This window comes from Triticum urartu, chromosome 5A (genome assembly GCF_056163025.1).
Source record: "Triticum urartu cultivar PI428250 chromosome 5A, HENAU_Tu73, whole genome shotgun sequence".
Taxonomy (NCBI): Eukaryota; Viridiplantae; Streptophyta; class Magnoliopsida; order Poales; family Poaceae; genus Triticum; species Triticum urartu.
The window spans coordinates 573,772,509-574,060,866 of record NC_141877.1 but is presented as its reverse complement, the minus strand read 5'-3'; the positions used below and the strand labels follow the sequence as shown (position 1 = coordinate 574,060,866).

Below are 288,358 nucleotides of genomic sequence, written 5' to 3'. Positions count from 1 at the left end.
ATCAGGTAATCAGTACTGCATATATATAATGGTCTGTAGTATATTTAGACAAACGAAAAAACAAGGAGCTTGTAGAGGGTATGTACTCTGTAGTATATTTAGGCAAAGGAAAAAACATTGAACAACACTTGTACATTTTGTACGGAAGCAAAGAAACAAATTGTTAAGTAAAAGATGTTTTTGAATCATATGTATTTAGAAGGGGTGAGTGCACATGCATGTAGATACAAAAATATTAGTATTGGACTACTTGTAACTTTCTTACATCAACCAGGTTTCTGCGAAGAAAAACAAAATGCCAATAACAGACAGAAAGGAAACAAATATTCAGGGTGTGCCCTGAAAATTGGATGTGGAGCTACCAACCAAATGAAATGCGTTGATGACAAAGCAACCTGCTGTCGGCATTGTTTGAATTATTATTATTATTTTTAACAAAGGGAGTAACAAAGGAAACTACTAAAAACAATTCAAACACACATATAATTGTTGTTACAAAAAATCATGAACACTAAAGCAAGTATCTAAGTTGTCTTTCCGTAAATCCTCCACATGACCCTGGTTAGATAGATATAATTTTTACGGCAACCAAATTGTACTTGAGTGATTTATACCTTGGACTACATGCTGAGAACTTCTTTGTAGACTATGTTCTTTGTAATATTTGCAGTGGAGTTGGACTGGCCTTCCTTTTTTTTATCCGGTACAGTAAGAATCTTCATATTACTTCTAGATGTGGCTCTAGAAAGAGCAACATAGAGCTGCCCGTGTGAAAATACCGGTTCAGGGAGGCATACACCAACATTTGGTATAGTTTGTCCTTGTGCCTTGTTAATGGTCGTAGCAAAGCTAAGTCTAACTGGAAACTGCTTCCTCTTGAACCTAAATGGAAACATCTCATCGTCTGATGGGAAAAGAGGAATTCGAGGAAGGAACACCCTCTTACCAGCATGCTGGCCCAACACAATCTCAGCATCTATTGCATTCCTCATGAATCCTTGGACAATCAACCTCGTCCCATTGCACAAACCACTCGCTGGGTCAATGTTGCGTAACAATATAATAGGGCAATTAATTTTCAGCTTTAGGATATGGGGAGGTAGCCCATTAGGTGTTAATGAATTCAAGAATTCTGCAGGGTAGTAGTTGTGTGGATCATCCTCCGCGTGATCAAAACTATAGTATATCATTTCCTCCCCAGGAAACCTCTCAATCATTTTCATGTTAATCTTGTCAACGTACTCATTCTGAGTTGACAAAATTGCTCGGGACGTTATGTAATTTGGATCCAAGAGGTTTTCTTCTAGGGTCATCTGGAAAACACTTTCAATAAGCTTATCAATATCAGTGGCGTTGCTGGTGTATGGTACACAAATCTCATCTGGAAGCCGTATGTAATCATCATCCATGGTATCTTCAGTGCCATTCCCAACACGAAGAAGGTAATCAGCAAACCATGGATTGCTCTGAGCCCTCATATTACACAAGTCTTAGTTGTCTCATATTCTCCCAAAGGTAAGACTTACGCAGTGTCACGTCAGTTATTTGGGACCGTTTTTCCTTACGAACAACAGGAAGCACTTGTCTGAAGTCTCCCCCAAACACAATTGTCTTTCCACCAAACGGCAGGTCAGGTCGAGCCATGATGTCCCTCATTCTATTGTCAAGGGCCTCGACCGCCTGCCGCTTTGTCATGGAGGCCTCGTCCCAAATTATGAGGGACGCCCTCATAAGAAGCTTAGTTGTCCCACTTTGCTTGGTGAAACTGCAGACCCCACCGTCTTCGGTGTTCAATGGTATTTTAAACCTTGAGTGTGCAGTCCTCCCTCCAGGCAAGATGGATGCAGCAACGCCTGATGTCGCTGTTGCAACAACTATTTTACCCTCGGCACGTACTTTTGCAAGTAGTGCTTTGTACAGATAAGTCTTTCCCGTGCCTCCGGGTCCATCAACAAAGAACACACCTCCTTGGCCACTATTGATGGTCGCAAGTATCTCATCATATGCATATCTCTGTTCTGGGTTTAGGAAAGATGACAAGCCAAGGTGTTCTGGGTCCACCTCTATCGTGGACTCCTCTATGATCTCCCTAGCCTCATTATCCGAGGCATCATATGACTTGTCAATTTCTGGGAGAGGGAATGATGATATGTCCTTACCCATCGATTCAAGCATATTCTTTATATCTAATAATGCCATCTGCTCAACTGCATGGGGGCACATTTGTGTTAGTCGATAGTCTTCTGTCATAGCTTCCATGTGTCTGTCCCATAGGCCACGCACATTGCTGGGTTCACAAAAGACCAATATAGTGGCTAATAGCCTCCGAAGGGAATATGGCATATGAAAAACCTTAGCCTCATCAAGACACTCGTTGATAGTATTATCTGACTCGGTAAGACCCCTCCTTTCAGCAGCTTCACGGAATGTCGAGTAAACAATGCCATTCACTGTTCTAAGGTCTTGGAAGGATGTAGCACCTGTGACATGGTTTAGAAGCACTCTAAGATAATACCTCTCCCCTTCAGCTGGATGTGCAGACACAATTCTCCCAATCTGTGTGCGTTCATCCCTCCTTTTCCAATACTTTCCACCTGACATCCAAACAAAATAAGATGGGAAATCCTTATATAAAATTCCTCGAGCCAACTCATATTTCTTGTTTGCCTCAAAATACTCAGTTAGCATGGTCTTGGAAGCTCCATCTTGAGAGAGGACATCATTCAGATTTGCACCCGCTGGAAACAACACCATGTGCATATTAGGGAGGTGGAGTTGGAGTTGTCTAACAGATGGAAATATCTGACTAAGGTCAAAACCATATATCCTCCATAATGCTTCTGGTGGAGTAACCCACCTGGAATCTGGGTATTGCTTTATCTCATCAATGTTCCTATCACTATCCACCTCATCGATAGAAACAGATGCTCGACCATGCCCCTTATATATGTATTTAAAGAGGTACTTTACAGCTTTTATGCTTGAGCAAACCTCGACATTGATGTGGCAATTATACCTTCTTAGTAGGTAAGGATTATATGGAACAACCCACCTATTGTCTAACTCTTGGCCATGTACCTTTGCACGGCGTCCATCATCTCTCCTCCTATATATGGGATATGAGTCCTTTCCCTGAAGGGTTGACACATTAAATGGTCGTGGATAATAGTTCTTGCAGCTACCTTTCTGCATGCACACGTTCTTGGGGTTTAGGACTCCACACGGACCACGCATCATGTGCTTCACGACCATTTTGTACAACTCAGGATACTTGGATTTGTCTGGCAATTCAGCAGATATGAGACCGTCACATTGCTCTGGGCATGTTAGCTTGTACCTCCCCTCCATGATTAGGAGGAAATGAGCATGTGGTAGACCTCTTTTCTGGAACTCAACTACATACACATATGCTGCTACCTTACCAAGAATGTGCCTTTTAAAAAGTTGTATCTTGAGGTCTTCCAACTTTGCTCGAAATACTCGTACAATAAGATCAGGACGATCCTGTGGGGTTTGTCCAGGCTCTAGCTCACTAATTATTTCATCCCAATTAGGGTTGCAAGTCATGGTTAAAAAAATATCTGGCTTCCCATACTTTTGCACCAAGGCCATGGCATCAAGGTATCTTCGTCTCCTATCTCTTCTTCCCCCAATAAATGATGAAGGAACTATAGTCCGTTTGCCCACTTCATCCGCACGGTTTTCCCCAGCTTGAAGGCTATCGACAACACCTTGGTATAGATCAACATGTATTTGTTTCTGGTGTTTTTTTTATATAGTCCAATCTTGAGCTTTCAACCTTGATGTACATATCAACCACATATTGTTGGGATAGTCGTTTACCGTATAGCATGGTGTTAAATACACCACGACGCATTTGAAACTTGTAGCAATAGTAGTCTCTAACGGAGACGCATAATCGACTATTTGTATATGAACCTATAAAATGAGAGATAACAAAAGGACAATATTGGGAATCAGGAAAAGTAAGTACAATGAGGATAAACAACATTAACACATGTTATTTTCGTTATATGAATTACCTAGACTCTGTCGACCACTGCGACGGGACTGAAGCATCTTATTTAAGCTGACACCATTCTTTGGGATTTCAGGATGCCAACCAATCTCCCCTCTTGGGAAGAATAAAGGGTAAGACAACGGATCAAAACATCCATAATATGGTTGGATGCTATATCTCTTGTTGTCGTTGCTGAACAATACTATGCTACGCTCAAAGTACTTACAGAGTTCACTACCCTCAACCCAAATAGCTGCAACCTCTGATGATATAGGCACATTATACCTCCGTTGGTCCAACCTCATGTCGGTGTTCAGTTCAATACGGTATTCCTCAAGGTCATCGACTCCACCTAGATTCCTGAACGTTTCAGAATAAGGATTATCCTTCAGGATGTCAACAAGCCTTCGAATGACATCTCGGTCTAGGTTCAGGGAGCGCCGAAACCTATGTTGTAAACCGGGATCGTCATCATAGAAGTAGAGTTCCAAATGCTTTGGCCCATCTTGAGTTGGACCAAATGAGAAGATGTTGTGGTAAATCTGACTGTGAGCTCGAAATGTATAGACTCCTGACTTCATGTTTGTGTATCTGTTGTCCAGAATGACTCCAAGGGTAGTGAATGAAAAGTGTCCATTGAAGTATCGAATGTTATCCCTAAAATGCACGGCATTGGGATCTGAACTTGTGTATAGCATTTTAAGTTCCAAGGGTGGTTCTAAGTGTGCCAACTTAACTTTTCCAGACCGGCAACAAAATCCATTTGTCTCATACTAGAACCTCTTTGCACCACAATGCTTGCAATCAGGTTTAGGTGCCAGCGTGTGAGTACTTACAGGTATATTCTCGTAGACACGATCATATGGATCAGGAACTGTTGTAAATGCATCCATCATGTCATCACAGTCTTCATCATCGCCTACATATACATGAGATGAATAGTGTTATATAGGTCTTGCAGTTTTTGTGCAATACATGTAGGGAAGTAAGGCATCCACGACAATGGCAATACCTCTGCCAGCAAATATGAAGTACTCATCATCTTCTTCTTCAGACTGATTATCGTCCGCAACAAAGCTTTCTGTTGGGGAACCTAGACATATGAAGCCATTGGGAGCCAATAATGAATTGTCCATTCTAAGTTATAAGGATGGTTCTGAATGTGTGTTATAATATAATCAGTAATGAAAAGAAGGCATCCACACCATAAGCATACCTGTGTTAGTGAAAACTCTGTGATCCTCTTCCACCGCTTCAGGTATGCTTTCAAGATTACCTGTTATTTCAATGATAGTGTAAAATACCGGCTCAACCTTTGAAAAAATTATAATATAATCAGTAATGAAAAGAAGGCATCCACACCATAAGCATACCTGTGTTAGTGAAAACTATGTGATCCTCTTCCACCGCTTCAGGTATGCTTTCAAGATTACCTGTTATTTGAATGATAGTGTAAAATACCGGCTCAACCTTTGAAAACATTGGTGAGATAAACGAATGTGTATGTGAGAATTACCTTGAACCGTAGCAGAAGTTTGCGTCAGCGTACTTGGGCAGCTAAAGACATAAGAGCTTGATGATAGATGTCCCACCAATGAACCTTTAGGGCACTGCATTGCGACAGAATCCTTATAGAGGGTACCTCGTTTGGCTGCGTAGCTTGCTTTACGCTGAGCTACGAGTGCTTGTCGCTCTTCGGGTGGTAGGCTTTTCCTATGTGCTCGCTGGCGTGCATTTCTTTCTTGCCTCTCATCTAGCGTCAAACTTTGCCTACGTGCTCGCTGGCTTGCATTCCTCTCATCAAGTGTCATGCGTTGTCTTTTCTCTCTTCTCTGTGCATTAATCCTTTCCTTCTCATTTGGTGTTAAATTTTGCCGACGTGCTCTCACACATTCTCGCCTTGCTTGGATTTGTTTAGGGGTACGGCTAGCATATCTTAGTGCTTCGCGTGCACGCTTTTTCCCTACAGTATTTTACGATGAATTAATTAAGTGGGTAAACAAAATTACATAAGCACACACTTTCTCCTTATAGACTTACCTTTGGAACTTTCTCCTCGCTCCAAGTACTCAATTGATGTCAGCATACCATTATTAGTAGGAAAAATCACAGCTGATTGGTTTGTCACTTCATCATCCGAAGAAGACGGGTAACTCAAATGCGTCACACATGTCGGCTCGCGTATAAATAGACCTGTCTAAGTCGATGGCATGCCATTGGGCCCAGTTCTGTGGGACTTATTATTGTCATCGACCACTGTGTTATTTAAAGTTGAACCAATAGTCAGATTATACAAATATATGCAAAAATATTGTTCCGCCAAGCGATAAGGGACAAGATAGCAACCTTTTTGTTTTCCTTTATTGCTTTGTTGGCACGAGGATTGTAACATTTGGGCGCAAGACCTGATTATTTCTCCCCAAAACAGAAGAGTATGAGGTTAGCCAAATGAATTAAAAGCTCAAAACACAAAAGCCAATAGGAATGTTATATGTAATCTAACAAGAATACTATTCTTTGCCAAAAGACAACATGATATTTTGTTTTAAGCCAATGACATGTATGATAAATTTAGAGCAATTTATATTTAGATCTGAAATTGCACATATGATAAATTTCATCATCATCAAGTAACAATATGAATAAAACAAATGATATGCACATGTATGGTAGCCGAAAACTACAAATCAGAACATAGTAGTATACAGAAGTGATCAAGTATGAATTTTTCACAGCATTTCCATAGAACCTATCACAATAGTTTCCAAGCATGTCTAATAATAGGCTTCACAACTTCCAGTCAACAGTGGGAGTATGAAGCATGATGCACTCGCACATACTGAATATTCAGCCTAACTCACCCAGTATGTCCTGACCTTGTGATTATTCAGTTTCACACCTAAATCCAAGGGTTTCTCCTGGAGACTTCTAATTTCTGAGCTTGATGAGTATCTTTTGGACCTGCCATGTGGATCGTCATTTTAACAATCAATGATTCGGTGAGAAAAAAATTCCAATTGTAGTTGGAGCTGCCACTGAGTATTTATGTGCATATTTAGTACCAATGCATATTTACTATTTGGTTAACTTAAGCAACTATACTTCAAGATTTCAATTGTAAGCAATATCGCAATACAAGTATAATGTGGTACTACAAAAGTATAACATCAATTGACAAGGATGTGGCTATCCGTGGTCCAGCAATCTATGCCAATAGATGAATAAAAAATCAAACTGCTATTATATTCACTAATTATCAGTGCTAGCATTTATTGTGTAAAAATCATATTAGAATAGAAGTGGGCTAGCATAGCAATCTAAGCATAGTAAACCATTCCTCTAGTACTGGTGCTTGATCTCCTAATCAGATCAGTCATTTCTGTCATTGCACATCTACAATTGCACAAGTAAGAAGATCCACCCATACCTTGGTCCTTCACGAAGTAGAACAGAAGACGAAGTCCTCACAGATCTGATGGTTGAAATTGAAGCAAGGCAGGCACACCATCATCACCAACTCGTATTTTTATAGGAGTAGAGATTCGAGAATATGTATTCGAGATTATGTCTATTATTCGAGATGACGTATTCGAGATTATATTCGATGATGCTTATTATGTACTATGATTGATTCAGTTTTTCCTTATTAATTGATTGCATCCATGCATTGTAATTTGAATATATTTCTTTTGTATTAGTTAAACAAAACCTATGGCGGACAATACCGGCAGAGAGGGAGAAGAGGCCCTGTTCAATATCATACGCAATCCTCGCGGGCCAGATGATGATCAGAATGAAGAAGATTATGACGGCTCCGAATATCTAAACAACACCGGGGAGGGTGATATGATATTCGATCGCGACGACCGAATTGATGAAGTCATGAACTATGAACATGACGAAGAAAATGTTGATCTTGAAACAACAAAGACCGGCGAGGTATATATATTTATATAAGCAGGCATCTGGTGATCATCACATGTTTTAAATGACTTGAAGATATATTAACGAATCGATCTTTCTTCTTTCAGCCATCCGGATCAAGCAAATCTTCAGGCAATAGGAAACGAGGCCCGACCAAAAAGTTGAAGGAGGGCGTAAAGTACAATATCGAGGCCATCAAACCTAATGGCGAACCATTAGCGCCTAAGAAGATTGCGGACATGTTCATTCGTCAGTGCGGAGTTCTTGTGAAGGACCAACTCCCGATCTCCCTTCAAGAATGGATAGAGCCAGCAAAGCCACGTCCAGGAGTTACTTTTGTCGACGACAGACAAAAATTTCTACTTTGGGAAACGCTCATGGAACATTTCACCCTACCAGATCAATTCACAGATGCAGATGTGGAGAAAGTCAAGGACGCTGCTCTTAGGAAGATGGCGGTTGCATTCAAAAACCACAAGAATCGTGAATGGGCCAAGTACGTCAAGGGAGGAAGGAAGACTCCAGTATTCGAGGGAACACTAGAGAAGCAAAGTGCTCATTGGGACGATTTCGTGAAATACAAGGATTCAGAATTATCTAAGGAACGGTCGAGAATAAACAAGGACAATGCCGCAAAAAAGGATAAGTTCCATAAGCTGGGGCCAGGTGGCTATGCGGTGGGAATGCCTAAGTGGGATAAGTCTGAGAAAGAGATGGAGGATGCAGGTGTCACTCCAAAAACATTGAGCTGGCCCCCCAGGTGCAGGACTTGGTTCTATGTGCATGGGGGGAGTTGGACCCGAAGACAGGCAAAGTTTCGAAGAAGGCATGTCTGGACGGAGCCGAAGATAAGCTACTTGTTGCAATAGAAGAGGCTCGATCGGGGGTGTTCCAACCGAACAGAGAGAACGATGAGCTTACGCGTGCCCTGGGAAATCCTGAACACCCGAGAAGAACACGAGGCATGGGTGCTATTCCGTGGTATGAGGGGTTTTTGGACTGGAACGCCGACTACAGAACTCGTGCGAGAAAGAAGATTGCGGAGGAGAAGAAGAGGAAGATGGAGGAGGAGCAGAGGAAGCTAGACTATGAACACCTTCAAGGCCTAGAATCAGTGCACGTGGACTTGGCAGTCAAATTCCAGCGGCAGCAGGAGCAGATCGACTCACTTAGCCAGCAAAGGGGGACTCAGCAGCTGCAGCAGCTAGCAGATGATCCAGCATTGGATAGCACCATCCCATCCATGCCGAGAAGCAGCGTGGGTTCCGCCCCGGGTAACGCATTGCTGAATAGCTACCCAGTGGATGACATCATGGAGAACACTAACTGCGAGCTACACTTCAAAATGAAGAACATATCCATGAAGGTGGCGGACACCCTTGCTTTTACAAATCCCCCCGAGGCAACCTTCCATTGCAACCCGATTCCAGCGGGCTATGCTCATGTCTTGGTTGATGAGGTGGTGGACCAATATTCGGGGCTAGAGCTTGACATTCCTGGAGGTGACGATGAGCACACACTGGGAGAGGCCAACCATCGTATCATCCTATGGAGAAAGGACTGCATCATCTTTCGAAGGCCACCGACACCGCGTCATCCGACTCCTCGTTGAAGTCCGCCACCGAGTCAGCAGACTCCCGCTCCACCAAGTCCACCAAAGCGTTAGGCCACTCCTCCTCCAAGTCCGGCACAGCTTCAGGCCACTCCTCCTCCAAGTCCGGCACAGCGTCAGGCCACTCCTCCTCCTCCAACTCAGCCACGTCAGCCGTCTTCGCCGCCTCAGCAATCACGGAAGAGAGCTGCCTCAGCTATGGTGCGTAGCGGTACAAGTCGAGGTTGTACTGGAGGTACAGGCAGAGGCAAGCGATTTCAATATGGTCCAAGCCTCGCGCCTCTTCCGCAGAGGCCTTACAGCAAGTCCGAGGAGGAAAACATAGCCATATCGAAGGCTGAGGTGGAAGCCCATTTTGCACCGAAACCGCCACCGCCGCCAAGGGAGAAAGTGCCTGAGGAAAAGATTGACCACTTCATTCGTATGGCTAGAGCACCAGCTCCCAAGCCTGTTGACACAGACTATGAGCGCCACATCAAGAAGTTAAATCGAGCACGTCTACAGAAAGAGGCGACCTCGAGCTCGAGCAAATCAGCTGGCAAAAGGAGCGGTAAAATAGTTCCCCAGCTGGGAGAACAGGCGGCGCAATCAATCCCCCCGCTTGTTGTGCCAACAACACATGAGATTAGGCGCGCCCAATATTATTGTGGGCAAACCGTTAACGTTCCCGGGCTGGGCGATGTGGTAATAACCGAGGAGCATATTGAGGAGGCTGAAACGCTCATGATCACTGTTGGACAACTCCTCGATATCGAGCCCATGTCTCCGACTAGAGAGGAGGAAATACAACGGAAATATGTCCGGGGCCAACCTTTGGTCGAGCCAGACGAGGTCAAGAAGCTCCCAACGAGAATGTATGAATTGCATCAATGGTACATGAACATTACCAAGATTTCCAATCGAGAGTCCCTCATGGTGAATGTCAAGAAGGATCATTACTACCATGAGACAGCTGTATCCGTTGAGTATTCAGAACTATTTCAGCTATAAAATCAAGACGCACTCGACAAATCTATCGTCAGTTGCTATTGTCTGTAAGTGATTTCTTTCTGTAATTTAAGTCTCAAGCTAGCTGTAGTGATCATTTTGATCAATCATTACCTGTAATTATCCTCACTATATTCTTTTCTGTGGTATTATACAAGATGAAGATTTATGAAATGAAAAAAGGTGGATGCTATGGCATTGGGTTCGTTGACCCAAATACCATTAATGAATACACATGGAAATTAGATCCATATTACTACCTCCGTTTCAGTTTACAAGTCTTGCGCGTATACCTAGGTTGCCAATTTTATCACCATAATATAAATTATATAACACAAAAATTATACCTTTTGAAAGTAGAAACTCCGAAGTTTCTGTTGGAATATTTTTTGTAATATATGACTTGTATTAGGTTGGTCAAATTGACGACCTAGGGTTACGCGCACGCCCTGTAAACTAAGAAAGAGGTAGTACGAAAAAAGTGTAGAGGAAAGCATGCTAGAGTTCTTCAAGCGCCTCAAATACAATGAAGATATACTACTTCCTTACAGCTTCGAGTGAGTCACACTGTCTTGTACTACAAATTCTGTTTTTGCCTACTAGCTAGCTACATGTTTTTGCTTACATATGCCCACTTAATTAAGACATGCAAACGTGTGTGCATGCAGATTTCACTAGATCTTGTTAATCATTAAAATTGATGAAGGAACAATTGAAGTACTAGACTCACTACTTAAGAAAGCAAGTGACTACACCATCGTGAAGGGGATAGTCAACAGGTAATTTCAATCATTATTAACTATATCTCGGCCTATTTAATTAGTTCATCATTTCCTGATAACAACTATTTAATAACCCATTTATTCATTTTCTTTGTCGGCGGGCAGGGCTTGGGCAAAGTTCATCAGGGCCACTCCAGGCTCATGGAAACAAAATCTGAAATGGTATCGACCCCAGGTAAGTAATTAAGTAGTACTAGCTAGCTGCCATCTCTTTATTTACCATGCTTGATTAATTATTATCTGATCAAATTCCATTCTCCTAAAGGCCCTGAAGCAGGCGCCGGGGAATAATCTGTGTGCATACTACGTTTGCGAGAACATTCGCATGATGGCGTCCGAAAGGAGCAGATCTCAAAGACAGGAGTGGGTACGTTTGTCAGAACACTATTCACAATTTTTACACCATTATCGATATCTAGTCACACAACTAATACACATGCATATTGATCTCCTTCTTAACAGTTCAAAGAGGTGCGGGAGAAGCTCCTAACAGAGGACCGCATAGAAGCAATTCAAGAGGAAATAGCGGGATTTTTGCTCGACCAGGTCATAGATCCCAAAGGAGAATACTATTACCCGCTACCGCCCCCATGAACCACTTCCAATTGTTATCGTGCTCCGAAGGCACCAATTAGGCTAATGCCACTGGCTCCGAAGGCACCAATTAGGAGAAATTGTAGATAGCTAGCTAATTGTGTATGTGTGTGTATATATATACATGTGTGTATATATATACATGTGTGTATATATGTGTGAATTAATTAATGGTGGTTGTATATATATATAATGATCGGTTCTACTAGAAATTCTATTTATATATATGCATAACATGTACAATATGTAGTATCGTAAAATACCAGCAAACGAAAAAGAATTAAATGGAAAACACAAAATTAAATGAAAAAGAAATCATAAACCCAACCCCCCCAACCTTCTAATACCGGTTGGTGTCACCAACCGGTACTAAAGGGCTCCCTGCCCCCGAAGCTGGCTCGTGCCACGTGGTTGCCCTTTAGCACTGGTTCGTGCTGAACCGGTACTAAAGGGGGGGCCCTTAGTGCCCACAATTTAGTGCCGGTTACCGAACCGGCACTAAAGGGCCTTACAAACCGGTGCTATTGCCCGCTTCTGCACTAGTGGGTGAAGCTCGGGACAAAAAATCAGTGCTCAAAAATCGAAATTTTGAACGTTTCTCAAAGCTTCAATTTTTTCAGTCCGCATTTCATATCGTCATGACATTTTGCAGGCATATAGACAACTTATTCAACTTTCATGCTAAGAAAATTAACTTCTTTTCATTTTGTCTGCTATTTTTAAATTTTTTACTGTTCATCCATAGGAGCAGATGAGCTCAAGCACTGAAAAACCGTCCTATGTGATATTGTTCCTATGTACCAACAAAATTGAATGGCTTTGTATGATCATCTTTTATATGTCTATTTGCATTGTGAATTCCCTCAATGGTTATGATATGTAATAACCGTTGCTATATTGCCAGACATCGAAAATATCACAACCAGAAGGAAGCTTGTGTGACCGCGCGCTGTGTGTCCACTAAGAGGCTGGTCTCGAGAGACCAAAGAATTTTCTACAAATGTGAAATAGAGTGACGAGTCTCTTGCAACACCACAACTACCAGTCATGCGGTAGATGCAGATGAACGGTCATAAATGATTGGTGTCAGAAGCACCATGATTACCAACTAGCTAAGTCTTTTATATAGTAGAGATACGTGACTGGAATGTACTCCCTCTGTATTGAAATATATGTCGTTGAAGCAACTGTATTTCAAATTCTCCAGCTACATATATTTCGGTACGGAGAGAGTATATATGCATAATATCAATTATGTTGTTGTTGATCTCAGTCGTTCATGTTACTAGAAATTATTCAATGGAACACAAATTAAATGAATCGATAGAACGGAGTATATCAAGATGAATCCGATCAATGATGATCTGTAATAACCGTTGCTATGTTGCTGCACATCAGAATTATCACAACTGGAAGGAAGCTTGTGTGACCGCGCGCAGTGTATCCACTAAGGGGTTGGTCTCGAGAGACCAAAGGATTTTCTGCAAATCTAAAACTGAGTGACGGGTCTCTTGTGACACCACAACTACCAGTCATGCGGTAGATGCAGATGAATGGTCATAAATGACTGATGTTAGAAGCACCATGATTATCAGCTAGCTAAATCTGTTATGCAAAGGTCATCTTATTCAAAACCTCAATCATCACATCCCCTCTCTCCCACTTCACACCTCGGAACACACTGTTCTTATAGAGAGAAAGGCTCTTTCCCATCTTCTTAACCTGCAATGAAGGGGTACCCCCGGGAAGAGATCCAGTGGAGATAGCTGGGCCTGTAGCCCAGAGGATTAGAGCACGTGGCTTCAAACCACAGTGTCGGGGGTTCGAATCCCTCCTCGCCCACAGCCTTCAAAAGCGGGAAGGGCCTTTACTTTCCCCCCGAGGGTAGGAAAATCATGATCGGGATAGTGGACGTAAAGCTATTGAACTTAGGTATGCTCTTTCCTTTTGTCGAAGTGGAATCGTAGAACAGAATGTGACACGGTGAGATAGAATGCAATAGAAATAGAAACAAGGATAGCGAGCGGGTTACCTACTCCTATGGGTCAAAGCAAGCCCTTTAATTCAATTCAAATTCATAACCGTCTCAATAGAATCTTTTCCTTCTTTTTTGTCTAAATATTCAGTTAAGACCATTCCAAGGCTCCTTTTCACCATGCATAAACTAAACCAACAACTAGATAAGCACGAGAACCAAAGCTTCTATAAAAACGGATATATGTAGTACTATCTCAACCCTCTAGTCTAAGAGGGAAAATCATTCGTTCTCCAAAAATTGTTTACGTAATATTTAGCTTTTTATTTTAGCGCGTCCTCAAATTGGTTGAATGAGCATATACAGAGTACCAATCAAAGGAGCATATCCCTCATCATTGTGAAGATATAACATTCAAAGGCTGCACAAGGCATTAAGATGGTACCACATGTATGTAATTATCTAGCTTAATTACAGCTAGTATTAGTTCGATTTGATCGAGAAATTGGTGGAACTACATACCAATATACAATTGATTGGCCTTCCAGATTCTGAAGGAACACAATTTTAAAACCAGGATTGATCCAAAAGGAAAGTACTATTGAAAATCTAGATTGAAGATGGAGGCGATGTGGATCTTGAAGAGAAAATACCGTACTTACTTGGTGAAGGTAAATTGGTAAAGAAAAACTGTAATTTTTGTACTTTTCTTTCAGTAGACCAAAACGCGAGATCAAGCACCAACCAGAATAACTCGAATGCTCCAGGAAGTCAACGCCAGATCAATTCATGGCCTCTGATTCCAAATTCAATACAAACCTAAGCAAGAACATGTATATACATTACTAGACGGCGTGAACTATTTTAACACCAGTCATATATGAACATTCCAAGGTGTCCATTCATCATTGGCGTGTAGTTCAAAATTATGTTTCCCAAATGAAAGAAATCGTTTGATGGGATTAGTTTATATTGAAGCATACGCGTATGATCTAAAAAGAGTAGACAAGTTTGTGGTTAAAACTTGCCAACCATTGCATCTATAAATGTGTGCTCATAGGGAAAGAATCTAAATGAAATCGCATGATATTGCGGAAATCTGCTGCTAATCATGAGCTCATCTGCTCATTGATGAACAGTAAAATAAAAATATGAAACATTTTTTTACATGAAACATGAACAAATTCTCTTTGTGTGCAAAGTTTCATGACCATATAACATAGGTGAGGCTCAGGACAAAAAGTCAGTGCTCCAAAATCAAAATTTTGAACGTTTCTCAAAGCTTCAAAATTTTCAGAGCTCTCCCCATTTCATATCGTCATGACATTTTGCAGCACATATACAACTTCTTCATGCCAAAAAATTAACTTCTTTTTATTTTGTTTGCTATTTAAAAAAAATTAATGTCCATCCATAGGAGCAGATGAGCTCGAGCACCGAAGAACCGTCCTCCGTGATATTGTTCCTATGTACCAACAAAACTGAATGGTTTTGTATGATCATCTTATATATGTCTATTTGCATTGAGAATTCCCTCGCCAATTATGATCTGTAATAACCGCTGCTATGTTGCTACACATCAGAATTATCACGACCGGAAGGAAGCTTGTGCGACCGCGCGCTGTGTTTCCACTAAGGGGCTGCTCTCGAGAGACCAAAGGATTTTTCTGCAAACGTGAAACAGAGTAACGGGTCTCTTGCAACACCACAATCACCAGTCATGCGGTAGATGCAGATGAACAATCATAAATGACTGATGTCAGAAGCACCATGATTACCAACTAGATAAGTCTGTTATGCAAAGGTCGTCTTATTCAAAACATCAATCATCACATCCCCTCTCTCCCACTTCACACCTCGGAACACACTGTTCTTATAGAGAGAAAGGCGATTTCCCATCTTCTTAATCTGAAATGAAGGGGTACCCCCAGGAAGAGATCCAGTGGAGACAACTGGGCCTGTAGCTCAGAGGATTAGAGCACGTGGCTACGAACCACGGTGTCGGGGGTTCGAATCCCTCCTCGCCCACAGGCTTCAAAAGCGGGAAGGGCCTTTACTTTCCGCCCGAGGGTAGGAAAATCATGATCGGGATAGTGGACGTAAAGCTATTGAACTTAGGTATGCTCTTTCCTTTTGTCGAAGTGGAATCGTAGAACAGAATGTGACACGATGAGATAGAATGCAACAGAAATAGAAACAAGGATAGCGAACGGGTTACCTACTCCTATGGGTCAAAGCAAGCCCTTTAATTCAATTCAACTGTCTTGATAGAACCTGTTCCTTCTTTTTTTGTCGAAATATTCAGTTAAGACCATTCCAAGGCTCCTTTTCACCGTGCATAAACTAAACCAACAACTAGATAAGCACGAGAACCAAAGCTTCTATAAAAACGGATACACCCAGTACGTCGAAATTCATTGCCCAAGGGTATAGAAAGACGGTTTCCCAATCAAAAACAACAAAAACGAGCACAAACATATAATAGCGTATTCGGAATTGTACCCAAGCCCCTCCCATGGGTTCTATACCCGATTCATAACCAGAAAGCTTCTCCGGTCCTTCACTAACCGGGGCTAAAAGCCCTGAAATCAAAAATGCCAAAATAGGAATAAATCTTGTTATTATTAGAAATGTCCAAAAAATATCATATTCGTGAAGCAGAAACATAATGTACTATGCGACTAAAATGTACTTCCGCTGTACCAAAATATATGTCGTTGAAGCAACCAACTTCTCCAGCGATATATATTTCGGTAATGGAGGGAGTATATATGCATAATATCAATTATGTTGCTTTTGATCTCAATCGTTCATGTTATTAGAAATTATTCAATGGAACTCAAATTAAATGAATCGAACGTTCGGTCAGAACAGAGTACATCGAGATGAATCCGACCAAAACCAAAAAAGGGAGAAAAAATTACCACCAATCCGACCGGAAATAAACACAACAGGCACACCATTAATTGATGTCTCCGCAGAAAACGATGATGATCTCATCAGTTGAACCTGCTGCAGACCCTGCGGACCTCTCCCTGTGTGCCGGTAAGCACGTTGACCTCCCCCAGCTTGGCGAGCGCCTGCGGGAAGAGCCAGCGGAAGTGGTCAGTGTTGGCGAGCCTGTCGACCATCCAGCGCGTGGAGCCGTCGTTGTAGAGGTTCTGGTCGACCATGAGCGCGCCGCGGCGACGCTGCAGCATCTTGTAGAAGCTGTTGTCCAGCTTGGACGCGCTGCACCGGTCGTCCAGGAACACGATGTTGTTGTCGGAGGATGCCGTGTTGGGGCACACGTATGTCTTGTATATGGACGCTAGCTCCGGGTCCATGCTCGGGTCCGTTGCACCGGCCTTGCCGCCGTAGCTGTAAAGACGGCTCTTCTTGATCATGCTGCAGTGCGCGACGCCAACCGTGTGCGCGCCCAGGAGAACGACCATGTCGTCCGAGCTGAGGCCGAGCGTGCCGAAGAAAGCGGCTGCCTGCGGAACCGTGAAATCTGGCCCCGGAAGTTTCACGTCGGTGGCTATGGACCGCCGGCGGTCCCTGCGCCCGGTGCGCACCGCGTATCCTTGTCCCGTGGACGCATTCACCGCGTCCCTGGTTGCGAGGATCTCAATGTCGGAGCAGGATACGACGCCAGGGCACCGCTTCTCAAGTTCCATTTTGATGGTGGCGATGAGGTCGTAGCCCTTCACGCTCAGGTTCGGCTTTGCCGTCTTCTCTGTTCCGGGGCCGTCGATCAGCAGCCCGCCGTCGCAGCCCTACGCACGTATAGTCAAACAAATTAGCTTTCAGTTTCCAAAAAAGAACAGATTAGTTAGTCTATCTATCTGTGGATGTGCAATAGAAGAATTAGTGGTGCGCACGTATGAATCAAACGGCACATTAGTATATACTATATCATGCTCTAGCTAGCAAAAGCTCATAAAGTCATAATATACGCATACATTGACGCCGCACTCGTGGAACAGCAAGCGTAGGAAGTGGGCGACGATGGCGCTGTCCTGGGCGAATCGGGCCTTGACGATACCCCGGACCACCGCCTCCACGTCGTTGCCGCGGCACTTGCCCGTGTAGTACCCGTTCTGCAGCTGCGCCTGGCCATCGGTGGCAAGCCCAAGCACGGCGACGGCGAGCACCACCACTAGCACTGCTGCCTTTGTGTGCCCCATCGTTGCCTAGCTAGGTAGATACTCTTGGTGCCTGAGCTATGGGAGGTGTGAGAAACCAAGGGCTTATGTCTATCCTATTTATAGTATAGGTTAGGGGAGGACACGGTCTCCTTGAAGTTGTCTGATGTTTGGTTGTGGAGATCACGTACCTAGATTCCTTTCTTTCTCAATTATGCAAGTGGGTATGTGCTAGCTGCTGCTTGCTCGAAATTAGTATTGTGGTTTGATTTCGAGGCATCTAAGTTTTGTTGGCAAGGATGTCAACCATGACATCCAGTGTGGTATACCATGGTTCTCTGATAGATAGATGACCAACTACATGCTCTTATTTAGATTTGTTTCGAATTTGGAATCCGAGGCCGTGAACCGAGTTATATTCTGGTTGGTGCTTGACCTCGCGTTTCAGTCCCATCATTTTATTTAGACACGCCTCTTTGCCTGTTGAAAGAAGAGTATGAAGATTACAATTTTTGTTTACCAATTTTTATCTTCACCAAATAAATACAGTAAGTATTTTCTCTTCAAGATCCACATCTCTAAATTTTTGAATAGTACTTTCCTTTTGGACCTATCCTGGTTTTAAAATTGTGTTCCTTCAGAATTTGGAAGGTCAATCAATCTTATATTGGTATGTAGTTCCACCAAATTCTGGGTCAAATCAAACTAAGACTAGCTGTAATCAAGCTAGATAATTACATACAAGTGGCATCATTTTAATGCCTTGTGCAAGTTTTGAATCTTATGTTTGAAACATTGACAATGATGAGGGACACACTCTTTTGATTGGTACTCTTAATTAAATACATGTAACTTTAAAGTCTTTAGTTACTTCTGTTTTCATAGGGGACACTGTCTTACCGTCCATTTCGTTTGTTGGCATGTTCAAACCTCCGTATAAATGGATATATGTAGCACTATCTCCACCCTCTAGTCTAAGAGGGAAAATCATTCGTTCTCCAGAAATTGTTTACATACTATTTGGTTTTGTATTTTTAGGGCATCCTCAAATTGGTTGAATGAGCATATATAGGGTACCAATCAAAAGGGCATGTCCCTCATCATTGTCAATGTTTCAAATATAACATTCAAAAGCTGCACAAGGCATTAAAATGATACCACTTGTATGTAATTATCTAGCTTGACTACAGCTAGTATTATTTTGATTTGTCCTGCCCCATCGTTGCCTAGCTAGCTAGATACTCTTGGTGCTTGAGCTATGGGAGGTGTGAGAAGCAAAGGGCTTATGTCTATCCTATTTATAGTATAGGCTAGAGGAGGACACGGTCTCCTTGAAGTTGTCTGATGTTTGGTTGTGGAGATCACGTACCTAGATTCCTTTCTTTGTCAATTATTCAAGTGGGTATGTGCTAGCTGCTGCTTGCTCGAAATTAGTATTGTGGTTTGATTTCGAGGCATCCTAATTTTTGTTGGGAAGGATGTTAACCATGACATCCAGTGTGGTATACGATGGTTCTTTGACAGATAGATGACTAACGTATATACATGCTCTTATTTAGACTAGCACAAATGCCCGTGCGTTGCAATGGGAAAAATTGATGTTTTGTGTAAGCATAATGTCCTACAACATCGGATTCACTATGAAGAACATGCTGCAACGCAGCATCCTTCTACAAAATGAACATTAAAAAATACGTTGCAATTTATTTTCTTTGTCGGGCATAATCTTCAACTGATTCCATTTAAGCATAATCCTTTTTAATGGCATTTAAGTATAATTATTTCATTAATTACCATGACGTCCTCATCTGTTTTAGTCGGGAATCAAATTCTTACTTTTCTAATTTAGTAGCCCCAACATATTGAAGCCTACAGATCCTTCCTTTTAATTATCCTACCTTTTTATCTCAAATGCTTCGTGTAGAATTTAAGACCACAATCTTTCTTTTAGTTATTCCACCGGTTTACCTATAATCCTTTCTTTAATTAGCCACATCCTTTTAAATATTCTATTTAAGCCCGTAATCCTTCCTTTATTAGCTCATTCGCTTAATTAGCTCGCGCTAAACATGATGACTGCCACTCATATATTTAGCGCGGTTTGGGTTAGTAAATGTGAAAAGCGCAAAGGTCGTTTGTTGTTACATCGAAGAGCTAGACAGGAGGTCCTATGTTCAATTCCCACGATGTTGATTTATTTTGACCCAATTATTTTCCGAGGTCTCTATGAAAGTCCATAACAGGCCCATCAACATACAAGTACCTGGCCCAAATCGCTTAGCGTGTGTAAACCAAACGAAAAGGACTAAATCAAACAAAGAATACATATTCCCTTTAATAGTAGGTATAGATTAGTTTCAAATTTGGAACCCGAGGCCATGAATTGATCTGGCGTCCGACTTCCTGGAGCATTAATTCAAGTTATATTCTGGCTGGTGCTTGACCACGCGTTTCGGTCCCAGCCTCTGTGCCCACTGAAAGAAAAGTATGAATTTGCTCGCCTTCCTATTTGCTGTTTAGGTTTGCCCCGATGACGGCAAAACTTTCTGGGTGCTCGGGGTCAAGAGGTATCTTCTCGTCTCCTTGGCCGGCTGGGAAGATCCTTGGGCATCACACTCCTTGGGATCGGAGGACAGGGACGGCTGTTTGCTGGCATGGCCACGACTCGGTCCAACATCTTCTTTTCTTCGGCAATCAGCAGGGACTCGGCCAGCCGGCTGCTGGCTGCAGCGCACTCGGAAGATTTCTTATAATCGCCGGCTACGGTGAGGATGCCCTTGGCGCTCGGCATCTTCATCTTGAGGTAAGCATAGTGGGGAATAGCCATGAACCTGGCCAAGGCAGGACGACCAAGCAATGCATGGTAGGGGCTCTCCAGGTCCACCACTTCAAACCAGATCGCTTCTCGGCGGAAATGCTCCTTGTCCCCAAAGAGTACATCAATCTTGATCTTGCCAATGGGGGCGCAGGACAGGCCAGGTACAATGCCATGGAACACAGTCCGAGTAGGCATGAGTTGCTTCGTCTTGACGTTCAGCTTCTCCAGGGTGTCACGGTACAGGATGTTGATACTGCTCCCGCCGTCTATCAGCACTCGGGAGAAACGGGCGGCGCGTCTGTCCGTTGCAAGGGTGGCATCCAAAACCAACGCATAAGAGCCGGGAGATGGCATCACCTCTGGGTGATCGGCCCGGCTCCAGCTGATAGGCTTTTCTGACCAGTGCATGTGCTCGGCGGGGTTGGCGGCGACCACATTGGCTTCTTGGTGCTCTTGGAGTTTGCTACGCCGGCCTTCGGGCTGGCTTGTAAAGACGACGTAGGCGGCATGCTCGTCGAGGAACTCATCGTGCACAGCTCCAACTGCTGGCCGAGCGGTCGGCAGCTGCGGAGCCGAAGGCGGCGGGCCAGCAGGCGAAGGCGGCGCGAGCCCTTCCCCTTTGGAGATTCGGGTGAGCCAGTGGCACTTCTGGGTTGTGTGGTTGGACGGCTTTGCGCCGCTGTGGAACTTGCATGGGGCGTCGAGAGTTTGCTCGTAGGAGAAGGCCGGCTGCCAAGCCGGCCAGCCGCCCTTCGGCTTCTTGGGAGCGGGCCGCCCTTCGGGCCGCTCGTCTTCGACTGTGGGCACCTGCCGGCTGGTGGAGAGTGGCACGGGGCCCTTGCGCTTTTGGTCGTTCTGGTACGGGCGTCGGCCGGAGTCCCCAGCCGGCGTCCTGGGCGCCGGGTTGATTACCTTCCCGGACGCGTCTACCCGGAGTTCAGTCTTCATTGAGGAGTCGGCGGTGGCGTACTTGTCCGCTATGACCAGAAGCTCGTCGAGGGTAGTCGGCTCGTCGCAGAGGAGCTTGTGCTTAAGGAGGGTGCCTTCTCGGCATCCGGCGGTGAAGTACTCTATGGCTTGCACCTCGTGCACCCCTTCGTAAGAGTTGTGGAGCTCGGCCCAACGCGTGAGGTAGTCACGAGTGGACTCAGCAGGGCCTTGCACGCACAAGAAGAGCTGTCTGGGCTTGGGAGCCCGCTTGTAGGTGCTGGTGAAGTTGCGGACGAAGGCTTCTGTGAAGTCTAGCCAACTGTTGATGCTGTAGGGCCTGAGGCTATTGAGCCAGGTCCGCGCCGTGCCTTGCAGCATGAGGGGCAAGTACTTCACGGCAACGCGCCTGTTGTCGTTTGCTATGCAAACCGCTGTGGAGTAGTCGATCAACCAATCTTCCGGCTTCACGGAGCCGTTGTACTTGGGTGTGTCTCTCGGGAGCGAGAACCCTTTGGGGAAAGGCTCGTCGCGGATGCGGGGGCCGAAGCAAGGCGGGCCAACATCATCTTCTTCTTCTAGCGCCAGGGATCGCGCTAGGCGGTCGATCCGATGGCGGGCATCGTTCTCGCTGACTCCTTCACGAAGACCTAGTCGGCCGCTGAGAGTCGGATGTGCGACAGGCGGTGGTGTGGGATATCTCTCCCCGCGAGGCGCAGGTGGAGGCGGGTTGCCCCACCGCTCCACGGCCCGGGGACGGTCTTCTACGTCTCGCTCGATGGAGGTCCGGGTTTGGCTTCGGCTGGCAGCCGGCTCCTTATCGTGTCGCGCGCGGGTTTTACCCGCAGTAGGTGTCCGGGACATCGCACCGTGCCCTCAGCGCGTGGGAGGGCTTCCCGCGCGGGCGTCGGCTTCGTGCCGTTGTGCGGCTGCATCGATTAGTTGCTGGATGCGTCTGGTCATGTGGGGTAGTTCTTCGGCCCCCAGTCCGTCTAGCTCGTCTACGGCCGCCTGGGCGGCGCGCAGGTTCTCGAGTGGAGTGGCGTAGACTGGGCGGTCGACTCCTAGTGTGTAGGAGAGGGCAGCGCCGCGCTGTCTGACAACGCCGGCTCGGCTTGGCCCGCCTGGGGGTGGCATGCCAAAGGCGGCGCGGTCGGCTTCGCGCTGGTGGGCCTCGGTGAGGCGTCTCATGGAAGCCAGCTTCCGGCCCTCCGCGAGGAGGGCGAGGCAGCGAGCCTCCAGTGCTTCGGCGTCGGCATCGGCCGGGAGGGGGATGGACAAGTCGTGGACCGCTGCATGCGGGGCGTCGAGGGCGTTCTCGCCAGAAGCGCCGCCGTGGCCGATGACCATCACCTCGGTGGTGGTGTCGTTGCAGCCATCGGCCCGGGGAAGAGGGTCGTTGTAGATCGCGAGGTTGGTGGGGAAAGCGTCGAGCGAGGCCGTGTCGGAGCCGACAGGCATCGGATCGGTCGAGCCAACAGACTCCAAGTCCACAGCAAGCTCGCCGGAGACATGGAGCTGGCCGAGGAGGTTGACGAGGTGGTCGGTGCCCGCGTCACAGGCGAGCTCGTCGGAGATGAGGGTCTCGTCCAGGAGATCGGCGAGGCCGCTCCCTGCGCAGACGTTGGCGACGCCTTGCAGCGCGTCGTGGTAGGTGCACCTGGCCCCACGGTGGGCGCCAAATGTCGGGTGGTAGGTGCGACATATGCCAACGGGTGGCTTATCATTGTGGGATCCTGTAAGACGTCGCCGGTGCCTGGAAGCGGGATGAGGCGAAGACATGCACGCCGGCGAATCTTACCCAGCTTTGGGGCTCTCCAAGGAGATAACACCCCTAATGCTGCTCTGCGGGGTCTCCGCATGATCACTAGATGAACGAGTGGCTACAAGATGCTCCTTGAGCTGCTTGGCAAGAGGAAGAAGAAGGGCACGGCTAGCTCTCCTCTCCTCTCTATGTGGTGTCTAATACTAGCTCAGATCCACCCTTTGCATGGGTGACCCGGGGGGGTTATATAGGCTCACCCCCCGGGGGTACAATGGTAATCCGGCTGGGCGTGGCCCCGAGCCGTCAGTGTCTACGCTCGCCGGCTTCTGCGCCGGCTGCTGGGGCCCGCCGGCTGGTGGGTCCCGCCGGCTGCCGGCTCCTCGGTCGACAGGCAGGCCCCACTGTCCAGGGCCTTGTTGGTGGCTGGTTACTGTTGCCTTGACCTGGTGACGAGGGCTTCGCCGAGGTGGGAGTGGCTACAGTGCCGCCACCCGGCGGGCGATCGCTGTAACCTCACCGCGTCTTGTCTCCTTAATGGGGCGTCTCCTTCGAGGGAGGGGGCAAGCCGGCTGCGGGGAGCCGGCCCCATCTCGGGCCAACTGGGGGAGCCCTGGCCGCCTTCGGGTGCCTCTCTGCCTGAAGGGACCCACCGCCTGTGAGCCGCGCTGATAGCCCGTCGTGGGTGACATCAGGGTCGACATGGCAACAGTGCTGCGCCGGACGGGTCATGGCCACCCCGTACAATGCACTGTGCCAGGCGTGCTCCGGGATTCGGGGGTGGCAGGCTTTACTGTAGCCACGCCCCGTCACATCGCCGCTATGTGGATGCAGACTTCGAGGGTACGATCTTGACCGCTTGGTGGGAGCCGGCCTCTTGGAGTCGGCCTTCTCGTGGCCGGCTTCTTGGAGCCGGCCTTCTCGCAGCTTTCTTCATGAGGGCTAAAGTCGGACCGCCTTCAGATAGTCAGCCTCGGAGACAGCCGGCAAGGGGAAGGCGGCCCCAGGTCTTGGATTCTTGAGGGCCGGATCGGCTCGTAATTTTTTCAGAAGGGCCAGGGGGAGCCGGCTAGGCTACCTGTGGTTATTTACTCCGACACTGACGACTGTAACAGAGTGATCCGAGAAATAGTGTGCAACCCTCTTCGTGGTCATGTAAATCCCATAGACAAGCTTGTGACAATGAGGATATCTCTACTTTGACGGGGTCAGGACTTCAGAAATATAATAAACTGGGCGTTGAACCTTATAAGCTTTTCCTTCTTCTTCCCGCTCGACCGTAAGTACTGTACAGACGACTTGTCCAATGGCTGCTATATAAAGCAGTAGAGGCTCTTTGCTGATTGGAGCAGCAAGCACCGGCTGGGTGGAAAGCAGGGCTTTTAGCTCTGCGAACGCTGCATCAGCTTCTGGGTCCACTCGAACTTGTCTGATTTCTTCATCAGTCGGTAAAGAGGCGGCTCCTTTTCACCAAGGCGAGAAATGAATCGACTTAGGGTGGCCAAGCAACTAGTAAGCTTCTGGACATCATGCACACGCACAGGGTGCTTCATTCGGAGTATAGCGCCTACTTTCTCTGGGTTAGCATTGTTGGGGAACGTAGGAGAAATTCAAAAATTTCTACGCAATACCAAGATCAATCTATGGAGTAATCTAGCAATGAGTGTAAGGAGAGTGCATCTACATACCCTTGTAGATCTCTAAGCGGAAGCGTTCAAGTGTACGGGGTTGATGGAGTCGTACTCGTCGTGATCCAAATCACCGATGATCCTAGTGCCGAACGGACGGCACCTCCGTGTTCAACACACGTGCAGCCCGGTGACGTCTCCAACGCCTTGATCCAGCAAGGGGAGAAGGAGAGGTTGGGGAAGACTCCATCCAGCAGGTGCACGATGGCGTGGTGGTGGTGGAGGAGCGCGGGACTCCAGCAGGGCTTCGCCAAGCACTACGAGAGACGAGGAGGGAGAGGGGTAGGGCTGTGCCAACAGGGAGATTGAATCGCGTTTTTTGGGCAGCCCCAAACCTCAAGTATATATAGGGGGAGGGGAGGGGCTGTGCCCCCACCTAGGGTTCCCTCCCTAGGGGTGGCGGCAGCCCCCAGATCTCATCTGGGTGGCGGCCACAAGGGGGAGAGGGGAAGGCGCACCTAGGGTGGGCCTTAGGGCCCATCTGCCCTAGGGTTTGCCCCCTTCCCCTCTTGGAGGCGCCTTGGGCTTTGGTGGGAGGCGCCCCATCCCACCTAGGGGCTGGTCCCTTCCCACTATTGGCCCATGTAGGCCTCCGGGGCTGGTGGCCCCACCTGGTGGACCCCCGGACCCCTCCGGTGGTCCCGGTACACTACCGGTGATGCCTGGAACACTTCCGGTGGCCAAAACCATACTTCCTATATATTAATATTTACCTCCGGACCATTCCGGAACTCCTCGTGACGTCCGGGATCTCATCCGGGACTCCAAACAACATTCGGTAACCGCGTACATACTTTCCCTATTACCCTAACATCATTGAACCTTAAGTGTGTAGACCCTACGGGTTCGGGAACCATGCAGACATGACCGAGACAACTCTCCGGTCAATAACCAACAGAGGGATCTGGATACCCATGTTGTCTCCCACATGCTCCACGATGATCTCATCGGATGAACCACGATGTCAAGGACTTTATCAATCCCGTATACAATTCCCTTTGTCTGGCGGTATGATACTTGCCCGAGATTCGATCGTCGGTATCCTGATACCTTGTTCAATCTCGTTGCCGTCAAGTCTCTTTACTCGTTCCGTAACACATCATCCCATGATCAACTCCTTGGTCACATTGTGCACATTATGATGATGTCCTACCGAGTGGGCCCAGAGATACCTCTCCGTTTACACGGAGTGACAAATCCCAGTCTCGATTCGTGCCAACCCAACAGAAACTTTCGGAGATACCTGTAGTGTACCTTTATAGCCACCCAGTTACGTTGTGACGTTTGGCACACCCAAAGCACTCCTACGGTATCCGGGAGTTGCACAATCTCATGGTCTAAGGAAATGATACTTGACATTAGAAAAGCTTTAGCATATGAACTACACGATCTTTGTGCTAGGCTTAGGATTGGGTCTTGTCCATCACATCATTCTCCTAATGATGTGATCCCGTTATCAACGACATCCAATGTCCATGGTCAGGAAACCGTAACCATCTATTGATCAACGAGCTAGTCAACTAGAGGCTTACTAGGGACATGGTGTTGTCTATGTATTCACACATGTATCTGAGTTTCCTATCAATACAATTCTAGCATGGATAATAAACGATTATCATGAACAAGGAAATATAATAATAACCAATTTATTATTGCCTCTAGGGCATATTTCCAACAGTCTCCCACTTGCACTAGAGTCAATAATCTAGTTCACATCGCCATGTGATTAACACTCACAGGTCACATCGCCATGTGACCAACATCCAGTCTACTAGACTCAATGATCTAGTTCACATCACTATGTGATAAACACTCAAAGAGTTCTGGGTTTGATCATATTATGCTTGTGAGAGAGGTTGTAGTCAACGGGTCTCACCATATTCAGATCCCTATGTACTTCGCAAAACTTTGTGTCATATCGTAGATGCTGCTACCACGTTCCACTTGGAGCTATTCCAAATTGTTTCTCCATTATACATATCCGGTATCTCTACTCAGAGCTATCCGGATAGGTGTTAAGCTTGCATCAACGTAACTCTTTATGTCGAATTCCTTATCACCTCCATAACCGAGAAACATTTCCTTATTCCTCTAAGGATAATTTTGACCGCTATCTGGTGATCTACTCCTAGATCACCTTTGTACCCTCCTGCCAGACATGTGGCAAGGCACGCATCAGGTGCGGTACTTCAGCATGGCATACCGTATAGAGCCTATGACAAGAGCATAGGGGACGACCTTCGTCCTTCCTCTTTCTTCTGCTGTGGTCAATCTTTGAGTCTTACTGAACTTCACACCATACAACTCAGGTAAGAACCTCTTCTTTGACTGATCTATTTTGAACGCCTTCAAAAACATGTCAAGGTGTGCGTTCTTTGAAAGTACCATCAAGCGTCTTGATCTATCTCTATAGATCTTGATGCCCAATATGTAAGCAGCTTTATCCAGGTCTTCCTTTCTCTTCAAACAACCATTTATGCTTTCTAGAAATTCTACATCATTTTGAATCAACAATATGTCATCCACATATACTTATCAGAAATGTTGTAGTGCTCCCACTCACTTTCTTGTAAATACAAGTTTCTAGCAAACATTGTATAAACCTAAAAGCTTTGATCACTCCATCAAAGCATATATTCTGCTTCCGAGATGCTTGCTCTAGTCCATAGAAGGATTGTTGGAGCCAGCATACCTTTTAGCATCCTTAGGATCGTCAAAACCTTGTATTGTATCACATACAACTTTTCTTATGAAAACTAGTAAGAAAACTTGTTTTGACATCCATCTGTAAGATTTCATAATCGAAAAATACAGCTAATGCTAACATGATTCCGACGGACTTAAGCATCGCTACGGGTGAGAAATTCTCATCGTAGTCAACTCCTTGAACTTGTGAAAAGACTCTTTCCCACAAGTCGAGCTTCATAGACAGTAACATTACCGACCACGTCCATCTTCTTCTTAAAGATCCATTTATCTCAATAGCTTGCCGATCATCGGGCAAGTCCACCAAAGTCCATACTTTGTTCTGATATATGGATCCTATCTCGGATTTCATGGCTTCTAACCATTTGTCGAAATACGGGCCCACCATCGCTTCTCCATAGCTTGTAGGTTCATTGTTGTCTAACAACATGATATCTAAGACAGGATTACCGTACCACTTAGGAGTAGTACATATCCTTGTCGACCTACGAGGTTCGATAGCAACTTGATCAGAAGCTTCATGATCACTACCATTAACTTCCTATTCAACAGACGTAGGCTCCACAGAAAACATCTTTCTGTGTTGCGTCACTCTCTGGTTGAAGTGAAGGTTCGACAACCTCATCAAGTTCTATCTTCCTCCCACTCAATTATTTCGAGAGAAACTCCTTCTCGAGAAAGGACCCGTTCTTAGCGACAAACAATTTGCCCTCAGATCTTAGATAGAAGGTATACCCTACTGTCACCTTTGGGTATCCTATGAAGATGTGTTTGTCCGCTTTGGGTTCGAGCTTCTCCGGCTGAAGCCTTAAGCATCGCATCCCCAAACGTTAAGAAACGACAACTTTGGTTTCTTGCCAAACCAATGTTCTTATGACGTCGTCTCAACAGACTTAGATGGTGTCCTATCTAAAGTGAATGCAGCTGTCTCTAACGCATAGCCTCAAAATGAAAACAGTAGATTGATAAGAGACATCATAGATCACACCATATCTCATAAGGTTCGATTACGATGTCTGGACACACCATAACCCAGTGGTGTTCCAGGTGGCTTCAACTGTGAAACAATTCCACAATGTCTTAAGTGTTTGCCAAACTCATAACTCAGATATTCTCATTGATCAGATCGTAGGAATTTTATCTTCTTGTTATGATGATTCTTAACTTCACTCTGAAATCGCTTGAACTTTTCAAACGTTTCAGACTTGTGCTTCATTAAGTAAATATACCTATATCTACTCAAATCGTCAGTGAAGATGAGAAAATAACGATATCCACTGCATGCTCCAATTCTCATTGGATCACACGCATCAGCATGTATGATTTCCAACAAGTCACTTGCCCGTTTCATTGTACCTGAAAACGGGGTCTTAGTCATCCTGCCCATGAGGCATGGCTCGCATGTGTCAAGCGATTCAAAATCAAGTGACTCCAAACATCCATCGACATGGAGTTTCTTCATGCTTCTTTATGCCAATATGACCTAAGCGGCAGTGCCACAAGAAAGTGGTACTATCATTATTAACTCTACATCTTTTGGCGTGAACATGTGTATTACCACGATCGAGATTCAATGAACCATTCACATAGGGTGCATGACCATGAAAGGTATCATTCATGTAAACAGAATAACCATTATTCTCTAACTTAAATGAATGACCGTATTGCAATGAATATGATCTAATCATATTCATGCTCAACGTAGACACCTGATAACATTTATCTAGGTTCAATATTAATCCCGAAGGCAGATGGAGCGTGCGATGGTGATCTCATCAACTTTGGAAACACTTCCAACACACATCGTCACCTCGCCCTTAGCCAGTCTCCGTTTAGTCCGTAGCTTTTGCTTCAAGTCACCAGTAATAGCAACTGAACCGGTATCCAATACCCAGGTGCTACCAGGAGTACTAGCGAGGTACACATTAATAACACGTATATACTTTGTTGAAGTTGCCAGCTTTCTTATCTATCATGCATTTGGGGTAATTCCGCTACCAGTGACCGTTCCCCTTACAATAGAAGCACTTAGTCTCAGGTTTGGGTTCAACCTTGGGTTCCTTCACTGGAGCGGCAACTGGTTTGCCATCCATGAAGTTTCCCTTCTAGCCCTTGCCCTTCTTGAAACCAGTGGTCTTATTAAACCATCAACACTTGATGCTCTTTCTTGATTTCTACCTTTTGCGGTCTTAAGCACCGCGAACAGCTCCGGGATCAACTCCATCCCTTGCCTGTCATAGTTCATCACGAAGATCTAGTAGCTTAGTGATAGTGGCTAGAGAACTCTATCAATCACTATCTTATCTAGAAGTTTAACTCCCACTTGATTTAAGTGATTGAAGCACCCAGACATTCTGAGCACATGCTCACTAGCTGAGCTATTCTCCTCCATCTTGTTGGCTAAAGAACTTGTCAGAGGCCTCACCCCTCTTAACACGGGCATGAGCCTGAAATCCCAATTTCAGCTCTTGGAACATCTCATATGTTCTATGGCGTTCAAAACGTCATTGGAATCCCGATTCTAAGCCGTAAAGTATGGTGCACTAAACTATCAAGTAGTCATCAAGATGTGTCTGTCAGGTGTTTACAACATCCACAGACGACGTTGTAGGGTTTTGCACATCGAGCGGTGCATCAAAGATGTAAGCCTTCTGTGTAGCAGTGAGGACACTCCTCGGACTACGGACCTAGTCCGCATCAGTGCTTACAATATCCTTCAACTTGGTCTTTCTCTAGGAACGTATTGAAACAGGGAGCTACAACGTGAGCTATTTATCTACAACATATTTGCAAAGACAATTTAGACTATGTTCATGATAATTGAGTTCATTTAATGAACTCCCACTCAGATAGACATCCCTCTAGTCATCTAAGTGAAACATGATCCGAGTCAACTAGGCCGTGTCCGATCATCACGTGAGACGGACTAGTCAACATCGGTGAACATCTTCATGTTGATCGTATCTTCTATACGACTCATGCTCGACCTTTCGGTCTTCCGTGTTCCGAGGCCATGTCTGTACATGCTAGGCTCGTCAAGTCAACCTAAGTGTTTTTGCTGTGTAAATCTGGCTTACACCCGTTGTATTCGAACGTTAGAATCTATCACACCCGATCATCACGTGGTGCTTCGAAACAACGAACCTTTGCAACGGTTCATAGTTAGGGGGAACACCTTTCTTGCAATTTTAGTGAGGGATCATCTTATTTAAGCTACCGTCGTTCTAAGCAAATAAGATGTAAAACATGATAAACATCACATGCAATCAAATAGTGACATGATATGGCCAATATCATTTTGCTCCTTTTGATCTCCATCTTCGGGGCTCCACGTTGTCACCGGCATGACACCATGATCTCCATCATCATGATCTCCATCATCGTGTCTTCTTGAAGTTGTCTCGTCATCTATTACTTCTACTACTATGGCTAACGCTTTAGCAATAAAGTAAAGTAATTACATGACGTTTAAGTTGACACGCAGGTCATAAATAAATTAAGACAACTCCTATGGCTCCTGCCGGTTGTCATACTCATCGACATGCAAGTCGTGATTCCTATTACAAGAACATGATCAATCTCATACATCACATATATCATTCATCACATCATTTTGTCCATATCACATCACAAGGCATATGCTGCAAAAACAAGTTAGACATCCTCTAATTGTTGTTGCAAGTTTTTACGTGGCTGCTATAGGTTTCTAGCAAGAACGTTTCTTACCTACGTGAAACCACAACGTGATATGCCAATTTCTATTTACCCTTCATAAGGACCCTTTTCATCGAATCCGATCCGACTAAAGTGGGAGAGACAGACACCCGCAAGCCACCTTATGCAACTAGTGCATGTCAGTCGGTGGAACCAGTCTCACGTAAGAGTACGTGTAAGGTCGGTTCGGGCCGCTTCATCCCACGATGCCATCGAATCAAGATAAGACTAGTAACGGCAAGCAAATTGACAAAATCGACGCCCACAACAACTTGTGTTCTACTCGTGCATAGAAACTACGCATAGACCTAGCTCATGATGCCACTATTGGGGAACGTAGCAGAAATTCAAAATTTTCTATGCATCACCAAGATCAATCTATGGAGTAATCTAGCAACGAGGGGAAGGAGAGTGCATCTACATACCCTTGTAGATCGCTAAGCGGAAGCGTTCAAGTGAACGGGGTTGATGGAGTCGTACTCGTCGTGATCCAAATCACCGATGATCCTAGTGCCGAACAGACGGCACCTCCGTGTTCAACACACGTGCAGCCCGGTGACGTCTCTTACGCCTTGATCCAGCAAGGGGAGAAGGATAGGTTGGGGAAGACTCCATCCAGCAGCAGCACGACGGCGTGGTTGTGGTGGAGGAGCGCGGGACTCCAGTAGGGCTTCACCAAGCACTACAAGAGACGAGGAGGGAGAGGGGTAGGGCTGCACCAACAGGGAGATTGAATCGCGTTTTTTGGGCAGCCCCAAACCTCAAGTATATATAGGGGGAGGGAAGGGGCTGCGCCCCCACCTAGGGTTCCCTCCCTAGGGGTGGCGGCAGCCCCCAGATCTCATCTGGGTGGCGGCCACAAGGGGGAGAGGGGAAGGCGCACCTGGGGTGGGCCTTAGGGCCCATCTGCCCTAGGGTTTGCCCCCTTCCCCTCTTGGAGGCGCCTTGGGCCTTGGTGGGAGGCACCCCATCCCACCTAGGGGCTGGTCCCTTCCCACTATTGGCCCATGTAGGCCTCCGGGGCTGGTGGCCCCACCTGGTGGACCCCCGGACCCCTCCGGTGGTCCCGGTACACTACCGGTGATGCCTGGAACACTTCCGGTGGCCAAAACCATACTTCCTATGTATTAATCTTTACCTCCGGACCATTCCGAAACTCCTCGTGACGTCCGGGATCTCATCCGGGACTCCAAACAACATTCGGTAACCGCGTACATACTTTCCCTATTACCCTAACATCATTGAACCTTAAGTGTGTAGACCCTACGGGTTCGGGAACCATGCAGACATGACCGAGACAACTCTCCGGTCAATAACCAACAGAGGGATCTGGATACCCATGTTGTCTCCCACATGCTCCACGATGATCTCATCGGATGAACCACGATGTCAAGGACTTTATCAATCCCGTATACAATTCCCTTTGTCTGGCGGTATGATACTTGCCCGAGATTCGATCATGGGTATCCTGATACCTTGTTCAATCTCGTTGCCGGCAAGTCTCTTTACTCGTTCCGTAACACATCATCCCATGATCAACTCCTTGGTCACATTGTGCACATTATGATGATGTCCTACCGAGTGGGCCCAGAGATACCTCTCCGTTTACACGGAGTGACAAATCCCAGTCTCGATTCGTGCCAACCCAACAGAAACTTTCGGAGATACCTGTAGTGTACCTTTATAGCCACCCGGTTACGTTGTGACGTTTGGCACACCCAAAGCACTCCTACGGTATCCGGGATTTGCACAATCTCATGGTCTAAGGAAATGATACTTGACATTAGAAAAGCTTTAGCATATGAACTACACGATCTTTGTGCTAGGCTTAGGATTGGGTCTTGTCCATCACATCATTCTCCTAATGATGTGATCCTGTTATCAACGACATCCAATGTCCATGGTCAGGAAACCGTAACCATCTATTGATCAACGAGCTAGTCAACTAGAGGCTTACTAGGGACATGGTGTTGTCTATGTATCCACACATGTATCTGAGTTTCCTATCAATACAATTCTAGCATGGATAATAAACAATTATCATGAACAAGGAAATATAATAATAACCAATTTATTATTGCCTCTAGGGCATATTTCCAACAAGCATCGATTCCTCATTCGGAAACAAGAAAACCGAGTAACTTTCCTCCTGGAACTCCAAACGTGCACTTTGATGGATTGAGCTTGATATCATACCTTCTGAGGTTGGCAAAGGTTTCAGCAAGGTCAGTCAGTAGGTCGGAACCTTTTCCTCATCATCAGAGTCGCTCTTCTTCTTCACCATTGGCATACTTGGTGGCAATTTCCATCATCCGAGCCAGAGTCATATTTCCCGTCCGGCCGAATTTCATATTCAACTCCCTATACCTGACGCGTTCCTTAAAGGCACAAATTGCCTGATGATCTGACACATCTTCTACTGTGTGGTGCAGGGTGATCCATCTCTGGATATAATCCCTCAAAGTTTCATTCGGTTTCTGAACACAACACTGCAACTCTGTCAAACCTGCCGGCCGTTTGCACGTGCCCTCTACTGTTCTGACAAACACTCGGGTGAGATCTTCCCAAGTATAGATGCTGCCGGGTGCTAATTGATTCGGCCACGCTCTAGCCGAGCCCTCTAACATCAGAGGAAGGTGTTTCATGGCCACTTCATCATTGCCGCCACCAATCTGGACAGCCACTCGGTAGTCTTCAAGCCAAGTGTCAGGCTTGGACTCCCCGGTGAACTTACTAACTCCAGACGCCAACCTGAAGTTGGGGGGAATCACCACAGCTCTAATAGCTCTGCTAAAGCACTCTGGACCAGAGACATGCACCCTGTTGCTGGTTTGTGGCCCTCCATCATGGCCCTCCCGGTGAGCTCTGTTTCTGTCGACCAAGCCCTGCACGAGAATAGATCTCGCATCAAAGCCTGGCTCCCTGGGGTCGATTGGAATACCTCGCCCAACACTGTGAGGGCGTCTGTCTTCATGCTGCCGAGGCACGTATGACCCGCTCCTCGGGGGAGGCGTGGGCACTCGACGGCGATCATCACGATCGACTCGGCGGTCATACTGCTCTCGGTTTCTGTACTGATCTCGTCGATCCCCATGTCCCTCACGCCTCAGAGGCGATCTTGGGCTATGGGCCGACTGAACTGTGTCTGCCATCACGGATCTGCTGTGGATCCTATCCCGCGACTGAGATACAACTGTATTCTACTCTCCCGCCGCTCGGAGCTAGGCTCGGATCTGCACCAGACCTCGGCCAGCTTCTGACTGGGAGGGTTGGATCGACTCCGCTATCCGGGCAGCAGCAGCTAGATTCTGGATCGGGGTTCGGTATACCTAAGTTGGAGGTGGAAAAAGTTGGCGTCGACTGGACTCAGGAGCATGTTGTCGAGCGCGATCGTCGAGTGCGCGTTGGAGGTTCTCCAGTTGAGTGCGCTCAGCCAGATTGGCCAAGCGCGCATGCTCCAAGGCCTGGGCCTCGGGGGTTTCTCCAACTATAGGAGTGTGCAGGGCATCCATGTTCCGGCGACGAAGCTCTTCCCTCTGCTGCAAGGAGAGAGGTTTGGGGCGGTACTCCTCGTGAACGCGCGACGCATCGCCGTTCCCGTCACCTCTGTCTTCATGATTGAAGCCAGGGGGACTGCGTGGTCCATTGACCATCAGGACTTCCGCCGCCGAGTCACTGCTGTCGCACTTGGATGCAGTTTCTACGGAGCCAGTCGACAGATCGAACGGGCCGTAGAGAGATTCATCAGGCTCGATCACCGTGACTTGAGGGGTGGCCCATTGGCGGGCCTCCGCATGCTTCACCCACCGCTGAAGCCTCGACCGACCGGTGCGCTTGTTCCGATGGGTCGCAGGGAGGGGGAAAGCTGCTGGAGTCGACTGGTACTGGGTCGACGGTTGCCGCAGGAGGACGCCGCGGACGCACGAGCAAAAATGCACCTCCCGGCGGGCGGGGAGCGCGTTGGCGTTGAGTGGTGCCTCCTGGAGCCAAGCGGAGTCGTCGGCGACAAACACAAGTGCGCCGAGATAGATCTCGCGGCCCTCCGCCAAACCTCCGCCTGGAACCATGATGAAGCGGATCGGAAAAATTGCAACTTCTCCAATAGGTCGCTAAGACACCTGCCCCATGGTGGGCGCCAACTGTCGTGGATCTAAGACTGACAGTAGAATGGGGGGTAAGTATGAGGAGGCAAGATCCTAGCTATGGAGTAGTTGTACACACGAGTTTTACGAGTTCAGGCCCTTCTCGGAGGAAGTAACAGCCCTACGTCTCGATGCCCTGAGGCGGTCGACTGGATTATATGTGTGTGAGAGTTTACAAAAGTGTGAACCCTTGTCCCAAAGGAGGGGGGTGGCTTATATAGAGTGCGCCAGGACCCTAGCTCCCCTCAGTTACACAGGGTTCAATGTTCATAAAGGTGGGGCATTACTGGTAACGTCTACAATAAAGTGTTATAAATGCCCATAAAGCTATGGTTTAAGTCACAACCGTTGCAGAGTGGAGGGCTTCTCATCTTCTGGTGGTCGAGTGTCTTCAAGGAAGTCGAGTGAGCACATCTTCATGGTCGAGTAGATGATGTTTTGTCTTCGACTGCTTCTGATTCTTTGTAGAGATGTCCTTGGGGAGGGTATGTTGGACAGATCCATGACCCTACCCTAGGTACATAGCTTCATCAATTACCGGATAATGTTTCCCGGGGCCCGAAGCTGTCTAAACCCTTGTCTGGTGGTTTGTTCAAGTTCGAGAGCTTGGGAGAGGTCTGCGATCTCATTAGCGTAATCACGCTCATGACCTTCCATTTTATCAATGGTGACCTCATGCTCCTCAAGACGAGATTCCAACTCATCAATATATTTCTTGCCCTCAATGGCAATGGACATGATTTCCATGAAGTTGGAACGAGCAATTTTATTTTTATTAAGAGCTTTAAAAACCATTTCCCCCTTAATTTTTAAGGAGGCAACATTATCATTCTCTTCATCATTATCCTTATCATCATTAGCATCAACATCATCATCAAGAGACATATTGGGTTTCAAAGTAGGAGATACCTTTGAAGCCTTAGCCATAAGGCAAAAAGCAATAGATGATGATGTAGGATCCCTTGAAGCACCATTTAAAACTACATCTTGTTCCATTGAGTGTTGGGTTTCCTCTACTTTGTTAGCACCACAACTCGAGGAAATACAAGCATTTTTATCATAGCAACAAGATATAGCAAGCATATCATCATGAGATTTAGTCAAATAATTTCTACAAGATATGCACGGACTATCAACACAAGCATGTGAAACATGTATGGTGCTCGAAGTGTTAAAGTCCAAAGAAGAAGCATTGCAATAAGATAGTGATGAAGGATCATCCACAATAAGCATACTATCATCATTGCAATGACCAACACTACTCACCATATCATTACCTTGTGGCAAACCACATGTAGGTGAATTAGAAGAAGTTGAGAAGACTATACGGCCGGATGTGGAGGGAGAACAATCATCCCCACAAAACTTGGACACGCCATATTTATCTTGAAGCTTTGTCCACAACTCATGAGCATCCCGGAACGGCATGAGTTGAAATATAACTACATTGCTCAAAGCATCGAAAAGCACATTAGAAGCTTGAGCATTGAGATAAGAGTTTCTCTCATCCTCTAAAGATAATCTTTGGGGATCCTTTGGAGGAGAAAAACCCATATCTACAATTCGCTCTAAATTTGGGTCCATGACCCTAAAGAGATTAAGCATACGAATTACCCAAACATCAAAATTTGTGCCACCGAAAGTAAGAGTGTCAGAGAATCATAATCCCCTAGTTGACATCCTTACTCTCTAGGTGTTTAAGCCCTATAAAGATAGAAGAGGCTCTGATACCAATTGAAAGATCGTGGATGTCGCCTAGAGGGGGGTGAATAGGCGCTTTAAACTACTTACGGTTTAGGCTTGAACAAATGCGGAATAAACCTAGCGGTTAATTTGTCAAGCACAAAACCTACAACAACTAGGCTCACCTATGTGCACCAACAACTTCTGCTAAGCAAGATAGACTACTAGGTGATAGCAAGATATATGATAAGAAACAATATGGCTATCACAAAGTAAAGTGCATAAGTAAAGAGCTCGGGTAAGAGATAACCGAGGCACGCGGAGACGACGATGTATCCCGAAGTTCACACCCTTGCGGATGCTAATCTCCATTTGGAGTGGTGTGGAGGCACAATGCTCCGCAAGAAGCCACTAGGGCCACCGTAATCTCCTCACGCCCTCGCACAATGCAAGATGCCGTGATTCCACTAAGGGACCCTTGAGGGCGGTCACCGAACCCGTACAAATGGCAACCCTTGGGGGCGGTTACCGAACCCGTACACTTTGGCAACCCTTGGGGGCGGTCACCGGAACCCGTCAAATTGCTCGGGGCGATCTCCACAACCTAATTGGAGACCCCGACGCTTGCCCAGAGCTTTACACCATAATGATTGAGCTCTGAACACCACAAAGGTTGGGGTTAACTCCCCAACGACACCACGAAACTTCACCACAATGGAATATGGCTCCGAGGTGACCTCAACTGTCTAGGGCGCACAAGCACCCAAGAGGAACAAGCTCAAGGGTACCAAGCACCCAAGAGTAATAAGCTTCTTAACTTGTAACTTCCACGTATCACCGTGGAGAACTCAAACCGATGCACCAAATGCAATGGCAAGGGCACACGGAGTGCCCAAGTCCTTCTCTCCCAAATCCCACCGAAGCAACAAATGCTAGGGAGGAAAATGAGAGGAAGAACGAAGAAGAGAACACGAAGAACTCCAAGATCTAGATCCAAGGGGTTCCCCTCACATAGAGGAGAAAGTGATTGGTGGAAACGTGGATCTAGACCTCCTCTCTCTTCTCCCTCAAGAACTAGCAAGAATCATTGGAGGGATTGAGAGTTAGCAAGCTCGAAGAAGGCAACAATGGGGGAAGAACAAGAGCTAAAAGGATAAGGTCCACTGGGGAAGAAGACCCCCTTTTATAGGTGGGGAAAAATCCAACCGTTATGCTCACAGCCCGCACAGAGCGGTACTACCACTCCAAGGAGTGGTACTACCGCTAAGGCGGAAGTAACCCTTTGAAAAACAACAGCGAGGAGGTAAAAGGCCAGAAGAACCGCCGGAGCGGTACTACCGCTCGACCTCACGGTACTACCGCAAATGGTAGCGGTACTACTGCTCGCGAGCGGTACTACTGCTTGCGAGCGGTACTAAAAAATACATCCGGGCCTACCACCGCAAGACTTGGGACGAGTTTTTGGTCCGGAGCGGTACTATCGCTGTAGGAGCCGCGGTAGTACTGCTCTCGAGCGGTAGTAAAAAATTACATCCGCTCCAATTCGCGGTAGTATCGCTGCAGCCTTTTCAGAACACCAAAACTGCCACAACTTCTGCAAACGGACTCCGAATTCGATGAAACCAAGTTTGTTGGAAAGCTAGAGACAAGGGCTAACACAATCTTCGAAGAAATATCAATAAGAAGCAAATGAGAAAAGGCCCATAAGAAAATGGTGAGAACCCTTCCTCGGAAAAGACCGGTAAAACCTCCAACATCGAAAACATCATAGAAGATGCATGCGAACTCCGTTTTCGATGAACTCAAGCTTGTCATCAAGATGACCATAAGCTCTAAGACTCACAAAGATAACCAAACAAGAACCAAGAAAGATGATGCAAGGATGCAATGGTTTGAGCTCTCTACTAACGATACGATCAAGCTACCAACTTGAGAGCCCCCCTTGATAGTACGACAAACGATCCTATACCCCGGTCTCCAAACTACCACCATGAGACCGGTAAAATAGAAAACCTATCAAAGGCAAACCTTTGCCTTGCACATGGTCCACTTGAGCTAGATGATGACGATCTTGACTCCCTCAAGTTGGACCACCTTTCTTGATTGCGTTGGCTCGATGAAGACTAGATGATTGCTCCCCCATAGTACACTATGGGTGAGCCACTCTTTGGCACATCTTCACAAGTCCATTGACACCACAATGGATGGCAAGCTTCAAGCACTTGATCTCTTCGTGATTCTCCGCTTGAAATTGCACATGGCAATCTTGATGACGATCACCACTTGATGTCATCCTTCCCATGGGTTGTATGATATCATCCTCTTGACGCAAGCCCATGGACACGTACCTAACACCACATAGACTCTCACATAGACCATGGGTTAGTACACAAAGTGCAATGAACAATGCTTACCATACCATGGGATCACTTGATCCCTCTCGGTACATCTTCTACTCTTTGTGAGTTGATCAACTTGATTCACTCTTGACTTAGTCTTGATCAACCTTCAATCTTTCCAACTCTCTTCGTTTGGATGTTGTCTTGAAGGTAAACATGAATGATCACACAATCTTCTTCTTCAAGACATGCTTGCAATAAGCTCAACTCTCAAATGACCAATCTTTGGATAATTCCTTGAATAGCACCTTGGTCGACACAAACTCTCCTTGAAACCAACACATGTACTCCAAGAAAAGCCTATGGACAAAACCTTCAAATATAACTCAAGGAAACCATTAGTCCATAGAGATTGTCATCAATTACCAAAACCAAACATGGGGGCACCGCATGTTCTTTCACTTATCACACCCTATCATCACGTGGTGTCTCGGCACGACGAACTTTAGCAACGGTGCATACTCAGGGAGAACACTTATGCCTTGAAATTTAATGAGAGATCATCTTATAATGCTACCGCCGAACTAACCAAAATAAGATGCATAAAGGATAAACATCACATGCAATCAATATAAGTGATATGATATGGCCATCATCATCTTGTGCCTTTGATCTCCATCTCCAAAACACCGTCATGATCACCGTCGTCACCGGCTTGACACCTTGATCTCCATCGAAGCATCGTTGTCGTCTCGCCAACTATTGCTTCTATGACTATCGCTACCGCTTAGTGATAAAGTAAAGCAATTACATGGCGATTGCATTTCATACAATAAAGCGACAACCATATGGCTCGTGCCAGTTGTCGATAACTGTGTTACAAAACATGATCATTTCATACAATAAAATTTAGCATCATGTCTTGACCATATCACATGACAACATGCCCTGCAAAAACAAGTTAGACATCATCTACTTTGTTGTTGCAGGTTTTATGTGGCTGCTACAGGCTGAGCAAGCACCGTTCTTACCTACGCATCAAAAACCACAACGCGGTATAGTGATTGCCTTTTGATCTTCAGAAAGAACCCTGTTCATTGAATCCGATTCAACTAAAGTTGGAGAAACTGACACCCACCAGCCACCTATGTGCGAAGCACGTTGGTAGAACCAGTCTCGCGTAAGCGTACGCGTAATGTCAGCTGGGCCGCTTCATCCAACAATACCGCTGATTCAAGAATCAACTAGTGACACAAGCGATATGTATATACCCACGCCCACAACTCCTTTGTGTTCTACTCGTGCATATAACATCTACGCATAGACCTGGTTCGGATGCCACTGTTGGGGAACGCGGTAATTTCAAAAAAAAAAAATCCTAGGCACACACAAGATCTATCATGGTGATGCATAGCAACGAGAGGGGAAGAGTGTTGTCCACGTACCCTCATAGACCGTAAGCAGAAGCGTTATGACGACGTGGTTGATGTAGTCATACGTCTTCACGATCTGACTGATCCTAGTACCGAAAGTACGACACCTCCGCGATCTGCACACGTTCGGCTCGGTGACATCCCACGAACTCTCGATCCAGCTGAGTGTCGAGGGAGAGCTTCGTCAGCACGACGGCGTGATGACGGTGATGATGAAGCTACCGGCGCAGGGCTTTGCCTAAGCACTACAACGATATGACCGAGGTGGATTATGGTGGAGGCGAGCACCGCACACGGCTAAGGGATCAATGATCAACTTGTGTATTCTAGGGTGCCCCCTGCCCCCATATATAAAGGAGCAAGGGGGGAGGCCGGCCGGCACTTGGGGCGCGCCAAGGAGGGGAGGAGTCCTCCTCCTAGTAGGAGTACGACTCCCCCTTTCCTAGTCCAACTAGGAGGAGGAAGGGGGAAGGAAGGAGAGGAGAAGGGAGAAGGAAAGGGGGGCGCCGCCCCCCCTTCCCTAGTCCAATTCAGACTAGAGGGGGAGGGGCACGTGGCCTGCCCTGGTCGGCCCTCTCTCTGTCCACTAAGGCCCATGTGGCCCATTAGTTCCCCGGGGGGGTTCCGGTAACCCTCCAGCACTCTGGTTTTCTCCGAAATCACCCGAAACACTTCCGGTGTCCGAATATAGCCGTCCAATATATCAATCTTTATGTCTCGACCATGTCGAGACTCCTCGTCATGTCCATGATCACATCTGAGACTCCGAACTATCTTCGGTACATCAAAACACATAAACTCATAATAACGATCGTCACTGAACGTTAAGCGTGGGGACCCTACGGGTTCGAGAACTATGTAGACATGACCGAGACACGTCTCCGGTCAATAACCAATAGCGGAACTTGGATGTTCATATTGGCTCCCACATACTCTACGAAGATCTTTATCGGTCAAACCGCATAACGATATATGTTGTTCCCGTTGTCATCGGTATGTTACTTACCCGAGATTCGATCGTGCGTATCTCAATACCTAGTTCAATCTCGTTACCGGCAAGTCTCCTTACTCGTTCCATAATGCATCATTCCATAACTAACTCATTAGTCACATTGCTTGCAAGGCTTATAGTGATGTGCATTACCGAGAGGGTCCAGAGATACCTCTCCGAAAATCCTAATCTTGATCTATGCCAACTCAACAAACACCATCGGAGACACCTTTAGAGCATCTTTATAGTCACCCAGTTACATTGTGACGTTTGATAGCACACTAAATGTTCCTCCGGTATTCGGGAGTTGCCTGATCTCATAGTCATAGGAACATATGTATAAGTTATGGAGAAAGCAATAGCAACAAACTAAACGATCATCATGCTAAGCTAACGGATGGGTCAAGTCAATCACATCATTCTCTAATGATGTGATCCGTTAATCAAATGACAACTCATGTCTATGGTTAGGAAACATAACCATCATTGGTTCAACGAGCTAGTCTAGTAGAGGCATACTAGTGACATTCTGTTTGTCTATGTATTCACACAGGTACTAAGTTTCCGGTTAATACAATTCTAGCATGAATAATAAACATTTATCATGATATAAGGAAATATAAATGACAACTTTATTATTGCCTCTAGGGCATATTTCCTTCAGTGTGTGCAAAGTTTCATGACCATATGACATTGGTCAGTAGTAGAAAAAGGGTCAAATGTGAAGCACATTAGTGCCGGTTTGAATTTGAGCCGGCACTAATGTGTGCATTAGTGCCGGTTCCAACGGCTAGCCGGCCGCTCTCATTAGTACCGGTTCGTGGCGAACCTTTAGCACCGGTTCGTGCCACGAACCGGTACTAAAGTGAGTGGTGGCAGGATGTTGTCAGTCCAGGGCCCCTCCAGCACCTTTAGTACCGGGTCGTATCACGAACCGGTACTAAAGGTCGTCCTACATAGACCCTTCGTCCACCCGAGCTCGCTTTCTTCTTCCCCTTTCCCCTCTCCTCTCTGTTCTTTTCCCTCTTCCTCTCAAGCTCATCACACATTTTGCCCAAAATTTGTCAAGATTTGAAGGCCCCCATCCATTCAAATGATCACAAAGGTTAGCAACTTTGTCCTTTCATCTCTCATTGCTAGATTAGCTCGTGCAATGCTTTATATAGTGATTGATTTTTGAGTTTAGTAATTTGGGAGGAATTATATATATGTGCTCGTATTTGATTTATATGCAATTTGAGGTCAAAAATAACACTTAGTTTGCATATGTAGGTGTGGTTTACTTAGTACCTTCTAAATCTCCGTCGTAACCACCGTCGATCGCTCGCAACGTCTCGTCGCCGGCACCACCTTGTGGTGAGCCTCTTGTTCATGAAGTTTTATATAAAAAATCGATGTTTGTGTGATTTGGATATATAGTTACTCATATAATTATCTTACCCATACGTTGTTTGTTATACATAGTGCCATGGTTTTGATATCTGTCCCCATCGGCCCTCGTCTGGGTTATAATTCGGATGTGGTATATTCTCTTTTAAAACTATTCATTGCATTTCATGTTTATGACAAATTATGCCCATCAAGTTGACATAGATATTTGTATGTAGGAGGTAGTTGAACCGGAAATTCCAACCGACCCTATTGTCGAGAGGTTAAATTTAGTTGAAAGAGAAAACGAGGATTTGAAGGAAAAATTGAAAAGAATTGAGGGGGAGAAGATGGAATTGGAGTTGCATGTTGCCGATGTCGTCGATGATCATAAGATTAAGATGGAGAAAATGCGCTTGAATATTAGAAAGATTAGAAAATATGCCATTCATAGTGAGGCTTGGTATCATTATGATGTTGGATCAATTGTTACCTTAGTTGCGATCTTGATCGCATTTATTGTTGCATTTAAATTCTTTAGCTAGAGAGTTATTTGTTTGTTGCATTTAAGTGTTGTATGATGTTTATGTATGAACTTTATGTATTGTATTAATTTGGTGTTTTTGGTGCTGTGTATTGAATATGAGCCAGCAATGGATGTATGATGACCGATGCTCTCTCGAGTTCATTAATGGCGTGCGTAATTTTCTCCTTGCGGCAGAGGCAAACAAGCGGGCGGATGGTTTTATGCCTTGTCCATGTGCTGGCTGTAAGAATGGTCACAATTACTCTACGTTAAGAACCATTCACGTCCACTTGTTTGAGTCCGGTTTCATGCCCCACTATAATGTTTGGACCAAGCATGGAGAAAGAGGGGTTATGATGGAAGACAATGAAGAAGAAGAGGACGACAACAGCTATCCTGGCCATGGGTTCCCTGAATACGATGATACAACAATGAGGGAAGAAGCTGAGCCGGTAATGCGGGAAGAAGCTGAGACGGCAATGCGGGAAGAAGCTGAAGAAGAGGCATCGGATGAGCCCGTTGATGATCTAGGTCGGGCCATTGCCGATGCAAAGAGAAACTGCGCAAGTGATTTGGAGAAGAAGAAGTTTCAGCGCATGTTAGAGGATCACAAAAAATTGTTGTACCCGAATTGCGTAGGTGACAAGAAAAAGCTGGGCACCACACTGGAATTGCTACAATGGAAGGCAAAGAATGGTGTATCTGACAAGGGATTTGGAAAGTTGTTGGTAATGATAAAGAATATGCTTCCAAAGGACAACGAATTGCCCGAGAGTACGTACGAAGCAAAGAAGTCTATCTGCCCTCTAGGGTTAGAGGTGCAGAAGATACATGCATGCCCTAATGATTGCATCCTCTACCGCGGTGAGTACAAGGATTTGAACGCTTGCCCAGTATGTGGTGCATTGCGCTATAAGATCATCCGCGATGACCCTGGTGATGTCGAGGGCGAGCGCCCCAGGAAGAAGATTCCTGCCAAGGTGATGTGGTATGCTCCTATAATACCACGGTTGAAACGTTTGTTCCAAAACAAAGAGCATGCCAAGGCGATGCGATGGCACAGAGAAGACCGTAAGAAAGACGGAAAGTTAAGAGTACCCCCTGACGGGTCACAGTGGAGAAAAATCGAAAGAAAGTACGGGAAGGAGTTTGCAGATGACGCAAGGAACGTATGGATTGGTCTAAGCGCAGATGGCATTAATCCTTTTGGGGAGCAGAGGAGCAACCATAGCACCTGGCCTGTGACTCTACGTTTGTACAACCTTCCTCCTTGGTTGTGCATGAAGCGGAAGTTCATTATGATGCCAGTGCTCATCCAAGGCCCTAAGCAACCCGGCAATGACATTGATGTGTACCTAAGGCCATTAGTTGAAGAACTCTTACAACTGTGGAATGGAACAGGTGTACGTGCGTGGGATGAGCACATGGTGGAAGAATTTGACCTAAAGGCGTTGCTATTTGTGACCATCAATGATTGGCCCGCTCTCAGTAACCTTTCAGGACAGACAAACAAGGGATACCGCGCATGCAGGCACTGTTTGGACGATACCGACAATATATATTTGGCTAATTGTAAGAAGAATGTGTATTTGGGACATCGTCGATTTCTTCCGAGCAGGCATCCCGTAAGAAAGAAAGGCAAGCATTTCAAAGGTGAGGCGGATCATTGGACGAAGCCTCGCCACCGTACTGGTGCTGATGTACATGATATGGTCAAGGATTTGAAGGTGGTCTTTGGAAAGGGTCCTGGTGGACAACCTGTTCCGAATGACGCTGATGGACGCACACGTACCCATGTGGAAGAAGAAATCTATATTTTGGGACCTGCCCTATTGGAAAGACCTAGAGGTCCGCTTCGCAATCGACGTGATGCACGTGACGAAGAATCTTTGTGTGACCCTGCTTGGCTTCTTGGGCATGTATGGGAAGACAAAAGATACACCTGAGGCACGGGAGGACCAGCAACGTATGCACGGAAAATACGGCATACATTAGGGTCATGCAAGCTACGCTCTTACCAAAGAAGAGAAGGAAATCTTCTTTGAATGCTTGCTCAGTATTAAGGTACCATCTGGCTTCTCGTCAAATATAAAGGGAATAATAAACATGGCAGAGAAAAGGTTCCAGAACCTAAAGTCTCATGACTGCCACGTGATTATGACGCAACTACTTCCGGTTGCATTGAGGGGGCTTCTACCGGAAAACGTTCGATTAGCCATTGTGAAGCTATGTGCATTCCTTAATGCAATCTCTCAGAAGGTAATCGATCTAGAAATCATACCAAGGATAGAGAATGATTTGGTGCAATGTCTTGTCAGTTTCGAGTTGGTGTTCCGACCATCCTTCTTCAACATCATGACGCACGTCCTAGTTCACCTATGTGAAGAGATTAACGTCTTGGGTCCTGTATTTCTACACAATATGTTCCCCTTTGAGAGGTTCATGGGAGTCTTAAAGAAATATGTTCATTACCGTGCTAGGCCAGAAGGAAGCATCTCCAAGGGCCATGAAAATGAGGAGGTCATTGAGTTTTGTATTGACTTTATTCCTGACCTTAAGCCAGTTGGTGTTCCTGAATCGCGGCATAAGGGCACACTGGATGGAAAAGGCACGCTAGGAGGGGAACAAATAATATGTATGGACGGACATTCTCTCACTGAAGCACACTACACAGTTCTACAGAATTCTGCCTTGGTGGCTCAGTATATGGATGAACACAAGAATTTGCTACGCTCCAAACACCTGGAGCGGTCTGATCACTGGATTACACATGAACAAACCAGGAGTTCCGCCAGCTGGTTGCAGACACGTACCATGCATGACGCCTCTATTGAAGATGACCTGTACTTGTTGTCCCAGTTACCATCTTCGAATATAATGACTTTCAAAGGTTACGAGATAAATGGTAATACATTTTACACGATCGCCCAAGATAAGAAGAGCACCAACCAAAATAGTGGTGTCCGCTTTGATGTAGAAACCAAGACAGGAAAGGAAACATATTATGGTTATATACAGGACATATGGGAACTTTACTATCGACGTGGTTTGAAGGTCCCTTTGTTTCGATGCAAATGGGTCAATATGACACGAGGCGGGGTAACGGAAGACCCGCAGTACGGAATGACAATAGTGGATCTCAACAATCTTGTGTATGCAGACGAACCATTCGTCCTAGCCAATGATGTGGCACAGGTTTTCTATGTGAAGGACATGTCTACCAAGCCGAGAAAAAGAAAAGATAAGGAAGCGAATGCATCGTACGATGAGCCAAAGCGGCACATAGTTCTTTCTGGGAAGAGAAACATCGTGGGAGTGGATGACAAGACAGACATGTCAGGAGATTATGAAAAGTTTGATGAAATTGCTCCATTCACAGTGAATATTGACACGAGCATCCAGTTAAATGATGAAGATTTTCCATGGCTACGGCGCAAAGGGACACAAGCGAAGAAAAAGTTTCACACCCAAAGATCTGGGATGTGATCGGCTTCACTATCATCACTTTCTTCTGTGTTTCACACCCAGGAGGGAATCTCTGTAATAGTTAGGGTTGCTAGTTATGTGTTTTGGCATTTGAAACGCGAAGAAATTTTATGTGCAAGCAAATTCTTTCATGCATTTACTTATTTTTCAGCTAAATGACCATGAAATTGAAAAGCATTTCAAATGAACTCAGAAAAGGTTGAAAGTTGGCACGGTATCATAATTTCACCCACAGCATGTGCAAAAAAGTAGAGAGGGTTACCGCAAAAACTGGATGCACTTCATGTACAAAATGGACAATCTCTTTCGAAGTATCAGGGTTTCGGACAAAAACTCATGCGTTACAAAGGCATTTCATTTTTTAAATAACCTAAGCATTACCAAATTGAATATAATGATAAAACACACTATATTAAACATAAGAAAAAATAATCACTGAAAAATCTATTTTCAAAGTTAAGTTATTCACAAACTAGTGATTCACACAAATTTCAAATAATTCAAAATTTAAACTATTCAAATTTGTAAACTACCGGTACTAACGGAAAGTTTGTAATTTTTTGTACCTAAAGCAAAAATATTCACAAAGAAACTCTAAATACAGCAAAAAACAACTCAAAAATAAATAAAACAAAAATAAATAAAGCAAAAAATAAGAAAAAAAGCCCACCTACTGGGCCACAGCGGCGTGCATACGACTAGAAACCCAAATTCTAGTTGGGCCAGGATGTAGGCCCGCTAGCCCAGTAAGCCCAACAGGGCATCGCAGTAGAGGTAGGCCCAGAAGGCCTGCTTAAGAGAGGAGCTCGAGACAGCAGCGACGGCGGGGCTTATAAGCAGGTGCGAGTGCCCCTCGGCTAGCGAGGTGGGACTAAACTTCTGCGCCCCTCGCCTGGCAGCGCACACCCTTTAGTACCGGGTCGTGGGTCCAACCGGTACTAAAGGGGAGCCTTTAGTACCGGTTGGTGCCACGATCCGGTACTAAAGGGGGTGCGGTTCCCGCCGCTTCGCCTGGCCAAAACAGACCTTTAGTACCGGTTGGTGGCTGCAACCGGTACTAAAGGTGGGTTCTATATAAGAAAACACTTCAAAAGAATTGTCAGTTTCTCATCTCTCCCTCTGCTTCTTTCTCCCCTGCCCCGTCGCCACCGCCCCTCGTCGCCGCCCCGTCGCCGCCGCCCCTCGTCGCCGCCCCCGTCGCCGTCCCCATCGCCGTCCGTCGCCGTCCCCGTCCCCGTCGCCACGCCCCGCCCGTCCTCCCGTCGTCCCCGCCCGGCCCGTCCCCGTCCCCGTCGTCGCCGCCCCGTCCCCGTCGCCGTCTCTGTCTCCGTCCCCGTCCCCGTCGCCGCCCCCCATCGTCGCGCCTCGCCGGTGAGCTCCTGCCCCGGCCGCCAATCACACACACACACACACATTGTTATAGAATTGTAAGCAATCTTTCTGTTTCTTAGTTATAGAATTATTAGAAATGTTAGTTTTAGTTATAGAAATGTTAGTTATATAGAAATATTATAAATGTTAGTTATATAGAAATGTTAGTTATATTAGAAATGTTAGTTATATAGAAATGTTTTTTAGTTATAGAAATATTAGAAATGTTAGTTTTAGTTATAGAAATATTAGAAATTTTAGTTTTAGTTATAAAATTTAGAATTTTCATATATGAAATCACAATCCATCATTTAAAAAATGTTATTTTACTTTTGCGGCATATAGTATTTGTTGTCGACGATGCCCGGCCCGCATCCTCGCCGTCGACCCATTCGCAACGACGTCCTGCTTCAGAGGACCCATGTCCGGGACTGGGCTCCGCCGGGCTGGCACTGGGAGGTGCTACCTTCAGGGGCGCGACGCTTGGTGAGGAACCCGGCCCCAGGTCCCGTCGTCGACCCTCGTCTCCTTTGGTGGCGTTCGTGTGGGCCACTTTCGGTGCGAAGGGAGCCGGCCCCGCCGGAGGTGGTACGTCGCCGTGTCAGGGAGGAGGACGAGCACGTCCATCGCTACATGGCTGCTATGGACGTCAGGTTCTCCAATACCTGGCAGGTTCTTTGGGGAGATCACCCGAGCTATGATCCAGTGATGGTTCCTTCACTTTGGTTGTCCACCGCCTAGATTACTCTCTAGTACTCGATCTTTATTAGCTAGCTAGTGATGTATTCGATATATAATATTTGAGATGATTTATTCGAGATTATATATATTATTCGAGATTATATATATTACTAGTAAGATGCCCGTGCGTTGCACGGAATAACTATGCATGTGTTCAGATTGACGTATGTCGGGTCATCCCATGTATGTTATCAATATGCTTTTCCAAATATTCAATTATGTTCCCGAGCTTACATACATCCAAATGAATAGTAAATGCAAATAATATAGAATTTTTCAGTATTACACACACGCACATACACACACCATACGGGCTGGGCATTAGCCACCCAAACCCAATACACACACGCACATACACACACCATACGGGCTGAGCATTAGCCACCCAAACCCAACACGCGTAAACAACTACTCCCTACATCATCCTTGGTAACATGAACAAGAGCATCGTCAACCAGTAACCTGACAAACTGCAGTTAACTCTCATACAGAAAAAAAAGATATTGTACACAGAATCCCAAAATAGACCAACACAGGAGAGCACAAAAAGGACAACGATGACTACATCGCTAGTCTCATGGCCATGGGGTTCCAGCCATGTCGACGCCCATACACTTCCTGCACCACCATCACCAGCTTGCTGGATCTATGTCACAACAGTCCTCAAAGAGCTCCTTTCTTCAAGGTTGCTCAAGATGTTAGGAACTGACAAACACACAAAACTACATTGTTTGGATCCCCAGGACCTTCTTTTAGTCGTTTGCTCAAAACCATCTATGCTAACAATGTTGGCCCTCGAGCTCTGGCTTCATCCATCTTCTCACCTAAAAGGAAATCAGGTAATCAGTACTGCATATATATAATGGTCTGTAGTATATTTAGACAAACGAAAAAACAAGGAGCTTGTAGAGGGTATGTACTCTGTAGTATATTTAGGCAAAGGAAAAAACATTGAACAACACTTGTACATTTTGTACGGAAGCAAAGAAACAAATTGTTAAGTAAAAGATGTTTTTGAATCATATGTATTTAGAAGGGGTGAGTGCACATGCATGTAGATACAAAAATATTAGTATTGGACTACTTGTAACTTTCTTACATCAACCAGGTTTCTGCGAAGAAAAACAAAATGCCAATAACAGACAGAAAGGAAACAAATATTCAGGGTGTGCCCTGAAAATTGGATGTGGAGCTACCAACCAAATGAAATGCGTTGATGACAAAGCAACCTGCTGTCGGCATTGTTTGAATTATTATTATTATTTTTAACAAAGGGAGTAACAAAGGAAACTACTAAAAACAATTCAAACACACATATAATTGTTGTTACAAAAAATCATGAACACTAAAGCAAGTATCTAAGTTGTCTTTCCGTAAATCCTCCACATGACCCTGGTTAGATAGATATAATTTTTACGGCAACCAAATTGTACTTGAGTGATTTATACCTTGGACTACATGCTGAGAACTTCTTTGTAGACTATGTTCTTTGTAATATTTGCAGTGGAGTTGGACTGGCCTTCCTTTTTTTTATCTGGTACAGTAAGAATCTTCATATTACTTCTAGATGTGGCTCTAGAAAGAGCAACATAGAGCTGCCCGTGTGAAAATACCGGTTCAGGGAGGCATACACCAACATTTGGTATAGTTTGTCCTTGTGCCTTGTTAATGGTCGTAGCAAAGCTAAGTCTAACTGGAAACTGCTTCCTCTTGAACCTAAATGGAAACATCTCATCGTCTGATGGGAAAAGAGGAATTCGAGGAAGGAACACCCTCTTACCAGCATGCTGGCCCAACACAATCTCAGCATCTATTGCATTCCTCATGAATCCTTGGACAATCAACCTCGTCCCATTGCACAAACCACTCGCTGGGTCAATGTTGCGTAACAATATAATAGGGCAATTAATTTTCAGCTTTAGGATATGGGGAGGTAGCCCATTAGGTGTTAATGAATTCAAGAATTCTGCAGGGTAGTAGTTGTGTGGATCATCCTCCGCGTGATCAAAACTATAGTATATCATTTCCTCCCCAGGAAACCTCTCAATCATTTTCATGTTAATCTTGTCAACGTACTCATTCTGAGTTGACAAAATTGCTCGGGACGTTATGTAATTTGGATCCAAGAGGTTTTCTTCTAGGGTCATCTGGAAAACACTTTCAATAAGCTTATCAATATCAGTGGCGTTGCTGGTGTATGGTACACAAATCTCATCTGGAAGCCGTATGTAATCATCATCCACGGTATCTTCAGTGCCATTCCCAACACGAAGAAGGTAATCAGCAAACCATGGATTGCTCTGAGCCCTCATATTACACAAGTCTTAGTTGTCTCATATTCTCCCAAAGGTAAGACTTACGCAGTGTCACGTCAGTTATTTGGGACCGTTTTTCCTTACGAACAACAGGAAGCACTTGTCTGAAGTCTCCCCCAAACACAATTGTCTTTCCACCAAACGGCAGGTCAGGTCGAGCCATGATGTCCCTCATTCTATTGTCAAGGGCCTCGACCGCCTGCCGCTTTGTCATGGAGGCCTCGTCCCAAATTATGAGGGACGCCCTCATAAGAAGCTTAGTTGTCCCACTTTGCTTGGTGAAACTGCAGACCCCACCGTCTTCGGTGTTCAATGGTATTTTAAACCTTGAGTGTGCAGTCCTCCCTCCAGGCAAGATGGATGCAGCAACGCCTGATGTCGCTGTTGCAACAACTATTTTACCCTCGGCACGTACTTTTGCAAGTAGTGCTTTGTACAGATAAGTCTTTCCCGTGCCTCCGGGTCCATCAACAAAGAACACACCTCCTTGGCCACTATTGATGGTCGCAAGTATCTCATCATATGCATATCTCTGTTCTGGGTTTAGGAAAGATGACAAGCCAAGGTGTTCTGGGTCCACCTCTATCGTGGACTCCTCTATGATCTCCCTAGCCTCATTATCCGAGGCATCATATGACTTGTCAATTTCTGGGAGAGGGAATGATGATATGTCCTTACCCATCGATTCAAGCATATTCTTTATATCTAATAATGCCATCTGCTCAACTGCATGGGGGCACATTTGTGTTAGTCGATAGTCTTCTGTCATAGCTTCCATGTGTCTGTCCCATAGGCCACGCACATTGCTGGGTTCACAAAAGACCAATATAGTGGCTAATAGCCTCCGAAGGGAATATGGCATATGAAAAACCTTAGCCTCATCAAGACACTCGTTGATAGTATTATCTGACTCGGTAAGACCCCTCCTTTTAGCAGCTTCACGGAATGTCGAGTAAACAATGCCATTCACTGTTCTAAGGTCTTGGAAGGATGTAGCACCTGTGACATGGTTTAGAAGCACTCTAAGATAATACCTCTCCCCTTCAGCTGGATGTGCAGACACAATTCTCCCAATCTGTGTGCGTTCATCCCTCCTTTTCCAATACTTTCCACCTGACATCCAAACAAAATAAGATGGGAAATCCTTATATAAAATTCCTCGAGCCAACTCATATTTCTTGTTTGCCTCAAAATACTCAGTTAGCATGGTCTTGGAAGCTCCATCTTGAGAGAGGACATCATTCAGATTTGCACCCGCTGGAAACAACACCATGTGCATATTAGGGAGGTGGAGTTGGAGTTGTCTAACAGATGGAAATATCTGACTAAGGTCAAAACCATATATCCTCCATAATGCTTCTGGTGGAGTAACCCACCTGGAATCTGGGTATTGCTTTATCTCATCAATGTTCCTATCACTATCCACCTCATCGATAGAAACAGATGCTCGACCATGCCCCTTATATATGTATTTAAAGAGGTACTTTACAGCTTTTATGCTTGAGCAAACCTCGACATTGATGTGGCAATTATACCTTCTTAGTAGGTAAGGATTATATGGAACAACCCACCTATTGTCTAACTCTTGGCCATGTACCTTTGCACGGCGTCCATCATCTCTCCTCCTATATATGGGATATGAGTCCTTTCCCTGAAGGGTTGACACATTAAATGGTCGTGGATAATAGTTCTTGCAGCTACCTTTCTGCATGCACACGTTCTTGGGGTTTAGGACTCCACACGGACCACGCATCATGTGCTTCACGACCATTTTGTACAACTCAGGATACTTGGATTTGTCTGGCAATTCAGCAGATATGAGACCGTCACATTGCTCTGGGCATGTTAGCTTGTACCTCCCCTCCATGATTAGGAGGAAATGAGCATGTGGTAGACCTCTTTTCTGGAACTCAACTACATACACATATGCTGCTACCTTACCAAGAATGTGCCTTTTAAAAAGTTGTATCTTGAGGTCTTCCAACTTTGCTCGAAGTACTCGTACAATAAGATCAGGACGATCCTGTGGGGTTTGTCCAGGCTCTAGCTCACTAATTATTTCATCCCAATTAGGGTTGCAAGTCATGGTTAAAAAAATATCTGGCTTCCCATACTTTTGCACCAAGGCCATGGCATCAAGGTATCTTCGTCTCCTATCTCTTCTTCCCCCAATAAATGATGAAGGAACTATAGTCCGTTTGCCCACTTCATCCGCACGGTTTTCCCCAGCTTGAAGGCTATCGACAACACCTTGGTATAGATCAACATGTATTTGTTTCTGGTGTTTTTTTTATATAGTCCAATCTTGAGCTTTCAACCTTGATGTACATATCAACCACATATTGTTGGGATAGTCGTTTACCGTATAGCATGGTGTTAAATACACCACGACGCATTTGAAACTTGTAGCAATAGTAGTCTCTAACGGAGACGCATAATCGACTATTTGTATATGAACCTATAAAATGAGAGATAACAAAAGGACAATATTGGGAATCAGGAAAAGTAAGTACAATGAGGATAAACAACATTAACACATGTTATTTTCGTTATATGAATTACCTAGACTCTGTCGACCACTGCGACGGGACTGAAGCATCTTATTTAAGCTGACACCATTCTTTGGGATTTCAGGATGCCAACCAATCTCCCCTCTTGGGAAGAATAAAGGGTAAGACAACGGATCAAAACATCCATAATATGGTTGGATGCTATATCTCTTGTTGTCGTTGCTGAACAATACTATGCTACGCTCAAAGTACTTACAGAGTTCACTACCCTCAACCCAAATAGCTGCAACCTCTGATGATATAGGCACATTATACCTCCGTTGGTCCAACCTCATGTCGGTGTTCAGTTCAATACGGTATTCCTCAAGGTCATCGACTCCACCTAGATTCCTGAACGTTTCAGAATAAGGATTATCCTTCAGGATGTCAACAAGCCTTCGAATGACATCTCGGTCTAGGTTCAGGGAGCGCCGAAACCTATGTTGTAAACCGGGATCGTCATCATAGAAGTAGAGTTCCAAATGCTTTGGCCCATCTTGAGTTGGACCAAATGAGAAGATGTTGTGGTAAATCTGACTGTGAGCTCGAAATGTATAGACTCCTGACTTCATGTTTGTGTATCTGTTGTCCAGAATGACTCCAAGGGTAGTGAATGAAAAGTGTCCATTGAAGTATCGAATGTTATCCCTAAAATGCACGACATTGGGATCTGAACTTGTGTATAGCATTTTAAGTTCCAAGGGTGGTTCTAAGTGTGCCAACTTAACTTTTCCAGACCGGCAACAAAATCCATTTGTCTCATACTAGAACCTCTTTGCACCACAATGCTTGCAATCAGGTTTAGGTGCCAGCGTGTGAGTACTTACAGGTATATTCTCGTAGACACGATCATATGGATCAGGAACTGTTGTAAATGCATCCATCATGTCATCACAGTCTTCATCATCGCCTACATATACATGAGATGAATAGTGTTATATAGGTCTTGCAGTTTTTGTGCAATACATGTAGGGAAGTAAGGCATCCACGACAATGGCAATACCTCTGCCAGCAAATATGAAGTACTCATCATCTTCTTCTTCAGACTGATTATCGTCCGCAACAAAGCTTTCTGTTGGGGAACCTAGACATATGAAGCCATTGGGAGCCAATAATGAATTGTCCATTCTAAGTTATAAGGATGGTTCTGAATGTGTGTTATAATATAATCAGTAATGAAAAGAAGGCATCCACACCATAAGCATACCTGTGTTAGTGAAAACTCTGTGATCCTCTTCCACCGCTTCAGGTATGCTTTCAAGATTACCTGTTATTTCAATGATAGTGTAAAATACCGGCTCAACCTTTGAAAAAATTATAATATAATCAGTAATGAAAAGAAGGCATCCACACCATAAGCATACCTGTGTTAGTGAAAACTATGTGATCCTCTTCCACCGCTTCAGGTATGCTTTCAAGATTACCTGTTATTTGAATGATAGTGTAAAATACCGGCTCAACCTTTGAAAAAATTGGTGAGATAAACGAATGTGTATGTGAGAATTACCTTGAACCATAGCAGAAGTTTGCGTCAGCGTACTTGGGCAGCTAAAGACATAAGAGCTTGATGATAGATGTCCCACCAATGAACCTTTAGGGCACTGCATTGCGACAGAATCCTTATAGAGGGTACCTCGTTTGGCTGCGTAGCTTGCTTTACGCTGAGCTAGGAGTGCTTGTCGCTCTTCGGGTGGTAGGCTTTTCCTACGTGCTCGCTGGCGTGCATTTCTTTCTTGCCTCTCATCTAGCGTCAAACTTTGCCTACGTGCTCGCTGGCTTGCATTCCTCTCATCAAGTGTCATGCGTTGTCTTTTCTCTCTTCTCTGTGCATTAATCCTTTCCTTCTCATTTGGTGTTAAATTTTGCCGACGTGCTCTCACACGTTCTCGCCTTGCTTGGATTTGTTTAGGGGTACGGCTAGCATATCTTAGTGCTTCGCGTACACGCTTTTTCCCTACAGTATTTTACGATGAATTAATTAAGTGGGTAAACAAAATTACATAAGCACACACTTTCTCCTTATAGACTTACCTTTGGAACTTTCTCCTCGCTCCAAGTACTCAATTGATGTCAGCATACCATTATTAGTAGGAAAAATCACAGCTGATTGGTTTGTCACTTCATCATCCGAAGAAGACGGGTAACTCAAATGCGTCACACATGTCGGCTCGCGTATAAATAGACCTGTCTAAGTCGGTGGCATGCCATTGGGCCCAGTTCTGTGGGACTTATTATTGTCATCGACCACTGTGTTATTTAAAGTTGAACCAATAGTCAGATTATACAAATATATGCAAAAAGATTGTTCCGCCAAGCGATAAGGGACAAGATAGCAACCTTTTTGTTTTCCTTTATTGCTTTGTTGGCACGAGGATTGTAACATTTGGGCGCAAGACCTGATTATTTCTCCCCAAAACAGAAGAGTATGAGGTTAGCCAAATGAATTAAAAGCTCAAAACACAAAAGCCAATAGGAATGTTATATGTAATCTAACAAGAATACTATTCTTTGCCAAAAGACAACATGATATTTTGTTTTAAGCCAATGACATGTATGATAAATTTAGAGCAATTTATATTTAGATCTGAAATTGCACATATGATAAATTTCATCATCATCAAGTAACAATATGAATAAAACAAATGATATGCACATGTATGGTAGCCGAAAACTACAAATCAGAACATAGTAGTATACAGAAGTGATCAAGTATGAATTTTTCACAGCATTTCCATAGAACCTATCACAATAGTTTCCAAGCATGTCTAATAATAGGCTTCACAACTTCCAGTCAACAGTGGGAGTATGAAGCATGATGCACTCGCACATACTGAATATTCAGCCTAACTCACCCAGTATGTCCTGACCTTGTGATTATTCAGTTTCACACCTAAATCCAAGGGTTTCTCCTGGAGACTTCTAATTTCTGAGCTTGATGAGTATCTTTTGGACCTGCCATGTGGATCGTCATTTTAACAATCAATGATTCGGTGAGAAAAAAATTCCAATTGTAGTTGGAGCTGCTACTGAGTATTTATGTGCATATTTAGTACCAATGCATATTTACTATTTGGTTAACTTAAGCAACTATACTTCAAGATTTCAATTGTAAGCAATATCGCAATACAAGTATAATGTGGTACTACAAAAGTATAACATCAATTGACAAGGATGTGGCTATCCGTGGTCCAGCAATCTATGCCAATAGATGAATAAAAAATCAAACTGCTATTATATTCACTAATTATCAGTGCTAGCATTTATTGTGTAAAAATCATATTAGAATAGAAGTGGGCTAGCATAGCAATCTAAGCATAGTAAACCATTCCTCTAGTACTGGTGCTTGATCTCCTAATCAGATCAGTCATTTCTGTCATTGCACATCTACAATTGCACAAGTAAGAAGATCCACCCATACCTTGGTCCTTCACGAAGTAGAACAGAAGACGAAGTCCTCACAGATCCGATGGTTGAAATTGAAGCAAGGCAGGCACACCATCATCACCAACTCGTATTTTTATAGGAGTAGAGATTCGAGAATATGTATTCGAGATTATGTCTATTATTCGAGATGACGTATTCGAGATTATATTCGATGATGCTTATTATGTACTATGATTGATTCAGTTTTTCCTTATTAATTGATTGCATCCATGCATTGTAATTTGAATATATTTCTTTTGGATTAGTTAAACAAAACCTATGGCGGACAATACCGGCAGAGAGGGAGAAGAGGCCCTGTTCAATATCATACGCAATCCTCGCGGGCCAGATGATGATCAGAATGAAGAAGATTATGACGGCTCCGAATATCTAAACAATACCGGGGAGGGTGATATGATATTCGATCGCGACGACCGAATTGATGAAGTCATGAACTATGAACATGACGAAGAAAATGTTGATCTTGAAACATCAAAGACCGGCGAGGTATATATATTTATATAAGAAGGCATCTGGTGATCATCACATGTTTTAAATGACTTGAAGATATATTAACGAATCGATCTTTCTTCTTTCAGCCATCCGGATCGAGCAAATCTTCAGGCAATAGGAAACGAGGCCCGAACAAAAATTTGAAGGAGGGCGTAAAGTACAATATCGAGGCCATCAAACCTGATGGCGAACCATTAGCGCCTAAGAAGATTGCGGACATGTTCATTCGTCAGTGCGGAGTTCTTGTGAAGGACCAACTCCCGATCTCCCTTCAAGAATGGAGAGAGCCAGCAAAGCCACGTCCAGGAGTTACTTTTGTCGACGACAGACAAAAATTTCTACTTTGGGAAACGCTCATGGAACATTTCACCCTACCAGATCATTTCACAGATGCAGATGTGGAGAAAGTCAAGGACGCTGCTCTTAGGAAGATGGCGGTTGCATTCAAAAACCACAAGAATCGTGAATGGGCCAAGTATGTCAAGGGAGGAAGGAAGACTCCAGTATTCGAGGGAACACTAGAGAAGCAAAGTGCTCATTGGGACGATTTCGTGAAATACAAGGATTCAGAATTATCTAAGGAACGGTCGAGAATAAACAAGGCCAATGCCGCAAAAAAGGATAAGTTCCATAAGCTGGGGCCAGGTGGCTATGCGGTGGGAATGCCTAAGTGGGATAAGTCTGAGAAAGAGATGGAGGATGCAGGTGTCACTCCAAAAACATTGAGCTGGCCCCCCAGGTGCAGGACTTGGTTCTATGTGCATGGGGGGAGTTGGACTCGAAGACAGGCAAAGTTTCGAAGAAGGCATGTCTGGACGGAGCCGAAGATAAGCTACTTGTTGCAATAGAAGAGGCTCGATCGGGGGTGTTCCAACCCAACAGAGAGAACGATGAGCTTACGCGTGCCCTGGGAAATCCTGAACACCCGAGAAGAACACGAGGCACGGGTGCTATTCCGTGGTATGAGGGGTTTTTGGTCTGGAACGCCGACTACAGAACTCGTGCGAGAAAGAAGATTGCGGAGGAGAAGAAGAGGAAGATGGAGGAGGAGCAGAGGAAGCTAGACTATGAACACCTTCAAGGCCTAGAATCAGTGCACGTGGACTTGGCAGTCAAATTCCAGCGGCAGCAGGAGCAGATCGACTCACTTAGCCAGCAAAGGGGGTCTCAGCAGCTGCAGCAGCTAGCAGATGATCCAGCATTGGATAGCACCATCCCATCCATGCCGAGAAGCAGCGTGGGTTCCGCCCCGGGTAACGCATTGCTGAATAGCTACCAAGTGGATGACATCACGGAGAACACTAACTGCGAGCTACACTTCAAAATGAAGAACATATCCATGAAGGTGGCGGACACCCTTGCTTTTACAAATCCCCCCGAGGCAACCTTCCATTGCAACCCGATTCCAGCGGGCTATGCTCATGTCTTGGTTGATGAGGTGGTGGACCAATATTCGGGGCTAGAGCTTGACATTCCTGGAGGTGACGATGAGCACACACTGGGAGAGGCCAACCATCGTATCATCCTATGGAGAAAGGACTGCATCATCTTTCGAAGGCCACCGACACCGCGTCATCCGACTCCTCGTTGAAGTCCGCCACCGAGTCAGCAGACTCCCGCTCCACCAAGTCCACCAAAGTGTTAGGCCACTCCTCCTCCAAGTCCGGCACAGCTTCAGGCCACTCCTCCTCCAAGTCCGGCACAGCGTCAGGCCACTCCTCCTCCTCCAACTCAGCCACGTCAGCCGTCTTCGCCGCCTCAGCAATCACGGAAGAGAGCTGCCTCAGCTATGGTGCGTAGCGGTACAAGTCGAGGTTGTACTGGAGGTACAGGCAGAGGCAAGCGATTTCAATATGGTCCAAGCCTTGCGCCTCTTCCGCAGAGGCCTTACAGCAAGTCCGAGGAGGAAAACATAGCCATATCGAAGGCTGAGGTGGAAGCCCATTTTGCACCGAAACCGCCACCGCCGCCAAGGGAGAAAGTGCCTGAGGAAAAGATTGACCACTTCATTTGTATGGCTAGAGCACCAGCTCCCAAGCCTGTTGACACAGACTATGAGCGCCACATCAAGAAGTTAAATCGAGCACGTCTACAGAAAGAGGCGACCTCGAGCTCGAGCAAATCAGCTGGCAAAAGGAGCGGTAAAATAGTTCCCCAGCTGGGAGAACAGGCGGCGCAATCAATCCCCCCGCTTGTTGTGCCAACAACACATGAGATTAGGCGCGCCCAATATTATTGTGGGCAAACCGTTAACGTTCCCGGGCTGGGCGATGTGGTAATAACCGAGGAGCATATTGAGGAGGCTGAAACGCTCATGATCACTGTTGGACAACTCCTCGATATCGAGCCCATGTCTCCGACTAGAGAGGAGGAAATACAACGGAAATATGTCCGGGGCCAACCTTTGGTCGAGCCAGACGAGGTCAAGAAGCTCCCAACGAGAATGTATGAATTGCATCAATGGTACATGAACATTACCAAGATTTCCAATCGAGAGTCCCTCATGGTGAATGTCAAGAAGGATCATTACTACCATGAGACAGCTGTATCCGTTGAGTATTCAGAACTATTTCAGCTATAAAATCAAGACGCACTCGACAAATCTATCGTCAGTTGCTATTGTCTGTAAGTGATTTCTTTCTGTAATTTAAGTCTCAAGCTAGCTGTAGTGATCATTTTGATCAATCATTACCTGTAATTATCCTCACTATATTCTTTTCTGTGGTATTATACAAGATGAAGATTTATGAAATGAAAAAAGGTGGATGCTATGGCATTGGGTTCGTTGACCCAAATACCATTAATGAATACACATGGAAATTAGATCCATATTACTACCTCCGTTTCAGTTTACAAGTCTTGCGCGTATACCTAGGTTGCCAATTTTATCACCATAATATAAATTATATAACACAAAAATTATACCTTTTGAAAGTAGAAACTCCGAAGTTTCTGTTGGAATATTTTTTGTAATATATGACTTGTATTAGGTTGGTCAAATTGACGACCTAGGGTTACGCGCACGCCCTGTAAACTAAGAAAGAGGTAGTACGAAAAAAGTGTAGAGGAAAGCATGCTAGAGTTCTTCAAGCGCCTCAAATACAATGAAGATATACTACTTCCTTACAGCTTCGAGTGAGTCACACTGTCTTGTACTACAAATTCTGTTTTTGCCTACTAGCTAGCTACATGTTTTTGCTTACATATGCCCGCTTAATTAAGACATGCAAACGTGTGTGCATGCAGATTTCACTAGATCTTGTTAATCATTAAAATTGATGAAGGAACAATTGAAGTACTAGACTCACTACTTAAGAAAGCAAGTGACTACACCATCGTGAAGGGGATAGTCAACAGGTAATTTCAATCATTATTAACTATATCTCGGCCTATTTAATTAGTTCATCATTTCCTGATAACAACTATTTAATAACCCATTTATTCATTTTCTTTGTCGGCGGGCAGGGCTTGGGCAAAGTTCATCAGGGCCACTCCAGGCTCATGGAAACAAAATCTGAAATGGTATCGACCCCAGGTAAGTAATTAAGTAGTACTAGCTAGCTGCCATCTCTTTATTTACCATGCTTGATTAATTATTATCTGATCAAATTCCATTCTCCTAAAGGCCCTGAAGCAGGCGCCGGGGAATAATCTGTGTGCATACTACGTTTGCGAGAACATTCGCATGATGGCGTCCGAAAGGAGCAGATCTCAAAGACAGGAGTGGGTACGTTTGTCAGAACACTATTCACAATTTTTACACCATTATCGATATCTAGTCACACAACTAATACACATGCATATTGATCTCCTTCTTAACAGTTCAAAGAGGTGCGGGAGAAGCTCCTAACAGAGGACCGCATAGAAGCAATTCAAGAGGAAATAGCGGGATTTTTGCTCGACCAGGTCATAGATCCCAAAGGAGAATACTATTACCCGCTACCGCCCCCATGAACCACTTCCAATTGTTATCGTGCTCCGAAGGCACCAATTAGGCTAATGCCACTGGCTCCGAAGGCACCAATTAGGAGAAATTGTAGATAGCTAGCTAATTGTGTATGTGTGTGTATATATATACATGTGTGTATATATATACATGTGTGTATATATGTGTGAATTAATTAATGGTGGTTGTATATATATATAATGATCGGTTCTACTAGAAATTCTATTTATATATATGCATAACATGTACAATATGTAGTATCGTAAAATACCAGCAAACGAAAAAGAATTAAATGGAAAACACAAAATTAAATGAAAAATAAATCATAAACCCAACCCCCCCAACCTTCTAATACCGGTTGGTGTCACCAACCGGTACTAAAGGGCTCCCTGCCCCCGAAGCTGACTCGTGCCACGTGGTTGCCCTTTAGCACTAGTTCGTGCTGAACCGGTACTAAAGGGGGGGCCCTTAGTGCCCACAATTTAGTGCCGGTTACCGAACCGGCACTAAAGGGCCTTACAAACCGGTGCTATTGCCCGCTTCTGCACTAGTGGGTGAAGCTCGGGACAAAAAATCAGTGCTCAAAAATCGAAATTTTGAACGTTTCTCAAAGCTTCAATTTTTTCAGTCCGCATTTCATATCGTCATGACATTTTGCAGGCATATAGACAACTTATTCAACTTTCATGCTAAGAAAATTAACTTCTTTTCATTTTGTCTGCTATTTTTAAATTTTTTACTGTTCATCCATAGGAGCAGATGAGCTCAAGCACTGAAAAACCGTCCTATGTGATATTGTTCCTATGTACCAACAAAATTGAATGGCTTTGTATGATCATCTTTTATATGTCTATTTGCATTGTGAATTCCCTCAATAGTTATGATATGTAATAACCGTTGCTATATTGCCAGACATCGAAAATATCACAACCAGAAGGAAGCTTGTGTGACCGCGCGCTGTGTGTCCACTAAGAGGCTGGTCTCGAGAGACCAAAGAATTTTCTACAAATGTGAAATAGAGTGACGAGTCTCTTGCAACACCACAACTACCAGTCATGCGGTAGATGCAGATGAACGGTCATAAATGATTGGTGTCAGAAGCACCATGATTACCAACTAGCTAAGTCTTTTATATAGTAGAGATACGTGACTGGAATGTACTCCCTCTGTATTGAAATATATGTCGTTGAAGCAACTGTATTTCAAATTCTCCAGCTACATATATTTCGGTACGGAGAGAGTATATATGCATAATATCAATTATGTTGTTGTTGATCTCAGTCGTTCATGTTACTAGAAATTATTCAATGGAACACAAATTAAATGAATCGATAGAACGGAGTATATCAAGATGAATCCGATCAATGATGATCTGTAATAACCGTTGCTATGTTGCTGCACATCAGAATTATCACAACTGGAAGGAAGCTTGTGTGACCGCGCGCTGTGTATCCACTAAGGGGTTGGTCTCGAGAGACCAAAGGATTTTCTGCAAATCTAAAACTGAGTGACGGGTCTCTTGTGACACCACAACTACCAGTCATGCGGTAGATGCAGATGAATGGTCATAAATGACTGATGTTAGAAGCACCATGATTATCAGCTAGCTAAATCTGTTATGCAAAGGTCATCTTATTCAAAACCTCAATCATCACATCCCCTCTCTCCCACTTCACACCTCGGAACACACTGTTCTTATAGAGAGAAAGGCTCTTTCCCATCTTCTTAACCTGCAATGAAGGGGTACCCCCGGGAAGAGATCCAGTGGAGATAGCTGGGCCTGTAGCCCAGAGGATTAGAGCACGTGGCTTCGAACCACAGTGTCGGGGGTTCGAATCCCTCCTCGCCCACAGCCTTCAAAAGCGGGAAGGGCCTTTACTTTCCCCCCGAGGGTAGGAAAATCATGATCGGGATAGTGGACGTAAAGCTATTGAACTTAGGTATGCTCTTTCCTTTTGTCGAAGTGGAATCGTAGAACAGAATGTGACACGGTGAGATAGAATGCAATAGAAATAGAAACAAGGATAGCGAGCGGGTTACCTACTCCTATGGGTCAAAGCAAGCCCTTTAATTCAATTCAAATTCATAACTGTCTCAATAGAATCTTTTCCTTCTTTTTTGTCTAAATATTCAGTTAAGACCATTCCAAGGCTCCTTTTCACCATGCATAAACTAAACCAACAACTAGATAAGCACGAGAACCAAAGCTTCTATAAAAACGGATATATGTAGTACTATCTCAACCCTCTAGTCTAAGAGGGAAAATCATTCGTTCTCCAAAAATTGTTTACGTAATATTTAGCTTTTTATTTTAGCGCGTCCTCAAATTGGTTGAATGAGCATATACAGAGTACCAATCAAAGGAGCATGTCCCTCATCATTGTGAAGATATAACATTCAAAGGCTGCACAAGGCATTAAGATGGTACCACATGTATGTAATTATCTAGCTTAATTACAGCTAGTATTAGTTCGATTTGATCGAGAAATTGGTGGAACTACATACCAATATACAATTGATTGGCCTTCCAGATTCTGAAGGAACACAATTTTAAAACCAGGATTGATCCAAAAGGAAAGTACTATTGAAAATCTAGATTGAAGATGGAGGCGATGTGGATCTTGAAGAGAAAATACCGTACTTACTTGGTGAAGGTAAATTGGTAAAGAAAAACTGTAATTTTTGTACTTTTCTTTCAGTAGACCAAAACGCGAGATCAAGCACCAACCAGAATAACTCGAATGCTCCAGGAAGTCAACGCCAGATCAATTCATGGCCTCTGATTCCAAATTCAATACAAACCTAAGCAAGAACATGTATATACATTACTAGACGGCGTGAACTATTTTAACACCAGTCATATATGAACATTCCAAGGTGTCCATTCATCATTGGCGTGTAGTTCAAAATTATGTTTCCCAAATGAAAGAAATCGTTTGATGGGATTAGTTTATATTGAAGCATACGCGTATGATCTAAAAAGAGTAGACAAGTTTGTGGTTAAAACTTGCCAACCATTGCATCTATAAATGTGTGCTCATAGGGAAAGAATCTAAATGAAATCGCATGATATTGCGGAAATCTGCTGCTAATCATGAGCTCATCTGCTCATTGATGAACAGTAAAATAAAAATATGAAACATTTTTTTACATGAAACATGAACAAATTCTCTTTGTGTGCAAAGTTTCATGACCATATAACATAGGTGAGGCTCAGGACAAAAAGTCAGTGCTCCAAAATCAAAATTTTGAACGTTTCTCAAAGCTTCAAAATTTTCAGAGCTCTCCCCATTTCATATCGTCATGACATTTTGCAGCACATATACAACTTCTTCATGCCAAAAAATTAACTTCTTTTTATTTTGTTTGCTATTTAAAAAAAATTAATGTCCATCCATAGGAGCAGATGAGCTCGAGCACCGAAGAACCGTCCTCCGTGATATTGTTCCTATGTACCAACAAAACTGAATGGTTTTGTATGATCATCTTATATATGTCTATTTGCATTGAGAATTCCCTCGCCAATTATGATCTGTAATAACCGCTGCTATGTTGCTACACATCAGAATTATCACGACCGGAAGGAAGCTTGTGCGACCGCGCGCTGTGTTTCCACTAAGGGGCTGCTCTCGAGAGACCAAAGGATTTTTCTGCAAACGTGAAACAGAGTAACGGGTCTCTTGCAACACCACAATCACCAGTCATGCGGTAGATGCAGATGAACAGTCATAAATGACTGATGTCAGAAGCACCATGATTACCAACTAGATAAGTCTGTTATGCAAAGGTCGTCTTATTCAAAACATCAATCATCACATCCCCTCTCTCCCACTTCACACCTCGGAACACACTGTTCTTATAGAGAGAAAGGCGATTTCCCATCTTCTTAATCTGAAATGAAGGGGTACCCCCAGGAAGAGATCCAGTGGAGACAACTGGGCCTGTAGCTCAGAGGATTAGAGCACGTGGCTACGAACCACGGTGTCGGGGGTTCGAATCCCTCCTCGCCCACAGGCTTCAAAAGCGGGAAGGGCCTTTACTTTCCGCCCGAGGGTAGGAAAATCATGATCGGGATAGTGGACGTAAAGCTATTGAACTTAGGTATGCTCTTTCCTTTTGTCGAAGTGGAATCGTAGAACAGAATGTGACACGATGAGATAGAATGCAACAGAAATAGAAACAAGGATAGCGAACGGGTTACCTACTCCTATGGGTCAAAGCAAGCCCTTTAATTCAATTCAACTGTCTTGATAGAACCTGTTCCTTCTTTTTTTGTCGAAATATTCAGTTAAGACCATTCCAAGGCTCCTTTTCACCGTGCATAAACTAAACCAACAACTAGATAAGCACGAGAACCAAAGCTTCTATAAAAACGGATACACCCAGTACCTCGAAATTCATTGCCCAAGGGTATAGAAAGACGGTTTCCCAATCAAAAACAACAAAAACGAGCACAAACATATAATAGCGTATTCGGAATTGTACCCAAGCCCCTCCCATGGGTTCTATACCCGATTCATAACCAGAAAGCTTCTCCGGTCCTTCACTAACCGGGGCTAAAAGCCCTGAAATCGAAAATGCCAAAATAGGAATAAATCTTGTTATTATTAGAAATGTCCAAAAAATATCATATTCGTGAAGCAGAAACATAATGTACTATGCGACTAAAATGTACTTCCGCTGTACCAAAATATATGTCGTTGAAGCAACCAACTTCTCCAGCGATATATATTTCGGTGATGGAGGGAGTATATATGCATAATATCAATTATGTTGCTTTTGATCTCAATCGTTCATGTTATTAGAAATTATTCAATGGAACTCAAATTAAATGAATCGAACGTTCGGTCAGAACAGAGTACATCGAGATGAATCCGACCAAAACCAAAAAAGGGAGAAAAAATTACCACCAATCCGACCGGAAATAAACACAACAGGCACACCATTAATTGATGTCTCCGCAGAAAACGATGATGATCTCATCAGTTGAACCTGCTGCAGACCCTGCGGACCTCTCCCTGTGTGCCGGTAAGCACGTTGACCTCCCCCAGCTTGGCGAGCGCCTGCGGGAAGAGCCAGCGGAAGTGGTCAGTGTTGGCGAGCCTGTCGACCATCCAGCGCGTGGAGCCGTCGTTGTAGAGGTTCTGGTCGACCATGAGCGCGCCGCGGCGACGCTGCAGCATCTTGTAGAAGCTGTTGTCCAGCTTGGACGCGCTGGACCGGTCGTCCAGGAACACGATGTTGTTGTCGGAGGATGCCGTGTTGGGGCACACGTATGTCTTGTATATGGACGCTAGCTCCGGGTCCATGCTCGGGTCCGTTGCACCGGCCTTGCCGCCGTAGCTGTAAAGACGGCTCTTCTTGATCATGCTGCAGTGCGCGACGCCAACCGTGTGCGCGCCCAGGAGAACGACCATGTCGTCCGAGCTGAGGCCGAGCGTGCCGAAGAAAGCGGCTGCCTGCGGAACCGTGAAATCTGGCCCCGGAAGTTTCACGTCGGTGGCTATGGACCGCCGGCGGTCCCTGCGCCCGGTGCGCACCGCGTATCCTTGTCCCGTGGACGCATTCACCGCGTCCCTGGTTGCGAGGATCTCAATGTCGGAGCAGGATACGACGCCAGGGCACCGCTTCTCAAGTTCCATTTTGATGGTGGCGATGAGGTCGTAGCCCTTCACGCTCAGGTTCGGCTTTGCCGTCTTCTCTGTTCCGGGGCCGTCGATCAGCAGCCCGCCGTCGCAGCCCTACGCACGTATAGTCAAACAAATTAGCTTTCAGTTTCCAAAAAAGAACAGATTAGTTAGTCTATCTATCTGTGGATGTGCAATAGAAGAATTAGTGGTGCGCACGTATGAATCAAACGGCACATTAGTATATACTATATCATGCTCTAGCTAGCAAAAGCTCATAAAGTCATAATATACGCATACATTGACGCCGCACTCGTGGAACAGCAAGCGTAGGAAGTGGGCGACGATGGCGCTGTCCTGGGCGAATCGGGCCTTGACGATACCCCGGACCACCGCCTCCACGTCGTTGCCGCGGCACTTGCCCGTGTAGTACCCGTTCTGCAGCTGCGCCTGGCCATCGGTGGCAAGCCCAAGCACGGCGACGGCGAGCACCACCACTAGCACTGCTGCCTTTGTGTGCCCCATCGTTGCCTAGCTAGGTAGATACTCTTGGTGCCTGAGCTATGGGAGGTGTGAGAAACCAAGGGCTTATGTCTATCCTATTTATAGTATAGGTTAGGGGAGGACACGGTCTCCTTGAAGTTGTCTGATGTTTGGTTGTGGAGATCACGTACCTAGATTCCTTTCTTTCTCAATTATGCAAGTGGGTATGTGCTAGCTGCTGCTTGCTCGAAATTAGTATTGTGGTTTGATTTCGAGGCATCTAAGTTTTGTTGGCAAGGATGTCAACCATGACATCCAGTGTGGTATACCATGGTTCTCTGATAGATAGATGACCAACTACATGCTCTTATTTAGATTTGTTTCGAATTTGGAATCCGAGGCCGTGAACCGAGTTATATTCTGGTTGGTGCTTGACCTCGCGTTTCAGTCCCATCATTTTATTTAGACACGCCTCTTTGCCTGTTGAAAGAAGAGTATGAAGATTACAATTTTTGTTTACCAATTTTTATCTTCACCAAATAAATACAGTAAGTATTTTCTCTTCAAGATCCACATCTCTAAATTTTTGAATAGTACTTTCCTTTTGGACCTATCCTGGTTTTAAAATTGTGTTCCTTCAGAATTTGGAAGGTCAATCAATCTTATATTGGTATGTAGTTCCACCAAATTCTGGGTCAAATCAAACTAAGACTAGCTGTAATCAAGCTAGATAATTACATACAAGTGGCATCATTTTAATGCCTTGTGCAAGTTTTGAATCTTATGTTTGAAACATTGACAATGATGAGGGACACACTCTTTTGATTGGTACTCTTAATTAAATACATGTAACTTTAAAGTCTTTAGTTACTTCTGTTTTCATAGGGGACACTGTCTTACCGTCCATTTCGTTTGTTGGCATGTTCAAACCTCCGTATAAATGGATATATGTAGCACTATCTCCACCCTCTAGTCTAAGAGGGAAAATCATTCGTTCTCCAGAAATTGTTTACGTACTATTTGGTTTTGTATTTTTAGGGCATCCTCAAATTGGTTGAATGAGCATATATAGGGTACCAATCAAAAGGGCATGTCCCTCATCATTGTCAATGTTTCAAATATAACATTCAAAAGCTGCACAAGGCATTAAAATGATACCACTTGTATGTAATTATCTAGCTTGACTACAGCTAGTATTATTTTGATTTGTCCTGCCCCATCGTTGCCTAGCTAGCTAGATACTCTTGGTGCTTGAGCTATGGGAGGTGTGAGAAGCAAAGGGCTTATGTCTATCCTATTTATAGTATAGGCTAGAGGAGGACACGGTCTCCTTGAAGTTGTCTGATGTTTGGTTGTGGAGATCACGTACCTAGATTCCTTTCTTTGTCAATTATTCAAGTGGGTATGTGCTAGCTGCTGCTTGCTCGAAATTAGTATTGTGGTTTGATTTCGAGGCATCCTAATTTTTGTTGGGAAGGATGTTAACCATGACATCCAGTGTGGTATACGATGGTTCTTTGACAGATAGATGACTAACGTATATACATGCTCTTATTTAGACTAGCACAAATGCCCGTGCGTTGCAATGGGAAAAATTGATGTTTTGTGTAAGCATAATGTCCTACAACATCGGATTCACTATGAAGAACATGCTGCAACGCAGCATCCTTCTACAAAATGAACATTAAAAAATACGTTGCAATTTATTTTCTTTGTCGGGCATAATCTTCAACTGATTCCATTTAAGCATAATCCTTTTTAATGGCATTTAAGTATAATTATTTCATTAATTACCATGACGTCCTCATCTGTTTTAGTCGGGAATCAAATTCTTACTTTTCTAATTTAGTAGCCCCAACATATTGAAGCCTACAGATCCTTCCTTTTAATTATCCTACCTTTTTATCTCAAATGCTTCGTGTAGAATTTAAGACCACAATCTTTCTTTTAGTTATTCCACCGGTTTACCTATAATCCTTTCTTTAATTAGCCACATCCTTTTAAATATTCTATTTAAGCCCGTAATCCTTCCTTTATTAGCTCATTCGCTTAATTAGCTCGCGCTAAACATGATGACTGTCACTCATATATTTAGCGCGGTTTGGGATTAGTAAATGTGAAAAGCGCAAAGGTCGTTTGTTGTTACATCGAAGAGCTAGACAGGAGGTCCTATGTTCAATTCCCACGATGTTGATTTATTTTGACCCAATTATTTTCCGCGGTCTCTATGAAAGTCCATAACAGGCCCATCAACATACAAGTACCTGGCCCAAATCGCTTAGCGTGTGTAAACCAAACGAAAAGGACTAAATCAAACAAAGAATACATATTCCCTTTAATAGTAGGTATAGATTAGTTTCAAATTTGGAACCCGAGGCCATGAATTGATCTGGCGTTCGACTTCCTGGAGCATTAATTCAAGTTATATTCTGGCTGGTGCTTGACCACGCGTTTCGGTCCCAGCCTCTGTGCCCACTGAAAGAAAAGTATGAAGATTACAATTTTTGTTTACCAATTTTTATCTTCACCAAATAAGTACAGTATAAGTATTTTCTCTTCAAGATCCACATTTTTTGTCTTATGTCCATCAAATAAGTACTTAATGTAGAGAAAATACTTAATGTACTTATTTGATGGACATAAGACACAATTTTTATTTTACCAGCCTTTGTGACGTGGATCTTGAAGAGAAAATACTTAATGTACTTATTTGATGAACATAAAAATTGTGTCTTATGTCCATCAAATAAGTACACAATTTTTATGTTCATCAAATAAGTACATTAAGTATTTTCTCTATAGAAAATAACTCTTTAGTTAGTTCTGTTTTTATAGGGAACACTGTCTTATGTCCATTTCTTCTGTTGGCATGTTCAAACCTCCATCAACATGGATATATGTAGCACTATCTCAACCCTCTAGTCTAAGAGGGAAAATCATTCGTTCTCCAGAAATTGTTTGCGTACTATTTAGTTTTGTATTTTTAGGGCATCCTCAAATTGGTTGAATGAGCATATATAGGGTACCAATCAAAAGAGCATGTCCCTCATCATTGTCAATGTTTCAAATATAACATTCAAAAGCTGCACAAGGTATTAAAATGATACCACTTGCATGTAATTATCTAGCTTGATTACAACTAGTATTAGTTTGATTTGACAGAGAAATTAGTGGAACAACATACCAGTATACAATTGATTGGCCTTCCAAATTCTGAAGGAACACAATTTTTCAACCAGGATAGATCCAAAAGAAAAATACTATTGAAAATCTAGAGAGAAGATGGAGGCGATGTGGATCTTGAAGAGAAAATGCCGTACTTAATTATTTGGTGAAGGTAAACATTGGTAAAGAAAAACTCTAATTTTTGTACTTTTCTTTCAGCAGAGCAAAACGCGAGGTCAAGCACCAACCAGGATAACTCGAATGCTCCAGGAAGTCAAACGCCAGATCAATTCATGGCCTCTGATTCCAAATTCAATACAAATCTAAGTAAGAGCATGCATATACATTACTAGACGGTGGGAACTATTTTAACATGTCATATGAACATTGCGAGGTGTCCATTCACGATTGGCGTGTAGTTCAAAATTATGTTTCCCAATTGAAAGAAATCGCTTGATGGGACTAGTTTATATTAAAGCATATACATATATATCTGAAAAGGGTAGACAAGTCTATGGTAAAAATTAGCCAACCATTGCATCTATAAATGTGTGCTCATAGGGAAAGTATCGAAATGAAATAGCATGATATTGCATTGCGGAAAGCCGCTGCTAATCATGAGCTCATCTACTCATTGATGAGCAGTAAAATAAAAATATGAAACTTTTTTTACATGAAACACGAACAAATTCTCTATGTGTGTGTTGGGGAACGCAGTAATTTCAAAAAAAAAATCCTACGCACACGCAAGATCTATCATGATGATGCATAGCAACGAGAGGGGAAGAGTGTTGTCCACGTACTCTCGTAGACCGTAAGCGGAAACGTTATGACAACGTGGTTGATGTAGTCATACGTCTTCACGATCTGACCGTTCCTAGTACCGAAAGTACGGCACCTCCGTGATGTGCACACGTTTGGCTCGGTGACGTCCCACGAGCTCTCGATCCAACTGAGTGTCGAGGGAGAGCTTCGTCGGCACGACGGCGTGATGACAGGTGATGATGAAGCTACCGGTACAGGGCTTCGCCTAAGCACTACAATGATATGACCGAGGTGGATTATGGTGGAGGGGGCACCGCACACGGCTAAGGGATCAATGATCAACTTGTGTGTTCTAGGGTGCCCCCTGCCCCCGTATATAAAGGAGCAAGGGGGAGGCCGGCCGGCCCTTGGGGCGCGCCAAGGAGGGGAGGAGTCCTCCACCTAGTAGGAGTAGGACTCCCCCTTTCCTAGTCCAACTAGGAGGAGGAAGGGGAAGGAAGGAGAGGAGAAGGGAGAAGGAAAGGGGGGCGCCCCCCCCCCTTCCCTAGTCCAATTCGGACTAGATGGGGAGGGGGCGCGTGGCCTGCCCTGGTCGGCCCTCTATCTCTCCACTAAGGACCATGTGGCCCATTAGTTCCTCGGGGGGGGGGGAGGTTCCGGTAACCCTCCGACACTTCGGTTTTCTCCAAAATCACTCGGAACACTTCCGGTGTACGAATATAGCCGTCCAATATATCAATCTTTATGTCTCGACCATTTCGAGACTCCTCGTCATGTCCGTGATCACATTCGGGACTCCGAACTATCTTCAGTACATCAAAACACATAAACTCGTAATACCGATCGTCACCGAACGTTAAGCATGCGGACCCTACGAGTTCGAGAACTATGTAGACATGACCAAGACACGTCTCCGGTCAATAACCAATAGAGGAACCTGGATGTTCATATTGGCTCCCACATATTCTACGAAGATCTTTATCGGTCAAACCGCATAACGATATACGTTGTTCCCTTTGTCATCAGTATGTTACTTGTCCGAGATTCGATCATCGGTATCTCAATACCTAGTTCAATCTCGTTATGGGAAAGTCTCTTTACTTGTTCCGTAATGCATCATCCCGTAACTAACTCATTAGTCACATTGCTTGCAAGGCTTATAGTGATGTGCATTACCGAGAGGGCCCAGAGATACCTCTCCGATACTCGGAGTGACAAATCCTGATCTCGATCTATGACAACTCAACAAACACCATTGGAGACACTTGTAGAGCATCTTTATAGTCACCCAGTTACGTTGTGACGTTTGATAGCACACTAAGTGTTCCTCCGGTATTCAGGAGTTGCCTTGCTTAATTGAGAAAGAAATGAATCTAGGTACGTGATCTCCATGACTAAACATCAGACAACTTCAAAGAGATCGTGTCCTCCTATACTATAAATAGGATAGACATAAGCCCATTGTTTCCCACACCTCTCATATATAGCTCAAGCACCAAGAGTAGCAATTATCTAGCTAGCTTGCTAGGTATCGATGGGCACACAAAGGCAACAATGCTAGCGGTGGTGCTTGCCGTCGTCGTGCTTGGGCTTGCCACCGATAGCCAGGCGCAGCTGCGGAACGGGTTCTACACGGGCAAGTGTCGTGGCAATGACGTGGAGGCAGTAGTCCGGGGTATCATCAAGGCCCGCTTCGCTCAGGACAGCGACATCATCGCCCACCTCCTACGCTTGCTGTTCCACGAGTGCGACATCAATATATGTATTATTTGATTTATGAATTATGAGCTATAGTAGTATAGTACTTTCTTCGTCCCATAATATAAGAGCATTTTTTGAAGGGAGTTGCATGTACTAATGTGTTGTTTGATTCATGTGTGTGCGCCATTTATTATTATTCTCCACTTTCATAGTTAGATTGAGGGAGTTGTAGATATACTAATGTGTTGTTTGATTCATACATGTGTGCCATTAATTATTCTACTCCACTTCCATAGTTAGATGTAACAGCCTGGATTTTAGCCCTTTTCTTTTTCCTTTGTTTTTCTTGGATTTCCTGTTTTGTTTTGCTTTTCCGTGGCTATGTGGTTCTGAAACTTGGGAAGATCATGTCTTCCTAGGTTTTATAGTGGCTTGTCTCCCTCATAATCATCCCAAGATCATGTCACTTCACTACTTGACCAAACCCTAATTTCATTTTCTCATGAATATTCCTTTTCCTATTAAAGGAATAACCTTATCTGCCCTAGGTTGTGAAGCAACCTATATTTCTGTTCATCCATAAATCCTCAAATAATTCTTATAAATTTTTTGGGTCATATCTTCCTTAAATATGATAAAATATCTCATTGGTCATGTTTCTCATCATGCTCAATAAATTCATTTCCTATTCTGTCCTAAATGGCACATGGTGAAGCAAGTGCTATTTATCTTTGCCCATTTGACCCCAAACTTCTTGGAAGTCTTTTTCTGTCCAAATAATTGCCTCGTGCAAAAATTCAACTCAATTTTCCTAGTAAATATTCCTGAGCAATTTTTCAAAGTTCATGTCTGAGGGAAGTGATTGTGAAGGAAGTACAAGCTAGGCATATCAAAATGAGTTGCAATTTTTCAAGGTCCTTCATATGACCAAATCATGACACTCCACCAAATATAAGCTCATGTAACCCATCTATGTGAGCTCAGCCCCAAATCTTAGTTTCTGGTCAGATTTTCAGTTTGTGAAGCAACTATATTTTATATTGCTTCAATTGAGCTAAAACTTTATCAGGACATGCTTCTACCTGTATCAACTCCCTCCACAAAGTTTTAGCTCAATTAGTTAATCCAATTTCCATGTGCAATTTTTCCAAGTTTCTGTCCAGAATGAAGCTTTGTGAATCAAGTGCCACTTTGGTATTTCCAAATGGCATGAAACTTTTATAGCAGATTCATATCATCATATAACCCCTCTATGCCAAAGTTCAGCTCACAGAAATCAAGTATGTGAGTGTATCATCCAAATCCCTAATTCTGGCCAGTTTTGCACTTTCTATAGCAACCCTCATCTAAACTCCTCCTCTTAGTCCGCTTTTTGGTGATCAACATCACCTTAGTGTGTGATCATTATCAGACAAATTATTTACCACGTTACCAAGCTGGTTTAACCACAGAAAGTTACAAGCACCTTCATGTTGATTTACATTAGAGCTAAGTGCAAATCTCTTCTTTGCCCCTGGACCGATTTATTTCTTCAGTTGGACTAAGGGCACCAAGGTCCATCTACTGGACATAGTCGTCCCGGCCAGAACGCGTTGTTTGCACCAGTGCCCATGGTGATCACGCTGGCGTCACACATAGTGCAAGCTCTGGCTCGGTCCGGCCACTGTTCTTGTCTCCTCCCTCCTCGTCTCGACCTCAAACCTTGTTCAGGAGCTCGCCCGTGCTCGACTGTGTCGCCCTGCATCGGTGCCTCGTCGTGGTTCGCCATAAATGAGCCGCTAGCGCCATGCCCGTGCCATGCCCAGCCTCAGCCCGCCATTAAAGCTCGGTCGGGAGCTCGCTCGTGAGCTCTAGAGCTCTCCTCCGCGCCTATATAAGGACCCTCGAACCCCGTCGCAGCTCATTCATCCCTCCCCAGCCTCATTTGCCCTCTGGAATCGCCCCATCTCGCCGGCGTCCGCCGTTTTCCTTCATGGCCGCCTCGGCCTCGGCTTGACCCCGGCCACCACAGCACTCCTATCGCCTCCCTGACATGTCCACCGTGTTCCTCTCCTCCCGTAGAGCCGCCCCACCCCATCACCCCTCGCCGGAGCGCCCCTGGTCACGCATCCCCAAGGCCAGCGCCGCCGCCCGAAGCTCTGTGTAGCCTCATGTCTCCGCGTCCTCCACTCCTCCCCGGTGGCTGTCGTTCCTCTGAACGGGTGCGGCGCAGCCCTGCGGTCCCACCAGTGCCCTTGGCCGGGCTGGGGATCGCCGGAGCCAGCCGGCCCCTGGACCCCACATGCCAGCCACACACCCCCGGGCCCAGGTACGTTAAGTGGAGACGTATTCCTGAGAATACGTTTTCCTCTCGGTAGAGCGTACTCCATTCTAGTTCAGCCTGGAATACGGTTTCCCAATTCTGAAAATGCATTCCTCTGAAAGGCGTTTTCTATTTTCAGCCGCCAGGGACTTGTTGGTGATGAAAATATTCACAGATTGGTCCCTGATCTTCTACACCTCATGGCTCTGCAACAATAACTCCGATTGAGGTGAAACCAACGCTCACTTCTTCGTTTCGTTGAGCCCGTTCTGTTGGTTTCATTTTCGCTATTGTTTGCCACTATGAAAATGACCTTTTTGCCCTTGCACGTAAACAGCCCCTCCGAGAGAGAACTATTTCCGGCAAATCTTTCCGCGGCTTCACCGCACTTCTCCCCGGTGCATTCTTCATCACCAGGCAAGCCACAATACCCAATTGCATGATAGTCATCCAGTAGCCATGGTTTTCAACTTGAATATTTATTAAATGTTTGCTTGTTTAAAATATGGTTATCATTGTTTCGGTAATGATTCTTGTAGTGCTTACTTTCTTGCTATGTGGTTATGCACCTGAGTATCATGCCCTGCTAGTTGATGGTATTCCTTTCATATGCTTATGCTTGTTAGTAGTACATGTTGATGTTGGTGATGGTCTTCGGTGCATGACTGCCACCTGTCCCGAGTACCATTGTTATGCATGTTCCATTGCATCCAGTTGGTTAAATGCTTGCATGATGACATTGTTGATATGTTCTTGCATGATATTTATTGTTGATGCTAGTGGTCATGCTATGTTTCTGAGAAGTATGTACTTGTGATGTTCATGCTAGTCCGTATGCCATGCTCAGTTGGATATGATTCATTGTTGATATGGTGGATAGTTATGGTGTACCCTCATGACTATGTTGACATCATGCTCATGCATTGTAATTGCATCATGTTCTTTTATCATGGCTCAACATATTGCATTCAAGTTTAACCGGATTAAATTAAACTTGAACAATTGTTGGCTGAGTCATGGTGCCACCATATCGAGCTGACTAGTGCAACCACGCTTACCTTTATGGGAAGGTCTTAACTGGGTCTATTGTCGTGCCTCTCGCCGGTGCCTCCAACGAGTGATCTGCGCAACAATGGTTCTATTATTTTTCCAGTGCGAAACACAGCAGGTTTACTTGGTGCAGCTCCACGTGCTGAACAAAAGACGCGCTTGACAAGATATTTAGATGAAAGTATACTGGAGCATTCAAGATACGATCCACCAAATGCATTACAGATCGGTTCGTTTAATTTTGAAATTCCACCAAATGCTGGTTGGCGTCGCCTATATATTGGGCATATTCAGTTTTGTATCGGGGAGATTTGTTTTAGTTTGGAGTTGAATAAAAACTATAGAAAGGCCTCTCGTCGGGAGGCAGCCAGGATGTGTACCTGCGAATCCTAGGGATTCGTTGCTGCTGTGCTCGTGTCTGATCTCGTATCAGTTTCGGTGCAAAGCTTTCTCCTTTGGCTTCTTATTCTTTTGTTTGATCCGAAGGTTGTTTTCTTCTACACCTATTTCTTGTGTGACTATTGCTGGCGTTGTTCGCTGTTATTTCGCAAGTATCGTGGAAGATCGGACCAACCAGCGACTCGTCGTCTAGTCGAGTCTTATCAAGTGGTATAAGAGCTAAGGTTGTTCACGGTACTGTGTTGATCAAGATGTTGACCTCGGTCAACAAGGGTGATGAGGTTGCCGCTGATTCTGAGGAAATAGTACGTCCAGTGTATGCGGATGATATTCCGCAAAATATTCGGGATGGTTTTGACCACACATGCAACTACATCAAGCAATGTCATGATGCGCTCGCCAAAAGAATAGATGTCCTGATCACTCGGTTCAATGGTTTGGCAGACATCATCAATATGCCGGCAACAAATTCTGCACCACCACAAACTGCTCCGGCTGCTCCACTGCATTATGCACCACCAGCTCGCGATGGACATGCCGGCGTGCATGATCGCCGTTTCGCGGAACAACCTCATGCTGGAGATGATGGTTTCGATGATGGCGTTGACCAGGCAGGGTACGCTCCACGACCACGACACTATGAGCCTCGTCCTGAAACTTCCGTTCGTGGTGGAGTGCATGACCGAGTTGGTCAAGCTGTGTGTGTGTGCCTTTGGATGACGGAATTGGGCGCATAAAATTTCAATCCCTTCGTTCTCCGGCAAGTGCGAACCAGAAGGCTATTTGGAGTGGGAGATGCGTGTTGATCAAATTTTTGATGCCCATCATTATAGTGAGGAGAAGAAAGTTCAACTTGCTGGAATTGAGTCCACCGGTTACGCGCTAATTTGGTGGAATCAAATTTGTCGTTCAAGACATCGCCCGACGACTTGGCGAGGTATGAAAGAATTCATGAGGCGACGTTTTGTTCCTGAGCACTATAAAAGAGATATGTACAACAAGTTGCAGCGGCTCTCTCAAGGTAATATGAGTGTTGATGAATATTACAAGGAGATAGAATTGCTTATGATACGTACAGGGACAACGGAGGATCCGGAGGCGACCATGGCACGTTTCTTTAACGGGCTAAATATCGAGGTGCAGGATCGTGTTGAGATGGTGATCTACTACAACATACAAGATCTTGTGCACCAAGCTGTGCGTGCGGAACAACAGATTAAGCGACGCCAAGTTAACACAGTTCCTAGTACCACTTTGAACACATGGCGACGCTCGCTACATAAGAGTGAGGATGTCGTTCCTAGCTCTAGGGCGGCAACATCAAATCGCTCTCATGATTCTGTGCAGAAGGATGCTTCCAAATCAGGACTGTCGAGGGCTGACTCTAGTGCACAGTCGACCACACGCACTAGTGACATAGAATGTTTTAAGTGTGGCGGAAGGGGACATATGAAGCGTGAATGTCCTAATGAGAAAAGAGTGTTGCTCACAAGAGATGGATATGCATCCGCTAGTGATGAATATGCAGTTTCTAACACTTCTAGTGAAAAATCTAAGGATGCTAAAAATGTGGTTGCGAGTTTTGAAGCTGCTGAATCATATCCGTCACTAATGGTGCAACGAGTGCAAGAGGATCGCATTGAGGATAAGGGACAGCGTTGGAATATTTTTCAGACTCAGTGCAAGGTCAACAATAGCAATTGTAAGTTAATCATCGATGGTGGAAGCTACACCAATGCGGTCAGCAAGGGGTTGGTGGATTCTTTACGATTACGTGTGTGGAAACATCCACAACCTCATCGTGTCGAGTGGATGCATCACACGGGAAAATTGAAGGTTACACACAAGGTGCGCATCAGTTTTTCGGTTAGTGACTATACTGATATGGTTGTATGTGATGTTTTGCCCATGGATGCATGCCATTTATTATTGGGAAGGCCATGGCAATATGATCATGGTGCCATACATGACGGGAGGTCCAACACTTATTCATTTTGGAACAAAGGGAGACGACATATGCTGCGACCAATATTTACTGATGCAATCAAGGTAGATGTTGATGCTTCTCTTCAAAAAAAGATTGCAAAGGTTATTTCGAAACCGAGGACGGCTTCGATTCAAGAGGGAGAGGATAATCTTCCCAACAATGATTCTATTATTTTTCCAGTACGAAACACAGCAGGTTTACTTGGTGCAGCTCCACGTGCTGAACAAAAGACGCGCTTGACAAGATATTCAGATGAAAGTATACTGGAGCATTCAAGATACGATCCACCAAATGCATTACAGATTGGTTCGTTTAATTTTGAAATTCCACCAGTCGAACCGAAGAAGGATACTGTCAAACCAAACTTCAGGACTCCTCCAACATAAGTGGATGTTGGTGCCGTCTTCGTTCAGTAGCAGACAAAGTCCTTTCTTTTTTAAACAAGTCCTATGTAATCAACGTGGCCGGAAGATTAATTAATGTTTTTAATTAGGAAATACTAGTACTAGGCGAGAGAAGACGTTTCCTTGTTTCCTTTTAAAATAGTATACGTGATTGAGTCGGTTAGAGTTTGTTATGCCGTTTGCGGCTGGTTGGCGTCGCCTATATATTGGGCATATTCAGTTTTGTATTGGGGAGATTTGTTTTAGTTTGGAGTTGAATAAAAACTATAGAAAGGCCTCTCGTCGGGAGGCAGCCAGGATGTGTACCTGCGAATCCTAGGGATTTGTTGCTGCTGTGCTCGTGTCTAATCTCGTATCAGTTTCGGTGCAAAGTTTTCTCCTTTGGCTTCTTATTCTTTTGTTTGATCCGAAGGTTGTTTTCTTCTACACCTATTTCTTGTGTGACTATTGCTAGTGTTGTTTGTTGTTATTTCGCAAGTATCATGGAAGATCGGACCAACCAGCGACTCGTTGTCTAGTCGAGTCTTATCAACGAGGGAAGGTTATGGGCGTGCGGTACCCTGGCCCGGTAAGCAGACATAACCTTGTGTGCCCGTAGTTGGATAAGCGCTTTTGTCCCCGTGTGGGACCATTTGGCCATGACGGTGGCCGTTGGTGCCTTTGGTAGGCACGGGGCCACCCATGACCTGGCCTAGAGGGGAGTTGGTCGGAGTGGCTGGGAGAGTGTCATGGCAGTAGGACGGTTTTGTTGGAACGCAGTTGGTCCACCCGAATGGGAGTGCGAGACCATGGGTTCCGTGGTGTGGGTACAGTGTACTAACCTCTATAGAGTGTATATTAAATCTATCGATAGCCGTGCCCGCGGATAAGGGCCCAGTTCGTGTCGGACACACTATGGGTCAACAGTAGTAGTAATAATAATGTGCTTGATAACAACCACGGTTCGATGATGAGATAAGTTGGTAGTGATCGCCGGAAAGATCACCATTTGAGACCAAGTGTTGGTCATGGTTGTGATCGCCGGAAAGATCACCGTATGGTTACGAGGTAACCCGAGCAGAATAAATGGTGCATGTAGTGTCATCATGTTGCATATAGTGTCATCATGTTTATATGTACATGCCATGCTCATATTGTTCTAGCAGTATTATGTTCATGTTGTTCATGCCATGTTATCCTGATGACCTCATGATAATTCCTGCTTAACCTGTAATTGCCATGCTGTTGTTTGTCTTGAATGCTTCTGGTTATTGTGAGCTTGCAAGTACATTCAATGTACTGACCTGGCGTGTCATGCCAGTTTGCAGGTCATGTCGTGATTGCTTGATTGCTTGTCGTGGTTTCCTTTCATGCGAGCTAGGATAAATGTTCCAGCCAGAGTCCCTATGGATTGGAGTTCATCATCGTTGTTTGTTGTTCCGCTGCCAGTAGTTGTTCCACTGCTTCGAGTTGTTGTGCTGCTTTTATAGAGCAAGCGTGGTTGGCGTAGTGTCGCCGTGCCGATGTTATTCATTGTAATATCAGAACCCTTGTATTCATATTCGTGTTGTAATAGAGAGTTGATTTGTTCTATACTAAGCAGTGCCGTATTCCAGAAGACTTCACCTCGATCTCTGGGCTGGAATACGGGGCGTTCCGGTTTTCTCTGAGCCGGGGTGCCACATTAGATTGACTAGCTAATCTGTTTGACTATACATGCGTAGGGCTGCGCCGACGGGCTGTTGATCGACGGCACCGGCACAGAGAAGATGACCAAGCCGAACCTGAGCATGAAGGGCTACGACCTCATTACCAACATCAAGACGGAACTCGAGAAGCGGTGCCCTGGCGTCGTCTCCTGCTCCAACATCGAGATCCTCGCAACCAGGGACGTGGTCAATGCATCCACGGGACAGGGATATGCGGTGCACACCGAGCGCAGGTATCGCTGCTACCTCTTGAGCATGCGTTGATTTTCCCTTGAAGAGGAAGGGTGATGCAACAAATTAGCGTAAGTATTTCCCTCAGTTTTTGAGAACCAAGGTATCAATCGAGTAGGAGACTACACGCAAGTCGCCTAGTACCTGCACAAACAATCAAGAACCTCGCAACCAATGCGATAAAGGGGTTGTCAATCCCTTCACGGTCACTTACGAAAGTGAGATCTGCGGAAGATAATAAGATAAATATTTTGGTATTTTTGTTGTATAGATTGAAAAGTAAAGATTGTAAACTAAAATAAATAGTAAACTACAATTGTAGATCAGAAACTTATATGATATAAAATAGACCCGGGGGCCATAGGTTTCACTAGTGGCTTCTCTCATGATAGCATGTATTACGGTGGGTGAACAAATTACTGTCGAGCAATTGATAGAAGAGCGCATAGTTATGAGAATATCTAGGCATGATTATGAAATATAGGCATCACGTCCGTATTAAGTAGACCGAAACGATTCTGCATCTACTACTATTACTCCACACATCGACCGCTATCCAGCATGCATCTAGAGTATTGAGTTCATACGAACAAAGTAATGCTTTAGGCAAGACAACATGATGTAGAGGGATAAACTCAAGCAATATGATATAAACCCCATCTTTTTATCCTCGATGGTAACAATACAATACGTCCCTTGCTGCCCCTACTGTCACTGGGAAAGGACACCGCAAGATTGAACCCAAGGCTAAGCACTTCTCCCATTGCAAGAAAGATCATTCTTGTAGGCGAAACTAAACCGATAATTCGAAGAGACTTGCAAAGATATCAAATCATGCATATAAGAACTCGGAGAAGAACCAAATATTGTTCATAGATAAACTTGATCATCAATACGCAATTCATCGGAGCTCGGAAAACACACCACAAAAAGTATTACATTGAATAGATCTCCAAAAACATCGAGGAGAACTTTGTATTGAGAACCAAAGAGAGAAGAATCCATCTAGCTAATAACTATGGACCCGAAGGTCTGTGGTAAACTACTCACACATCATCGGAGTGGCTATGGTGTTGATGTAGAAGCCCTCCATGATCGAATCCCCCTCCGGCAGATCGCCGGAAAAGGCTCTAGATGGGATCTCATAGGTACATGATAATCCCCAAGTGCAAGGAATCATCGTAGCAATTTCCAAATGTGGAAGTGATAAGTATGGAGTGTCGAACCCACAAGGAGATAAAGGTAAGATCAATATTCTCTCAAGCCCTATCTGCCACTGATACGACTCTACGTACACCAAACGTTTGCTTCCAACTAGCAACGAGAAATAAAACTATGTTGTGGGTATGAAGAGGATGACTTTGTATGATATCGGAGAGCTAAAATATAAAAGTAGGTGTTGTTATCATGAAGTTAGAATATATTACTAAATATTATAAATAGCGAGTGTGGAATAATGGTGGATCGTTGTGCGGAATTGTCCTAGGCAATCGTTAACAAGACCGGTAATCACTATTGCAGTTTCATATGAGGGAGAAGCATAAGCTAACATACTTTCTCTACTTGGATCATATGCACTTATGATTGGAACTCTAGCAAGCATCCGCAACTACTAAAGATCAATAAGGTAAAACCCAACCATAGCATTAAAGCATCAAGTCATCTTTATCCCATATGCCAACCCCCTTACTCGGGTTTGTGTTTCAGTCACTCACCAACCCACTATAAGTGAATCATGAACGTATTGCAACACCCTACAACGGGAATCCTTCACGCTTGCGCGACATGGAGGGCACCATAGGACAGCACCAAATTAAAACATACAACTCATACCAATCTAGATCATCAATCAACCCAAAGACAAGGATATCTACTCAAAACATCATAGGATGGCAACACATCATTGGATCATAATAGGTGGCATAAAGCACCATGTTCAAGTAGGGATTACAGCGGGGTGCGGGAGAGTGGACCGCGTAAAAGAGATGAGGATGATGACGATGATGGCCCCTCCGGGATCCTCCTCAATGCCCTCCGGTGATGATGGCCCCCTCCGGCAGGGTGCCAAAGATGGCCTAGATTGGTTTTCGGTGGCTACGGAGGCTTCTGGCGGCGGAACTCCCGATCTAGGTTAATTTTTTGAGGTTTCTGTATATATAGGAATTTTTGGCGTCGGTCTCACGTCAAGGAGGTGCCCGAGCCGTCCACGAGGCAGGCCCACACGCCTAGGGGGGTGGGCGCGCCCCCACCCTCGTGGACGCCCCGGGACTCTCCTAGCCCAACTCTTTTACTCCGGGGTCTTCTTTTGGTCCGTAAAAAATCGTCAAAAATTGGCACGTCAATTGGACTCCGTTCGATATTCCTTTTTTTGTAAAACTCAAAAACAAGGAAAAAACAAAAACTGGCACTGGGCACTAGGTTAATAGGTTAGTCCCAAAAATTATATAAAATAGCATATAAATGCATATAAAACATTCAAGGTTGATAATATAATAGCATGAATACTTCATAAATTATAAATATGTTGGAGACGTATCAGCACAGAAGGTTGCGGCGGTGGAAAAGTGGTTTCGTGGCTCCTCTGGATGTTTTTAGGGTAAGAGAGTATATATAGGCGAAAGAAGTACGTCGGTGGATCTACGAGGGGCCCACGAGGGTGGGGGACGCGCCCATCTCCCTGGGCGCGCCCTCCTACCTCGTGGCCGCCTCGTTGCGTCTCTGACTTCCGGTCCAAGTCTCCTGGATTGCGTTTGTTCCAAGAAAGATCCTCGCGAAGGTTTCGTACCATTTGGATTCCGTTTGATATTCCTTTTCTGCGGAACACTAAAATAGGCAAAAAACAGAAACTGGCACTAGGCCTCCGGTTAATAGGTTAGTCCCAAAAATAATAAAAAAGAGCATACTAAAGCCCATTAAACATCCAAAACAGATAATATAATAGCATGGAACAATCAAAAATTATAGATACGTTGGAGACGCATCAGCATCCCCAAAATTAATCCTGCTCGTCCTCGAGTAGGTAAATGATAAAAACAGAATTTTTGATGTGGAATGCTTCCTAACATAATTTTCAATGTAATTTTATTTATTGTGGCATGAATATTCAGATCCAAAAGATTCAAGACAAAATTTTAATATTGACATAAAAATAACAATACTTGAAGCATACTAATGAAGCAACTATGTCTTCTCAAAATAACATAGCCAAAGAAAGCTCATCCCTACAAAATCATATAGTTTGGCCATGCTTCATTTTCATCACACAAAATGCTCCCATCATGCACAACCCTGATGACAAGCCAAGCAATTGTTTCATACTTTAGTATTCTCAAACTTTTTCAACTTTCACGCAATACATGAGCGCGAGCCATGGATACAACACTATAGGTGGAACAGAATATGATGATGGAGGTTGTGTGGAGAAGACAAAAAAGGAGAAAGTCTCACATCGACGCGGCTAATCAACGGGCTATGGAGATGCCCGTCAATTGATGTCAATGAGAGGAGTAGGGATTGCCATGCAACAGATGCACTAGAGCTATAAATGTATGAAACCTCAACAAAAGAAACTAAGTGGGTATGCATCCAACTTGCTTTCTCACAAAGACCTAGGGCATTTTGAGAAGCCCATTGTTGGAATATACAAGTCAAGTTCTATAATGAAAATTCCCACTAGTATATGAAAGTGAAAAAATAAGAGACTCTCTATCATGAAGATCATGGTGCTACTTTGAAGCACAAGTGTGGAAAAAGGATAGTAACATTGTCCCTTCTCTCTTTTTCTCTCTTTTTTTCTTTTTTTTGGGACTTCTCTCCTTTTTTGGCCTTCCTTTTTTTTCCTCACGGGACAATGCTCTAACAATGATGATCATCAGACTTCTATTTATTTACAACTCAAAAATTACAACTCGATACTAGAACAAAATATGACTCTATATGAATGCCTCTGGCGGTGTACCAGGATGTGCAATAATTCAAGAGTGACATGTATAAAAAATTATGAGCGGTGGCTTTGCCACAAATACGATGTCGACTACATGATCATGCAAGGCAATATGACAATGATGAAGCGTGTCATAATAAACGGAACAGTGGAAGGTTGCATGGCAATATATCTCGGAATGGCTATGGAAATGCCAAAATAGGTAGGTATGGTGGCTGTTTTGAGGAAGATATAAGGAGGCTTATGTGTGATAGAGCGTATCATATCACAGGATTTGGATGAACCAGCAAAGTTTGCACCAACTCTCGAGGTAAGAAAGGGCAATGCACGGTACCGAAGAGGCTAGCAATGATGGAAGGGTGAGAGTGCGTATAATCCATGGACTCAACATTAGTCATAAAGAACTCACATACTTATTGCAAAAATCTACAAGTCATCAAAACCAAGCACTACACGCATGCTCCTAGGGGGATAGATTGGTAGGAAAATACCATCGCTCATCCCCGACCGCCACTCATAAGGAGGACAATCAAAGAAACACCTCATGCTTCAAATTTGTTACACAACAGTTACCATAGGTGCATGCTACGGGACTTGCAAACCTCAACACAAGTATTTCTCAAATTCACAAATCTCAACTAACATGACTCTAATATCACCATCTTCATATCTCAAAACAATCATCAAGTATCAAACTTCTCATAGTATTCAATGCACTCTATATGAAAGTTTTTATTATACCCATTTTGGATGCCTATCATATTTGGACTAATTTCATAACCAAAGAAAATTACCATGCTGTTCTAAAAGAATCTCAAAATAATATAAGTGAAGCATGAGAGATCAATAATTTCTATAAAATAAAACCACCACCGTGCTCTAAAAAGATATAAGTGAAGCACTAGAGCAAAATTATCTAGCTCAAAAGATATAAGTGAAGCACATGGAGTATTCTAATAAATTCTGATTCATGTGTGTCTATCCCAAAAGGTGTGTACATCAAGGATGATTGTGGTAAACTAAAAAGCAAAGACTCAAATCATACAAGACGCTCCAAGCAAAACACATATCATGTGGTGAATAAAAATATAGCCTCAAGTAAAGTTACCGATAGATGAAGACGCAAGAGGGGATGCCTTCCGGGGCATCCCCAAGCTTAGACTTTTGGTTGTACTTGAATTTTACCTTGGGGTGCCTTGGTCATCCCCAAGGTTAGGCTCTTGCCACTCCTTGTTCCAAAATCCATCAAATCTTTACCCAAAAACTTGAAAACTTCACAACACAAAACTCAACGGAAAATCTCATGAGCTCCGTTAGTATAAGAAAACAAACCACCACTTTAAGGTACTGTAATGAACTCATTCTTTATTTATATTGGTGTTAAACCTACTGTATTCCAACTTCTCTGTGGTTCATACCCCCCGATACTAGCCATAGATTCATCAAAATAAGCAAATAACACACGAAAAACAGAATCTGTCAAAAACAGAACAGTCTGTAGCAATCTGGAGGTTTCGAATACTTCTGTAACTCCAAAAATTATAAATAATTAGGAAGACCTAAATAATTTGTATATTGATCTACTGTATTTGGAATTGGTATTTTATCGCTCTCTGGTAAAAAATTAAATTATTTTCGTGAGCGCATACTTTTTGTTTTTATCAGCAAGATCAAACAACAATCACCCAAGAAGATCCTAAAGGCTTTACTTAGCACAAACACTAATTAAAACATAAAAAACACAATCATAACAGAGGATAGATGATTTATTTATTACTAAACATGAACAAAAAGCAAGGAACAAAAATAAAATTGGGTTACCTCCCAACAAGCGCTATCTTTAACGCCCCTAGCTAGGCATAAAAGCAAGAATAGATCTAAGTATTGTCATCTTTGGTATGCAATCCATAAGTAGCTCTCATAATAGATTCATAAGGTAATTTAATTTTATTTCTAGGAAAGTTTTCTATGCCTTTCCCTAATGGAAATTGGAATCTAATGTTTCCTTCTTTCATGTCAATAATTGCACCAATCGTTCTAAGGAAAGGTCTACCAAGAATAATAGGACATGTAGGATTGCAATCTATATCAAGAACGATAAAATCTAAGGGCACATAATTCCTATTTGCAACAATAAGAACATCATTAATTCTTCCCATAGGTTTTTTAATGGGGCAGCACCTTTTCTTCCTTCTCATAATGCCTAATAGGTATGTTAAAATGTGCAGCTAGGCGTGTAGCATAGATGCCTTCAAAGATGGGGCCCTTGGTACTGTTCAGACTTAACCGTTTGGCAATAATGATGCCCATACTAAAAGAGTTATCACCTATAAACCGTGGTGCAAAATGATAATATCAGGGATACTCAGGTTTCCACAGTTTCCGCGACCAATTAAGCAACGACTAGCAAATAATGCAAAGTAGCGTAAAACAGGAAAATGTATGCCAGTGATTCGTGGATCGGAAACCTTCCTTGTTTCCCCTACAGTGACAGTGTCAATAAATCCCTCCACATCATCACGATGTGGTTCTTCTGTCTTGCCCCCAAAAGGGACTAAACAGATCCAACAAAAATCATAAAGTGACATCTCCTTATGCTCATCATATAAATGAAACTCCACCGTGGGTGGTGAGTTCCTAGAATGGAAATGAATGTTTTGCACAAAGGTATTTGTGAGCAAGAGATACTGATCACATTGGTCGTGGAGGAAAGCGGTAAGGCCTGCAGTCTGAGCCAATTCATGAAAATCTTCATAAATCTCGGCTGCTCTCAAGAAATCCTCGGAAGGCCATTCACATGCCCGAACCTCCACGGTGCAAGGCAGATTATACTTAGGCTTTGGTGCCTTTTCCTTCGAGCTTTGGCTCGATGAGCCCCTCAAAAGTCTCCTCATCATTTTCTGAAAAATTCTGAAATTTTTAGTAACTTCAAAATAAAAGTAAACCAAACTCAATAATATTGATAGCAACTACTCCTACCAGTGCCTAGGGCCTATATCATGCATCAAAACTACTTTTGACCATATAAATTTGACATGCAAGCTCAAGAACAGGGTCACCTAAGCAACACAAATTTGCAATGAATAAAGCACTAGAACAAAAACTAATTGGACCAATGGAGTAGTCACATACCAAGGAACAATCTCCCCAAGCAGTTTTGTGATAGGTGCTTTGAGCAAGGAGACCAAAAATGGCAGCAAAACGAGCTTGGACTCGGGTTTGAACTGGTTATTCGTGTTTGGGGGAGGAAGAAGAAGTGTATGGGTGAAAGGATAAGTGGAGGAGGGCCACCATGGGCCCACGAGGCAGGGGACGCGCCCTAAGGGGGTGGGCGCGCCCTCCACCCTCGTGGGCAGGTGGTTGGCCCCCCTGATGTGTTCTCAGTTCCATAAATCCTCAAATATTCTAGAAAAAATTATATTTAATTTTCAGGGCATTTGGAGAACTTTTATTTTCGAGGTATTTTTATATTGCGCGGATAATCAGATAGCAGACAGACAAATATTTATTTTTATTTTATTTAATATAAATAACAGAAAGTAAAAGTGGGGTACACAAGGTTGTGCCTTCTAGTTTCATCCATCTCATGATCATCAAAAGGAATCCACTAACAAGGTTGATCAAGTCTTGTTAACGAACTCAATAACATGGAACCGGAGAAATTTAGAATAACACTATGTTACCTCAACGGGGATATGCACATCCCCAATAATAAGAATATCATATTTCTTCTTGACAGTAGGAAGAGGAAATTCAAAACCTCCAAATATAATCGATGGAATTTTTCCAATAGAGTTGATATTATGAACTTGAGGTTGTTTCCTCGGAAAGTGTACCGTATGCTCATTACCATTAACATGAAAAGTGAAATTGCCTTTAGTGCAATCAATAACAGCCCCTGCAGTATTCAGAAAGGGTCTTCCAAGAATAATAGACATACTATCATCCTCGGGAATATCAAGAAAAACAAAGTCCGTTAAAATAGTAACGTTTGCAACTACAACAGGCACATCCTCACAAATACCGACAGGTATAGCAGTTGATTTATCAGCCATTGGCAAAGATATTTCAGTAGGTGTCAACTTATTCAAGTCAAGTCTACGATATAAAGAGAGAGGCATAACACTAACACCGTCTCCAAGATCACATAAAGCAGTTTTAACATAGTTTCTTTTAATGGAGCATGGTATAGTGGGTACTCCTGGATCTCCAAGTTTCTTTGGTATTCCACACTTAAAACTATAATTAGCAAGCATGGTGGAAATTTCAGCTTCTGGTATCTTTCTCTTATTTGTAATAATGTCTTTCATATACTTAGCATAAGGATTGGTTTTGAGCATATCAGTTAATCGCATACGTAAAAAGATAGGTCTAATCATTTCAGCAAAGCGCTCAAAATCCTCGTCATCCTTAGGTTGAGCATCATTATGAACATTATTATTAGCATTATCACTAGTTTCAGGTTCATTACCAGATTGAGTTTCAGCATCAGAAATAGAATTATCATTTGGATTCTCAGGTGTTTCAACAATAGGATCACTAGAAGCATGCAAAGTCTTATCATTTTTCTTTTTCTTCCTTTTAGAAGAACTATGTGCATCTATATTATTTCTCTGAGAATCTTGCTCAATTCTCTTAGGGTGGCCTTCAGGATACAAAGGTTCCTGAGTCATTCTACCAGTTCTAGTATCACTCTAACAGCATAATCATTATTTTTACTATTCAATTCATTGAGCAAATCATTTTGAGCTTGAAGTACTTTGTTCTACTTGAGTGGTAACCATAAAAGCATGTTTACTAATAAGTTTAAGTTCACCTTTAACATTAGCCATATAATCACCCAAGGGTCCAAGCATATTTGAATTGTATTTCAATTATCTACCAAAATAAGCATTAAAATCTTCTTGCTTAGCCATAAATTTATCAAACTCATATAAGCATGGGCTAGCAAACTTAGTAAATGGGATTACAGTTGTATCATATCTATAGAGAGAATTTACCTTTACTACCTATGTCGGTTTATCAAGACCATGAGTTTCTTCAATAGGTAATGGATTAAGATTGTATGTTTCTTCAACATGCGGTAAATTAAGACCATGTATTTCTTCAATAGGAGGTAAATTCTTAACATCTTCAGTTTTAATACCCTTTTCTTTCATAGATTTCTTTGCCTCTTGCATATCTTCAGGACTGAGAAATAGAATACCCCTCTTCTTCAGAGTTGGTTTAGAAATAGGCTCGGGAATTGGCTCCAGAGGTGTCCAATTATTTTCATTTTTCAACATATTATTCAATAGAATTTCAGCTTCATCCGGTGTTCTTTCCCTGAAGACAGAACCAACACAACTATCCAGGTAATCTCTGGAGGCATCGGTTAGTCCATTACAAAAGATATCAAGTATTTCATTTTTCTTAAGAGGATGATCAGGAAAAGCATTAAGTAACTGGAGAAGGCTCCCCCAAGCTTGTGGGAGACTCTCTTCTTCAATTTGCACAAAATTATATATATCCCTTAAAGCAGCTTGTTTCTTATGAGCAGGGAAATATTTTAGCAGAGAAGTAATAAATCATATCCTGGGGACTACGCACACAACCAGGATCAAGAGAATTAAACCATATCTTAGCATCACCCTTTAGTGAGAATGGAAATATTTAAAGGATATAAAAGTAGCAAGTTCTCTCATCTTTAGTGAACAAGGTAGCTATATCATTCAATTTAGTAAGATGTGCCACAACAGTTTCAGATTCATAACTATGAAAAGGATCAGATTCAACCAAAGTAATTATATCAGGATCAACAGAGAATTCATAATCCTTATCAGTAACAAAGATAGGTGAAGTAGCAAAAGCAGGGTCGGGTTTCATTCTATCATTTAGGGATTGCTTACTCCATTTAGCTAATAATTTTTTAAGTTCAGTTCTATTTCTGCAAGCTAAAATGGCTAAAGAAGCATCTTGATCAAATACATAACCCTTAGGAATAGCAAGTGGTTCTTCATCATCACTTTCATCAGTATCATCAGATTCAATATTTTCAATTTCTCTAGCCCTAGCAAGTTGTTCATCAAGAAAAGCACTAAGTGGCATAGTAATATCAGACATAGAGGTAGTTTCATCATAAGTATCATGCATAGCAGAAGTGGCATCATCAATAACATGCGACATATCAGAACGAATAGCAGAAGCAGGTGTAGGTGTCGCAAGCTTACTCAAAACAGAAGGTGAATCAAGTGCGGAGCTAGATGGCAGTTCCTTACCTCCCCACGTAGTTGAGGGATAGATCTTGATTTTTGGATCTCTCAAGTTCTTCATAATGATAAGAAGATATATATCCCAAGTGACTCAAAGAATAGAGTTATGCTCCCCGGCAACGGCGCCAGAAAATGGTCTTGATAACCTACAAGTATAGGGGATCGCAACAGTTTTCGAGGGTAGAGTATTCAACCCAAATTTATTGATTCGACACAAGGGGAGCCAAATAATATTCTCAAGTATTAGCAGTTGAGTTGTCAATTAAACCACACCTGGAAACTTAATATCTGCAGCAAAGTGTTTAGTAGCAAAGTAATATGATAGTAGTGATAACGGTAGCAAAAGGTAACAGGAGTAAAAGCAATGTTTTTGGTATTTTGTAGTGATGATAGCAATAGCAACGGAAAAGTAAATAAGCGGAGAACAATATATGGAAAGCTCATAGGCAATGGATCGGTGATGGAGAATTATGTCAGATGCGGTTCATCATGTAATAGTCATAACCTAGGGTGACACAGAACTAGCTCCAATTCATTGATATAATGTAGGCGTGTATTCCGAACATAGTCATACGTGCTTATGGAAAAGAACTTGCATAACATCTATTGTCCTACCCTCCCGTGGCAGCGGGGTCCTTACGGAAACTAAGGGATATTAAGGCCTCCTTTTAATAGAGAACCGGAACAAAGCATTAACACATGGTGAATACATGAACTCCTCAAACTACGATCATCACCGGTAAGTATCCTGATTATTGTCACTTCGGGGTTAACGGATCATAACACATAATAGGTGACTATAGACTTGCAAGATAGAACCAAGAACACTCATATATTGATGAAAACATAATAGGTTCAGATCTGAAATCATGGCACTCGGGCCCTAGTGACAAGCATTAAGCATAGAAAAGTCATAGCAACATCAATCTCAGAACATAGTGGACACTAGGGATCAAACCCTAACAAAACTAACTCGATTACATGATAGATCCCATCCAACCCATCACCGTCCAGCAAGCCTACGATGGAATTACTCATGCACGGCGGTGAGCATCATGAAATTGGTGATGGAGGATGGTTGGTGATGATGATGGCGACGGATTCCCCTCTCCGGAGCCTCGAACGGACTCCAGATCAGCCCTCCCGAGAGGTTTTAGGGCTTGGCGGCGGCTCCGCATCATAAAATGTGATGATTTCTTCTCTCTGATTTTTTTCTCATTGAAACTCAATATATGGAGGTGGAGTTGGATTCGGAGAGGCAACAGGGGGCCCACGAGGTAGGGGGGCACGCCCTAGGGGGGGCAGGCGCGCCCCCCACCCTCGTGGAAAGACGGTGGGCCCCTTGGCCTTCATCTTTGGCAGGTATTTTTCTTATTTTCTGAAAAGTGTCTTCGTGAAGTTTCAGGTCATTCCTAGAACATTTGCTCCTGCACATAAATAACACCATGGTAATTCTGCTGAAAACAGCATCAGTCCGGGTTAGTTCCATTCAAATCATGCAAGTTAGAGTCCAAAACAAGGGAAAAAGTGTTTGGAAAAGTAGATACGTTGGAGACATATCAACGTCAAGCGATCAATGAGCCCTCGTGGGCCCCTCGTGGCTCCACTGACCTACTTCTTCCTCCTATATATACCTACGTACCCCAAAACCATCAAGGAGCACCACGAAAACCTAATTCCACCGCCGCAACCTTCTATACCCGTGAGATCCCATCTTGGGGCCTTTTCCGGCGCTCCGCCGGAGGAGGCATTGATCACGGAGGACTTCTACATCAACACCATAGCCTCTCCGATGATGTGTGAGTAGTTTACCTAAGACCTTCGGGTCCATAGTTATTAGCTAGATGGCTTCGTCTCTCTCTTTGGATCTCAATAAAAAGTTCTCCTCGATTCTTTTGGAGATCTATTCGATGTAATCTTCTTTTGCGGTGTGTTTGTCGAGATCCGATGAGTTGTGGATTTATGATCAAGATTATCTATGAACAATATTTGGATCTTCTCTGAATTCTTTTATGTATGATTGGTTATCTTTGCAAGTCTCTTTGAATTATCTGTTTGGTTTGGCCTACTAGATTGATCTTTCTTGCAATGGGAGATGTGCTTAGCTTTGGGTTCAATCTTGCGGTGCTCGATCCCATTGACAGTAGGGGAAATGACACGTATTGTATTGTTGCCATCGAGGATAAAAAGATGGGGTTTATATCATATTGCATGAGTTTATCCCTCTACATCATGTCATCTTGCTTAAAGCGTTACTCCGTTCTTATGAACTTAATACTCTAGATGCATGCTGGATAGTGGTCGATGTGTGGAGTAATAGTAGTAGATGCAGGCAGGAGTCGGTCTACTTGTCACGGACGTGATGCCTATATACATGATCATACCTAGATATTCTCATAACTATGCTCAATTCTATCAATTGCTCGACAGTAATTTCTTTACCCACCGTAATACTTATGCTATCTTGAGAGAAGCCACTAGTGAAACGTCTGGCCCCAGGTCTATTTTCCATCATATTAATCTCCCGTCAACAAGCTATTTCTTGCGATGTTTATTTTTCTTTCTTTACTTTTAGTCTTTATCATAAAAATACCAAAAATATTATCTTATCTTCTCTATCAGATCTCACTTTTGCAAGTGGTCGTGAAGGGATTGACAACCCCTTTATCGCGTTGGTTGCAAGGTTCTTATTTGTTTGTGTAGGTGCAAGGGACTTGAGTGTGGCCTCCTACTGGATTGATACCTTGGTTCTCAAAAACTGAGGGAAATTCTTACGCTACTTTGCTGCATCACCCTTTTCTCTTCAAGGGAAAACCAACGCAGTGCTCAACGGGTAGCAAGAAGGATTTCTGGCGCCGTTGCCAGGGAGTCTACGCACAAGTTAAGACATACCAAGTACCCATCACAAACTCTTATCCCTCGCATTACATTATTTGCCATTTTCCTCTCATTTTCCTCTCCCCCACTTCACCCCTGCCGTTTTATTCGCCCTCTTTTCCGTTCACCTCTTTTTCGCTTGCTTCCTGTTTGCTAGTGTGTTGGATTGCTTGCTTGTCACGATTGCTCAAGACAATACTAAATTGTGTGACTTTACCAATACCAACAACAATGATTTTCTTAGTACCCGAATTTCTCCTTTTACCGAAGCTGAATCTTGTGAAATTAATGTTGCTTAGTTGAATCTTGTCATAAAGATCAATTCGTCGGCCTTCCTAGTGAAGATGCTGCTACCCATCTAAATAGCTTTGTTGATTTGTGTGATATGCAAAAGAAGAAAGATGTGGATAATGATATTGTTAAGTTGAAGCTATTTTCGTTTTCTCTTAGAGATCGTGCTAAAACTTGGTTTTCGTCTTTGCCTAAAAATAGTATTGATTCTTGGAATAAGTGCAAAGATGCTTTTGTCTCTAAGTATTTTCCTCCCACTAAGATAATCTCTCATAGAAACTATATTATGAATTTTAAGCCACTTGATCATGAACATGTTGCACAAGCTTGGGGGAGGATGAAATTAATGATACGTAATTGCCCTACTCATGGTTTGAATTTGTGGATGATTATACAAAAAATTTATGCCGGATTGAATTTTGCTTCTAGAAATCTTTTAGATTCGGCCGCGGGAGGCACTTTTATGGAAACCACTTTAGGAGAAGCTACTAAACTCCTAGATAATATTATGGTTAATTATTCTCAATGGCACATTGAAAGATCTACTAGTAAAAAGGTTCATGCGATTGAAGAAATTGATGTTTTGAGTGGAAAGATGGATGAACTTCTGAAATTGTTTGCTAATAAGAGTGTTTCTTCTGATCCTAATGATATGCCTTTGTCTACTTTGATTGAGAATAATAATGAATTTATGGATGTGAATTTTGTTGGTAGGAATAATTTTGGTAACAATGCGTATAGAGGAAACTTTAATCCTAGGCCGTTCCCTAATAATTCCTCTAATAATTATGGTAATTCCTACAACAACTCTTATGGAAATTTTAATAAGATGCCCTCTGATTTTGAGACTAGTGTTAAAGAATTTATGATTTCTCAAAATAATTTCAATGCTTTGCTTGAAGAAAAATTGCCTAAGATTGATGAATTGGCCAGGAACGTGGATAGAATTTCTCTTGATGTTGATTATTTGAAACTTAGATCTATTCCACCTAAGCATGATATCAATGAGTCTCTCAAAGCCATGATAATTTCCATTGATGAGTGCAAGGAAAGAACCGCTAGGATGCTTGCTAAGAAAGATTGCTTTGTGAAGGCGTGTTCTTCTAGTTTTTATGAGAATAAAGATGAAGATCTAAAAGTTATTGATGTTTCCCCTATTAAATCTTTGTTTTGCAATATGAATCTTGATAATTATGGGACTTGAGATGATTCAACTTTAGTTAGAAGGCGTCCCAAAAATTCGGAGTTTTTAGATCTTGATGCTAAAATTGTTAAAAGTGGGGTTGAAGAGGTTAAAACTTTAGATAGCAATGAACCCACTATCTTGGATTTCAAGGAATTTAATTATGATAATTGCTCTTTGATAGATTGTATTTCCTTGTTGCAATCCGTGCTAAATTCTCCTCATGCTTATAGTCAAAATAAAGCTTTTACTAAACATATCGTTGATGCTTTGATGCAATCTTATGAAGAAAAACTTGAGTTGGAAGTTTCTATCCCTAGAAAACTTTATGATGAATGGGAACCTACAATTAAAATTAAAATTAAAGATCATGAATGCTATGCTTTGTGTGATTTGAGTGCTAGTGTTTCCACGATTCCAAAAACTTTGTGTGATTTGCTAGGTTTTCGTGAATTTGATGATTGTTCTTTAAACTTGCATCTTGCAGATTCCACCATTAAGAAACCTATGGGAAGAATTAATGATGTTCTTATTGTTGCAAATAGGAATTATGTGCCCATAGATTTCATCATTCTTGATATAGATTGCAATCCTTCATGTCCTATTATACTTGGTAGACCTTTCCTTAGAACGATTGGTGCAATCATTGATATGAAGGAATGGAATATTATATTCCAATTTCCATTAAGGAAAGGCATGGAACACTTCCCTAGAAATAAAATTAAATTACCATATGAATCTATTATGAGAGCCACCTATGGATTGCCTACCAAAGATGGCAATACCTAGATTTATCCTCGCTTTTATGCCTAGCTAGGGGTGTTAAACGATAGCGCTTGTTGGGAGGCAACCCAATTTTAATTTTGTTTCTTGCTTTTTTATTCTGTTTAGTAATAAATAATTCATCTAGCCTCTGTTTAGATGTGGTTTTATGTTTTTAATTAGTGTTTTGTGCCAAGTAGAACCTTTGGGAAGACTTGGGGAAAGTCTTTGCAATCTTGCTGTAAAAAACAGAAACTTTAGCGCTCGCGAGAATTGCTGCCATTTTTTATTGGAGAGTGCTATTTAGTTAATTATTTTTGAACATGATTAATAGATAAATTCCTCACGTCCAGAAATTTATTTTAGAATTTTTGGGGTTCCAGAAGTATTCCAAACCTACAGATTACTACATAATGTTCTATTTTGACAGATTCTGTTTTTCGTGTGTTGTTTGCTTATTTTGATGAATCTATGGCTAGTAATAGAGTTTATGAACCATAGAAAAGTTGGAATACAGTAGGTTTAAGACCAATATAAATAAAGAATGAGTTCATTACAGTACCTTGAAGTGGTGGTTTGCTTTCTTTTACTAACGGAGCTCACGAGATTTTCTGTTAAGTTTTGTGTTGTGAAGTTTTCAAGTTTTGGGTAAAGATTTGATGGATTATGGAACTTAGATTGGCAAGAGCCTAAGCCTGGGGATGCACAAGGCACCGCAAGGTAAAATCCAAGGACAACCAAAAGCTTAAGCTTGGGGATGCCCCGGAAGGCATCCCCTCTTTCGTCTTCGTCTATCGGTAACTTTACTTGGGGGTAAATTTTTATTCACCACATGATATGTGTTTTGATTGGAGCATCTTGTATGATTTGAGTATTTGATTTTTATTTTATCACAATCATCCTCGCTGTACACACCTTTTGAGGGAGACACACATGATTCGGAATTTGTTAGAATACTCTATGTGCTTCACTTATATCTTTTGAGCTATATAGTCTTTGCTCTAGTGCTTCACTTATATCTTTTAGAGCATGGTGGTGGTTTTATTTTATAGAAATTATTGATCTCTCATGATTCACTTATATTATTTTGAGAGTCTTAAACATCATGGTAATTTGCTTTAATTGTGAAATTAATCCGAAGGTGATAGGCATCTAAGATGAGCATAATAAAAACTTCCATATTGAGTTCATTGAATATCATGAGAAGTTTGATACTTGATAAGTGTTTTGAGATATAAAGGTTGTAATATTAGAGTGTGCTAGTTGAGTAATTGTGAAATTGAGAAATACTTGTGTTAAGGTTGGCAGGTCCTGTAGCATGCACGTATGGTAAAAGTTGTGTGACAATTTTGACACATAAGGTGTTCTTTTATTGCTTTCCTTATGAGTGGTGCTCGGGGACGAGCGGTGGTCTTTTCCTACCAATCTATCCCTCTAGGGTCATGCGTATTAGTACTTTGCTTCGAGGGCTAATATACTTTTGCAATAAGTATATGAGTTCTTTATGACTAATGTGAGTCCATGGATTATACGCACTCTCAACCTTCCACAATTTTCTAGCCTCTACGGTATCGTGCATTGCCCTTTCTCGCCTTGAGAGTTGGTGCAAACTTCGCCGGTGCATCCAAACCCCGTTGAGGGAGTCCTGGATTAGGGTGTTTTCGGACAGCCGGACTATATCCCTTGGCCGGACTGTTGGACTATGAAGATACAAGATTGAAGACTTCGTCTCGTGTCTGGATGGGACTCTACTTGGCGTGGAAGGCAAGCTAGGCAATACAGATATGTATATCTCCTCCTTTGTAACCGACCTTGTATAACCCTAGCCCTCTTTGGTGTCTATATAAACCGGAGGGTTTTAGTCCGTAGGACAACATACAATCATACCATAGGCTAGCTTCTAGGGTTTAGCCTCTCCGATCTCGTGGTAGATCAACTCTTGTAATACTCATATCATCAAGAATAAATCAAGAAGGATGTAGTGTCGGGACCCCGATTCCAAGTCACATCGATCTAGCCGGTAACACCTCATATCACTTTGCGGCCTCACGCACGGTATTCCACGGGTGTCGCCTTACCCTGGCCCGGGACCGTTTGCGCCTTTTGGCTCACGTATATGATTGTGTCGCTAGCATCCATATGACAGAGAACCCGGGCCGACATGGCTAGTCGTGAATCCAAAGTGGCACTAACCCATGGGGACAGGCATACATGATTCACATCGAGCATGTCGGCCAGCATCGTGTGAATCCGGGCTATAGCACTGGGCTAACAGGACTCCGAGGAACCCGGGCTGTAGCAGGCTAGGCAGGACTCCGAATGTCACCGAGTGACATTTCCCCGAAGGGACAGACATAGGAACGAAGTGAAGCACATGCCGGCCAGTCAAGTGTAGTGCTGGGCTAGCAGGACTCCGGTGAACCGGGCTGTAGCGGACTACAATGGCTCAAGGAAGCACTAGACTACATTTCCCCATAAGAGAGACTGCCAAGGATAAACAACTAGATTATCGGATCCCACACATAGCAATACACGTCACACGTACGCATGACGTGCAAGAATGTGCTGTACAACATGGCATCACAACATAACGCAAACTCATATAGATAAAGGCTCAGAAGAGCCACATAGCTTAAAATACAAGCAGGGGTCACATGACCCATCATTCATAGCATACAAGCAACGAAAGCATTACATGTCTGGGTACAGACAACTACAAAAGAAGAGGCTAAGAGGCCTGACTATCTACAAGTCCCTCCCAAGGGCACAAGATCGTAGCTGAGGTGCAAGCTACTCGTCGAAGTCCAAACAGTACTACTAGTGAGACAGATGTCTCACCTGCAAAACATAAATAAAGCAAACGTGAGTACAAAGGTACTCAGCAAGACTTACATCAGATCCTATCATACATGCATTTGTATCAAGAAGGTAATGTGGGGTTTAGTTGCAGCAAGCCAGCTTTGACTCAGTGGCTATCCTGTTCTACGACAACGGGAAACTTCTTTGAGGTGAGGCAGCACACACGAGTCCACTAAACACCACATCAATACACTACTATGGATTCATCCTCATCCTCTTACGAGAAATCCATCCATAGCACTCACACTTGTCTTGAGCATTTTAGATTATCCACTTCAAGCTGTCTATGTACCACGTAAGCATCCAAGAAGTCCATAACCGAGGACACGGCTATTCGAATAGATCATGATAACCCTGCAGGGGTGTACTTCTTCACACACGCTCTCACCACTTATCACCATGTACACGTCATGTATCTCGGCAACCTTCAAGCGGAAGCCTGGCGAGGGTGTCGGCCATGACCTGACTAACCACACAAGACTCTAGTCCAGGTTTATCGCCTATTCGGGTTCCATCCGCAAGGAGATCTGGCCGGGGTGTCGCTCACGGCCCCAAATAATGTGTGCAGGGTTCCCAAGCCCACCTCGCCAGATGGATCTACGCTTGGTACACCGTGCCACTTGTGCCTAGTCTGTCCCAAGCCCACCTGGCCGGGTGCCACTTGGTAGACTACTAACACTACCTACAAACACCAGAAACTATTTGCAACTCCTGGACAGAGATCAAGTTGGCTAATAAGTCGAGAGGGGCACTTAGGCATTCCAATGTGTGGTAGTAGCTAGTCATTGGACAACCCACCATGTACTCCTACATGGCCTCTCACCGCTACCTTTACCAAATCGTGTTCACACGCTTAACTCTCAGCACCAGAACATATCGTACCACTCCAATTCATTCCCGATGAATCAGACCTGACACAACTCTAAGCAATAGCAGGCATGGCATGGCAAGAACACAACATGGCTCAATCAACTCCTACACATGCTAGTGGGTTTTAACTATTTACGGTGGCAATGACAGGTCATGCAGAGGAATGGGTTCAACTACCGCAGCATAAAGTAGCATTTGAATCGTTGTTGTCCTAATGCAATAAATGAGAGCAGGAGCGAGAGAGTAGGATTGTATCGGAATGAACAAGGGGGTTTGCTTGCCTGGTAGATCAACAAGGAAGGAACTGCTCCTCAGACAGGTACTCTAGAAGGGTCTCCGGAGCAGGACCTATCAAGAAGGAACGGTGTCAATAATCAAATACAAGCATATGCAACAATATGATGCATGATCATGGCATGAATATGTGATGCTGATTGAGCTAATGCAACTAGCTTTTATTTGGATGAAATCCATTTGAACCAAATATTCAAATGCAGCTCCAAAATAAGCTCTTTATATAAGCCATTTTAGTGTTTCACTTATACAGTATGTATAGGTTGGTTTGTCATGCATGAAAATGGTACAGATGGATAGATTGAATTTTTCTGATCATTTTTCATATATAAATTATTTCAATCTGAGCTACGGTTGAATTTCTATGAATTTTTGAAGTTTATAGCATTTTCTGGAATTTCCTGATTTATTTTTGAAAACCAGAAAATGATATATTGCGTCAGCATGACAGCAGCATTGCGTCAGCAGGTCAAAGGCGGCTGACCAGGTCAAACCTGACGTGTGGGGTCCACACGTCAATGACTCGGTTAGTTAACAGGGGGTTTATTTAGTCTAATTAGGATTAGTGGGCGCCGGGCCCACTGCTCAGTGACTAACTAGGTAACTAACCTAGGTTAATTAGTGTTAATCTAATACTAACTAAAATTGTCAGGGGGTGGCCCACGTGTCAGTGACCCAAGGGGGAGGGTCAAACCCCGGTCAGTGGGTCAAACCCGCCGGCGACTCGATGCCGGCGAGGCCCGAGACGACGGCGCGGCTCGGAAAACGCCCACAGGGCATGGTTTTACTCGTGGTTTGCTGCTATGGCTAGCTGGTGATGTGGCGCATCTAATGGAGCGAACGGGAGGAGCTGGGGTGGCCTGAGCCGACGGCGGCGAGCTCTTTTGCGGCCGCCGGAGTTCAGCCATCAGTGGTCTTGCTGCTGCGGTGTGCTAGCGGGCGAGCGGATGCACTAGCGAGGCTCTACGGGGTGCGGGGAGAGGTTTGGACTCGTCGGGGCGACCGTTTGGTCACTGGAGCTGCGTCGGCGACGAGCTCAGGCGGCGATGGTCACGGTCATCGGCGAGGCAGCGGCTACGACATGTAAGCAAGCAAACGGAGAGGGGGAGGAGAAGCAGCATCTCACAGCGGTCTCGGTGGGCTTGACGGCGAGGATGCACTGAAGACGGCGGGGCGGCGATGGGGATCCACGACAGCCGGAGATGAAGACAGCGGCGATGGAGGCGCTCCAGGGCCTCCTGAGGCGCGTGGCTCGACGGAGAGCTTCAGGGCGAGGTGGCAGAGCTCGCAGACACGGAGAGAGGGCGAGGGGGAGGCGATGGCTGCGGCAACGGTGGCCGGTGGCGACGGCAGCGCTCGGCCGTGAGCGAGAAAGCGAGGGAGAGGAGAGGAGAGGGCTGGGGAGAGTGAGCGGTGTTCAGGGGAGGTGCATGGCGTCATCGGGTGCCTCCAGCGGCGAGCGGGGAAGTAGGAGGTGGCCGACGTGTGCTCGGGCGCGGCGGCCACGTGCGCGCGTCCTCCTGGCGGGAGGTGGAGGATGACTGGCATCGCCAGTCGGCTGGGCCGGCTAGAGGAGCTGGGCCGCCAGCTGGGCTGCCAGGCAGGTAAGGCCAAGTGAGCTTTTCTCCATTTCTTTTCTTTTCTATTTTCTGACATTTGTTTTGATTTAGTAAAAATACTAAATCAATTTATTTTCTTCTGGCAATTTTTGCAGGGGCCTAAGGAATTATTCCAAAGCCTCTCACCAAAATTCAGAATTATTGGACAATATGTTATATATATAAAAATATTTATCCAACGCAAATAATTACTGGATTAATTCCAAATGCCCAAAATAAATACTTATGAGCTCCTAAAAATATTGGTTTGATTTTTACCTCTGACCAATATTTTCACAGAGTAACATGAACATATTATTGGACCTTTTTGGAGAAATTTTTATCTGGGTTATTTCCAAAAATGAAATCTGAGGGTTTCACAATTCCCCATTTCAATTTTAAATGGAATTTAAACATGATGCACAAATGACTAGCTGGTCTAGGTCATACCAGAACTAGGGATGTGACATGTAGGGTTTTACCTCCATCAAGAGGGCCCGAACCTGGGTAAAACATCGTGTTCCCTGCCTCCTGTTACCATCCGCCTTAGACGCACAGTTCGGGACCCCCTACCCGAGATCCGCCGGTTTTGACACCGACATTGGTGCTTTCATTGAGAGTTCCTCTGTGTCGTCGCTGTTAGGCTTGATGGCTCCTACGATCATCGATAGCGACGCAGTCCGGGGTGACACTTTTCTCCCCAGACAGAACTTTATGTTCGGCAGCTTCGCACTGCGGGCCAACTAGCTTGGCCATATGGAGCAGATCGAAAGTTACGCCCCTGGCCACCAGGTCAGGTTTGGAAACTTAAATTACACGGCCGACATCTGTGGAGACTTGATCTTCGACGGATTCGAGCCCCTGCCTTGTGCGCCGCGCGGTCATGATGAGTATGATTTAGCTCTATCATCGGTCCGTATTTAGGACATCGCACCGGTAGCCGCCCCGAGCCTCAATTCGGAGCTAGTTGCGCCATCCATGGACGGGTGGATGGACCCCGTCACGGAGGCCGTACCCTCAGCGGTGATCGAGCCAAATATCGACCTTACCCTTCTTGAGAGCCGTGTTACCAAACTGTCGGATCCTTCTCCGGCCACGGACTCCGAACCGCCTGCGCCCGTACCTATCGAATCCGATTGGGCGCCGATCATGGAGTTTACCTCCGCGGATATTTTCCAGCACTCGCCCTTCGGCGACATACTGAACTCATTAAGATCTCTCTTCTTGTCAGGAGAATCCTGGCCGAACTACGTCTGGCAGGATTGGGATGCGGATGACGAAGAAATTCGCCGCCCACCCACCACCCACTTAGTAGCCACTGTCGATGACTTAACCGACATGCTCGACTTCGACTCCGAAGACATCGACGGTATGGACGACGATGCAGGAGTCGAAGAAGAACCACTGCTCACAAGGCACTGGACGCCCACTTCATCACATGACGTATACATGGTGGACACACCCAATGAAAATAATGACGAGGAACGGAAGGACACAGTGATGGGTGGTACCCTCGAGCAGCAGTCAAAGCGGCAGCGTAAACGCCGCCCCAAATCCCGCCCCGGCAGAAATAACGATCACATAGACCCAGCGTTAGAGCAGGGTGAACCATTGCCCGACCACGGTAACACGGAAAATCAAGCCGAACAACCCAACCCCGTCGAAGATAACAGTACGGACGACATCACACTGGACAGGCGCCAGGAGCAACGTAATGCACACCAAAGGCTTGTTGCCACGGCGAGGAGTCTGAAAAACAGAAGCAAAGGCTCAAGGCTGCACAAGACACACTCAAAATAAAATGGAGTGAATTACTCAACATAGCAGCGAAGTACGGCAGTAATTGCCACACCAAGAGCTAGCCAAAGAGGAAGTTGCTACCAGAATTCGATGAGGAGGCCTTAGATCCCCCGCAACCAAAAATTAAAATGGCCATCCGGCCAGATAGACGACCTCACGGCCAACATAAAGCGGCGAACAACGCCGCACATAAGCCAATGCGCGACCCACACGAAGGCTCGCATCAAAAGGACGGCGCAACCAGATACATCTATGGACCACGCAAGCGTGCTCCAGCATACGATGCAATACAACAAACATCCGAATACCACTATACACCCAGATACAGGGGTGCCACACACCCCCTATGTTTCACCGATGAGGTGTTGGACCATGAATTTCCAGAGGGATTCAAACCCATAAACATAGAGGCATACGATGGAACAACAGGCCCTGGGGTCTGGATTGAGGAATATATCCTCCATATCCATATGGCTTGAGGGGATGATCTCCACGCCATCAAGTACTTACCCCTCAAGCTCAAAGGGCCAGCTCAGCACTGGCTTAAAAGCCTCCCCGAAAGCTCCATTGGAAGCTGGGAAGAGCTCGAAGATGCCTTTCGGGCAAATTTTCAAGGGACATATGTCCGACCACCGGATGCAGACGATCTAAGTCATATAACTCAACAGCCCGAAGAGTCAGCCTGAAAGCTTTGGAACAGGTTTCTTACTAAAAAGAACCAAATAGTCGATTGTCCGGACGCCGAGGCCTTGGCAGCCTTTAAACACAGTGTCCGAGACGAATGGCTTGCCAGGCACCTCGGCCAAGAAAAGCCGAGAACAATGGCAGCATTAACAAGCCTCATGACCTGCTTTTGCGCGGGCGAGGACAGCTGGCTAGCCCGATGCAACACCAGCGACCCAAGCACATCCGAAGTTAGAGATGGAAACGGGAAATCACGATCCAGCAAAAATAATAAGCGCCGGAATAAAGAAGACAGCCCGAAGAGCACGGCGGTAAACGCCGGGTTCAGAAGCTCTCGGCCAAGTCAGCAAAAGCCGCCCTCTAAAGGCGCCAGAGATGAACTATCCAGCTTAAACAAAATTCTGGACCAAATATGTCAGATCCATAGCACCCCCGATAAACCTGCAAATCATACCCACAGAGAATGTTGGGTCTTCAAGCAGTCTGGCAAGCTCAACGCCGAACATAAGGGGCCGGATACACCAAGCGAAGACGAGGATGAGCCTCGCAAGCAAAACACTGGGGAACAGAATAAATTTCCACCAGAAGTCAAAACAATAAACGTGCTACACGTGATAAAAGGGAGAACCAAAGCGTCACTCCCAGTCAAACATGCCCAAGGGCCTATCACCGCGGAGTTCTGCCACTGGCCGTCTCAACCGATCACCTTCGACCATCAGGATTACTCAGCAAGTATCCAGAACACAGGGTGGGCTACCTTGGTATTAGATCCAATAATTGACGGATACCACTTCACACGAGTCCTGATGGACGGCGGCAGCAGCTTAAATCTGATATATCAGGACACAATCCGCAAAATGGGGATCGACCCAACGAAAATTCGCCACAACAACACTACCTTTAGAGGAGTAACACCAGGCCCAGGGGCTCATTGCACGGGCTCCCTTCTACTAGAGGTTATATTCGGCTTCCCCGATAACTTCCGTAGCGAAAATTTAACCTTCCACATTGCTCCGTTCCAAGGTGGCTATCAAGCACTACTTGGACGCGAAGCTTTCGCTCGCTTTAATGCAATAGCGCATTACGCTTCCCTCACACTTAAGATGCCCAGTCCACGTGGCATCATTACAGTAAATGGAAATATTGAGCGATCCCTGCGGGCCGAAGAGAGTGCGGCTGCCTTGGCAGCCACACACTAAAACGGCCTCACCAACTAAAGCATTCGAAGGGTCGTCAAGACCACGGACACGGTTAGACGAGTCCGGCGCAGCTATAGGAAATTCATACAGGTTTGATGGCCACACCCCTATTACAAATACAAGGGGCTCAACGCACGCAGACAAGTGGCAATTTTTACTCATCTTGAACTGTAGATGGTTTCTTTAAACCCACCTTTTTGCACGATAACTTTTCACCTAAGTTCCTCTCTTTTACAGATGACAATCGCGCTACACCCGTCCAGGATACGGCACAACGGAGACACAGGCGCAAACGTGCAGCAGGGATCCGTTCCAAGGATTCTTTTTATATTAAGACCCTGCGTCAACCTTTTCCACTGTCTCTTGTTGATACACATCCCTCGGATTCTCAGTACAATTGAGAAGGATGCTGGCGTCTTGGCATGTGGCCACGTCAGAACAATGCACATACCTGGACATTAGGGGCTCCTTACAAGGGCACTATTTAGGCCCGGTTTACACCATAAAGACCGAATACCTTAGGGAGTGTTCGGCGTTGCGAGTTTGGCCTTATATGCATCAGCTCCGAATCATGTCTTGGGTCAAATCTTGGGTTTGCCCGGCTCCTGTGTTTTGCTGCCTTACGTTCCGCTCTATCAGCTAAGGCGGCACCACGAGAACTACTGTGATTGTGCCCTGGTTCATCCGGACAAGCACCTCAGTAGAGAAAGCCGAAAACTGACTGTCATGATATAGCGCGAGACTGGTCAACCACTCGATGACCTATCGGAATCCTAGAATTCCTCCGCCTTAACAAAGGGCCGTTTCCCGACCAGGCATGTACGCACTCCGAACTCAGGTGAGTGCGGCGCCACCAGGGGCTATGTAGTAGCCCCACTGTCAAACTCCTATGGCTAAGTGAAAGTGCTAAAACATTATAGTCTGGTTGCCTAGTTCGTTGCGCTCTCACCTCCTTAGTAGGACCAAGACGTTGGATTAAGTGTGAGTACGCGTCTTCTATGAACACCCCCGCATTATATGCGTGGGGGCTGAAGCCGACGACTGCAATCTTCCAGGTTATACACATGTATACATAAAACGGCCGCACATGAGGCATCACAATACTTTCAGGCGAAAGTATAAATACAGCCTTGATAAAATTAATAAAACATTGTTTTTACAATGGGAATACTGTTGGAAATATGCCCTAGAGGCAATAATAAATTGGTTATTATTATATTTCCTTGTTCATGATAATCGTTTATTATCCATGCTAGAATTGTATTGATAGGAAACTCAGATACATGTGTGGATACATAGACAACACCATGTCCCTAGTAAGCCTCTAGTTGACTAGCTCGTTGATCAATAGATGGTTACGGTTTCCTGACCATGGACATTGGATGTCGTTGATAACGGGATCACATCATTAGGAGAATGATGTGATGGACAAGACCCAATCCTAAGCCTAGCACAAAGATCGTGTAGTTCATATGCTAAAGCTTTTCTAATGTCAAGTATCATTTCCTTAGACCATGAGATTGTGCAACTCCCGGATACCGTAGGAGTGCTTTGGGTGTGCCAAACGTCACAACGTAACTGGGTGGCTATAAAGGTACACTACAGGTATCTCCGAAAGTGTCTGTTGGGTTGGCACGAATCGAGACTGGGATTTGTCACTCCGTGTAAACGGAGAGGTATCTCTGGGCCCACTCGGTAGGACATCATCATAATGTGCACAATGTGACCAAGGAGTTGATCACGGGATGATGTGTTACGGAACGAGTAAAGAGACTTGCCGGCAACGAGATTGAACAAGGTATCGGGATACCGACGATCGAATCTCGGGCAAGTATCTTACCGCTAGACAAAGGGAATTGTATACGGGATTGATAAAGTCCTTGACATCGTGCTTCATCCGATGAGATCATCATGGAGCATGTGGGAGCCAACATGGGTATCCAGATCCCGTTGTTGGTTATTGACCGGAGAGTTGTCTCGGTCATGTCTGCATGGTTCCCGAACCCGTAGGGTCTACACACTTAAGGTTCGATGACGTTAGGGTAATAGGGAAAGTATGTACGCGGTTACCGAATGTTGTTCGGAGTCCCGGATGAGATCCCGGACGTCACGAGGAGTTCCAGAATGGTCCGGAGGTAAAGATTAATATATAGGAAGTATGATTTTGGCCACCGGAAGTGTTCCGGGAATCACCGATAGTGTACCGGGACCACTGGAGGGGTCCGGGGGTCCACCAGGTGGGGCCACCAGCCCCAGAGGCCTACATGGGCCAATAGTGGGAAGGGACCAGCCCCTAGGTGGGCTGGGGCGCCTCCCACCAAGGCCCAAGGCGCCTCCAAGAGGGGAAGGGGGCAAACCCTAGGGCAGATGGGCCCTAAGGCCCACCCCAGGTGCGCCTTCCCCTCTCCCCCTTGTGGCCGCCACCCAGATGGGATCTGGGGGCTGCCGCCACCCCTCTCCCTCCTCGTCTCTCATAGTGCTTGGCGAAGCCCTGCTGGAGTCCCACGCTCCTCCACCACCACCACGCCGTCGTGCTACTGCTAGATGGAGTCTTCCCCAACCTCTCCTTCTCCCCTTGCTGGATCAAGGCGTAGGAGACGTCACCGGGCTGCACGTGTGTTGAACACGGAGGTGCCGTCCGTTCGGCACTAGGATCATCGGTGATTTGGATCACGACGAGTACGACTCCATCAACCCCGTTCACTTGAACGCTTCCGCTTAGCGATCTACAAGGGTATGTAGATGCACTCTCCTTCCCCTCGTTGCTAGATTACTCCATAGATTGATCTTGGTGATGCGTACAAAATTTTGAATTTTTGCTACGTTCCCCAACAAATACATGTCACTCAAACATAATATTCCTCGAGCACTAGACCTCTATCAAACGAGCACCCTCAAGAACTTCTTCAAAATAATGCTCGGCAGCCACTCGGCCTATGGCCGAACCTTGCGCCGCAATAGTGGTAGCATCCATTTCCGCCCAGTATGCTTTGACACGGGCAAAAGCTATTTGCGAGCCTTCTATGCACGTCGACCTCTTCATCGCATTGATGCGCGACACTGCACCAAGGAACTGCTGCACTAAGCTGAAATAGCTGTTCGGCTTTGGTTTTTCCGGCCACAGATGATCTACGACGGACCTCATGGCAAGTCCGGACAATCTATTGAGTTCGGCCCATTCGGCAAGCTGATCAGTTAGCGGAAGCGGACGCTCTGGAATGTTAAATTGTGACCAGAATAGCTTGTCCACTTCACGATATGTTTGATCTCAGAAGTATTCGGCCGCATCGACAGCACTCGCCGTCAAATCCAGATATGCGTCTACCGAACTCCACAGCCGATCCAGAGGGGTGTACCGCGGATCTCCGAACTTCCTCCAAAGCAAAAAGGGCTTCCCAGCCACAATATCACTGGCTTCACGCAGCTCATCCTTCTTCGCTCTCATGGAAGAGCGGGTGTCTTTGGTCGCCATCGTGGCCTTTTCGAGGTCTGTCGCCTTCGTTCGGTTTTCTTCTTCAAGGACCTAACAACGGTCGGCAGTATCTTTCAACTCTATAGCCATCTTGGCCATTTTCTCTTTGCTCTCGCAATGCGCAGCCTTCTCGGATATTAACTCTTCGGCCGCCTTCAAAGCAGCCGCATTACTACTCCTTGCTTGTTCTTTGGCTCGGGAAAGTTCCGCCCGAAGGGTCTCCACAGTGGCAGCTCCATTTGCAGTCACAACATATTAAAGATACTGGCATCACGCTGCTCTTACTATGTGACATTTACCAGAAAATATCACTTACCATGTGCCTCGTCAAGCTACTTGTTAACAAGCTCGATGTCGGCATCCGCCGCATCCAGTTGCCGCTTTAGTTCGGCAAACTCATGAGTCCGGCTAGCCACTGGAGCTTCCACCACCTGCATATAAAGGCGGTATGGTTATTACCTAGGACTACGATCATCTATTTGCCACCGTTCTCGGTGACAACCAGAGTCTCAGGGGCTACTATCTACACCGGGCACACCTAAAAACGTGCGGCACCATCACAATGGTATATCATTTTATGTACCTCTAAGCCCGTTAGTAGACTCATAAAGGCGTCATGCAACCCGCTTTCGGCGGACGAAATCCTTTCCATCACCGTACCCATCAACGCACGGTGTTCTTCCGAGATGGTCGCTCGCTTCAGCAGATCCCTCAGTACGTCCGACCGCATATCAGACAGCGCCGGACTCTTTTGTCTGCCCTCTTCAAGAGCCGGATGCTGGGGACTTCCGGTGACTATGGGATTATCTTCTGGCCTCACCGGATCCGGAGAGGCCCTCCGTGACGACATTTCAAGGTCGCCCGCTTCTTGAGCGGGGGAGTCCGGGGGAGGCGTTTTGCTCTCCATCATCTCCGGAAGAAGGTCCCCTGAAGACGAGCTCTGCTGAGAAGGGCTAAGATCTGAGCTGCAAGATAAACGCTTCGGTTAGTTTCCTCGGAAGTAAGGTAGAATATTTCTTCTATCAAATAAATTTTGATCACTTACAACTTGTTAGTGGGCTGATCCCCGCATGGACTTTGTGCGGCAAAGGCGCCCTCCGAGACGGGACCCTCTGGTGGAGTTTTCTTCCCCCATTTGGAAACCTTGGTTTCCGGATCATCAGAGGTAGTCCTCTTCCTCCCTCGAGGCGAAGGAATGTTAGACTCCTTCTCTTGGCTATCCTTCCTCATGGAGACGCTCGTTCCCTCGGTTGGAACAGATAGCGGTGGAGGCCCGCTTTGGCCCTCTTCATTCCCCCCTTCATCTTCCTTTGCGGGCACCAGGCAAGGTGCTGGCTCAAGCATCTTTTCCAGCACCGGATTGTCCAAGCTTTCGGGAAGGGGAGCCGAACACCAGATCATCTTCGCCTTTGCTATCCAGTCCTGGTCGAAGAGCGATCCTTCAGAATGATGTCATGATAAAAGAAAGACAGTGTGTTCGGCTAGAGGATTACTTACTTGGGCCGCGGTGCGGTTGCTGCTCGGGCCCACATCCTCGAAGGTATCCAGACACTGTATCTAGGGACCGAAGAACGACTGATACATCTCCTCGTGCGTCAGGTCGAGGAAATTCTGAATAGCGTGCGGTCCTTCTGGGTTGAATTCCCATAAACGGAGGGTCCGGCATTTGCAAGGCTGGACTTGACGAACCAGCATGACTTGCACTACCATAACCAAACTAAAATCTCCCTCGAAGAGATCCCGGATGCGGCTCTACAGTATGGTACGTCCTTGGCTGGACCCCAGCTCAGCCCCCTACTGATCCATGACATCAGTTATGGTGGGGGGCCCGAGCGAAAGACGGGGGGAGCTACCCACTTGGCACTTCTGGGAGCGGTGATGTAGAACCACTCCCTTTGCCATAATCCGGACACCTCTGGAAAGGAACCTTTTGGCCACGGAGCTCCAGCAATCTTGCTTATTAATGCACCTTCGCATGCTGCATACTGCCCCTCGACCGTCTTCGGCTTCACATCAAAGTTCTTGAGCCACAGGCCGAAGTGAGGGGTAATGCGGAGGAAGGCCTCAGATACGACAATAAATGTCGATATGTGGAGGAAGGAATCCGGGGCTAGATCGTGGAAATCAAGCCCGTAATAGAACATCAAACCCCTAACGAAGGGATCCAGAGTGAAGCCTAGTCCTCGGAGAAAGTGGGAGATGAACACGACGTCTTCGTTGGGTTTAGGAGTAGGGACGACCTGCCCTCGGGCGGGCAGTCGATGCGAGACTTCGGCAGTCAAGTATCTTGCCTCCCTCAACTTCCTGATATCCTCCTCCGTGATGGAGGAGGGCATCCACCGGCACTGGAGGCTGGATCCGGACATGATTGAAGGTCCGAAGCACCTGACCTGAGCTTTGGGTGTTAGAACTCGAGGCGGGGGAAGGGTTCGATTGAGCACGGGAGGAAAAAAGTAAAAACCTTGACCCTTTATAAAGAGGGTGAATATCAAGCGTCCTCCTCATGGACGTGTGGGGCTTGCCTAAAATCTAGAAGTCCTAAGCGTGGTTGGGTTACCCACGCACGTATTGATGAGAAGCCTGTAATAAGGGGGGCACGATCTTTGCTTTGACAAGACGTGTCAAAAAACTGCCTCGTGTTATGTGCGGGGCTACTTAAAGGAAACGGTTCGAATAATCACCGGGCCATGGCATAATGTCATGTTGCCAAAACAAGTCAGTAGATTACATTTGTGGAAATATTATTCTCTCTACGGTGGCATGTGGAACTTATTTTGCAGGGTCGGACACTATCCTTGTATTCAAATTCTTCAGTGGTGTATTCGGAGGACGAACCCGCCTTGCAATGCCGAAGACAATACTGCGCGCCGGACTCATCGGCATTGAAGCCTGGTTCAGGGGCTACTGAGGGAGTCCTGGATTAGGGGGTCTTCGGACAGCCGGACTATATTCTTTGGCCAGACTATTGGACTATGAAGATACAAGATTGAAGACTTCGTCTCGTGTCCGGATGGGACTCTACTTGGCGTGGAAGGAAAGCTAGGCAATACGGATATGTATATCTCCTCCTTTGTAACCAACCATGTATAACCCTAGCCCCCTCTGGTGTCTATATAAACCGGAGGGTTTTAGTCCGTAGGACAACATACAATCATACCATAGGCTAGCTTCCAGGGTTTAGCCTCTCCGATCTCATGGTAGATCAACTCTTGTAATACTCATATCATCAAGAATAAATCAAGCAGGACGTAGGGTTTTACCTCCATCAACAGGGCCCGAACCTGGGTAAAACATCGTGTTCCCTGCCTCCTGTTACCATCCGCCTTAGACGCACAGTTCGGGACCCCCTACCCGAGATCCACCGGTTTTGACACCGACACCTATGATATGATACGCTCTATCACACATAAACCTCCTTATATCTTCCTCAAAACAGCCACCATACCTACCTATCATGGCATTTCCATAGCCATTCTGAGATATATTGCCATGCAACTTTCCATCATTCCGTTTATTATGACACGCTCCATCATTGCCATATTGCTTTGCATAATCATGTAGTTGACATCGTATCTGTGGCAAAGCCACCATTCATAATTTTTCATACATGTTACTCTTGATTCATTGCATATCCCGGTACACCGTCGGAGGCATTCACATAGAGTCATATTTTGTTCTAAGTATTGAGTTGTAATTCTTGAGTTGTAAGTAATAAAAGTGTGATGATCATCATTATTAGTGCATTGTCATGTGAGTAAAGGATGATGGAGACTATGATTCCCCCACAAGTCGGGATAAGATTCCGGACTAAAAAAAGAGGCCAAAGAAAAAAAAGGCCCAAGAAAAAAATGATGAGAGAAAAAGAGAGAAGGGACAATGTTACTATCCTTTTTCCACACTTGTGCTTCAAATTAGCACCGTGATCTTCATGATAGAGAGTCTCCTATGTTGTCACTTTCATATACTAGTGGGAATTTTTCATTATAGAACTTGGCTTGTATATTCCAATGATGGGCTTCCTCAAAATGCCCTAGGTCTTTGTGAGCAAGCAAGTTGGATGCACACCCACTTAGTTTATTTTGTTGAGCTTTCATACATTTATAGCTCTAGTGCATCCGTTGCATGGCAATCCCTACTCCTCTCATTGACATCAATTGATGGGCATCTCCATAGCCTATTGATTAGCCACGTCAATGTGAGACTTTCTACCTTTTTGTCTTCTCATAACCCCCATCATTATACTTTCTTCCACACATAGTGCTATATCCATGGCTTGCGCTCATGTATTGCGTAATGGTTGAAACGGCTGAAGTGCGTTAAAAAGTATGAACCAATTGCTCGGCTTGTCATAGGGGTTATGCATGATGAGAAAGTTCTGTGTGACAAATTGAAACATAGCCTAACTATATGATTTTGTAGGGATAAGCTTTCTTTGGCTATGTTATTTTGATAAGACATAATTGCTTGGTTAGCATGTTTGAAGTATTATTTTTTATGTCAACATTAAACTTTTATTTTGAATCTTTTGGATCTAAATATTCATGCCACAATAAAAAGAATTGCATTGAAAATTATGCTAAGAAGCATTCCACATCAAAAATTCTGTTTTTATCATTTACCTACTCGAGGACGAGCAGGAATTAAGCTTGGGGATGCTTGATACATCTCCAATGTATCTATAATTTTTTATTGTTCCATGCTATTATATATTCTGTTTTGGATGTTTAATGGGCTTATTTATACACTTTTATATTATTTTTGGGACTAACCTATTAACCAGAGGCCCAGCCCAAATTGCTGTTCTTTGCCTATTTCAGTGTTCCGCAGAAAAAGAATATCAAACGGAGTCCAAACGGAATGAAACCTTCGGGAGCGTGATTTTTGGAACAAATATGATCCAGAGGACTTGGAGTGGACATCAAGCAATCAACGAGGGGGCCACGAGGCAGGGGGCACGCCTACCCCCCTGGGCACGCCGTCCACCCTCGTGGGCCCCTCGTGGCTCCACTTACCTACTTCTTCCTCCTATATATACCTACGTACCCTCAAACCATCGAGGAGCACCACGAAAACCAAATTCCACCGCCGCAACCTTCTGTACCCGTGAGATCCCATCTTGGGGCCTTTTCCGGCACTCCGCCGGAGGGGGCATTGATCACGGAGGGCTTCTACATCAACACCATAGCCTCTCCGATGATGTGTGAGTAGTTTACCTCAGACCTTCGGGTCCATAGTTATTAGCTAGATGGCTTCTTCTCTCTCTTTGAATCTCAATACAAAGTTCTTCTCGATTCTCTTGGAGATCTATTCGATGTAATCTTCTTTTGTGGTGTGTTTGTCGAGATCCGATGAGTTGTGGGTTTATGATCAAGATTATCTATGAACAATATTTGAATCTTCTCTGAATTCTTTTATGTATGATTGGTTATCTTTGCAAGTCTCTTCGAATTATCAGTTTGGTTTGGCCTACTAGATTGATCTTTCTTGCAATGGGAGAAGTGCTTAGCTTTGGGTTCAATCTTGCGGTGCTGGATCCCAGTGACAGTAGGGGAAACGACACGTATTGTATTGTTGCCATCGAGGATAAAAAGATGGGGTTTATATCATATTCCATGAGTTTATCCCTCTACATCTTGTCTTCTTGTTTAAAGCATTACTCCGTTCTTATGAACTTAATACTCTAGATGCATGCTGGATAGCGGTCGATGTGTGGAGTAATAGTAGTAGATGAAGGAAGGAGTCGGTCTACTTGTCACGGACGTGATGCCTATATACATGATCATACCTAGATATTCTCATAACTATGCTCAATTCTATCAATTGATCGATAGTAATTCGTTTACCCACCATAATACTTATGCTATCTTGATAGAAGCCACTAGTGAAACCTATGGCCCCCGGGTCTATTTTCCATCATATTAACCTCCCGTCAACAAGCTATTTCTTGCGCCGTTTATTTTGCTTTCTTTACTTTTAGTCTTTATCATAAAAATACCAAAAATATTATCTTATCTTCTCTATCATCTCTCACTTTTGCAAGTGGACGTGAAGGCATTGACAACCCCTTTATCGCGTTGGTTGCAAGGTTCTTATTTATTTGTGTAGGTGCAAGGGACTTGAGTGTGGCCTCCTACTGGATTGATACATTGGTTCTCAAAAACTAAGGGAAATACTTACGCTACTTTGCTGCATCACCCTTTCCTCTTCAAGGGAAAACCAACGCAGTGCTCAAGAGGTAGCACGTATCATTAATTTCATCCTCTCCCAAGCTTGTGCAACATGCTCATGATCAAGTTGCTTAAAATTCATAATATCGTTTCTAAGAGAGATGATCTTAGCAGGAGGAAAATACTTAGAGATAAAAGCATCTTTGCACTTATTCCATGAATCAATACTATTTTTAGGGAAAGAAGAGAACCAAGTTTTAGCACGATCTCTAAGAGAAAACGGAAATAGCTTCAATTTAACAATATCATTATCCACATCTTTCTTCTTTTGCATATCACACAAATCAACAAAGTTGTTTAGATGGGTAGTGGCATCTTCACTAGAAAGGCCAGAAAATTGATCTTTCATGACAAGATTCAACAAAGCAGCATTAATTTCACAAGATTCAGCATCAGTAATAGGAGCAATCGGAGTGCTAATAAAATCATTGTTGTTGGTATTGTAAAAGTCACATAATTTAGTGTTATCTTGAGCCATCGTGACAAATAATCAATCGAACACACAATCACACAAGAGGCAAGTGAGAAGAGGCAAACGGAAAAAGGGGCGAATAAAACGGCAAAGGTGAAGTGGGGGAGAGAAAAATGAGAGGCAAATGGCAAATAATGTAATGTGAGGAAGAAGAGTTTGTGATGGGTACTTGGTATGTCTTGACTTGAGCGTAGATCTCCCCGGCAACGGAGCCAGAAATCCTTCTTGCTACCTCTTGAGCATGCGTTGGTTTTTTCCTTGAAGAGGAAAGGGTGATGCAGCAAATTAGAGTGAGTATTTCCCTCAGTTTTTGAGAACCAAGGTATCAATCCAGTAGGAGACTACACACAAGTCGCCTAGTACCTGCATAAACAATCAAGAACCTCGCAACCAATGCGATAAAGGGGTTGTCAATCCCTTCACAGTCACTTACGAAAGTGAGATCTGATAAAGATAATAAGATAAATATTTTTCGTATTTTTGTTGTATAGATTGAAAAGTAAAGATTGTAAACTAAAATAAATAGTAAACTAGAATTGTAGATCAGAAACTTATATGATATAAAATACACCCGGGGGCCATAGGTTTCACTAGTGGCTTCTCTCATGATAGCATGTATTACGGTGGGTGAACAAATTACTGTCGAGCAATTGATAGAAGAGCACATAGTTATGAGAATATCTAGGCATGATTATGAAATATAGGCATCACATCTGTGTTAAGTAGACCGAAACGATTCTGCATCTACTACTACTACTCCACACATCGACCGCTATCCAGCATGCATCTAGAGTATTAAGTTCATACGAACAGAGTAATGCTTTAGGCAAGATAACATGATGTAGAGGGATAAACTCAAGCAATATGATATAAACCCCATCTTTTTATCCTCGATGGTAACAATACAATACGTGCCTTGCTGCCCCTACTGTCACTAGGAAAGGACACCGCAAGATTGAACCCAAGGCTAAGCACTTCTCCCATTGCAATAAAGATCAATCTAGTAGGCCAAACTAAACCGATAATTCGAAGAGACTTGAAAAGATATCAAATCAGGCATATAAGAACTCATAGAAGAACCAAATATTGTTCATAGATAAACTTGATCATAAATCCACAATTCATCGGAGCTCGGCAAACACACCACAAAAAGTATTATATCGAATAGATCTCCAAAAACATCGAGGAGAACTTTGTATTGAGAACCAAAGAGAGAGAAGAAGCCATCTAGCTAATAACTATGCACCCGAAGGTCTGTGGTAAACTACTCACACATCATCGGAGAGGCTATGGTGTTGATGTAGAAGCCCTCCGTGATCGAATCCCCCTCCGGCAGATCGCCGGAAAAGGCTCTAGATGGGATCTCATAGGTACATGATAATCCCCAAGTGCAAGGAATCATCGTAGCAATTTCCAAAGGTGGAAGTGATAAGTATGGAGTGTCAAACCCACAAGGAGCTAAAGGTAAGATCAATATTCTCTCAAGCCCTATATGCCACTCATACGACTCTACGTACACCAAACGTTTGCTTCCCACTAGCAACGAGAAATAAAACTATGTTGTGGGTATGAAGAGGATGACTTTGTATGATATCGGAGAGATAAAATATAAAAGTAGGTGATGTTATCATGAACTTAGAATATATTACTAAATATTATAAATAGCGAGTGTGGAATAATGGTGGATTGTTGCGCGGGATTGTCCTAGGCAATCGTTAACAAGACCGGTAATCACTATTGCAGTTTCATATGAGGGAGAAGCATAAGCTAACATACTTTCTCTACTTGGATCATATGCACTTATGATTGGAACTCTAGCAAGCATCCACAACTACTAAAGATCATTAAGGTAAAACCCAACCATAGCATTAAAGCATCAAGTCCTCTTTATCCCATACTCAACAACCCCCTTACTCGGGTTTGTTTTTCAGTCACTCACCAACCCACTATAAGAGAATCATGAATGTATTGCAACACCCTGCATCGGGAATCCCTCATGCTTGCGCGACATGGAGGGCACCATAGGACAGCACCAAAGTAAAACATACAACTAATACCAATCTAGATCATCAATCAACCCAAAGACAACGGATATCTATTGAAAACATCATATGATGGCAACACATCATTGGATCATAATATGTGGCATAAAGCACCATGTTCAAGTAGAGATTACAGCGGGGTGCGGGAGAGTGGACCACGTAAAAGAGATGAGGATGGTGATGTTGATGAAGACGATCACCGCGGCGATGATTCCCCTCCCGATGGCACTCCAATGCCACCGAGAGAGAGGAGGAGAGGTTCTCCCCCTTGTGCTTCCTCCTCCACGGCCTCCCCCTGGTTGGGGAGAGGTTCTCCCTCTGGTCCTTGGCCTTCATGACGATGATGGCCCCTCCGATCCTCCTCCATTCCCTCCGGTGATGATGGCCCCCTCCGGCAGGGTGCCAGAGAGGGCCTAGATTGGTTTTTGGTGGCTATGGAGGCTTCTGGCGGCGGAACTCCCGATCTAGGTTAATTTTCCGAGGTTTCTGTATTTATAGGAATTTTTGGCGCCGGTCTCACGTCAAGGAGGTGCCCGAGGCGCCCACGAGGCAGGCCCACGCGCCTAGGGGGGTGGGCGCGCCCCCCACCCTTGTGGATGCCCCGGGACTCTCCTGGCCCAACTCTTTTACTCCGGGGTCTTCTTTTGGTCCATAAAAAATTGTCAAAATTGGCACGTCAATTGGACTCCATTCGATATTCCTTTTCTGTAAAACTCAAAAACAAGGAAAAAACAAAAACTGGCACTGGGCACTAGGTTAATAGGTTAGTCCCAAAAATCATATAAAATAGCATATAAATGCATATAAAACATTCAAAGTTGATAATATAATAGCATGAATACTTCATAAATTATAGATACATTGGAGACGTATCACTACAGAAGGTTGCGGCGGTGGAAAAGTGGTTTCGTGGCTCCTCTGGATGTTTTTAGGGTATAAGAGTATATATAGGCGAAAGAAGTACGTCGGTGGATCTACGAGGGGCCCACAAGGGGTGGGGGACGCGCCTACCTCCCTGGGCGTGCCGTCCTACCTCGTGGCCGCCTCGTTGCATCTCTGACTTCCGGTCCAAGTCTCCTGGATTGCGTTTGTTCCAAGAAAGATCCTCGCGAATGTTTTGTACCGTTTGGATTCCGTTTGATATTCCTTTTCTACGGAACACTGAAATAGGCAAAAAAAAATAGAAACTGGCACTAGGCCTCCGGTTAATAGGTTAGTCCCAAAAATAATATTAAAGAGCATATTAAAGCCCATTAAACATCCAAAACAGATAATATAATAGCATGGAACAATCAAAAATTATAGATACGTTGGAGACGTATCAGCATCCCTAAAATTAATTCCTACTCGTCCTCGAGTAGGTAAATGATAAAAACAGAATTTTTGATGTGGAATGCTTCCTAACATAATTTTCAATGTAATTTTATTTATTGTGGCATGAATATTCAGATCCGAAAGATTCAAGAAAAAAGTTTAATATTGACATAAAAATAATAATACTTCAAGCATACTAATGAAGCAACTATGTCTTCTCAAAATAACATAGCCAAGGAAAGCTCATCCCTACAAAATCATATAGTTTGGCCATGCTTCATTTTCGTCACACAAAATGCTCCGATCATGCACAACCCCAATGACAAGCCAAGCAATTGTTTCATACTTTAGTATTCTCAAACTTTTTCAACTTTCACGCAATACATGAGCGCGAGCCATGGATACAGCACTATAGGTGGAACAGAATATGATGATGGAGGTTGTGTGCAGAAGACAAAAAAGGAGAAAGTCTCACATCGACGCGGCTAATCAACGGGCTATGGAGATGCCCATCAATTGATGTCAATGTGAGGAGTAGGGATTGCCATGCAACAGATGCACTAGAGCTATAAATGTATGAAAGCTCAACAAAAGAAACTAGGTGGGTGTGCATCCAACTTGCTTTCTCACGAAGACCTAGGGCATTTTGAGGAAGCCCATTGTTGGAATATACAAGTCAAGTTCTATAATGAAAATTGCCACTAGTATATGAAGGTGACAAAATAAGAGACTCTCTATCATGAAGATCATGGTGCTACTTTGAAGCACAAGTGTGGAAAAGGGATAGTAACATTGTCCCTTCTCTCTTTTTCTCTCATTTTTTCTTTTTTTGGGCCTTCTCTCTTTTTTTGGCCTTTCTTTTTTTTTCCTCACACAGGACAATGCTCTAATAATGATGATCATCACACTTCTATTTATTTACAACTCAAAATTTACAACTCGATACTAGAACAAAATATGACTCTATATGAATGCCTCCGGCGGTGTACCAGGATGTGCAATGATTCAAGAGTGACATGTATAAAAAATTATGAGCGGTGGCTTTGCCACAAATACGATGTCAACTACATGATCATGCAAGGCAATATGACAATGATGAAGTGTGTCATAATAAACGGAACGGTGGAAAGTTGCATGGCAATATATCTCGGAATGGCTATGGAAATGCCAAAATAGGTAGGTATGGTGGCTGTTTTGAGGAAGATATAAGGAGGCTTATGTGTGATAGAGCGTATCATACCACGGGATTTGGATGCACCGGCAAAGTTTGCACCAACTCTCGAGGTGAGAAAGGGCAATGCACGGTACCGAAGAGGCTAGCAATGATGGAAGGGTGAGAGTGCGTATAATCCATGGACTCAACATTAGTCATAAAGAACTCACATACTTATTGCAAAAATCTACAAGTCATCAAAAGCAAGCACTACGCGCATGCTCCTAGGGGGATAGATTGGTAGGAAAAGACCATCGCTCGTCCCCGACCGCCACTCATAAGGAGGACAATCAAAGAAACACCTCATGCTTCAAATTTGTTACACAACGGTTACCATACGTGCATGCCTGAGGGAGTCCTGGATTATGGGGTATCCGGACAGCCGGATTATATCCTTTGGCGGGACTATTGGACTATGAAGATACAAGATTGAAGACTTCGTCCCGTGTCCAGATGGGACTCTACTTGGCGTGGAAGGCAAGTTAGGCAATACGGATATGTATATCTCCTCCTTTGTAACCGACCTTGTGTAACCCTAGCCCCCTCCGGTGTCTATATAAACCGGAGGGTTTTAGTCCGTAGGACAACATACAATCATACCATAGCCTAGCTTCTAGGGTTTAGCCTCTCCGATCTCGTCGTAGATCAACTCTTGTACTACTCATATTATCAAGAATAATCAAGCAGGACGTAGGGTTTTACCTCCACCAAGAGGGCCCGAACTTGGGTAAAACATCGTGTCCCCTGCCTCCTGTTACCATCCGCCTTAGACGCACAGTTCGGGACCCCCTACCCGAGATCCATCGGTTTTGACACCGACATTGGTGCTTTCATTGAGAGTTCCTCTGTGTCGTTGCCGTTAGGCTTGATGGCTCCTTCGATCATCGATAGCGATGCATTCCAAGGTGAGACTTTTCTCCCCGGACAGATCTTTGTATTCAGCAGCTTCGCACTGCGGGCCAACTCGCTTGGCCATCTAGAGCAGATCGAGAGTTACACCCCTGGCCACCAGGTCAGGTTTGGAAGCTTAAACTACACGGCCGACATCTGCGGAGACTTGATCTTCGATGGATTTGAGCCCCTGCCGAGTGCGCCACACGGTCACGATGAGCTTGATTTAGCTCTGCCATCGGACAGTGTTCAGGAGACCGCACCGGCAACCGCTTCGACCCTCAATTCGGAGCCAATTGCGCCATCCACGGACGGGTGGATAGACCCCGCCCCGGAGGCCGTACTCTCAGCGGCGATCGAGCTGAGTATTGACCTTACCCTTCACGGGAGCCGTGACGCCGAACTACCGGATTCTTCCCCGGCCACGGACTCCGAACCGCCTGCGCCCGTGCCCATCGAATCTGACTGGGCGCCGATCATGTAGTTCACCTCCGCGGATATCTTTCAGCACTCGCCCTTTGGCGACATACTGAACTCACTAAGGTCTCTCTCCCTGTCAGGAGAGTCCTGGCCGAACTATGTTCGGCAGGATTGGGATGCGGATGACGAAGAAATTCGCCGCCCAACCACCACCCACTTAGTAGCCACTGTCGACAATTTGACCGACATGCTCGACTTCGGCTCTAAAGACATCGACAGTATGGACAACGATGCGGGAGACGAAGAAGAACCACTACCCACAGGGCACTGGACAGCCACCTCATCATATGATATATACATGGTGGACACACCCATAGAAGGCAATGGCGACGAGACAGCGGAGGATGACCCCTCCAAGAAGCAACCCAAGCACCGACGTCAGCGGCACCGCTCTAAGTCTCGCCAAAGCAAGAGCGGTGACACCGACACAGGAGATAATAGCACTCCGAACAGTGCCGAAGACGACAACAATCCCCTCCAGCAAGATTTAGAGCAGGAGGATGGAGAAACCAGCCCTCCCGAGAGAGCGGCAGATAGAGAGGCAGAGGATGATAATTACATGTCTCCCTCCGAAGACGAGGCAAGCCTTGACGATGACGAATTTGTCGTGCCTGAGGATCCCGTCGAGCAAGAGTGCTTCAAGCACCGGCTTATAGCCACGGCAAATAGCCTTAAGAAAAAGCAGCAGCAGCTTCAAGCTGATCAAGATTTGCTAGCTGACAGATGGACTGAAGTCCTTGCGGCCGAGGAATATGAACTCGAACGCCCCTCCAAGAGTTACCCAAAGCATAGGTTGCTACCCCGACTGGAGGAGGAAGCACTCAAACCTACATCTCCAGCATATGATGTGGCTGATCGGCTACCTCGTGGTCGCGACACAGAGGCATTTCAGCCAAAAACTCAGCCCGCACCTCGACGCCACTCAAATAAAAATGTCAAGGCACAGGGAAACACGCTAGACCTGCGAGACGTATTGGAGGACAAAGCAAAACACGCAAGATCGATCTATGGTCACGAGGGCGCGCCACTACGCGAGATGATAACCGTCACGCCAGATACATTAAAAGTAAATCCGTCCAGGCCGAACACAGCGGACAAGACTCATTTGAGTTGCGCCGCGACATAGCCCAGTACAAGGCGCCGCACACCCCCTATGCTTCACAGACGAAGTAATGGATCACCAAATCCCAGAGGGTTTCAAACCCGTAAATATAGAATCATACGACAGCACAACAGATCCCGCGGTATGGATCGAGGACTTCCTTTTGCACATCCACATGGCCCGCGGTGATGATCTACACGCCATCAAATACCTCCCACTCAAGCTCAAAGGACCAGCTCGGCATTGGCTCAACAGCCTGCCAGCAGAATCCATTGGCTGTTGGGAAGATCTGGAAGCCGCATTCCTCGAAAACTTCCAGGGCACTTATGTGCGACCACCAGATGTCGATGACTTGAGCCACATAATTCAGCAGCCAGATGAATCGGCCAGGCAATTCTGGACACAGTTCCTGACAAAGAAAAATTAAATTGTCGACTGTCCGGATGCAGAGGACCTAGCAGCTTTTAAGCACAACATCATCGACGAGTGGCTCGCCCGGCACCTTGGCCAGGAAAAGCCGAAATCTATGGCAGCCCTCACGACACTCATGACCCGCTTTTGCGCGGGAGAAGACAGTTGGCTGGCTCGCAGAAATAACATATCAAAGAACCATGGTACTTTGGATACCAAGGATGGCAATGGCAGGTCATGTTGCAACAAACACAAGCGCCGCATTAACAGCGACAATACCGAGGATACAGCAGTCAATGCCGGATTCAAAGGCTCTAAACCCGATCAGCGGAAAAAGCCATTCAAAAGAAGCACTCCAGGCCCGTCCAGTTTGGACCTAATACTCGATCGCTCGTGCCAAATCCATGGCACCCCCGACAAGCCAGCCAACCACACCAACAGGGATTGTTGGGTGTTCAAGCAGGCCGGCAAGTTAAATGTCGAAAACAAAGATAAGGGGTCACATAGCGATGACGAGGAGGAGCCCCGGCAGCCGAACACCGGAGGACAGAAGAGGTTCCCCCACAAGTGCGGACGGTGAACATGATATACGCAACCCATATCCCCAAGAGGGAGCGGAAGCGTGCGTTAAGGGACGTATATGCGTTGGAGCCAGTCGCCCCCAAAGTTCAACCCATGGTCCTCCTGTCCAATCACCTTTGATCGCAGGGACCACCCCACTAGTATCCGTCATGGCGGATTCGCCGCACTGGTCCTAGACCCAATCATCGACGGATTTCACCTCACTCAAGTCCTTATGGACGGTGGCAGCAGTCTAAACCTGCTTTATCAAGACACAGTGCGCAAAATGGGTATATACCACTCAAGGATCAAACCCACAAGAACGACCTTTAAAGGCGTTATACTAGGTGTAGAGGCCCATTGCACAGGCTTAGTCACACTGGAAGTGGTCTTCGGATCCCCGGATAACTTCCGAAGCGAGGAGTTAATCTTCGATATAGTCCCGTTCCGCAGTGGCTATCATGCACTGCTCGGGCGAACCGCATTTGCGAGATTCAATGCGGTACCACATTATGCATACCTCAAGCTCAAGATGCCAGGATGCCGGGGGTTCATTACAGCCAATGGAAACACAGAGCGCTCTCTCCGCACGGAGGAGCACACTACGGCCCTCGCAGCAGAAGCGCAAAGCAGCCTCTTAAGGCAATCCACAAGTTCGGCGATTAAAGACTCGGACACCTTCAAGCGCGCCCGGAGTAATCGGCAACAAGACCGCCTGGCACGTTTCGAGCTCGCATAGAAATGCAGCCCCCACCCCAGTCCCAGCCAAACGGCGACATCCGTGCCACATGTACATAATTACGCATTGAAAATACCATGGGCACAGGTGGGGAGGGGGCACGACTACGGCACGCCCCAAGACGCGGCTCAACCGCACTAGGGGCTTCCTGCTTTGTTATTTTTCTCTCTTTCAGGACTTTAATCTCTGGAAGCCCCGTCCGGCAGTGCGATTGTCGGACACACGATACAACAACCAAGGAGGCAGAAAGCTACATCGCATCAAGGAATTCCCAGGTGGTCTCTGATAACGAGTGAAATACCTGCTTTAAATACCATTCCTCAGCTTGCCCTTGGAGGGGACATGTCAAATAGTCCTACTTTTTGCTTATCGCACTACTTGTATCATTCTGCTTCGACGCACCTTTTCGAATAAACAATGCATAGCACTAGACTATTACCGCATTCTCTATTCTTCTTTTATATATATATATATATGTTCATTCATGACATTCAGCACCCGTACACTCTGGTACGGCCAATACGCCAGGGGCTTAAGCATACCCCATAATACGGTGTGAGAAGTCTGAACACTTTCGACAGTGCGACACCCCGAACTTATAGCATTATATGCATCAGCTCTGAATCATGTCTTGGGTCAATAGTTGGGTTTGCCCGGCTCCCATGTTTTGGTACCTTACGTTCCGCTATATCGGCTAAGGTAGCACTGGGAGAACTACTGTGATTGTGCCCCGGTTCAGCTGGGCTAAGCACCTTAGTAGAGAATGCTAAAACTGACTGTCATGGTAAGCCAAGAGCTGGTCGTTGTTCGAGAGGTCTCGAGTCCCTAAAGACTTATGCCGCTTAGAGCGAGGAGTCGGCTTTGTCCGGCTTAAGGCGTGTATAGTGCCCCGAATTCTGCCTTCCGAATACTAGGGGCTTCGCCAAAATTTAAAATTGTAGAATTCTATGGCTAAGTGAGAGTGATAAAGCATTATAGTCCGATTGCCTTGTTCGTTGTGCTGAGCACCTCCCTCGAAGGACCCAAAAATGGGGAAAAGAGTGCTCAGGTTTATCTCGAACACCCCAGCACTCGCGGCATGGGGGCAGAAGCCGAGGACTAGCCATCTCTCAGATTTGATAAACAGCCACACAAAAGGTGATATTTTAAATTCAAACAAGCGTTGCATAGCGCATATGAACAAGTTTTCATAATACAGGATCACACGAGCAAGTTTATTCAAAAATTACAACCTTCGCACACTCGTCCGCCACAAGATGGGCACCCTTCAGGACACCCTCATAATACATTTCGGGGTGGCGATGCTCCTTGCCCTACGGCGGCCCCTCCTTCACCAGCTTCTCAGCGTCCATCTTGGCTCAGTGCACCTTTGCACGGGCAAAAGCCCGGCGGGCACCTTCGATACAGACGGACCGCTTGATGACTTCTAGCCGTGGGCAGGCATCCACAAGCCGCCTCACTAGGCCGAAGTAGTTGTTGGGAAGGGAGTCGCCAGGCCACATCCGGACTATAAAGCCCTTCATGGCCTGTTCGCCCGCCTTGTGCAGCTCGACCAGTTGCTTCAGCTGGTCGCTCATAGGCATCGGGTGTTCGGTCCCAGTATACTGAGACCAGAACAACTTCTCCGTCGAGCTTCCCTCCTCGGCCTAGTAATATTTCGCGGCATCCGACACGCTGCGGGGCAAATCTGCGAATGCTCTTGGAGAGCTCCAGACTCGGGTAAGTAACAAGTAATTTACATTCATATGCTTGCTTTGCATATTGAATGCCTTACCCTCCGCTATCTTCCTCATCGCCTCAATCTCCTGGAGGGCCTTTTGGGCTTCGGCCTTGGCATGCTTTGTGCTCTCGAGGGCCGCGGCAAGCTCGGACTCTCGCGTCTTTGAGTCAAGCTCCAAAGCCTCGTGCTTCTTCACGAGAGCCTGGAGCTCTTGCTGCACCTCACTCACCTGTGCCTCTTGTTTCTCCCGCTCGGTGCGCTCCTTGGCCGCTTTGTTCTAGGCCTCAGACAGCGCTTGCTTCAGGGTCGCCACTTCAGTCGTGGCCCCTGGCACATTCATGATGATCCTGTCATTTCGCAACCACATTTTCTTTTTTATATAGACAAGGTATTACTTACCTTTGTTCTCCTCGAGCTGCCTCTTGGCAAGGACGAGCTCTTTCTCGGACCCCTCGAGGTCCTGCTTCAGTCCGGCGACCTCCGCAATCAGTGCGGCAGAGGTCAGCAGCGAAGCCTGCATACGCATACAGACATACTTATATTAGACACCTGCAGATATTATTTGATCCTCTATTCGGCTTTTCTTTGTGAACACCAAACAGAGCATCAGGGGCTATTGTCTATGCGGTACTATTTTCCCTATATTTTAAATACTTACCTCAAAGCCTGTTAGAAGGCTGGCACAGGCTTCAGTCAGTCCGCTCTTGTCGGACTGAACCTTCTTGATCACCGCACTCATAATAGTGCGGTGCTCTTCATCGATGGAAGCGCCGCGAAGCGCTCCCAGCAGGTCGTCCGGTGCCTCTGGTTGGACAGAGGTCATCGGCATGGATGGCTTGCCCTTCTTGGAAGGGAGCCACCTGCCCGAGTCCGGAACCACTGGAGGTTCCGGCGCGGTGTTCGGCTGAGGGCCGAACGTGGAGCCCCTGGGAGCCTTGCTCCCTTTGCTCCTGGAGTCCGGAAGGTCGCCTTGAGGCGCCTCCAGTACTGTCTCCCCCCGGCTCGGTGCCCCTTGAGACAATACCTCGGCATTGTCCGTAGGGCAAGGAGAGGAGGCGGTTGGAAGTGTATCACTGTTCATGTCCGACGAGTCCAAGGAACCGTCCGACGAAGATACATCGATACGGGCTTGGGGCGGACTGCATAATCATATTCGACGTTAGGAGAAGCAGTGCAACAAAGGTATACTATGAGTTACTCTGGTATCCGAATACTTACGACTTCGCCAGGGGCTTGGCCCTGAGCAGCCACTCGTCTTCACCATCGGTGGCGGTGGTGGAATAGTCCGGAAGGAGAGTCCTTCCCTTCTTGGACCCTTCGGCCTCCCAGGTTGGGGCGGCCTTCCTTTTCTTGTCTCCCCCGGCTGGAGGAGGAGAATCTTCATCTTCCTTCTCCTCGTCTTCACGGGAGGAGTGCGTCTCGGAGTTATCGAACGATGAGTCTGATACCACCTGGCGCCGGGAACTCTTTCGGGTTCCCTTGGCCTTCTTCTTGGTCTTCTCCAACACCTCATAAGGAGCCGGAGTCCGCATCTCCGTCAGGAGAGCGTCCGTAGTGCCTTCAGGCAGAGGGGCCGGACAGTTAATCTGCTCCGATGTCTCCACCCAGTCCTATCAAAGGCATGGGAGCTCAGACCCCGCACATGGTTAAGCTATGGGAAATAAATATCCTACCAGATGTACAGTACTTACCGGATTCGCAGGGGGCTTCGCGCTTAGCCCGCGGTCCTCGGTAAGAGAAGGAGGGACCTCGGTGCCCTTGAACAGCACCTTCCAGACGTCCTTATGCGTCGTGTCGAAGAGCTCGCTTAGAGTCTGATGCTGGGCCGGTTCGAACTCCCATAAGTTGAAAGCCCGTTGTTGACACGGGAGGATCCGGTGGAAGAGCATGACCTGGACTATGTTGACAAGCTTAAGTTTCTTGCTTGTCATGTTCCGGATACACTTCTGGAGTCCGTCCAGCTCCACCGAAGAACCCCAAGACAGGCCCTTCTCCTTCCAGGAAGTGAGCCAAGTGGGGATTCCGGATCGAAACTCAGGGGCTGCCACCTAGTTGGTGTCACGTGGCTCGGCGATGTAGAACCACCCCGATTGCCACCCCTTTACGGTCTCCACGAAGGAGCCCTTGAGCCATGTAACGTTGGGCATTTTTCCCACCATGGCTCCGCCGCATTCCGCTTGTTGGCCACCTACTACCTTCGGCTTGATGTTGAAGGTCTTCAGCCATAGGCCGAAGTGGGGCCAGATGCGGAGGAAAGCCTCGCACACGACGATGAACGCCGAGATGTTGATCATGAAAGTCCAACCCGTAATAGAACATGAGGCCACGGACGAATGGATGGAGGGGAAACCCCAATCCGCGGACGAAATGGGGGAGGAAAACCACCCTTTCATGAGGTTCCGGGGTAGGGACGACCTGCCCCGCGGCTGGCAGCCGGTGCGCGATGTCCACGGCTAAGTATCCGGCTCCACGTAGCTTTTTGATGTGTCCCTCCATGACGGAGGAGGCCATCCACTTGCCTCCCACTCCGGACATGTTTGGAGAGAGTTGGGGAGGAGGATGCGGACTTGGGCGTTGGAGCTCGAGTGCGCGAGAATGGATGAGCAAGGAGGAAGAAGGCGTGGATAGAAAAGGGTGAGATCTTGTCCCTTTATAAGGGCGGACTAAAGTATGCGCCCCCACTAGCCTGGTAAAACTCGCTTATCCCCCAAGCGTCGTAATTGGTGGCGCAGTTGGGTTACCCACGTCCGTATTGATGAGAATCGCGTGATAAGGGGAACACGATCTCTGCTTTGACAAGACATGTCAAGAAACCGCCTCGCGTTATGTGCGGGGCTGGTTAAAGAAAAATGGTTCAAATAATTACTGGGTCGTGGCGTGATGTCATGTTGCCAAAACGTGTCAGCAGATTAGATTTGTGGAAATATTATTCTCTCTACGGTGGTATGTGGAACTTATTTTGCAGGGTAGGACACTATCCTTGTATTCAGATTCTTCCGTGGTGTATTCAGAGGAACCCACCTTGCAATGCCGTAGACAACACTGCGTGCCGGACTCATCGTCATTGAAGCCTGGTTCAGGGGCTACTGAGGGAGTCCTGGATTATGGGGTATTCGGACAGCCGGATTATATCCTTTGGCTGGACTGTTGGACTATGAAGATACAAGATTGAAGACTTCGTCCCGTGTCCGGATGGGACTCTACTTGGCATGGAAGGCAAGCTAGGAAATACAGATATGTATATCTCCTCCTTTGTAACCGACCTTGTGTAACCCTAGCCCCCTCCGGTGTCTATATAAACCGGAGGGTTTTAGTCCGTAGGACAACATACAATCATACCATAGGCTAGCTTCTAGGGTTTAGCCTCTCCGATCTCGTGGTAGATCAACTCTTGTACTACTCATAAAATTTCAAGAATAATCAAGCAGGACGTAGGGTTTTACCTCCATCAAGAGGGCCCGAACCTGGGTAAAACATCACGTCCCCTGCCTCCTGTTACCATCCGCCTTAGACGCACAGTTCGGGACCCCCTACCCGAGATCCGCCGGCTTTGACACCAACAATGCCATTGAGAATAATTAACCATAATATTATCTAGGAGTTTAGTAGCTTCTCCTAAAGTGATTTCCATCAAAGTGCCTCCCGCGGCCGAATCTAAAAGATTTCTAGAAGCAAAATTCAATCCGGCATAAAAATTTTGTATAATCATCCATAAATTCAAACCATGTGTAGGGAAATTACGTATTGATACGTCTCCAACGTATCTATAATTTTTGATTGTTCCATGCTATTATATATTCTCCTTTGGATGTTTAATGGGCTTATTTATACACTTTTATATTATTTTTGGGACTAACCTATTAACCGGAGGCCCAGCCAAAATTGCTGTTTTTTGCCTATTTCAGTGTTCCGCAGAAAAAGAATATCAAACCGAGTCCAAACGGAATGAAACCTTCGGGAGCGTGATTTTTGGAACAAACGTGATCCAGAGGACTTGCAGTGAGCGTCAAGCAATCAATGAGGAGGCCACGAGGCAGGGGGCGCGCCTACCCCCCTGGGCGCACCCTCCACCCTCGTGGGCCCCTCGTGGCTCCACCGACCTACTTCTTCCTCCTATATATACCTACGTACCCCAAACCATCGAGGAGCACCACGAAAACCTAATTCCACCTCCGCAACCTTCTGTACCCGTGAGATCCCATCTTGGGGCCTTTTCCGGTGCTCCATCGGAGGAGGCATTGATCACGGAGGACTTCTACATCAACACCATAGCCTCTCCGATGATGTGTGAGTAGTTTACCTCAGACCTTCGGGTCCATAGTTATTAGCTAGATGGCTTCTTCTCTCTCTTTGGATCTCAATACAAAGTTCTCCTCGATTCTCCTGGAGATCTATTCGATGTAATCTTCTTTTGCGGTGTGTTTGTCGAGATCTGATGAGTTGTGGGTTTATGATCAAGATTATCTATGAACAATATTTGAATCTTCTCTGAATTCTTTTATGTATGATTGGTTATCTTTGCAAGTCTCTTTGAATTATCAGTTTGTTTTGGCCTACTAAATTGATCTTTCTTGCAATGGGAGAAGTGCTTAGCTTTGGGTTCAATATTGCGGTGCTTGATCCCAGTGACAGTAGGGGAAACGACACGTATTGTATTGTTGCCATCAAGGATAAAAAGATGGGGTTTATATCATATTGCATGATATTATCCCTCTACATCTTGTCATCTTGTTTAAAGCATTACACCGTTCTTATGAACGTAATACTCTAGATGCATGCTGGATAGCGGTCGATGTATGGAGTAATAGTAGTAGATGCAGGCAGGAGTCGGTCTACTTGTCACGGACGTGATGCCTATATACATGATCATACCTAGATATTCTCATAACTATGCTCAATTCTATCAATTGCTCGATAGTAATTTGTTTACCCACCGTAATACTTATGCTATCTTGAGAGAAGCCACAAGTGAAACCTATGGCCCCCGGGTCTATTTTCCATCATATTAATCTCCCGTCAACAAGCTATTTCTTGCGCCGTTTATTTTTCTTTTTTACTTTTAGTCTTTATCATGAAAATACCAAAAATATTATCTTATCTTCTCTATCAGATCTCACTTTTGCAAGTGGCGGTGAAGGGATTGACAACCCCTTTATCGCGTTGGTTGCAAGGTTCTTATTTGTTTGTGTAGGTGCAAGGGACTTGAGTGTGGCCTCCTACTGGATTGATACCTTGGTTCTCAAAAACCGAGGGAAATACTTACGCTACTTTGCTGCATCACCCTTTCCTCTTCAAGGGAAAACCAACGCAGTGCTCAAGTGGTAGCAAGAAGGATTTCTGTCTCCGTTGCCGGGGAGTCTACGCACAAGTCAAGACATACCGAGTACCCATCACAAACTCTTATCCCTCGCATTACATTATTTTCCATTTGCCTCTCGTTTTCCTCTCCCCCACTTCACCCTTGCCGTTTTATTCGCCCTCTTTTCCGTTCGCCTCTTTTTCGCTTGCTTCTTGTTTGCTAGTGTGTTGGATTGCTTGCTTGTCATGATGGCTCAAGACAATACTAAATGTTGTGAATTTACCAATACCAACAACAATGATTTTCTTAGTACCCCGATTGCTCCTTTTACCGAAGCTGAATCTTGTGAAATTAATGTTGCCTTGTTGAATCTTGTCATGAAAGATCAATTCACCGGCCTTCCTAGTGAAGATGCCGCTACCCATCTAAATAGCTTTGTCGATTTGTGTGATATGCAAAAGAAGAAAGATGTGGATAATGATATTGTTAAATTGAAGCTATTTCCGTTTTCTCTTAGAGATCGCGCTAAAACTTGGTTTTCGTCTTTGCCTAAAAATAGTATTGATTCTTGGAATAAGTGCAAAGATGCTTTTATCTCTTAGTATTTTCCTCCCGCTAAGATCATCTCTCTTAGAAACGATATTATGAATTTTAAGCAACTTGATCATGAACATGTTGCACAAGCTTGGGAGAGGATGAAATTAATGATACATAATTGCCCTACTCATGGTTTGAATTTGTGGATGATTATACAATTTTTTTCTGCCGGATTGAATTTTGCTTCTAGAAATCTTTTAGATTCAGCCGCGGGAGGCACTTTTATGGAAAACACTTTAGGAGAAGCTACTAAACTCCTAGATAATATTATGGTTAATTATTCTCAATGGCACACTAAAAGATCTACTAGTAAAAAGGTTCATCCGATTGAAGAATTAATGTTTTGAGTGGAAAGATGGATGAACTTATGAAATTGTTTGCTAATAAGAGTGTTTCTTCTGATCCTAATGATATGCCTTTGTCTACTTTGATTGAGAATAATAATGAATCTATGGATGTGAATTTTGTTGGTAGGAATAATTTTGGTAACAATGCGTATAGAGGAAACTTTAATCCTAGGTCGTTCCCTAATAATTCCTCTAATAATTATGGTAATTCCTACAACAACTCTTATGGAAATTTGAATAAGATGCCCTCTGACTTTTAGACTAGTGTTAAAGAATTTATGATTTCTCAAAAGAATTTTAATGCTTTGCTTGAAGAAAAATGGCCTAAGATTGATGAATTGGCTAGGAACGTGGATAGGATTTCTCTTGATGTTGATTCTTTGAAACTTAGATCTATTCCACCTAAGCATGATATCAATGAGTCTCTCAAAGCCATGAGAATTTCCATTGATGAGTGCAAGGAAAGAACCGCTAGGATGCTTGCTAAGAAAGATTGCTTTGTGAAGGCGTGTTCTTCTAGTTTTTATGAGAATAAAGATGAAGATCTAAAAGTTTTTGATGTGTCCCCTATTAAATCTTTGTTTTGCAATATGAATCTTGATAATTATGGGACTGGAGATGATTCAACTTTAGTTAGAAGGCGTCCCAAAAATTTGGAGTTTTTAGATCTTGATGCTAAAATTGTTAAAAGTGGGATTGAAGAGGTTAAAGCTTTAGATAGCAATGAACCCACTATCTTGGATTTCAAGGAATTTAATTATGACAATTGCTCTTTGATAGATTGTATTTCCTTGTTGCAATCCGTGCTAAATTCTCCTCATGCTTATAGTCAAAATAAAGCTTTTAGTAAACATATCGTTGATGCTTTGATGCAATCTTATGAAGAAAAACTTGAGTTGGAAGTTTCTATCCCTAGAAAACTTTATGATGAATGGGAACCTACAATTAAAATTAAAATTAAATATCATGAATGCTATGCTTTGTGCGATTTGGGTGCTAGTGTTTCCACGATTCCAAAAACTTTGTGTGATTTGCTAGGTTTTCGTGAATTTGATGATTGTTATTTAAACTTGCATCTTGCGGATTCCAACATTAAGAAACCTATGGGAAGAATTAATGATGTTATTATTGTTGCAAATAGGAATTATGTGCTCGTAGATTTCATCGTTCTTGATATAGATTGCAATCATTCATGTCCTATTATTCTTGATAGACCTTTCCCTAGAACGATTGGTGCAATCATTGATATGAAGGAATGGAATATTAGATTCCAATTTCCGTTAAGGAAAGGCATGGAACACTTCCCTAGAAAGAAAATTAAATTACCATATGAATGTATTACGAGATCCACATATGGATTTCCTACCAAAGATGGCAATACCTAGATTTATCCTCGCTTTTATGCCTAGCTAGGGGCGTTAAACGATAGCGCTTGTTGGGAGGCAACCCAATTTTATTTTTGTTTCTTGATTTTTGTTTCTGTTTAATAAAGTAATTCATCTAGCCTCTGTTTAGATGTGGTTTTATGCTTTTAATTAGTGTTTGTGCCAAGTAGAACCTTTGGGAAGACTTGGGGAAAGTCTTTGCGATCTTGCTGTAAAAAAAGAAACTTTAGCGCTCGCGAGAATTGCTGCCATTTTTTATTGGAGAGTGATATTTAGTTAATTATTTTTGCAGATGATTAATAGATAAATTCCTCACGTCCAGAAATTTATTTTACAATTTTTGGGGTTCTAGAAGTATTCTAAACCTACAGATTACTATAGACTGTTCTGTTTTTGACAGATTTTGTTTTTCGTGTGTTGTTTGCCTATTTTGATGAATCTATGGCTAGTAATAGAGTTTATGAACCATAGAAAAGTTATAATACAGTAGGTTTAACACCAATATAAATAAAGAATGAGTTCATTACAGTACCTTGAAGTGGTGGTTTGTTTTCTTTTACTAACGGAGCTCACGAGATTTTCTGTTAAGTTTTGTGTTGTGAAGTTTTCAAGTTTTGGGTAAAGATTTGATGGATTATGGAACAAGGATTGGCAAGAGCCTAAGCTTGGGGATGCCCAAGGCACCTCAAGGTAAAATCCAAGTACAACCAAAAGCTTAAGCTTGGGGATGCCCCGGAAGGCATCCCCTCTTTCGTCTTCGTCTGTCGGTAACTTTACTTGGGGCTATATTTTTATTCACCACATGACATGTGTTTTGCTTGGAGCGTCTTGTATGATTTGAGTCTTTGATTTTTAGTTTATAACAATCATCCTCGCTGTACACACCTTTTGAGAGAGAGACACATGATTCAGAATTTGTTAGAATACTCTATGTGCTTCACTTATATCTTTTGAGCTATATAGTTTTTGCTCTAGTGCTTCACTTATATATTTTAGAGCATGGTGGTGGTTTTATTTTAAGAAATTATTGATCTCTCATGCTTCACTTATATTATTTTGAGAGTCTTAAACAGCATGGTAATTTTCTTTAATTGCGAAATTAATCCAAAGGTGATAGGCATCTAAGATGAGCATAATAAAAACTTCCATATTGAGTTCATTGAATATCATGAGAAGTTTGATACTTGATAAGTGTTTTGAGATATAATGGTGGTAATATTAGAGTGTGCTAGTTGAGTAATTGTGAAATTGAGAAATACTTGTGTTAAGGTTGGCAAGTCCTGTAGCATGCACGTATGGTAAAAGTTGTGTGACAATTTTGACACATAAGGTGTTCTTTTATTGCTTTCCTTATGAGTGGCGGTCGGGGGACGAGCGATGGTCTTTTCCTACCAATCTATCCCTTTAGGGTCATGCGTAGTAGTACTTTTCTTCGAGGGCTAATAAACTTTTGAAATAAGTATAGGAGTTCTTTATGACTAATGTGAGTCCATGGATTATACGCACTCTCAACCTTCCACAATTTTCTTGCCTCTACGGTACCGTGCATTGCCCTTTCTCGCCTTGAGAGTTGGTGCAAACTTCACCGGTGCATCCAAACCCCGTGATATCATATGCTCTATCACACATAAACCTCCTTATATCTTCCTCAAAACAGCCACCATACCTACCTATCATGGCATTTCCATAGCCATTCTTAGATATATTGCCATGCAACTTTCCACCGTTCTGTTTATTATGACAAGCTCCATCATTGTCATTGAGGGAGTCCTGGATTAGGGGGTCTTCGGACAGCCGGACTATCTCCATTGGCCGGACTGTTAGACTATGAAGATACAAGATTGAAGACTTCGTCTCGTGTCCGGATGGGACTCTACTTGGCATGGAAGGCAAGCTAGGCAATACGAATATGGATATCTCCTCCTTTGTAACCGACCTTGTGTAATCCTAACCCTCTCCAGTGTCTATATAAACCGAAGGGTTTTAGTCCGTAGGACAACAATCACAACATACAATCATACCATAGGCTAGCTTCTAGGGTTTAGCCTCTCTGATCTCGTGGTAGATCTACTCTTGTACTACCCATATCATCAATATTAATCAAGCAGGACGTAGGGTTTTACCTCCATCAAGAGGGCCCGAACCTGGGTAAAACATCGTGTCCCCTGCCTCCTATTACCATCCGGCCTAGACGCACAGTTTGGGACCCCCTACCCGAGATCCGTCGGTTTTGACACCGACATTGGTGCTTTCATTGAGAGTTCCTCTGTGTCGTCGTCGTTAGGCTTGATAGCTCCTACTATCATCGATAGCGATGCGGTCTAGGGTGAGACTTTTCTCCCTGGACAGATCTTCGTATTCGGCGGCTTTGCACTGCGAGCTAATTCGCTTGGCCTTCTGGAGCAGATTGAAAGCTACGCCCCTGGCCGTCAGGTCAGATTTGGAAGTTTGAACTACATGGCCGACATCCACGGAGACTTGATCTTCGACGGATTCGAGCCACAGCAGGGCGTGCCGCACTGTCACGATGGGTATAACCTAGCTCTGCCACCAAACAGTACCCCAGAGGCCGCGCCCACATCAGCTCCGACCCTTAGCTCGGAGCCAACTACGCCAATCGAGGACGGGTGGTTAGACACCGCCTCAGGGGCTGCAGTCTCAACGGCGATCGAGCCGAACACCTGCCTAACCCTCTGCGCAGCCCGTGACTCCAAGGTGCCGGACTCTTTTCTGGACTCCGAACCATCCGCGCCCCTGCCAATCGAATCTGATTGGGCGCCGATCATGGAATTCACCGCCGCGGATATCTTTCTGCACTCACCCTTCGGCGACATTCTGAATTCACTAAGGTATCTCTCTTTGTCAGGAGAGCCCTGGCCGGAGTATGGCCAACAGGATTGGGATGCGGACGACGAAGAAATTCGACGCCCACCCACCACCCACTTTGTAGCCACTGTCGATGATTTAACCGACATGCTCGACTTCGACTCCGAAGACATCGACGGTATGGACGACGATGTAGGAGACGAACATGAACCAGCGCCTATAGGGCACTGGAAAGCCACCTCGTCATATGACATATACATGGTGGATACACCCAACTAAGGCAATGGCGACGAGATAGCGGAGGATGACCCCTCCAAGAAGCAACCCAAGCACCGACGTCAGCGGCGCCGCTCTAAGTCCCGCCAAAGCAAAAGTGGTGATACCGGCACAGGAGATAATAACACTCCAGATAGTGCCGAAGACAACAACAATCCCCTCCAGCAAGATCTAGAGCAGGAGGATGAAGGAGGCAGCTCTCCTGAGAGAGCGGCTGACGGAGAGGAGGAGGATGACAATTACATCCCCCCTCCGAAGACGAGGCAAGCCTCAGCGACGATGAATTCGCCGTCCCAGAGGATCCCGTCGAACAAGAGCGCTTCAAGCGCCGGCTTATGGCCACGGCAAATAGCCTGAAGAAAAAGCAGCAGCAGCTTCAAACTGATCAAGATCTGCTAGCCGACAGATGGACTGAAGTCCTCGCGGCTGAGGAATATAAACTCGAGCGCCCCTCCAAGAACTACCCAAAGTGCAGGTTACTACCCCGACTGGAGGAAGAAGCGTATGATACGGCTGATCGGCCACCTCGCGGCCGCAATAGAGAGGCATTCCAGCCAAAAGCTCAGCCTCCACCCCGACGCCATTCAAATAAAAAGGCATGGGGAGATACGCTAGACCTGCGAGACATATTAGAGGACAAAGCAAAGCATGCAAGATCGATATATGGATCACGACGGCGCACCACTCTGCGAGACGATAAACGTCACGCCGGATACAGTAAAAGCAAATCCGGCCGGGCCGAACACAGCGGGCAAGACCCATTCGAGCTGCGTCGCGATATAGCCCAATACAGAGGCGCCGCACACCCCTTATGCTTCACAGACGAAGTAATGGAACATCAATTCCCAGAAGGTTTCAAATCTGTAAATATTGAATCATACAACGGCACAACAGATCCCGCAGTATGGATTGAGGATTTCCTCCTCCACATCCACATGGCCCGCGGTGATGACTTACACGCTATCAAATACCTCCCACTAAAGCTCAAAGGACCAGTGCGGCATTGGCTTAACAGCTTGCCAGCGGACTCCATTAGCTGTTGGGAAGATTTGGAAGCCGCATTCCTCGACAACTTTCAAGGCACTTATGTGCGACCACCAGATGCCGATGACTTGAGCCACATAATTCAGCAGCCAGAAGAGTCGGCTAGGCAATTCTGAACTCAGTTCCTTACAAAGAAAAATCAAATCGTCGACTGTCCGGATGCGGAGGCCTTAGCGGCTTTCAAACACAACATCCGAGACGAGTGGCTAGCCCGGCACCTTGGTCAGGAAAAGCCGAAATCTATGGCAGCTCTCACGACGCTCATGACCCGCTTTTGTGCGGGAGAAGACAGCTGGCTGGCTCACAGTAATAACATATCAAAGAACCATGGTACCTTAGACACCAAGGACGGCAATAGCAGGTCACGTCACAACAAACATAAGTGCTGCATTAACAGCGAAAATACTGAGGATACGGAGTCAATGCCGGATTCAAAGGCTCTAAACCCGGTCAGCGGAAAAAGCCATTCAAACAAAGTACGCCGGGTCCGTCCATCTTGGACTGTATACTCGATCGCTCGTGTCAAATACATGGCACCCCAGACAAGCCAGCCAATCACACCAACAGGGATTGTTGGGTGTTCAAGCAGGCCAGCAAGTTAATTGCCAAAAACAAGGACAAGGGGTCGCATAGTGATGACGAGGAGGAGCCCCAGCAGCCGCACACCGGAGGGCAGAAGAGGTTTCCCCCGCAAGTGCGGACGGTGGACATGATATACGCGACCCACATCCCCAAGAGGGAGCGGAAGCGTGCGCTCAGGGACGTATATGTGTTGGAGCCAGTCGCCCCAAAGTTCAACCCTTGGTCCTCCAGCCCGATCACCTTTGATCGCAAGGACCACCCCACTAGTATCCGTCATGGCGGATTCGCTGCACTGGTCCTAGACCCAATCATTGACGGATTTCACCTCACTCGAGTCCTTATGGATGGCGGCAGCAGCCTGAACATGCTTTATCAGGACACAGTGCGCAAAATGGGTATAGACCCCTCAAGGATCAAACCCACAAAAACAACCTTTAAGGGCGTCATTCCAGGTGTAGAGGCCCATTGCACAGGCTCAGTTACACTGGAAGTGGTCTTCGGATCCCCGGATAATTTCTGAAGCGAAGAGTTAATCTTCGATATAGTCCCGTTCCGCAGTGGTTATCACGCGCTGCTCAGGCGAACCGCATTCGCTAGATTCAATGTGGTACCGCATTATGCATACCTCAAGCTTAAGATGCCAGGACCTCGCGGAGTTATTACAGTCAATGGAAACACAGAGCGCTCTCTCCGAACAGAGGAGCACACCGCGGCCCTCGCAGCAGAAGCGCAAAGCAGCCTCTTAAGGCAATCAACCAGTTCGGCGCTTCAAAGCCCGGACATCTTCAAGCGCGCTCGGGGCAATCGGCAAATAGACCGCCTGGCGCGATCTGAGCTCGCGTAGCAATACGGAGGCCACCCCAATGCCAGCCCAACGGCGAAATTCGTGCCGCGCATACATAATTACGCATTAAAAATACCATGGGCACAGGTGGGGAGGGGGGCACAACTGCGGCACGCCCCAAAACGCGGCCTAAACCGCACTAGGGGCTTCCCGTTTGGTTATTTTTTTTCTTTCAGGACCTTAATCTCTGGAAACACGGTCCGGCAGCACTATTGCCAAACACATGATGCAGCAAACAAGGAGGCAGATAGCTACGTCATACCACGGAATTCCCAGGTTGATTACAGTAAAGAGTGAAATATTCAATTTAATGTCATTCCTCAACTTGCCCTTGGAAGGGACATAGTCCTACTCTTTGCTTATCGCACTATCTGTATCACTCTGCTTTAACGCAATTTTTTAATAAACAATGCATGACATTACGACTATTATTGCATTCTTGTTATATATATATATATATATATATATATATATTTGTGTGTGTGTGTTCATTAATGACGCCTTGCAACTGTACACTCTGGTACGGCCAATACACCAGGGGCTTATGTACCCCACAATACGGTATGAAAAGTCCGAACACTTTCACAAGTGCGGCACCCCGAACTTATAGCATTATATGCATCAGCTCTGAATCATGTCTTTGGTCAAATGTTGGGTTTGCCCGGCTCCTATGTTTTGATACCTTACGTTCCGCTCTATCGGCTAAGGTAGCGCTAGGAGAACTACTGCGATTGTGCCCTGGTTCTGCCGGGCTTAGCACCTCAGTAGAGAAAGCTAAAACTGACTGTCATGATAAGGTGAGAGACTGGTCGCTGTTCAGCAAGGTTTTTCGAGTCCCTAAAGACTTATGCCGCTTAGGGCGAGGGGCCCTCCCTATCCGGCTTACAGGCGTGTATCGCGCCCCGAATTCGGCCTTCCGAATACCAGGGGCTTCGCCGAAATTTAAAATTATAAAATTCTATGGCTAAGTGAGAGTGATAAAGCATTATTAGTCTGGTTGCCTTGTTCGTTGTGCTGAGCACCTCCCTTGAAGGACCCAAATATGGGAACAAGAGTGCTCAGGTTTATCCCGAACACCCCAGCACTCGTGGCATGGGGGCAGAAGCCGAGGACTAGCCATCTCTCAGATTGGATAAATGGCCAAACAGAAGGTAATATTTTAAATTCACACAAGTGTTGCATAGCGCATATGAAACAAGTTTTCATCATACAGGATCACACGAGCAAGTCTCATTCAAATATTACATCCTTTGAACATTCGTCCGCTACAAGACGGGCACCCTTCAGGACACCCTCATAATAAATTTTGGGGGTGAGATGCTCCTTTCCCTGCGGCGGCCCTTCCTTGATAAGCTTCACAGCGTCTAGCTTGGCCCACTGCACCTTCACACGGGCGAAAGCTCGGCGTGCACCTTCGATGCAGACGGACCGCTTGATGACCTCCAGCTGTGGGCAGGCATCCACGAGCCGCCTCACCAGGCCGAAGTAGCTGTTCGGAAGGACGTCGCCAGGAAACAGCCGGACTATAAGGCCCTTCATGGCCTGTTCGGCCGCCTTGTGCAGCTCGACCAGCTGCTTTAGCTGGTCGCTCAGAGGCATTGGGTGTTCGGTCCCAGTATACTGGGACCAGAACAGTTTCTCCATTGAGCTTCCCTCCTCTGCCTGGTAAAACTGCACGGCATTCGACACGCTGCGGGGCAAATCTGCGAATGCTCCTGGAGAGCTCCGAATTCGGGTAAGTAATCGGTAATTTACTTTTACATGCTTGCTCTGCATATAGAATGCCTTACCCGCCGCTATATTCTTCATTGCGTCGATCTCCTGGAGGGCCTTCTAGGCCTCGGCCTTGGCACTCTTTGCGCTCTCAAGGGCCGTGGCAAGCTCAGACTCTCGCGTCTTCGAGTCAAGCTCCAACGCCTCGTGCTTCGTCACGAGAGCCTGGAGCTCTTTCTGCACCTCGCCCACACGAGCCTCTTGTTTTTCCCGCTCGGTGCGCTCCTTGGCCGCTTTATCTTCGGCCTTGGTTAGCAATTGCTTCAGGGTCACCACCCCGGTCGTGGCCCCTGGCAAACATACGATGATCTCGTAATTTTGCAATCGCGTCCATTTTTATATACACATATCTATAGACAGGGTATTACTTACCCCTGTTCTCCTCGAGCTGCCTCTTGGCAAGGCCGAGCTCTTTCCTGGACCCCTCGAGGTCCTGCTTCAGTACGGCGACCTCCGCGGTCAGTGCGGCGGACGCCAGTAGCGAAGCCTGCATACGCATATTGACATGCTTATATTAGACTCCTGCGATATTATTTGATCCTCTGTTTGGCTTTTCTTTGTGAACACCAAACAAAGCATCAGGGGCTACTGTCTATGCGGTATTATTTCTACTACATTTTAAAACACTTACCTCAAAGCCTGTTAGAAGGCTGGCACAGGCTTAGGTCAATCCGCTCTTGGCGGACTGAACCTTCTGGATCACCGCACTCATGATAGTGCGGTGCTCCTCATCGATGGAAGCGCTGCAAAGCGCTTCTAGCAGATTGTCAGGTGCCTCTGGATGGACAAAGGTCACCGGCACAGGCGTCTTGCCCCTCTTAGAAGGAGGCCGCCTGCCCGAGCCCGGAACCGCTGGAGGGTCCGGCGCGATGTTCGGCTGAGGGCCGAACTCGGAGCTCTTGGGGGCCCCGTCCCCGCGGCTCCCGAAGTCCGGAAGGTCGCCTTGAGGCGCCTCCAGGACTGTCTCCCCTCGACCCGGTGCCTCTTGAGACAGCACCTCGGCGTCGTCAGCATGATGAGGGGAGGTGACGGTCGGGACTGGATCGCTATCCATGTCCGACGAGCCCAGGGAGCCGTCCGATGATACATCGATGCTGGTTCGCGGCGGCCTGCATAATCATGCTCGGCGTTAGGGAAAGCAGTGCGACAAAGGAATGCTATGAGTTACTTTGGTATCCGAATACTCACGATCTCCCCGGGGGCTTGGCCCGGGGCAACCACTCGTCTTCGCCCTTGTTAACGGCGGTGGAACTGTCCGGAAGGAGAGTTGTCAGTGTCAAACGCGGCGGATCTCGGGTAGGGGGTCCCGAACTGTGCGTATAGGCCGGATGGTAACAGGAGGCAAGGGACACGAAGTTTTACCCAGGTTCGGGCCCTCTCGATGGAGGTAAAACCCTACGTCCTGCTTGATTAATATTGATGATATGGGTAGTACAAGAGTAGATGTACCACGAGATCGGAGAGGCTAAACCCTAGAAGCTAGCCTATGGTATGATTGTTGATGTGTATGTTGTCCTACGGACTAAAACCCCCCAGTTTATATAGACACCGGAGAGGGTTAGGGTTACACAAAGTCGGTTATAATGGTAGGAGATCTTCATATCCGTATCACCAAGCTTGCCTTCCACGCCAAGGAAAGTCCCTTCCGGACACGGGACGGAGTCTTCAATCTTGTATCTTCACAGTCCAGGAGTCCGGCTGAAGGTATAGTCTGGCCATCTGGACACCCCCTAATCCAGGACTCCCTCAGTAGCCCCTGAACCAGGCTTCAATGACGACGAGTCCGGCACGCAGATTGTCTTCAACATTGCAAGGCGGGTTCCCCCTCCAAGTACTTCATAGAAGATTTTGAACACAAAGATAGTGTCCGACTCTGCAAAATAAGTTTCCACATATTGCCATAGAGAGAATAATATTTACACAAATCTAATCTGCTGATGTATTCCGTAGCGTGACACACCACGGCCAAGCCTTTATCCGAGTTGTTTCATTATCCCACCTCAGCGCGTCATGCGAGGCGGTTTCCTTGGCACGTCTTGTTAAAGCAGAGATCGTGTCCCCTTATTCCGGGATTCTCATCAATACGGGCATGGGTAACCCAACCGTGCCATTGATTACGGCGCTTGGAGATAAGCGAGTTTTACCAGGCTGGTGGGGACATGTAGTTGCGTCCACCCATATAAGGGGATAAGGATCCACCCTTTCACCTACGCCTTCTTCCTCCTTCGCCTATCCATTCTTGCGCACTCGAGCTCCAGCGCCCAAGTCCGCACTCCCCACTTCAACCTCCTCCAGCCATGTCTGGAGCGGGAGGCAAGTGGATGGTCTCCTCCGTCACGGAGGGACACATCAAAAAACTGAAGGGGATGCCAGAGGGTCCAAGAAGGGGAAAACCCTTCCTCCGGACTACTCCACCGACGCCGACGACGGCGGAGAGGAGTGGTAGCCCAGGGCCAAGCCCCTGGAAAAATCGTAAGTATCCGGATACCAGAGTAATTCATAATATTCGTTTATTGCACAGCTTCCCCTTACGTCGAATATGTTTATGCAGCCCACCCAAAGACTGGCTCGACGCGTCGTCGAGCGGCTCACTGGACTCGTCGGATGTGAACTCGCTTCCGACGGCTTCCTCCCGCCGCCCTACGGACGACACCGAAGTGTTGTCCCAATAGGTTCCAACCGGGAGGAGGTGGTCCTGGAGGCGCCGCAAGGCGACCTCCCGGACTCCAGGAGTAAAGGGGATGAAACCCCCTAGGGCTCCAAGTCTGGCTCTAGGCCGGACACCGCTCCGGAACCTTCAAAGGTTCCAGAGTCCGGCGGGGGACCTCCTTCCAAGAGGAGCAAGTCCACCGTGCCGGTGGCCCCCGTCCAACCGGAGGCGCCGGACAATATGTAGGAGGCGCTCCAAGGCGCCTCCATCGATGAGGAGCACCGCACTATTATGAGTGCGGTGGTCCAGAAGGTTCAGTCCGCCAAGAGCGGACTGACTGAAGCTTGTACTAGCCTTTTAACAGGCTTTGAGGTAAGTAAAGAATGTGTAAATAATATTACCGCATAGATAGTAGCCCCTGATGCTCTATTTGGCGTTCGGGAAGAAAAGCCGAATAGAGGATCAAATAAAATTCGCAGGAGTCTAACAAAAATGAGTCAATATGCATATGCAGGCTTCTCTGCTTGCGTCCGCCGCACTGATTGCGGAAGTGGACACGCTAAAGCAGAACCTCGAGCGGTCCGAGCAAGAGCTCGGGCGTGCCAAGAAGCAGCTCAAGGACAATGAAGGTAAGAAATACCTTGTTTTTTAAATATATATATAAAAAGGTGACTTGCAAAGAATGACAGGATTATCCTGGCTATTGTAGGGGCCACGTCTAAAGTGGCGACCCTTAAGCAAGCGCTGGTCGAGGCCGAGAAGAGGGAGGCCTCGGAGCGCACCGAGCAGGAGAAGTATGAGGCCGAGGTTGGCAAGGTGCGGCAAGAGCTCCAGGCTCTCATGGAGAAACATGAGAGTTTGGAGCTTGACTCAAAGACGTGAGCGTCCGAGCTCGCGGTGGCTATTGAAAATGCCAAGTCTGCCAAGGCCGAATCCCAGAAGACCCTCCAGGAGTTGGATGAGGTCAGAAGATAGCGGCGGGTAAGGCATTCTTTATGCAAAGCAAAAACATAAACATGAGTTACTTGTTACTTACCCGAATCCGGAGCTCTCCAGGACCGTTCGCAAATCTTCCCCGAAGTGTGTCCGATGCCGCCGCATTCTATCGAGTCGAGGAGGGCAGCTCGACAGAGAAGGTGTTCTAGTGTCAGTATGCTGAGGCCGGACACCTTGTGCCCCTGAGCGACTAGCTGAAGCAACTGGTCGAGCTCCACAAGGCGGCCGAACAGGCCATGAAGGGTGTCGGTGTCAAAACTGGCGGATCTCGGGTAGGGGGTCCCGAACTGTGCGTCTAGGCCGGATGGTAACAGGAGGCAAGGGACACGAAGTTTTACCCAGGTTCGGGCCCTCTCGATGGAGGTAAAACCCTACGTCCTGCTTGATTAATATTGATGATATGGGTAGTACAAGAGTAGATCTACCACGAGATCGGAGAGGCTAAACCCTAGAAGCTAGCCTATGGTATGATTGTTGATGTGTATGTTGTCCTACGGACTAAAACCCTCCGGTTTATATAGACACCGGAGAGGGTTAGGGTTACACAAAGTCGGTTATAATGGTAGGAGATCTTCATATCTGTATCACCAAGCTTGCCTTCCACGCCAAGGAAAGTCCCTTCCGGACATGGGACGGAGTCTTCAATCTTGTATCTTCACAGTCCAGGAGTCCGGCTGAAGGTATAGTCTGGCCATCTGGACACCCCCTAATCCAGGACTCCCTCAGTAGCCCCTGAACCAGGCTTCAATGACGACGAGTCCGGCACGCAAATTGTCTTCAACATTGCAAGGCGGGTTCCCCCTCCAAGTACTTCATAGAAGATTTTGAACACAAAGATAGTGTCCGACTCTGCAAAATAAGTTTCCACATATTGCCATAGAGAGAATAATATTTACACAAATCTAATCTGCTGATGTATTCCGTAGCGTGACACACCACGACCAAGCCTTTATCCGAGTTGTTTCATTATCCCACCTCAGCGCGTCATGCGAGGCGGTTTCCTTGGCACGTCTTGTTAAAGCAGAGATCGTGTCCCCTTATTCCGGGATTCTCATCAATACGGGCGTGGGCAACCCAACCGCTTCTAGGACTCCTAGATTATAGGCACGTCCAAACGGACATGGAGAGGACGCTTGATATTCACCCTCTTTATAAAGGGGACAAGGCCTTTATTTTTCCCTCCCGTGCTCAATCGAATCCTTCCCCCACCTCAAGCTCAAAACGCCCGAAGTTCAGGTCAGGTGCTCCGAACCTTCAGTCATGTCCGGATCTAGCCTTCAAGGCCGATGGGTGCCTTCCTCCGTCACGGAAGAAGACATCAAAAGGTTGAGGGAGGCCAGATATCTGCCGAGATTTTGCATCGGCTGCCTCCCCGAGGGCAGGCCGTCCCCACCCCCGAACCTAACGAAAATGTCGTGTTCGTCTCCCACTTCCTCCGAGGCCTAGGCCTCGCTCTGGATCCTTTCGTAAGGGGTTTGATGTTTTACTATGGGCTAGACTTTCATGATCTAGCTCCGGACTCCTTTCTTCATATCACGACATTTATTGTTGTGTGCGAGGCCTTCCTCCGAGTTACCCCTCACTTTGGCCTATGGCTCAAGACCTTTGAAGTGAAGCCGAAGATGATCGAGGGGCAACATGCAGCGTGTGGAGGTGCCTCAATACGCAAGATGACGGGAGCTCCGTGGCCCAAAGGTTCCATCCCAGAGGTGTCTGAATTGTGGCAACAAGAGTGGTTCTACGTCACGGCTCCTAGAAGTGCCAAGTGGGCGGCTCCCCCTGTTTTCCGCTCGGGCCCCGCACTACAGCTGATGTCATGGATCAGCAGAGGTCTGAGATGGGGGCCATCCAAGGACGTGCCTTTACTGCAAAGTCGCATTCGAGATCTCTTCAATGGAGATTTCAGTTTGGTTGCGGTAATACAGGTTATGCTGGTTCGTCAAGCCCAGCCTTGCAAACGCCGGCCTCTTCGCCTGTGGGAGTTCAATCCCGAGGGACCGCGTGCCATTCAAAATTTCCTCGGTCTGACGCACGAGGAGATGTACAAGTCATTCTTCGGACCTCAAGTGGAGTGTCCGGAGATCACTGAGGACATGGGCCTAAGTAGTAACCGCGCCGCCGATGAGGTAAGGCATCTTCCGGCCGAACATCTCTCTTCGTTACGAAGTTATTTCTGAAAGTTCGCTTTTTGAACAGGGCTGGCTAACAAAGGCGAAGTTGATTCGGTGTTCGGCCCCCTCCGTGAGGGTTTGGAAAATCCGGTATTGGAAAAGATGCTCCAGACCGCACCTTGCCCGGAGCCCTTGAAGGAAGACACTGTGGAGGATAATGCGGGCGGACGCGGGCCCCCAACGCTGCCCACTCTAGCCGAGGGAGCGAGCGTCTCCATGAAGGAAGGCGACCAGAAGAGGAAAAGGACTACACCCGGGGATTCGGAAGCCGAAGCTTCCAAACGGGAGAAGAAGTCTCCCACAGAGGGTCCTACCTCGGGGGGCGCCGTTGCCGCACAAAGTCCGCGGGGGGATCAATTCTCCCGCGATTCGTAAGTGACCCGAAATACTTTTAGTGGTACAGATATGCCATCTTTTTCTTCTGAGAAAATAACCACCGCATATATTTTTGCAGTTCGGGCCTTAGCCCCTCTCAAATGAGCTCGTCTTCGGGGGATCTTCTTCCAGAGATGATGGAGAGCAAAACGCCTCCTCCGGACTCCTTCGTGCCAGAAGCGGGCGACCCTGAAGTGTCGTCGCGGAGGGCCTCTCCGAGTCCGGTGAGGCCAGGAGATAATGCCATTGACCCCCGAAGCTCCCAGTGTCCGGCTCCCGAAGAGAGCAGACAAAAGAGTCCGGCACCATCTGGTGTGCGATTGGATGTTCTAAGGGAGTTGGTTGGGCGAGCGGCCATCTCAGATGAACACCGTGTGCTGATGAACACGGTGATGGAGAGAATATCGTCCGCCGAAAGCGGATTGCATGAAGTTTTTATGAGTCTACTGACAGGCTTTGAGGTACGTAAAAGAATGTATGATAGTCCTGCACATGCTAGGTGTGCCCTGTGTAGATAGTAGCCCCTGAGACTCTGGTTGTCGTCGGAAACGACGACGAACAGAGGATCATATTCCCAGGTAATAACCATACTACCTCTATGTGCAGGTGATGGAAGCTCCGGTGGCTAGCCGGACTAGCGAGTTTGCCCATTTAGAACGGCAGTTGGATGCGGCAGACGCTGACATCGAGCTTGTTAACAAAAGGCTTGACGAGGCACAGGGTAAGTGTCATTATCTGGTAAACGTCACATAGGAAGAGCAGCATGATGCCAGTATCTTTAATATGTTGTGACTGCAGATGGAGCTGCCACTGTTGAAGCCTTATGGGCAGAACTTGCCCGAGCCAAGGAACAAGCGAGGTTGGGTAATGCGGCTGCTGTGAAGGCGGCCGAAGAGTTGCAAGCCGAGAAGGCCGTGCATGGCGAGACCCGAGACAAGATGGCCAAGATGGCTATAGAATTAAAAGCCGCCGCCGACCGTTGCCGGGTTCTTGAAAAGGAAAACCAAGCGAAGGCATCGGACCTTCAGAAGGCTGCTGCGATGAAAAAGGATATCCGCTCTGCTATGAGGGCAAAGAAGGAGGAGCTGCGGGAAGCCGGGGATATTGTAGCTGGGAAATCCTTTATGTTGCGGAGGAAATTCGGAGATCCACGGTATGCCCCTCTGGATCGGCTGTGGAGTTCGGAGGATGTGTATATGGATTTGGCGGCAAGCGCTGCCGATGCGGCCAAGTACTTCCAGGGTCAGACGGACCGTGAAGTAGACCAGCTGTTTTGGAGATAATTCCATTCTCCCGAGCGTCCACTTTCATTGACTGACCAATTAGCTGAATGGGCCAAACTAAATAGGTTGTCCGGACTCACCATGAGGTCTGTTGTGGATCAGCTGTGGCCGGAAAGGTCAAAACCGAGCAGCTATTTCGGCTTGGTGCAGCAGGTCCTTGACGTGGTGCCGCGCATTGATGCGATGAGGAGGTCGGCGTGCATAGAGGGCACACGGATGGCCTTTGCCCATGTTAAGGCATACTGGGCGGAGATGGATGCTACCAATGTTGCAGCGCGGGATTCGGCTATAGGTCGAAAGGCTGCTGAGCACTACTTTGAAGAAGTTCTTGAGGGTGCCCATTTGATAGAGACCCAGTGCTCAAAAAATATTATGTTTGAGTGATATGTAATCTCATTGTAAGCGAAATGCTTTTATGAATTTTTATAAGGCTATTTTTATACTTTTGCCTGAAAGTAATATGATGCCTCCTGGGTGGCCGTTTATGTATACATGCGTATAACCTGAAAGATTGCAGTCGTTGGCTTCAACCCCCATGCATATAATGCGGAGGTGCTTGCAAAAACACGCGTTCACACTTAACCCAACATCTTGGTCCTATTAAGGAGGTGATAGCAGAGCGAGCGAGGCAACCGGACTATAATGCTTTAGCACTTTCACTTAGCCATAGGAGTTTGACAGTGGGGCTACTAGATAGACCCTGGTGGCACCGCACTATCCCGATTCCGGGGTGCGTACATGCCTGGCCGGAAAACGGCCCTTCGTTAAGGCGGAGGAACTCTAACATTCCCACAGGTCATCGAGTGGTTGACCAGTCTCATGCTATATCATGACAGTCAGTTTTCGGCTTTCTCTACTGAGGTGCTCGTCCGGATGAACCAGGGCACAATCGCAGTAGTTCTCCTGGTGCTACCTTAGCCGGCAAGGCGGAACGTAAGGCACCAAAACACAGGAGCCGGGCAAACCCAACATTTGACCAAAGACAATGATTCGGAGCTGATGCATATAGGGCCAAACTCGCGACGCCGAACACTCCCTAAGGTATTCGGTCTTTGTGGTATAAACCGGGCCTAAATAGTGGCCTTTGTAAGAAGCCCCTTGTGTCCAGGTACGCGCATTGTTCTGGCGTGGCCACATGCCAAGACGCCAGCATCCTTCTCAACGGTGGATATGTGTCAACAAGAGACAGTAAAAAAGGTTTACGCGGGGTCTTAATCTAAAAAGAATCCTTGGGGCGGGTCCCTGCTGCACGTCTGTGCCTGTGTCTCCGTTGTGCCGTATCCTGGACGGGTGTGGTACGATGATCGTCTGTAAAAGAGAGGAAGTTAAGTAAAAAAGTCATCGTGCAAAAAGATAGTTTTTAAAGAAACCATGTAAATTTCAAGATGATAAGAAGTTGCCACTTGTCTGCGCGCGTTGAGCCCCTTGTATTGACAAATGGGGGTGTGACCATTTATTCCGCATAAATAGCGGTGCCGGACTTGATTAGTTGTATCTGAGGTCTTGACAGCCTATTGGATGCTTTCGCTTGTCCGGGCGCCTTTAGTGTGCGGCTGCCAAGGCAGCCTCACTCTCTTCGGCGCGCAGAGATCGCTTGATATTTCCGTGCACTGTAATGATGCCACGTGGACCGGGCATCTTGAGTGTGAGGGAGGCGTAGTGTGGCATTGCATTAAAGCGAGCGAAAGCTTCGCGTCCGAGCAGTGCTTGATAGCCACTTTGAAACGGAGCGATGTGGAAAGTTAAATGCTCGCAACGGAAGTTGTCGGGGGAGACGAATATAACTTGTAGTAGGAGGGAGCCCGTACAACGAGCCCCTGGGCCCGGCGTTACTCCTTTAAAGGTAGTATTGCTATGGCGAATTTGTGTTGGGTCTAACCCCATCCCGCGGATTGTATCCTGATATATTAGGTTTAGGCTACTGCCGCCGTCCATCAAGACTCTTGTGAAGTGATATCCGCCAATTACCGAGTCTAATACCAGGGCAGCCCATCCTGCGTGTCGGATACTTGCTGAGTAATCGCGATGGTCGAAAGTGATTGGTTGAGATGACCAGTGGCAGGACTTCGTGGTGACAGGCACTTGGGTATATTTTCCTAGGAGTGCCGCGTTGTTTTTTCCCTTGATTACGTGTAACACGTTTACCGTTTTGACTTCTGGTGGAAATTTCTTTTGTTCCCCCGTGTCTTGCTTGGGGGGCTCGTCCTCGTCTTCACTTGGTGTATCCTCCCCCTTGTGTACGGCATTGAGCTTGCCGGACTGCTTGAAGACCCAACATTCTCTGTGGGTATGATTAGCAGGTTTGCTAGGGGTACTATGAACGTGACATACTTGGTCCAGAATTTTGTTGAGGCTGGATAATTCATCCCTGGTGCCTTTAGGGGGCGGCTTTTGACCTGGCCGAGAGGTTTTGAATCCGGCATTTACTGTCGTGCCCTTCGTGCTGTCTTCTTTATTCCGACGTTTGTTATTGCTGTTGCGCCGTGATTTCCCGTTTCCATCTCTAACTTCAGATGTGCTGGGGTCGCTGGTGCTGCATCTGGCTAGCCAGCTGTCCTCACCCGCGCAAAAGCGGGTCATGAGGTTTGTCAGTGCGGCCATCGTTCTCGGCTTATTTTGGCCGAGGTGTCTAGCGAGCCATTCGTCACGGACGCTATGCTTGAAAGCTGCCAGGGCTTCGGCGTCCGGACAGTCGACAATCTGGTTCTTTTTAGTAAGAAACCTGTTCCAAAGCTTTCGGGCTGACTTCTCCGGGTTGTTGAGTTATATGACTCAAATCGTCCGCATCCGGAGGTCGGACATAAGTCCCTTGAAAATTTACCCGAAAGGCGTCTTTGAGCTCTTCCCAACTTCCAATCGAGCTTTCGGGTAGGCCTTTGAGCCAGTGACGAGCTGGCCCTTTGAGCTTGAGGGGTAGGTACTTGATGGCGTGGAGATCATCCCCTCGAGCCATATGGATATGAAGGATGTAATCCTTAATCCAGACCCCAGGGTCTGTTGTTCCGTCGTATGCCTCTATGTTTACGGGCTTGAATCCTTCTGGAAATTCATGGTCCAGCACCTCATCGGTGAAGCATAGGGGATGTGCGGCACCCCTGTAGCTGGGTGTACCGCGTTGTTCGGATGTTTGTTGTGTTGCATTGTATGCTGGGGCGCGCTTGCGTGGTCCATAGATGGATCTTGTTGCGCCGACCTTTGGGTGCGAGCCCTCGCATGGGTCGCGTATTGTATTGTGAGCGGCATCGTATGCCGATCTGTGTTGGTAGAGGGGTCGTCTATCCGACCAGGTGGCTGCTTTGATATTTGTTTGTGGGGGTTCTGGGGCCTCCTCATCGAATTCGGGTAGCAGCTTCCGCTTTGGGTAGCTCTTGGAGGGGCGGTTGTCTCCTTACCTTGCTGCGGTGTTGAGTATTTTACTCCATCTGATTTGGAGTGTGTCTTGCGCAGCTTTGAGCCTTTGCTTCTACTTTTTCAGACTCCTCGCGGTGGCAACAAGCCTTTTACGGGCAGTATGCTGCTCCGGGTGCCTGTCCGGCGTTATGTCGTCCGGACCATTAGCCTTGATAGTATTTGTTTGTTCGGTTTGATTATCCGGATTGCCGTTGTCCAGCCGTGGTTTGCCCTGCTCCAGCGCTGGGTCTGTATGATCGCTATTTCTAACGAGGCAGGATTTGGGGCGGTGCTTGCGTCGCCGCTTTGACTGCTTTTCGAGGGAACAAGCTTTCGGTGCGTCCTTCCGCTCCTCGTCGTCATCTTTTGGTGCGTCCACCATGTATACGTCATATGACGAGGTGGCATTCCAGGGTCCAATGGGCGCTGGTTCTTCATCGTCTCCTTCATCAGCATCCATACCGTCGATGTCCGCGGAGTCGAAGTCGAGCATGTCGGTTAAATCGTCGACAGTGGCTACAAAGTGGGTGGTGGGTGGGCTTTGAATTTCTTCATCATCCGAATTCCAACCTTGCTGACCGTAGTCCGGCCAGGGCTCTCCTGATAAAGAGAGAGACTTCAGTGTCTTCAGAATGTCGCCGAAAGGCGAGTGCTGAAAGATGTCCACGGCAGTAAACTCCATAATCGGCGCCCAATCGGATTCGATCGGCAGGGACGCGGAGGGTTCGGAGTCTGGAGAGGGGTCCGGCTCCTTGGAGTCATGAGTCTCGCAGAGTACGGGGCTGGTGTTCGGCTCAATCTCCGTTGGGATCGCAGCCCCCGAGGTGGCGTCCAACCGCCCATCCTCGATCGGCGCAGTTGGCTCCGAATTGAGGGTCGGAGCCGATGCGGGTGCGGCCTCCAGGGCACTGTTCGGCGGCAGAGCTAGATCATGCTCGTCGTGATAGTGCGGCGTGCTCGGCAGTGGCTCGAATCCGTCGAAGATCAAGTCCCCGCGGATGTCAGCCGTGTAGTTTAAACTTCCAAATCTGACCAGACGGCCAGGGGCGTAGCTTTCGATCTGCTCCAGACGGTCGAGCGAATCGGCCCGCAGTGCGAAGCCGCCGAAGACGAAGATCTGTCCAGGGAGGAAGGTCTCACCCTGGACTGCATCGCTATTGATGATCGTAGGAGCCATCGAGCCTGACGGCGACGACATAGAGGAACTCTCAATGAAAGCACCAATGTCGGTGTCAAAACCGGCGGATCTCGGGTAGGGGGTCCCGAACTGTGCGTCTAGGCCGGATGGTAACAGGAGGCAAGGGACACGAAGTTTTACCCAGGTTCGGGCCCTCTCGATGGAGGTAAAACCCTACGTCCTGCTTGATTAATATTGATGATATGGGTAGTACAAGAGTAGATCTACCATGAGATCGGAGAGGCTAAACCCTAGAAGCTAGCCTATGGTATGATTGTTGATGTGTATGTTGTCCTACGGACTAAAACCCTCCGGTTTATATAGACACCGGAGAGGGTTAGGGTTACACAAAGTCGGTTACAATGGTAGGAGATCTTCATATCCGTATCGCCAAGCTTGCCTTCCTTGCCAAGGAAAGTCCCTTCCGGACACGGGACGGGGTCTTCAATCTTGTATCTTCACAGTCCAGGAGTCCGGCTGAAGGTATAATCCGGCCATCCAGACACCCCCTAATCCAGGACTCCCTCAAAGGGCCTCATTGTTCGGCTGTGGCCTAGAGGGGCTCTGCCTGGGAGCTATTTCGGGCTGGTGCAGCGGCTGGTGGAGGCCTGTCCAAGGCTCGAAGTCATCAAGCGCTCCGTCTGTATTGAAGGTGCCCGTAGGGCCCTTGCCCATGCTAAGGTGCACTGGGGCAAGTTGGATGCTGAGAAGCTTGTGAAGGACGGGCCACCGCCGGGGAAAGAGCATCGCAAGCCCGAGAATTACTATAAGGATGTTCTGAAGGGTGCCTGCCTTATGGCGGATGAATGTTCTAGGGATGTAATTTTTGAGTGAAACTTGCTCGTTTTGTCCTGTGCGCTGAAAACTTGTTCATATGTGCTAAGAAATTCTATTGGAATTTAAAATATTACCTTCTGTGCGGCTCTTTATCAATTCTGAGAGATGGCGAGTCGTCGGCTTCTGCCCCCGTGCCGCTAGTGCTGGGGTGTTTGGGGATAAACCTGAGCGCTCTTTTTCCCATGTTTGGGTCCTTCGAGGGAGGCGCTCAGCCCAACGAACAAGGCAATCGGACTATAATGCGTGAACACTCTCACTCCTCGCCCTAAGCGGCATAAATCTTTAGGGACTCGAGAAACCTCTCGAACAGCGACCAACTCTCGCTTCATCATGACAGTCAGTTTTAGCTTTCTCCACTGAGGTGCTCGACCCAGCTCAACTGGGGCACAATCGCAGTGGTTCTCCTAGTGCTACCTTAGCCGATATAGCGGAACGTAAGGCACCAAAAGATAGGAGCCGGGAAAACCCAACTATTGACCCAAGACATGATTCGGAGCCGATGCATATAATGCTATAAGTTCAGGGTGCCGCACTTGTTAAAGTGTTCGGACTTCTCACACCATATTGAGGGGTACTAAAGCCCCTGGCGTATTTTGGCCGTACCATTGTGTACGAGTGCAACATGTCGTTAAGGAACATATATAAAGAAAAAAAGGTAATGCAAAAATAGACAAAAGTTATGCATTGTTTATTAAAAAGGGCTGCGATCAAAGCAGAACGATACAAATAATGCGATAAGTGGAAGGTTGGACTAGTTAACATGTCCGTTCTAGGGGCAAGCTGCGGAATAGTATGCGGAGCAGGTATACTGCTCGTGATAGAGACCACCTGGGAGTTCCGTAATGCAGCGTGGCTTGTCTGCTTCCCTGGTTCTTGCATCGTTTGTGCAGCAATTGAACTGCCGAACAGGCCGTCCGAAGGATGGAGTCCTGAAAGTAAGAGAAAATTAAAAAATCGGCAGCCCCTGGTACGGTTTAAGCCGTGTTTTGGGCGTGCCGTGATGGTGCCCCTCCCCCTGTACCCATGTACCCATGATATCTCTAGAGCGTAGTTATGTACGTGAAGTACTGGCATCGCCTTTTTGTGAGGGTTGGGGTTGGGGCCGCATTGCTATGCCTGCTCGGATCGTGCTAGGCGGTCTTGTTGTAGGTTACTCCGGGCGCGCTTGACGGTGTCCAGTCATTTAGTGGTCGGACTGGAGAACTGCCTGGAGAGGCTGCTTTGTACTTCCGCTGCAAGGGCCGCCGTGTGCTCCTCTATTTGGAGGGAGCGTTCGGTGTTTCCATTGACCGTAATTACTCCTCAAGGGCCTGGCATCTTGAGCTTAAGGTATGCGTAGTGTGGTACCGCATTGAACTTAGCGAATGCGGTTCGCCCGAGCAGTGTGTGATAGCCACTGCGAAACGGGACTATGTCTGTTGGGGATCGTAGCAGAAATTTAAAATTTTCTACGCATCACCAAGATCAATCTATGGAGTAATCTAGCAACGAGGGGAAGGGGAGTGCATCTACAGCAGAAGCGTTGCAAGAACGCGGATGAAGGAGTCGTACTCGCAGCGATTCAGATCGCGGTTGCTTCTGATCTAGCGCCGAACAGACGGCGCCTCCGCGTTCAACACACGTACAGCCCGGGGACGTCTCCTCCTTCTTGATCCAGCAAGGGGAGAGGAGAAGTTGAGGGAGAACTCCAGCATCACGACGGCGTGGTGGTGGAGCTTGTGGTATTCCTGCAGGGCTTCGCCAAGCTCTACGGAGGAGGAGGAAGAGTTGGAGGAGGGAGGGCTGCGCCAGGGAAGAGGTCACGGCTGCCCTCCCACCCCTCCACTATATATAGGGGCAAGGGGAGAGGGGGAGGCGCCCTAGGGTTTCCCCTAGGGGGCGGCGGCTAGGCAGATTGGATCTCCCTAGGGAAAATCCTAGGGAGACTTGCCCCCCAAGCCAAGCAGGTGGAGGCTTGCCTCCCAAGCCAGGTGGAGCCGCCCCAACCCCCCAAGTAACGTGGGAAAGGGTGTGGGGGGCGCACCACCCCTTAGTGGGATGGTTTGCCCCTTCCCCTTTGCCCATGAGGCCCTCCCACACTTGCCGGGGCTCCCGAAACACCTTTCGGTCATGCTGGCCATACCCTGATACCCCCGGAACACTTCCGGACTCCGATACCCTTCGTCCAATATACCGGTCTTCACCTCCGGACCATTCCGGAGCTCCTCGTCATGTCCGGGATCTCATCCGGGACTCCGAACAACCTTCGGTAACCACATACTATTTCCCATAACAACTCTAGCGTCACCGAACCTTAAGTGTGTAGACCCTACGGGTTCGGGAACCATGCAGACATGACCGAGACAACTCTCCGGCCAATAACCAACAGCGGGATCTGGATACCCATGTTGGCTCCCACATGTTCCACGATGATCTCATCGGATGAACCACGATGTTGAAGATTCAATCAATCCCGTATACAATTCCCTTTGTCCAGCGGTATTGTACTTGCCCGAGATTCGATTGTCGGTATCCCGATACCTTGTTCAATCTCGTTACCGGCAAGTCTCTTTACTCGTTCCGTAACACATCATCCCATGATCAACTCCTTGGTCACACTGTGCACATTATGATGATGTCCTACCGAGTGGGCCCAGAGATACCTCTCCGTTTACACGGAGTGACAAATCCCAGTCTCGATTCGTGCCAACCCAACAGACACTTTCGGAGATACCTGTAGTGTACCTTTATAGCCACCCAGTTATGTTGTGACGTTTGGCACACCCAAAGCACTCCTACGGTATCCGGGAGTTGCACAATCTCATGGTCTAAGGAAATGATACTTGACATTAGAAAAGCTTTAGCAAACGAACTACACGATCTTGTGCTAGGCTTAGGATTGGGTCTTGTCCATCACATCATTCTCCTAATGATGCGATCCCGTTATCAACGACATCCAATGTCCATGGTCAGGAAACCGTAACCATCTATTGATCAACGAGCTAGTCAACTAGAGGCTTACTAGGGACATGGTGTTGTCTATGTATCCACACATGTATCTGAGTTTCCTATCAATACAATTCTAGCATGGATAATAAACGATTATCATGAACAAGGAAATATAGTAATAACCAATTTATTATTGCCTCTAGGGCATATTTCCAACAGTCTCCCACTTGCACTAGAGTCAACAATCTAGTTCACATCGCCATGTGATTAACACTCACAGGTCACATCGCCATGTGACCAACATCCAAGAGTCTACTAGACTCAATGATCTAGTTCACATCACTATGTGATAAACACTCAAACAGTTCTGGGTTTGATCATGTTATGCTTGTGAGAGAGGTTGTAGTCAACGGGTCTTGCTATATTCAGATCCCTATGTATTTCGCAAAACTTTATATCGTAGATGCTGCTACCACGTTCCACTTGGAGCTATTCCAAATTATTGCTCCATTGTACGTATCCGGTATCTCTACTCAGAGCTATCCGGATAGGTGTTAAGCTTGCATCGACGTAACTCTTTATGTCGAAATCTTTATCACCTCCATAACCGAGAAACATTTCCTTATTCTTCTAAGGATAATTTTGACTGCTATCTAGTGATCCAGTCCTAGATCACATTTGTACCTTCTTGCCAGACATGTGGCAAGGCACACATCAGGTGCGATACTCAGCATGGCATACCGTATAGAGCCTATGACAAGAGCATAGGGGACGACCTTCGTCCTTCCTCTTTCTTCTGCCGTGGTCAATCTTTGAGTCTTACTCAACTTCACACCATACAACTCAGGTAAGAACCCCTTCTTTGACTGATCTATTTTGAACTCCTTCAAAAACATGTCAAGGTGTGCGTTCTTTGAAAGTATCATCAGGCGTCTTGATCTATCTCTATAGATCTTGATGCCCAATTTGTAAGCAGCTTTATCCAGGTCTTCCTTTGAAAAACACTCTTCAAACAACCGTTTATGCTTTCTAGAAATTCTACATTATTTCGGATCTTACAATATGTCATCCACATATACTTATCAGAAATGTTGTAGTGCTCCCACTCACTTTCTTGTAAATACAAGTTTCTAGAAAACATTGTATAAACCTAAAAGCTTTGATCACTACATCAAAGCATGTATTCTGACTCCGAGATGCTTCCTCTAGTCCATAGAAGGATTGCTGGAGCAAGCATACCTTTTAGCATCCTTAGGATCGACAAAACCTTTTATTGTATCACATACAAACTTTTCTTACGGAAACTGGTAAGAAAACTTGTTTTGGCATCCATCTGTCAGATTTCATAATCGAAAAATACAGCTAATGCTAACATGATTCCGACGGACTTAAGCATCGCTATGGGTGAGAAATTCTCATCGTAGTCAACTCCTTGAACTTGTGAAAAGACTCTTTCCCACAAGTCGCACTTCATAGACGGTAACATTACCGTCCATGTCCGTCTTCTTCTTAAAGATCCATTTATTCTCAATGGCTTGCCGATCATCGGCCAAGTCCACCAAAGTCCCTACTTTGTTCTGATACATGGATCCTATCTCGGATTTCATGGCTTCTAACCATTTGTCGGAATACGGGCCCACCATCGCTTCTCCATAGCTCGTAGGTTCATTGTTGTCTAACAACATGATATCTAAGACAGGATTACTGTACCACTCAGGAGTAGTACATATCCTTGTCGACCTACGAGGTTCGATAGCAACTTGATCCGAAGCTTCATGATCACTATCATTAACTTCCTCTTCAACAGACGTAGGCGCCACAGAAAACATCTTTCTGTGTTGCATCACTCTCTGGTTGAAGTAAAGGTTCGACAACCTCATCAAGTTCTATCATCCTCCCCCTCAATTCTTTCGAGAGAAACTCCTTCTCGAGAAAGGACCCGTTCTTAGTGACAAACAATTTGCCCTCGGATCTGAGATAGAAGGTATACCCTACTGTCACCTTTGGGTATCCTATGAAGATGTGTTTGTCCGCTTTGGGTTCGAGCTTCTCCGCTGAAGCCTTAAGCATCGCAGCCCCAAACATTAAGAAACGACAACTTTGGTTTCTTGCCAAACCAATGTTCATACGACATCGTCTCAACGGACTTAGATGGTGTCCTATCTAAAGTGAATGCAGCTGTCTCTAACGCATAACCTCAAAATGAAAACAGTAGATTGGTAAGAGACATCATAGATCGCACCATATCTCATAGTGTTCGATTACGACGTCCGGATACACCATTACCTTGTGGTGTTCCAGGTGGCTTCAACTGTGAAACAATTCCACAATGTCTTAAGTGATTGCCAAACTCATAACTCAGAAAATCCCCTTTTGATCAGATCGTAGGAACATGATCTTATTGTTATGATGATTCTTAACTTCACTCTGAAATCGCTTGAACTTTTCAAACATTTCAGACTTGTGCTTCATTAAGTAGATATACCTATATCTACTCAAATCGTCAGTGAAGATGAAAAAATAGCGATATCCACTGCATGCTTCAATTCTCATTGGATCACACGCATCAGCATGCATGATCTCCAACAAGTCACTTGCCCGTTTCATTGTACCTGAAAATGGGGTCTTAGTCATCCTGCCCATGAGGCATGGCTCGCATGTGTCAAGCGATTCAAAATCAAGTGACTCCAAACATCCATCGACATGGAGTTTCTTCATGCATCTTACCCCAATATGACTTAAGCGGCAGTGCCACGAGAAAGTGGTACTATTATTATTAACTCTACATCTTTTGGTGTGAACATGTGTATTACCACGACCGAGATTCAATGAACCATTCACATAGGGTGCATGACCATGAAAGGTATCATTCATGTAAAACAGAATAACCATTATTCTCTAACTTAAATGAATGACCATATTACAATGAACATGATCTAATCATATTCATGCTCAACGTAGACACCTGATAACATGTATCTAGGTTCAATACTAATCCCGAAGGCAGATGGAGCGTGCGATGGTGATCTCATCAACTTTGGAAACACTTCCAACACACATCATCACCTCGCCCTTAGCCAGTCTCCGTTTAGTCCATAGCTTTTGCTTCAAGTCACCAATAATAGCAACTGAACCGGTATCCAATACCCAGGTGCTACCAGGAGTACTAGTGAGGTACACATTAATAACACGTATATACTTTGTTGAAGTTGCTAGCCTTCTTATCTACCATGCATTTGGGGTAATTCCGCTACCAGTGACCGCTCCCCTTACAATAGAAGCACTTAGTCTCGGGTTTGGGTTCAACCTTGGGTTCCTTCACTGGAGCGGCAACTAGTTTGCCATCCATGAAGTTTCCCTTTTAGCCCTTGCCCTTCTTGAAACCAGTGGTCTTGTTAAACCATCAACATTTGATGCTCCTTCTTGATTTCTACCTTTTGCGGTCTTAAGCACCGCGAACAGCTCCGGGGTCAACTCCATCCCTTGCATGTCATAGTTCATCACGAAGATCTAGTAGCTTAGTGATAGTGGCTAGAGAACTCTATCAATCACTATCTTATCTGGAAGTTTAACTCCCACTTGATTTAAGTGATTGTAGCACCCAGACATTCTGAGCACATGCTCACTAGCTGAGCTATTCTCCTCCATCTTGTTGGCAAAAAGAACTTGTCAGAGGTCTCACACCTCTCAACACGGGCATGAGCCTGAAATCCCAATTTCAGCTCTTGGAACATCTCATATGTTCTATGGCGTTTAAAACGTCATTGGAATCCCGATTCTAAGCCGTAAAGTATGGTGCACTAAACTATCAAATAGCCATCAGGATGTGTCTGTCAGGTGTTCACAACATCCACAGACGACGTTGTAGGGGTTTGCACATCGAGCGATGCATCAAAGACATAAGCCTTCTGTGTAGCAGTGAGGACACTCCTCGGACTATGGACCTAGTCCGCATCATTGCTTACAATATCTTTCAACTTAATCTTTCTCTAGGAACGTATTGAAACAGGGAGCTACAACGTGAGCTATTTATCTACAACATATTTGCAAAGACAATTTAGACTATGTTCATGATAATTGAGTTCATCTAATCAAATTATTTAATGAACTCCCACTCAGATAGACATCCCTCTAGTCATCTAAGTGAAACATGATCCGAATCGACTAGGCCGTGTCTGATCATCACGTGAGACGGACTAGTCATCAACAGTGAACATCTCATGTTGATCATATCTTCTATATGACTCATGTTCGACCTTTCGGTCTTCCGTGTTCCGAGGCCATGTCTGTACATGCTAGGCTCGTCAAGTCAACCTAAGTGTATTGCGTGTGTAAATCTGGCTTACACCCGTTGTATTCGAACGTTAGAATCTATCACACCCGATCATCACGTGGTGCTTCGAAACAACGAACCTCCGCAACGGTGCACGGTTAGGGGGAACACTTTCTTGAAATTTTAGTGAGGGATCATCTTATTTAAGCTACCGTCGTTCTAAGCAAATAAGATGTAAAACATGATAAACATCACATGCAATCAAATAGTGACATGATATGGCCAATATCATTTTGCTCCTTATGATCTCCATCTTCGGGGCTCCATGATCATCGTTGTCACCGGCATGACACCATGATCTCCATCATCGTGTCTTCTTGAAGTTGTCTCGTCATCTATTACTTCTACTACTATGGCTAACGCTTTAGCAATAAAGTAAAGTAATTACATGACGTTTATGTTGACATGTAGGTCATAAATAAATTAAGACAACTCCTATGGCTCCTACCGGTTGTCATACTCATCGACATGCAAGTCGTGATTCCTATTACAAGAACATGATCAATCTCATACATCACATATATCATTCATCACATCCTTTTGGCCATATCACATCACAAGGCATATGCTGCAAAAACAAGTTAGACATCCTCTAATTGTTGTTGCAAGTTTTTACATGGCTTCTATAGGTTTCTAGCAAGAACGCTTCTTACCTATGCCAAAACCACAACGTGATATGCCAATTTCTATTTACCCTTCATAAGGACCCTTTTCATCGAATCCGATCCGACTAAAGTGGGAGAGACAGACACCCGTTAGCCACCTTATGCAACTAGTGCATGTCAGTCGGTGGAACCAGTCTCAGTAAGCGTACGTGTAAGGTCGGTCTGGGCCGCTTCATCCCACGATGCCGCCGAATCAAGATAAGACTAGTAACGGCAAGCAAATTGGCAATATCGACGCCCACAACTGCTTTGTGTTCTACTCGTGCATAGAAACTACGCATAGACCTAGCTCATGATGCCGCTATTGGGGATCGTACCAGAAATTTAAAATTTTCTACGCATCACCAAGATCAATCTATGGAGTAATCTAGCAACTAGGGGAAGGTGAGTGCATCTACAGCGGAAGCATTGCAAGAACGCGGATGAAGGAGTCGTACTCGTAGCGATTCAGATCGCGGTTGATTCCGATCTAGCGCCAAACGGACGGCACCTCCGCGTTCAACACACGTACAGCCCGGGGACGTCTCCTCCTTCTTGATCCAGCAAGGGGAGAGGAGAAGTTGAGGGAGAACTCCAGCATCACGACGGCGTGGTGGTGGAGCTTGTGGTATTCCTGCAGGGCTTCGCCAAGCTCTACGGAGGAGGAGGAAGAGTTGGAGGAGGGAGGGCTGCGCCAAGGAAGAGGTCACGGCTGCCCTCCCACCCCTCCACTATATATAGGGGCAAGGGGAGAGGGGGAGGCACCCTAGGGTTTCCCCTAGGGGGCGGCGGCTAGGCAGATTGGATCTCCCTAGGGAAAATCCTAGGGAGACTTGCCCCCCCAAGCCAAGCAGGTGGAGGCTTGCCTCCCAAGCCAGGTGGAGCCGCCCCAACCCCCCAAGTAACGTGGGAAAGGGTGTGGGGGGCGCACCACCCCTTAGTGGGCTGGTTTGCCCCTTCCCCTTTGGCCCATGAGGCCCTCCCACACTTGCCGGGGCTCCCGAAACACCTTTCGGTCATGCTGGCCATACCCTGATACCCCCGGAACACTTCCGGACTCCAATACCCTTCGTCCAATATACCGATCTTCACCTCCGGACCATTCCGGAGCTCCTTGTCATGTACGGGATCTCATCCAGGACTCCGAACAACCTTCGGTAACCACATACTATTTCCCATAACAACTCTAGCGTCACCGAACCTTAAGTGTGTAGACCCTACGGGTTCGGGAACCATGCAGACATGACCGAGACAACTCTCCGGCCAATAACCAACAGCGGGATCTGGATACCCATGTTGGCTCCCACATGTTCCACGATGATCTCATCGGATGAACCACGATGTTGAGGATTCAATCAATCCCGTATACAATTCCCTTTGTCCAGCGGTATTGTACTTGCCCGAGATTCGATCGTCGGTATCCCGATACCTTGTTCAATCTCGTTACCGGCAAGTCTCTTTACTCGTTCCGTAACACATCATCCCATGATCAACTCCTTGGTCACATTGTGCACATTATGATGATGTCCTACCGAGTGGGCCCAGAGATACCTCTCCGTTTACACGGAGTGACAAATCCCAGTCTCGATTCGTGCCAACCCAACAGACACTTTCGGAGATACCTGTAGTGTACCTTTATAGACACCCAGTTACGTTGTGACGTTTGGCACACCCAAAGCACTCCTACGGTATCCGGGAGTTGCACAATCTCATGGTCTAAGGAAATGATACTTGACATTAGAAAAGCTTTAGCAAACGAACTACGCGATCTTCTGCTAGGCTTAGGATTCGGTCTTGTCCATCACATCATTCTCCTAATGACGCGATCCCGTTATCAACGACATCCAATGTCCATGGTCAGGAAACCGTAACCATCTATTGATCAACAAGCTAGTCAACTAGAGGCTTACTAGGGACATGGTCTTGTCTATGTATCCACACATGTATCTGAGTTTCCTATCAATACAATTCTAGCATGGATAATAAACAATTATCATGAACAAGGAAATATAATAATAACCAATTTATTATTGCCTCTAGGGCATATTTCCAACAATGTCGAAGATTGGCTCCTCGCTTCGGAAATTATCCGGAGATCCGAAGACCACTTCAAGTGTGACTGAGCCTGTACAGCTGGCCTCTACACCTGTTATTACGCCCTTAAAGGTCGTTTTGGTGGGCTTAATCCTCGAGGGATCTATGCCCATTTTCCGCACTGTATCCTGGTAAAGCAGGTTCGGGCTGCTGCCGCCATCCATAAGGACTCTAGTGAGATGAAATCCGTCAATAATTGGGTCTAAAACCAATGCGGCGAATCCGCCATGACGGATGCTAGTGGGATGGTCCCTTCGATCAAAGGTGATCGGGCAGGAGGACCATGGGTTGAACTTTGGGGCAACTGGTTCTATCACGTATACGTCCCTTAACGCGCGCTTCTGCTCCCTTTTGGGGACGTGGGTTGCGTATATCATGTTCACCGTCCGCACTTGTGGGGGAAAACCCTTTTGTCCACTGTTGTTCGGCGGCTGGGGCTCCTCGTCGTCATCGCTATGCAGCCCCTTGTCTTCATTTTCGGCGTTTAACTTGCCTGCCTGCTTGAACACCCAACAATCCCTGTTGGTGTGATTGGCCGTCTTTTTGGGGGTGCCATGTATCTGGCACAAGCGGTCGAGTATTCGGTCCAAACTGGACGGGCCCCTAGGATTCCTTTTGAATGGCTTTTTCCGCTGATCGGATTTAGAGCCTCTGAATCCGGCATTAACTGTCGTATCCTCAGCGTTGTCACCGTTAATGCGGCGCTTCTTCTTGTTGCGACGCGACCCGCCACTACTGTTTCTGGTGTCCGAATTACCAGGGTTCTTGGTCATATTGTTGCTACGAGAAAGTCAGCTGTCTTCTCCCGCGCAAAAGCGGGTCATGAGTGTCGTGAGTGTTGCCATAGATTTTGCCTTTTCCTGTCCAAGGTGCGGGGCCAGCCACTCGTCACGGATATTGTGCTTGAAGGCTGCTAGGGCCTCAGCGTCCGGGCAGTCAACTATTTGATTTTTCTTTGTTAGGAATCGTGTCCAGAATTGCCTGGCTGATTCCTCTGGCTGCTGAATTACGTGACTTAGGTCATCGGCGTCTGGGGGTCGCACATAAGTGCCCTGGAAATTGTCGAGGAATGCGGCTTCCAGGTCCTCCCAACAACTGATTGATCCTTTTGGCAAGTTGTTAAGCCAATGCCGAGCTGGTCCTTTAAGCTTGAGTGGGAGGTATTTGATGGCGTGGAAATCATCGCCGCGGGCCATGTGGATATGAAGGAGATAATCCTCGATCCATACCGCAGGATCTGTTGTGCCATCATATGATTCGTTGTTTACGGGTTTGAAACCCTCGGGGATTTGATGATCCATTATTTCGTCTGTAAAGCATAGTGGGTGTGTGGCGCCTCTGTACTGGGCTATATCATGACGTAGCTCCAATGAGCCTTGTCTACTGTGTTCGGCCCTGCCGAATTTGTGGCCGGCGTGACGGTTACCGTCTTGAGCCGTGGGGCGCCCACGCGATTCGTAGATCGATCTTGTTTGCCTTGCCTTGTCCTCCAACATGTCTCATAAGTCTGGCGCATATTCCCGTGCCTTGGTACGGGGTGCGGCTTGAGTGGAGGGCCGAGAGGCCTCTCTGTCGCGGCCACGAGGTGGCCGGTCGGCCGCATCAAATGCTTCCTCCTCTAATCGGGGTAGCAACCTACGCTTTGGGTAGCTCTTGGAGGGGCGTTCGAGTTTATGCTCTTCGGCCGCAAGGACTTCAGTCCATCTGTCGACTAGCAAATCTTGATCAGCTCTAAGCTGTTGCTGTTTTTTCTTGAGGCTTCTTGCCGTGGCCATAAGCCTGCGTTGAAAACGCTCTTGCTCCACGGGATCCTCTGGCACGACGAATTCGTCATCGTCGAGGCTTGCCTCGTCTTCGGAGGGAGGCATAGAATTATCGTCCTCGACCTCTCTGTCTGCCGCTCTCTCATGAGGGTTGGTTTCTCCATCCTCATGTGCTAAATCTTGCTGGAGGGGGTTTTCTTCGGCGCTTTCCGGAGTATTATTATCTCCCGTGCTGGAATCACCGTATTTGTTTTGGCAGGATTTTGAGTGGCGCCGCTAACGCCGGCGCTTAGGCTGTTTCTTGGAGGGGTCATCCTCCGCTATTCCATCGCCATCTCCCTCTTTTGGGGTGTCCACCATATATATGTCATATGACGAGGTGGCTTTCCAGGGCCTAGTAGGCGCTGGTTCTTCATCATCTCCTTCATCGGCGTCCATACCGTCGATGTCTTCGGAGTCAAAGAGCATGTCGGTTAAGTCGTCGACAGTGGCTACAAAGTGGGCGGTGGGTGGGCTTTGAATTTGTTCATCGTCCGTACCCCAACCTTGCTGACCGTAGTCCGGCCAGGGCTCTCCTGATAAAGAGAGAGACTTCGGTGACTTCAGGATATCGCCGAAAGGCGAGTGCTGAAAGATGTCCGCGGCAGTGAACTCCATGATCGGCGCCCAATCGGATTCGATCGGCAGGGGCGCGGAGGGTTTAGAGTCCGGAGAGGAGTCCGGCTCCTTGGAGTCACGAGTCTCGCAGAGTATGGGGCCGGTGTTCGGCTCAATCGCCGTTGGGGTCGCAGCCCCCGAGGTGGCGTCCGACTGCCCATCCTCGATCGGTGCAGTTGGCTCCGAATTGAGGGTCGGAGCCGATGCGGGTGCGGCCTCCAGGGCACTGTTCGGCGGCAGAGCTAGATCATGCTCGTCTTGACAATGCGGCGCGCTCGGCAGTGGCTCGAATCCGTCAAAGATCAAGTCCCCGCGGATGTCAGCCGTGTAGTTTAAACTTCCAAATCTGACCAGACAGCCAGGGGTATAGCTTTCGATCTGCTCCAGACGGCCGAGCGAATCGGCCCGCAGTGCGAAGCCGCTGAAGACGAAGATCTGTCCGGGGAGGAAGGTCTCACCCTGGACTGCATCGCTATTGATGATCGTAGGAGCCATCGAGCCTGACGGCGACGACACAGAGGAACTCTCAATGAAAGCACCAATGTCGGTGTCAAAACCGGCGGATCTCGGGTAGGGGGTCCCGAACTGTGCGTCTAGGCCAGATGGTAACAGGAGGCAAGGGACACGAAGTTTTTACCCAGGTTCGGGCCCTCTCGATGGAGGTAAAACCCTATGTCCTGCTTGATTAATATTGATGATATGGGTAGTACAAGAGTAGATCTACCACGAGATCGGAGAGGCTAAACCCTAGAAGCTAGCCTATGGTATGATTGTTGATGTGTATGCTGTCCTACGGACTAAAACCCCCTGGTTTATATAGACACCGGAGAGGGTTAGGGTTACACAAAGTCGGTTACAATGGTAGGAGATCTTCATATCCGTTTCGCCAAGCTTGCCTTCCACGCCAAGGAAAGTCCCTTCCGGACGCGGGACGGAGTCTTCAATCTTGTATCTTCATAGTCCAGGAGTCCGGCTGAAGGTATAGTCCGGCCATCCGGACACCCCCTAATCCAGGACTCCCTCAAGAGTCCTCCCCTTCTTGGACCCTTCGGCCTCCCCAGTTGGGGCGGCCTTCCTTTTCTTGTATCCCCCGCCTGGAGGGGGAGCATCTTCTTCTTCCTCCTCGTTATATCTGGCCATGGGCCGGGCTTGGGCCGGGCCTAAAAAAGCCCATGGCAGAAAACTGAGGCCCAGGCGCTCCCAGGCCCTACCAGCGGGCCTACTTTTCAAGCCCAAGCCCGGCCCATCTCATAAAAAGCCCTGAAAAGCCCTTAGGGCTTAGGGCCGTGGGCCGGGCCTCTTCCTTAAAATGCCAATATGCTAAGCCCAAGCCCGTCCAGGCCCTGCTGATGGGCTCAAAACTCAGGCCCAAGCCCAGCCCACGGACAAGCCCATCGGGCCTAGGCCCTGGATTTTAGGGCCGGGCCTGGGTGGGCCGACAGGGCCGGGCCTGAGATGGCCAGGACTACTCCTCATCTTCGGGGGAAGAGTGTGCCGCAGAGTTATTGGACGATGAGTCTGATAACACCTGTTCTCGGGAACTCTTCCAGGTTCCCTTGGCCTTCTTGGTCTTCTCCGGCACCTTGTAAGGAGCCGGAGCCAGCATCTCCATCAAGAGAGCACTCGCAGTGTCTTCGGGCAAAGGGGCCGGACAGTTAATCTGCCCCGACATCTCCACCCAGTCCTGTCAAAGGCATGGAGATTAGACCCCGTGCATAATTAAGCTAGGGAAAATAAATGTCCTATGGGACGTATTGAACTCACCGAACGCGCTAGACGCTTTGCGCTTAGTCCGCGGTCCTCAGCGAGAGAAGGGGGGACCTTGGCGCCCTTGAACAGCACCTTCCAGACGTCCTTGTGCGTCGTATCGAAGAGCTCGCTCAAAGTCTGGTGCTGGGCCAGGTCGAACTCCCACAAGGTAAAATCCCGTTGTTGACACGGGAGGATCCGGCAGATGAGCATAACTTGGACTATGTTGACAAGCTTGAGCTTCTTGCTCGCCATACTCCAGATACATTTCTGGAGTCCATCCAGCTCCACCGATGAACCCCACGACAAGCCCTTCTCTTTCCAGGAAGTGAGCCGTGTTGGGAATCCAGATCGAAACTCAGGGGCTGCCGCCCATTTGGCGTCGCACGGCTCGGTGATGTAGAACCACGCCGATTGCCATCCCTTTATTGTCTCCACGAAGGAGCCTTCGAGCCATATGACGTTGGGCATCTTGCCCACCATGGCTCCGCCGCATTCTGCTTGTTCGTACTACCTTCGGCTTGATATTGAAGGCCTTTAACCACAGGCCGAAGTGGGGCCGGATGCGGAGGAAAGCCTCACACACGACGATGAACGCCGAAATGTTGAGGATGAAGTTCGGGGCCAGATCATGAAAGTCCGGCCTGTAGTAGAACATGAGACCACGGACGAATGGATGGAGGGGAAACCCTAGTCCACGGAGGAAGTGGTGAAGGAAAACTACCCTCTCGTGAGGTTTCAGGGTAGGGACGATCTGCCCCACAGCAGGCAGCCGATGCGCGATGTTCACGGCTAAGTATCCGGCTCCGCACAGCTTTTTGATGTCTCCCTCCGTGACGGAGGAGACCATCCACCTGCCTCCCGCTCCGAACATGGTTGGAGAAGGTTGAGCTGGGAAGTGTGGACTTGGGCGCTAGAGCTCGAGTGTGCGAAAACGGATGAGCAAAGGAGGAAGAAGGCGTGGATAGAAAGGTGAATCCTTATCCCTTTATATGGGCGGACGAAGCTAAGCGTCCCACTTGCCTGGTAAAACTCGCTTATCCCCAAGCACCGCAGTTGATGGCGCGGTTGGGTTACCCACGCTCGTATTAATGAGAATCCCGTAATAAGGGGACACGATCTCTGCTTTGACAAGATGTGTCGAAAAACTGCCTCGCGTTATATGCGGGGCTGGTTAAAGGGAACGGTTCGAATAATCACCGGGCCATGACATAACGCCATGCTGCCGAAACAAGCCAACAAATTAGATCTGCGAAAATATTATTCTCTCTACGGTGGTACGTGGAACTTATTTTGCAGGGTCGGACACTATCCTCATTTTCAAGTTCTTCTGTGATGTATTCGGAGAAGGAACCCGCCTTGCAATGCTGAAGACAATACTGCGTGCCGGACTCATCGTCATTGAAGCCTGGTTCAGGGGCTACTGAGGGAGTCCTAGATTAGGGGGTCTCCGGACAGCCGGACTATCTCCATTGGCCGGACTGTTAGACTATGAAGATACAAGATTGAAGACTTCGTCTCGTGTCCGGATGGGACTCTACTTGGTGTGGAAGGCAAGCTAGGCAATACGAATATGGATATCTCCTCCTTTGTAACCGACTTTGTGTAACCCTAACCCTCTCTGGTGTCTATATAAACCGAAGGGTTTTAGTCCGTAGGACAACAATCACAACATACAATCATACCATAGGCTAGCTTCTAGGGTTTAGCCTCTCTGATCTCGTGGTAGATCTACTCTTCTACTATCCATATCATCAATATTAATCAAGCAGAACGTAGGGTTTTACCTCCATCAAGAGGGCCCGAACCTGGGTAAAACATCGTGTCCCCTGCCTCCTGTTACCATCCGGCCTAGACGCACAGTTCGGGACCCCCTACCCGAGATCCGCCGGTTTTGACACCGACAGTCATATTGCTTTGCATAATCATGTAGTTGACATCATATTTGTGGCAAAGCCACCATTCATAATTTTTCATACATGTCACTCTTGATTCATTGCATATCCCGGTACACCGCCGGAGGCATTCACATAGAGTCATATTTTGTTCTAAGTATTGAGTTGTAATTCTTGAGTTGTAAGTAATAAAAGTGTGATGATCATCATTATTAGTGCATTGTCATGTGAGGAAAGGATGATGGAGACTATGATTCCCCCACAAGTCGGGATAAGATTCCGAACTAAAAAAAGAGGCCAAAGAATAAAAAAAGAAGGCCCAAGAAAAAAATGATGAGAGAAAAAGAGAGAAGGGACAATGTTACTATCCTTTTTCCACACTTGTGCTTCAAAGTAGCACCGTGATCTTCATGATAGAGAGTCTCCTATGTTGTCACTATCATATACTAGTGGGAATTTTTCATTATAGAACTTGGCTTGTATATTCCAATGGTGGGCTTCCTCAAAATGCCCTAGGTCATCGTGAGCAAGCAAGTTGGATGCACACCCACTTAGTTTCTTTTGTTGAGCTTTCATACATTTATAGCTCTAGTGCATCCGTTGCATGGCAATCCCTACTCCTCTCATTGACATCAATTGATGGGCATCTCCATAGCCTATTGATTAGCTGCATCAATGTGAGACTTTCTACCTTTTTGTCTTCTCATAACCCCCATCATTATACTGTATTCCACCCATAGTGCTATATCCATGGCTTGCGCTCATGTATTACGTAAGGGTTGAAAAGGCTAAAGCGCGTTAAAAAGTATGAACCAATTGCTCGGCTTGTCATCAGGGTTATGCATGATGAGAACGTTTTGTGTGACGAAATTGAAACATAGCCTAACTATATGATTTTGTAGGGATAAGCTTTCTTTGGCTATGTTATTTTGATAAGACATAATTGCTTGGTTAGCATGTTTGAAGTATTATTGTTTTTATGTCAACATTAAACTTTTATCTTGAATCTTTTGGATCTAAATATTCATGCCACAATAAAAATAATTACATTGAAAATTATGCTAAGAAGCATTCCACATCAAAAATTCTGTTTTATCATTTACCTACTCGACGACGAGCAGGAATTAAACTTGGGGATGCTTGATAAGTCTCCAACGTATCTATAATTTTTGATTGTTCCATGCTATTATATATTCTGTTTTGGATGTTTAATGGGCTTATTTATACACTTTTATATTATTTTTGGGACTAACCTATTAACCGGAGGCCCAGTCCAAATTGTTGTTTTTTGCCTATTTCAGTGTTTCGCAGAAAAAGAATATCAAACGAAGTCCAAACGGAATGAAACCTTCGGGAGCGTGATTTTTGGAACAAACGTGATCCAGAGGACTTGGAGTGGACATCAAGCAATCAACGAGGAGGCCACGAGGCAGGGGGCGCGCCTACCCCCCTGGGCGCGCCCTCCACCCTCGTGGGCCCCTTGTGGCTCCACTGACCTACTTCTTCCTCCTATATATACCTACGTACCCCAAACCATCGAGGAGCACCACGAAAACCTAATTCCACCGCCGCAACCTTCTGTACCCGTGAGATCCCATCTTGGGGCCTTTTCCGGCACTCCATCGGAGGAGGCATTGATCGCGGAGGACTTCTACATCAACACCATAGCCTCTCCGATGATGTGTGAGTAGTTTACCTCAGACCTTCGGGTCCATAGTTATTAGCTAGATGGCTTATTCTCTCTATTTGGATCTCGATACAAAGTTCTCCTCGATTCTCTTGGAGATCTATTCGATGTAATCTTCTTTTGCGGTGTGTTTGTCGAGATCCGATGAGTTGTGGGTTTATGATCAAGATTATCTATGAACAATATTTGAATCTTCTCTGAATTCTTTTATGTATGATTGGTTATCTTTGCAAGTCTCTTCGAATTATCAGTTTGGTTTGGCCTACTAGATTGATCTTTCTTGCAATGGGAGAAGTGCTTAGCTTTGGGTTCAATCTTGCGGTGCTAGATCCCAGTGATAGTAGGGGAAACGACACGTATTGTATTGTTGCCATCGAGGATAAAAAGATGGTGTTTATATCATATTGCATGAGTTTATCCATCTACATCATGTCATCTTGTTTAAAGCATTACTCTGTTCTTATGAACTTAATACTCTAGATGCATGCTGGATAGCGGTCGGTGTGTGGAGTAACAGTAGTAGATGCAGGCAGGAGTCGGTCTACTTGTCACGGACGTGATGCCTATATACATGATCATACCTAGATATTATCATAACTATGCTCAATTCTATCAATTGCTCGATAGTAATTTGTTTACCCACCGTAATACTTATGCTATCTTGAGAGAAGCCACTAGTGAAACCTATGGCCCCCGGGTCTATTTTCCATCATATTAATCCCCCGTCAACAGGCTATTTCTTGCGCCGTTTATTTTGCTTTCTTTACTTTTAGTCTTTATCATAAAAATACCAAAAATATTATCTTATCTTCTCTATCATCTCTCACTTTTGCAAGTGGCCGTGAAGGGATTGACAACCCCTTTATCCCGTTGGTTGCAAGGTTCTTATTTGTTTGTGTAGGTGCAAGGGACTTGAGTGTGGCCTCCTACTGGATTGATACCTTGGTTCTCAAAAACTGAGGGAAATACTTACGCTACTTTGTTGCATCACCCTTTCCTCTTCAAGGGAAAACCAACGCAGTGCTCAAGAGGTAGCATGTATCATTAATTTCATCCTCTCCCAAGCTTGTGCAACATGCTCATGATCAAGTTGCTTAAAATTCATAATATCGTTTCTAAGAGAGATGATCTCAGCAGGAGGAGAATACTTAGAGATAAAAACATCTTTGCACTTATTCCATGAATCAATACTATTTTTAGGGAAAGAAGAGAACCAAGTTTTAGCACGATCTCTAAGAGAAAACGGAAATAGCTTCAATTTAACAATATCATTATCCACATCTTTATTCTTTTGCATATCACACAAATCAACAAAGTAGTTTAGATGGGTAGCGGCATCTTCACTAGAAAGGCCAGAAAATTGATCTTTCATGACAAGATTCAACAAAGCAGCATTAATTTCACAAGATTCAGCATTGGTAATAGGAGCAATTGGAGTGCTAATAAAATCATTGTTGTTGGTATTGGAAAAGTCACATAATTTAGTATTATCTTGAGCCAGCGTGACAAACAATCAATCCAACACACAATCACACAAGAGGCAAGTGAGAAGAGGCGAACAGAAAAAGGGGCGAATAAAACGGCAAAGGTGAAGTGGGGGAGAGAAAAACGAGAGGCAAATGGCAAATAATGTAATGTGAGGAAGAAGAGTTTGTGATGGGTACTTGGTATGTCTTGACTTGAGCGTAGATCTCCCCGGCAACGGCGCCAGAAATCCTTCTTGCTACCTCTTGAGCATGCGTTGGTTTTTTCCTTGAAGAGGAAAGGATGATGCAGCAAATTAGTGTGAGTATTTCCCTCAGTTTTTGAGAACTAAGGTATCAATCCAGTAGGAGACTACACGCAAGTCGCCTAGTACCTGCACAAACAATCAAGAACCTCGCAACCAACGCTATAAAGGGGTTGTCAATCCCTTCATGGTCACTTACGAAAGTGAGATCTGATAAAGATAATAAGATAAATATTTTTGGTATTTTTGTTGTATAGATTGAAAAGTAAAGATTGTAAAATAAAATAAATAATAAACTAGAATTGTAGATCAGAAACTTATATGATATAAAATAGACCCGGGGGCCATAGGTTTCACTGGTGGCTTCTCTCATGATAGCATGTATTACGATGGGTGAACAAATTACTGTCGAGCAATTGATAGAAGAGCGCATAGTTATGAGAATATCTAGGCATGATTGTGAAATATAGGCATCACGTCCGTGTTAAGTAGACCAACACGATTCTGCATCTACTACTATTACTCCACACATCGACTGCTATCCAGCATGCATCTAGAGTATTAAGTTCATACGAACAGAGTAATGCTTTAGGCAAGATGACATGATGTAGAGGGATAAACTCAAGCAATATGATATAAACCCCATCTTTTTATCCTCCATAGCAACAATACAATATGTGCCTTGCTGCCCTATTATCACTGGGAAAGCACACCGCAAGATTGAACCCAAAGCTAAGCACTTCTCCCATTGCAAGAAAGATCAATCTAGTAGGCCAAACTAAACCGATAATTCGAAGAGACTTGCAAAGATATCAAATCATGCATATAAGAATTCAGAGAAGAACCAAATATTGTTCATAGATAAACTTGATCATAAATCCACAATTCATCGGATCTCGGCAAACACACCGCAAAAAGTATTACATCGAATAGATCTCCAAGAACATCGAGGAGAACTTTGTATTGAGAACCTAAGATACAGAAGAAGCCATCTAGCTAATAACTATGGACCCGGAGGTCTATGGTAAACTACTCACACATCTTCAGAGAGGCTATGGTGTTGATGTAGAAGCCCTCCGTGATCGAATCCCCTCCGGTAGATCGCCGGAAAAGGCTCCAGATGGGATCTCACGGGTACAGAAGGTTGCGGTGGTGGAAAAGTGGTTTTGTGGCTCCTCTGGATGTTTTTACAGAATAAGAGTATATATATAGGCGAAATAAGTATGTCGGTGGAGCTGCGAGGGGTCCACGAGGGTGGGGGGCGCGCTGTCCCATCCCTAGTTCTGGTATGATCTAGGCTTGCTTTGTGCATCATGTTTAAGTTTCAAATGAAATTGAAATGGGGAATGTTTCAAACCCTAGCACCAAAGCAAATTCAAATAGATTCAAATTTAAAATGGAATTTCAATGAACCCAAAATGCTCTTCAAAAATGTTCATGCTCTTTGGAAAATGTTGGAAATTGGTGAGGGCCTCTGGTATATTATAACTAGTGGTCACAAGGAATCCCAACATTTTTACAATTCTGCTAGTATTTATTTTAAGTCAAAAACAAATGTGAGAAATAGAAAAGAAAACAAAAAAATGGGAAAACTTACCTGGCACTCACCTGGCAGCCCACCCGACCCAACTACTACTGGCCCAGCCCACCGCAGCCCCCCTCTGTCGTCTTCCTCCTCACGCTAGTAGGCAGGGCGCGTGGTCGCCGCACGCGCGCCAGCTCCTTCTTCCATCGCGACGCCCCGGATCTTCTGGTTGTGCCACGGAGACGCCCAGCACCTCTCTCACTCTCTCTCTTTCCTTCCCCTCCTCTCCCTCGCTCTCTCTCACCGTGCCCGAGCGCTGCCCTCGCCGCCGCACGTCGTTGCCGCGCCCACCGCCACTTCCTCGCCTCTCCGACAAGCCCATTAGCTCCGCGCTGCCGTCCTCGACCTCTCTGACGACTCATGAAAGCCGGGATGCCCTGCAGAGCTGCCCTCGACGTCACCTTCCTCGTCGATGCCGCGGATCGCCACCGTTAAATTCATCGTCGTCCGGCCTTCCCCGAGCTCACTAGCCTACTCCGCGAGTTCCTTGTGAGCCCCTCTTTCCTCTGCCCCTCTCCCCATCGTCTCTTGCGACCTCTAGCCATGGTTCCCACCTCGGCCGGAGCCCACCGCCGCCGCCACAAAGCTCGCCGTCACTAGTAGCCCCGCATGGCCAAACCAAGCACGTAGTCGTGCTCCGGGCATCCCCAGGAAGCCGCAGCACGCCTCAGGTCGCTCGCTAGTGCACCGTAGCCCTCGCGCCTGAGCTCGTCGAGCTCCGGCCGCCGCACTTGCCATCGTCGCTGTTGCTGTAGGGCACCCCAGCTGCTGCCGCTGGCCGCAATGGATGCGCGAGAGCCTGGGCATCTCGTAGAGCCCCTCCGCCGCTCTTTTGGTCACCGGAGGGCGAATCCCGACGCCCTCCACCGTCCCTGGCATCACCGGCGACGAGCCACGGGTCAACTCTGGCGAGTTGACCCGGGGGTTTGACCCCGTCTGACCAGGGTTTGACCACCCTGGGTCACTGACGCGTGGGGCCCGTCCCTACTAATTAATCTAGGATTAGTGCTAATTAAACCAGGACATTTTAGTTAGTAACTGACACGAGGGACCCACTGGTCAGGTTTGACCTGGACCGCTCTGTTGACCGCTGACGTCAATGTGATGTCATCCTGACGTGGTAAATCATTTACTGGATTTTGTTTAACTCTAAATAACTAGAAAATCCAGAAAATGATTTGGACTTCAAAAATTCATAGAAATTCAACCATAACTCCAAATGAAATAATTTATATATGAAAAATGATCAGAAAAATGCAAGGAATCCATTTATGCCAGTTCCAGGCATGAAAAACCAACTTATACATGTTGTATAAGTGAAAACATAATATGGACATTTTAAATGCTTCATTTTGAATTGCATTTGAATCTTTGATTCAAATGGGCTTCAACCAACTTGGTAGCATCTTGCATTAGCACAAACACTAGCATTTGCACATGTCATGTTCATGCATCATATTGTTGCATTTGTTTGTGTATTGATTGCCGGCACCGTTTCTTCTCGATAGGTTCCACTCCGGAAGGTGTTCTCGAGTACCTGTCAGAGGAGCAGTGCCCCTTCCTTGATCTATCAGGCAAGCAACCCCCCCCCCCCTTGAGCATTTCGATAAATCCCACTCTCTCGCTCCTGCTCCTTATACAGCATTAGGACAACAACGATTCAACTGCTACTTTCTGCTGCGGTAGTTGAACCCATTCCTTTGCATGACCTGTCATTGCCACAGTAAATAATTGAAACCCACTAGCATGAGTAGGAGTTGCTTGAGCCTTGATGTGCCTACTCATCCATGCTTGTTTTCTTTATGCCAGCTATGCTTAGAGTTGTGTCAGGTCTGATTCATCGGGAATGAATCGGAGTGGTGAACATGTCCTACCAATAAAGGCTAAGTGTGTGAACACATTTTGGTAAAGGTAGCGATGAGAGGCCATTTGGAGTACATGGTGGGTTGTCTCATTGGAACCGTCCCTAAGCACTGAGTTCTGTATATGTTATCCAAGTCGAGTTACTACCACACATTGGGTTCCGATTATCCGGCCCCTCTCGGCTTATTAATCTACTTGATCTCTGTCTAGGAGTTGCAACTAGTTTCTGGCGTTTGTAGGTAGTGCTAGTTGTCTACCAGGTGGTGTCCGACGGGACGGGCTTGGGACAGACTAGGCACCATGGCATGGTGTACCAAGTGGCACCCGGATGGTGGGCTTGGGAACCCTGCACACACCGTTTGGGGCCATACTGGAGACATCGGCCGGAACTCCTTGCGGATGGAACTCGAATAGGCGATAAACCTGGACGAGAGACTTGTGTGGTTAGTCAGGTCGTGGCCGACACCCTCGCCCAGCTTCCGCTTGAAGGTTGCCGAGGTACATGACGTGTACAGGGCGATAAGTGGCGAGAGCGTGTGTGAAGAAGTACACCCCTACAGGGCTAACATTATCTATTCGAATAGCCGTTTTCCACGGATATGGAAACTTGGAGGACTTATGTAGTACATATACAACTTGAAGTGGGTACTCCAAAATACACAAGATAAGCGTGAGTGCTATGGATGGCCTTCTCGTAGAGAGACGGGAACAGGTCCATAGTGGAGTTTTGATATGGTGAATATGTGGACTCGTGTGCATCTCCTCACCTCAAAGAAGTTTCTGATACTCGTAATATGGGTTAGCCACTCAGTCAAAGCTGGCTTGCTTCTGTTAAAACTCCACCCCCCCCCCCTTTGTTGATAATGTTGCATATGTAGATAGTTCTGATGTAAGACTTGCTGAGTACCTTCGTACTCACGTTTGCTTATTTATGTTTTGCAGTTGGTTTACACTAGTGACTTCGACGAGTAGCTTGTACCCAGCTACGATCTTGTACCCTTGGGAGGGTCTTGTAGATAGTTAGGCTTCTCAGCCTTTTTCTTTTGTAGTTGTCTGTACTCAGACATGTAATGCTTCCGTTGCTTGTATGCTCTAAATGACGGGTCATGGGACCCCTGTATGTATTGAATGCTACGTGGCTCTTCTGGGCCTTTATCTATATGAGTTTGAGTTATGTTGTGATGCCATGTTGTACAGCACATACTTGCATGTTATGCGTACGTGTGACGTGTATTGCTATGTGTGGGATCCGAGAATCTAGTTGTTTATCCTTGGTAGCCTCTCTTATGGGGAAATGTAGTCTAGTGCTTCCACTGAGCTTTGGTAGTCCGCTACAGCCCGGTTTATCGGAGTCCTGTTAGCCCAGCACTACTGCTCCGGAACACTTAGACTAGCCGGCATGTGATTCACTTTGTTCCTGTGTCTGTCCCTTCGGGGAAATGTCACACGGAGACATCCGGAGTCCTGTTAGCCTGCTACAGCCCGGGTTCCCGGAGTCCTGTTAGCCCAGTTGCTACAGCCCGGATTCATACGCTGTTGACCGACATGCTCGAGGTTGATTCATGTATGCCTGTCCCTATAAGTTAGTGCCACTTTGGGTTCACGACTAGTCATGTCGGCCCGGGTTCTCTGTCATATGGATGCTAGCGACACTATCATATATGTGAGCCAAAAGGCGCAAACGGTCCCGGGCCAGGTAAGGAGGCACCCGTGGGGATACCGTGCGTGAGGCCGCAAAGTGATATGATGTGTTACATGCTAGATCGGTGTGACTTAGGATCGGGGTCCCGACAGCATTGGTATCAGAGCCTGACTGACTGTAGGATTACCAAGCCAAACTGGTCGAAGTTGAGTCTAGAAATGCTTTAGTTATATAAGGGAATTGATTGTGGAAGGGAACGTAAGGCTCTTTTTACTCCTTTACCTCATGTCATTCTTTCTGAGTCAGCCTCTTCTTTTCTACGAGGGTTAAGGACTTGGATTCTCCTTTATCGCTCAGGATGACGTGTTACTAAACCGTAAAGTCTTAGGATTGTTGGGTTTGTGTCTCTGTTCAGTTCTACTACTTCCGTGTGTCATCAGTTTGACCCAGAACCTTGATATTATGATGCTGAGTGATTATGATATTCCTTTGATGAATGTCTCAAAATCTTTTTTGAGCATTTACAGCCGTTATGCTGCCGAAATTTTCCTAGGATTTCAAGAGTTTCCAATGCTTTTGCATTACATTCCGCATCCTTATGTCGAGGCTAATTCCATCCTTGTTTCCTTCGTTTCTGTGCCAGGATGTCGTTTGCTAACCGAGGTTCAGTTGCTCATAGCAAGAACCACGGAGATGGTAGGGATGAGGATCCTCCTGACCAGCCTTTGATGGCAGAGTTCTTGTTAGCATCCGAGAGGAACAAGCATGAGACTAACCGCTTGCTGGCACAGATTGAGCAGAACACCGCACATCAGCGTAAGAAGTTGGTTTCCATCACCAACTTCATTGGTCAGAAACCACCCACCTTCCATCATTCCATTGAGCCACTCGATGCAGATGACTGGCTCCGAAGCATCACTCTTAAGCTGTGTTCTACGAACGTGGCTGAAGGTGACAAGGTCACCTATGCTACCTATCACCTGGAAGGTCCTGCTAGTATTTGGTGGCAGATCTATGAGGCTATGCTTCCAGCTGGCCAGATTCCTACCTGGAGGGATTTCACCGAGGCTTTTCGTGAGCACCACATTCCTCAGGCTCTCATTGACCGCAAGAAGGAAGATTTCTGTAGTTTTACCCAGGGTAAGCTGCCTGTTGATGCTTACAGTAGAGAGTTTGGAAACCTCGCCCGCTATGCTACAAAAGAAGTGTCCACGGACGCCAAGAAGCAGGCTAGATTCCGGAAGGGTCTCAACCCTAAGTTGCATCGTGATCTCCACCTGCATCATTGTGATACTTTCCAGGATCTTGTGAACAAGGCCATTAATGCAGAGACAGCTCAGCTCACTTACGAGGAGTCTCGCAAGCACAACCGTGATCTGGGTTCTTCATCCCGCTCTGGCTCTCAGAAGCGACGGATTTGGATTCCGAACTCAGCTCTTCCACCTGGATATGCACCGAGGCTATCCGATGGGCGCCTCACCCAACTCAGCAACGTGCTCCACCCAGGCCTATTAGTGGACCACTTGCCAATGTTGGTCCACGTCCTACCTCAGGAACTTGCTTCACCTGCGGAGAACCAGGACACTATGCACGTGACTGCCCTCAGTCCAGTTATACTCCACCCCAGTCTGAGAGGTCTGTTGGACGTGAAAAGCCATCAGGCAAGATGATCAGTACCAAGCCAGCCACCATTGTACGAGCATGTGTGCACCATGTCTCAACTATAGAAGCTCAAGATGATCCCGACGTCGTATTGGGAACGCTTCTTGTCAATTGTCACCCAGCTTCAGTTCTGTTCGATACTGGAGCATCTCACTCCTTCATATCTGAAGGTTATGCTTGGTTGCACGACATGCATTTTGTGATATGCCAACTCCACTAATAATCCAGACTCCTGGTTCCAAATGGCAAACCACCAAGGTAAGCCATGGTAATGAAATCCTTGTGGATAGACTGGTATTCCTTGCTTCTTTGATATCTCTCAAGTCTTCAGATATTAACATCATCTTGGGCATGGACTGGATGATAGCTCATCATGCCAAGATCGATTGTTACACTAGATCTGTTCAACTTACACATCCATCTGGCAAAATAGTCACTGTCTCCACTAGAGTTGCAAGGCGTCAACTCTATTCTCTTAATGCCAACCCTCTTCCAGACCTTGAAGATATTCCGGTAGTCCGTGACTTCCCGGATGTCTTTCCAGAAGAACTGCCAGGTGTCCCACCTGACAGAGATGTAGAGTTTGTCATAGAACTTATCCCAGGAATTGTTCCAATCTCTAGGAGACCATACAAGTTGGCACCTTTGGAGTTAGCCGATCTTAAGAAACAGCTTGATGAGTCCTTGCAAAAGGGTTTCATCCGCCCCAGTTCTTCTCCTTGGGCTTGTCCTGTCCTCTTCGTCAAGAAGAAGGATGGTACGGGTCGGATGGTTGTAGATTATCGTCCCGTTAATTTGGTCACAGATAAAGAACAAGTATCCGCTCCCCAGGATCAACGACCTGTATGATCAGCTCGCTGGATCCTCGGTCTTTTCCAAGATGGATTTGAGGTTAGGCTACCACCAAATCAAAATCAGAAATGGGGACATCCCCAAAACGGCCTTTGTCACTCGTTATGGTCAATACGAGTACACCGTGATGTCTTTCGGCCTAACCAATGCTCCAGCTACTTTCTCCCGCTTGATGAACTCGATTTTTGTGGAGTACTTAGATAAGTTCGTCGTGGTTTACCTCGATGATATTCTTATTTACTCTAAGAACGAGGAAGAGCATGTCGAACATCTTAGACTTGTGTTAGAAAAACTCAGAGAGCACCGCCTTTATGCCAAGTTCTCCAAGTGTGAATTTTGGTTGCCGGAAGTGACCTATCTGGGCCACGTGATCTCTGGTAAGGGCATTGCTATCAATCCCGAGAGAGTTAAAGCCGTTCTCGATTGGACTCCACCCGAAACGGTCAAGCAAGTTAGGAGTTTCCTTGGTCTAGCCAGTTATTGTCGCCGCTTCGTTGAAAACTTCTCCAAAGTGGACAAACCCCTCATGGAACTTCTCAAGAAAGATAAAAGGTTTGAGTGGACCCCACAGTGTGAGCACAGTTTTCAGGAACTGAAAAGACACCTGAATTCTGCGCCCATACTCGTGCCACCGGATTTCACTAAAGACTTTGTTATCTATTGCGATGCTTCGCGTCAAGGACTAGGTTGCATTCTTATGCAGGATCGTCATGTGATTGCCTATGCATCTCGACAATTGCATCCACATGAGGAAAATTATCCTACACATGATCTAGAGCTTGCAGCCGTAGTCTATGCACTTAAGACTTGGCGACATTACCTTCTTGGTAACCGTTGCGAAATCTACACTGACCATCAGAGTCTCAAGTATATCTTCACCCAACCGGATCTGGATCTCAGACAGAGACGTTGGTTGGAGTTGATCTCGGATTACGACTTAGGAATCACCTACACCCCAGGCAAAGCCAATGTCATGGCTGATGCTTTAAGTCGTAAATCCTATTGCAACAACCTCATGTTGCAACAATGTCAACCACCCCTCCATAAGGAATTCTATAAGCTTAACCTTCACATAGCTCCTCATGGTTCCCTTTCTACCTTGGTGGCGAAACCTACCCTTACGGATCAAATCATAGAGGCTCATAAGCATGATACGAGAATCTCCCGGATCAAGAAAAATATTTCCAAGGGAGTTGCCGACTGTTTCTCTATGGATGAACGAGGTGTTGTTTACTTTGGAAACCGTTTGGTGGTTCCCACATGTCAACAGATGCAGCAACTGATCCTTAAGGAGGCCCATGAATCTCCTCTCACAATTCATCCCGGTAGTACAAAGATGTATCGGGACCTACGCCAGAGGTTCTGGTGGACTAGGATGAAGAGAGAAATTGCTCAGTATATTGCCAACTGTGACGTTTGTCGTTGCATTAAGGCAGAGCATCAAAGACCTGCTGGCACCCTTCAACATTTAGCTATTCCCGAGTGGAAATGGGACAAAGTTGGTATGGACTTCATCACCGGCTTTCCTAGGACCAAGAAAGGAAATAATGCTATCTTCGTAGTCATTGATCGTCTTTCCAAAGTGGATCACTTCCTACCTGTTCGAGAGAGTATCACTGCTAGTCAGCTCGCTGACTTATATATCTCCTGAATAGTGTCACTCCATGGTGTTCCACTAGAGATCAATTCAGACCGTGGCAGTCTTTTCACCTCCCATTTCTGGGAAAGTTTCCAGTATGCCATGGGAACCCATCTTTCTTTCAGTACCGCTTTCCACCCTCAGTCAAGTGTTCAGGTGGAAAGGGTCAACCAAATTCTCGAAGACATGCTTAGAGCTTATGTTATCTCATTCGGTATGGATTGGGAGAAGTGTCTTCCTTTCGCCGAGTTTGCTTATAACAATAGCTATCAATCCAGTCTTAAGAAAGCTCCTTTTGAGATTCTCTATGGACGAAGATGTCGAACACCTTTGAACTGGTCAGAAAGCGGTGAAAGACAATTCTTTGGACCGGATATGATTCAGGAAGCAGAAGAGAAAGTTCGCATCATTCGTGAGAATTTGAAAACAGCCCAATCTTGTCAAAAGAGTCAGTATGACCGCCGTCATAAGGAAGTGGCTTATGAAGTTGGCGACAAGGCTTACCTTCAGGTTACTCCTTTGAAGGGTACCCATCATTTCGGTATCAAGGGCAAGTTGGCTCCTCGTTACATTGGTCCTTTTCGCATTCTCGCTAAATGAGGAGAGGTTGCCTACCAATTGGAACTACCCCCACATCTTTCTCGAGTTCATGATGTCTTCCATGTCTCCCAACTCAGGCGTTGCTTCTCGGATCCCATCCGCGGAGTGGACCATGAAACGCTTGATCTCCAAGATAACCTCACATATCGAGAGCACCCTGTTCGCATTCTTGATCAAGTAGAGCGTGTCACTCGACATCTAAACATCAAGTTTCTCAAGGTTCAGTGGTCTCATCATTCCGAGAGAGAAGCTACCTGGGAGAGAGAAGATCGTCTTCGACTTGAGTACCCCGCTTTCTTTCCACCGACTCCTGAATCTCGGGACAAGATCCTTTCGAGTGGGGGCGAGTTGTCACATCCCTAGTTCTGGTATGATCTAGGCTTGCTTTGTGCATCATGTTTAAGTTTCAAATGAAATTGAAATGGGGAATGTTTCAAACCCTAGCACCAAAGCAAATTCAAATAGATTCAAATTTAAAATGGAATTTCAATGAACCCAAAATGCTCTTCAAAAATGTTCATGCTCTTTGGAAAATGTTGGAAATTGGTGAGGGCCTCTGGTATATTATAACTAGTGGTCACAAGGAATCCCAACATTTTTAGAATTGTGCTAGTATTTATTTTAAGTCAAAAACAAATGTCAGAAATAGAAAAGAAAACAAAAAATGGGAAAACTTACCTGGCGCTCACCTGGCAGCCCACCCGACCCAACTACTACTAGCCCAGCCCACCGCAGCCCCCCTCTGTCGTCTTCCTCCTCACGCTAGTAGGCAGGGCGCGTGGTCGCCGCGCGCGCGCCAGCTCCTGCTTCCACCGCGATGCCCCGGCTCTTCTGGTTGTGCCACGGAGACGCCCCGCACCTCTCTCACTCTCTCTCGTTCCTTCCCCTCCTCTCCCTCGCTCTCTCTCACCGCGCCCGAGCGCTGCCCTCGCCGCCACACGCCGTTGCCACGCCCACCGCCACTTCCTCGCCTCTCTGACAAGTCCATTAGCTCTGCGATGCCGTCCTCGACCTCTCTGACGACTCACGCAAGCCGGGATGCCCTGCAGAGCTGCCCTCGACGTCGTCTTCCTCGTCGGTGTCGCGGATCGCCGTCATCAAATTCGTCGCCGTCCGGCCTTCCCCGAGCTCACTAGCCTGCTCCGCGAGTTCCTTGTGAGCCCCTCTTTCCTCTGCCCCTCTCCCCATCGTCTCTTGCGACCTCTAGCCGTGGTTCCCACCTCGGCCGGAGCCCGTCACCGCTGCCACGAAGCTCGCCGTCGCTAGTAACCCCGCCTGGCCAAACCAAGCACGTAGTCGTGCTTCGGGCATCCCCAGGAAGCCGTAGCACGCCTCAGGTCGCTCGCTAGTGCACCGTAGCCCTCGCGCCTGAGCTCGCCGAGCTCCGGCCGCCGCACTTGCCATTTCGGCCGCCGCACTTGCCATCGCTGCCATCGTTGTAGGGCACCCCAGCTGCTGCCGCTGGCCGCAATGGATGCGCGTCAGCCTGGGCATCTCGTAGAGCCCCTCCGCCGCTCTTTTGGTCGCCGGAGGGTGAATCCCGACGCCCTCCACCATCCCTGGCGTCACCGGCGATGAGCCGCGGGTCAACTCCAGCGAGTTGACCCGGGGGTTTGACCCCGTCTGACCAGGGTTTGACCACCATGGGTCACTGACGCATGGGGCCCGGCCCTACTAATTAATCTAGGATTAGTGCTAATTAAACCAGGACAGTTTAGTTAGTAACTGACACGAGGGACCCACTGGTCAGGTTTGACCTGGACCGCTCCGTTGACCGCTGACGTCAGCGTGATGTCATGCTGACGCAGTAAATCATTTACTGGATTTTATTTAACTCTAAATAACTAGAAAATCCAGAAAATGATTTGGACTTCAAAAATTCATAGAAATTCAACCATAACTCCAAATGAAATAATTTATATATGAAAAAATGGTCAGAAAAATGCAAGGAATCCATTTATGCCAGTTCCATGCATGAAAAACTAACTTATACATGTTGTATAAGTGAAAACATAATATGGGCATTTTAAATGCTTCGAATTGCATTTGAAACTTTGATTCAAATGGGCTTCAACCAACTTGGTAGCATCTTGCATTAGCCCAAACACTAGCATTTGCACATGTCATGTTCATGCATCATATTGTTGCATTTGTTTGTGTATTGATTGCCGGCACCGTTTCTTCTCGATAGGTTCCACTCCGGAAGGTGTTCCCAAGTACCTGTCAGAGGAGCAGTGCGCCTTCGTTGATCTATCAGGCAAGCAACCCCCCCCCTCCCTTGAGCATTTCGATAAATCCCACTCTCTTGCTCCTGCTCCTTATACTGCATTAGGACAACAACGATTCAACTGCTACTTTCTGCTGCGATAGTTGAACCCATTCCTGTGCATGACCTGTCATTGCCACAGTAAATAGTTGAAACCCACTAGCATGAGTAGGAGTTGCTTGAGCCTTGATGTGCCTACTCATCCATGCTTGTTTTCTTTATGCCAGCTATGCTTAGAGTTGTGTCAGGTCTGATTCATCGGGAATGAATCGGAGTGGTGAACATGTCCTACCGATAAAGGCTAAGTGTGTGAACACATTTTGGTAAAGGTAGCGATGAGAGGCCATGTAGGAGTACATGGTGGGTTGTCTCATTGGAACCGTCCCTAAGCACTGAGTTATGTGTATGTTATCCAAGTCCAGTTACTACCACACATTGGGTTCCAGTTATCCGGCCCCTCTCGGCTTATTAATCTACTTGATCTCTGTCCAGGAGTTGCAACTAGTTTCTGGCGTTTGTAGGTAGTGCTAGTTGTCTACCAGCTGGTGTCCGACGGGACAGGCTTGGGACATACCAGGCATCGTGGCATGGTGTACCAAGTGGCACCCGAATGGTGGGCTTGGAAACCCTGCACACATCATTTGGGGCCGTACTGGAGACTTCGGCCGGAACTCCTTGCGGATGGAACTCGAATATGCGATAAACCTAGACGAGAGACTTGTGTGGTTAGTCAGGTCGTGAACGACACTCTCACCCGGCTTCCGCTTGAAGGTTGCCGAGGTACATGACGTGTACAGGGCGATAAGTGACGAGAGCGTGTGTGAAGAAGTACACCCTCGGATATGGAAACTTGTAGGACTTATGTAGTACATAGACAACTTGAAGTGGATACTCTAAAATACGCAAGATAAGCGTGAGTGCTATGGATGGTCTTCTCGTAGGGAGACGGGAACGGATCCATAGTGGAGTTTTGATATGGTGAATATGTGGACTCGTGTGCGTCTCCTCACCTCAAAGAAGTTTCTGATACTCGTAATATAGGTTAGCCACTTAGTCAAAGCTGGCTTGCTGCTGTTAAAACTCCACCACCCCCTTTGTTGATAATGTTGCATATGTAGATAGTTCTGATGTAAGACTTGCTGAGTACCTTCGTACTCACGTTTGCTTATTTATGTTTTGCAGTTGGTTACACTAGTGACTTCGACGAGTAGCTTGTACCCCAGCTACGATCTTGTACCCTTGGGAGGGTCTTGTAGATAGTTAGGCTTCTCAGCCTTTTTCTTTTGCAGTTGTTTGTACTCAGACATGTAATGCTTCCGTTGCTCTGAATGATGGGTCATGAGACCCCTGTTTGTATTGAATGCTACGTGGCTCTTCTGGGTCTTTATCTATATGAGTTTGAGTTATGTTGTGATGCCATATTGTACAGCACATACTTGCATGTTGTGCGTACGTGTGACGTGTATTGCTATGTGTGGGATCCGACAATCTAGTTGTTTATCCTTGGTAGCCTCTCTTATGGGGAAATGTAGTCTAGTGCTTCCACTGAGCCTTGGTAGTCCGCTACAGCCCGGTTTACCGGAGTCCTGTTAGCCCAGCACTACTGCTCCGGAACACTTAGACTGGCCGACATGTGATTCACTTCGTTCCTGTGTCTGTCCCTTCGGGGAAATGTCACGCGGAGACATCCGGAGTCCTGTTAGCCTGCTACAGCCCGGGTTCCCGGAGTCCTGTTAGCCCAGTTGCTACAGCCCGGATTCATACGCTGTTGACCGACATGCTCGAGGTTGATTCATGTATGCCTGTCCCTATAAGTTAGTGCCACTTTGGGTTCACGACTAGTCATGTCGGTCCGAATTCTCTGTCATATGGATGCTAGCGACACTATCATATACGTGAGCCAAAAGGCGCAAACGGTCCCGGGCCAGGTAAGGAGGCACCCGTGGGGATACCGTGCGTGAGGCCGCAAAGTGATATGATGTGTTACATGCTAGATCGGTGTGACTTAGGATCGGGGTTCCGACACGCGCCTACCCCCTGGGCGCGCCCTCCTACCTCGTGGCCGCATCATTATGTCTCTGACTTCCACTCCAAGTCTCCTGGATTCCAAGAAAGATCCTCGCGAAGGTTTCGTTCCGTTTGATATTCCTTTTCTGCGAAACACTGAAATAGGCAAAAAAAATAGAAACTGACACTGGGCCTCCGATTAATAGGTTAGTCCGAGAAATAATATAAAAGAGCATATTAAATTTCATTAAACATTAAAAACAGATAATATAATAGCATGAAACGATCAAACATTATAGATACGTTGGAGACGTATCGACCGCCGGCGGTCCGTAGCCACCGACGTGAACCTTCCGGGGCCAGATTTCACGGTCCCACAGGCAGCCGCTTTCTTCCGCACCCTAGGCCTCGGCTCGGACGACAGGCTCGGACGACATGGTCGTTCTGCTGGGCGCGCACACGGTTGGCGTCGCGCACTGTAGCATGATCAAGAAGAGTCGTCTTTACAGCTACGGTGGCAAAGCCGGTGCAACGGACCCGAGCATGGACCCGGAGCTAGCGGACACCTACAAGACATATGTGTGCCCCAATACGGTGTCCTCCGACAACAACATCGTGTTCCTGGACGACCGGTCCAGCGCATCCAAGCTTGACAACAGCTTCTACAAGATGCTGCAGCGCCGCCGTGGCGCGCTCATGGTCGACCAGAACCTCTACAGCGACGGCTCCACGCGCTGGATGGTCGACGGGCTTGCCAACACCGACCACTTCCGCTGGCTCTTCTCGCAGGCTCTCGCCAAGCTGGGGGAGGTCAATGTGCTTACCGGCACACAGGGAGAGGTCCGCAGTATCTGCACCAAGTTCAACCGATGAGATCGTGGATCATCATCTTGTGTTCTTTTCTGGATTTGGTCATCAGATTGTTGCCGTCCTTTTTTCTCATTTTGTTTTTGTCGGATTCATCTTGATGTATTTCGTTCTGATGGCATGTTCGATTCATTTGATTTGCGTCCCATTGAATAATTTCTAATAACATGGTATGTTGTACGATCGAGATCAACAATAATATAACTGACGTTGTGCATATATACATTTCAGCCGCATGTCTCATGTATAAAAGATCTAGTTGGTAATCATGGTGTGCTTGACATCAATCATTTCTGACCGTCCATCTGCATTTGCCGCATGCGATGTACTGTTCCACATTTGAAAAAAAAAACTAGACCGTTAGCCGGCACACTGCGCAGTTGCACAAGCTTCCTTCCATTTGTGACAATTCTTGTGTGTAGCAATATAGTGGTTCTTGAGGGAATTCTCAATGCAAATTGAAATATACAAAATGATCACACAAAACCATTCTGTTTTGTTGGTACATAGGAACATTATATCACAATTTCATATAGATTATGTCCCTGTAGCAAATGTGTAGAGATGCAATGATTGGCTAATTTTTACCCCAGAGTTGTGCACTCTTTTTAAATCATAGTGATTTCTTTCAATATGGGAGCAAAATTTTCTTATTGTTGGAACATAGCTTGCATAATCGGTTCTTTGTTGGATATTGAACACAATATCAGATTGAGTTGGCATGATGGCCCTTAGGAATTTCTACTTGATGATATCTTCCGGGAACAAAGTGATGTCATATCCCTTCAATACAAGTGCTAGATCGCTTAGTCATGTAAAGATGTTGGTTCTTGTTTTACCATTCCTCATTGCAAACAAGTCCATCTTGCTCTTCAACACCGTGAGGTTGGAGGTATTGAGATTTAAAATTCCTTCATGCAATGTTTCAAGAGCCTCTCAAGCTCCATTGATGATGTCGTAGAGACAATTGCAGTTGAATATGGTGGCATCAATTCAATATAGTATCCGAGTCAAGAGGTCAGTTCAAGGCCCTGTCAACGCAGTATTAAAAAAAGATTTTGCGGCCTACATCAATCCCACATCTAAGGACTAAAATAAGCCTAGACGTGATGGGGTGTTGAAATATATTGTCCGCCTCTCTCCATCAATTCGGACTGATGGATGAAATTGTTAGGTGCATAAACTTGCAACCAAGAGGTTCAGGGTTCAAAACCTAGTGAACGCAATAAATAATGGCGTCCCGCCCCCGCCCCCGCTTCCATTGCCCACATCATAAACTCTACAGGAGCATAGATGTGGGGGGAGCGTTGGAGTATAATGTCCGATCCTCTCCCATAGTTCAGACTTTTAAATGAGTTGGCTGAAGCATGAATCTATAATACATAAATAGTTGATCCCCACTAAGTCTAATTCTCTCAACATGCAGCCCTCCACATCACCAAATGTGCCACGTCATCATCCACTAAAACTATTTTGTAGCACATGCATACCCCAATTTAATTGTTGCATCTCCAATAGTCCAACGTACATGCATACTCTTTGTTCACATGTAATTACTTTTGAAAATAATAGCTTTCGATTTAGATCATTTTATTCATATAGAACATATTCAAAATTAATCTTTTAAATCCCGCAGCAACGCGTGGAGAAAATCGTCTAGTTCAATAGCATCAACAACAAAAATTCTTAGGATCGAGAGTAGGTGGAGGACTAATATTTGCAATATGAGTCTCTTGTGGATGAATGGGGAGGTGTAGTTTCGCTTGAGAGTAGCTAGTCCTCCTTACCAACTTCTTCTCCGGATCTACCGGATGCACTATTTGCATTGGTTGAAGCAAAATTATTTTACTCAAATTTGACTAGCTTGGCCTCTAGTTCCAAGATCTCAACTCACATTCTGGATTACCATATTTGGTCATGCCACTTTATAAAATTGTCATTTCTCTAATTTATAAATTGACAATGATTATGATGAAAACAAAAATATGGCCATGTGATCTAGAAAAATAAAATTGTCATGCTAAACTTTAAAAGTGCCATTATGTAGATAAAACGTGACATGAATAAAAAACTCCATATTTTCTTATAGAAAACAGAGAAAACATAAATGTATAGATGCCATGCTTTGAAAAATGAAAATTGTCATCCTCTAGATAAAAACTATTTTATGTGGACAAGCCCCAATAAAATTGCCGCACCATTAAAAATAAAAATTTCATCCTCCCAATAATAAAATTTTCATCCTCTCAATAATAAAAATTTCATAATGTTTATAATAAAAAATGGCATGCACTTAATAAGAAAACTGCCATGCCATTAATAAAACTGCTAAGCCATTACAAATAATAATGCCATCCTCTTAATAAGTAAATTGACAACCTTATAAAAATAAAAATTCCATGTTGTTAATAATAATAAAGCAATTTGAGAAAGTGAAAGCATCAGGGTTTTCCGACAAATTTAAAAAAATTACTGAGGGGATGGCATTTTTATTAATAACATGGAAATTTTATTACTAAGCGAATGACATTTTTTTCATAATAAGATGGCATTTTTATTATGAAGAGGATGGCATTTTTATTTTTAATGGAACAACAGTTTAAACACAAAGGTTCACAACCCGCCCTCTCAGTCCAGTGGCAATGCGGGCCCACACATGTGCAGGAGGTCACGAGTCGACCCCCCCCCCCCCCCCCCCCGCCACCTTGGTTGTGCAATTTTTTGAGAGAGAAAAAATGAGTGTTTGCCAGGAAGTGGCTTACGGCGAACGCCTGTAGAGAATTTACGTGGCATTGGCCTTGCGCCAAGATCATGCAATGGCAGGGAATGCCTTTGTCGGGGTTGGTCTCTTGGTGAGAAAGCAAGCAATTTGCACAAATTTCCTTTAAAAGAAAGGAAAATGATAAAAAAAGTTGAGGGGTTAAACCAAGTTTTATTGCTCAAAATTCACATGGTTTGGGATACAAAACGGATCATGGGTTCGGACAACCAAACGTGCCGCCCCTGATCTAAAGAGTGAGAAAATTTGGCTAACCTATCTGCATATGTGTTTGAAGCTCTACCTTCAAAAGTAAATTTACAATTAAAAGCTATTTTTTTAGGTAATGACCTAAGCAATCTTATCTCAGTATTCTTTTTAGGGATATCTGATCTCAGTAAGAAGCAGGCCATGGAACATCACACAGTCGCTATAAGCTGAGTAAATGAAATGGGCCTTATGACATAGCAGAGCTCTTAAAAAGGCCGAAGGGGGCAAAGGCCGTCAGGTCCGTGTCCAAAACCGAGCAAAACCTCAAAGCGAAGACAAGAGAAGCTCGCTCGCCACCGAGGGGAATGGCGGCGCCGCCGGACAGCAAGTCTGATAAATCCCCAGAGGAGCTCCTGTGCGCGGCGGCGGAGGCCGGCAACGACGATGCCATCGCTGAGCTCATTTCCACTGGCGCCGACCCCACCTACTTCGACGCATCCGGCATGACGCCACTCATGCGCGCGGCCACCGGCGGCCACGCCGCTGCTGCGCGGCTCCTGCTCGATGCCGGCGCGCCCTGGAACGCGCTCTCCCCCGAAGGTCTCTCTGCGGGTGACCTTACCTCCGACCCCGCCACATACGACCTGCTCCTCGACCACGCCCTGCGCTCCGAGCTCATCCTCGGCACCGTCGCCCGCCGCCAGGCGGCCCCCGCGAACTCCTCCGACGGCGTCCCCGCTGAGACCTACCTCTACTCGAGGGTTTCGTTCAGCGAGGACCGGGTGATGGATGCGGAGAGCAAGGCGGTGATGATGGAGTGGGAGCGTCCGCTGATGGAGGCGCACGCTCGGGCGGTCTGCGCCGCCGGCGGCGGCAAGGTGCTCAACGTGGGGTTCGGGATGGGGCTCGTGGACCAGGCGATGCAGAGATACGAGCCCGAGGAGCACACCATCATCGAGGCCCACCCGGAGGTGTACGCCCGGATGCTCAAGCTCGGGTGGGGTGAGAAGAAGAACGTCAGGATCCTCTTCGGGCGATGGCAGGATGTGATCCCGCAGCTAGGCTCATATGACGGTATGACAAAATCATTCACTTTTCTAAAATTCATTGTTGCCATTTTGAGCTTTGAAATATCCTGTTGCTTGCTTGTTTGGGGACAGATGCAAATCTGCAAATTGTTGGTGTGTTACATAATCCCATCCGCTCTTGCTCATGATCATATGTTAATGCTGTTCCCAAAGAAAATTTCGATGTGTCGCATGCTTTTTGGCTGTTATAGTCAGCTGAAAATTTCGATGTGATGCATGTGAAGTTGTCCCTAAGGTGAAGCTACAAATTGATAGCGTTTCCGAGGTGAATTTTTATAACAGGGGCCTGACTTTGTTGATAAAGTAAGGACAGTGCAATATATCGAGGGAAACAAAACACACATGAATAACAAATACCCCTGTTATAAGTTACATCAATTTTCTCTTTAGTCATTCTCCAATTCCGGCCTTTGCACCACGGCTTTCCTCCAAACCTCTGATATTAAATCTCCACAGAATATTGTATTATGATTTGTGAAGAATTGGGCAGAGCGCCTACCTTTCTCTTTAATAAAGCTGTTCAAAGGTGGAAGCTACAACTTGATAGAGTTTCTATGGAATTTTTTTTTCTGTGGTGATCACAAAAAATAGTAATAAGAGTTGAAGATGCCAAGTTTAGTTGAAATAAGTCTCAATTTTCTCTTTTAGAAGCTCTGCTTCTGAAGAGAAGTTATGCAAATGGTACAAATGTGCCTGCCAATCTTTAGTTATCATCTCCAATTTTGACCTTTGCACCTCAGGCATTCCTCCAGACCTCCGACAAAAAAAGTTATATCTGAAATAGTCACCAAATTTTGTATTATGATTGTGAAGTCGTTTCACTTTTCATATCTTAATGAATTGGGCAGAGCGCATACCTTTCTTGTTAAAAAGAACTTGTCAAAAGGTGGAAGTTATGACTTGATAGAGATACCAAGGTTAGCTGAGATAAGTTCCAATTTTCTCTTTTTGAAGCTCTGCTTCTGAAGAGAAATTATGCAAACGGTACTAATGTGCTCAATCTTCGTTTACTCTGGTGACAATGCAGTAAGGAATTTGGTAGGAGTTATTTATGTCAAGGTTGCATGCTTTTAAGGGCTGCTCAACCAGTTTATGTGTTTTAGTGTTTATTTTGTGCTTGTGGTGAGTTTTCCATACAGGTAGTTAGAACAAAAGGTGATGTGCAATTGCAACAACAACAACAGCATGTTGGTGTAGGCTAAAGGTGGAAGGTACGACTTGATAGAGTTTCTATTGAATATTTGTTTCTTTGGTGATCACAAAACATAATAATAAGAGCTGAAGATGCCAATATTAGTTGAAATAAGTCTCAGTTTTCTCTTTTAGAAGCTATGCTTCTCAAGAGAAGTTATGCAAATGGTACTAATGTGCCAATCTTCATTTACTCTGTATGCTGGTTCGTCACATCATGTGTCAATGCACTACGGAATTTTATAGGAATTATTTATGTTAAGGTTGCATGCTTTTGGGAGCTACTCAACCAGTGTTATGTGTGCTAGTGTTTATTTTGTGCTCATGGTGAGTTTGCCGTACAAGTTAGTTAGAACAAAACGCAATTTGCAATTGCAGGTCTATAGTGTATGGTGAAATTTCAATCATTAAAAGAAGCCAATGTAGTTAATTCTTCATCTTATGGTTTCTAGAAGTAGATAGTGTACCTGGATGGTTTAAGTGGACAAATGGTTGTAGAATGGTACGTCTTCTGTGATGATTATGATGGAAATAAATTGTTCATGGCACGAGGAAGCCCTGTCCGCGTAAAATAATTTTACAATACTTATCCTGTGAGTACCATGTAAAGAGTAATTATTCTATATTTTGTTATTGCTGAATAAAATTACTGGAACAAAATTATTACATAATGGAGCATTGTTTCGATACTTCGGTTTCTGACAAGAGTTAGTCATAATGAGAAGTATTTAGTCACGGCATGGTGAATGTATCGCAAGGGTGGACGGCTCAGGCTGGAGCCACTCCACAACGTTATATCATTGTTATAACAACAAGACAACAGCGGCTTAAAAACTTTGATTTCAAACCAGTTGGATGTTGGCAATTTGGATTTCATGGTTGCTTGCAACAGAAGTATCTACCAGGATGGTGTGGTGTGTCTTTCTACACTGTCTTTTTATACTTCCGTGTTCATCAATTGCAGTAGCTATATTGTGATTTCTGAAGTCTGTGAATCATATTCCCCAGTTATCTGTTCACTGATTTGACTGTTGAAGAAGAAATGGAAATATATCAAATATTAGTGTGAGATAATTCAAACCATGGTCGCTGTACTTTGTGGATAACTTGCTGAATTGTCGCACCAGAAGTAATAACTTTTTGTCGCTGCATTTAATGGATGACTTGCTGAATAGTGAGCACTAGAAGTAACAACTTTTTTTTTTTGAAATCAAGTGTTGAATAAGTCAAATGGTGTCTTGTTTGTCTTTTTACCTACACAAGCTTAGCTTTCCTTCCTTTATCTTTTGACATAATCAAAGGAATAGCAAGAAAGGAGCCTGTAAGCAACTGAAATTCGTGTTTGGTATGAGGGATAAAAGTACTATTCAACAAACGGACTAGATAGCAACCTGTTTCTGGTTTGTCCAACAAGAATCTCTCAGGATTCATTGTCACTGACAAATATGTGCAAAGAATAGAATATTCCAATCAGAGATCTTCCCCATTCACACTCCAAGCACTTAATTCCTTGTTCATAAACAGAAGTAGCTATATTGTGATATGTGAAGGTTCTAAATCTACTTCCCAGTTATATGTTTAATGGTTTGAGTGTTGAAAAAAGAAATGGAGATAAATCAAATATTAGTCTGAGATAATTCAAACCAAGGTCGCTGTATTTTGTGGATAACTTGCTGAATTGTTGCACCAGAAGTAACAACTTCAAGTCTTTATACCATGGTCGCTGCATTTAATGGATGACTTGCTGAATTGTAAGCACTAGAAGTAACAACTTCACCTCTTTAAAATCAAGTGTTGAACAAGTCAAATCATGCGTTGTTTCTCTTTTTACCTACACAACATGCGCTTTCCTTCCTTTATCTTTTGACATGATAAAAGGAATAGCAAGAAAGGAGCGTGTAAACAACTGAAAATTTGTGTTTGGTATCAGGGATACAAGTGTTATTCACCAAACGAACTAGATAGCGACCTATTTCTGGTTTGTCGAACAAACGTCTCTCAGCATTTAGTTGTCACTGAGAAATATGAATGTGTGCAAAGAATGGAGTGTTCCAATCAGAGATCTTGCACTCCAAGCAGTTCATTACTTGTTCATTAACAGAAGTAGCTATAACAAATATGAATCTGTTCTCTGATTTGACTGTTGAATAAGAAATGAAAATAAATCAAACATTAGCAAAAGATAATTCAAACCGTGGTCTGTATTGTGTGGATAACTTGCTGAATTTTGAGCACTAGAAGTAAGAACTTGATCTCTTTAGGACTGAGCGTTGAATAAGTCAAACCATGTGCTACTTGTCTTTTGACCGACACAAGATGAGCTTTCCTTCCTCTATCTTTTGGCATATAATCAAAGGAATAGTGAGAAAGGAACCTATGAGCAGCTGAAAATTCGTGTTTGGTATGAGGGGTGCAGCTATTATTCAACAAACTAACTAGATAGTAACCTCTTTGTGGTTTGTCCAACAAGAGCCTCTCAGCATTTCATTGGCACTGACAAGTATGAGTCTGCGCAAAGAAGGGGATATTCCAATCAGAGACTTCCTGATTTACATAACCCAAGCAGTTCATTCCTTGTCTGGCAAGCTAATGGACTTCGGAAACAACCACTTTAGTGGTCGTATTTTAAAATTTCTTGACTTGATTGGCTACTCACTGTAAACCTGAAAAAGTCCAGAGAATCGTCATTGCCGAATCCTTGCATGTTCTAACTGCTGAATCTTCTTGGCGTGTGCAGGTATATTCTTCGACACCTACGGGGAGTACTACGAGGACATGAGGGAGTTCCACGAGCACCTCCCCAAGCTGCTGAGGCCCGGAGGGGTCTACTCCTACTTCAACGGGCTGTGCGGCGACAACGCCTTCTTCCACGTGGTGTACTGCCAGCTGGTGGCGATGGAGCTGGCGAGCCTCGGGTACTCGACGCAGTTCGTCCCTCTCCCCGTCAAGGACTGCCTCAAGGCGGAGGTGTGGGAGGGGGTGAAGCAGAAGTACTGGCAGCTGGACACCTACCACCTCCCGGTCTGCCAGGCAGAATCTGAATCAGAGTAGTAGAATTTGGCCCTGCCGGTGCTGAATCTGTGTCACTGGTGAATGGTGATTAAGATTGTACTGCTAGCTGGTTCGCTGTTGTGCGTTTGTTCAGGATTAAGCCAAGCTTGCCTCCTTGTGGACTATGATCGATGAAAGAAAGAACTGCCGTGGAAACTTTGGTTCGCGGCATGGATTCTTCTTGCCATTTTCGAGGTATATCTGCTGCTGACCGGTGATACCTTCAGTGCTGCCAGAAGCATCAGCTCTGCGAGGACGCTTGACGGCCAAGCTAGCCTGGGGTCTCTCTCATCATCGTCTCGGAACATTCCGCGACCCTGACGCGCGGTGATGCTCGCGGACAGTTACGGCACGCGACATTCAGTTTTGGGCGGCGAAAACGTGACGCTCCGGCCGTTTATCCGTGATCCTGAGCCGTGGAGCGCCGGGCTATCTCCCTCTGTGCTCTGGACGCGGGTTCCTCGCCAGCCACACGCTGAGGATGTGTTTTTGTTTTTTTGTTTTTTTGAAACTCGGTGAGGATGTGGTTACTGGTTAGGCAGATCCCGGGACCAAAAACGACCTGCTTTGCCAAGTATACTGGTCAGAGCCGGTCAGCCAGTCAGCTGGCACTACTATTAGTAGCACCACCCACCCACCCACCTACATGGCTACATTCCTTGGACTCGGCACGCCTCCTCCTGGACGGTCTTTCGCCGTGGGCGGGGAGATTTGGGCGCTGGCAAGCCGCGCACCGGCCGTGACGCGGGCCAGCGATCGGTCGACCTCGACGACTTTCTGGCCACGTCGTTTTCCATCTGGTCCGAAAGGGCTCGTTCGCTCGTTCGTTCGTTAATGGCCAGGAGCACCCGTGCCGCCCCGCCACTACTCCGGTCGGTGGCCCGCCGGGTTCGCTGCACGTAGCGGCGGCAGACCCACCGTGGCTCCCGTGGAAGCGGCAAGTATGCAGAGATATTCATGCGTTTCGCCGAGCGAAGAACAGCACTCACTTTTCCCCGCATTTCACCGTGCGGCCAGCGAGGAAAGAGTGTTAACCGTTCGCTATTGTAGTACGTACGTACGCACATTTGTTCAGGATCAGGTCAAGCTTGTCCGCATACGCGTGCGCGTGGGTTGTGGTCGACGAGGAACTCCCGCGGAAATCCTGGTTTTCTGGCTGGGATACTTGTAGCATCAGATAGTTTGGCACGCACGCTTGGGGCTCCTTTGATTCAAAGGAATCGCATAGGATTTTTGGAGAATTTAAATCTTTAGGAAATTTTTCTGTGATGCTCGTTTGATTCGTAGGATTGGTATCCTTAGGAATTTTTTCATAGGATCCATTTATACTACATTTTGGAGAAAAATTTCCATCCACTCAGACCTTTTTGTAGAATTTTTTTGTTTTTCTCGTGCTATCAAACATTCTTTCAAATCCTGTAGGATACTATGAGACATGTCACCCTATTCCTGCATTTTTTCTATTCCTTCATTTTGACAATCTTGTGAATCAAAGAGGCCCTTTAACGGCCAAGCGTGTCGTCGGGTTAGCGCAGCGGGCACGCTACACTGAAACTACTTGCAAGTTGGAACACGAAGACGAATCACGCGTGGCCGGCCGTTTTTCCGTGATCCAAAGCTTGGAACGCCCGCCGGTGGGCTTTCTCCGTACGCTCTGCACGCGAGTTTCCCGCGTAGAAAGGTAACAAGCATACTAGACAGTCAGTCACTCAAGTAGCAGTAGCGCCACAGTCGTTGCCACCATCCATCCACCTACATTCCTTGGACTCGTGAGCGGCGGACGCGGTTGGTCTCGTCTTTTCCTGTGGGCGGGGCGGCATGGCGCACGGCGCGCACCGGATGGCACCTCTTGTTGGAATTTTGCTAGTAGGCCTTTGGCCCAAAGCCCAACTAAAATTCTGAAATTCTCTTGGCCCATTCATGCACACATGTGAGTGGAGTAAGTGAGGCTAAAGTTTAGTCCCCCCCTCCCGGAAGTTGAGAGAGAGTTGCACCTCTTTATAAGGTGAGCTCTTCTACCACTTGTATGAGCATGAGAAAAGGAGACCTACACGCGCGCTCCTCCTCCTCGCCTCACCTCGTCCGACGCGACGCGACGCGGGTTGCAGGATTGAGCCGAGCCGAGGACAGAGCTATGCACGTTGTCTATATTTTTGACGGACGCGTTAATTACTGAACTCCCACGACCTACCCGGCCCGCACTATATAGTCAGGCAGACGTCTACCCTAGCCGATGCCGCTTCGTATGGTTTCTCACCACCGTTCCAGATCATTGCGCCGCCAAGCAAGTCTTCTCCATCCCTCCTTCCGGCGTGCACCGCGAGAAGGGACAGCAGGCCTCCGGAACCCCGCATCTCGTGATCCTGTACGGGAGAGGGGCGATCAGGTTTTTGGGGAGCGCACTCGCGCGACTGCTGGCAGCGACGACTTCGCGAAAGACGACTTCTTCCCCGACCTCGGCAACCTCGTCCTCGATGACATGGGCGACAATGTCAACGCCGGCGGTGCTGCACCCGCTGCACCGTATGTGATTCTACCCTTCTTGTTCGAGATCGTGGTAGAATTCATGCTTCTAGTATGTACCCTAGATGTGATATATTCATCTGCTATGCTAGTTCGCATGATTAGTTTAATCTCTGCTGTTGTGGTTATGATTTATCTTCTGTTTATTCGGATTAAATCTCGTAGTAATTTGCTCATATTTCCAACAATCCAAAAACCTGATTATAGGCAATTTACTCCGAGTGGTTTTGCTGCGCATCTGAAGCCGCCTGCCTTTAAGGGGGCGCAATATAAGAGGTGGCGCACGAGAGCAGTCTACTGGTTTCAGACCATGGGCTGCTATGATGCCACCAAGGGCAAGCCTGAGGGCGATCTTAATCCAGCACAGCTGGAAGCTTTTGAGAAGATCGATACCCTCTTTAAAGGCGCTCTTCTGAGTGTTCTTGATGACTTCATTATGGATTCGTATATGTCGTTTGACAACGACAAGGACATGTGGGCTGCGCTCGAGGCCAAGTTTGGTGCCTCGGACGCCGGCAGCGAGTTGTACGTCATGGAGCAATTCTATGACTACAAGATGACTGATGAGCGCCCTGTTGTACAGCAGGCTCATGAGATACAATCGCTCGCAAAAGAATTTGAGTACTTCAAGTGTGTGTTGCCGGACAAATTTGTTGCCGGAGGCATCATTGCCAAGCTTCCACCTTCGTGGAACAATTTTGCTACTTCCCTGAAACACAAGAGACAGGAGTTTTTCGTTGCGGATCTCATTGATACTCTTGATGTTGAAGAGAAGGCGAGAGCAAAAGACACACGTGCTCGAGTTGCTGAGGGAGGTTCTAGTGCCCACATGGTACAGAAGAACAACTCCCAGCCCAACAAGTTCAAAAACAATAGGAACAAAACTCAGGGCAAAGGCAAGTTTGATACAAAGAACAAGCCATCATATTCTACCAACTTCAAGAAGAATTTTCATAAGAAGGGGAAGGGACTTTGCCATGTCTGCGGTGATCCTAATCACTGGGCTCCGAAGTGTCCTAACCGCTTTGAGGAGCGCGAACATGAGAAGAGCGGCAAGTCCGCTAATGTTGTCATCGGTGATACTGATATGAAGGAATCAGGGTACGGTATTTTTCCTACCATCCTTTCAGTATTTCAATCCCCTGATTGGTTAATTGACACCGGTGCCAATGTACATGTTTGTGCTGACGCCTCCATGTTTTCTTCTTACCAGGCAACAGGGACTTCACCCGTGCTGATGGGGAACGGGTCACATGCCATCGTTCGAGGTGTTGGTACGGTCGATCTGAAGTTTACTTCGGAGAAGACTGTGCGTCCTGAAGAACGTTCATCATATGCCGTCCATCAATAAAAATCTCGTTAGCGGTTCCTTTTTATGTCGAGATGGTTTTAAGTTGGTTTTCGAATCCAATAAAGTTGTAATTTCTAAGTGTGGACAATTTGTTGGAAAAGGCTATGAGTGTGGAGGCTTGTTCCGCCTATCTTTGTCAGATATTTGCACTAAAGTTATTAATAATGTTTGCCACAATAATGAGTCTGATATTTGACATTCACGACTCTGTCATATTAACTTTGGTTGCATGACGCGGTTAGCTAATATGAATTTAATTCCGAAAATCTGTACTGTCAAAGGCTCCAAGTGCCAAGTATGTGTGCAAGCTAAGCAACCTCGCAAGTCACATAAGACTGCAGAGGCAAGAGACTTGGCGCCACTAGAGCTTATACATTCTGATCTTTGTGAGATGAATGGCGTGTTGACAAAAGGTGGAAAGAGATACTTCATGACGTTGATTGATGACTCCACTAGATATTGTTATGTGTATCTTCTGAAATCAGAAGATGAGGCTTTGACTTTCTTTAAAAACTATAAAGCTGAGGCAGAGAACCAACTTGATCGAAAAAGTAAACGGCTTAGGTCCGATCGTGGTGGAGAGTATTTTTCCAATGAATTTGATCTGTTTTGTGCGGAATATGGTATAATCCATGAGAGGACGCCTCCCTACTCACCCCAGTCAAATGGGGTAGCCAAAAAAAAGAACCGAACTCTAATTGATATGGTTAACACCATGTTAGACACTTCGGGTCTATCCAAGGAATGGTAGGGGGAGGCGCTAATGACTGCGTGTCATGTCCTAAACCGAGTTCCCACAAAGCATAAGACCATGACTCCATTTGAGGAATGGGAAAGGAAAAGGTTGAAACTCTCTTACCTACGTACTTGGGGTTGTTTGGCGAAAGTCAATATACCAATTCCCAAGAAGCGCAATCTTGGATCAAAAACCGTGGATTGTGTTCTTCTGGGCTATGCTTTTCATAGCATCGGCTATAAATTTTTGATAATAAAATCTGAGGTATCCGACATGCATGTTGGTACGATTATGGAATCAAATGATGCAACTTTCTTTGAGGACATATTTCCTATGAAGGATATGTCGAGTTCATCAAATCAGGAGATACCTACTCCATCTAGTGAGGAATTCACTGTAATTCCTGAACCCACCATTGCGATGGAACACGTTGAGAATCCTATTGAGGGTAACAATGGAACTCCTGTGAGGAGTAAGAGACAGAGGACTGCAAAGTCTTTTGGTGATGATTTTATTGTGTACCTCGTGGATGACACATCCAGGACTATTTCAGAAGCCTATGCATCTCCTGATGCTGACTACTGGAAGGAAGCTGTACGTAGCGAGATGGATTCCATCTTAGCTAACGGTACCTGGGAGATCACTGACCGTCCTTATGGGTGCAAACCTGTAGGATGTAAGTGGGTGTTCAAGAAGAAGCTTAGACCTGATGGTACGATTGAAAAGTATAAGGCACGGCTTGTGGCCAAGGGTTATACCCAGAAAAAGGTGAAGACTTCTTTGATAGTTACTCACCCGTGGCTAGACTGACCACAATTCGGGTGCTACTATCACTGGCTGCCTCACATGGTCTTCTCGTTCATCAAATGGACGTTAAGACGGTTTTCCTCAATGGAGAGTTGAAGGAGGAAATTTACATGGATCAGCCAGATGGTTTTGTAGTAGCTGGTCAGGAAGGAAAGGTGTGCGAGTTATTAAAGTCTTTATATGGATTTAAACAAGCTCCTAAGGAGTGGCATGAGAAGTTCGAAAGAATATTAACTGCTGCCGGCTTTGTAGTAAACGATGGTGACAAGTGCGTGTACTATCGCTATGGTGGGGGCGAAGGAGTTATTCTTTGTCTGTATGTCGATGACATATTGATCTTTGGAACCAAACTTGATTTAATCAAGGAGGTTAAGGATTTCTTATCTCGCTGTTTTGAGATGAAGGATATAGGAGTAGCTGATGTTATCTTAAACATCAAGCTGTTGAGAGATGAGAATGGTGGGATCACACTGCTTCAGTCTCATTATGTGGAAAAGGTCTTGAGTCGTTTTGGGTATAGCGACTGCACGCCTTCTCCAACTCCATATGATGCTAGTGTGTTGCTTCGAAAGAATCAACGGATTGCTAGAGATCAACTGAGGTATTCTCAGATTATTGGCTCGCTTATGTATTTGGCGAGTGCCACGAGGCCTGACATCTCTTTTGCTGTGAGCAAGCTGAGTCGGTTTGTGTCAAAACCAGGAGATGATCATTGGCATGCGCTTGAGAGAGTTATGCGCTATTTGAAAGGCACCGCGAGCTATGGGATTCACTACACCGGGTATCCAAGGGTACTGGAGGGTTATAGTGACTCAAACTGGATATCTGATGCTGATGAGATTAAGGCCACAAGTGGTTATGTTTTTACACTTGGTGGTGGCGTTGTTTCCTGGAAGTCTTGCAAGCAGACCATCTTAACGAGGTCAACTATGAAAGCAAAACTCACAGCATTAGACATTGCCGCTGTTGAAGCAGAGTGGCTTCGTGAACTCTTGATGGACTTACCTATGGTTGAAAACCCAATACCCCCTATCCTGATGAACTGTGATAATCAAATTGTGATCGTCAAGATAAACAGTTCTAAGGACAATATGAAGTCCTCAAGGCATGTGAAGAGGAGACTAAAATCTGTCAGAAAACTGAGGAACTCCGGAGTTATTACGTTGGATTATATCCAAATATCGAAAAACTTGGCAGATCCCTTCACAAAGGGTCTATCACGTAATGTGATAGATAATGCATCGATAGAGATGGGTTTGAGACCCACCGCATGAGTTGTCCATAGTGGTAACCCACTCTATGTGATCGGAGATCCCGTGAAGTAGAAGTGGGAGACAAGCTGTTGGTCAGCTGGGAGGAGAGTATCCCTATATTAATTATCCCACTCCGTGAAGATGCAATACTCTCATGCTCTGCATGGCAGGTTGATACTTATCTTAATGTGTTCCAAGTGGCTTATTCGGGTAAGCAGAGATGTTGTCCTGCAGAACATCTTCTCAGGAACACACCTATATGAATTTGACTGTTAACATCGCAGTCTGTGAGAATTGGATGTTCTCTAATAAATTCATGAAAGGCCCTGGAGTATGACGTATACGCTCCACCCGCGGGGAAGTCTTGCGACAGCCCAGTATCGGTCAAGAATTTGTGTGAAACTAGTTTCACAGAAAACTTGTAGTTCAAGGCATAGTCCATTATTCAAGTTGTGATCTAGTGTAGCATAAATTTCTAAATGGAAGTTCAACTTCACAGTCTCCACTAAGCACCGATATATAAAACAATGTTTTAGAACTAAATGATGAGATGTGCCAATGAGACTTTGTGGGGGATTGTTGGAATTTTGCTAGTAGGCCTTTGGCCCAAAGCCCAACTAAAATTCTGAAATTCTCTTGGCCCCTTCATACACATATGTGAGTGGAGTGAGTGAGGCTAAAATTTAGTCCCACCCAAAAGTTGAGAGAGAGTTGCACCTCTTTATAAGGTGAGCTCTTCTACCACTTGTATAAGCATGAGAAGAGGAGACCTACACGCGCGCTCCTCCTCCTCGCTCGCCTCGTCACGACGCGTCGCGTCGCGTCGCGTCGCCCACGCCGCGGGTTGCGGGATTGAGCCGAGCCGAGGACAGAGCTATGCACGTTGTCTATATTTTTTACGGACGCGTTAATTACTGAATCGTTTCCGATTCTTTTGGATCGTGACGACTCGGACGTGGGGTTTACTCCCACGACCTACCCGACCCGCACTATATAGTCAGGCAGACGTCTACCCTAGCCGCTGCCGTTTCGTATGGTTTCTCACCACCGTTCCAGATCATTGCGCCGCCAAGCAAGTCTTCTTCATCCCTCCTTACGGCGTGCATCGCGAGAAGGGACGGTAGGCCTCCGGAACCCCGCCTCTCATGATCCTGTACGGGAGAGGGGCGATCAGGTTTTTGGGGAGCGCACTCGCGCGACTACTGGCAGCGACGACTTCGCGAACGACGACATGGGCGACAACGTCAACGCCGACGGTGCTGCACCTGCTGCACCGTATGTGATTCTACCCTTCTTGTTCGAGATCGTGGTAGAATTCATCCTTCTAATATGTGCCCTAGATGTGATATGTTCATCTGCTATGCTAGTTCGCATGATTAGTTTAATCTCTGCTACTGTGGTCATGATTTATCTTCTATTTATTCGAATTAAATCTTGTAGTAATTTACTCATATTTTCAACCCCTCTCTCGTGACACCGGCAGGCGACTATTGTACTGCTAGCACTGGCAAGCGAGCCGTCGACCTCGGCGACTTTCTGGCCACGTCGTTTTCCAACTGCTCCGAAAGGGCCCGTTTGTTGGTTGGTTAATGGCCTGCTAGGAGCACCCGTGCCGCTCCGGCCGGTGGCCCGCCGGTTCGGTGCAGGTAGACGTAGCGGCACATCACAGAGACGCTCGTGTGCTTCGTAGACCGTTGATTACCGGGAGTGATAACATTTTTTTACTGGGATGAATCGTAGACCGTTGATTACCGAGCATCTTCTCTTTTCTTTTGCGGGACGAAATACTACAACGAGCATCTTGAGAGACCAGAGAATTTTTCTTACCACGACTCTGGAGATCCGTGACAGACAGACCACGAACTCAGCGTACGGCCAGCCTTTGCTGCGCTGCCTCGACCGTGCAAGCAGCTGAGCAAAACAAACGGATAGAAATTATTCCCGCCTTCTTCCCGTACGTGTTGCGTCCGTCGAACAAGCAAGCTCCCTTATTTCTCCCTCGCCGCTCTTTGCAGCCGGCGCCTTCAATGCCTTATCCGCCTTCCAGTAGCTCCTCGCCTATACGCCGTACCGCGACATTTTAGGGCTTTTTTGATTCGTAGGATTTTGAAAACGTAGGAATAGGAAAAACATAGGATTGGTGTGTCATGTCTATTTAAATCTTATAGGATTAGCAATTAGTGTTTGATTTCACATGAAAAATAAAGGAATTGTAAAAAAGGGTCGGAGTGGATGTTGGATTTCCTATGAAATGTAGTACAAAAGATTTTAAAGGAAAAAATTTCCATAAAATTTAATCCTATGAATCAAAGGACAAACATAGAAAAAAATTCCAAAGGATTTTAATCCCTCAAAAATTCTATTGAATTTCTTTGAATCAAAGGAGCCCTTAGCTTGGAGCCCATATCCTATCGTCTTCCTAGTGGTACTCCGTAATGTATGACCACGTTGCACCGTTTTGTCGCCACCTCACATTCTAGATGTCCATGTCGCTGTCGGTTGCGCTGCCTCGTCTGATCGTCTCCAAGCAAGTGTACATACGAGTATAAAAAACTTGGAAAGCGTCTAGATGCAGCCAAGGGTGATGCGCGCTCAAATAATTTCTAGTACGAGTAGAGTACGTTATAGCAACTCCAACGCGTCGACTTAAATAGACGTGTGTTTTATTTATTTTATGTTTATTTGGATTGACTATCTGCTCAGCGCTTGTCTTGTTTTTGTTTTGGATTGATTGTGCGTCTAAACCGTATGATCCATCTCATGTCCGCGCATAAATTTAAAAGGCCGTTGTCATAGATCATGCCAGCGGCAGCCTCTAAAAAAACACAACACATTTCATGCGAACGCATTTGTCAGCGGTCGACACACATGCCAGCACAGAAAAAAAGGCAGCAATTCGACCACGCCATCTCGGCCATGGTTATGCCAGCGCACTTTGCCGGCATAAAAAAAGGGATGGCGCTCTTCGCCATAGATCACTCGTCGTCAAATTTGAGCATGTCTGCCTGCATCTTCTCGAACCATGGTCTCTTCGTCTGCGACACGGTGTTCAGGTCCATCTTCATGATCTCCATCCCTACCATCATGCTAGCGAGCGCCACTTCTTTCGCTTTGGTCTTGGCATTGGCGGCCTCGATCTCGAGCATCTTGGCTTGTTTCTTCGCCTCCATCTCAGGCATCCTGTCTTGCTTCTCTGCCTTCATCTCAAGCCTCCTCCTTTGGATCTCCATGAAGGCGTTCATTTGTTCTTCCTTGTCCTGCCAACGCTTTTCCTCCCTTGAGTCATTTTTACTCATCATGCCCTCCACGGTTGCAAGCAAGGCGATCGACGCCGCATCCCGCTTGTCCTCCTTCTTGGAGTTGATCTTGTTGGGAACGTAGCATGCAATTTAAAAAAATTTCCTACGCTCACGCAAGATCTATCTAGGAGATGCATAGCAACGAGAGGGGGAGAGTGTGTCCATGTACCCTCATAGACCGAAAGCGGAAGCGATTGACAACGCGGTTGATGTAGTCGAACTTCTTCTCATTCCGATCGATCAAGCACCGAACGTATGACACCTCCGAGTTTTGCACACGTTCAGCTCGGTGACGTCCCTTAAACTCTTGATCCAGCAAAGTGTCGAGGGAGAGTTTCGTCAGCACGACGGCGTGATGACGGTGATGGTGAAGTGTTCCACGCAGGGCTTCGCCTAAGCACCACGACAATATGACCGAAGGCGTAAACTGTGGAGGGGGGCGCCGCACACGGCTATAAATCGTTGTTGTGTGTTCTAGCGATGCCCCCTCATATATGTAGGTTGGAGGGGGGAGAGGCAGCCAAGGGGACGCCCCAAGTAGGAGGAATCCTACTTGGGCGCCTCCCAATTCGGGCGCCTCCCAATTCGGCCACCCCTCCTTCCATATCCATCCGGAGGGGGGAGGAAGGAGGAGGGAAGGAAGAGAGAGGCCGAATCATCGGTATCTTCATACCTAGTTCAATCTCGTTACCGGCAAGTCTCTTTACTCATTCCGTAATACATCATCCCGCAACTAACTCATTAGTCACATTGCTTGCAAGGCTTATTTTGATGTGCATTACCGAGAGGGCCCAGAGATACCTCTCCGATACTCTGAGTGACAAATCCTAATCTCGATCTATGCCAACCCAACAAACATCTTCGAAGATACCTGTAGAGCATCTTCATAATCACCCAGTTACGTTGTGACGCTTGATAGCACACAAGGTATTCCTCCGGTATCAGGGAGTTGCATAATCTCATAGTCGAAGGAATATGTATATGACATGAAGAAATCGAAAGCAATAAAACTGAATGATCAACATGCTAAGCTAACGGATGGGTCTTGTCCATCACATCATTCTTCTAATGATGTGATCCCATTCATCAAATGACAACACATGCCTATGGTTAGGAAACTTAACCATGTTCGAGCTAGTCTAGTAGAGGCTTACTAGGGACATTGTGTTTTTGTCTATGTATCCACACATGTATCAAGTTTTCGGTTAATACAATTCTAGAATGAATGATAAATATTTATCATGATATAAGGAAATATAAAATAACAACTTTATTATTGCCTCTAGGGCATATTTCCTTCAGGTCTTCCCCAGTGACTGTGGCTTTTCGCCCTACCCAACCTTCTCCACAACTGCCTTCCCCCCACGCGCCATGAGGGCGGCATATTACGCCTTGAACTTCTCCTCCGCGTTGATGACCATCCGACAATGGGAGAGGTTGAAGGACTTGCCGTCATGTTGCACCTTGTGTTCGGTAATGTAGTAATTTCAAAAAATTTCCTACGCACACGCAAGATCATGGTGATGCATAGCAACGAGAGGGGAGAGTGTTGTCTACGTACCCTCGTAGACCAGCAACGGAAGCGTTGACACAACGTAGAGGAAGTAGTCGTACGTCTTCCCGATCTGACCGATCCAAGTACCGAACGTACGGCACCTTCGAGTTCTGTACACGTTCAACTCGGTGACATCCCTCGAGCTCTGATCCAGCAAAGTGTTGAGGGAGAGTTTCTTCAGCACGACGGCGTGATGACCATGATGATGTTCTACCGACGCAGGGCTTCGCCTAAGCACCGCTACGATATGACCGAGGTGGAATATGGTGGAAGGGGGCACCGCACACGGCTAAGGAACGATCACGAAGATCAACTTGTGTGTCATGGGGTGCCCCCTTGCCCCCGTATATAAAGGAGGGAGAGGGGGAGGTGCGACCGGCCCAAGGGGTGCGCCTGGAGGAGTCCTACTCCCACCGGGAGTAGGACTCCCCCCTCTTGCCTTGTTGGAAAAGGAAGGGGGAAGGGAGAAAGAGGAAAGGGGGGTGCCGCCCCCCTTCCTTGTCCTATTCGGACTAGGGAGGAGGGGGCGCGCGGCCTGCCCTGGCCGGTCCTCCTCTTCTCCCTTAGGGCCCATGTAGGCCCAATAACCCCCCGGGGGGTTCCGATAACCCCCCGGTACTCCGGTAAAATCCCGATTTCACCCGGAACGTTTTCGATATCCAAATATAGGCTTCCAATATATCAATCTTTATGTATCGACCATTTCGAGACTCCTCGTCATGTCCGTGATCACATCCGGGATAGCGAACAACCTTCGGTACATCAAAACACAAAAACCCTAATTACGATCGTCACCGAACTTTAAGCATGCGGACCCGACGGGTTCGAGAACTATGTAGACATGACCGAGACACGTCTCCGGTCAATAACCAATAGCGGAACCTAGATGCTCATATTGGCTCCTACATATTCTACGAAGATCTTTATCGGTCAGACCGCATAACAGTATACGTTGTTCCCTTTGTCATCGGTATGTTACTTGCCCGAGATTCGATCGTCGGTATCTCAATACCTAGTTCAATCTCGTTACCGGCAAGTCTCTTTACTCGTTCCGTAATACATCATCCCGCAACTAACTTATTAGTTGCAATGTGTCGGTGTCAAAACCGGCGGATCTCGGGTAGGGGGTCCCGAACTGTGCGTGTAGGTCGAATGGTAACAGGAGGCAGGGGACACGATGTTTTACCCAGGTTCGGGCCCTCTTAATGGAGGTAAAACCCTACGTCCTGCTTGATTAATATTGATGATATGGGTAGTACAAGAGTAGATCTACCACGAGATCAGAGAGGCTAAACCCTAAAAGCTAGCCTATGGTATGATTGTTGTTCGTCCTACGGACTAAAACTCTCCGGTTTATATAGACACCGGAGAGGGCTAGGGTTACACAGAGTCGGTTACAATGGTAGGAGATCTACATATCCGTATCGCCAAGCTTGCCTTCCACGCCAAGGAAAGTCCCTTCCGGACACGGGACGAAGTCTTCAATCTTGTATCTTCATAGTCCAGGAGTCCGGCCGAAGGTATAGTCCGGCTATCCGGACACCCCCTAATCCAGGACTCCCTTAGTAGCCCCTGAACCAGGCTTCAATGACGACGAGCCCGGCGCGCAGATTGTCTTCGTCATTGCAAGGCGGGTTCCTCCTTCAAGTACTTCATAGAAGATTTTGAACACAAAGGTAGTGTCCGGCTCTGCAAAATAAGTTTCCACATATTGCCATAGAGAGAATAACATTTACACAAATCTAATCTGCTGACGTATTCCGTAGCGTGACATCACACCACGGCCAAGTCTTTATTCGAATTGTTTTACTGTCCCACCTCAGCGCGTTTAGCGAGGCGGTTTCCTTGGCACATCTTATTAAAGCAGAGATCGTGTTCCTTTATTCCGGGATTCTCATCAATACGGGTGTGGGTAACCCAACCGCGCCATTGACTACGGCGCTTGGGAGATAAGCGAGTTTTACCAGGCTGGTGGGGACGCATAGTCGCGTCCGCCCATATAAGGGGATAAGGATCCACCTTTTCATCCACGCCTTCTTCCTCCTTTGCCTATCCATTTCCGCGCACTCGAGCTCCAGCGCCCAAGTCCGCACACCCCACCTCAACCTTCTCCAGCCATGTCCGAAGCGGGAGGCAAGTGGATGGTCTCCTCCGCCACGGAGGGACACATCAAAAGACCGAGGAAGGCCGGATACTTGTCTAACGACATTGCGCACCGGCTTCCCGAAGAGGGGCAGCTCATCCCCACCCCTAGGCCCCATGAGAGGGTGGTGTTCCTCCCCCATTTCCTCCGCGGACTGGGCTTCCCTCTCCACCCATTTGTCCGGGGGATCATGTTCTACTATGTCCTGGATTTCCACGATCTGGCCCCGAATTTTGTCCTCAACATCTCGGCGTTTATCGTCGTGTGCGAGGCTTTCTTCCGCATCCGCCCCCATTTCGGCCTATGGCTCAAGACTTTCAATGTCAAGCCGAAGGTGGTGCACGGCACCCAAGCGGAGTGCGGAGGCGCCATGGTGGGCAAGATGCCCAACGTCCTATGGTTCAAGGGCTCCTTCGTGGAATCCCTAAAGGGGTGGCAGTCGGGGTGGTTTTACATCATCGAGCTGCGCGACCCTGAATGGGTCGCAGCCCCCGAGTTCCGATCCGGACCCCCTACGCGGCTCGCCTCCTGGAAAGAGACGGGCCTGTCGTGGGGTAAAAAAGGAGAGCTGACCGGACTCCAAACATGCGTCCAAACCCTGGTGGACAGGGATCTCAAACTTGTCAACGTAGTCCAGGTTAGGCTCATCCGTCGGATCCTCCCGTGTCAACAACGGGCTTTCAACCTGTGGGAGTTCGACCCGGCGCGACACCGAACTCTGAGCAGGCTCTTCGACACGACGTACGAAGATGCCTGGAAGGTGCTTTTCAAGGGCGTCGAGGCCCCCGCATCCGCTACCGAGGATCGCGGATTCAGCACGCAGCGTCACGCTCGTGCGGTAAGCTGTTTTCACCTTTTACAGGGTATTAGTTTTTCATAGTTTGACTCCATGCGGGATCTAAGTTCCCTTACCTTTGACAGGATTGGTAGGAGACGTTCGGACAGATCAACTGTCCGGCTCCTTTGCCCGAAGGCCCAGCGGACGCTCGCTTAGCGAAGCTGCTGGTTCCGGCACCCTACGTGGTGCCGGAGAAGAAGGCCAAGAAGAAGGCCTCGGGGACTCGAAAGAGTGCCCGGCGCCAGGAGGTGTCGGATTCACCATCCGACGACTCCAAGGCGCACTCCTCCCATGAAGGCGGGGAGGAGGAAGAAGAGACCTCCCCCCCCCCCAGCGGGGGGAGGGAAGAAAAGGAAGGCCGCCCCAACCGGGGAGGCCGAAGGGTCCAAAAGGGGCAAGACCCCTCTTCCGGACTACTCCACCAACGCCGATGATGGCGAAGAGGAGTGGCCGCACAGGGCCAAGCCCCTGGCGAAATCGTAAGTATCCGGATACCAGAGTGATTCATAGTATTCCCCCATTGCACAACTTTTCCTTACGTCGAACATGATTGTGCAGTCCGCCCAAGGCCAGGCTCGACGAGTTGTCGAGCGGCTCCCTGGACTCGTCGGATGTGAATTCGCTTCCGACGGCTTCCTCCCCCACCCTACGGACGGCGCCGAGGTGGCGTCCCAACAGGTTCCAAACCAGGAGGAGGTGGTCTTGGAGGCGCCACAAGGCAACCTCCCGGACTCCAGGCGTAAAGGGGATAGAACCCCCAAGGGCTCCAAGTCCGGCCTTGAGCCGGACACCGCGCCGGAACCTTCAACGGTTCTGGACTCCGGTAGGCAGCCTCCTTCCAAGAGGAGCAAGCCTACCGAGCCGGTGACCTCCGTCCAACCAGAGGCACCGGACAATTTGCTGGAGATGCTTAACGGCGCCTCCATCGACGAGGAGCACCGCACTATTATGAGTGTGGTGATCAAAAAGGTTCGGTCCGCCAAGAGTGGACTGACTGAAGCCTGTGCCAGCCTTCTAACAGGCTTTGAGGTAAGTAAAGAATATGTAAAAATATTACCGCATAGACAGTAGCCCCTGATGCTCTGTTCGGCGTTCGGAAAGAAAAGCCGAATAGAGGATCTAATAATCGCAGGAGTCTAACATAATCGAGTCAATATGCGTATGCAGGCTTCGCTGCTGGCCTCCGCCGCACTGACTGCGGAGGTGGATACGCTGAAGCAGAACCTCGAGTGGTCCGAGCAAGAGCTCGGCCTAGCCAAGCAGCAGCTCGAGGAGAAGGAAGGTAAGAAATACCTTATTGAAATATGTGAAAGGTGCAATTGCAAAAAGTGACAGGATTAACGCGGCTATTGTAGGGGCCACAACTGAGGTGGCGACCCTTAAGCAAGCGATGTCCGAGGCCGAAAAGTGGGCGGCCACGGAGCGCACCGAGCGGGAGAAGCATGAGACGCGGGTTGGCGAGGTGCGGTAAGAGCTCCTGGCTCTCATGAAAAAACATGAGAGTTTGGAGCTTGACTCGAAGACGCGAGAGTCTGAGCTCGCGGCGGCCATTGAAGATGCCAAGTCTGCCAAGGCCGAAGCCCAAAAGGCCCTCCAGGAGGTTGAGGCAATAAAAAAGATAGCGGCGGGTAAGGCATTCTTTATGCAAAGCAAGCACGTAAAGGTGAATTACTTGTCACTTACCTGAATCCGGAGCTCTCCAGGAGCATTCGCAGACTTGCCCCGAAGCGTGTCGGATGCCACCGCCTTGTACCGAGCCGAGGAGGGAAGCTCGACGGAGAAGGTGTTCTGGTCTCCGTATGCTGAGGCCGAACACCCGGTGCCCTTAAGTGACCAGCTGAAACAGCTGGTCGAGCTCCATAAGGTGGCCGAACAGGCCATGAAGGGCCTCATAGTCCGGTTGTGGCCTGGAGAGGCCATGCCTGGGAGCTACTTCGAGCTGGTGAGGCGGCTGGTGGAGGCCTGTCCAAGGCTCAAAATCATCAAGTGCTCCGTATGCATCGAGGGTGCCCGTAGGGCGCTTGCCCGTGCGAAGGTGCACTGGGGCAAGCTGGATGCTGAGAAGCTTGTGAAGGACGGGCCACCGCCGGACAAGGAGCATCGCAAGCCAGAGATGTATTATGAGGGCGTTCTGAAGGGTGCTCGCCTTGTGGCGGATGAATGTTCTATGAATGTAATTTTTCAGTGAACTCGCTCGTTTTGTCCTGTGCGCTGAAAACTTGTTCATGTGCGCTAAGCAATGCTTTTTGAATTTAAAATATTACCTTCTGTGCGACCGTTTATCAAATTTGAGAGATGGCGAGTCGTCGGCTTCTGCCCCCATGGCACGAGTGCTGGGGTGTTCGGGATAAACATGAGCGCTCTTTTTCCCATTCTTGGGTCCTTCGAGGGAGGCGCTCAACACAACGAACAAGGCAATCGGACTATAATGCTTGAACACTCTCACTTAGCCGTAGAATTCTATAATTTTAAATTTCGGCGAAGCCCCTAGTGTTCGGAAGACCGAGTTCGGGGCACTATCCACGCCTAGGCCGGACAGAGCCGACTCCTCGCTCTAAGTGGCATAAGTCTTTAGGGACTCGAAAACCTCTCGAACATCGACCAACTCTCGCCTCATCATGACGGTCAGTTTTAGCTTTCTCTACTGAGGTGCTTAGCCCAGCTCAACTGGGGCACAATCGCAGTAGTTCTCCTAGTGCTACCTTAGCCGATATGACGGAACGTAAGGTACCAAAACATAGGAGCCGGGCAAACCCAACTATTGACCCAAGACATGATTCGGAGCCGATGCATATAATGTTATAAGTTCGGGGTGCCGCACTTGTGAAAGTTTTCGGACTTCTCACACCATGTTGTGGGGTACTTAAGCCCGTGGCGTATTGGCCGTACCAAAGTGTATGGGTGCAACATGTCATTAATGAACATATATTCGTAAAAAAAGAGGTAATGCGATAATAGACGGAAGCTATGCATTGTTTACTTAAAAAAGCTGCGATCAAAGCAGAACGATATAAATAGTGGGATAAGCAAAAGATGGGACTATCAAATATGTCCTTTCCAGGGACGAGCTGCGAAATGTTATGCGAAATAGGTATACTGCTTGTTATAGAGACCACCTTAGAGTTCCGTAGTGCGCGTAGCTTTCTGCTTCCCTGGTTGTATCGTTTGTGCGGCAATTGTACTGCCAGACAAGCCTTCCGAAGAATGGAGTCCTGAAAATAAGAGAAATTTTAAGAAATCGGCAGCCCCTAGTGCGGTTTAAGCCGTGTTTCGGGCATGCCATGATGGTGCCCCTCCCCCTGTGCCCATGGTATTTCCAGAGCATAGTTATGTACGTGTGGCATTGGTTTCGCAAGTTCGCGAGGGCTGGGGTTGGGGCCGCATTGCTACGCTTTCTCGGAACGTGCCAGACGGTCTTGTTGTAGGTTACTCTGGGCGTGCTTGACGGTGTCCAGACGTTTAATGGCCGGACTGTAGAATTGCCTTGAGAGGCTGCTTTGTACTTCCGCTGCGATAGCCGCCGTATGCTCCTTCGTTCGGAGAGATCGTTCGGTGTTTCCATTGACCGTGATGACGCCTCGAGGGCCTGGCATCTTGAGCTTGAGGTATGCATAGTGCGGCACCGCATTGAACTTGGCAAATGCGGTTCGCCCGAGCAGTGCGTGATAGCCACTGCGGAACGGGACTATGTCGAAGATTAACTCTTCGCTTCAGAAATTATCCGGAGATCCGAAGACCACTTCAAGTGTAACTGAGCCTGTACAGTTGGCTTCTACACCTGGTATGACGCCTTTAAAGGTCGTTCTGGTGGGTTTAATCCTCGAGGGATCGATGCCCATTTTCCGCACTGTATCCTGATAAAGCAGGTTCAGGCTGCTGCCGCCGTCCATAAGGACTCTAGTAAGGTGAAATCCGTCAATAATTGGGTCTAGAACCAATGCGGCGAATCCGCCATGACGGATGCTAGTGGGGTGGTCCCTTCGATCAAAAGTGATCTGGCAGGAAGACCATGGGTTGAACTTTGGGGCGACTGGCTCCATCGCGTATACGTCCCTTAGCACACGCTTCCGCTCCCTCTTGGGGACGTGGGTTGCGTATATCATGTTCACCGTCCGCACTTGTGGGGGAAAACCTTTTTGTCCACTGTTGTTCGGCGGCCGGGGCTCCTCCTCGTCATCGCTATGCAGCCCCTTGTCTCTGCTTTTGGCATTTAACTTGCCTGCCTGCTTGAACACCCAACAATCCCTGTTGGTGTGATTGGCTGGTTTTTCGGGGGTGCCATGTATCTGGCATGAGCGGTCGAGTATTCGGTCCAAACTGGACGGGCCCGGAGTATTTCTTTTGAATGGCTTTTTCCGCTGACCAGGTTTAGAGCCTCTGAATCCGGCATTAACTGCCGTATCCTCAGCATTGTCGCCGTTAATGCGGCGCTTTTGCTTGTTGCGACGCGACCTGCCACTGCTGTCCTTGGTATCCGAATTACCAGGGCTCTTGGTCATGTTATTGCTGCGAGCTAGCCAACTGTCTTCTCCCGCGCAAAAGCGGGTCATAAGTGTCGTGAGGGCTGCCATAGATTTCGGCTTTTCCTATCCTAGGTGCCGTGCAAGCCACTCGTCGCGGATGTTATGCTTGAAGGCTGCTAGGGCCTCTGCGTCCGGACAGTCGATGATTTGATTTTTCTTGGTTAGGAACCGTGTCCAGAATTGTCTGGCCGATTCCTCTGGCTGCTGAATTATGTGGCTTAGGTCATCGGCGTCTGGTGGTCGCACATAAGTGCCCTGGAAATTGTCGAGGAATGCGGCTTCCAGGTCCTCCCAACAACCAATTGATTCTGCTGGCAAGCTGTTAAGCCAATGCCGAGCTGGTCCTTTAAGCTTGAGTGGGAGGTATTTGATGGCGTGTAAGTCATCACCACGGGCCATGTGGATATGAAGGAGATAGTCCTCGATCCATACCGCAGGATCTGTTGTGCCATCATATGATTCGATGTTCACGGGTTTGAAACCCTCGGGGATTTGATGATCCATCACTTCATCTATGAAGCATAGTGGGTGTGCGGCGCCTCTGTATTGGGCTATATCACGACGCAGCTCAAACGAGCTTTGTCTATTGTGTTCGGCCCGGCCGGATTTACTATATCTGGCGTGACGAGTACTGTCTCGTGCCGTGGGGCGCCCACGTGATCCGTAGATCGATCTTGTTTGCCTTGCCTTGTACTCCAATATGTCTCGCAGGTCTGGCGCATTTTCCCATGCCTTGGTATTTTTTGAGCGGCATCGGGGTGCGGTTTGAGTGGAGGGCCGAGAGGCCTCTCTGTTGCGGCCACGGGGTGGCCGGTCGGCCGCATCATACGCTGGTGATTTAGGTGCTTCCTCCTCTAATCGGGGTAGCAACCTGCGCTTTGGGTAGCTCTTGGAGGGGCGTTCGAGTTCATACTCTTCGGCCGCAAGGACTTCAGTCCATCTCTTGGCTAGCAAATCTTGATCAGCTCTAAGCTATTGCTGTTTTTTCTTGAGACTACTCGCCGTGGCCATAAGCCTGCGTTTGAAACGCTCTTGTTCGACGGGATCCTCCGGCACGACAAATTCGTCGTCGTCGAGGCTTGCCTCGTCTTCGGAGGGAGGCATATAATTATCGTCCTCGACCTCTCTGTCTGCCGCTCTCTCATGAGGGTTGGCTTCTCTATCCTCCTGTGCTAAATCTTGCTGGAGGTGGTTGTCTTCGACACTATCCGGGGTGTTATTATCCCCCGTGCCGGAATCACCGTTTTTGTTTTGGCGGGATTTAGAGCGGCGCTGCTGACGCCGACGCTTAGGCTGCTTCTTGTAGGGGTCATCCTCCGCTGTTCCATCGCCATTGCCTTCTTTTGGGGTGTCCACCATGTATATATCATACGACAAGGTGGCTTTCCAGTGCCCTATAGGTGCTGGTTCTTGATCGTCTCCTGCATCGGCGTCCATACCATCGATGTCTTCGGAGTCGAAGTCGAGCATGTCGGTTAAATCATTGACAGCGGCTACGAAGTGGGTGGTGGGCGGGCTTTGAATTTCTTCATCATCCGCATCCCAACCTTGCCGACCATAGTTCGGCCAGGGCTCTCCTGACAAAGAGAGAGACTTTAGTGAATTCAGAATATCGCCGAAGGGCGAGTGCTGAAAGATGTCCGCGACGGTGAACTCCATGATCGACGCCCAGTCGGGTTCGATCGATCGGGGTGCAGAGGGCTCGGAGTCCGGAGAGGAGTCCGGCTCCTTGGAGTCACGGGCTTCGCAGAGAATAGGGATGGTGTTCGGCTCGATCACCATAGAGATTGCAGCCCCCGAGGTGGTGTCTAACCACCCATCCTCGGTTGGTGTGATTGGCTCCGAGCTAGGGGTCGGAGCGGACACAGGTGCGGCCTCCAGGGCACTGTTCGGCGGCAGAGCTAAATCATGCCCATCATGACAGTGCGGCGCGCTCGGCTGTGGCTCGAATCCGTCGAAGATCAAGTCTCCGCGGATGTCGGCCGTGTAGTTCAAACTTCCAAATCTGACCTGATGGCCAGGGCATAGCTTTCGATCTGCTCCAGATGACCAAGCGAATTGGCCCGCAGTGCAAAGTCGCCGAATATGAAGATCTGTCCGGGGAGAAAAGTCTCACCCTGGATCGCATCGCTGTTGATGATCGGAGAAGCCATCGGGCCTAAAAGCGACGACACAGAGGAACTCTCAACGAGAGCACCAATGTCGGTGTCAAAACCGGCGGATCTCGGGTAGGGGGTCCCGAACTGTGCGTCTAGGTCAGATGGTAACAGGAGGCAGGGGACACGATGTTTTACCCAGGTTCGGGCCCTCTTGATGGAGGTAAAACCCTACGTCCTGCTTGATTAATATTGATGATATGGGTAGTACAAGAGTAGATCTACCACGAGATGAGAGAGGCTAAACCCTAAAAGCTAGCCTATGGTATGATTGTTGTTCGTCCTACGGACTAAAACTCTCCGGTTTATATAGACACCGGAGAGGGCTAGGGTTACACAGAGTCGGTTACAATGGTAGGAGATCTACATATCCGTATCGCCAAGCTTGCCTTCCACGCTAAGGAAAGTCCCTTCCGGACACAGGACGAAGTCTTCAATCTTGTATCTTCATAGTCCAGGAGTCCGGCCGAAGGTATAGTCCGGCTATCCGGACACCCCCTAATCCAGGACTCTCTCACAATGCCTGCAAGGCTTGAGTGATGTGCATTACCGAGAGGGCCCAGAGATACCTCTCCGACAATCGGAGTGACAAATCCTAATCTCGAAATACGCCAACCCAACAAATACCTTCGGAAACACCTGTAGAGCACCTTTATAATAACCCAGTTACGTTGTGATGTTTGGTAGCACACAAAGTGTTCCTCCGGTAAACGGGAGTTGCATAATCTCATAGTCATAGGAACATATATAAGTTATGAAGAAAGCAATAGCAACAAACTAAACGATCAAGTGCTAAGCTAATGGAATGGGTCAAGTCAATCACATCATTCTCCTAATGATGTGATCCCGTTAATCAAATGACAACTCATGTCTATGGCTAGGAAACTTAACCATCTTTGATTCAACGAGCTAGTCAAGTAGAGGCATACTAGTGACATACTGTTTGTCTATGTATTCACACATGTATTATGTTTCCGGTTAATACAACTCTAGCATGAATAATAAACATTTATCATGATATAAGGAAATAAATAATAACTTTATTATTGCCTCTAGGGCATATTTCCTTCAGTCTCCCACTTGCACTAGAGTCAATAATCTAGTTCACATCGCCATGTGATTTAATATCAATAGTTCACATCACCATGTGATTAACACCCAAAGTTCACATCGACATGTGTCCAACACTCAAAGGGTTTACTAGAGTAAATAATCTAGTTCACATCGCTATGTGATTAACACCCAAAGAGTACTAAGGTGTGATCATGTTTTGCTTGTGAGAGAAGTTTAGTCAACGGGTCTGCCACAAACAGATCTGTAAGTATTTTGCAAATTTCTATGTCAACAATGCTCTGCACTAAGCTACTCTAGTTAATTGCTCCCACTTTTAATATGTATCCAGATTGAGACTTAGAGTCATCTGGATCAGTGTCAAAATTTGCATCGACGTAACCCTTTACGACGAACCTTTTGTCACTTCCATAATCGAGAAACATATCCTTATTCCACTAAGGATAATTTTGACCAATGTCCAGTGATCTACTCCTAGATCACTATTGTACTCCTTTGCCAAACTCAGGGCAGGGTATACAATAGGTCTGGTACACAGCATGGCATAATTTATAGAACCTATGGCTGAGGCATAGGGAATGACTTTCATTCTCTCTCTATCTTCTGCCGTGGTCGGGTTTTGAGTCTTACTCAACTTCACACCTTGTAACACAGGCAAGAACTCCTTCTTTGATTGTTCCATTTTGAACTACTTCAAAATCTTGTCAAGGTATGTACTCATTGAAAAACTTATCAAGTGTCTTGATCTATCTCTATAGATCTTGATGCTCAATAAGTAAGCAGCTTCAAAGTGGTCTTTCTTTGAAAAACTCCTTTCAAACATTCCTTTATGCTTTGCAGAATAATTCTACATTATCTCTGATCAACAATATGTCATTCACATATACTTATCAGAAATGCTATGGTGCTCCCACTCACTTTCTTGTAAATACAGGCTTCACCGCAAGTCTGTATGAAACTATATGCTTTGATCAACTTATCAAAGCGTATATTCCAACTCCGAGATGCTTGCACCAGTCCATAGATGGATCGCTGGAGCTTGAATATTTCCTTTGCACCTTTAGGATTGACAAAACCTTCTGGTTGCATCATATACAACTCTTCTTCCAGAAATCCATTCAGGAATGCAGTTTTGACATCCATTTGCCAAATTTCATAATCATAAAATGCGGCAATTGCTAACATGATTCGGATAGACTTAAGCATGGCTATGGGTGAGAAGGTCTCATCGTAGTCAATCCCTTGAACTTGTCGAAAACCTTTCGCAACAAGTCGAGCTTTGTAGACAGTAACATTACCATCAGCATCCGTCTTCCTCTTGAAGATCCATTTAATCTCAATGGCTCGCCGATCAATGGGCAAGTTAATTAAAGTCCATACTTTGTTCTCATACATGGATCTCATCTCAGATTTCATGGCCTCAAGCCATTTCGCGGAATCTGGGCTCATCATCGCTTCCTCATAGTTCGTAGGCTCGTCATGGTCAAGTAACATGACATCCAGAATAGGATTATTGTACCACTCTGGTGCGGATCTCACTCTGGTTTACCTACGAGGTTCGATAGCAACTTGATCTGAAGTTACATGATCATCATCATTAGCTTCCTCACTAATTGGTGTAGTAGTCACAGGAACATATTTCTGTGATGAACTACTTTCCAATAAGGGTGCAGGTACAGTTACCTCATCAAGTTCTACTTTCCTCCCACTCACTTCTTTCGAGAGAAACTCCTTCTCTAGAAAGGATCCATTCTCGGCAACGAATATCTTGCCTTCGGATCTGTGATAGAAGGTGTACCCAACATCTTTTTGGGTATCCTATGAAGACGCACTTCTCCGATTTGGGTTTGAGCTTATCAGGCTGAAACTTTTTCACATAAGCATTGCAAGCTCAAACTTTAAGAAACGACAACTTAGATTTCTTGCCAAACCATAGTTCATATGGTGTCGTCTCAACGGATTTAGATGGTGCCCTATTTAACGTGAATGCAGTTGTCTCTAATGCATAACCCCAAAACGATAGTGGTAGATCGGTAAGAGACATCATAGATCGCACCATATCTAATAAAGTACGGTTATGACGTTCGGACACACCATTACACTGTGGTGTTCCAGGTGGCGTGAGTAGTGAAACTATTTCACATTGTTTTAACTGAAGGCCAAACTTAACTCAAATATTTACCTCTGCGATCATATCTTAGAAACTTTTATTTTCTTGTTACGATGATTCTCCACTTCACTCTGAAATTCTTTGAACTTTTCAAATGTTTCAGACTTGTGTTTCATTAAGTAGATATACCCATATCTGCTCAAATTATCTGTGAAGGTCAGAAAATAATGATACTTTTTGTGAGCCTTAACACTCATCGGACCGCATACATCAGTATGTATTATTTCCAATAAGTCAGTTGCTCGCTCCATTGTTCCGGAGAACGGAGTCAGTCATCTTGCCCATGAGGCATGGTTCGCAAGCATCAAGTGATTCATAATCAAGTGATTCCAAAAGTCCATCAGCATGGAGTTTCTTCATGTGCTTTATACCAATATGACCTAAACGGCAGTGCCACAAATAAGTTGCACTATCATTATTAACTTTGCGTCTTTTGGTTCCAATATTATGAATATGTGTATCACTACGATCGAGATCCAACGAACCATTTTCATTGGGTGTGTAACCATATAAGGTTTTATTCATGTAAACCGAACAACAATTTATTCTCTTACTCAAATGAACAACCGTATTGCAATAAACATGATCAAATCATATTGATGCTCAACGCAAACACCAAATAACACTTATTTAGGTTCAACACTAATCCCGAAAGTATAGGGAGTGTGCGATGATGATCATACCAATCTTGGAACCACTTCCAACACACATCGTCACTTCACCCTTAACTAGTCTCTGTTCATTCTGCAACTCCCGTTTCGAGTTACTACTCTTAGCAACTGAACCAGTATCAAATACCGAGGGGTTGCTACGAACACTAGCATCAATAATCTGTATATCAAATATACCTTTGTTCACTTTGCCATCCTTCTTATCCGCCAAATACTTGGGACAGTTCCGCTTCCAGTGACCAGTCCCTTTGCAATAGAAGCACTTAGTCTCAGGCTTAGGACCAGACTTGGGCTTCTTCACTTGAGCAGCAACTTGCTTGCCGTTCTTCTTGAAGTTCCCATTCTTCCCTTTTCCCTTTTCTTGAAACTAGTGGTCTTGTCTACCATCAACACTTGATATTTTTCTTGATTTCTACCTTCGTTGATTTCAGCATTACGAAGAGCTTGGGAATCGTTTCCGTTATCCCTTGCATATCATAGTTCATCACGAAGTTCTACTAACTTGGTGATGGTGACTAGAGAATTCTGTCAATCACTATTTTATCTGAAAGATTAACTCCCACTTGATTCAAGCGATTGTAGTACCCAGACAATCTGAGCACATGCTCACTGCTCGAGCTATTCTCCTCCATCTTTTAGCTATAGAACTTGTTGGAGACTTCATATCTCTCAACTCGGGTATTTGCTTAAAATATTAACTTCAACTCCTGGAACATCTCATATGGTCCATGACGTTCAAAACGTCTTTGAAGTCCCGATTCTAAGCTGTTAAGCATGGTGCACTAAACTATCAAGTAGTCATCATATTGAGCTAGCCAAACGTTCATAACGTCTGCATCTGCTCCTGCAATAGGTCAGTCACCTAGCGGTGCATCAAGGACATAATTCTTTTGTGCAGCAATGAGGATAAATCTCAGATCTCGGACCCAATCCGCATCATTGCTAGTATCGTCTTTCAACTTAGTTTTCTCTAGGAACACAATAAACTGGGAGCAACATCGCGAGCTATTGATCTACAACATAGATATGCTAATACTACCAGGACTAAGTTCATGATAAATTAAAGTTCAATTAATCATATTAATTAAGAACTCCCACTTAGACAGACATCCCTCCAATCTTCTAAGTGATCACGTGATCCATATCAACTAAACCATGTCCGATCATCACGTGAGATGGAGTAGTTTCAATGGTGAACATCACTATGTTGATCATATCTACTATATGATTCACGCTCGACCTTTCGGTCTCCGTGTTCCGAGGCCATATTTGTTATATGCTAGACTCGTCAAGTTTAACCTGAGTATTCCGCGTGTGCAACTGTTTTGCACCCGTTGTATTTGAACGTAGAGTCTATCACATCCGATCATCACGTGATGTCTCAGCACGAAGAACTTTCGCAATGGTGCATACTCAGGGAGAACACTTATACCTTGATAATTTAGTGAGAGATTATCTTATAAAGCTACCGTCGAACTAAGCAAAATAAGATGTATAAAAGATAAACATCACATGCAATCATAATATGTGACATGATATGGCCATCATCATCTTGTGCCTTTGATCTCCATCTCCAAAGCATCGTCATGATCTCCATCGTCACTGACATGACACCATGATCTCCATCATCTTAATCTATATCAATGTGTCGTCACATGGTTGTCTCGCCAACAATTGCTCTTGCAACTATTGCTATCGCATAGCGATAAAGTAAAGCAATTATTTGGCGCTTGCATCTTATGCATGTAACATCCCAATTCTCAGAATATTTAAGAAAAAGTTTTCCAAAAATCAGGACGAGAAAGTTTCGTTTGTTTTATTTGTTAATAAAAGCTTAAATTGAGTTTTCATAAAGTTAGTGGATTTAATTTGAACTAATGTCAACTTAAATTAAATTTGTGTTTTGATCTTTTGTTTTAACTGGTTTTTAAATTTGTCTTCGGCATATTTAAATATGCGAGTCTACACTTTCTTGGATATCTCAGTTCATTTGATATGTATTCGAGCTTTTAATTTCTTTCTAGATTTTCTTTTTCTTGTTGTCATACTCTGTACAGAATTCCTACCCAGCATCTTCTCTCTTCCGTGTGTGCGCATCCTACATTTTTCCTCCCAACCGAGTTGGGCCAAACCCATATCTTTCTTTTGTTTTTATTTTGTTTTTCTCTATTTCCTACCCAACCACTCCTTCTCTATTTTTTTCTTCCCCATGGGCCTGGCCGAAGTGGCCCATCTCTCCCAACCAAGGAACCCCTCTCCTCCTTGTAGGTTCACAACTCACAGAAGATGAAATCTCAACTGCCACCTACGTACACACATAGAAACTCTGCACCTTCCTTTAATGCTTCCTCCCTTCCTATTCCTCTCACGCCTCCTCTTCTTTTCTTCCTCTGTACGTTCACAATCTACAGAGACTAGAAACGTAAGGTACATAAGAGAAATAGCCCCTCCTCTAACTTACCTTAAATCTCATTCCTTTCCAAAACTGCAGGCACCATGCTATGCGCCTCCACCTCCTTTTCCAATTCTCATGACACCCAGCCTTCTCCCTTCCTCTCTATCTCCAGAAACTCTGTCCAAAGAATGATGCACCATGGACACCAATTCTCCATCCCGTTGATGCAGGCCCTCCCCATCCATGCCCTTGCACCAGAAGGTTCCCCTCAACACCATGATTCCATTCAGGGAAGAAGGAACGTGATCCGTCAAGCACACACGAAGAATTCTGCATGTCCGGGTACACTGTTCATCAAGTTCGTCGCATTGTTCCATCAAACTCGGTGAGCCTCTATCAAATTCCTTTTGCATGCTTACTTGTCATCACCTAGTGTATCCCGTAGACATCATGATTCAACCTATCTCTGTCGTTGGCCGCGTGTGTCCAAAACCGAATTCGATTCGATGGCATAGGCATAATTCTTTAGTTTTGTTCATCATATGACTTTGAGCCCAATAGATAAAATTCTCCATATGACCGTAGAAATCCAGTGATGGGGTTAGATTGTGGGTTCTATCTTGTGATCGGTAGAAGAGATATAATCTTAGTCGTTTTTTTTGTATGGAATCGAAATAGGTTTTGTGTTGGTAAAACTTTTCTATTGGTATGTTATTTCTATGTCTCTCGTTATGCCTAGGAGTATCAAATGGTTTACTCGATTGATTTGAAGGTGCGTTTTATTTTTTTGTAGCATTTCGTATAGATAACTTTGTGCATCATCTAAAAGTATGATATGCCTTTCTATTAGTTCCTTCGAGTTATTACCTTGTGTAGGAGTTGATTGGTGCATTAGTTATCATCCCTCATACATGATTGGTGCGTGTTATTATTTTAATTAGATTTGGAGCATTATTAGTGTAATCTTATTTTCATTATTTTGGTTATGTTTGATACTTATTGTTTGCGAGCGTATAATAATTGGTGAACGCTCGACATGGTTATATTTATGTGGAATTATTCTAAACTTTGCTTTATGTATCGAATAATGGAATATTTCATGTTTCGATTATTTCTTTTGTTTAGAATGAATATATCTTAGATATATTTTCTATATTCATTTACATCCATGTAGCATGTGTGTTTTACATATTCAAAATCATGTCATGCCTATGATAGTGGTCCGTCAATCTATTATTTTGTTGTTTAGTTTCTTTATAGTAGTTATCTTGAATTGGCATGTTAACTTAGAACATAGCCATGGTTGTGATGAATTACTTGTTGTAGGCACTCTATTAGCATTTTAATTATCTATCGCATCATGCGTGGTTCAAGATCACTTTCTCACTTTCCTAAGTTGTGTGACATGTCATGTTTTATGTGTTATTTTAGTAGCAACTTTTGAGTAATTGTTAACGCAATTTTGTAGATGTTTATTGTTTAGTGTTGCATGGATAGTTGCTTTATGTCATTGTTGTATTTGCATTTTATATATAATTTATTCATTGTGACATAGAGTTCAGTTTATTGTTTCTTGGTAATTAGCAAACGTGTTATATTTACCTAGGATAGTAGCTATGCATGCTTAGTTGATTGACATGTCATATTAATATTTACTCAAGTAGAAGGCATATTTGGTTGTATGCCTACCATGTGTTATATCATTGGTAGTTTGTACCTTATGTTCATACATTTGGTTAATGTTTACTTGGTAGATATATCATAGTGATTTGTTGATACCATACATTCTTTTATTTAGGAATTTCTTGCCTTATCAATACCATGTCATGATGATCGATTATACAACTTCATTGCATAACGCGTGTGTGTACCAATCTGTGTGTTGTATGATGCTTAGTTGTGTACCTTTTATATATTTGCAAGTGTATGATGACTACATAGAAATGCATGTCATCTTGTTATTCATGCTTCTATAACACATGTTGATTTGGTTGATGAGATGATCTAGTTCTATACTTTCCTACGTGCTTAGTATGCTTCCATGTTCTCATATATCATAACTAGCATGGTATTGTTGTATGCTAACGTCGTGCTTGATCTTTAGGTCACTTGTTATCAACTAGGTTATCTCATAGTTACACGTTGCATTTTATTAATAGCATATTTTGGTATCTCGTGTCATGATCATCCATGCTTAGCATCATATCTGGTTTAGCTTACTGTTGCATTTGTGGTATGCCTAAGTCTAGACATCAAGTCATGCTAGTTATCTTTCATGTGTTATTATATTCCATGTGTTATAGTTGTACTTGTGTTGCTCATATATGCTTGACTTGTCTCATGTTAGTGTTATGAGTGTTTGGCACATGTTGCATTAGCTCATCACATGATTAGGATAGTTCACCTTTCAATAGTTGAGTTGTGTCCTTCTCGTATGCTTAGTGCATATTGTTGCTTTGTTGTTAATCATGTTGTGGTAATATTTTTGCTAGAGGTCATTTGGATATTAGTTGTTTCCTTTATTATAAAGAGTGTCCTAGTTTAGTATCTTCTCATGGTCACTCATATGTTTAATGCTTTTGTTATTAGATAAGACCTCTTCACGATTCTATACTCACATGCCTTGTACGATGTGTCTGGTTATTTAATTTTCCAATTTTTTTGTGATAGCATTGGTTTGTCTTTTGTCATAGAAATGCTTGCTAATAGTTGTTATGATTTGCGTTTAGTCTTTGCTTATTGTTAACCATTATAGAATATTTGGATACATCCAAATATTTACTTGTGGTTGATTATTAATCTTAATCATATCATGCCTGGATAGTAGTTCACTCTTTTGTTCCATGTCTTGTATAGTTTCTTGTTAATTGTTTGACAAATGACTTGGTTTGTTATAATAGAGTTGATCCTATTTTATATTAATAATGTTATAGGGTTAGACCTAGGTTAATTCGATTCATGTTGTTGAGTGATGTATGATTGCTTAACTAGTATGGTTTGTAATGTGTGTTTGTTTGTCTTATGGAACACTTGCTTTTGAATTTTTATATAGTTGGTGTATATGTTTGGCTATTGTTGACCATTTTAAGTATTTAGATTCTATCTAAATATTTATTTATGGTTAACTCTTACCTTTTCGTACCATGTTGTGATCATTTAGTTAAATGCATAGGGTGCTTCCACTTCATGTGTGTGGATGCCATTGTGTTGGTTATATAGTAGTTTCTTATATAGTTAGTCGTGATGTGTAGTGGGCACTACATGTGGTCAATAGCATAGTTTGTACCGAGACGTTAGTCTTGTTGACAAGCCCTGATTATCCATCGTCAACCTAAAGCCTGTCAATTCATTGAGTCCTCTACTTACCTTCCAATCATGTTATCTCTTTTGGAATCTCCATCTGATCAATATCTTGCTATCCATCCAGTCTTAATTGTTTTGGATGTTATTTGGATTTACTTTTGCTTTGGTATTTATGGTTTGTCTTTGCTATCATTACGACGGGTAGGGAGTGACGACGATGTTGGACATGGACAGAAACAGGTTACCGAAGAAGGACTCAACAACGAAGGCATGCCTCCTTCTTTGATCATACTTATCCTATGGTTTACAAAATTGCATTGAGTTTTATTATTACTATTGTGCATGCTATTTTAATTCTCATAGCTAGCGTGTTGATTGACACATTACCTTGATCCGCTTGTCGCCTATTTACTTGACACCTGAGTAGAAGTATAAGGTTCCCGTAGAGTAGAAATGCTTAGCCATGCTTATCACCCTATAGGTGCCTTGTTGAATGATCTCTGAGTCATTGACAGTTGAAACTTATTGCCGAGCTAGGCCCGTTGGCCCTTGTTAACCTTCTCTATCCTCTTCTACTCTGGGTGAAACTTACCATCTGAATACTAGCGCGGGCGACAGCTGAATCAAGGATTGAAGGAGCGATTGGCCTCCCTTCACGAGTTGAAGGGGGCAATCAGTCGTCCGTGCCGCATGAGGCCTAATAAGTCTTGGATTTGAAGATTGTGATAACAGTACAACCACATGCTATATGGGCACTGGCTTGGTTAAGTAAGCTAGTCAGCCTTAGGTGTCGATGTCGCCGTACCGCAGATGGGATATCTACCTTGCGAGGAGTATTCTCAGCACAGATGGGGGGACCGGTTTGAGGACGTACTCTCAGTTCCGTGCGCCAGACCCGGTGGGCATGTCACATCTTTAGGGGATCTAGTCCAAAGACCTCGTCACAATCTCCCTACCGGTATACCAGATGGTGTACTACGCTAGTGACGGCTAGTGGCAACAAGTCGGGATTGTGTCATGTGGGTAAAGTGTACAACCTCTGCAGAGTGTAAAACTATTCGAATAGCCGTGTCCACGGTCAAGGACAGCACATGAATCTTTCTCGACATACAGGACATGTCTTGCTTATTCCCTCTTTACCCCTATTCTTGGAACCTATGAAGAGTGTGAGTTGATCGAGGATCATCACTTTGATGAAAGCTATTCTGGAGATAAAACACATTCTCATCAAAAACTGCTTTTATCCAACTGCTTTATTTGTCAAATAAAATTAGCTTTATGCAAATGAGCCATACAGCCTTCCTTTGAAGCCACTTGTAGCTATTAGGTCCTTCCCCGAGGGAGGCATGTTGAGTACGTAATGTACTCATGGCAATAATTTTGTTGACAACAGAGTTCCATGAAGACGAAGGTGATGACTACGACTACTATGGCGATCTATAGGAGTGAGGTCACGTGGACTACATCGACTGCCTGTGGCTGAGATGGAGTCACTACGCATTTTACTTTCCGCTATTTTCTGATTGTAAATGTCATGAGACATCTCACTAGGTATGTCTTGTGACAAATATACTACTTGTAATTATTTTACGTATTCTGCAATGATATCATTTCGCTGTGTTGTCAACAATGATCCTGGGGTTGACAAATATACACAAGAGGGTCTGGAAGTTAATTCCGGGTTCTCACAATGCAATAGAGAGATAACCATAAGGATTTTGCCAGTTGTTGATAACTTCAACAAAACATGATCATCTCATACAACAACTTATATCTCATCACATCTTGACCATATCACATCACAACATGCCCTGCAAAAACAAGTTAGACGTCCTTTACTTTGTTGTTGCAAGTTTTACGTGGCTGCTATGGGCTGAGCAAGAATCGTTCTTACCTACGCATCAAAACCACAACGATAGTTTGTCAAGTTGGTGCTGCTTTAACGTTCGCAAGGACCGGGCGTAGCCACACTCGGTTCAACTAAAATTAGAGAAACGGACACCCGCCAGCCACCTGCATGCAAAGCACGTCGGTAGAACCAGTCTCGCGTAAGCGTACGCGTAATGTCGGTCCGGGCCGCTTCATCCAACAATACCGCCGAACCAAAGTATAACATGCTGGTAAGAAGTATGACTTATATCGCCCACAACTCACTTGTGTTCTACTCGTGCACATCATCAACGCATAAAACTTAGGCTCGGATGCCACTGTTGGGTAAAGTAGTAATTTCAAAAAAATTCCTACGCACACGCAAGATCGTGGTGATGCATAGCAACGAGAGGAGAGAGTGTTGTCTACGTACCCTCGTAGACCAGCAACAGAAGCGTTGACACAACATAGAGGAAGTAGTCATACGTCTTCCTAATCCGACCAATCCAAGTACCGAACGTACGACACCTCCGAGTTCTGCACACATTCAACTCAGTGACGTCCCTCGAGCTCCGATCCAGCAAAGTGTTGAGGGAGAGTTTCTTCAGCACGATGGCGTGATGACGGTGATGATGTTCTACCGACGCAGGGCTTCGCCTAAGCACCGCTACGATATAACCGAGGTGGAATATGGTGGAAGGGGGCACCGCACACGGCTAAGGAACGATCACGAAGATCAACTTGTGTGTCATGGGGTGCCCCCTTGCCCTCGTATATAAAGGAGGGAGAGGGGGAGGTGCGGCCGGCCCAAGGGGTGCGCCTGGAGGAGTCCTAATCCCACCGGGAGTAGGACTCCCCCATCTTGCCTTGTTGGAAAAGGAAGGGGGAAGGGAGAAAGAGGAAAGGGGGGCGCCGCCCCCCCCTTCCTTGTCCTATTCGGACTAGGGGGGAGGGGGCCTGCCCTGGCCGGTCCTCCTCTTCTTCCTTAGGGCCCATGTAGGCCCAATAACCCCCGAGGGGTTCCGGTAACCCCCCGGTACTCCGGTAAAATCCCGATTTCACCTAGAACGTTTCCGATATCCAAATATAGGCTTCCAATATATCAATATTTATGTCTCGACCATTTCGAGACTCCTCATCATGTCCGTGATCACATCCGGTACACCAAACAACCTTCGGTACATCAAAACACAAAAACCCTAATTACGATCGTCACCGAACTTTAAGCGTGCGGACCCTACGGGTTCGAGAACTATGTAGACATGACCGAGACACGTCTCCGGTCAATAACCAATAGCGGAATCTGGATGCTCATATTGGCTCCTACATATTCTACGAAGAACTTTATCGGTCAGACCGCATAACAATATACGTTGTTCCCTTTGTCATCGGTATGTTACTTGTCCGAGATTCGATCGTCGGTATCTCAATACCTAGTTCAATATCGTTACCGGCAAGTTTCTTTACTCGTTCCGTAATACATCATCCCGCAACTAACTTATTAGTTGCAATGCTTGCAAGGCTTGAGTGATGTGCATTACCGAGAGGGCCCAGAGATACCTCTCCGACAATCAGAGTGACAAATGCTAATCTCGAAATACGCCAACCCAACAAATACCTTCGGAGAGCACCTTTATAATCACCCAGTTATGTTGTGATGCTTGGTAGCACACAAAGTGTTCCTCCGGTAAACGGGAGTTGCATAATCTCATAGTCATAGGAACATATATAAGTTATGAAGAAAGCAATAGCAACAAACTAAACGATCAAGTGCTAAGCTAATGGAATGGGTCAAGTCAATCACATCATTCTCCTAATGATGTGATCCCGTTAATCAAATGACAACTCATGTCTATGGCTAGGAAACTTAACCATCTTTGATTCAACGAGCTAGTCAAGTAGAGGCATACTAGTGACATATTGTTTGTCTATGTATTCACACATGTATTATGTTTTCGGTTAATACAATTCTAGCATTAATAATAAACATTTATCATGATATAAGGAAATAAATAATAACTTTATTATTGCCTCTAGGGCATATTTCCTTCACCTTGAATGCCTCCAAAGTTTGGAATGCCTACAAATGAATAGGATGCAAGCATATGGGCAAATGGATATGCAAATGGACGTGCAAGCATAATGGTGTAGGATCGAAAGTATGTCTAGATGGGGGGTGATTAGACTACTCGACCAAATAAAAATCTAGCATTTTCCTAATTTTATGTCTTCGCAGATTTTAGCAACTTAGCACAAGTCAAGCAATCAATCTACACATGCAAGTCTAAGAGTATAGCAGCGGAATATAAAAATATTGCACATGAAGGTAAAGGGAGGAGTTTGGAGGGAACAAATGCAATGTAGACACGGAGATTTTTGGCGTGGTTCCGATAGGTTGTGCTATCGTACATCCACGTTGATGGAGAATTCAACCCACGAATGGTAACGGCCGCGCGAGTCCATGGAGGGCTCCACCCATGAAGGGTCCACGAAAAAGCAAACTTTTCTATCCCACCATGGCCATCACCCACGAAGGACTTGCCTCACTAGGGTAGATCTTCACAAAGCAGGCGATCTCCTTGCCCGTACAAACTCCTTGGTTCAACTCCACAATCTTGTCGGGGGCTCCCAAGTGACACGTAACCAATTTAGGATACACCACTCTCCAAAAGGTAATAGATGGTGTGTTGATGATGAACTCCTTGCTCTTGTGCTTCAAATGATAGTCTCCCCAACACTCAACTCTCTCTCACAGATTTGGATTTGGTGAAAAGATGATTTGAGTGGAAAGCAACTTGGGGAAGGCTAGAAATCAAGATTCTTGTGGTTGGAATGGGATATGTTTGTCTCAACACATGAGTAGGTGGCTCTCTCAGAAAATGTATGTTGGAAGTGTAGGCACGTTCTGATGGCTCTCTCCAAGAATGAAGAGTGAGTGGAGGGGTATATATAGCCTCCACACAAAATCTAACAGTTACACATAATTTACCAAACTCGGTGGGACCGAATCATGAAACTCGGTCTGACCGATTCAATTCAAAATGTGAATGTTAGTCTTTTCGGTGGGACCGACATGTCAACTCGGTGGGGCCGATTTCATTAGGGTTAGGGCATAACGTAATCTCAGTGAGACCGATCACATAAACTCGGTGAGACCGATTTCTGTAATAGGCAAACAGAGAGTTGGTCAGGCAAACTCGGTGGGACCGAATCGTTCATTTCGGTGAGACCGAAACGTTATGAAAGGAAAACAGAGAGTTTGCATTGCGAACTTGGTGGGACCGATCGCTTATCTCGGTTAGGCCGAAACGTTACAAAGGAAAACAGAGAGTTTGCAATCCCATCTCGGTGAGATCGAGATCCCTATCGGTGAGGTCGAACTGATTAGGGTTTTTGGCTATGGCTATGTCAAGTGAACTCGGTGGCGCATGATAGATCAAATCGGTGGGGCCGAGATTGACTTTTGGTTTGGGACATATGTGGATATGAGAAAGTGGTTGAGGGGTTTTGGAGCATATCACTAAGCATTTTGAGCAAGCAAGTCATTAAGCAACACCTCATCCCCTTTTGATAGTATTGGCTTTTCCTATGAACTCAATGTGATCTTGGATCACTAAAATGAAAATGTAGAGTCTTGAGTTTGAGGCCAATGTGTGTCCTTAGCATTTTGAGGGGTCTACATTCCTAATCCATGCCATGCCAATCATTGAACTTTCTGAAATGAGCATCTTGAAAGAGCATTAGTTCAATGAGCTACATATTAGTAGGAATTACCAAAAACACCAAAGGATAGTTGCACTTTCAAACGGGAATAGAAACGAAGAGGGCCGCATGTATACCATATCTTGCATGTCGATGCAGGCTCACGCAGCGTGCCTTGATGCTCTCAAGGGGTAGCACAAAACTTGTTGCACTCTTGTTGTATCACCCACCCATGCTTTGCTATGCATTTGATGCTCTCAAGTGGTTGGGATTTTTCTCGTCGTTTTTCAGGTACATCCACAGATCCAGTACTGGAGGCATCAGATAAGATTGGTTGGTACGACCAGGCTTGAATCTGAGGGCATTGTGTAGTTCTGTCCTGCGGTGACGCTTGCAAACAGTAATTATTATACGGAGCGTGCGTGTCGTCGGGTCAGCCCAGCGGGCACGCTACACTGAAACTACTCCCTCCGGTCCTTTTTACTCTGCACATTAGGTTTGTCTGAAGTCAACCTCATCTAACTTTGACCAAGTTTATACAAAAAATTATTAACATTCACATAACAACACATTTATTAATAGATCCATCTCGGAATATATTTTCATATTATATTTATTAGATGTTATAGATGTTAATATTTTCTAATATAAATTTGGTTAAACTTAGCAAACTTTGACTTGAGTCAAAGCTAATGTACGGAGTAAAAAGGATCAGAGGGAGTACTTGGAAGTTGGAACACGGAGACGAATCACGCGTGGCCGGCCGTTTTTCCGTGATCCAAAGCTTGGAACGCCGTTGGGCTTTCTCCAATCCAAATACTAGTACGTTCTGGACGCGAGTTTCCCGCGTAGAGAAAGTGACGACCTGCACCTGCTTGCCCGGCGAGCCGAGCACTAGTCAGTCCCTCAAGTAGCAGTAGCGCTACACTGGTTGCCACCATCTACGGATCCACCTACATTCCTCGGACTCGCCAGGAGCGGCGGACGCGGTTCCTCTGCTCTGCTCCTTGGTCTTTTCCTGTGGGCGGCGTGGTGCACCTCCCGTGACACCAGCAGCTGACTATAGTAGTATACTAGCATTTAGCAAGCGAGCCGTCGACCTCGGCCACTTTCTGGCCGCGTCGTTTTCCAAGTGGTTTGGTTTGAAAGGGCTCGTTCGTTCGTTGCACGTAGCGGCACATCACAGAGACACTCGTGTGTTTCGGCGAGTGAAGAAGAACTGTGGGGCCGGCGCTTTTCTCCGGCATTTCGCCGGGAGGAGGCCAAGTTGCGCTCTCGTTGCTGCCCGTGCGTCGAGGGAGGAAAGAACCGGTGTGAATCGTCCAATCCACCGCCGAGGAGGAGCTGGGCTGGACCCGCCGACCGACCGGTCATGGCCACCGCCCTCACGTTGCCGTCCCCGCTCGCTTTTTCTGGAGCGGTCGACACGTCTCGCCTCGGGCTCCGCCACGTAAATATCTGCCGCCACTACCCGCCTATCATGCCCCGGCGGCCTCAAAGTCCACTTATCATCACAGCTGTACCGCAGTGAACGCCACCACTACTCCTTAATTATCTGGAGCAATAACATTGTTTACACCGTTGATTACCTGGAGTACTACTAGTATAGTTCTAGTACTTTTTTTTGCGGGGAGGGAGTAGCATATAGTACAACCAATAATCTTTTTTTTTGCGAGAAGTACTTACAACCAAGAATCTTGAGTGAGCAGAGAATTTTCTTACCACGACTCTGAAGATCGGTGACAGGCAGACCACGAAGGCAGAGCAGGGTATACGGCCAGCCTTTGCTGCGCTGCCTCGACCGTGCAAGCAGCTGAGCAAAACAAACGGTTAGAAATTATTCCCGCCTTCTTCCCGTATCGAACAAGAGGGCAAGCGGCCTGTTCTTCTCGCCCGCCGCTCTTTTCAGCTGGCGCATTCAACGCCCGATCCGCCTTCTAGTAGTGAGTACGTATCTCGTCGCTGTACGTACGCCGTATCGAGCCATGTCCCATCATCCTCGCAGTACGTAGTATAGGATAACCACGTGGCACCGTCCGTCCGTCTCCACCTCGCGGCGTCCCTGTCGCGTGCGCTGCCTCAACTCCAAGTCGGTACCACTAGAAAAATGAAAACCTTGAGGGCATCCAGACGCATCCGAGTGTGATGTACTCAGATGATTTCCTGTACAGGAGAGCACGTTACGGTTTGAACCCAGATCGATAAACCTGACTATTTTTACCACCTGCTTTGCCCGGCTAGCTGGAGATAACAAAGGAGTACTCCAAAGCGCCGCTTTTGTCACCGGTGTCCACTGAGCCACGTTCAGACTCGTGCGCGAGCCTCTCCCGTGTGAAGCGGCGCGGCGGTCGGCGGGGGCACGGCCACCGGACCGGACAGCGCCCTCCCGGTCGAACGGGCGTGGCACGGGCGCCGGCAGCAAAGCGAAGCAATAGCAAAAGCATGGTCGACCTCGAGGACTTTCTGGAAGCGTCGTTTTCATTCCCTGATATTCTGAAACTTTGCCCGGGACGGCGAACGTAGCGACGGACCGGGCGCACGACACACGCACACACACTGTTGGACCCGCTCCGTTCCCACGCACCTCCTGCGTTCGGTGAGAGGAAGACCGCACCACTGACACCGAGCGTGCACGGACCGGCTTCGCCAAGGCCAACTTGTGCTCTCTTTAGCCGAGTAGTAGCAGCAGCATCGTCGATGCCACGACGACGTGGATGAGTCCATCGTCCACCGAGCAGACGTGGCCGCCGGTCGACCGGCGTACGTTCGTCGTGGCCGTCGTCCCCGTCACGCGTCCGCCGTGACGTCGCCGCACCGCGCGCTTCTCTCTGCGGAAGGATCGGCGCGCTGCGCTGTCTGCCTCGGCCTCGCCCTCGGGCTCCGGAGCCACGTAATAACATGAATAAATATCTACCACCACTACCCGCCTATCAGCAAAAAGTCCACGTATCGAAGGCCACTATCACAGCTGTCCCGCAATCAAAGGCCACATACAGGAGCACTCCACTCACTGCCATTATAGCCGTAACTTTTGTTTTCTCTCCTGGAACGGCGATCACGGCCGTTGATTATACTACTACTAGCAGCAAAAAAAAGTAGGGTGCACCTCCACGCGACAAGGTTTTTTCCAAGTAGAGTAGCGTGCCCTTTCTTGTTCCAGAAACGGCCACTAGAAACAAACAAAGTTATGATTCCCGTGCGGCGCTTGCTGCACACTCGCCGCCGCTCACTTCTTTTCAACGGAGTTGGTTGCTTTCCATCATCTCTTTACGTGCGTACGTAGGCAGCTGGCCGGCCGCTCCCTCCTCAATGCCGCACCGCCTCCCGTTTTCCTGTTATTTTTTTGACCGAATCTCCCCGTATTCCTGTTATACCGGTACGTACTTATCTAGTACCTCGATCCAGTCATTCTTGTCGTCGTGGTCGCCACCTCGTCACCCACGGTCACGCTCACGCTCACGCCCCCGTTGCGTGCCGTGCCAGGTCTCCGGGCCCACCTCTGCAAACTTGGAGAGCATCAACGGGCAAGCCGTGACGCGCCGCTGCTTGCAGCAGGGATTGTTTATGACACCCCGTTATAATTAGGCTGAGATGTGATAGATAGCGGCGACGACCTATCACCGCCGATAGTCAGTCGATTAGTGATGCACGCGGGAGCCCACCTGTCGGAAACCAACAGATTCCAGAAGACGCACCGGGGAAAGGAAAGGCAGGAGGAGACAAGTCAAACCATCCATCCATCCAATCCTACGACGCGACAGCGCACGGGATAACCACCGTAGACCCCCTCGCCCCACTCACCCACGCGCTTTCCCCGTCCCCCTCGCCCGCCCGGCGTTATTACTTAACCCACCCCTCGCCCACCCAAGCCCCCCATTCCCATTCCACTTCCATTTCCATTTCCATTTCGTCCCGTCCCCATTCATTCATTCGTTACCAGAGAGACGAGACGACGACTACGGGGAGCGAGGGGCAGAGTTCGGATCTCTATTCCGGAGATTTTTGTCTAGTTGGTGGTGAAGGAGGATGTTGAGGGCTGTGGCGAGGTGCTGCGGGCACTGGCCGCCGGGCGCGGCGGCGGCGGACGGCATGCTCTGGCAGACGGAGCTGCGGCCGCACGCGGCGGGGGAGTTCTCCATGGCCGCCGCGCAGGCCAACCTCGTCATGGAGGACCAGGCGCAGGTGCTCGCCTCCCCCTCCGCCACGCTCGTCGGCGTCTACGACGGCCACGGCGGCCCCGACGCCTCCCGCTTCCTCCGCTCCGCCCTCTTCCCCCACGTCCAACGTACGTACGCTCTTCTCTCTTCCTTCCCCTTCCCCTTCCGTCGATTTGAGTTTCTCCCGGTTTCTCTGTATGCTCGTGCGCGCGGTGCTGATTTTCCTGCGCGTCTTGTCTTGTCTCGGCAGGCTTCGCCAGGGAGCAGGGGGGCGTGACCGCGGAGGCGATCCGGAGGGCGTTCGGCGCGGCGGAGGAGGACTTCCTGCACGAGGTCCGCCAGGCCTGGCCCAAGCGCCCGCGGATGGCCGCCGTCGGCTCCTGCTGCCTGCTCGGGGCCATCGCGGGGGACACGCTCTACGTCGCCAACCTCGGCGACTCCCGCGCCGTCCTCGGCCGCCGCGTCGTCGGCGGCGGGGTGGCCGTCGCCGAGCGCCTCTCGACCGACCACAACGTCGCCTCCGAGGAGGTCCGGATGGAGGTCTCCTCGCACAACCCGGACGACGCGCAGATCGTGGTGCACACCAGGGGGGCCTGGAGGATCAAGGGGATAATTCAGGTGAGAGACCGATGATGAGGATGCCAATTCATCTTATTAATTTCATGCCTCCCAATCATCAGAGATTAGAGGCAAAATATAGCTGATTGTAGATAACATCTGCGGCTTTTGCTTCCTCTGCCAGTTTGCCTGATTTAGATTTTTTGGTAGTTTGCTTGCACACTGAAATATGGGATAAACTGCAACGAAATTGCATCACAGATTCAGAGCTCCCTAATTTGTAGTACTAGTGCAGAGCCATTAGATCCCATATGCTTAACTAATGTCATTGACCTTGAGTGGGTTTCCAGGTAACAATTCGAAAGAAATTGACCCCTTTTGTTCAATCTTCAGCTTAGTTAGCTTTGTGTAAGGGGTTAGATGAAGTAGGCCATATGTCAGAAATGGTAACTATCCCAATTTAAGATGATATTCACTGTGTTTTTGGAAACTTGCTGACCATACTGAGGAATTTTCCTCTTTCCACTTTAAAGCGAACACTGAAATTGCACTCTATTGCAGCAATCCTGGTGGTTGCAACTTTGCATAGTATCCTCAGTCCTGGATTCCTGGGTTCATAACCTATCCATCCAGGATTGCTGGGATCACAAAGTATCCTGGGTTCCCGGGTTCATAAACTATCCAGGATTGCTGGGATCATAACGTATCCTGGGTTCCTGGGATCATAGTCCATATACAGTTTCTCTCTTTTGGTGATAAGATGCTCCATTTATCGTTGGGAAGCTAATAAACTTGTTATTGTTTGGTGATTAGCCTACGCTTGCCTTTTTGTCATCACTCATCAGTTAGTTTTTCCTCTTAGGAGTTAGGAGAACCTATGATATGAAGTTCAATGCAAAGCAGAGCAAAAGATAGATAGATAACATGAGCTAACAATTGATTGTTGTACTATCAGGTGTCAAGATCCATTGGTGATGTATACTTGAAGAAACCGGAGTATAGCTTGGACCCATTATTTCGGCAGATCGGCCCTGTTATTGCATTGAAGAGGCCTGCTCTTAGCGCTGAACCACAAATCCATGTTCGCAAGCTCAAACCAAACGATCAGTTTATAATATTTGCCTCGGACGGTCTTTGGGAGCATCTCAGCGATGATGATGCTGTGCAAATTGTCTTCAAGAACCCAAGAACGGTAGGTTCTGATATATCAATACCAGTTGATGATCTCATGTGGGGAGGTTTTCCTCCACGTATGAATGATCTGCTAGAACAAATGAAATGACTTGTGTGAAATCACTTTTGCAGGGTATAGCAAACCGATTAGTGCGGTCCGCCTTGAAGGAGGCCACGAAGAAGAGAGAGGTCAGTGTGCATGACCTGAGGACGATAGAGCGGGGCGTGCGGCGCCATTTCCACGACGACATCAGCGTCGTCGTGGTGTACCTCGACCGGCACCGCGGTCGCCGTCAGACCAGGGTGGTGGACTCGAGCAGCAACTGCACCAGCGCCCCCGTCGACATCTACTCCTCCTCCAGCTCCATCCAGTCGGTGCAGCCACGTCAGGCTTACCGTGACTCCGGTTAATAGACCAGATAAGACGGGACTCCAGTTAGTAGACCAGATAAGACGGGCAGCAGAAGCTCAGACTATATGATCATGGTGGTAAACGGTGGTAGGGTTGCAGATCAGCAACGCAGACTGCAACCCGCAAGCTGCAGTGGCAGCGTCCGAAAGAGATGCGCGGAATGTACATAAGTAGTGCGGGCGCGTGGAACTTTTGTCTGAAGAGATGATTTTTTCGTATGTAATTGCAGAATTTGACTCTCTTTTTTCGTTTATCTCTGCTTAGCCAGCAGTTAACCCGTGAACTAGAACGGTGGCAGTATATATATGATACTGAAATTTAGAAAAGGCACCCCGAATTTCAGCATGTGAATTCATCCGTGCTGGTGGGAAATCCGAAATCGGGTTATCTTTCTACTTTCGACCGATCGTTCTCGTGTTCGCTGAATCGTGGTTCCACTTGCTTATCAGGAATCACTTGGCTTTAGTAGATGAAAGGCAAACGGCCTGCTAGTTGCACTTGCATCATCGGTCGTGGTGTGGCTCTTTATCCGGTTGTCGACCCTCTTGTCGGAGCTCTCGGGGGGAAAAGGGGAAATTCTGAACTAGTGTCGTCTCGCTTTCTCTCGTGGTGATCCACTCACTGGTAAAGAAAGTCGTTTCTTTATTGAGAAGTCTGAGTGCTTACCATGACCTAATTCCAGCACCAAGTTATGAGTTATCCGTGCACACTAGTGACACCGTGACAGTGCCACCATCAGCTACCAAATGTCTTTGTAACGAGAACACGTTCCAAAAGCTACCAAATGTCTTTGTAACGAGGAGGTGACTAGTGGTGCGTCCCATGCGACAGACTTTGTGAGGATCAGTGATGTCCAATTCGTTCCAGCCCAGGAGGATGGTTGTAAGTGGAATTCGGAATCTTCTACTCCTAGTCGATTCCCATCCAAATCGGCGTGCAAGGCCTCGTTTCAAGGGATTCCCCATTTGTACCTGGGCGAACGCAAATACGCAATATCCGAATGATTCGTTGCAAAATGGCCATCTGGTTGGTGATCCGGAAAAGGACCTGGACCGCTGATCGCCTCGCCAGACGAAGCCTTTCACTTAACGAGAACTGCGTGCTTTGCGGTTCTTCGTCGGAGGATGTATATCATCATCTTGACTCTTGTGAGCTGTTCAGTTTCGTGCGTTCTATGGAGTTATGTCCTTGCTTCGATTGGTATCCCGGGGGTGTTGCCCGCCATTGGCAGCACCTTTGAGAGCTGTTGTTCTAGCCTAAGAAATGGAGACCCTCTCGACAGTTAGAGCATCTCCAGCCGCCCCCCCCCCCCTCCCCCCAAGACGTCCCCTACGGCCACTTTTTCGGCGTCAGCAGTAAAATATGCTCCTACTCGCGCCCCAAAGTTTTTCGCCAGATTTAGAAAAAATTAACGCCCCCAGTTCCACCCCAAACCCAGCCCCCCGGGGAGCAGCTGGGCGTGCCGGCGATGCCTTTTTCTTGTGCTTGGCCCACCGTCGGCCTCACACAACCTCTCTCCTTTCTTCCCGCTCGCCCACGCCGACGCCGCCTCAGCCGCGGCCTCCCGCCGCGCCCGCCGCCGGGGCGCCTTCGTCGCGACGCCCCCGGCCCCGCCGCCCTCCCCGAGCTCCGTGCGCCTCGCGGAGCCGCTCCCCTCGCTCGCCCTCCTCTCCCCTACCACCCAGGGCCCCGACCTCGACGAGTCCGCGCTGCTCACCCGCCACGTGCTCCACTCCAACTGTCGCCCTCCTCCTTCACCTGCGTCGCCGTCCTCGCCGCGCTCCTCCGAGCGCGCCGCCTCGACGACTTCTTCGCGCTCCACCGCTTCGCCCTCCAGGCCGTCGTCCCGCCCACTGCCGCCACCCATGCGCTCTACCTCTCCGCCCTCGCCGCCCGCCGCCTCCCCGACGCCACGCTCCTCCACCTCCGCCTCATCGCCCGCCCCGGATCCCCCGTGCCCCCCCCGACCGCCTACCGGGTCGTCGTCAGGTGCCTCATCGCGGATCACAGCCGCCTCGCCGACGTCGTCGCGCTCAAGGATGAGATGCTAGCCTCCGGGTTCGTCGGGCCGGATCCCCATGTCTACAGCTTCCTCATGGCCAGGTTTGTGGAAGCCGGGGATGGGGCGAAAGCAGTGGAGCTGCACCAAGAACTGCAGGACAAGCTTGGCGGCGAGGCGGTCCTCGATGGCATCGTGTACGGGAGCCTCATGAAGGCCTACTTCCTCCGCGGAGCAGGGATGGGTCGTAGCCGGAGGTGGCAGCGGCGCGCTGCACCAGCAGGTGGCGGAAGCACCGGTCAAGGACGGCGCCGGTGGAGCTCGGGGCTCATGCTGCTCTGCTCGAGCTCGGCGGCGAGGCCGGGCCGGCCGTGGCCTGGGGCGGGCGCGGCCCGAGCACGGCTTGGGGGTGGACACGGCTGGAAAGTTTATCACCCCCAAGCCTAAATTTTCGCCGGCAGCCCCCCAAGAGGCGAAAAAAATGCCTCCTGGGGGGCTCAACGGCTGGAGATGCTCTTAGGGCCAGTTTGGTTGGTGTCCTAGACACGACGCCCGGAAATTTAACCTGAAGAAATTGCATGGTCAAGCTACCATAGGAAAAGCCTTGTTTGGTTCACAGCCTGGGCTGACTAGTGCTAAGAAGCCTCACTTACATCTGACACACTCCCTCTAAAAGATTATTAAAGTAGTGATCTAAAGATCTTATATTACTTTTCAGAAGGAGTAGCAATTTAATTTCTTCCCTGACACCTCGCTTTTCAAACCATGTCATTAACAAGCCAGGTTGCTGCTCTACGCAAGCCCAAGCGTCCAAAATGGGTAGCCTAGTGCGAGGCGAAACAATTTTGCCGCATCCGGGCAATCCTCTTCTCCCCTACTGCGGCCGTCGGCGTGCCCGTGGGTTCTCTCCCCCTCCGCCGGCCGCTCCGGCGATGGGAGGGTGGGGGAACCCCGGGTATTAGATCTTTTTTGGGGAGGTTGCGTTTGTTTGTGCTCGTGGATCTCCACATCAGGTGAGTTCTTCGTTCCTCCTGGCGGTCGGCGTGGCTGCTCTTTGTCGAGCAGTTTTTTTTCTTTCGTCTCTTTTTTATCTCTGCCTTTTCGGTCTTTTTTCTCATTTTTTCTTCATTTTTCTTTTGTTTATTTTTTTTATTTTTTTGGTTTTCTTTGTTATTTTGGTTATTATTCTACATTTTTTGTATATGTCAACAACATTTCCCGAGTGCACATCTAACATTTTTTCAATACAAATCAAACATTTTTTGTAATACATGGTCAACCTTTTTCATATACACATTTTAAATATTTTTCAAATTCTGGATTAACATTTTTCAAATACAAAATTAACATTTTAATGCATTACCAATATTTTTTATACATTTTAATAAATGCTTGGTCGACATTTTTCAAATAAAACAATTAAGAATTTTTGAATAAAATAATTAAGAATTTTTCAATACATTGTCAAAAAACTTTTTATAAACATTTAAATTTTTTCAAGCGCTCGAATAACACTTGTCAAACACTTTTTCAATATTTATTAAATGCTTGATTAACATTTAAAAAATATTATATATATAATACTTTTAAAATATAAAAAGGTTCAAAATAAATATGAGACGAAAAGAGTAAACAGGAAAAAAAACAAAATAGGCTGTGACCTGCCGCACGCGTGGGTCGGTCCATCTCGCTCGCCCATTCAGCGAGTCGGAAGCTGGCGAGATATAGAGGCGCTCGTTGGAGATGCCCTAAACCCCCCTCTAAAATATAAAATAAAAGTGGAGATGCCCTAAACCCTCAAAAGCCCAAACCCTTGTTCCCCACAGCCATTATCCAAAGAGACCCCGACGCCGAAGCGACCGAAGAGAGGAAACCCCAAATGGCGGCCGCATCCATGCTCACCACCGTCTTCTCCCCTCTCGCCCTCCTCCGCCCGTCGGCCTCCTTCGCGCGCCTGCGCCGCGCGGCTCCCGCCGCCGCCGTCGTCGTGCGCGCCGCGGCCAAGTCCACGGCCGCGGCCGCGGCGGCCCCCAAGAAGAAGAGGGCGGCGCCGACCGGCATCACGATGCCCCGGCCCGTCTCCCCGGCGCTGCAGGCGTTCATGGGCGCCGCCGAGGTCCCCCGCACCGAGGCCATGAAGCGCATCTGGGCCTACATCAAGCAGAACAACCTCCAGGTATGCCCCACGCGAGCCCCCCCAAACCCTAGGCGTCCCGTTGCCAGGTTGTTCGTTTGGCCTAGTACTAGTTGATTTGGATGTGAAAGATGAAGTCGGGATGGATGCGTAAGATGAGATGGAATCGCTTGGCGTTTTGCTAGTGTCGAGCAGGAGCAAATCTGAGATTTTGCGTTCAGGACAGGTGTAAACTGTTGTTGGCGTTTTGCTCTGGAGGCGCCTCACTGTCCATGCCCGCCAGATGTAGAAGCCCGGTGTATAATGAGGACGTCGCTTGCATTTTTAGTAACTCTACTTCTTAGAACGTCCCGTCGTGTTTCTGTCTTGCTGATATGCAGCGTTGGGTACTTCTGCTGATGCATGTGGAATGTTTTCACTCTTGTCTGATCCCAGTGTAAATTGATTTGTCTTTTCTATCTGCTTGTGTTAAGAACATATGATTTGATGCCACATTTTGCTGTTATGTGTTGCACATCGGTTAGCACTTAGCGGAGTCTACGAAAGATGGTCCCATGAGAAGGAGCTGTGATGCTTCCAATGTGATAAACTGACTGATGATAAGTCTGAAACAGAGGTTTTTCTCATGTGGCATTTGTAAACACGTTGAAATCCTTGCTGAACAGAGTTAATTTCTAGATTCAATGTGGCCGGATTGCTTGCATTGTGCAATTACTGAATGGCGGTATGCTTGCAGAATAATATGTAGTGACTAGTGAATGAAGAGTGCATGGTTGATTTGATGAAGTATTTATGTTCAAACTTCAGACACATTAAGTTACTCGTCATACAACTATTTGAGTGTGAAGTGTATGAGCTTTTCATTCTTTGGTGTGAAGTGATGTCACAAATGTGAAATCTTGCAGTAAATGTAGGATTTGCAACAACATACAAGGACTTAACTAAGTATGTACATAGGAACATGCTATTTTCCAGTTGCACTTCTCATTCTGTCCTGCTATTTTCCAGGACCCTGCGGACAAGAAGGTCATCGTGTGCGACGAGAAGCTGAAAGCCCTGTTTGCGGGCAGAGAGCGTGTTGGGTTCCTGGAGATTGCCAAGCTTCTGAGCCTGCACTTTGTCAAGACTCCGTGAAGCCTCTTCCATGGAGCACTCGAGTTAGTGTAGATGGTTTCTACTTTCTGGTGGTCTTGAGGGTGCGTAGGTTTGTCTTGTTGGCCCGAGTTGGCTCGACTTCTAGGGTTCTTTAGCTCTCTGCGGACAATGTTAGTTTACCCCTGGCAGTATCAATCTGGAACATCTTAACAGCTTTAAGCTCGTATGCTTGCAGACTCGGTTTGTGTATGAATAGCAAGTGGTGTGGTCTGGAATCTAAGCGTGGCACACCTGTGGCTGGTGTGAGGGCTTGGAATGCAGAGTTCACTGCCCCATTCGTGACTGGCAAATCCACTAAAACTGAGCACACAATATATTCAGACAGGCAGAGATTGTCCAATTTGCGCTCGTGTTCGCCGTTTGGCGGCCTCAGCCATGTTTCATTGAGGCCGATCATTCAGAGACACGATGGACATGAAGCTGTGCCGGCCTCAAATGAGACCGGAGGATGCTCTGGTAGTTGGGTGGAAGGCACACCGCAGTGTATGCGACGCATTAGCTACATCTGAGGGTGGACGGAGGCTTGGGAGTGCAGTCGCTATGCGGGCCTTCTTCTTCAACTCTGGTTAGTTTTCTCTTTGCTCTGATCAATGCGCGCGGCGAGTTTCCTGTTAGTTCCTCGAGCCAGCACGCACCCCTCTGCCTGCCTTTTCTTCTTCTTCCCTTCAGTTTGGCGTTTCCACCATCCTGGCACCATTGCCAAGATCAACCTGATGGCTGCCGGGGCTCCAGACCACCACCAGCTAGAATGATCTCACTACATGTGATCTTTTGAATTATTAGACAGTACAAAATGTGGATACATGGCATTGTTAGATTCATTAGACAGTACGGTATGGAGGTGGGCCCCCCCGCAAAAAAAAAGAGGTATGGAGGTGAGGCCTTAACGGTACAAATAGACACAGGCACCAAGAGTGCCTTTATACTAGCTCCGGCACACACTTGAGCTGTTTCTCGTACTTTTGCGTAGTCCATGTACCCCCTCCAGCAGACAGCTTATCATTTTCTTCCCACAAAACCAAAAGTATATCATTGGATTCATATTCGAATAACATTTCTAAACATATAATTTTGGTGGCATATAACATATACTATTTTGTTAGTCAAATTGATGACCTAAGAACATGTGCGTGCCCTATGTATCTTCCCTGATGGAGTATGATACTACAAAATTCAGCTTGGGCGTATGTAAAGAGAGCTGCTATAATTGTCGCCCCTTTTCTCTAGAAACATATTATAGACGCTCACATAGACTCATCTTTATAATCGCATGCACCCCCTTTGTCGGAAAATAAATAAACACATGCACCCACACTTTACGCGAATGCTTGAACCGTTTCCACAAACCCAATCCCATCTACGCCAACGTTCAGCCACCCTCCCGCTATTTTTTCGTCAAAAAAGAAAATATCAATAGACGGTGCTAAAACACAACGTGCCACTGTGCCAGTGAATGCTACGAGCAACACAAAGCGGCACATTAGAAAAAAAAAGAACTCAAAGGCAAATGGCAATGTAAGTCTCACACAGATGACTTGCTTTATTTCTGGATACGGCAAGTCGAAAACATAAAGAAATGTCACTTTTGGCTGATCAACGTCTTGAAGCTCATCGGTGTTGTGAATTGGGTTGTGCCGTCGAAAAACGCAGATGCGGCCAGCTTAGCGGCCTGCTCTGTCGGGTACTCCTCGTCCCAATACCAGTACTGCGATCGGTTGGCACACGGCAGCCCAGAACCAGGTGCGCAGGAGCCTTGGCAGCATGCGCCCCCGGTGTTCACAAACCCTGTGCATCCATCAACAAACCACAACAACCAGAACAACCACATAAATATAACCGACAGGTTCATGACCATGTAAGAATATCTGAAAACATTGATAGATTTTACCGTAGGCCGACGGATTCGTGTTGACTGCATCCGAGAAGGCGTGGAAGTCGGCGATGGAGTAGCGGAGGCCACTGAGGTTGGAGGCGAGGCCGGCCATGAGTGGCTTGATGCCGTCGTTGAACTCCTCGCGGAGGCTGGTAATGAGGCCCTCGCAGCCATGGCGCACCACCGCCGTGCACAAGGTCGGGACGTTGATGATCCCGAACTTCCTCGCGCCCAAGTTGTACAGGGCCGTGAGGCTGTCCCCGTAGGAGGAGATGAGGTGTGGGACATCGGTTTTGCTGTCTGAGCCCCCATTGTTGTTGATGTTGTAGATTGAGTAGAGGTCAGTGGTGCCGGTGCTGATGAGGAAGAGGGAATTGGACAACATCTTGCTCAGGTCTTGCTGGCTACGGTTGGCGCCCATCTGCCCTATCGTGTCCGCCAAGTTCTTCACTTGGTCCATCAGTGGGATGTCCAGTCCGGTGTCCTGCAAAATGGTATTAGCATCAATGCGACTAATTGTAGTTCATGTCTAAGAACTAAATATATCCATACCAATTATTTTGTTTTTACATATTCCTGGACATAGTACTGATATATCTATGGATGTATGATAGCTGAAGGTATGTTGACGATGAACGCACATGCATTCCTGAAATAATATGCATGCAAATTCAAATACTCGTCCATGCATGAAGGTGTCCACTTACGATGTCTCTCCAAATCCCAGAGGTCGCCGAAGCATAGTTGACTCCAGCAAAACCAGCCTCCATTTTTATGGGACTATCAAGAGACAGATAAGCCGGAGGGCTCATCTCGAACCCCATAGCCTTTGCTGCATATTAATCAAAGGTATACCCACCACCGGTTGATCAATATTCTTTCAAAAACAGAACAGCTTAGATAATATATCTATTCGTTCTAAAAGGATTGATATTCTTCCTGATTTTTCATGAATTATATACTGTTCCATCCAGTTCAGACTGTAATGCATGTTTTGAGCCGGCATAAAACTTAAAAATGCTAATGAAACCAAAACAAAGAAAATAGAAACTAGCCATGCTTATATACATAGAACAGCGCAGAATATGCGATTGCTAGGATTCTAGTGAACAAGGAGAAACATCGATAAATTCACATGCACACATCCTATCATATGAAATAAGACAAGAAAAGTTATATGCCTTATAAATTGAAATAAAGATGGTATTCAGTAGCAGTCAAACCGGAATGGAATTTTTATGCCCATGTAATTGTTTGGTTAAATTTCATATTTTAGTTACATCTTGGCAGCTGATAGCACATAGAATTCGGTGTTATATACTCTGCTATATATCTTTCCAGTCTTGCTAAGTCTCAGTTGACTGAGACTTCGTTAAGTCTCAGTCGATGCTATATCCGTGAGATCTTACATTAAGATCCGTGCAATATTTTCTTTTTCTCTCTTGATATTATGTCACTTGACTGAGACTTGGTTAATCTCACTCACTGAGACCTAGGCACCTAGCCACACCCATATCTTCGAGTACTGATTTTCAACTGCTAGCCACCATGTCGGTAAAGTAAAACAATTTCTTTTGCGGGAAAGTAAAACAAATTAAGGCTATACTACATGAGAAAATAAGAGTATATTAAATGGAAACCTGTTGGCAAACAATGGTTGTTGGTTGAGTAATAATGTTAGAACAAGTAGATAATTGTGCAGTGCACAAGTGGCCATGTCAGTTGTCTTGAACGGTAAGCAAATTATGAAAAATAGGCATAGCGTGATGGGATCAAAGTTAGCAACTTAGCATACCGATGAAGTCAGCCAAGTTGAATCCATTGCTAAACCTTCCGGTGGCCACGGAATTGGGGAAATCTATGCCATAGTAAGAGTGATTGGCTCTGACAGGGTTCCCTACTTCGTTGTTCTCTAGGTAGTTGTTGTTGCCGACGTCCGTAAACCCGTCCCCGAACACAAACAATGCTGGCCGCACTGGCTGCACCTGGTCAGCTACATGCACAGGAGGCACCTTAAAAGCTAGGCCAAGAACAGTAGCAGTTCATCATGAAAGTAATGGCGGCTGAGTATGTACGGCAATATGTCTGGCACGAGGGGCAGAGCGAGATGCAGCTCTGGGGGCACCTGTCGGGGCAGGTGCCCGTGCACCCCGGCCGCTTCTTCTCCGTGTCCGTGCACGTGAACTTGCTGTTGGTGTTGCTGCCTCTCCCGTCCGCGGTGACCATCAGCATGCCCAGGAGGGCCGCCCCGAGCGCACACGCCGCCACGGCGGCTGGCCACCGCGCCATGGCTGCGAGCTTATCTCGAAGCTAATTGGTTAAGCAGGGGTCTGGGTGTTGCTGGTTTCAGTTGATGTTACGCCGGCGGTGGGTGGTGCCCTTTTGTAGGCTAGGCGGCTAGCATGCTGGGCAAGCTGATGGCGCGCCGGAGAGCACGGCCAGCAGGGTCAACGATGTAGGACAATTGGATTTTCTTATCAGCAAAGCACGTAAGCATAAAGGTAAACCAGCTAAGCCGATGGAAGAACTACGGATGCATGCATGCATAACTTCGAAGTGAAAAGTCAATGGACTACAACCGCGTGCAGCATTTTCCCCCCTCTCTAGATAAGTTTTGTTTTTGTTTTTGAGGGGTTCTCTCTACATACTCCTCGTCGAAACAGGCTTCCGTCCTGTTTTATATATAAAGCACCATTCAACAAAGTACACGGCCGGGCGATAGAAGATGGCGAGGCGGCTCCCCTACAATTAATGCCGACCCCAAGATAACCGGAGCACGAATACTACCGGACAATAATACAGGAGAAACCAAGTACACCGCCGCACTACGCCCTAACGCACCTAAGAGCAACTCCAACGGGCCGACCCAAACGGACGCCAATTTCGTCCGCATTTTATCCGTTTGGGTCGGCCGCCCGCCCGGCGTCCGCCCTCTTTTAGATTTGGATCGGCAGCGCGCCCAACGCGTCGACCCATATGTGCCGGCGTGGCCGGCTAGCCGCCCAATATTATATTAATTTGCATTCAAACATATTGTCAAATAACATAGTTTATCGAATAAAATAGTATAGTTTTACAAGCCGGATACAAATAAAAATGTTTCACATAGTTTTGCAAACGAATAAAAGAAGATACATCTATTGGTTGCCAACATGAGCCCATATATGCTCAACCAAGTCATTTTACAGCTGCACATGAGTTTCCCAATCACGCATGTCTTCATGAAATTGGGTGAACTGTTCAAATGTTGCCGCTACTCCATGCTCACCCTGAAACTGAAACCCTTGATTGTACAGACGTTCCGGGCGCTCGTCTTCTATGATCATATTATGCATGATCACACAAGCAGTCATCACCTCCCACAGTTTCTGCGTGCTCCAGGTATTAGCAGGATACCGAACGATGCCCCATCGAGATCGCAAAACACCAAAGGCACGCTCGACATCCTTCCTAGCACTCTCTTGCTCTTGGGAAAATCTTTTCCTCATCTTTCCAACAGGGTTGGGTATTGCCTTCACAATAGTGGTCCACTGAGGATAGATACCGTCACCCAAGTAGTATCCTTTGTCGTAGTTGTGGCCGTTGACAGTAAAGTTCACCGGAGGGCTGTTGCCTTCGGCAAGCCTAGCAAGCACCGGCGAGCGCTGAAGTGAAGGAAATATGCCCTAGAGGCAATAATAAAATTGTTATTTATATTTCCTTATATCATGATAAATGTTTATTATTCATGCTAGAATTGTATTAACCGAAAAATTAGTACATCTGTGAATACATAGACAAACTGAGTGTCACTAGTATGCCTCTACTTGACTAGCTCGTTAATCAAAGATGGTTAAGTTTCCTAGCCATGGACAAAGAGTTGTCATTTGATTAACGGGATCACATCATTAGAGAATGATGTGATTGACTTGACCCATCCGTTAGCTTAGCACGATGATTGTTTAGTTTATTGCTATTGCTTTCTTCATAACTTATACATGTTCCTATGACTATGAGATTATGCAACTCCCGAATACTGGAGAAACACTTAGTGTGCTATCAAACGTCACAACGTAACTGGGTGACTATAAAGATGCTCTACAGGTGTCTCCGATGGTGTTTGTTGAGTTGGTATAGATCGAGATTAGGGTTTGTCACTCTGTGTACCGGAGATGTTTCTCTGGGCCCTCTCGGTAATGCACATCACTATAAGCCTTGCAAGCAATGTGACTAATGAGTTAGTTACGGGATGTTGCATTACGGAACGAGTAAAGAGACTTGCCGGTAACGAGATTGAACTAAGTATTGAGATACCGACGATCGAATCTCGGGCAAGTAACATACCGATGACAAAGGGAACAACGTATGTTGTTATGCGGTTTGACCGATAAAGATCTTCGTAGAATATGTAGGAGCCAATATGAGCATCCAGGTTCCGCTATTGGTTATTGGCCGGAGACGTATCTCGGTCATGTATACATAGTTCTCGAACCCGTAGGATCCGCACGCTTAACGTTCGGTGACGATCGGTATTATGAGTTTATGTGTTTTGATGTACCGAAGATTGTTCAGAGTCCCGGATATGATCAAGGACATGACGAGGAGTCTCGAAATGGTCGAGACATAAAGATTGATATATTGGATGACCATATTCGGACACCGGATGAGTTCCGGGGGTTACCGGATAATTATCGGAGTGCCGGAGGGTTATCGGAACCCCTGGGGGATCTAATGGGCCAACATGGGCCTTAGTGGAGAGAGAGAGGGCCGGCCAAGGCAGGGCCGCGCGCCCCTCCCCCTCTAGTCCGAATTGGACTAGGGAAGGGGGGGTGCCCCCTTTCCTTCTCCCTTCTCCTCTCCTTCCTCCCCCCTTCCTCCTCCTAGTAGGACTAGGGAAGGGGAGTCCTACTCCTATTAGGAGGAGGATTCCTCCTCTCCTGGCGCGCCCCAAGGGCCGGCCGGCCTCCACCTCGATCATATCATAGCGGTGCTTAGGCGAAGCCCTGTGACGGTAGAACATCATCATCGTCACCACGTCGTCGTGCTGACGGAACTCTCCCGTGAAGCTCTACTGGATTGGAGTTCGCGGGACGTCATCGAGCTGAACGTGTGCTGAACTCGGAGGTGCCGTGCGTTCAGTACTTGGATCGGCCGAATCGTGAAGACGCACGACTACATCAACCGCGTTGTGCTAACGCTTCCGCTTTCGGTCTACGAGGGTACGTGGACAACACTCTCCCCTCTCGTTGCTATGCATCACCATGATCTTGCGTGTGCATAGGAATTTTTTTGAAATTACTACATTCCCCAACAGTGGCATCTGAGCCAGGTTTTATGCGTTGATGTAATATGCACGAGTAGAACACAAGTGAGTTGTGGGCGATATAAGTCATACTGCTTACCAGCATGTCACACTTTGGTTAGGTGGTATTGTTGGATGAAGTGGCCCGGACCGACATTACGCGTACGCTTACGCGTACGCTTACGCGAGATTGGTTTTACCGCTGTGCTATGCACACAGGTGACTAGCGGGTGTCAGTTTCTCCAACTTTAGTTGAACCGAGTGTGGCTACGCCCGGTCCTTGAGAAGGTTAAAACAACACCAACTTGACAAACTATCGTTGTGGTTTTGATGCGTAGGTAAGAATGGTTCTTGCTAAGCCCGTAGCAGCCACGTAAAACTTGCAACAACAAAGTAGAGGATGTCTAACTTGTTTTTGCAGGGCATGTTGTGATGTGATATGGTCAAGACGTGATGAGATATAAGTCGTTGTATGAGATGATCATGTTTTCTTAAAGATATCGGCAACTGGCAAAAGCCTTATGGTTGTCTTTCTCTATTGCATAAGATGCAAGCGCCAAATAATTGCTTTACTTTATCGCTATGCGATAACAATAGTTGCAAGAGCAATAGTTGGCGAGACGACCATGTGACGACACATTGATATAGATCAAGATGATGGAGATCATGGTGTCATGCCGGTGGCGATGGAGATCATGATGATGCTTTGGAGATGGAGATCAAAGGCACAAGATGATGATGGCCATATCATGTCACATATTATGATTGCATGTGATGTTTATCTTTTATACATCTTACTTTGCTTAGTTATGACGGTAGCATTATAAGATGATCTCTCACTAAATTTCAAGATAAAAGTGTTCTCCCTGAGTATGCACCGTTGCCAAAGTTCGTCGTGCCCAGACACCACGTGATGATCGGGTGTGATAAGCTCTACGTCCATCTACAGCGGGTGCAAGCCAGTTTTGCACACGCAGAATACTCAGGTTAAACTTGACGAGCCTAGCATATGCAGATATGGCCTCGAACACTGAGACCGAAAGGTCGAGCGTGAATCATATAGTAGATATGATCAACATAGTGATGTTCACCATTGAAAACCACTCCATTTCACGTGATGATCGGTTATGGTTTAGTTGATTTGGATCACGTGATCACTTAGAAGATTAGAGGGATATCTTTCTAAGTGGGAGTTCTTAAGTAATATGATTAATTGAACTTAAATTTATCATGAACTTAGTCCTGGTAGTATTAGCATATCTATGTTGTAGATCAATAGCTCGCATTTAGATCCCCTATTTTTTGATATGTTCCTAGAGAAAACTAAGTTGAAAGATGTTAGTAGCAATTATGCGGATTGGATCCGTGATCTGAGGTTTATCCTCATTGCTGCAGAGAAGAATTATGTCCTTGATGCACCGCTAGGTGACAAACCTATTGCAGGAGCAAATGCAGATGTTATGAACGTTTGTCTAGCTCAATATGATGACTACTTGATAGTTTAGTGCACCATGCTTAAACGGCTTAGAATCGGGACTTCAAAGACATTTTGAACGTCATGGACCATATGAGATGTTCCAGGAGTTGAAGTTAATATTTCAAGTAAATACCCGAGTTGAGAGATATGAAGTCTCCAACAAGTTCTATAGCTAAAAGATGGAGGAGAATAGCTCAAGCAGTGAGCATGTGCTCAGATTGTTTGGGTACTACAATCGCTTGAATCAAGTGGGAGTTAATCTTCCAGATAAAATAGTGATTGACAGAATTCTCTAGTCACCATCACCAAGTTAGTAGAACTTCGTGATGAACTATAATATGCAAGGGATAACGGAAACGATTCCCAAGCTCTTCGTGATGCTGAAATCGACGAAGGTAGAAATCAAGAAAAACATCAAGTGTTGATGGTAAAACCACTAGTTTCAAGTAAAGGGACAAAGGGAAGAAAGGGGAACTTCAAGAAGAACGGCAAACAAGTTGCTGCTCAAGTGAAAAAAACCCAAGTCTGGACCTAAGCCTGAAACTGAGTGCTTCTACTACAAAGGGACTGGTCATTGGAAGCGGAACTACCCCAAGTAATTGGCGAATAAGAAGGATGGCAAAGTAAACATAGGTATATTTTATATACATGTTATTGATGTGTACTTTACTAATGTTTATAGCAACCCCTTAGTATTTGATACTAGTTCAGTTACTAAGAATAGTAACTCGAAATGGGAGTTGCAGAATGAACAGAGATTAGTTAAGGGTGAAGTGACGATGTGTATTGGAAATGGTTCCAAGATTGATATGATCATCATCGCACACTCCCTATACTTTCGGGATTAGTGTTAAACCTAAAATAAATGTTATTTAATGTTTGCGTTGAGCATGAATATGATTGGGTCATGTTTATTGCAATACGGTTATTCATGTAAGTTAGAGAATAATTGTTGTTCTGTTTACATGAATAAAACCTTCTATGGTCATACACCCAATGAAAATCGTTTGTTGGATCTCGATCGTGGTGATACACATTTTTATAATATTGAAGCCAAAAGATTCAAAGTTAATAATGATAGTGCAACTTATTTGTGGCACTGCCGTTAGGTCATATTGGTGCAAAGCGCATGAAGAAAATCCATGCTGATGGACTTTTGGAATCACTTGATTATGAATCAGTTGATGCTTGCGAACCATACCTCATGGGCAAGATGACTAAGACTCCGTTCTCCGGAACAATGGAGCGAGCAACATATTTGTTGGAAATCATACATATTGATGTATGTGGTCCGATGAATATTGAGGCTCGCGGCAGGTATCATTATTTTCTGATCTTCACAGATGATTTGAGAAGATATGAGTATATCTACTTGATGAAACACAAGTCTGAAACATTTGAAAAGTTCAAAGAATTTCAGAGTGAAGTGGAGAACCATCGTAACAAAAATAAAAGTTTCTACGATATGATCGCAGAAGTAAAATATTTGAGTTACGAGTTTGGCCTTCAGTTAAAACAATGTGAAATAGTTTCACTACTCACGCCACCTGGAACACCACAGTGTAATGGTGTGTCCGAACATCGTAACCATAATTTATTAGATATGGTGTGATCTATGATGTCTCTTACCGATTTACCACTATCGTTCTGGGGTTATGCATTAGAGACAGCTACATTCACATTAAATAGGGCACCATCTAAATCTATTGAGACGACACCGTATGAACTATGGTTTGGCAAGAAACCTAAGCTATCGTTTCTTAAAGTTTGGGGATGCAATGCTTATGTGAAAAAGTTTCATCTTGATAAGCTCAAACCCAAGTCGGAGAAGTGCATCTTCATAGGATACCCAAAAATAACTGTTGGGTACACCTTCTATCACAGATCCGAAGGCAGGATATTTGTTGCTAAGAATGGATCCTTTCTAGAGAAAGATTTTGTCTCGAAAGAAGTGAGTGGGAGGAAAGTAGAACTTGATGAGGTAACTGTACCTGCTCCCTTATTGGAAAGTAGTTCATCATAGAAATCTTTTCCTGTGACTACTACACCAATTAGTGAGGAAGCTAATGATGATGATCATGTAACTTCAGATCAAGTTACTACCGAACCTCGTAGGTAAACCAGAGTGAGATCCGCACCAGGGTGGTACGGTAATCCTGTTCTGGAGGTCATGATACTTGACCATGACGAACCTACGAACTATGAGGAAGCGATGATGAGCCCAGATTCCGCAAGATGGCTTGAGGCCATGAAATCTGAGATGAGATCCATGTATGAGAACAAAGTATGGACTTTGATTGACTTGCCCATTGATTGACGAGCCATTGAGATTAAATGGATCTTCAAGAGGAAGATGGATGCTGATAGTAGTGTTACTATCTACAAAGCTAGAATTGTCGCAAAAGGTTTTCGACAAATTCAAGGTGTTGACTACGATGAGAGTTTCTCACTCGTATCTATGCTTAAGTCTGTCCGAATCATGTTAGCAATTGCCACATTTTATGAAATCTGGCAACTAGATAAAGAAAACTACATTCCTTAATGGATTTATTAAAGAAGAGATGTATATGATGCAACAAGAAAGTTTTGTCAATCCTAAAGGTGCTAACAAAATATGCAAGCTCCAGCGATCCATCTATGGACTGGTGCAAGCATCTCGGAGTTGGAATAAACGCTTTGATAAGTTGACCAAATCATATAGTTTTATACAGATTTGTGGTGAAGCCTGTATTTACAAGAAAGTGAGTGGGAGCACTACAACATTTCTGATAAGTATATGTGAATGACATATTGTTGATCAAAGATAATGTAGAATTATTCTGCAAAGCATAAAGGAATGTTTGAAAGGAGTTTTTCAAAGAAAGACCTCGGTGAAGCTGCTTACATATTGAGCATCAAGATCTATAGAGATAGATCAAGACGCTTGATAAGTTTTTCAATGAGTACATACCTTGACAAGATTTTGAAGTAGTTCAAAATGGAACAATCAAAGAAGGAGTTCTTGCTTTTGTTACAAGGTGTGAAGTTGAGTAAGACTCAAAACCCGACCACGGCAGAAGATAGAGAGAGAATGAAAGTCATTCCCTATGCCTCAGCCATAGGTTCTATAAAGTATGCCATGCTGTGTACCAGACCTATTGTATACCCTGCCCTGTGTTTGGCAAGGAAGTACAATAGTGATCTAGGAGTAGATCACTGGACATTGGTCAAAATTATCCTTAGTGGAATAAGGATATGTTTCTCGATTATGGAGGTGACAAAAGGTTCGGCGTAAAGGGTTACTGTGGGAGTCCTGGATTAGGGGGTCTCCGGACAGCCGGACTATCTCCATTGGCCGGACTGTTAGACTATGAAGATACAAGATTGAAGACTTCGTCTCGTGTCCGGATGGGACTCTACTTGGCGTGGAAGGCAAGCTAGGCAATACGTATATGGATATCTCCTCCTTTGTAACCGACCTTGTGTAACCCTAACCCTCTCCGGTGTCTATATAAATCGGAGGGTTTTAGTCCGTAGGACGACAATCACAACATACAATCATATTGTAGGCTAGCTTCTAGGGTTTAGCCTCTCTGATCTCGTGGTAGATCTACTCTTGTAATACCCATATCTTCAATATTAATCAAGCAGGACATAGGGTTTTACCTCCATCAAGAGGGCCCGAACCTGGGTAAAACTTCGTGTCCCTTGCCTCCTGTTATCATCCGGCCTAGACGCACAGTTCGGGACCCCCTACCCGAGATCCGCCGGTTTTGACACCAACATTGGTGCTTTCATTGAGAGTTCCTCTGTGTCGTCGCCGTTAGGCCTGATGGCTCCTACTATCATCGATAGCGATGCGGTCCAGGGTGAGACTTTTCTCTCCGGACAGATCTTCGTATTCGGCGGCTTTGCACTGCAGGCTAATTCGCTTGGCCATCTGGAGCAGATTGAAAGCTACGCCCCTGGCCATCAGGTCAGATTTGGAAGTTTGAACTACACGGCCGACATCCGCGAAGACTTGATCTTCGACGATTCGAGCCACAGCTGGGTGCGCCGCACTGTCTCGATGGGCATGACCTAGCTCTGCCACCGGACGGTACTCCAGAGGCTGCGCCCACACCAGCTCGGACCCTTAGCTCGGAGCCAACTGTGCCAATCGAGGACAGGTGGCTAGACACCGCCTCAGGGGCTGCAGTCTCAACAGCGATCGAGCCGAACACCAGCATAATCCTCTGCGCAGCCCGTGACTCCAAGGTGCCGGACTCTCCTCGGACCCCGAATCATCCGTGCCCCTGCCAATCGAATCCGAGTGGGCGCCGATCATGGAATTCACCGCCGCGGATATCTTTCAGCACCCTCCCTTCGGCGACATTCTGAATTCACTAAGGTCTCTCTCTTTGACAGGAGAGCCCTGGCCGGATTATGGCCAACAGGACTGGGATGCGGACGACGAAGAAATTCGACGCCCACCCACCACCCACTTTGTAGCCACTGTCGATGATTTAACCGACATGCTCGACTTCGACTCCAAAGACATCGATGGTATGGACGACGATGTAGGAGACGAACATGAACCAGCACCTATAGGGCACTGGAAAGCCACCTCGTCGTATGACATATACATGGTGGATACACCCAATGAAGGCAATGGCGACGAGATAGCGGAGGATGACCCCTCCAAGAAACAACCCAAGCGCCGACGTCAACGGCGCCGCTCTAAGTCCCGCCAAAGCAAAAGTGGTGATACTGGCACAGGAGATAATAACACTCCGGATAGCGCCGAAGACAACGAAAACCCCCTCCAGCAAGAGTTAGATCAGGAGGATGAAGGAGCCAGCTCTCCTGAGAGAGCGGCTGGCAGAGAGGAGGAGGATGACAATTACATGCCCCCCTCCGAAGACGAGGCAAGCCTCGGCGACGATGAATTCGCCATACCAGAGGATCCCGTCGAACAAGAGCGCTTCAAGCGCAGGCTTATGGCCATGACAAATAGCCTGAAGAAAAAGCAGCAGCAGCTTCAAGCTGATCAAGATCTGCTAGCTGACAAATGGACTGAAGTCCTCGCAGCCGAGGAATATAAACTCGAGCGTCCCTCCAAGAGTTACCCAAGGCGCAGGTTACTACCCCGACTGGAGGAAGAAGCGTATGATACGGCTGATCGGCCACCGCGTGGCCGCGATAGAGAGGCATTCATGCCGAAAGCTCAGCCTCCACCCCAACGCCATTCAAATAAAAAGGCATGGGGAGATACGCCAGACCTGCGAGACATATTGGAGGACAAAGCAAAGCACTCAAGATCGATCTACGGATCATGAGGGCGCACCACTCTACGAGACGGTAAACGTCACGCCGGATACAGTAAAAGCAAATCCGGCCGGGCCGAACACAGCGGGCAGGACCCATACGAGCTGCGTCGCGATATAGCCCAATACAGAGGCGCCGCACACCCCTTATGCTTCACAGACGAAGTAATGGAACATCAATTACCAGAAGGTTTCAAACCTGTAAACATTGAATCATACAACGACACAACAGATCCCGCGGTATGGATTGAGGACTTCCTCCTCCACATCCACATGGCCCGTGGTGATGACTTACATGCCATCAAGTACCTCCCACTAAAACTCAAAGGACCAGCACGACATTGGCTTAATATCTTGCCAGCGGACTCCATTAGCCGTTGGGAAGATCTGGAAGCCGCATTCCTCGACAACTTTCAGGGCACTTATGTGCGACCACCAGATGCCGATGACTTGAGCCACATAATTCAGCAGCCAGAAGAGTCGGCCAGGCAATTCTGGACCCGGTTCCTTACAAAGAAAAACCAAATCGTCGACTGTCCAGATGCGGAGGCCTTAGCGGCTTTCAAGCACAACATCCGAGACGAGTGGCTAGCCCGGTACCTTGGTCAGGAAAAGCCGAAATCTATGGCATCCCTCACGACGCTCATGACCCGCTTTTGTGCGGGAGAAGACAACTGGTTGGCTCGCAGTAACAACATATCAAAGAACCATGGTACCTCAGATACCAAGGACGGCAACAGCAGGTCATGTCGCAACAAACATAAGCGCCGCATTAACGGCGAAAGTACTGAGGATACGGCAGTTAATGCCGGATTCAAAGGCTCTAAACCCGGTCAGCGGAAAAAGCCATTCAAACAAAGTACGCCGGGTCCGTCCAGCTTGGACCGTATACTCGATCGCTCGTGTAAAATTCACGACACCCCAGACAAGCCAGCCAATCACACCAACAGGGATTGTTGGGTGTTCAAGCAGGTCGGCAAGTTAATTGCCGAAAACAAGGACAAGGGGCCGCATAGCGATGACGAGGAAGAACCCCGGCAACCGCACACTGGACATAAGAGGTTTCCCCCGCAAGTGAGGATGGTGAACATGATATACGCAACCCACATCCCCAAGAGGGAGCGGAAGCGTGCGCTCAGGGACGTATATGCGCTGGAGCCAGTCGCCCCGAAGTTCAACCCTTGGTCCTCCTGTCCGATCACCTTTGATCGCAGGGACCACCCCACTAGTATCCGTCACGGCGGATTCGCCGCACTGGTCCTAGACCCAATCATCGACGGATTTCACCTCACTCGAGTCCTCATGGACGGCGGCAGTAGCCTGAACCTGCTTTATCAGGACACAGTGCGCAAAATGGGCATAGACCCCTCAAGGATCAAACCCACAAAGACGACCTTTAAAGGCGTCATTCCAGGCGTAGAGGCCCACTGCACAGGCTCAATTACACTGGAAGTGGTCTTCAGATCCCCGGATAACTTCCGAAGCGAAGAGTTAATCTTCGATATAGTCCCGTTCCGTAGTGGTTATCACGCACTGCTCAGATGAACCACATTCGCTAGATTCAGGGCCAGTTCTTTTCGGCGATTCTCCCAGAATCGCCCCCTCTCCATCTTCTCCCAGAATCACCACTCCATATTTTTTTTACAATCCTATCTAGTTAAGGTCTAATTAGCTAGGATTGTAAAAAACATATGGAGTGGTGATTCTGGGAGAAGCTGGGGAGGGGGGCGATTCTGGTAGAATCGCCCAAAAGAACTGGCCCTCAATGCGGTACCACATTATGCATACCTCAAGCTCAAGATGCCAGGACCTCGCGGAGTTATTACAGTCAATGGAAACACAGAGCGCTCTCTTCGAACAGAGGAGCACACCGCGGCCCTCGCAGCAGAAGCGCAAAGCAGCCTTTCAAGGCAATCTACCAGTTCGGTGTTTCAAGGCCCGGACAACTTCAAGCGCGCTCGTGGTAATCGGCAAACAGACCGCCTGGCATGATCTGAGCTCACGTAGCAATACGGCGGCCACCCCAACCCCAGCCCAACGACGTTGTTCGTGCCGTGCGTACATCATTATGCATTAAAAATACCATGGGCACAGATGGGGAGGGGGAGGCACAACTACGACACGTCCCAAAACGCGGCCTAAACCGCACCAGGGGCTTCCCGTTTGGTTATTTTTCTTTTTCTTTCAGGACTTCAATCTCTGGAAACACTGTCCGGCAGCTCTATTGCCGAACACATGATACAGCAACCAAGGAGGCCGATGACTACGGAATTCCCAGGTGGATTACAGATTTCACATAATTCCTCAGCTCGCCCTTGGATGGGACATAGTCCTACTATTTTGCTCATTACACTATCTGTATCACTCTGCTTTAATGCAATTTTTTAATATACAATGCGTGACATTACGACTATTATCGCATTTTTGTTATATGTATACATATCTATGTGTTCATTAATGACGCCTAGCAACCGTACACTCTGGTACGGCCAATGCACCAGGGGCTTACGTACCCACCATATGGTGTGAAAAGTCCGAACACTTTCACAAGTGCGGCACCCCGAACTTATAGCATTATATGCATCAGCTCCGAATCATGTCTTTGGTCAAATGTTGGGTTTGCCCGGCTCCTATGTTTTGGTACCTTACGTTCCGCTCTATCGGCTAAGGTAGCGCTAGGAGAACTACTGCGATTGTGCCCCGGTTTTGCCGAGCCGAGCACCTCAGTAGAGAAAGCTAAAACTGACTGTCATGATAAGGCGAGAGACTGGTCGCTGTTCGGCGAGGTTTTTCGAGTCCCTAAAGACTTATGCCGCTTAGGGCGAGGGGCCGGCTCCGTCCGTCTTACAGGCGTGTATCGCGCCCCGAATTCGGCCTTCCGAATACCAGGGGCTTCGCCGAAATTTAAAATTATAGAATTCTATGGCTAAGTGAGAGTGATAAAGAATTATTAGTCCGGTTGCCTTGTTCGTTGTGCTGAGCACCTCCCTCGAAGGACCCAAACATGGGAACAAGAGTGTTCAGGTTTATCCCGAACACCCCAGCACTCGTGGCATGGGGGCAGAAGCCGAGGACTAGCCATCTCTCAGATTGGATAAACAACCAAATAGAAGGTAATATTTTAAATTCACACAAGCGTTGCATAGCGCATATGAAACAAGTTTTCATTACACAGGATAAAAATGAGCAAGTCTCATTCATATATTACATTTTGTGAACACTCATCCGCGATAAGACGGGTGCCCGGCAGAACACCCTCGTAGTACATCTCGGGGTGGCGGTGCTCCTTGCCCTCTGGCGGCCCCTCCTTGATAAGCTTCACGGCGTCTAGCTTGACACACTGCGTTTTCACACGGGCGAAGGCCCGGTGTGCACCTTCAATGCAGACGGATCGCTTGACGACCTCCAGCCGTGGGCAGGCATCCACAAGCCGCCTCACCAGGCCGAAGAAGCTGTTCGGAAGGGCGTCGCCAGGCCACAACCGGACTATGAAGCCCTTCATGGCCTGATCGGCCGCCTTATGTAGCTCGGCCATCTGCTTCAGCTGGTTGCTCATTGACACCAGATGTTCGGCCTCAGCATACTGAGACCAGAACAGCTTCTCCGTCGAGCTTCCGTCCTCGGCCTGGTAGAACAGTGCGGCATCGGACACACTGCGGGGCAAATCTGCGAATGCTCCTTAAGAGCTCCGGATTCGGGTAAGTAATCGTTAATTCACCTTTACATGCTTGCTTTGCATATAGAAAGCCTTACCCGCCGCTATCTTCTTCATCGCGCCGATCTCCTGAAGGGCCTTCCGGGCCTCGGCCTTGGCACTCTTCGCGCTCTCACGGGCTGCGACAAGCTCAGACTCTCTCGTCTTTAGGTCAAGCTCCAACGCCTCGTGCTTGGTCACGAGAGCCTGGAGCTCTTGCTGCACCTCGCCCACCCGAGCCTCGTGCCTCTCTCGCTCGGTGCGCTCCTGGGCCGCCTTTTCTTCGGCCTGGGACAGTGCTTGCTTCAGGGTCGCCACCTCGGTTGTGGCCCCTGGCAAACATACAATGATCCTGTCATCTTAGCAATCGCGTCCTTTTTCTCATCTACAGACGGGGTATTACTTACCCTTGTTCTCCTCGAGCTGCCTCTTAGCAAGGCCGAGCTCTTTCTGGACCCCTCGAGGGCCTCCTTCAGTACGGCGACCTCCGCAGTTAGTGCGGCAGACGCCAGCAGCGAAGCCTGCATATGCATATTGACATACTTATATTAGACTCCTGCGATATTATTTGATCCTCTGTTCGACTTTTCTTTGTGAACACCGAACAAAGCATCAGGGGCTACTGTCTATGCGGTAACACTTCTACTACATTTTAAAACACCTCAAAGCCTGTTAGAAGGCTAGTACAGGCTTCAGTCAATCCGCTCTTGGCGGATTGAACCTTCTGGATCACCGCACTCATGATAGTGCGGTGCTCCTCCTCGATGGAAGCGCTGCGAAGCGCTTCCAACATAGTGTCCGGCGCCTCTGGATGGACAGAGGTCACCGGCACAGGTGTCTCACCCTCCTTAGAAGGGGACCGCCTACCCGAGCTCGGAGCCGTTGGAGGGTCTGGCGCGGTGTTCGGCTGAGGGCCGAACTCGGAACTCTCGGGGACCCCGTCCCCTTGGCTCCCGGAGTCCGGAAGGTCGCCTTGCGGCGCCTCCGGGACTGTCCCCCCTCGATCCGGTGCCTCTTGAGACAGCACCTCGGTGTCGTCGGCTGGATGAGGGGAGGTGGCCGTCAGGACTGGATCGCTATCCATGTCCGACGAAGCCAGGGAGCCGTCCGAGGATACCTCGATATTGGCTCGGGGCGGCCTGTACAATTGAGTTCGGCGTTAGGGAAAGCAATGCGACAATGGAATCCTATGGGTTACTTTGGTATCCGAACACTTACGATCTCCCCTGGGGCTTGCCCTTGGGCAACCACTCGTCTTCACTGTCGTCGGTGGCGGTGGAGCTGCCGGAAGGAGCGTCCTTCCCTTCTTGGACCCTTCGGCCTCCCCAGTTGGGGCAGCCTTCCTTTTCTTGTCTCCCCCAGTCGGTGGGGGAGCCTCTTCTTCCTCTTCCTCGTCTTCGGGGGAAGAGTGCGCCGCAGAATCATCAGACGGTGAGTCCGACGACGCCTGGCGTTGGGAACTCTCTCAAGCTCCCTTGGCCTTCTTGGTCTTCTCCGGCACCTTATAGGGGGCCGGAGTCAGCATCTTCGTCAGAAGAGCATCTGCGGGGCCTTCGGGCAAGGGAGCCGGACAGTCGATCTGTCCGGCCATCTTCTGCCAGTCCTGTCAAAATTTCGGGAGTTTAGATCCCGCATAGAGCCAATCTATATATATATAAAACAAATATCCTGTAAGAGGTAAAACAACTTACCGCACTGGCGTGGCGCTTCGTGCTGAACCTGCGATCCTCAGTAATGGGGGGAGGGACTGCGGCGCCCTTGAACAGCACCCTCCAGGCATCTTCATGAGTCGCGTCGAAGAGCCTGTTCAGAGTTCGGTGCTGCGCCGGATTGAACTCCCACAAGGTAAACTCCCGTTGTTGGCATGGGAGAATCCGGCGAACGAGCATAACCTAGACTATGTTGACAAGCTTGAGCTTCTTATCCACCATGTTCTGAATACATGACTGGAGTCCGGTCAGCTCTTTGGAATTACCCCAGGACAGGCCCTTCTCTTTCCAGGAGGTGAGCCGCATGGGGATGCCGGATCGAAACTCAGGGGCCGCTACCCATGCGGGGTCGCGCGGCTCGGTGATATAGAACCACCTCGATTGCCACCCCTTTATGGTGTCCACGAAGGTGCCCTCGAGCCATGTGATGTTGGGCATCTTGCCCACCATGGCGCATCCGCACTCTGCCTGGCGGCTGCTCACTACCTTCGGCTTGACATTGAAGGTCTTCAGCCATAAGCCGAAGTGGGGCTTGATGCGGAGGAAGGCCTCGCACACGACGATAAATGCCGAGATGTTGAGGATGAAGTTTCGGGCTAGATCATGGAAATCCAGGCCGTAATAAAACATGAGCCCCCGGACGAAGGGATGGAGAGGGAATCCTAGTCCGCTGAGGAAATGGGTGAGGAATACCACCCTCTCATGGGGCTCGGGGGTGGGGATGAGCTGTCCCTCATCTAGGAGCCGGTGCGCGATGTCGTCGTGCAGGTATCCGGCTCTCCTCAGTTTCTTGATGTCTCCCTTCGTGACGGAGGAGACCATCCACTTGCCTCCCACTCCGGACATGGTTGGAGAAGGTTGAGATGGAAGTGAGGACTTGGGCGCTAGAGCTCAAGTATGCGGGAGCGGATGAGCAGAGGAGGAAGAAGGCCTGGATAGAAAGGTGAATCCTTATCCCTTTATATGGGTAGACAAAGTTAAATGTCCCCACTTGCCTAGTAAAACTTGCTTATCCCCCAAGCGCCACGATTGATGGCGCGGTTGGGTTACCCACGCCCGTATTGATGAGAATCCCGTAATAAGGGGACACGATCTCTGCTTTGACAAGACGTGTCAAAAAACTGCCTCGCGTTATGTGCGGGGCTGGTTAAAAGAAACGGTTCGAATAATCACAGGGCCATGACATAACGTCATGCTAGCAAAACAAGCCAGCAAATTAGATCAGCGAAAAAACATTATTCTCTCTACGGTGAAATGTGGGACTTATTTTGCAGGGTCGGACACTATCCTCGTATTCAACTTCTTTTGTAATGTATTCGGAGAAGGAACCCGCCTTGCAATGCCGAAGATAACTGCGCGCCAGACTCATCGTCATTGAAGTCTGGTTCAGGGGCTACTGTGGGAGTCCTAGATTAGGGGGTCTCCGGACAGCTGGACTATCTCCATTGGCCGGACTGTTAGACTATGAAGATACAAGATTGAAGACTTCGTCTCGTGTCTGGATGGGACTCTACTTGGCGTGGAAGGCAAGCTAGGCAATACGTATATGGATATCTCCTCCTTTGTAACCGACCTTGTGTAACCCTAACCCTCTCCGATGTCTATATAAACTGGAGGGTTTTAGTCCGTAGGACAACAATCACAACATACAATCATACCGTAGGCTAGCTTCTAGGGTTTAGCCTCTCTGATCTCGTGGTAGATCTACTCTTGTAATACCCATATCTTCAATATTAATCAAGCAGGACGTAGGGTTTTACCTCCATCAAGAGGGCCCGAACCTGGGTAAAACTTCGCGTCCCTTGCCTCCTGTTACCATCCGGCCTAGACGCACAGTTCGGGACCCCCAACCTGAGATCCGCAGGTTTTGACACCGACAGTTACGTCGATGCAAGTTTTGACACTAATCCAGATGACTCAAAGTCTCAGTCTGGATACATATTGAAAGTGGGAGCAATTAGCTAGAGTAGCTCCGTGCAGAGCATTGTTGACATAGAAATTTGCAAAATACATACGGATCTGAATGTGGCAGACTCGTTGACTAAACTTGCCTCACAAGCAAAACATGATCACACCTTAGTACTCTTTGGGTATTAATCACATAGCAATGTGAACTAGATTATTGACTCTAGTAAACCCTTTGGGTGTTGGTCACATGACGATGTGAACTATGGGTGTTAATCACATGGTAATGTGAACTATTGATGTTAAATCACATGGCGATGTGAACTAGATTATTGACTCTAGTGCAAGTGGGAGACTGAAGGAAATATGCCCTAGAGGCAATAATAAAGTTATTATTTATTTCCTTATATCATGATAAATGTTTATTATTCATGCTAGAATTGTATTAACCGGAAACATAATACATGTGTGAATACATAGACAAACAGTATGCCACTAGTATGCCTCTACTTCACTAGCTTGTTGAATCAAAGTTGGTTAAGTTTCCTAGCCATAGACATGAGTTGTCATTTGATTAACGGGGTTACATCATTAGAGAATGATGTGATTGACTTGACCCATTCCGTAAGCATAGCACTTGATCGTTTAGTTTGTTGCTATTGCTTTCTTCATAACTTATACATGTTCCTATGACTATGAGATTATGCAACTCCCGTTTACCGGAGGAACACTTTGTGTGCTACCAAACGTCACAACGTAACTGGGTGATTATAAAGGTGCTCTATAGGTGTCTCCAAAGGTACTTGTTGGGTTGGCATATTTCGAGATTAGGATTTGTCACTCCGATTGTCGGAGAGGTATCTCTGGGCCCTCTCGGTAATGCACATCACTTAAGCCTTGCAAGCATTGCAACTAAATGAGTTAGTTGCGGAATGATGTATTACGTAATGAATAAAGAGACTTGCCGATAACGAGATTGAACTAGGTATTGAGATACCGACGATCGAATCTCGGGCAAGTAACATACCGATGACAAAGGGAACAACGTATGTTGTTATGCGGTCTGACCGATAAAGATCTTCGTAAAATATGTGGGAGCCAATATGAGCATCCAGGTTCCGCTATTGGTTATTGACCAGAGACATGTCTCGGTCATGTCTACATAGTTCTCGAACCCGTAGGGTCTGCATGCTTAACGTTTCGATGCCGGTTATATTATGAGTTTATGAGTTTTGATGTACCGAAGGTTGTTCGGAGTCCCGGATGTGATCACGGACATGACGAGGAGTCTCGAAATGGTCGAGACATGAAGATTGATATATTGGACGACTATATTCGGACACCGGAATGGTTCCGGGGGTTATCGGATATATACTGGAGTACCGGGGGGTTACCGGACCCCCCCGGGGGTTATTGGGCCTCATGGGCCCAAAGTAGTGGAAGAGGAGAGGCAGCAGGGGGTGGCGCGCAGCCCCCCTTGCCCCAATCCGAATTAGGAAAGGTAAGGGGGCACGGCGCCCCTTCTCCTTCCTTCTCTCCACCTCCTCCTTCCGCCTTCTCCTAGTTGGAATAGGAAGGGGGGGGGGCAAAACCTACTTGGAGTAGGATTGCCCCCCTTGGGCGCGCCTCCTCCTCTTGGCCGGCCCCCTCCTCCTCTACTCCTTTATATACGTGGCCAGGGGCACCCCATAGACACAACAATTGATCTCTTGATCTCTTAGCCGTGTGCGGTGCCCCCTTCCACCATAATCCACCTCAATCATATCGTAGCGGTGCTTAGGCGAAGCCCTGCGACGGTAGAACATCATCATCGTCACCATGCCGTCATGCTGACGGAACTCTCCCGTGAAACTCTACAGTTCGCGGGACGTCATCGAGCTGAACGTGTGCTGAACTCGGAGGTGCCGTGCATTCGGTACTTGGATCGGTCGGATCGTGAAGACGTACGACTACATCAACCGTGTTGTGCTAACGCTTCCGCTTTCGATCTACGAGGGTACGTGGACAACACTCTCCCCTCTCGTTGCTATGCATCACCATGATCTTGCGTGTGCGTAGGAATTTTTTTGAAATTACTACGTTCCCCAACAGTTATATGCACCAGTAGAACACAAAGGAGTTGTGGGCGTGGGTATATACATATTGCTTGCCGTCACTAGTTGATTCTTGAGTCAGCGGTTTGTTGGATGAAGCGGCTCAGACCGACATTATGCGTACGCTTATGCGAGACTGGTTCTACCGACGTGCTTCGCACACATGTGGCTAGTGGGTGTCTGTTTGTCCAACTTTAGTTGAATCGGATTCAATGAACATGGTTCTTTTTGAAGATCAAAAAGCAATCACTATACTGCGTTGTGGTTTTTGATGCGTAGGTAAGAACGGTTCTTGTTAAGCCCATAGCAGCCACGTGAAACTTGCAACAACAAAGTAGAGGGTGTCTAACTTATTTTTGCAGGGCATGTTGTGATGTGATATGGTCAAGACGTGATGATATATGAATTGTTGTATGAGATGATCATGTGTTGTTAAAGTTATCGGCAACTAGCAGGAGCCTTATGGTTGTCTCTTTATTGCATCAGATGCAAGCGCCATATAATTGATTTACTTTATCGCTATGCAATAGCAATAGTTGCAAAAGCAATAGTTGGCAAGACGACCATGTGACGACACGTTGATAAAGATCAAGATGATGGAGATCATGGTGTCATGCCGGCAACAATGGAGATCATGATGGTACTTTGGAGATGGAGATCAAAGGCACAACATGATGATGGCCATATCATGCCACATATTTTGATTGCATGTGATGTTTCTCCTTTATGCATCTTATTTTGCTTAGTATGACGGTAGCGTTATGAGATGATCCCTTACTAAAATTTCAAGGTATAATTGTTCTCCCTGAGTATGCACCATTGCGACAGTTCATCGTGCCGAGACACCACGTGATGATCGGGTGTGATAAGCTCTACGTTCACATACAACGGGTGCAAGCCAGTTTTGCACACACAAAATACTCAGGTTAAACTTGACGAGCCTAGCATATGTAGATATGGCCTCAAAACACTGAGACCGAAAGGTCGAGCGTGAATCATATAGTAGATATGATCAACATAGTGATGTTCACCATTGAAAACTACCCCATCTCACGTGATGATCGGACATGGTTTAGTTGATATGGATCACGTGATCACTTAGATGATTAGAGGGATGTCTATCTAAGTGGGAGTTCTTAAGTAATATGATTAATTGAACTTTAATTTATCATGAACTTAGTCCTGATAGTATTTGCATAACTATGTTGTAGATCAATAGCTCACAATGTAGCTCCCCGTTTATTTTTGATATGTTCCTAGAGAAAAAATAAGTTGAAAGATGTTAGTAGCAATGATGCAGACTAGCTCCATGATATGAGGATTATCCTCAATGCTGCACAGAAGTATTATATCCTTGATGCATCACTAGGCGACAGAACTGTTGCAGGAGCAGATGCAGACGTTATGAATGTTTCACAAGCTCGGTATGATTAATACTTGATATTTTAGTGCACCATGCTTTACGGCTTAGAACCGGGACTTCAAAAATGTTTTGAATGACATGGAGCATATAAGATGTTCCAAGAGTTGAAATTGGTATTTCATGCTCATGCCCATGTCGAGAGGTGTTGGGGATATTACTACTGGACATAAACTGGCCAGGAGTGGCCGAGTTAACTCTATGAGGATTAGAAGCTCAGGAGGACAAAGGATGGTGGTGCTTTATGATGGCCCAAGGCCCAAAGGCGGGTTAAGGCCTGTAGATATAAACCGACATTATCATGTAACTTGTATGGTAAGATAGGAGGAATAGAGACCGAGTTGGACACATTGATGATCCGGCCTCGGGACTCTGTAAACCGGCGGGCATCAACCTATATATATAAAGGGACGACCCGACGGCGGTTTAGGGACAACACACAACAACTCCAGAGCCAGGAAGAGCGGATTCGCTCCCTGGTCATTGAAACCCTAGCAATACCATCACGACTGGATTAGGCCTTTACCTTCATTGAAAGGGGCCGAACCAGTATAAACTCTTGCGTCCCTAGTCCGCTTTAACCCCTTTAGCTAACCCGTAAGCGATGGCTCCACGACTAAGTCCTTTCATGAGGACATGTGCCGTGACAAAACCACGACAGTTGGCATCCATCGTGGGGCTATCGCATGATGGTTTTGAGTTCTTGAAGGGCAACTTCGAAGGACTCAAGGGATACGCTGTGGGCCGGATGACTAAGAGTCGTCGCGGCAAGCTCTACATCGACGACGCATGATGGGGTCCCGAGGCCGGTTCAATTGAGTACGGGTACCGGGTCCCCTTTGGAGGAATTCACGTCTTCATCAGCAAGATCGGCGAACCGGGCCCTGAGCCGGACATCTGCACCGACATCATCGAGATGGCTCAGCGTGTGAGGTCTGCCCCGGTTCAGCCTGCTATAAAGCGCGCCTTCGTGGGAGTTATCCATGGAGCAGAGTATGAGGATGGATCGGCATCTAGAGGAGAAACCGTTGTCTGCTCTGATGACGAGTCTTCAACCGGAGAAACTGAGTCACTGTATCAGCTGCAGGATGGCCGGATTAGTGGTGGTTCCGATGGCGACAGTATTCCGGACCCCCTTGATCCGCCAAGCCGAGTTGCGATCTTCATGGCCGGAACACAAGCAGCACATCACTCATCTACCGCAGCAGCAGTAGTTTCCGGATCAGTAGCAACAACACCGAATGGGGCAGGAGGGACTGCACCCCCGCCGGCTCAAGTTTTGTCTGATTTATTCAACGCATTGGCAACGTTGCTGGCAGCCGTAGTTAACCCGGCAGATCAGGATCAGCATAACGCGGAGGTGGCAAAAGTAAAGGGTCAGATAACTCAGGCTAAAGCAGACCTGACAGCAGAAAACGCCAGGATGGCTACAGAGCGGGCCGAGTTAGAGGCTCAGGCCTACCGGCTTAGGTTGGATCAGGGTGCCTCAGATGATGTCATGAGGAGAAGATACCGGTCGCACCTTCCGTCGGTTTATGAGCCAAGAAATCTCTTCAACACGCCAGGTGCAGGAACCAGTAACCAACCAGTGATAAACCTGACAGAGGCACCAGTAACAGGGGCGCCGGTTCAGCCGCGCACGATGGACCCGCCTCGTCAGAACAACATCTTGTCGCAGCACATTCCAACACCCCCGGGTCATTACTCCAACCCATTGGATAATATTGTGGCCGCCGCTTCACGATTGGCAGCACTCCCAATTGACAGCGAGTCACTAGTGGCAATTGAGACACGACGGGCCAGAGTGCTCCTTCAAACGGCTTTAACCCAGCAGCAGGCTTATTCGCATAGCCGTGAGAGGATTCATTCCACCCCCCGTCCAAATCGGAGTTACAGCAGGCATATCGATGAACCGATTGTGTCGAGCAGTGCGCGTCACCGTAACTCGCCGCGAGGGCATAACCCGGCAGGTGGTGGTGCTAATGCGCAGGATGTGGTGGATCATGGTCGAGCATGTCGAGAAGCCGAGTTAGCAGCACAGCATGCGGCTCGTCAGCTTACTCCGGTCTGTCCAACCACTTCAGTAGAGCCAGGTGTGGTCTTCAGTTCTTTAGGGGTGCCGTGCCTCACCCCAGCCTTGCGTAATGTTCGACTACCCAAGGATTTTAAAGGCCCTCGTAAGGTGCCCAATTACACTGCTGATTTACCCCCTGAGTCATGGGTTGAGAGTTAAGAGATGGCGATGGAGATGCTAGATGTGGATGAAGCGGTGTGTGCTAAATATTTCACCATGATGTTGGAAGGAACAACTCGTACTTGGTTAAAGAGTTTACCAGCTAACTCTGTTGGGTCATGGGCCGAGTTAAAAAGCCGGTTTATCGAGAATTTTAAGGATACGTGTAAGCAGCCTATGTCAATTGTGGACCTAGCCGCTTGTGTTCAAGAGGATGGGGAGTCTACAACCCATTGGGTGAAGCGAGTCTCGGCTATTCTGTATTCATCGGACCGCATCAACGCGGATACATCAGTTTTGATGTTGAAGGCAATTGCCGGTTTATGCCACTGAAACTGAAGTTGGGAAGGCTCAAACGCCACTGCAATGACATGTCAACGCTTATGGCCGTTATGGTTAAATATGCCGATTCAGATAGTACCAAAGACCCTGAGTCTGAGGATGACAAACCGGGGAAGGGGAAAAAGAACGGCAGTACCAATGGGCAGCAGCATAACCCGATAGGTCATGGGAACAATGGTAAGTGTAAGGCAGACAATAGCTTGGACTTTGTGGCTAACACCAACGCCAGGATAACGGTCAGCGTCGTAAGGGTAAACCGCCCCAGCTGGGTGGAGGGTCAGGTCCCAATCTGGAGCACCTGTTAAATCAGCCTTGCCCAAAACACGGATCGAATGAAAGGCCAGCTTCGCATCTTTGGAAGGATTGCTTCATTATGCAGGAGTTCAAAAATTCCAATCTATTTCAATATGACAATGGCCCGCCTGGCGGTTCAGGAGGTGGTTTTTGAAGGAAATATGCCCTAGAGGCAATAATAAAGTTATTATTTATTTCTTTATATCATGATAAATGTTTATTATTCATGCTAGAATTGTATTAACCGGAAACATAATACATGTGTGAATACATAGACAAACAGAGTGTCACTAGTATGCCTCTACTAGACTAGCTCATTGATCGAAGATGGTTATGTTTCCTAACCATAGACATGAGTTGTCATTTGATTAACGGGATCACATCATTAGGAGAATGATGTGATTGACTTGACCCATTCCGTTAGCTTAGCACTTGATCATTTAGTTTGTTGCTATTGCTTTCTTCATAACTTATACATGTTCCTATGACTATGAGATTATGCAACTCCCGTTTACCGGAGGAACACTTTGTGTGGTACCAAACGTCACAACGTAACTGGGTGATTATAAAGGTGCACTACAGGTGTCTCCGAAGGTACTTGTTGGGTTGGCGTATTTCGAGATTAGTATTTGTCACTCCGATTGTCGGAGAGGTATCTCTGGGCCCACTCAGTAATGCACATCACTTAAGCCTTCCAAGCATTGCAACTAATGAGTTAGTTGCGGAATGATGTATTACGGAACGAGTAAAGAGACTTGCCGGTAACGAGATTGAACTAGGTATTGGAATACCGACGATCGAATCTCGGGCAAGTAACATACCGATGACAAAGGGAACAACGTATGTTGTTATGCGGTTTGACCAATAAAGATCTTCGTAGAATATGTACGAACCAATATGAGCATCCAGGTTCCGCTATTGGTTATTGACCGGAGACGTGTCTCGGTCATGTCTACATAGTTCTCGAACCCGTAGGGTCCGCACACTTAAAGTTCGATGACGATCATAATTAGGGTTTTTGTGTTTTGATGTACCGAAGGTTGTTCGGAGTCCCGGATGTGATCACGGACATGATGAGGAGTCTCTAAATGGTCGATACATAAAGATTGATACATTGGAAGCCTATATTTGGATATCGGAATCATTCCGGGTGAAATCGGGATTTTCGGAGTACCGGGGGGTTACCGGAACCCCCCCGGGGGTTAATGGGTCTACATGGGCCCTAAGGGAGAAGAGGAGGGCTGGCCAGGGCAGGCCGCGTGCCCCCTCCCCCTAGTCCGAATAGGAGAAGGAAGGGGGGGGGGGGGCGCCCCCCTTTCCTCTTTCTCCCTCCCCCTTTCCTTCTCCAAACAAGGCAAGAGGGGGAGTCCTACTCCCGGTGGGAGTAGGACTCCTCCAGGCACACCCCTAGGGGCCGGCCGCACCTCCCCCTCCCTCCTTTATATACGGGGACAGGGGGGCACCCCATGACACACAAGTTGATCTTCCTGATCGTTCCTTTGCCGTGTGCGGTGCTCCCTTCCACCATATTCCACCTCGGTCATATCGTAGCGGTGCTTAGGCGAAGCCCTGCGTCAGTAGAACATCATCACCGTCATCACGCCGTTGTGCTGACAAAACTCTCCCTCAACACTCAGCTGGATCAGAGCTCGAGGGACGTCACCGAGTTGAACGTGTGCAGAACTCAGAGGTGCCGTATGTTTGGTACTTGGATCGGTCGGATCGGGAAGACGTACGACTACTTCCTATACGTTGTGTCAACGCTTCCGTTGCCGGTCTACGAGGGTACGTAGACAACACTCTCCCCTCTCGTTGCTATGCATCACCATGATCTTGCGTGTGCGTATGATTTTTTTTGAAATTACTACGTTCCCCAACAGTGGCATCCGAGCCTGGTTTTATGCGTTGATGTTATATGCACGAGTAGAACACAAGTGAGTTGTGGGCGATATAAGTCATACTGCTTACCAGCATGTCATACTTTGGTTCGGCGGTATTGCTGGATGAAGCGGCCCGGACCGACATTACGCGTACGCTTACGCGAGACTGGTTTTACCGCCGTGCTATGCACACAAGTGACTAGCGGGTGTCAGTTTCTCCAACTTTAGTTGAACCGAGTGTGGCTACGCCTGGTCCTTGCGAAGGTTAAAACAACACCAACTTGACAAACTATCGTTGTGGTTTTGATGCATAGGTAAGAACGGTTCTTGCTAAGCCCGTAGCAGCCACGTAAAACTTGCAACAACAAAGTAGAGGACGTCTAACTTGTTTTTGCAGGGCATGTTGTGATGTGATATGGTCAAGACGTGATGAGATATAAGTTGTTTTATAAGATGATCATGTTTTGTTGAAGTTATCGGCAACTGGCAGAAGCCTTATGGTTGTCTCTTTATTGCATAAGATGCAAGCGCCAAATAATTGCTTTACAATTATCGCTATGCGATAGCAATAGTTGCAAGAGCAATAGTTGGCGAGACAACCATGTGACGACACATTGATATAGATCAAGATGATGGAGATCATGGTGTCATGCCGGTGACGATGGAAATCATGACGATGTTTTGGAGATGGAGATCAAAGGCACAAGATAATGATGGCCATATCATGTCACATATTTTGATTGCATGTGATGTTTATCTTTTATACATCTTACTTTGCTTAGTTATGACGGTAGCATTATAAGATGATCTTTCACTAAATTTCAAGATAAAAGTGTTCTCCCTGAGTATGCACCGTTGCCAAAGTTCGTCGTGCCCAGACACCACGTGATGATCGGGTGTGATAAGCTCTACGTCCATCTACAACGGGTGCAAGCCAGTTTTGCACACGCAGAAATACTCGGGTTAAACTTGACGAGCCTAGCATATGCAGATATGGCCTCGGAACACTGGAGACCGAAAGGTCGAGCGTGAATCATATAGTAGATATGATCAACATAATGATGTCCACCATTGAAAACTACTCCATTTCACGTGATGATCGGTTATGGTTTAGTTGATATGGATCACATAATCACTTAGATGATTAGAGGGATGTCTATCTAAGTGGGTGTTCTTAAGTAATATGATTAATTGAACTTTAATTTATTATGAACTTAGTCCTCGTAGTATTTGCATATCTATGTTGTAGATGAATAGCTCGCGTTATTGCTTCCCTATGTTTTATATGTGTTCCTAGACAAAACTAAGTTGAAAGATGATAGTAGCAATGATGCGGACTGGATCTGTGATCTGAGGTTTATCCTCATTGCTGAATAGAAGAATTATGTCCTTGATTCATCGCTAGGTGACTGATCCTATTGCAGGAGTAGATGCAGACGTTATGAACGTTTGGCTAGCTCAATATGATGACTACTTGATAGTTTAGTGCACCATGCTTAACAGCTTAGAATTGGGACTTCAAAGACGTTTTGAACGTTATGGATCATATAAGATGTTCCAGGAGTTGAAGTTAATATTTCAAGCAAATACCCGAGTTGAGAGATATGAAGTCTCCAACAAGTTCTATAGCTAAAAGATGGAGGAGAATAGCTCAAGCAGTGAGCATGTGCTCAGATTGTCTGGGTACTACAATCGCTTGAATCAAGTGGGAGTTAATCTTCCAGATAAAATGGTGATTGACAGAATTCTCTAGTCACCATCACCAAGTTAGTAGAACTTCGTGATGAACTATAGTATGCAAGGGATGACGTAAATGATTCCCGAGCTTTTCATGATGATGAAATCGATGAAGGTAGAAATCAAGAAAGAGCATCAAGTGTTGATGATTAACAAGACCACTAGCTTCAAGAAAAGGGACAAGGGAAAGAAAGGGAACTTCAAGAAAAACGGCAAGCAAGTTGCTACTCAAGTGAAGAAGCCCAAGTCTGGACCTAAGCCTGAGACTAAGTGCTTCTACTTCAAAGGGACTGGTCATTGGAAGCGGAAATGCCCTGAATGTCTAGTGGATAAGAAGGATGGCAAAGTGAACAAGGGTATATTTGATATACAGGTTATTGATGTGTACTTTACTAGTGTTTATAGCAACCCCTCGGTATTTGATACTGGTTCAGTTGCTAAGAGTAGTAACTCGAAACGGGAGTTGCAGAATGAACACAGACTAGTTAAGGGTGAAGTGACGATGTGTGTTGGAAGTGGTTCCAAGATTGATATGATCATCATCGCACACTCCCTATACTTCCGGTATTAGTGTTAAACCTAAATAAATGTTATTTAGTGTTTGCGTTGAGCATGAATATGATTGGATCATGTTTATTGCAATACGGTTATTCATGTAAGTTAGAGAATAATTGTTGTTCTGTTTACATGAATAAAACCTTCTATGGTCATACGCCCAATGAAAATGGTTTATTGGATCTCGATCGTGGTGATACACATTTTTATAATATTGAAGCCAAAAGATGCAATGTTAATAATGATAGTGCAACTTATTTGTGGCACTGCCGGTTAGGTCATATTGGTGTAAAGCGCATGAAGAAAATCCATGCTGATGGGATTTTGGAATCACTTGATTATGAATCAGTTGATGCTTGCGAACCATGCCTCATGGGCAAGATGACTAAGACTCCGTTATCCGGAACAATGGAGCGAGCAACAGATTTGTTGGAAATCATACATACTGATGTATGTGGTCCGATGAATATTGAGGCTCGCGGCAGGTATCATTATTTTTAATCTTCACAGATGATTTGAGCAGATATGAGTATATCTACTTGATGAAACACAAGTCTGAAAAATTTGAAAAGTTCAAAGAATTTCAGAGTGAAGTGGAGAACCATCATGACAAAAAATAAAAGTTTCTACGATATGATCGCAGAAGTAAAATATTTGAGTTACGAGTTTGGCCTTCAGTTAAAACAATGTGAAATAGTTTCACTACTCACGCCACCTGGAACACCACAGTGTAATGGTGTGTCCGAACGTCATAACCGTACTTTATTAGATATGGTGCGATCTATGATGTCTCTTACCGATCTACCACTATCATTTTGGGGTTATGCATTAGAGACAACCGCATTCATGTTAAATAGGGCACCATCTAAATCCGTTGAGACGACACCGTATGAACTATGGTTTGGCAAGAAACCTAAGCTGTCATTTCTTAAAGTTTGAGGTTGCAATGCTTATGTGAAAAAGTTTCAACCTGACAAGCTCAAACCCAAATCGGAGTAGTGCGTTTTCATAGGATACCCAAAAAGAAAATGTTGGGTACACCTTCTATCACAGATTCGAAGGCAAGATATTCGTTGCTGAGAATGGATCCTTTCTAGAGAAGGAGTTTCTCTCGAAAGAAGTGAATGGGAGAAAAGTAGAACTTGATGAGGTAACTGTACCTGCTCCCTTATTGAAAAGTAGTACATCACAGAAACCGGTTTCTGTGACACCTATACCAATTAGTGAGGAAGCTAATGATGATGATCATGTAACTTCAGATCAAGTTACTACGGAACCTCGTAGGTAAATCAAAGTGAGATCCGCACCAGAGTGGTATGGTAATCCTGTTCTGGAGATCATGTTAATTCACCATGACGAACCTACGAACTATGAGGAAGCGATGATGAGCCCAGATTCCGCGAAATGGCTTGAGGCCATGAAATCTGAGATGGGATCCATGAAGGAAATATGCCCTAGAGGCAATAATAAAGTTATTATTTATTTCCTTATATCATGATAAAGGTTTATTATTCATGCTAGAATTGTATTAACCGGAAACATAATACATGTGTGAATACATAGACAAACAGAGTGTCACTAGTATGCCTCTACTAGACTAGCTCGTTAATCAAAGATGGTTATGTTTCCTAACCATGAACAAAGAGTTGTTATTTGATTAACGAGGTCACATCATTAGTTGAATGATCTGATTGACATGACCCATTCTATTAGCTTAGCACCCGATCGTTTAGTATGTTGCTATTGCTTTATCCATGACTTATACATGTTCCTATGACTATGAGATTATGCAACTCCCGTTTGCCGGAGGAACACTTTGGGTACTACCAAACGTCACAACGTAACTGGGTGATTATAAAGGAGTACTACAGGTGTCTCCAATGGTAGATGTTGGGTTGGCGTATTTCGAGATTAGGATTTGTCACTCCGATCGTCGGAGAGGTATCTCTGGGCCCTCTCGGTAATGCACATCACTTAAGCCTTGCAAGCATGGCAACTAATGAGTTAGTTGCAGGATGATGTATTACGGAACGAGTAAAGAGACTTGCCGGTAACGAGATTGAACTAAGTATTGGATACTGACGATCGAATCTCGGGCAAGTAACATACCGATGACAAAGGGAACAACGTATGTTGTTATGCGGTCTGACCGATAAAGATCTTCGTAGAATATGTAGGAACCAATATGGGCATCCAGGTCCCGCTATTGGTTATTGACCGGAGACGTGTCTCGGTCATGTCTACATTGTTCTCGAACCGTAGGGTCCGCACGCTTAAAGTTACGATGACAGTTATTATGAGTTTATGCATTTTGATGTACCGAAGGTTGTTCGGAGTCCCGGATGTGATCACGGACATGACGAGGAGTCTCGAAATGGTCGAGACGTAAAGATTGATATATTGGAAGCCTATGTTTGGACATCGGAAGTGTTCCGGGTGAAATCGGGATTTTTCCGGAATACCGGGAGGGTTACCGGAACCCCCCGGGAGCCAAATGGGCCAACATGGGCCTTGGTGGAAAGGTGAAAGGGCTGCCCCATGGGCTGCACGCCTCCCCCCTTCCCCTAGTCCTATTAGGACTAGGGAAGGTGGCCGGCCAACCCCTCTCTCTTTCCCCACTTGGGGAGTCCTATTTGGAATAGGATTGGAAGGGGAGTCCTACTCCCAGCAGGAGTAGGACTCCTCCTATGGCTGCCGCACCCCTCCCCCTTTGCCCCTTTATATACGGGGGCAGGGGGCACCTCTAGACACACAATTGATCATTGAGATCTTTCCTTAGCCGTGTGCGGTGCCCCCTGCCACCAAATTCCACCTCGATCATATTGTTGCAGTGCTTAGGCGAAGCCCTGCGTCGGTAGTACATCAAGATCGTCACCACGCCGTCGTGCTGACGGAACTCTTCCTCGACGCTTTGCTGGATCGGAGCCCGAGGATCGTCATCGAGCTGAACGTGTGCTAAGAACTCGGAGGTGCCGGAGTAACGGTGCTTGGATCGGTCGGATCGGGAAGAAGACGTACGACTACTTCCTCTACGTTGTGTCAAACGCTTCCGTTGCGGTCTACAAGGGTACGTAGATCATACTCTCCCCTCGTTGCGATGCATCACCATGATCTTGCGTGTGCGTAGGAAATTTTGAAAGTACTACGTTCCCCAACAGTGGCATCCGAGCCTGGTTTTATGGTTTGATGTTATTTGCACGAGTAGAACACAAGTGAGTTGTGGGCAATACAAGTCATACTGCCTACCAGCATGTCATACTTTGGTTCGGCGGTATTGTTGGACGAGACGATCCGGACCAACCTTACGCATACTCTTATGCGAGACCGGTTCCCTCGACGTGCTTTGCACATAGATGGCTTGCGGAAGACTGTCTCTCCAACTTTAGTTGAACCGAGTGTGACTACGCCCGGTCCTTGAGAAGGTTAAAACGGAGTCTATTTGACAAACTATCGTTGTGGTTTTGATGCGTAGGTGAGATGAGTTCTTACTTAAGCCCGTAGCAGCCACGTAAAACTTGCAACAACAAAGTAGAGGACGTCTAACTTGTTTTTGCAGGGCATGTTGTGATGTGATATGGTCAAGGCATGATGCTAAATTTTATTGTATGAGATGATCATGTTTTGTAACCGAGTTATCGGCAACTGGCAGGAGCCATATGGTTGTCACTTTATTGTATGCGATGCAATCGCGATGTAATGCTTTACTTTATTACTAAGCGGTAGTGATAGTAGTGGAAGCATAAGATTGGCGAGACGACAACAATGCTACGATGGAGATCAAGGTGTCGTGCCGGTGACGATGGTGATCATGACGGTGCTTCGGAGATGGAGATCACAAGCACAAGATGATGATGGCCATATCATATCACTTATATTGATTGCATGTGATGTTTATCCTTTTATGCATCTTATCTTGCTTTGATTGACGGTAGCATTATAAGATGATCTCTCACTAAATTATCAAGAAGTGTTCTCCCTGAGTATGCACCGTTGCAAAAGTTCTTCGTGCTGAGACACCACGTGATGATCGGGTGTGATAGGCTCTACGTTCAAATACAACGGGTGCAAAACAGTTGCACACGCGGAATACTCAGGTTATACTTGACGAGCCAAGCATATGCAGATATGGCCTCGGAACACAGAGATCGAAAGGTCGAGCGTGAATCATATAGTAGATATGATCAACATAACGATGTTCACCATTGAAAACTACTCCATATCACGTGATGATCGGGTATGGTTTAGTTGATTTGGATCACGTGATCACTTAGAGGATTAGAGGGATGTCTATCTAAGTGGGAGTTCTTAATTAATTTGATTAACTGAACATAAAACTTATCATGAACTTAGTACCTGATAGTATCTTGCTTGTTTATGTTGATTGTAGATAGATGGCTCGTGCTGTTGTTCCGTTGAATTTTAATGCGTTCCTTGAGAAAGCAAAGTTGAAAGATGATGGTAGCAATTACACGGACTGGGTCCGTAACTTGAGGATTATCCTCATTGCTGCACAGAAGAATTACGTCCTGGAAGCACCGCTGGGTGCCAGGCCTGCTGCTAGAGCAACACCAGAAGTTATGAACGTCTGGCAAAGCAAAGCTGATGACTACTCGATAGTTCAGTGTGCCATGCTTTACGGCTTAGAATCGGGACTTCAACGACGTTTTGAACGTCATAGAGAATATGAGATGTTCCAGGAGTTGAAGTTAATATTTCAAGCAAATGCCCGGATTGAGAGATATGAAGTCTCCAATAAGTTCTATAGCTATAAGATGGAGGAGAACAGTTCTGTCAGTGAGCATATACTCAAAATGTCTGGGTATAATAATCACTTGATTCAATTGGGAGTTACTCTTCCTGATGATTGCGTCATTGACAGAATTCTCCAATCACTGCCACCAAGCTACAAAAGCTTCATGATGAACTATAATATGCAAGGGATGAACAAGACTATTCCCGAGCTCTTCGCAATGCTGAAAGCTGCGGAGGTAGAAATCAAGAAGGAGCATCAAGTGTTGATGGTTAACAAAACCACTAGTTTCAAGAAAAAGGGCAAAGGGAAGAATAAGGGGAACTTCAAGAAGAACAGCAAGCAAGTTGCTGCTCAAGAGAAGAAACCCAAGTCTGGACCTAAGCCTGGAACTGAGTGCTTCTACTGCAAGCAGACTGGTCACTGGAAGCGGAACTGCCTCAAGTATTTGGCGGATAAGAAGGATGGCAAGGTGAACAAAGGTATATGTGATATACATGTTATTGATGTGTACCTTACTAATGCTCGCAGTAGCACCTGGGTATTTGATACTGGTTCTGTTGCTAATATTTGCAACTCGAAACAGGGACTACAGAATAAGCGGACACTAGCAAAGGACGAGGTGACGATGCGCGTGGGAAACGGTTCCAAAGTCGATGTGATCGCGGTCGGCACGCTACCTCTACATCTACCTTCGGGATTAATATTAGACCTAAATAATTGTTATTTGGTGCCAGCGTTGAGCATGAACATTATATCTGGATCTTGTTTAATGCGAGACGGTTATTCATTTAAGTCAGAGAATAATGGTTGTTCTATTTATATGAGTAATATCTTTTATGGTCATGCACCTTTGAAGAGTGGTCTATTTTTGATGAATCTCGATAGTAGTGACACACATATTCATAATGTTGAAGCCAAAAGATGCAGAGTTGATAATGAAAGTGCAACTTATTTGTGGCACTGTCGTTTAGGTCATATCGGTGTAAAGCACATGAAGAAACTCCATACTGATGGACTTTTGGAACCACTTGATTATGAATCACTTGGTACTTGTGAACCGTGCCTCATGGGCAAGATGACTAAAACACCGTTCTCCGGTACTATGGAGAGAGCAACAGATTTGTTGGAAATCATACATACCGATGTATGTGGACCGATGAATATTGAGGCTCGTGGCGGATATCGTTATTTTCTCACCTTCACAGATGACTTAAGCAGATATGGGTATATCTACTTAATGAAACACAAGTCTGAAACATTTGAAAAGTTCAAAGAATTTCAGAGTGAAGTTGAAAATCATCGTAACAAGAAAATAAAGTTTCTATGATCTGATCGTGGAGGAGAATATTTGAGTTACGAGTTTGGTGTACATTTGAAAAATTGTGGAATAGTTTCGCAACTCACGCCACCCGGAACACCACAGCGTAATGGTGTGTCCGAACGTCGTAATCGTACTTTACTAGATATGGTGCGATCTATGATGTCTCTTACTGATTTACCGCTATCGTTTTGGGGATACACTCTAGAGACGGCCGCATTCACGTTAAATAGGGCACCATCAAAATCCGTTGAGACGACGCCTTATGAACTATGGTTTGGCAAGAAACCAAAGTTGTCATTTCTTAAAGTTTGGGGCTGCGATGCTTATGTGAAAAAGCTTCAACCTGATAAGCTCGAACCCAAATCGGAGAAATGTGTCTTCATAGGATATCCAAAGGAAACTGTTGGATACACCTTCTATCACAGATCCGAAGGCAAGACTTTTGTTGCTAAGTTCGGAAACTTTCTAGAGAAGGAGTTTCTCTCGAAAGAAGTGAGTGGGAGGAAAGTAGAACTTGACGAGGTAACTGTACCTACTCCTTTATTGAGAAGTAGTACATCACAGAAAACTGTTTCTGCGACACCTACACCAATAAGTGAGGAAGCTAATGATGATGATCATGAAACTTTAGATCAAGATACTACAGAAACTCGTAGATCAACCAGAGTGAGATCCGCACCAGAGTGGTACGGTAATCCTGTTCTGGAGGTCATGATATTAGATCATGATGAACCTACGAACTATGAAGAAGCGATGGTGAGCCCAGATTCTGCAAAGTGGCTTGAAGCCATGAAATCTGAGATGGGATCCATGTATGAGAACAAAGTATGGACTTTGGTTGACTTGCCCGATGATCGGCAAGCAATTGAGAATAAATGGATCTTTAAGAAGAAGACTGACGCTGATGGTAATGTTACTGTCTACAAAGCTTGACTTGTCGCAAAAGGTTTTCGACAAGTTCAATGGATTGACTACGATGAGACTTTCTCACCCGTAGCGATGCTTAAGTCTGTTCGAATCATGTTAGCAATTGCCGCATTTTATGATTATGAAATTTGGCAGATGGATGTCAAAACTGCATTCCTGAATGGATTTCTGGAAGAAGAGTTGTATATGATGCAACCGGAAGGTTTTGTCGATCCAAAGGGAGCTAACAAAGTGTGCAAGCTCCAGTGATCCATTTATGGACTAGTGCAAGCCTCTCGGAGTTGGAATAAACGTTTTGATAGTGTGATCAAAGCATTTGGTTTTATACAGACTTTCGGAGAAGCCTGTATTTACAAGAAAGTGAGTGGGAGCTCTGTAGCATTTCTAATATTATATGTGGATGACATATTACTGATTGGAAATGATATAGAATTTCTGGATAGCATAAAGGGATACTTGAATAAAAGTTTTTCAATGAAAGACCTCGGTGAAGCTGCTTACATATTAGGCATAAAGATCTATAGAGATAGATCAAGACGCTTAATTGGACTTTCACAAAGCACATACCTTGACAAGATTTTGAAGAAGTTCAAAATGGATCAAGCAAAGAAAGGGTTCTTGCCTGTGTTACAAGGTGTGAGATTGAGTAAGACTCAAAGCCCGACCACTGCAGAAGATAGAGAGAAAATGAAAGATGTTCCCTATGCTTCAGCCATAGGCTCTATCATGTATGCAATGCTGTGTACCAGACCTGATGTGTGCCTTGCTATAAGTTTAGCAGGGAGGTACCAAAGTAATCCAGGAGTGGATCACTGGACAGCGGTCAAGAACATCCTGAAATACCTAAAAAGGACTAAGGATATGTTTCTCGTATATGGAGGTGACAAAGAGCTCAACGTAAGAGGTTACGTTGATGCAAGCTTTGACACTGATCCGGACGATTCTAAATCGCAAACTGGATACGTATTTACATTAAACGGTGGAGCTGTCAGTTGGTGCAGTTCTAAACAAAGCGTCGTAGCGGGATCTACATGTGAAGCGGAGTATATAGCTGCTTCGGAAGCAGCGAACGAAGGAGTCTGGATGAAGGAGTTCATATCCGATCTAGGTGTCATACCTAGTGCATCGGGTCCGATGAAAATCTTTTGTGACAATACTGGTGCAATTGCCTTGGAAAAGGAATCCAGATTTCACAAAAGGACCAAACACATCAAGAGACGCTTCAACTCCATCCGGGATCTAGTCCAGGTGGGAGACGTAGAGATTTGCAAGATACATACGGATCTGAATGTTGCAGACCCGTTGACTAAGCCTCTTCCACAAGCAAAACATGATCGGCACCAAGACTCCATGGGTGTTAGGATCATTACAGTGTAATCTAGATTATTGACTCTAGTGCAAGTGGGAGACTGAAGGAAATATGCCCTAGAGGCAATAATAAAGTTATTATTTATTTCCTTGTATCATGATAAAGGTTTATTATTCATGCTAGAATTGTATTAACCGGAAACATAATACATGTGTGAATACATAGACAAACAGAGTGTCACTAGTATGCCTCTACTAGACTAGCTCGTTAATCAAAGATGGTTATGTTTCCTAACCATGAACAAAGAGTTGTTATTTGATTAACGAGGTCACATCATTAGTTGAATGATCTGATTGACATGACCCATTCTATTAGCTTAGCACCCGATCGTTTAGTATGTTGCTATTGCTTTATCCATGACTTATACATGTTCCTATGACTATGAGATTATGCAACTCCCGTTTGCCGGAGGAACACTTTGGGTACTACCAAACGTCACAACGTAACTGGGTGATTATAAAGGAGTACTACAGGTGTCTCCAATGGTAGATGTTGGGTTGGCGTATTTCGAGATTAGGATTTGTCACTCCGATCGTCGGAGAGGTATCTCTGGGCCCTCTCGGTAATGCACATCACTTAAGCCTTGCAAGCATGGCAACTAATGAGTTAGTTGCGGGATGATGTATTACGGAACGAGTAAAGAGACTTGCCGGTAACGAGATTGAACTAAGTATTGGATACTGACGATCGAATCTCGGGCAAGTAACATACCGATGACAAAGGGAACAACGTATGTTGTTATGCGGTCTGACCGATAAAGATCTTCGTAGAATATGTAGGAACCAATATGGGCATCCAGGTCCCGCTATTGGTTATTGACCGGAGACGTGTCTCGGTCATGTCTACATTGTTCTCGAACCGTAGGGTCCGCACGCTTAAAGTTACGATGACAGTTATTATGAGTTTATGCATTTTGATGTACCGAAGGTTGTTCGGAGTCCCGGATGTGATCACGGACATGACGAGGAGTCTCGAAATGGTCGAGACGTAAAGATTGATATATTGGAAGCCTATGTTTGGACATCGGAAGTGTTCCGGGTGAAATCGGGATTTTTCCGGAATACCGGGAGGGTTACCGGAACCCCCCGGGAGCCAAATGGGCCAACATGGGCCTTGGTGGAAAGGTGAAAGGGCTGCCCCATGGGCTGCATGCCTCCCCCCTTCCCCTAGTCCTATTAGGACTAGGGAAGGTGGCCGGCCAACCCCTCTCTCTTTCCCCACTTGGGGAGTCCTATTTGGAATAGGATTGGAAGGGGAGTCCTACTCCCAGCAGGAGTAGGACTCCTCCTATGGCTGCCGCACCCCTCCCCCTTTGCCCCTTTATATACGGGGGCAGGGGGCACCTCTAGACACACAATTGATCATTGAGATCTTTCCTTAGCCGTGTGCGGTGCCCCCTGCCACCAAATTCCACCTCGATCATATTGTTGCAGTGCTTAGGCGAAGCCCTGCGTCGGTAGTACATCAAGATCGTCACCACGCCGTCGTGCTGATGGAACTCTTCCTCGACGCTTTGCTGGATCGGAGCCCGAGGATCGTCATCGAGCTGAACGTGTGCTAAGAACTCGGAGGTGCCGGAGTAACGGTGCTTGGATCGGTCGGATCGGGAAGAAGACGTACGACTCCTTCCTCTACGTTGTGTCAAACGCTTCCGTTGCGATCTACAAGGGTACGTAGATCATACTCTCCCCTCGTTGCTATGCATCACCATGATCTTGCGAGTGCGTAGGAAATTTTGAAATTACTACGTTCCCCAACAATCCATGTATGAGAACAAAGTGTGGACTTTGGTTGACTTGCCCATTGATCGGCAAGCCATAGAAAATAAATGGATCTTCAAGAGGAAGACGGACGCTGATAGTAGTGTTACTATCTACAAAGCTAGAATTGTCGCAAAAAGGTTTTCGACAAGTTCAAGGTGTTGACTACGATGAGAGTTTCTCACTCGTATCTATGCTTAAGTCTGTCCGAATCATGTTAGCAATTGCCGCATTTTATGAAATCTGGCAAATGGATAAACAAAACTGCATTCCTTAATGGATTTATTAAAGAAGAGTTGTATATGATGCAACTAGAAGGTTTTGTCAATCCTAAAGGTACTAACAAAATATGCAAGCTCCAGCGA

At 46.3% G+C, this 288,358-nt stretch overlaps 9 protein-coding genes, 1 long non-coding RNA gene and 1 pseudogene across 10 annotated transcripts in view; 4 read left to right on the top strand and 7 right to left on the bottom strand.

The window, feature by feature from the left end:
* LOC125507374 (uncharacterized) overlaps nucleotides 1-5,900 on the bottom strand; it is a 6,560-nt gene extending 660 nt beyond the window's left edge. The window contains exons 1-5 of the mRNA XM_087524012.1: nucleotides 5,538-5,900; nucleotides 5,395-5,454; nucleotides 5,238-5,297; nucleotides 5,034-5,114; nucleotides 4,858-4,940 (exon numbers count right to left, since the gene is read on the bottom strand). Coding sequence (XP_087380138.1) covers nucleotides 4,858-4,940; nucleotides 5,034-5,114; nucleotides 5,238-5,297; nucleotides 5,395-5,454; nucleotides 5,538-5,832 — 579 coding nt within the window. The 5' untranslated portion in view covers nucleotides 5,833-5,900. The remainder of the gene's footprint in view (nucleotides 1-4,857; nucleotides 4,941-5,033; nucleotides 5,115-5,237; nucleotides 5,298-5,394; nucleotides 5,455-5,537) is intronic.
* Nucleotides 5,901-16,720: 10,820 nt separating this feature from the next.
* LOC147972996 (peroxidase 57-like) lies at nucleotides 16,721-18,101 on the bottom strand. The gene is made up of 2 exons (XM_087524010.1): nucleotides 17,840-18,101; nucleotides 16,721-17,653 (listed from the first exon to the last, which is right to left on the bottom strand). Exons 1-2 carry the CDS (start codon nucleotides 18,062-18,064, stop codon nucleotides 16,895-16,897), a joined length of 984 nt encoding a protein of 327 aa, XP_087380136.1. The 5' UTR covers nucleotides 18,065-18,101; the 3' UTR covers nucleotides 16,721-16,894.
* Nucleotides 18,102-51,171: 33,070 nt separating this feature from the next.
* LOC147972995 (uncharacterized) lies at nucleotides 51,172-54,118 on the bottom strand. The gene is made up of 3 exons (XM_087524528.1): nucleotides 53,734-54,118; nucleotides 52,904-53,145; nucleotides 51,172-52,017 (listed from the first exon to the last, which is right to left on the bottom strand). Exons 1-3 carry the CDS (start codon nucleotides 54,116-54,118, stop codon nucleotides 51,172-51,174), a joined length of 1,473 nt encoding a protein of 490 aa, XP_087380654.1.
* Nucleotides 54,119-55,450: 1,332 nt separating this feature from the next.
* Nucleotides 55,451-56,012, bottom strand: LOC147972994 (uncharacterized). The gene is made up of 4 exons (XR_015603530.1): nucleotides 55,946-56,012; nucleotides 55,789-55,848; nucleotides 55,585-55,665; nucleotides 55,451-55,491 (listed from the first exon to the last, which is right to left on the bottom strand). It is a non-coding gene; the product is annotated as an uncharacterized LOC147972994 (long non-coding RNA).
* Nucleotides 56,013-56,037: 25 nt separating this feature from the next.
* LOC147972993 (uncharacterized) lies at nucleotides 56,038-57,344 on the bottom strand. Its single transcript, XM_087524527.1, has 4 exons — nucleotides 57,257-57,344; nucleotides 56,613-56,765; nucleotides 56,089-56,535; nucleotides 56,038-56,042 (listed from the first exon to the last, which is right to left on the bottom strand). Exons 1-4 carry the CDS (start codon nucleotides 57,342-57,344, stop codon nucleotides 56,038-56,040), a joined length of 693 nt encoding a protein of 230 aa, XP_087380653.1.
* Nucleotides 57,345-67,271: 9,927 nt separating this feature from the next.
* On the bottom strand, nucleotides 67,272-68,652 carry LOC125505997 (peroxidase 57-like). The gene is made up of 2 exons (XM_048670882.2): nucleotides 68,391-68,652; nucleotides 67,272-68,204 (listed from the first exon to the last, which is right to left on the bottom strand). Exons 1-2 carry the CDS (start codon nucleotides 68,613-68,615, stop codon nucleotides 67,446-67,448), a joined length of 984 nt encoding a protein of 327 aa, XP_048526839.1. The 5' UTR covers nucleotides 68,616-68,652; the 3' UTR covers nucleotides 67,272-67,445.
* A 5,393-nt stretch (nucleotides 68,653-74,045) lies between these two features.
* LOC125507378 (peroxidase 57 pseudogene) lies at nucleotides 74,046-189,840 on the top strand (annotated as a pseudogene).
* A 3,248-nt stretch (nucleotides 189,841-193,088) lies between these two features.
* LOC125510744 (ankyrin repeat family protein) lies at nucleotides 193,089-198,319 on the top strand. Its single transcript, XM_048675999.2, has 2 exons — nucleotides 193,089-193,876; nucleotides 197,819-198,319. The coding sequence occupies exons 1-2, from the start codon at nucleotides 193,168-193,170 to the stop codon at nucleotides 198,130-198,132; spliced, it is 1,023 nt and encodes a 340-aa protein (XP_048531956.2). The 5' UTR covers nucleotides 193,089-193,167; the 3' UTR covers nucleotides 198,133-198,319.
* A 40,043-nt stretch (nucleotides 198,320-238,362) lies between these two features.
* Nucleotides 238,363-241,050, top strand: LOC125529304 (putative protein phosphatase 2C 34). The gene is made up of 4 exons (XM_087521799.1): nucleotides 238,363-238,782; nucleotides 238,905-239,272; nucleotides 240,168-240,404; nucleotides 240,518-241,050. Exons 1-4 carry the CDS (start codon nucleotides 238,524-238,526, stop codon nucleotides 240,794-240,796), a joined length of 1,143 nt encoding a protein of 380 aa, XP_087377925.1. The 5' UTR covers nucleotides 238,363-238,523; the 3' UTR covers nucleotides 240,797-241,050.
* Nucleotides 241,051-244,596: 3,546 nt separating this feature from the next.
* On the top strand, nucleotides 244,597-246,261 carry LOC147972992 (upstream activation factor subunit UAF30-like). The gene is made up of 2 exons (XM_087521800.1): nucleotides 244,597-244,972; nucleotides 245,939-246,261. Exons 1-2 carry the CDS (start codon nucleotides 244,676-244,678, stop codon nucleotides 246,062-246,064), a joined length of 423 nt encoding a protein of 140 aa, XP_087377926.1. The 5' UTR covers nucleotides 244,597-244,675; the 3' UTR covers nucleotides 246,065-246,261.
* A 719-nt stretch (nucleotides 246,262-246,980) lies between these two features.
* Nucleotides 246,981-250,450, bottom strand: LOC147972991 (GDSL esterase/lipase At5g22810-like). The gene is made up of 5 exons (XM_087521798.1): nucleotides 250,034-250,450; nucleotides 249,754-249,951; nucleotides 248,666-248,790; nucleotides 247,974-248,442; nucleotides 246,981-247,870 (listed from the first exon to the last, which is right to left on the bottom strand). The coding sequence occupies exons 1-5, from the start codon at nucleotides 250,245-250,247 to the stop codon at nucleotides 247,665-247,667; spliced, it is 1,212 nt and encodes a 403-aa protein (XP_087377924.1). The 5' UTR covers nucleotides 250,248-250,450; the 3' UTR covers nucleotides 246,981-247,664.
* Between the last annotated feature and the right edge of the window lie 37,908 nt (nucleotides 250,451-288,358).

Coding starts and splice junctions, on each gene's coding strand:
- LOC147972996 (XM_087524010.1), bottom strand. CDS start 18,064: ATGGGGCACACAAAGGCAGCAGTGCTAGTGGTGGTGCTCGCCGTCGCC. Junction 17,654..17,839: donor TCCACGAGTGCGGCGTCAAT/GTATGCGTATAT, acceptor ATACGTGCGTAG/GGCTGCGACGGCGGGCTGCT.
- LOC147972995 (XM_087524528.1), bottom strand. CDS start 54,118: ATGACTTGCAACCCTAATTGGGATGAAATAATTAGTGAGCTAGAGCCT. Junction 53,146..53,733: donor GAACGTGTGCATGCAGAAAG/GTAGCTGCAAGA, acceptor TTTGGATGTCAG/GTGGAAAGTATTGGAAAAGG. Junction 52,018..52,903: donor AGTGTCTTGATGAGGCTAAG/GTTTTTCATATG, acceptor ATGAGGGCTCAG/AGCAATCCATGGTTTGCTGA.
- LOC147972993 (XM_087524527.1), bottom strand. CDS start 57,344: ATGCTTGGAAACTATTGTGATAGGTTCTATGGAAATGCTGTGAAAAAT. Junction 56,766..57,256: donor ATACTACTATGTTCTGATTT/GTAGTTTTCGGC, acceptor CGACTTAGACAG/GTCTATTTATACGCGAGCCG. Junction 56,536..56,612: donor GCGAGGAGAAAGTTCCAAAG/GTAAGTCTATAA, acceptor AAAATACTGTAG/GGAAAAAGCGTGTACGCGAA.
- LOC125505997 (XM_048670882.2), bottom strand. CDS start 68,615: ATGGGGCACACAAAGGCAGCAGTGCTAGTGGTGGTGCTCGCCGTCGCC. Junction 68,205..68,390: donor TCCACGAGTGCGGCGTCAAT/GTATGCGTATAT, acceptor ATACGTGCGTAG/GGCTGCGACGGCGGGCTGCT.
- LOC125510744 (XM_048675999.2), top strand. CDS start 193,168: ATGGCGGCGCCGCCGGACAGCAAGTCTGATAAATCCCCAGAGGAGCTC. Junction 193,877..197,818: donor GCAGCTAGGCTCATATGACG/GTATGACAAAAT, acceptor TGGCGTGTGCAG/GTATATTCTTCGACACCTAC.
- LOC125529304 (XM_087521799.1), top strand. CDS start 238,524: ATGTTGAGGGCTGTGGCGAGGTGCTGCGGGCACTGGCCGCCGGGCGCG. Junction 239,273..240,167: donor GGATCAAGGGGATAATTCAG/GTGAGAGACCGA, acceptor TTGTACTATCAG/GTGTCAAGATCCATTGGTGA. Junction 240,405..240,517: donor TCTTCAAGAACCCAAGAACG/GTAGGTTCTGAT, acceptor TCACTTTTGCAG/GGTATAGCAAACCGATTAGT.
- LOC147972992 (XM_087521800.1), top strand. CDS start 244,676: ATGGCGGCCGCATCCATGCTCACCACCGTCTTCTCCCCTCTCGCCCTC. Junction 244,973..245,938: donor TCAAGCAGAACAACCTCCAG/GTATGCCCCACG, acceptor GCTATTTTCCAG/GACCCTGCGGACAAGAAGGT.
- LOC147972991 (XM_087521798.1), bottom strand. CDS start 250,247: ATGGCGCGGTGGCCAGCCGCCGTGGCGGCGTGTGCGCTCGGGGCGGCC. Junction 248,443..248,665: donor CTGGGATTTGGAGAGACATC/GTAAGTGGACAC, acceptor ACCATTTTGCAG/GACACCGGACTGGACATCCC. Junction 247,871..247,973: donor CACGAATCCGTCGGCCTACG/GTAAAATCTATC, acceptor ATGGATGCACAG/GGTTTGTGAACACCGGGGGC.